The sequence below is a fragment of the Suillus discolor genome (assembly GCF_016758755.1).
Source record: "Suillus discolor strain FC423 chromosome Unknown F5147scaffold_15, whole genome shotgun sequence".
In the NCBI taxonomy this organism is placed as follows: domain Eukaryota; kingdom Fungi; phylum Basidiomycota; class Agaricomycetes; order Boletales; family Suillaceae; genus Suillus; species Suillus discolor.
In genome coordinates this window covers 173370-431977 of record NW_024541262.1, presented here as the reverse complement: position 1 = coordinate 431977, position 258608 = coordinate 173370, and the positions used below count along the sequence as shown (strand labels likewise).

Below are 258608 nucleotides of genomic sequence, written 5' to 3'. Positions count from 1 at the left end.
TTGTTCTTTCAGCATGGTGTGACACCAGAGGAAAGTTAATGTTGGGATCATGAGTTACCTTTGCACTGTGCATGACATACTTTGGATCACAAATTATTGCAGACATGACTTCAATCATCAATTTGCCAGCGGCGAAAGGTTCACAAGGACAACAAATATTGATGAGATTTTCATGCCAGAGTGGAAGCTGTGTGCTGCCAACCAGTTTGGTGAGATGAGTCAGGCATTCAGATTTTATAGTCCTGATCCAATTAAAAATGACCAGATGCAGAGGATGAGGACATCCCTCAGGTTATCACATTGAAGAAAGACTTCCAAGAAAGCTAATTAAACTGGAGGAGGATGCTGATGGCTGGCCAACACTTCCAGACACTGCCGGCTGGAAGCAAGCCAACCAACAGCATGTTGTTTGATCTTTTCTTACAAAGCACTACGGTTCGTTCATTGATCCCCAGCATTATATATATTCCTAATTCATATTGTAAACAGGAATGTGCATTGGAACCGAGTCAGGAAAAGCAACTGTGCCATGGGGTGATGTCGTTAAGAACCAATCAGACTTCTTTGAGTCAACTTATTGGCCGGCCAACATACAACTGGTTGAACCTTCCAAAATGGGCAAAGGAGATGTAACAACTTTGCTTGATTTCTGGTATGACAGACAGCAGAAACATATTCGGCTAACCTTCTCCTTCAAGGCCTGGAAAGACAGTGATGGCGACATGGAAACACTATCAAAGACATTCAAGGAAGCTTTTCGGTGTGCAACCAAGAAAAGCAACTGCAATAGCATTGTGAGCACCAGAACATCAGCCCAGCTAAGAGAGCAGGATGAAGATAGTACTGATGAGGAGGTACTGGAGGATGAGGAACATGGTTCAGCGGCCGACAAAGATACCTTACTATTAAACTCCGGCAACAAAGTCCCACCTCTGGCGCCACCGATCATTCAACATGCAACAGCTCGGCGGGTGATGGCAGTGGCGGCATCCACAACTTCAACACAATCAGTGAATATTCCACTTTATGTTACTGAATCCCGGGACTAATCTGAACTTATCAAACAGCCCATGTCAAACATGGTCACCGGGAAGGTAGCAGCTCCTCTCAAACATTCCAAGGCACCGGCCACTGCAAATGTCAAAAGCAAGGAACATGTTGGCACCAGACCAATCAATGATCAACTGGTAAGGCCTCATAAACGCCATATGGCGAATCCAATCAGTGACACACCAGCGAAGTGAACCAGAAGCTAGGTTGCCATTGCCAAAGCTCCAAGGTCCAAAAGGACTAAAAGGTGATTGGTATAGCAACATTAATATTTGGTTTCCTATAGAACACCCACTGTGAATTCTAATATACCGATGATGACTATATTGCAAAATTTGGTATCTAAATGAACAACACTCAGAGGGCATCTTTGGCCTCAGCTATCTCTACCTCATGGATCAGGGATATCACTGGAGGAACAATCCAGGCATGAACTTCTGAAATGTAATGTAAATCGAGTAGGTCTTGGAAGACTTTTGTGAGCCTGTCCCTAGTGTTATAGAACGCCAACAGCATTGCTCTGTTGATGCTGAGAACCTCATCAGGCTTTGGGTCTTGGATGGATTCATCCTGTCGGATGACGCCACCAAGCATTGCTTGTGCTACTTTGTCAACTAGCGAAAATCAGTAGAATATGGCAGAAGATATAGATAATGAACCAGTTGTTCCTTGTATCCTTTCAAGAATCCAAATCGCTGCCTGCTCAGAATCACCGATCAATGATGCAAGTGTATGTTCACCAGGGGCCTCCGATGTAGGTCTTCCTATGTCTGGTACCACACCTTCCGGGCTTGTGAGTGTCCTTGGTTGATATGAACCATGGGGTTGAATGGAAGGACCCGGTTGCTCAGTAGGCATGGATGGCTTGGAAGCACTGATGCTTGCCGGCAATGTTGGGATAGGTTCCAGTGCCATGGTGCGGGTTGGCAAATCAGGAGGTGGTGTCGGCAAATGTATGTCTGTGTGTGGTGCCATTGCCTGAATTGGTACTGGCTTCCACTTCCCAACCAGCGTTGGAGACTTGGCAACAAACTCAAAAGCTACAAATGTTAGCCGAATCATGCGGTGCATGGAGGATAACTTACCGTTATTGTTGAAGTTGTATCCAACATAGTGGGATGCAGGAGGAATAGGATCTTCTGGTTGTCTCACCGGGATGTCAAGATCAAACCCGAAGTTGAATGGGTTTAGACATGGTGTGGTGGTCGCCGGGGTCTCTGTGACAAGAACAGGTAAATCCAGGCCGAAGTTGAATGGCTGAAGGTCAGAAGGAAGAGGTCCAGGGATTCATTCTGGTGGTTCTGTAGGAGTGAGGTTGAGGCCGATGGTGCATGACCAATCATTTGTTGCATGTTCGGCAATTGGTACGGCCACCGGCACAATGGGTAAAGCCATGCCAAAGTTGAAAGCTGCTCCCGAATTAGAAGACGCTGGTGGTGCTGCCGCCTCCACCAGCGGAATTTCAATGTCCATACCAAAGTTAAACTTTGGGGGCATGGGAGGAACATTAATATCCATCCTGAAATTGAAAGCTTGAACCAAATTGGAAGAAGCCAGTAATGTCGGCGCCTGCGCCGTCAGATTTTTGAGGTCCATACCAAAGTTAAACTTTGTGGGCGTGGAAGGGATGTTGAAGTCTATCCCAAAATTGAAAGGTTGCACTTCTCTGGGTGGAGGGCCTATCCTGAGATAGATCACTAACATGATGTTAGAGTAAATTTGTTGCCAGAGCTAACACTTACCTTTTCATTCGGCAGCGGCCTTGAAAGGTGGTGATGGGGATTATGCATGACTTAACTCGTCATCAGTGTCCATCGGAAGATCAAAACGAACTTGGTGTTCCATTGAAGATTTGGTAGATGTAGTGTGTCACAATGATTATCTGCACAATGAGGTGTCTTGACTCTTAAATGTGTGATCCACTGGACCATTGTGGAACTTCAAACAATGAAACCCTAAACAATGGATGTTGTTGTAGGAAAGTTGGCACATGGTTTTGAAATGTGTGGCTATCAATTGAATTGCGCCTGCCGCATGTCATCGGCAGAAGTCGTGAGAAGGAACTGACTTCAAATTTTCTTTTCTTCCTGCTGGTATATATTGTCAGTGTCTTGTCCCATCTTTCAATTCTTTTGTTGTCTTCATGTCATCTGCTGACACTTCTAACGAGGCTGTTAAGAATGCAGCAACCCAGGTGGAAAATGTCCTCACTAGAGCAGTGAAATTGGACATGCCGATCACCTTAAGTTAACTGAGCAGATCAGAGACATTTTGGTGCATATTTCCTCATTAGTACACTTCATCTCACTGATCATATACAGTTACACAATTTTATCAATCATGGCATTTATGCCACCATGATTCCACCGCTGCTACTGTTGGTGGCGATGGAGATGTTTGACCACCTGGATGCTTACCGCAAACATTTTGTGAGTGTGCCAGTGTAGGTGAGGAATGTAGAATGATAGAAAGTGGGTGGTATGAGATATACTCAGATAGTCCTCTGTGCGTGAATCTAATGTCAGCCCAAGGGGATTGCTACTGAGAAGGTTCCTCTATATATATTAGTAAAGGGAAACACTGAACTGGGCTGTTGGATAAGCCTGGTGAGGCACGCGATGATGAGTGAAGCGCGATAAGCGAAAGCGCTATGTAGCGCTACTGAGTGACAAGTGTGATGGCGCGCGCTGAGTGAGAGTAAAGTGCACGTGCAGGTGGTGGAGCGTAGCGACTCTTAGGTGAGTTGGGAAACAGGTAAGATGATGTTCATATATAAGAATATGAAGACTGGCACTCGGGCGCATTAAAGCGCTCTACTGTCGGTCGGTGGATATGACGGAGAATTCAGACTTAGAGTCCAACTACGTGCGGGAAGAAGAAGATAATCATTATACATAGAGGCAAAGGTATATATATTCTAAGTAGCGTTAAGCACTGTCAAGCGCTAAAGCGAGCAGGAAAGCGAAGCGAGTACGTGATGATATGTAATAAGGGTCCGTGACGAAACATACAGGATATGTGTGCAAGCGCCGGAGATATGTCAGAATACATGAGAATAAGATAGGAATACGCACCGACGAACTGAATGGACATGGAATGGATGGATGGAGGACGAGCGACAGAACTGAGGATACATGTGCCGATGCGCGATTGAAGCACCTGAATGTGCGAGCAGCCAATGAAGCGCCAAGTGCGCAGAAATGAGATATGGGTCGCACTGTGTTTGGAAGGTGATTAGGGCGTTGTAGAATTAGCTCTCTACAAGGCCACAGAGATGTCAGTCTCTACATCTCATAGGAACTTAGCTTCTGACTGTCCCCAGTCAGCGTACATAGGGGTGGATGGACTTAGCGAATTTTCGACGGGGAAAGTCATGTGATCGTGGGCGAAACACACCAAATCGGATGTGGAGCAAGTCCACTGTGGTCGCGTGAATTGTGGTGAGTGGGTGGAATTGTGCTGACATAATGTGGTTCATTTCCAACATAAAAGCTGGCCATGTGTCGCGCTTCTCTTCTTCAATTCAATACTCCATCGCAGCTTCGCAATTATCTTTGCTTCCATCTACCATCATGTCCTCTATCATCTTTAACCCTGCTATGTTGACTGCGTCTCCCTCTCCCTCGCCTGAACCTGAGGAGCGTCCGCAAGACAGTGGTGACACATCTACAAACGACGCCACTCTCGACAACACTGCTTCGAAGGAGCCTGAAGAGTCCATTGTGGATCAGATTGACCGTGCGTGGGCAGCCGTCCTTAACACTATGCATGTCTGCATAGACACATCTCCTCCCTCCAAGCCTGAACTCTTGGAGGAGCAGGAATCCTGGCTCCACGATTGGAATATCGCGATGGTGAGTGGCACTGTCTTATTAAGTGCTTACTTTTGCTAATGTTTTGCTTGCAGTCCGATATGACCTCTGTTTTCTACCGGGCGCATGCGGTGGGGATGCACTTGTCCCTCAACGATGTGGACGCGGTTATGTTAGCCGAGGGTAAGATTGCTGCATGGACGCTAATGAGGGCTGTGAAGACGTGGAAGGAGAAGGTGGAGGAGTCTGCCGTGACTGCGCGCCCAGTGCGCACTGAGAAGGGGAAGGCGAAGGAGGTTGTCGCCAGCAAGAAGACGGCGGAGAAGGCGACGGAGAAGTCGGGTGAGAAGGCGCCCAAACCCGTGCTTACTGATATGGGACGTCTGGTAGGTTTTTCTTTCTTTCTTCAACTTTTCGGATTTGCTGACACGTTCTCTAGCGTTTGGGTGGGTGGATGACCGCTACCTCAGTCAGCCGTCCTGCTGAGAGGTGTGAGTGTTGCGCTGCATCTGGCACTAAGTGCGTCGTTGTGCAGCTGAGCGGAAGGTGCGAGGCTGTGTTAAAGCGCAGAAGGGCTGTTCGTTTGGTGAGCTCACACTTATTACTTCCTTTTCATTTTACTAATGCTTGATTGATTTAGTTGCCACTAAGAACAAGGGATGTGCGCCGGCTGTGCCAAAGCGCAAGGTGCCTCCCTCCGCGCAAACGACTGCTCCGGATGCCAGTGAGTCCGAGGTGGAAATTGTGGGCGAGGCTATGGCTGATGAACCCGTCACCGGTACTTCAAAGTAGATTGTCATGCAGCAGCCTAAGTGGCCGCTTGCCTCTACGGCTGAACCTGTGGTGAAGCGTCCTTGCCTGGACGCTGATACTGAGTTGGAGGAGGCACGTGCTGAGTCCACTCAACTTTGCGCTGAGAACGCTGAACTTCATACTCGGAATGATAAGTACTGTCTTGCGCTACTCGATATGCGCCAGCATACTCGAACACAGGAGTCCGAGTTGCTTCACATGAGCAACCGGCTGTACATTTTGGCGCGCGACTGGGGCAATTGGGAAAAGGAGCTTGGCGAGATCCTAGAAGAGTAGATAGCCTTTAGGACACTTTTTAGATTAGAATTGCTTGTCAGCGCCAAAGAGCGCTTTGTACTATAGTGTCTCCGGTTCCTCCGGCGCCTGGTGCGCCTAATATGATAGTTCTGTCGCATGTAATCCATTTGTCTGTGTCCATGTCCAATTCCACTGTCCAAAACGATTCACCGGCCTGATTAAAATAAGAGAAACTCATGAGTGAGCACATGTAAGTAATATAGGGTCATAAGGAAATACGGCGATCGCACAAGCAGCGCGCTTGTCTTGTCTTCTTTGGGTGTCCTTTCGCGTCTATTCCTTCACATTTCCCTGTGTTTCACTTGATATTAGGTGCTGTCGTGTATAGTCTATGAGTAAAAGGGGCGCGGTGCGGCTGCACGTGTTAGAAATGGAAAGTCTATGGGGTAGTCATGCGCGCACTTCTAGGTAACTTATCTTCAGTATGTACTTGACGGTTTTATTATTGCCCAATCGGCGGTATAGAATGGAGTCTGTTGGATGTATGTTCAATGCAATGCGCGTGTTATGAGACATGATAAAAGGAAACTGAGGTTGCCGGTTGAAACCTGGGGTAAAATGGAGAGAATGGAAATTGACGGTATGTTTTTGTGATTGTTTTGTGTGTGATGCAGAAAGCGGGGATGTGCAGTTAGGATGTCGGGTGTTATGCGGGAAGTGGTCGCGCACTACACGTCGGGCGCGCGCTCTGGTTTGTCTTCATCGGGTTCTTCAATATCCTCGTCGGCTAAATGATCAAGAGTCTTGTCGTCTTTACCAGTGACGCTTGTCACCATAATGCGCTCATCGCCACGTGGATGATAAGGGATGACGCGGAACACTGCGTAGCGCAATTTAGAGATAGTGCCATCCAACTCGGCCAGCAGATATGAGCCTCCTTTCGTGTGGCACACTACAATCATAGGTCCCAAGTATCGCAGCTTCGTCTTCTTGCTTAACTTGTATTCAATCTTCGAATTGTGCACCAGTACTAAGGTACCAGGCGCATGGTTGTAATCGCGGATTGTCGCATGAAAGCACTTCTCGAAATCATGGAGAGACGTGTAGCACACTTTCATTACCTTGTCCCTGATAGCGCTGAGATCCTCTATACGCTTCTGTAACTGCCATGCGCACCAAGCAATGAGTTCTGCGGTGGTAAATGGCACGTGCGCTGGCGTCGGCGCTAAGAATGTAGCTTCTGCAAGGTCAAAAGGAAAGATTGGCTCAACACCGTGCACCATAAAATAAGGCAATAAGCCCGTTGATTTGTGCACGGTGACGCGCTCAGACCAAAATACAGAATGAACAACTTGATACCAATGAGTATCATCTCCATCGCAAGTTTTAATGATGGCCTCCTGGACATCATGGTGCTGGCGCTCTACTATACTGTTCGCTTGCGAGTTATAGGGTGATATGCAGATCAGATGGATATCGTATCTTTCTGCGAGCATGTCCACAGTGAGTCTATAAGCAGGCACATTGTCAGTAATGATCTCGGTGATAGGACCCCATCTGCATAGGAGTTCTTTGTATATGAAGGCCATGAGCGACTTGGTATTCTTCTTGCGCAACATGCGCCATTTGGGATATGATGTGAGTGTGCAGCGTGCCTGTACTAGATACTCATATCCGCCTGCTTTGTGCATCTTCATCGTGTCGATGTGTACTCTGTGAAACAAGCCTCTGGGTGTCAGTACCATCGGCAGTACTTGGAGCTTCAGCGTCTGCCTGATTTGACATTCATGGCATGTGCGCGTATACCACTTGATATCGTCGTCGATGTGCGGCCACCAAAAGCGCAACAGCAGCCGCGAGCGAACAGCATATGAGCCCATTCAGTGAAATAGTCTGTATCTCATGGCCAGCCCAATAGGACAATTCCCCGTCCTATACGAGCCATCCCATATGGGCCCATGGTTAACAATACACGAGCGTCTCGATTGGGCCCATAGTCAAATGGTAGGTGTATAGCACATTGGCACCGTGGACAATGTTTCAGCCTATGAGTCTGTGACCCACGTCTCAGCCCACATGAATAACATTTCAGCCCATGAGTCCGTGACTCATGTCTCGGCCCACATGAATAACATTTTGGCCCATGAGTCCATGACTCACATCTCGGCCCACATGAATAACATTTTGGCCCATGACTCTGTAACTTAGGTCTCGGCCCACATGAATAACATTTCGGCCCATGAGTCCGTGTCTCACATCTCAGCCCATGACCACATGAATCACATCTTGACAAATATCAAATAACATTCCGGCCCATGAACCCTGAATACTTCTCAGCCGATATAAATGATGTTTCGGCCCATGGGTTATAGAACTTTCCAATGTTTCACTGTGGCGTCCCAGAAGAAAACCTCTAGAGCTGATGTCCCAGCCATACAAGCAATACCGGCCGATCATTAAAATATGCAACACCAGTCACTCACATTTCCAGTATAGTGATGGAATACAAATCATATGAAGTAGGTGAAACAGAACAGTGAGGATGATAAAGTCTACATACCGTTTAAAATGTCTTCCACCTTGCTGTACTTTGCATAATCTTCCTCAGAATACCATGTGTGCTCCCCACGGGGCGTCTTGAAATGGTTATGAACACTGTCTCTCATGAACCATGCCCACACCCATCGGTCGCTGGTCCGCATGTCCACTGCATGGCAAACAAGCCGACTGCAGAACGCTACCATCACTCCTGAGTCATACACCAACTCAATACCTAGGTTATGTAGCTTCATGCGGGCACTTGGATAGTTGCCGACCAATGTCATTATGTCAAACCATTCAGGACAGCATTTTGGATTGTGGTGTGCGGGTGACCAGCGGTTGCCCATCACAGCGACACCTGTGAAGATCGATGCCCAGTGTCTAATGCAGCTCATACATCTCGGTTTGACCATTGGAATATGCCCAGTGTCCAACCTCAAGGGTGGTGCGCAATGAGGACCAATACAGGCTGGGGTGCATGACCCTCAATGCAGCCGAGGCGAGGAGAGATGGTTGTCGCATAGATTTTATGATGGATACACCTTGAGGGCCTTTGAGACCAGCTGATATCTCTGGACAGAAGCTCACATCAGCATTATCTTGAGCATGACCATGAGGCTTGTTGTGGTCAGGCCCTTGAATGTTGACGACGATGAGACATGACTGACCTCGTGACCTTGTTGAAACCAGCATGGAGATACATTGATGCAGCCTGGGGACACACCGGGTGTTTCGGTCGGATAGAAATAGGACCTGTCTGTTCTCCAAATGCAATTGGCATTCGCTGGGGACAGACTTTTCTTGAGGAGATCATTGGCACAATGCATCACTGCACTGATATCCTCCTGCAGCACAGTGGTTCAATGAATGACCAACACGAAAGAACACACTCACCTTCACCCAGTCCGACAGTGCCCCGGGCACATACCACAAGATGATGTGATGACCTGCATCCAACAGAACACAAGGCTTTTCAAGAACCATTTCACGACTGGGCGGAAATTTCTGCAGTAGCCTCGCTTCCTGTGTATCGCTTCGGCCTGTCGGCCATTGTCCACAAGCATCGCTGTATCATTTCATGTCGATGTTTAGCTTAACTGTTGCTGTTTAGTCAGGACATAAGTACCGAATATAAAGAGAACCTACTAGGATTGGTATATGCATCGGCCAGAGTTGATGCTAATTGTGCACAACTCAACGTGATTTGGACATCAAGCTCCATGGGTGGAATAATGCATTCAGATCGAGAAACATGGGCCCAAAATTGATCCTCAATGTATTGGCTAGCTAAATGGACCTTTTGCAATGCCCAATCCTTGGGCACTTCGACGGTATGCATGCGATGTTTTTCAATGAGTAAAATTGTGTAACAGACCTAGTGATGTGCACGGCCCGGCTTCAGGCCGTGGGCCGGCCCAAGCCAAGCCTGATTAGGCCGAGCCGAGCCGGGCCCAAGTCAGGGCCTGACCATGGCCCAGGGCCCGGCTTAACATGTTGAGAAGCCTGAGCTGGAGGCTCAGGCCGCGGCTTTAGTCCCTGCGCATCCATCATTGAAATCCATGCGTCCTTACTTTAGGGAGTCGAATCGTCTGTTACAGACTTCCGTGGACATCCGGACATCGTGACTCCGAAGACGACTCCGAGGCAGAACCAGGTGCCGCGTCCATCGGGGATCCATTGAAACCATGGAGGGCTGAGTTCACAAGCTATATCGAAACCATTGAGGCCGCTCCCTCGGCAGGTATGACCACTATTCAGTGGTGGGGTGTAAGTCACTTTCACTCGCTACTCACTCGATGCTGACTATTGTTTTAAGATCAATGCCCTAAGGTATCCAGTGTGGGCTTCGCTGGCAAGGGATTACTTATCCATTATGGCAGCATCTGTCTTGAGCGAGCGAGCTTTCTCACAAGGAGGCATCACGATCACCAAGTGGTGTAATCGGCTGAAAGGAGACATTGTCGAGGCTCTACAATGTGTAAAGTGTTCTCTTCGTAACGAACTTATATTCTGGGAGCCTGGTCCCTCATCCCTTACAGAAGAAAGTGAAGATTCTGAACATGGGACTGGCAGGTTAGAAGTTGAGCCAGCAGATGATGAGGGGTGGGATACACTGATTTTGGAGGAGGAAGAGTCTGATGTTGATTCAGCGGATGACGACAAAGTACTGTAGGACTCGAGCGCTACTTATATTGAATTTCGAGTCATTTTGTTTTTGAAAGCTGTCGTTGAGCCCAAGCCGAGCCGCAGCTTTGGCCTGGCTTTGGCCCACAGCTCGGCCTGAGGTTTTGCAAAGCCCAAGCCCCCAAAAGCCAAGCCCAAGCCGGGGCTTTCAGGCCAAGCCAGGCCCGCACATCACTAAACAGACCACAGGTGATATCTGCCGAGACATTAATTATGAGACCTCTGGCTTGCAAAGCATGAGGATGATGGTTAAAAACTTCAGTCGGGCACATGTTCCAGCACTGACGGTGCTCGGATGCCTTGCCGAGATGATGATAGCCAAAATATGCTCACATCATATCATTACCTGATTTTGGAAGGTTACATAATCAAAGCCGAAGGACGTTTCATTGGCTGACTGCTGGTGTCATTATATACATATTCCATGATATCATGAATCATAGGCTAAATATTCTCAACATGAAAAGCATATGATATAACACAATTTATGTAGCGTCAAGTTGTTATGTGCAGGTGAACAAGGTGTAAATTATAACCACGGAGTCGTCACCATCTGTCTTGCACAATGTACCATACGGCGAGAAGCTTCCATAGCATGGCTGATATTAATCTCCTCCGGGTGGCCGAGAGACTCGGCACCGATGACAGCCTCAATCTGTTTATCTTCAATCATTTGGCGAACTTCATCAGTAGCACGTGCTGCTGCTGCCCTGACTGTGAGAAGTTGCCTACTCAACGGACCTCCCTGAGGATTCATGGTGGTGGGTAAAGCAGCCAGTAATGCACCCTCTGGCTGTCCTATGTCAGCCGATGCATTGCAAAATAACTGAAATCTCACCCGTTGCTGAAAATGTTCGCTCATGATGTCTATCACTTCTGTAAAGTTTAACTGCACTTCTGCAGTCTGGAAACGCATGTCCCAGCGGTCATTCCACCAGGAATAAGGGTGATATTCAACAAGCCGACGACCTTCCCACAAACAGAGATGCTTCTCTGTGGGGCAAGCGAGGAATGAATGAGCGAGTTCTTCATAGCAAAACAGCCCCAACTGCCACCTGCCGACGAGGCCCGAAATATTTTTAACATCAGGTCAATTTATTGGAGGCATATGAGTCAAGAACGAAACTCACTTGTGCTTCCCACATAATGTACTTTCCCAGCAATTGATTTACGTTGGGTGTGCATTGTACATAGCTCTTGCCAACGGCATGGCAGATGGCCATGAATCTAGATGTCGCAAACTCAAATACATTGGCAGCATCCCAGAGTGTGAAGTGTGGTAGTGGATCATTATAGTGACCTCCAGGTTGTTTGCCTCTCATTGAACAATGGCCAGTTGAGGGCGAATCATTCCAGGATGAGTTGTCGGAAGTGCATGACATTAGTCAAGATCAACGTAGTAGCTATCAAGATGGATTATGTCGTGATGAGGACTGGTGGATATTTAAACTCAGCATACATCTCTCGGCTGGACTTTGGAACAATTTATTATGTTATCACTTACAATGCTCACTGTTAAATAATGACCCTAAAATTGAAGCATGGTGGCATCACCGGAATCTAGAAAACTATGCTATTTTGTGCGACATTCCAAATAATTCTCCACTTAAAGCATAGTGCATACGGCCGTATTGCAACCGAGCATGCAGACATCCCTCAACCAATATATGGAATCATCTTATATTATGTGTGATGTTCAATGATTGTTTACTTAACATATCGTTCGGCCAGATTGCAACCGAACCAACATACATACTTGGGCCGGAGCTTGGTTCTATAGTGCTGTCTTCAGTTGGATCAAACTATAACATCTTCTTGCTGGCACTTTGCACTATAATATATTACGTGCGAAGTTTTTCATTAATCTCAAAGTCAAGGATGGTGCTTTCAGCCGAAATGCAACAAACCAAATGGACATCGCTCATCCAGCATTTGGAAAAATCTGCTACCATGACATCGTGCATGACATGAAACATTCAAGCTAGGATGCTCGTCAATATATTCTGTAACATTTTTTTCCTAGCTTTATAATTAATGTTGTTCACCGGATGATGAATACAATTCAGATCGCCAATATTGTACCAATTTGTAGAAATGTATCTGAATACCTAGTAAATGTAACAATGTATTCAAAAGTATGCATGTCAATCCTCATCGTCACAATCCTGTTCCTCCTCCAATGTCTGCACATTGTATATTAAATCATCTAGTGAGCCAAGCATTCCATGATGATAATCAAGCACTCTGTATAACCTGACCAGATCTCTACATGCTCGTGTGACCCTATCTCTTCGCTCAGCATATGAAACCTTCACCACACGTCTAACATATATCATTTCTTCGGCCGTGGGTTCATGGCAATTCCCAATACCTGAAGACACGAGATCTCTGGCAATTTGATTGACTAAAAGATGTGTCATGAGTCGGAATATGTGACAGAGTGTATTGACTTACTTTCATGGTCATCATTGACCTCCAAGTGATCTATGACATGGGCGATGGCCTCTGCAGCATCAGCGTACAAGGGATCGTGGTTTTGAAGGCCGTCCGCCATCCTGGGGGATTTCCAGGACACATGTGGGGCTGCACGGCCACCTAAGTTCTCAACTTGACTGGCAAGTACAGCTTGTGTCAACGGTTCATTCATGATGGACTCATCCTCGTACCCCAAGCACAGATCAACTGGTAATGTGATGCCGGCTGACAGATTTATAAGTGTTGGTCCGATTGTGCTATTTGAAGCTATGGTCAGGAGAGCCTCGTCCTCATACCCCAAGCACAGATCGGCCGGCAGCGATGGATCCATAGATGCCTTGATGTCATTTAGCCGCACTAAACGATTTGAAGATGTAGTGGGGAGAGCCTCATCTGCATAACCACAGAAAGAATTAGATGGACACAGTTTCAGGCAAGTGTTGAACAATATGATTGACTGACTCACCTGAAGACGTGGTTTGGATGGCCTCACTTTCATGCCTCAAGCAAAGGTCAGCCGGCGACACCACGTCAGGTGATGGTTCCGTAACAGTTGAATGAAGGGCATGATCTGATGACTTCATAGAGAAAATCTTGTCCTTGTACCCAAAGTCAAGATTAGCCGGCAATTCAACATCAGGTGATGACTCTATTGCTGTTGGATGTACTGGATGATCTAACGGTGTGATTGGCAAGAAGTCGCCCTCATAACCAAAGTCAAGATCGGCTGGTAATAGGATCTGGGGGGATTGCTCGACACCTGCCCGGTAGACTTGAGGGTTTTGAGGTGCGGTTGCGATGTAATCTTCCTCATACCCAAGGTACAGATCAGTCATGAACACATCGTCAGCCGATTCTCCTGTGCACATGAGGTCGACAGCACAAGGCGATGGTGTATCAACAGAGATGCGACCGTAAAGATGGTTTGTCTTTGAATTAGGTTCATTTGTCACTGTCAGCCCGAAGTCGGCGATCACAGATGTGCTATTTTCGGACGAGGCTTGTGATTGCACTGCGTCATCATCACAGCCTGGGTGAATTTCGGCTAAATTGATTATGTGAGATCTGAGATAACATAATGGAGGAGGACATACCAGCAGCCGGCCGTGGCTTGCACAGACCAAGTAATTTTCTATATGTTGATTCTGATAACATATGGCCATATCCCAGAAATACCTTGTCTGAAAATCGTTAAGTTGTATTGTAAAATAAAATTTGACAAGTACCTGCTTCACTCATTTCTGCAAGATATTTTTTGGTAGATACGTCATCCTCGTCAGAAAATGCTGACAGAAGTGTCAGGATGATTATATGTGCCAAAATGAAAACATACAAGTTTGTGGCAATTGTCTGGGTGAAAAATCATGTTGCAGGTATCCAGTCTCATCACTGTAATGGACAAAGGGCACTGACACTTCAAGACAACAATGAGTACTCACAAAGCATAATGATAGCTGACCTACACATTGGGGGCCTGGATGTATCAGCAACCAGTTTTGCAGATGCATTGGCAGTCACAGGGAGGGCTTGTGACATGGATATGCCATCGTCATTGTCATAGTTGCAATCGAATGAGGCTGTAATACATGCTATTAGTATGTACTGTGCAAGAATACAATCCACACCTTGTTGGGCTGATGGCGAGGATGACGTGTCATAGCCTGCATAGAAAATCTGTAGTTTGTCTGTAAGTTTGCTATATGATGGCAAATAGAACTTACTGAATGGTTCTGCGGTCTCAACTGGAACTTTTTCATTGCCAGTGAAAACATGTAACATGTCATCTGTAGATGCGACCAATGTCAGCCGAAGTAAATAATATGTGAAACTTACAATCTACAATTGAGTGTGAGATGGTAATGTTATCCTTGGACTCAATAATATCTGGCCAGTCATCAGTGTTGCCACTGGATTGAGTGGCATAACCTGTTTCAAAATCCAACATGTCCACTCATAGTACAACCAAGGGTCAGCCAAAATCTCCTCAGCGGGGAATGGACTTACGCTGGTCCGATGCAACAATGTCTTGATCTTGACTGAAATTATCATAGCCGGTGAAAAAATTGGACGTTTCATCTAAACATCCAACCAAGATTCAGCTGACAATAACATGAGATGGAAAGGAACTCACTGTCGGAACTATGGTCGGATACTAGATTGAATCGTACACGACGCGCCATAATACAAATGCCGATAATGAACTGTCGAAATCTACAAAATTGTGATCAGTGCAGTAACTTAGGGCCACAATGATGTCACATTCAACTTAGCTACCAGTACATCACATGTGTGAGAACCCACAATTAACACACGTTAACTATTAAGGTTGTAGAAATCAATGAATTCCCACAGGTACAACATCACGTGATGTTGGCCAGCCGGTCCGAGCATCTAGTAACTTTGTTCGTCACTTTACTTCTCTTCAATTCAACTCCCACTCGAAATTGAGTACATTTGGCGATCACAAAAGATGTCCTCTCACACAGAATCCAATGCTGCCATGGAACTTGTGTACAACAAGATGCAAGACATTGTCTCCAAGGCGTTGAAGATGCAAGATGGCCACCCAGAGCATGAGAAGCAGGCATTTTCCTTAGCAATTGAACTTGTAAGTCTCAGCTCAGTTGTGATCACACTTATTAGTCCCATCTTATCAATGTAGTCATCAGCATTAGGTTCTCATGGCCAATTGGCCACATTGATCCTGCCGATGGTATTGTCCATTGCCGCAGAGATCAAGGATGCCACCCACCAGAGAAAGTTCTTGAGGCCGATTAACTGGCGATCGCTACGACACGATGACCCTCGTATTGACGACCACCCCCTCAAGGAAAAAGCTCGTGCATACATCGCGAACCATACCATCGAACCAGCAACCATGCCATCTTTGGCAACCGGATCTTCGGACATGGCATACACATCTGCAGCTGCTGCCATGGTAGAGGTCAATCCTAATCCCACAGCGAAGCCAGACCACGTCGCCCGACGTTTCCATACTACCCCCCCTCGCCCATCTCAGATTCAATCTCATACATCCTCCCGGCCTCGATCATTTGGACTGGTATCCAGCTTGACGGAGACACAGGGGAAGGGGAAGGGGAAGGGAAAGGAAGCTGAACCATCGACACCCCATCAGCCGATTGCCTCACAAAACACTTGCCGAAAATGCTCTCGAAGTCCAACTGCCCCTCCCAATCGGGCAGTCAAGAGACGCCGGAAAATTCAGAAGTCAAGAGTGATCTTGAGTGACACGGAAGACCAGGATGCCACGGATGACCAAGACGAGGATGAAGAAGACCAAGACCAGCGGATGGAGGATGACAAACTGATGAGGACTGCCGTTAGCAAGGCAAAAGGGAAGCAAAAGGCTAAGTGAGAACCTGATAACAACATTACAAGAGGACAGTCGATGCTTCCATCGATTGTAGTAAAGGTTAGTGATTCTTTTTCTTTCCCTTCAATGTGTTTATCAATCTACAACCACAGCAGAAGAAAAATCTGCCCAGTACATCCAAGCCAGCACCTGGGACATCGGCCACTTCATCACCGAAACGCCCATGGGATTGTGATCTGTGCTTGCGAGCGGGAGTGCCTTGTCTGCCTGGAATTGGGAAATGCACTAAGAGGCCCATTGGTGCATGTGCCCACTGCCACCAGAGCAAGCTCAGATGCAGGCCACCGACAGACACCATTGTCAGCCCTCCTGCCGCAACCACCAGCCAACCAGAGCCAACAAAAAAAAACATAACTCGGTCAAAATCTCGGGCTCGGCCAGTCTCCTCCACCAGGACGAGGGTAGGTACACAGACCTCAGTGGTGAGGGATGAATCTGTATTGCTTGAGATGTCGTCTGCTGGTGGTCAAACAGGTAAATATAATTTACTATTGATGTCCATTGTATATCCTAACTAACGGTAACAAGATACTCGGGAGTCATCTCCAAATATCACTGATGCTCAAACACCAAACTCTGCAGATGACAAATCAATGGCTGTTGATGTCGACCCCATGCGCAGGCCGGACAGATCCTCCGTCAACATTGTTCCTCCGGCTGACAAGGATCATATTATGCACGACATGATGGCCGACATAGATGCGACTGGTGTTGGGACTGGCGAGCTGGATGTCATGGAAGAAAGTAATGTGCAGGTCAACATTGATTCGACGGCCAAAGTCAATTCGACGGTGCCACCTCCTGTGCAGCAACAAGAACTTCCACCTGCAAATTTTGACCTTACCGGAGAACAGAGACTCACTGGTTTGGAGCAGAGGGTGTTACGTCGACCGTTGGTCGGCGTGTGCAAACTAGGATGGGTCTTCTCAACGACAACTCAAGTGAGTCTACTGAAGCTGAGCGTGGTCTGGCCTTGATGGAACGTCAAGGATTCCTCCGGCGATCTCGGTAAGACGGCGCTCGTCGAGATGCAGGGCTAGCGGATACGTGCTAAGTCGTATGGGGGCGACTTAGAAGTGCGGTCTCACACAAGGAAGCTGGTAAGCTTTAGATGAGCAAGTTCTGGGATGAACCTAGTAGATTAAAGTAAAGTCTAAGTACAATAATCTGTGTCTACTTATAGGGAAGTACTACATGTATTCTAGCTCAGTCTGTAATCAATAGTATATCGTAAATCTATGATAGCCAGACATGAGGTTCAGATAAGATACATGAGGCTTAACCTCTGATCAAGCATGCTGCGCCAAGGGCAGCTGCGCATAGGTACAGGAAGCGCCAAGCGCGCTCTGGATTCTCATGAAGCGACATGTGGTATGCATGCGCTGATCTAGGGTGACCATGAGGCATACTGCCTCCATGGATCAGGTACACGGCCTTCTAGGCCAGGGGCGGGACATAGCGCCAGGCGGGGTCATAGCACCAGGGGCGGGGTCATAGCGGTCCAGACTGCTGTCTTTCTAGGCGCAGGCGGCGCACCGCCGCGCGGGGAGTCTAGCAGAGCGGGGGCAGGCGTAGGCAGAGCTGGGGCTCTTGTAGGTGTTACAGATGCCTGTAACAGAGGGTGGATCTGTTGGAGCAGGGAAACATAGTTCTCAACAGCCAGTTAGAGGCCACCAGTGCATCCCTCCGTGTCAGTCAACTCCAGCTGACAGAGGTTACACATCATCTGGCCACAATGGTGGTTGTCTACGAAGGCTTGTGTCGCACATATGTGTCCAATGACCCTATGTTTCCTGCGCCAGTCGCATCTCAGTCCAACATCACCTTGCCACCAGGTGTTGGTTGGCAGCAGGTCGCTGATGAGATCATCCATAGCGGAGTCTTCACCAGCCTCTCTCACCAATCACACAACCAGCAAGTTGCAGGAACATCAACTCACCCAAGCGACTCGGCATTGGCAATGATGGGAGTGGCAGGAAGGATGGTGTCAGTAGAACGGCAAAGACAGGCCGACATCTTGGCCGGGCAGGATTACTACAGTATTTTGGGAGACACTCAAGGATCGGTGCCGATGCTCACCCAACCCGTCCCACCCTCTCCTACAGCCAATATATCACTTCCCGCAGCTAGTACGGACCAAACAGTCACCACAACCTCGTCTCGGGCATCAGCACCTCCCAGTATGGCTATAACAATGAGTCCATCATCACTAGGGCGGTCTTCATCTTTTCCAGGTGCACCGGCCAGCACCAATGTACCCGGCCTGTCTGATTCTCATCATCAACCTTGCACCCAGCAATAAAGTAGGAAGGCCATGCTTGATAATGAATGTTTAATGTTGTAGAATAGGTGTCAAATGGTCTACATACATTTACATTAATGCCGAAATGTACCATATTGTATTGCAAGTTCTTGAATGAATCAATACAATGACTGATTTCATAAGGTTTACCGCGCGGGGATTTGGAAATGTGAAACCGAAGGTAAGCAAGCATCAAAGTTCAATATGTAATACATTGTCATGCAATTGAGTACAGTCAAGATCACATTTATTGTGACACACTCCAACAAACACATTTTGGCCGGCCGATAGATGGGAACTGCCAACACATCGGTGTTGTGCAACACTATTCGTAGTCAGCATACCTGCTGGGCAACCTTCTTTCTCTAACTGCCTGTTTCCTAGGAGGTTCTGGCAGTTCATCTACTCTCCGTTGTTTGACGCCTTTACCCTGTTCTGGTCTCAGCATCAGATCTGCACCCGTCCCTCCTGAACAATCATCCATATGTTGTCAATTGGAGGATACAGCTGCATTTGCGTTCTGAGCAGTATTGTTGGCTGCTCTGACTGTGTGAACTTCAGTTGGTGTCAATGTCGTTCCGGATGTCTTTTCGGAAGTCTTCCTATCCCTCAGTGGCAACATACTGGGTGTCTCATCCAGGGAACCATTTTGACCTTGAATCATCCTGACAGTATCTGCGACAGGAGCCTGTAAATGCTGTTTATCCACGAAGTGATCAAGGAGAACATGTTTGCCTGTGGCAGTTGGACGATGACTGCTGGTGCCAAGCATTTTTCCGGCTGGCCGAGGTCTTGGCCGAGATCTCTCTACAGGTAGATTGTTTGGTACTGGTGTCACTACGGCACCTGTTGGAGATCCTTCATTTATCGCAGCCATGGCCGAGGTGGACATCAATGACTTTGACTTCTCTGGATGCCCTGGCCGGGGTGGTGGCTTGGGCACAAGTATTTGAGGTTGTGCGACGATGTTATTGTGTTGTGGTGTAGAATTTTGTTTGGCCATGATAGGACCGACGGTCAATGCATTCTGAAAGATATGCCTTTGATTTACTTGCTTCAACTGGCCGGCCGGGCCAGGCCGAGGATGTGGTCTTTGCAATGGCGTCACTAGATTTCTCGTAGCTCCACTCTTTGCACCTTCAATGTCCTTTGGTAAACATTGGTTGTGAGGTGATGATGAACTTACATTAATGTCCGGGGTTGACTCAGAGCCGATTCTGTGTCTCTTCCCGCCCCTGATGTGCTGGATTTTCTCTGCCCAGCCAATCACTATTGTTGCCGTCTGAGAGATAAATATCGGAGGATAAGTCACGTCAATCTCGTCGGTCTGTGGTAAACGAGTCCTGATTCCTCTCTTCACTAATGGCCTTGGTTGTATTGAATCATCGGACTCTGGCTCCTTTCTACAGGAGATGGAGGCAACCCTCGCCTTCACATGACCATTGCCTTTCCATCCAGCATTGAGGCTTGATTGGCTGTCAATGTCAATCATTGGACCAATGGGAGAGTTACAACATGACCCAGTGGTTGCTCTCTGTTTTGCAAGATGCTTTGACTTTTGACGTGGTGAAAGGTGTGCATCATCATCGTCCTCAGAAGACTCCTCGTCTGTCTTCTGGTCACCGGTGCTCCTTGCTCTTGATTTGTGTGTCCTAGACCATTTTAATGGCTGACGGCTTCTAGCTCGATCATCCGACCTCTGAGTTGATTTCCTAACAGGAGAGTATATGTTTCCATCTGAGTCCACCCATCCCTTGAATTCAAATGTGGTGTCAGTTGTGTGTTTCTGCCTCTGACGCCAGAATTGAAGAAGTATTTGAGCCTCAGCCTTCTTCAGCTTGGACAGATCTTTTATTCTTGTTGCCTCAGGTAGATATTTACTCTCGATGAATTCTTCTTGCTGCGATATAATTGTTGCCCACAGAACAGGAACTTTCGGCTTCTGGCAACAATGTCCTGTTCACAATGTCAGTTCAGCCAAAGCATGTCCAACATCCAGCTTACGGTAATGTACTGTCATGAAGTCACAAATAAGATCCTTTGTGGTTTGAAGGTCAAGGTCTTGATTGTCCGGGAGGATTGGCATGCCCTCGTTATCTGTTACAGTAACATGACACGAGTCCCCCGCCAGCAGAGAGCCCTCTGCCACCCGCACGGCTATAGACGACACCGGAGCCTCACCAGCTCTATAGACAATAACCGGAGCATCACTAGCTCTGTGACGACAGATGACGATAGATGATGACAGACGATAAGCGGCAACTGCCGGCTTAGATAAGCGGTCTGGACCGCACGTGACGACACATGACGACATAGGTCTAGAAGACCTATTAATGTTATCAAGATAGAAGGCATGCCTCGTGCTGCCTCGAGGACGATAGAAGGCAAGCCTCGCGCTGCCTCATGTACAGATAGAAGGCAAGCATCGTGTTGCCTCATGGACTGATAGAAGATAAGAAGGATACCACGTGGATCCTATCTCTGATGGAAGCGTACCGCATGGACGCTATCTACGATAGAAGCCCGCCTCATGGACGCTATCTCTGACTCATGTAGATAAGCATATTAGAACCCAGCTTTAGGCTGAGCTTAGATACGATAGAGTAGCCTTATATAAGGTCGAAGATTAAAGTAGACGTTCCTTACTTTAATCTTACTAGGTACATCCCAGAACTAGTCTAATCAACTAGCTTTATCCTTGAACTCCTTGTCCCGCTAAAGCTACCTGCTCGACATCGACTCGTACCTTCAGTGACGCCTCTCACTGTCTGTAACTCTGCTATCATCTCAGCGTAACCCCTCGTTAACCACCACGAGCTACGTTCGAGTACGCAACCTTTGCTTGTCTGTAAAGGCCGACGACTCTCAGCACTCGGTACCACTGTCGTGGTTGTCGCTGTTAGAACTATCCTAGTCGCACACGACCGTTTGTCGTAACATTATCCAATTCAAAGTGAAACAGCTGTCGAACCTGCTGTGTCTTTCCACAGATCACCCGATCGTCGGTCCCTTCCTGCATATCTGGTGGGTGACACTCAGCACACATCCTGGCAGACTGACAATCACTTACTGAACTGTTCCTCTGCATATGGATTCCATTCTTCCAATATAACTTGCCAATCCTTAGTATCCATGAATCGTTCACTGCTGCCAATTTTGTCGTTGAAATCATGACTGCGTTTTATATCAGTGTGAATATATAACCGAGCATGACCTTCTGTACTCACCCTCCAATCATTAGCTTTTCATCTTGTTCCTTCCATGCTGATACCATGAATATTCTCATTCTGGCTTGCCTGTACATCTCTGTTGCAAAATGCTTCATCAATGATTCACCCTTTGTCTTGGCAATATTGGTTTGTATATCTGCTGGTGGACCTTCCTGTGACCATGCCAATGTGGTCGCTTTGGCCTCCTTTAACTCATCAGAGGTAAGACCTTGCATAATTTCCATGACAACCCATTGGTAATGTTTCATCATTCCCTTTTCCCCCGGCTTCATCCCAGTCTGCTCCTGGATGATGGTTTTTACCTCGGCCTTTCATTGTTGTTTGATCACCTCTCGAGCTGTCCATTTTCGGCCATACTTGATGAGATGCTTCCGAATGCGCTGCTTGCATGCACCATTATTGTAGAACCATTGCTTGTACATCTGGCATGCATGGTAACTGAGGAGTGTTTAAAGACAGCCGAGTGACATACATATTTGCGATGCTTCAGTGCATCCTTGTCCATCTTTGGGGCCAGAAGACGAGCTTCCTTGACAGCAGCATTCAGTACTGCATGGCATTCTCCACCTTTGCAAGAGTTCCATTGCTCCAGGTGTGATTGCAGGGCAAGCCATTTATTCTCATTTAATGCGATCTGCTTGTCGTCACCTGTCTGAGTCCTCTGTCGAGCCATTTTGCAATGAGGAATCTTTCTGATAAAGTGCTGGTAATACGCAACAGAGGATGAATGTAGTACAGATTTAGTACAGATTTATTGTTGTTATCCAAACACATGAATCTGTCATCATGTCCTGATCAATGTCATACTTCTCATCAGTGCGACCAAACATGCTTTCCATAAATATCGGTTTCAACCTATTATTGTTGACTAGCATTTGAAAACAGTGTATAAACAAACAAACAAACATTAAATATGAAGAGGCCAACGGTGTTCAATAATCCTTGGCCGCTGAGTTCCAGCAATGGTGCAAACACCTCGGCCGCGAGATAAATACTATTTTAAATGAGCCTCTCTTGCTGAAACATCTTGGGTTATCTCTTCCTCCACCTTGTTGTTTAATGTGAGACGTTGCATGATACTTGCAATTGTACCATCATTGGTCCGTGACATCCTCTGTACAATCCACTTCAAGCTACTTTTGTGCATGACAGAACTCATTGCCACAGGTCCTCAAAGAACATCCTTGCATATAATCTTTCAGCCAGAGGCATTGGTATAAAACCATTCCAGGTATAACTGTTGTAAATGTCATCTCAGATGATCGTTGATTACAAGAACAAATTTACACACCCATTTCCGCTGTTTCAATTTCCATTGATGCATGTGAGGTGCGAGAGGTTGTACATGCTCCTTTACCTCCATCAATACATTCTTGCGCACTGTCCCTGTAGCAGAGTTCCAGTCATCCAGATGAGTTTCAAGGGCAAGGACTTCAAATTCATTCAGAGGTATCTGATTGGTGACTCTACTGAATTTTCGGATGTAAGGCATGAGTCAAAAAGCAATTTCAATGATGTGATGCAAGTTGGTGGTGGTGTTCGTGCAGGGAGGATGTCAAGTCAAAATGACGTTGCCATGTCAAATTTGAGCTGTCGGAATATCATTATCTAATGGAATAGCAGGTAAATAATGATGTTAATATCACACAAATTGGAACGTCCTAGTATAGGCTACCATCCTCGCCTTTTTTACTCTCCACATGGGAAAATCTATAGTAAAGGAATGGACACCACAGAAGAGTGTCAGGGTCGTAGTATGGAAAAGCAGAAACACTAACAGAGGGGACAAAGGCCGGTGGGTCGACATCGCACACAACCAATGCTCCAAGCAAAACCAAGAAACTCCGAGCAAATCAACACCCCACCGATCACAAAGCATCTTATACAGTGTGTTACGTCGACTGTGGGTCGGCGTGTGCGAACTAGGATAGGTCTTCTCAGCGACGACTCGAGTGAGTCTACTGAAGCTGAGCGTGGTCTGGCCTTGACGGAACGTCAAGGATTCCTCCGGCGATCTCGGTAAGACGGCGCTCGTCGAGATGCAGGGCTAGCGGATACGTGCAAAGTCGTATGGGAGCGGCTTTGAAGTGCGGTCTCACACAAGGAAGCTGATAGGCTTAGATGAGCAAGTTCTATGGTAGAACCTAGTAGATTAAAGTGAAGTATAATCTACAACAATGTATGTACTTATACATAGTAGATGTAAGTGTTCAAGCTCAGTCTGTAATCTATAGTATATCGGTAATCTAAGATAGCCAGACATGAGGTTAGATAAAGTACATGAGGCTTAACCTCTGATCATACATGCAGCGCCAAGTGCGACTGCGCAATCAACAGGAGGCGCCTGGAAGCGCCCTGGGTCTTCATACATGAGGCGCCAAGGGCGCTCTGGATCTTCATGAAGCGACATGCTGTATACATGCGCTGATCTAGGGTGACCATGAGGCGTACAGCCTCCATGGAACAGGTACAAGGCCGTCTAGGCCAGGGGCGGGGTCATAGCATCAGGCGGGGTCATAGCGCCATGAGGCGGGGTCATAGCGGTCCAGACCGCTGTCTTTCTAGGCGCAGGCGGCGCACCGCCGCGCGGGGAGTCTAGCAGAGCGGGGGCAGGCGTAGGGAGAGCTGGGGCTCTAGTGGGTGTTACAGATCCCTGTAACACAGTGGTGGAGACGAACAATATGACATAGGTGCCATGCATGTCTCGGCTCCAGCGCTGCCAAAGTCCCTGGTAAGACAATTGCACAGTGTGTCCCAGTATTACATCCTAACATGCGAATGGAGAGCCAGAATGACTATCTTCAGCAGTGGCAACTGTGCACTGAGGAGTATCTCATGCTGCTGCTAGACAGAAAAGCACCACCCGTCGGCCGTGCATGTGTCATCTGTGAGCAGGCTGGTGTCTTCAGGTGTCATTGTTGCTTGGGAGAACCATTTTATTGCTCCAACTGCTGCTGGACCACACACAGAAGATTGCCATTTCATCACATTTCTGAATGGAATGGAACATACTTTGAGGAGTCCTCCCTAACGAAGGCTGGCCTAGAGTTTTATCTTGGCCATGGCGGTGAGCCATGCCCGAGTGATCCAGACATTCTCACCAGTGACGTCTTTGACTGGGTTGAGACAGATGATCAGATTGACCCAGACAACATACCCCCTGAGACTGTCATGACATGGGTTTTTGACATGAAGGCCACAACGATAGTAGACAAGACTGGGATACACTCGCTCATCTTGAGGTACTGCCAATGCCTGAACTCTCTCAGTCCAGATAGGCAGCTCTTTCAGATGGGTATGTTCCCAGCATCCTTCACCCACCCAAAGACAGCCTTTACGTTTGCGGGATTGGACAACTACCTCCTTGACAATCTGGAATGCGGGACATCAGCCATGAATCATTTTAGCAAGTTAAGATGAATGACATCCAGTGTTTTCCCCCATATCGTTCCAGTAAGTCTAAAGTCTCTTTCGGCCGACACATTATCAGGTACATGATGAATGCTCAATGATCTGTTCAGGACCGTTATTGAGAAATGATGAGAGTTTCAAGACAATGGCGGCAGCTAAAGTCTCTGAAATGGAATGGCTTTGGGCATGAAGTACGAAGACCAAAATTGGGGGAACTGGCCCTGTTTTGCCCTGCATGCCTGCAGTCAGGGATTAATATGACTCTCCTGGAAACAGATTCAGCCGGCCGAGATCCCAATAATACTTGGTTATATACTTGATCGTTAGTCATGGATGGCAATTTCAAGGCTGAGCATTTGCATATGGCAAATCCCAATGATGGAGTTTGGTTAATGGATGGTCAGGGCTTCATGGTGGGCAAAGACCAATACAAACTTCATCTTGACCAGGCCAAGGACCACATTGAACGGTCGGACTGTAACAATCACAAGGCAGTCAATCTAGCCAATGCATCCAGGCACAAACTCGAAGCAACTGGAATCGGTGGTTGTGCATGTGCCCAGCACGGCTGCTTTGTTCCTCACTCAATGGTAGATTTCCAAAAGGGAGAATGGTGGGTGGCATGAACACAGTGTTAATTAGCTTATTTAACATCATTTCTACCATAGGCAAATGAATATGGATTATGCGCTTTGCCAAGCACTAAATTATAATACTGCTGGAATCACACGTGCTCTGACCTTTTACGATGTTGACTGTCAATACAATAAGAATCTCAGGAGCCGAGTAGCCCAAAGTCCCTATTTAGAGATGCCAGTCGATATCAACATCACACCAGGAATCGGCCTGTGGCATGTTCATGGACATCAAGAAAGCTGTTTTGTATGCTACACATCCAATTTCATTCCTGGTGCTGCAAGAATCAATGGAGAGATAATGGAAACATTGTGGTCGCCCCTGAATATTATCTCACCATCGGCCTGTGGCATGTCGACTCCTCACCGAAAGGAGTGCTTGGATTACCAGATGTAATTTCATGAAAATGATCTGGATGAGTATGTCATTGATACATTTCTTCGTTTGATGATTGATTGGCAATTGTTTGACGATAGGCAAATCACTGTGCTGTAAATACAAGCAAGCTATCACCGGTTGTGCAGATTCGAACGAGGCCTTCGAAAAGCTCAATTCCACCGCTGATCCAGCTCTGGTGGAAGAATGGGAAATGCAAGAGGCAGACGCTCAAACAGCCTGCCTACATGATCCAAAATCTATGGATATATATGATGTACAATTGCAGAAAGGCAAGTCACCAGTATTTTCTAAACCCGGTCTAACAATGTTGGTCACAGCACTGAGTCGAGAGCAGCAAGAGCTACATTTATTAAGCTCGCAGACCCAGCGAAAGGTTTCTCCGTCTCATAGAGGAGCTGCGACATGGCTTGCAAATGGACTGACCCTCAAGGAGATCCAAATTGGCTTGGCCATTGATTTATGAAAGCTCGGCCGACGGCCGACTGAGACTCAAATATTGGAACTTGCCCATCGCAGGGACAAATTGCAAGGTGATATTGAGAGATGGGTAGAAGCCGGTGCAACGTTCTTCGGCCAGGGATACGATCATGTGGAGACTTCCATGGATGTTGCATTCATCGTGAACCATGCACCCTCTGATGATTCTGACATTGAACTCGATTATGATCCAATCAGTCGGGTGTCATCGGCTGGATATCATCCAGAGACTACTGTAATCCCAATGCCTTCAAATGTTGGCATTCAACGATGTGAAGAGCTCGGTGTCAGTGACCTTATTGAGCAAGAGATCCAACTCTGAGTAGGTCAGGCCAATGATGCCTTGCAAAATATCAGGGTCTCCTTGGCTGAGAAGGATATCTTACTACGAACAACTGTACGACCTGCCAAGTCACAAGCACGATCCACTCGAGCATGGGCCCAGGTTTGGTCGGTCGACAGGGCAGTCAGACTCAATGTGAGCATCTACTCAAAATGCAGGATGCAGCTCCAGGAACTTGGTGCAGATGAATTGCTTCTGAAATATCGGCCACTGCTCAAGGAACATTTGAAAGTAACCACGGCCGTTGCAGACCCAAATGCCAGAGGGCAAAGGAATGACACTCTGGCTTGGTTTTGGTCACTTGATGTTCAAGGGGATTCTACCAGCAGTGATTGGATGAATGAATGTAAGCCATTGCTTACCTATTTGCATAACTGTCAAACCAATAACCATGTTATCCAGTTTACAGGGTTCACTGGCTTCGAGTGAAAGCCCTATGAGACCACTGGCAGGAAGAGTTTACCCTCGTAGAGCATGAAATGACATGTACTCTGGGTTTCTTCAATTACAAATGAGCGACTTGGTTATGTTGTGGTCAAAATGCCCAAGACAAAAAGCAAGAGGGACACGTCTGCTATGCTGGCAGGCAGGCAAGCATGTTCCAATGACTATATCAACATGCTGAATCAATGTTTAAGAAGACAAAAGTATTGGCGGCCGAGGCAGGTACATGAGTGCAAGATTGGAACGAGCATGATGTTGTGACATACAAGATAGCAGACTTTATTCAAATACTACAGCGACTTCACATTCATGATGTGTTATCGGACAAATATAAATTTAGAAAATTGCAATGCATGTCTTCAATGAGGCAGATATAAATCATTTCACAACATAAAACTAAACATCAGGTATAGCGAGGTTGAATTAAATAGACTAGTGCTGTGTGGTCTTGGAACGAGTGTAGTCACTTACTGCCTCTCATTTACTTTGGGAAGACTTCCAGTTCCCTCCTTTCACGCCTGATGCGAGCAGAAATGCGGCAAGCCTAACACAATTTTGAGGATGTCATGGGTCAGAATGATTCCCGTTCACCAGAGTTACATCATACCTTGATGTAAACACCCCAGTGCGCCAACCACGATGAACAGAGTAGAACTTCTCAGCACCATCAGATTCCGTGCTAGTGATCGAAGCTGTCCATCTGGCCAACCACCAAGGGCCTTCCTGGATCTGATCAGCAGTAGCTGATTGACTATCTGCAAAATCCTGCTGCTGTGCTTTGCAAGCAGCATGAGAATGCCTGTTTGCCTGTTCCCTGGAAGCAGCCTGCATGTCTTTAGCTGCACATGCATTGCAGCGACTGGTCGATGGATTGTGCAGCTGGTGGTGTTGGTTATCAATGTCTAGATTGAACTGAAATATTGTCATGAACCACACCTTAGCCCCAAATGTGTGGCCAATCATATGATGTCATCGGGTCTCAGATTCTGAGGATGTCGTGTCCACTTCCACACGAATCTGTATGTCTCTGGAACCATGCGACTCACGTTGAGTGACAATGATTTGCAAATTCTGATTTGGTGTAACAGACTGTGCTATACATTCTAGATGACGTGGAATATCATGTAAGTACAGCTTGCATTGTGTATAATAATGCACATACCGGTGTGTTCCACACCTATGTGGCTATCGCTACTTTTACGAACCATGACTGGTTGAAAATTATTTGGGACGCTGATGAAGTAAAAGTCGAACGTGGTGTGAGTATAATAAGTATATCAAAGCAGAATCATCAATTATTCCGCAACAATCATTACGTACATATCAGCTGTAACGTTCAGTTCAGAGTCGGCTGTAATACGATTCAGGCAAGTTCTAAGTATGCATTGCCCCTGGACAATATTAATTGAACCAATACAATTTCAATCACTCAGCCAAGGAAGTTAATGGTTGACTGTCGGCCGAGCGGGCACATGGTATTCAGCCACCGGCAGAAGTTTTACATTTTTTGGCCTCAACACGATTTTGTCAATTGATTACAAAGCTTACAGGTTATTCGGTTGAATCTTTATATGGAATGAGCGTATTATGTAGTTGAAATATATTGTTGTGGTGCATCACAATGTTGGTGGTGTAATAATTTGGTTGCAGAATCAGTTTATCCCTGTCTGCGACTCTACAGTGGCACTGCAATTCTTATTCAAATGACCGACCATTTTCAACATAGTAAGAAAGTTTTGACCGAAGCAGTTGGCCGACTGGCCGACAATGATAAAGCTGCTTGCTGAAGTGTGAAATGTGTCAAAATCTAGCAATTTACAATACAGATGAGATTTATGACACCGTTAATAATGGCTAATGTTACGATCTATGATACATGCTAGAACTACTTATTCATCAAAGACTTCTTAATGTAGCACAACTGTTCCTCTAATTCTTCGCACCGTTTGAGGGTGCTCCTGCAAATCTCCTTCATGTTTGCCAGATCCTTCTCCACCTTCCTGACCTCTACTTCCAACCGCTGCCTTTTTCGGCATTGAGCTTTCTCTTCTTTCTCCTGCCGGAATCCCAATTGTTCGGCCGTTTTCCCAACACGACCAAGTCACTTGAAGAATTGCGTGATGCTCCATGTTCATCTGTAGTATTTGTGTGTTCTGTAACTAAACGATCTTGTTGAGTAGAGAGATAAATATGTTACAAAACAACGCACCATGGCTGCACCACTGCTTGCACACAACACAAGCTTCATTTGGACGAATGATGCAGTCTTGCTTCATGATCATGCAATGACCACACCCTGGGCCCTGCAGAACCATGGCCATCATCTGTGTATTGTGCATTTCTTGATGCCCTGAAGTGTTTCATAAGATTAGTGAATAAACAAGATATTCAAATTCATTACTTACCCTCGGTGAGAGAACAAAGTCGCTCACATCACTCACATCACTGGAAGCATGAAAGACTTTTTCAGCAAGAAAAATGTTGAAAAATTTGTAAAAAAGGTTTAAATACATCGAAATTAGCAATGTATTTAAACCTTTTTTACAAATTTTTCAACATTTTTCTTGCTGAAAAAGTCTTTCATGCTTCCAGTGCATGCACGTCCAGCCAAATATTGCTTGCATGGTGTTCCTTCGGCCATGCATGAGTCACACCCAGGGTTTCTAGCCATAAACGCTGAGGATAGTGCCATAGTTGTATGTAGCTGTATGTGGGAAGGATTGTTGTAGTCAGAGTCAAATGAATGAATGTTTTGAAGCGTGAGTATCAGGAACCTATGTGTACTTACAGAAAATATAGTTGTGGACTTCATGGAAATTGCCGAAGAAGTGAACTGCCTGGCATTTGGGAAAGACAATAAAATATCAATTACACCAGGACTTACACGGAAACACTGGATGTGAACTTGAGTATACTTACAGATGACATGAAGTGCCTAGTATTCGGCCATGAGACATCCACCCATCACTTATACCAGGCATTAATTCAATGTGCTTGCCGAGTTAATGTCTCCTCTTCTCAAGATGTTAATAGAATGTCTATGACAATTCAGTAATGGTCCTGCATTCCGTAAGAGCATCTAAGTGTAGCCATCTATATATGGCCGATGTGACATTTACATTCAAAGCTCAGGATGCGATGAAGCGCAATACACTACAGAATATCTATACTAATGTACATTGATTAATGAATTTATCTTTCTGTGAGACATCCATTGAGATGCGCCAACTCATGCTCCAATTCTCTACAAGCTTCCTCAGCCCTACGGTACATCTTCCGCATTTCAGCCAGATGCTGCTCGAGGTCCTTCATCTCCACCTCAAGTCTCACCCGTGTTGTCTCATCCAGTGGCCTATCGACCCAGTTAGATGGCTTGTGATCTAAGATGATCACTTCATCGGAGGAGTCAGAACGTTCAGATTCTGTGTCAGATGGGTCGTCAATGGCGTGTTCTTCAGCATCTGTGACAACCGAGGCGTCAACGACTTCTTCTTCAGTATCCTTCACAACTAAGGCATGAACACTTGAGCATGGTACAAAAACACAAGTAAATTAACACTTACCATTGCTACAAAGCTGTTGACATGGGATGCATGTGTCGCCCGTCCATCCTCAGCACACCTTTCAGGTACCCTTGCAGGAATCACAGCCTGGACGCATCCTGCGCATCGCACTCATTATGCCGGTGTGCCTTGGGGGAGGTGCTAATATTGTGAAAGTTAGTCAAGAGTGTAGATGTATGGCCACGGCTTACCTGGCAACAGAGAACAACAGTTAGAGCATCTGCTGCATGCTGATGCAGAAAAATACACATAGCATGGTTTATTGTCAGCTATGCAGGATTGACATCCTGGCTGTTGCAACGTCAATTTTCGGGCAGGAAACATGGATGTGGGTAATCAGATAGTTGTGTTTGAATAGAATGTCGCAGAATCGGCCATGAACCTTGTAATTGTCCAAGAGACTAATAAATATCCACAACGGCCATTGCCGGATACGTCAGTTGCATTCTGCCAGCAGTGGCTACAATGTCACAATTCTGTATATTATGTAACATATTCATGTTGATTATTGTACATGTGAGCTCAGCCGCTACTGTATACATATTTCATAATATAATTTATTAGCACTCTGGTGTCCACAGACAATCAATGATGTGTTTTTGTGAACGTCGAGTAATTTGGCTAATACATGTCAAAATTCAGGCCATTGTCCGATATTCTAGGAAGCCAGTCACGTTTAACAGTGGCCATTGGTCAAATGTTCCAAAGTCATGGATGTATTGACGGCGCATGTCTCAACATATCTGTCATCCATATGTATTATATTTGTATGATATTGACACAGGCGTTCATCATAGATTAGTGTATTAGGCAATATGATCTCGGTCATGCACCATAGTGACATGCCGATCGACGCTTATGAGGATGTTGATGGAGCCGGCAATCGTAAAGTCCCGACCGAGGCCTCATTGAATGCCATTCCTTTGATATCAAGTCATTTTAATGAGCGTGTCAGACGGTAGTTGAGCGATTATATTCAAGACAGGTAAAGTAAAGACAAGCTGAAAGCCTGTATATTCGGCTGGCTGTATGTGCCCAATCAAATATATGGCCGTTTGGTGTGGGCACCCGCCATATGTATAAAAAAGCAATGTAAATCACATAAGTCTGTACTATGTACATGGAATGTCTATCTACTCCTGGCCGAGTCGCTGCTTCAGATACTGAAACTTCTGCCTAAACTCCTTGCACATTTCCTCCATACTGTGGTGCAATCGCATGACACAACACAGACATTGCTCAAGATCCGTCATTTCATCAGTTAATGTTCTGTCGTGCTCTACCTGGTATGCCTCTGGCTTTATCGGACGTTCTCTCCAGTCATCCGGCCAACCGTCCAACATCACAATGTCCGCCGAGCAATCGGACTGATCGGACACTAATTCCAGTGTAGCAGTATCCATTGTTACTTGAGGAGACATTTGTGAGTGAGTATTCCGTTGGATGTAAGGCCAGCATACCGTGGCTGCATTGCTGCTTGCAGGTGAGACAGGCCAAACCTGGCCGAGCCATGCACTGCTGATCTGTACTTGTACAGTAGTCACAGCCTGGGTCCATGTGTCCTACAGCACTCTGAGCCGTATGGCAGTTTGGCCGATGCTCTGAGACTATATTTGTAAATGTGTGAGATGGATGTTATATGCTACATACCCTGCACAATGGAACAGTGCTGCCTACATCCACGGCATGCATCTCCAGCCCAATATCCAATGCATGGTAGGTTGTCGGCTACACAGCATTCACATCCAGGATCCCTGAACTTCAATAGAGGGAATGGTTGCATCGTTTGGTGATGAGATGAGGTGAGCCAGAGGTTTTGTGTGAGAGAGATGGTTAAAGCCCTAAAGGCCGCACCAATGGACACATGTATTATCCAATGTACCAGCCGCAGCCGGCCGAATGAATCTCATGTGTTTTGGACTGACATACAATCAGCTTTACTTGTAACATTTGCAGTAATAGCAGGAACAATTTGTTGGAATAAAAATCGGCCGAGCGAATTAACTAGTCAGAGCCGTAGTGAATAATTGTAACTCTTCACCAAGACTGCAGTGTAGGGGATAATATCTCCACGTGGCCGAACGTCCCCACTAATTGTCAGTTTTCTGTACAGCGGGATTGGCACTCGGCCGCGCATATATTATATACATAGACTGTCTGCCACGTGTCATTTGCCAAGGGATTGGATAGAATGTGTGAGATTAAAGTCAATTGCTACTGAGTGCTGGAGAGCATTTAGAAGATGTTCTACTTGTCTCAGGTCAACCTGAAATAATTGAACATGCTCCGTGATATCTTCTGTCTGCTTAACACAATGAATCATAACATATCCATCTGTCCCATTCACCCTCTTCAATCCATTGCATCATCACTGAACTCATTCCCTCAAAATGTTAGATGTGCCTCCTTTACTATCGCAATGTTTTCCGATTCGAAGTCAGGGATCACTCACCCATCTAGTGAGTGTTTGCTCATCTTAAGGAAGGTGTATCAGTGTCCATAACTCATCAGCCCATTGAAGAATATGTGAACAGCCTGGGCGGTGCAATTACCTAAGTCTGACAGCTGCATTGCTCTCTTACGCGTATTTATTAATGTTTTCTGACCAAATACTCAAAGAATATTAGGAAAATAGATAGACATTTACGTTTTCCATGGCAAAATTGAATACTCAGACATTATATCCATATCTCTACCATGTTATTTGCAAGGAACATGAAATAAATGGTCCCTATTTATGCTGTGACTAATTAATACCTTAATACATTATAAATAGAATGCCGTTTTTAATACACGTTACTTAAATTTTCATTTTCTTGATATATTTCTACAGTGTTCCCCTAACAACGGAAACATTAACATTGTACAGTTTCAGAGGATGTCAGGCCATGGATCACAGAACACCAGGCAAACAAAATAAAAATCTATTGTGTCATGTCACTTCCAAAGAACACGAAGGACACAATATTCATTTATTCCATATGCCTGCTACGAAAACACATAATTTTCAATACATTTTCTCAATGTTCTGTTTCAATTATCTACATATACCTGGCTGAATGTTTGGCCAGCCATATCAGTGTTCGGTCGTGTCGGCAAATGTATCACATGGAATGATATATTCTGTTTTCCCACATTAATGATAATAAAATAGTTCCTTTGACCGAGAGCTACTGGACCGATACTGATCTGTTACCATAGCTGACCGAGGGGTCAGTGCAACGGCCGACAAAGTCGAGTTACCGATCTCAGTCAATTTTATGACCACCAGAGGTCACATGGTCATGACCGACCGAGGGATCGCAGGGTCATGACCGACCTAGAGGTCACAACGTAATTACAGACCGAGGGGCCACATGGTTGTGACTGACCGAGAGGTCGCAACGTCATTACCGACCGAGAGGTCACAATGTCATGACCGACTGAGGAGTCACAATGTCATTACCGACTGAGAGGTCACAACATCATGACCGACCGAGGAGTCACAACGTCATTACCAACCGAAGTGTCAAAATACTATCATGGGCCAACCCATCATTTTCAACTACTGACATCCATGGGCCCACCCAATAATGGAGCAATAGTAGCATTACTGGGCTAACCCGTCACTTTCAACTACATACACCCATTGGCTATAGGCTATACTAGTACTATGGGCCCATCCGTCAAGATCGGGTACTTTACTAACTACTGGCCCATCCATGTATTACCTGTACAATATGCCCATGGGCCCACATGGGATGGCCCGTATAGTATGGGCTATTGTCCCACTGGGCTGACCGTAAGGTATGGGTATAAGTTACTGCAATATGTGCTCTGGATCCTCATCTACGCGCGGTGTAGAGATACAACAATTGCTGGGCACTACACAAAGTAAGTAGCCAGCAATATAAAAAGTTGTGGTCGTGCACAGCCTAGTCTGCTATACTTGCAAGACAAGTGCGTTCGACCCGAGGGGTTAGCTATTTGGAATGGTCTGTAGTTAGTGAAATGATAAAACGGTCAAAAGTCCGAGTGTGGGAAACAAAGTCCGAAGGTATATCTATGATGTCTGATGCCAAAGTGTTGGGTCCGATGTTTTCGGGTTTCGGGTTAGTGGGTTTCGGGTGTGGGTTTAGCGGGTTAGTGGGAATGGCGATAGCAAACGTCGGGAAAGCGAGCGGTATGCGGATATATGATAATGATGGGTATTTCGGATAGAAAGAGCGGTAATATTCGCAATGTCAACTAAGAACTACGAAATATCGGGTTTGACCACTAAGTATCGGGGAACGGCTCCCTACTACTTGGATAATCAAAATACTTGTAGTCAGTCCAATATATATATAAGTACGTAGAAATACGGAACCCTATAGGCGAAAGTAGCGGCCGACGATTTCGGGTCCAAAGTACATGTAAACTAACACGAGGCGCTGCGGATGATGGGAAAACATGTAATAGCGCTTGCTACGATGTGAGTAATGTGTGAAATAATCAACTATGCACCTAGTGGGGCTAGCAGGATGGGACGGGACACGGATAGGGCAAGTGCGCGGGAAAATATCAGGTCTGATGCGGCTGAAACGTCAAGTCGGCTAGTCGAAGCGTCGGGTTTGTGTCGGGTTGTGCGAGTTACATTGGATAGTGATGGGCATTGAATGTGTATTGGGAAATCAGTGAATACAAGCCTAGCGCGAGCTCGAGTGCTACAGCGGCCTCCTTGAGAGACCATCAACACCTGCATGTTTTGCGGTGGGTACATGAACAAGATTGAATTGAAATAGAAGAATACCTGCAATCCATCAATTGATGGTCGTGTTGGGTTGCAAATCGGGATTATTGATCATACCTTTGATATACTTCGCATCCACTTCAACTGTCAAATTGATGACACCGAATATGTAGACATGCACGGTGTGTAGCACGTGATACAAGCTGTAGCGTTTGAGTTTTGCTTGTGAGTAATGGCTCTCCACTTCATTGAGCGCGATTGATCCGAAGCAATTGGGGTAGCACTTGCCATCTTCGCCTACTTGCAGCAGGATATATCCGATCACGATGCACGATGTGTCTACCGCTAGGATGACTTCACGGCCGCTTTCGTAGTCTATCTGCCGAAGCGTGGGAGAATCTAGTACTGAGTCCTTGAGCGTTTGCATCGCTTGATGCTGCTCTTTGCTGAACTTGAAAGGAACGTCTTTCTTGGTCAAATTGATTAGCGGGCGCGCGATGTGTGAGAAGTTACGAATGAAAATGCGTAGAACACTGCATGTGCCTAGGAACCCGCGCACATGCGACTGGTTTTTTGGCTCAGGCCAATCCCTAATCTTTTGTACCTTAGATTCGTCAGGCACGCGCCCTTCAAAAGTACACTTGTGACTGACAATGGTCGCGGATGGTGCAGCTAGCACAAATTTGGTCGCAGATACCGTTGCACCTACATTCTCTAAGCACTGCAAGATGCAGTTGACAATGATGCAGTGTTCCCATATAAAGCACCGTATGCCCGGATGTTCGGGTATGGTCTCGTAAGAGCCATCCTCGTTCTGGTATCAGGTTTTTACCGATTTGATCGGCACATCATCTATGAACGGCGACGTAAATTCGGGGATTCTGTGCTGTAATATGAATGCGGTGTCGCCTTGATAAACCTGTACAGTGTTAGCATGTCCTTGCAGAAGCGTCATTAAACGATGTGGCCCTAGGGGCGTTCCAAACATAGTCATATCGCGCGAATTAACATGAAGTGCATGCTGGTCATAACCGGTATACAAATCCAACATAGCATTCACTGCATATCCGGCGAACATTTCTGCTAAGAAGTTGGGGAAGGGCGGAACCGACATGTCGCGAATAGTGACTTTGTTGAGCGGTTGTAGGTCGTGGACTAAGCGCAAGGAATGGCCGTCCTTCTTGATGACACAGAACCAGCACGAATGATAGGCGGCTGTCGACGGCTCATATATGCCAGATGAAATCTTTTCCTTGATAATGCGGATGACTTTGCCGGTGATTGCGGGTGGAATTGGAATATTGCGTTGTGACCATGGGGTGTGCGGCACTGTCGGGATTTGTACAGCGGAAAATATGTTTCATTGAGGCAGCCCCGTTCTGAGGCACCCCAAGTGAACATGAGTTTGTGAACCCTAACGAGCCAGTGTACTAGCTTGAGCTCTTTAGGCCATAGCCAATTGGCTGGATCTAAATCTAACTTTTCAGTGTGTTTGCGCATGAAGCAGGTTCCTGGTTCAAATTCTGGGGGGTGAGTCGGTAAGTCTGGTAACCCAGCGAGCGGGTCTTTGGGTAGCTGGCGCACTATCCTATACTCAGGTGGCATAGTGGTAGGCACTGTGCGCACTTTCTTCACGACTGGTTTATACACCAGCGCGTGAAGTGTGCGATCATAATAATAATAAGAATTAAAGGCGTTTATAGATGCCTGATCAATCACGGAACGGGTTGACGATAAATGCGCATAATGCGCCAATGGTTGCGATGTGATATGAGAAGAAACAGGAGAGACGGTACTTTGCGCAAATGTGGAAAACGATGTGGGGATGCTCCTTAAGAGCGATAATTGGGCGCTTGAAGTGTGCACGCTTTGCGGCGCTTCAGGAAGCATGCGAGAATGATTGAGACTAGATGAAGGAAAATACCGGTATTGGAGTGTATGCGGGGTATTGTCTCCCTGCGGATAATGCAGATCATCGATGATTAAAAACCCTTTTCTTCCTTGACCTTTGACGGATGTTCCTGGCATGGAAGACCGCTGGTGCAGCGCTTTACCCAAGAAAGTGTCGGAATGCGCAGTTCTTTGTGCGTATTAGGGTTGGTAACCAGGATATCTTGCTCCCCATCAGGGAGATCGAACGTGCGACAGGTCGTTAGCTTAAAGAACAGGCGTCCAAGAAGAATCTTGAAGCTCCCACAAGGTATGACTTGTACTTGAAAGTACAGCAGTCCTCCTCCGAAATTGAGCGGTACATTCTCAATGATGCCGAGTGTCGCGTCCTTGTTAGTGTTAACCGATTCCATGTTTAAGCGATGGTCCGACTGCAGACCAACGCCAAGCGATTTCCATACTGCGGCCAGCATTACAACTACCTCGGCGCCTTGATCTAGGACGCAGGTGACTACCTGCCCTCCAATCGTAGTTGCATGAATGCAGTGCAATGGTGCGAAGTGGTTCGCGACTACTCGGCCGTCGTCGCTTCACAAGCGCTTAGCGTCATAGTCGCATATCCATTCATCTGAAACTGGGTGTCCTATTAGCTCATTGTCCGATACTGTGCCGACCGTGACGTGCTTGGTGGTGGTAAGGTCGTGGAATTGTTTGCGGACGTTGGGTGATATCGCGAATAATTCCCTTGTCAAAATGCTGATGCTGCTATCCAGGAGGCGCTCAAGGATGCGCTTGTTGGCGTCTTTGTCTTCCAGTCCATGCAAGTACCAATATGATGCCGTTTTCATCGCTGTGGGTGCCGATAATGAGGGTGTCGAGTCTGTGAGGTCAGTATGTGTTAAACTGGGTAAGGATGAAGATGAAGTTGTGGGAGCGGCGGTTGCTTTCCACACATCCTTTGTTTAAGGTGCAGTCATCGTAGGCGTGGTTATCGTTTTTACAACTTCTGGCACCTTGCCCTTGCTCGACGAAGCTTGGACGGCAGGAGAGACGATCTCCTCCGCTTCAGTGGCTTGCCTAGATGCGGGCGCTGGCTTTGCGCGATTTTCGCTGACGAGTTCTACGCCATCAAACCGGATGTTCTTTCCCTTACCTTTGCCTTTCACAGTACCTTGCTTGGTATTGCATCTGGCAGTTGCTAGCGCAAGCGCAAGCGCTGCGCATAACATGTCTACTTCCTCCTCATCTATGTCAGACTTGGGATCCGCGACGGTGTGAATAAATGTGGACAGGTCGACGTCTAGTATGATGTCAACTTCAGATGATGCGCGGACATATAGCGCCACGGTTACACTTGCACTAGGGAGCACCTCGTTCACCTGCTTGTTAGTATGGTACCTATCAAGGCAATCTTTCAAGGTACCGTCGCTTGCACGACCAGGGATCCAATCTCCGCTTGTCAACACGAGCTTCATAGAAGTCTCGTGCACCTTACACTTGCCAGCGCTGATATATGCATCCTTTTCCTGGCAGTGGCTCAAGAAATGGTTGTTCTTTCCACAGAACATGCAACCATGTGGTGGTGAATTGCCAGGACGTCTCGCTTGATACTCCTGTTTTACAACTGTACCTTGCGCTGGTTGTTGCGGCGCTCAAGCTGTCGTCGCGGCTGCGCTTGGGTACGGTGTTAATACTGGCGTACCAATGGTTTCTGGGGCCAATGCTCCCATTCCTGGAATCAAGAATTTGGCAGCCGCGTCTACATCTGCAAAAGGATAAGGATTGCGCGGGTGATGATCCAGGAACTTGATCATTAAGCGCGTGCAAATAAGCGCTTGGATGTTGCTGGGAAAACCTCGTAACCACATGTGATTCCTCTCGGACTTCCCTATGTGATCTTTCGTGATTAGCGAGTCAGCAATTTCTCGGAAGGCGCGACAATAATTGCCGAGCTCCGTGAGTGAAGGCATTGGCAACCTCGCATACTTGTGCATTACCGCTTGGAGGTCAGATACTGTGTATCACTTTTCACCTTTGCACCCAGGGTACATTTCCATTACCTCTTTAATGAACGTGTCATAGTCGCTTAGTTTTGCTTTGGGCATACCAGCCCAAAGTGCGCGCTCGCTATTTGGCAAGTAGCAGATGATACCCTTGATGTGATCGCCCCCTAGTAGGTTCGCATCATTGGCGCAAGCTTCATAATCCTCGATGAAGGTGAGGAGGTTCTCTGCGGCGCCATCAAATTTTGGCGCTTTGTCTGAGCCGCGGACCGGCATTCTAACGGTCGTTGACATCTTTACTGGTTGGGGAGTGTTGATAATAGGCACGAGTTGTGTGGTTCTTATTGGAGCTGTTTGCAGGGCTGGGGGAATATATATAGCAGTGCAGTTCCGAATTGAGTTTGGCACGATAAGGGATTCCATTTCCTCTTTCTTAATAGCTGGCACTTCGATTGATAAGGGCACACGTGACCGCGATAAGGGTTCTTCTTTGATGGTTGTGCTAGAAACGGTTAGTGGGGTAAGCGGAGAGAGAGGAATAAAATTAGGATCTGATGGATTCCTTGGTGTTTCTACAAATGCGCCCGGCAGTAAGTTGCAGGGGTTGTCGTGTGACTCAAAGTCGTCCAAGGATTCACCGTGTACTGATTCTTTGGGGGACAGCGTGACTGGCGATGCGGGCACAAATGGATTCGGCAAAAATAGAGATAGATCTGGGCGCGCGGGCTCTGAGAAGTTCTGAGGGCGATTGTGCTTAACCGGAGTCAAAATTTCCTGAATGGTTGATAAGCGAGAAGAGGCGACCACTCTTCTAAATTCTTCTAAGGCTTTATTTCTTGCTACGCGGTCTTTGGTAGGCCTGAGTACCCTACCGGCTTTCTCAGATGATTTCCTCACGGTGGGCTCCAGTTGTAGGTGAGGAATGTAGAATGATAGAAAGTGGGTGGTATGAGATATACTCAGATAGTCCTCTGTGCGTGAATCTAATGTCAGCCCAAGGGGATTGCTACTGAGAAGGTTCCTCTATATATATTAGTGGAGGGAAACACTCAACTGGGCTGTCGGATAAGCCTGGTGAGGCACACGACGATGAGTGAAGCACGATAAGCGAAAGTGCTACTGAGCGACAAGTGCGATGGCGCGCACTGAGTGAGAGCAAAGCGCGCGTGCAGGTGGTGGAGTGCAGCGATCCTTAGGTGAGTTGGGAAACGGGTAAGATGATGTTCATATATAAGAATATGAAGACTGGCACTCGGGCGCGTTAAAGCGCTCTACTGTCGGTTGGTGGATATGACGGAGAATTCAGACTTAGAGTCCAACGATGTGCGGGAAGAAGAAGATAATCATTATACATAGAGGCAAAGGTATATATATTCTAAGTAGCGTTAAGCACTGTCAAGCGCTAAAGCGAGCAGGAAAGCGAAGCGAGTACGTGATGATATGTAATAAGGGTCTGTGACGAAACATACAGGATATGTGCGCAAGCGCCGGAGATATGTCAGAATACATGAGAATAAGATAGGAATACGCACCGACGAACCAAATGGACATGGAATGGATGGATGGAGGACAAGCGATGGAACTGAGGATACATGCGCTGATGCGCGACTGAAGCACCTGAATGCGTGAGCGGCCAACGAAGCGCCAAGTGCGCAGAAATGAGATACAGGTCGCGCTGTGTTTGGAAGGTGATTAGGGCGTTGTAGAATTAGCTCTCTACAAGGCCACAGAGATGTCAGTCTCTACACCGGTGTGGACAAACATTTGATCGGACGACACTCAGATTCAGAAGCATCCCTTAAAGGAGAAGGCTCGCTGCTTCACCGAGTTCATCACCCTGGCGCCGGTCACGCCATCCAATGCACAGGCTGGTATCACAATGATGCCAATGCCGCCAACTGCCAGTGGCCCCTCCCGTTCAAAGCCACAGCCCTGACCTCTGCCAATGAAAAAGAAGGGGGAAGAGTTGTGTTTGGATGATGATGAAATAGAAATCATTCCCGCCGCCAGTGAGCCCTTGGTCCAGGCACCAGCGGCACCGACAGGTATGATAGTCGTGAAGACAAAGGGAAAGACAAAGGATGTACAAACTATTCAGGCTCCGGCAGAGGACCTGGAGTCACAGTGAGGGTGGAGCAGTGGTGTACAAAAGAGGAGAAGGAATACAAGCCCAAGTTGCACGCCAGTTAACCATCAACCTCTTGGGGGCCCATGGGTTAATTTTGTCCCTGCCCTAGAATTGCCGGTATGTTGGCAAGCCCCTGTTATACATGACATTCTCATGTACCAATGCTGATCTGGCCCAGAGCATAAAGAGATCCAAGGTTGCTGAGTCACCCATGGACTCAAACATAGATACATCACAGGATGATATGAATGAGGTAAGTATGTAGTCCCTTATCTCACTTTACAGAACTCACCGTTTGCAGTCAGATGATGGTAAAATGTTGGAACCTCCTTGCAATATTTGTGTGAAATTGTAAGTTTCACCCAAGCTCATTCACCGATGTGTTAATGCTTCATATTCCTAGCTCTGTTATTTGTTGGCAGGGCTATGGGGCCACCAGCACAGTACTTAAAGCCTGTGGCTGGTGTGCCAGGATGAAATACAAATGTTCTCATGCAAAGTCTGGCGGTGAGTGTTACAGGCATCTGTAACGCCTACTAGGGTCCCAGCTCTGCCTACGCCTGCCCCCGCTCTGCTAGACTCCCCGCGCGGCGGTGCGCCGCCCGCGCCTAGAAAGACAGTGGTCTGGACCGCTGTGACCCCGCCCCTGGCGCTATGACCCCGCCCCTGGCCTAGACGGCCTTGTACCTGATCCATGGAGGCTGTACGCCTCATGAACACCCTAGATCAGCGCATGCATACCGCATGGCGCTTCATGAAGATCCGGAGCGCGCTTGGCGCTTCCTGTACCTATGCGCAGCTGCCCTTGGCGCAGCATGCTTGATCAGAGGTTAAGCCTCATGTATCTTATCTGAACCTCATGTCTGGCTATCATAGATTTACGATATACTATTGATTACAGACTGAGCTAGAATACTTGTAGTACTTCCCTATAAGTAGACACAGATTATAGTACTTAGACTTTACTTTAATCTACTAGGTTCATCCCCAGAACTTGCTCATCTAAAGCCTACCAGCTTCCTTGTGTGAGACCGCACTTCTAAGTCGCCCCCATATGACTTAGCACGTATCCGCTAGCCCTGTATCTCGACGAGCGCCGTCTTACCGAGATCACTGGAGGAATCCTTGACGTTCCGTCAAGGCTAGACCACGCTCAGCTTCAGTAGACTCACTCGAGTCGTCGCTGAGAAGACCTATCCTAGTTCGCACACACCGACCTACAGTCAGCGTAACAGTGAGGGCCAGTGCAAGCCAAACATACCACCACCGCCGACAAAGCGGGGACACCGAGTTCGGTCCTGTATGCAATGTCCCGCAGCAAATGATGGTAAGATTGTTTACAAATCTAACAATGTAAAATTATTAACCATTGCAGATATGCTTGTTGAAGAAGGATCCACCAGAGCCTCTGCTTCTGGTTCAGTGGTGTGTGCTGTGTCCCCTGATCAAGGTTCTCCAGTCCGCAGTGTTCCATCATTGTCCCCAATACTTGGTTCACTCACTGACTCTTTATTGCCAATCCCAGCAGATATGCAAATCAATTTGTTGGGAGATGAGGTGGTAACTGACCTGAAGGCAATGACACTGGAGGCTGTCAATGTTCCTGTGGCGCTCTCTGTGAACAAAGACAACCTCCCTGATACATTTGATGGTCTCTGAGACACTATTCATGGCCTCCGGGACACTGTACAGACCCTCCAGGCTGAGGTTGAACAATTACATGCCTGTAACTCCATCACCACTGACGTTGTTGCTGCCTTGAACAAACGTCTTGAGGAGCAGGAAGGTGATCTCCGTGCAGTGAATGATCTTCATGCCAAGGTAGCAGCTCTGCAACGTAATGTCAAGCTGATGCAGGCAGAATTGGCGAATTGTGATGAGGAACTGTAGGCCATGGAGCAAACATTAACAAATTAGGAACATTATCGGAACGTCCTCCAGGATGGATATGAAAGTCTTCACCAACATGCCCTGGCATCCAATCCTCACCCCTTTCCCAACATAGTGTTCATTCCGAACGGTGCCTACACAGCGCACCCAAGCATAATTCCTGTCAGTATGGGCCAGGTGCAAGCCATGGAAGGCTTGTATCTCAACCTCCCAAGTAGTGTTGCCTGTCCTTCAAGTGTGAATGGAAGTTCTGGACCGTCTTCCATTCCTGTCACAGGTGCTGGCAATGAAAATATTGCCAGTTCCTCTCCTGTTGCCCGACATTCTTTCAGCGAGTCGGTGTCTGGCTCCAGACCCCAGAAGTAGATAATGCTTGACATTACTGTATCAGTTTTGCCATTTACATAACAGTTTTGTTCACAGCTTTATCTCAATGTAATTATCAGGCTGTAGCAGGCATTGATTATTACATCCATCCTTGCTTGATTGGCGTGTCTTCCACGTGTTTAATTCAACGCCCCCAACCTTACATAATGAGTTGAATCCCGCTTATATATATCTCGAAATTCATGTTCATCTCATTAGGAGCCCATGAACCCAGTTCTGTCTGATTGGGCTTTGTCCATCACTCACATTGCGAGTGAATATATTTGTTCCCAATTTTCTGCCCTTATTGCTGGCATGCCAAATATCATTCCCCCACTTGAGCTTGATTTTGTGATGCTAGCGGCATGCTCTAACATTTCAAGGAAGCTTGCTGATGCTTATCGCAATCCAGGTATGATTCCCTTGTTAGTTTCATGCTGGTTCTGAATTGTACCAATGTTAGTCACTCTTAATTTTGATATGGCAAGGTATGCAGATGCACTTCAAGCCACAGAAAAGGGCACCAAAGTGGAACATGAAGCATACCTCCTGACCAAATATCCACCGGATATGCAAATCCTGCTGGATCGGCCAATGGTGGTCCTTGACAAGTATGGTATAATTGTAATGTGGTACCTTCCCAGTGCCATAGATCCTGCAATTCAGGTTAGTGCCATAGATCTGCCGATAGTGATTATGCTGACAATATCAGCATGACATGATATGTGCCACTGAAAGGATGTCATCCCCGCTGGCAAAAAGTATCATGCGTGTGGAAAACAAAGAGAAATGGAGGACTCATGAACCCAACTTTTGTCCTAGTAGTAGTGGTACTACACCGGGGTGCATTAATTTATCCCTGGCATGGTTTTTGCAAGCCCATCCAGTGAGTCAGAGCTCCTAGCCACAAGTCTAACACCACCATTCTCATTATGCCTAGTCTCCTAAGTTCCATCCAGAGGTCTCGGCAACGCTCAAAAGTGATAGTGGATTGTGTCTAGCAATACAAAGACCGGCGGCCCTCTTTGCTGCAGCATTGAGAGTCATGCACCCGAACCTATATTGGTCATCATTAGGGACAGCATTAGGCCTTGGCCTCTGGGCGGTGGACAAACAATTGCAAGAAATAATTGATTGTCTGAGAGACTGGGCATCGGTGTTTACCACACTCGCTGTGATGTGCAACCGGTGTTCGCCTTTGCACCGCAATCCACTGTCCCAATCACAATGGTTCAATGGCATGACCAGTGTTGGCAATTATGGAATGGGGAGGATGAGGATGCCTAATATTGGAATCGAGATTGTATATAATTCCAGTGTCATGGCAGCTGTTTCCGGACGAATAGTGAGGCATGGGATGGATGAAGTGGATGGTGATAGAATAGCATGGATTTGGTATATGAGGGATGATGTACATGAATTTGTAGGTATGCCCTGGGTCAACTATGTGAGGTACAAGTCTGTACTCACCAACACTATGCGGTGCTGAGCTATCTAGTACACAATGATTCTTTGTTTACATACTAATGTTGATAGAGGTCAAGATGTAATGGATGATGCAGATGAGAAAGGGTGATGAATATGGACAAAAGGTTTAGGAATGTGTCGGCGATCATTCCCATTGGCAGTACAAGTCAATACTCACCGAGGCTAAGTGGTGCAGGGCCATTTAGTACACAATGATTCTTTGTTCATACATGGATGACCTGATAGAGGTGAAGGTGTGATGGATGATGCAGATCGGAAACAGTGATGAACAGGGACAAACAGTATGTATATGTGTTGGCGATCATTCCCATCAGTCATTTTATTTGACAATCCTTGTGGTTTGACATGAGGTTGTCTGTGTAAGCTAAAACATGTGATCTCTTCATATGGGGTCACCCATGTCTTGACTGGGTGATTGCAGTACCCATATTAGCGGATCCGGCAATGTATCTATCGGCGGACCCAGAAATATATCTATTAGTGACAGTGATCAGTTTTTGCTGATTCCTGATGCTATGATGTTGCCGAAATTGGAGTGTCGGTGAGTATATATATACTAACCTATACATTATTGTAGTCTACAAAATGTATATCACAGGCCGACCCTGTAGTCTCAGAGAATATTTTCACCTGAGCCCACCCAGGGGGCCTGGGTAACAATATCATGGGACGGGCCTGCCCTGGGGTAGGGGTAATATTACAATGTGGGCCCATGGTGGGTTGACCCAAGGCATATGGAGGAATGTCAAGGTGGGCTGTCCTGTAGGTTTGGAAATGATTCACTGTATTATGTGGATGTGCCAGCCAAGGGGGAGTACAACCACCCAATCTATTTGGCCAGGCAACACCAGCGACCACACCCTCACAACCACCAACCATGCCTCCAAGAACCCACAAAATGCTACCAGACCCTTCTGCAGCCTCACACATCACCAGAGTCCACCCACCACCTGGATACTACACTGCCCTCAATGAGGGGGAGTGGTGTGGAAACAACAATCTTGCTGGGTGGCAAGAAAAGGTTGGGTCAAGCTAATGCCTAGCTGCTATGTCTATACAGACGTGTTTGACCCTAAAGGGAATTGCTACTAGAACGATGTAGAGATACAACAATTGCTGGACACTACACGAAGTAAGTGTTTAGCAATATAAAATGTGTTGTGGTCGTGCACAGCCTAGTCTGCTTTACTTGCAAGACAAGTGCGTTCGACCCGAGGGGCTTGCTGTTGGTATTAGAATAATCAGCTATATCAAAAGGAAGATAGTCTGAAGCGCGGGAAACAAAGTCCGAAGGTATAATTACGAGTCCGATGTCAAAAACGTTGGGTCCGATGTTTTCGGGTTTCGGGTTAGCGGGTTTCGTTGGGTTTGCATTGGGTTAGCGTCGGGAATATAGTGAATGTCGGGGATAGCGAATGGCGGGTTACTGTCAGATGTTTCAGATAAAGAAAGGATGATATTGCGGAATCCAACTAAGAACTACAAATATCGGATGACCTCCTCCTACTTGGAGGTAGAAAGGTAAAGTAAATAGGTAGGAGGTATGTGAAATATATAGTATCTATGTAGAATTTCGGAGTGCTATAGGCGAAAGTAGTAGCACTGATTTTCGGGTCCAATGTCCTATGTAATAAGACACGATGTACTGCGGACATGTAATAATGCATTCTACAATGTTAGCGACGTGAAAATGAATAACTGTGCACCTAGTGGGGATAGATACGACAGGAACAAGACATAGGGAGGACAAGTGCGCGGGAAAACATCAGGTCCGATGCGCGGGAAACGTCGGGTCCGTCGGATTAGCGTCGGGTTTAGCGAGTTAGCGTCAGGTTTAGCGGGTTAGCGTCGGGTTTAGTGGATAAACATCGGATTGTGCGGATGAGTGTCGGATAACATTGGAAGTGATTCGTGTATCTGACATGCATGGGAAAATAGCTGAATACAAGCCTAGTGCGAGCTCGAGTGCTACAACAATGATGGATATGTGCGACCCGAGAGCACATTAAGCGCGGGAAAATAGTGGACAAGGAATGCGCGAGGTGTGGGAATGTATCTGAGGCTATCCGAAGCGCGTGAATGCACAGCTGAAGGTGCAGAAAGCGCAGGAAAGTGCAGACAAGGTATAGGGAATGTCAAGGAACGAGGTTTAGAGAGAGTGAGGGCAAAGGTATATTGCGAGGTAAGGAAAGTCTAGGTATAGAGAGGTATAGGGACCTAATAGGGGCTAAAAAGTGTGCACTACAAGGGACTACTTCAAAGGTAAACCTATAGGGAGAGGTATACAGTACGAGGGAAGTGTAGTAAGTAGTCCTAAGTAGTAGTCAACTTATACTGTCTAGACTCTCACTCGGAGAAGGAAGGGATAGGAAATATAGTAAATATGTAAGGACATGTAATAAGGCTGCAACACATTTTACAAGCCTCGAGGTAAGGAAATTCACATACCAATGGGGTTTGGACGGACTATGGATGGGTGAGGGACTTTCCTAGTGCACTTCCGAGGTATCCGAAGCATGGGAATGCGCGTCCGATGCAGCCGATGCATGGGAAAGTGTGGATAAGCAGGTTTGGGTTCGGACAGAGGTTATTTGCTGTTACAGTAACATGGCATGAGTCCCCTGCCAGCAGACAGCCCTCTGCCACCGCACGGCTATAGACGATACCGGAGTCTCACCAGCTCTATGACGATAGATGACAACAGATGATGATAGACGATAAGCGGCAACTGCCGGCTTAGATAAGCGGTCTGGACCGCATATGACGACACATGACGACATAGGTCTAGAAGACCTATTTATGTTATCAAGATAGAAGGCAAGCCTCGTGCTGCCTCATGTACTGATAGAAGGATGCCTCATGGATCCTATCTACGATAGAAGCCCGCCTCATGGACACTATCTCTGACTCATGTAGATAAGCAGATTAGAACCCAGCTTTAGGCTGAGCTTAGATACGAAGAGTAGCCTTATATAAGGTCGAAGATTAACAGTAGACGTTCCTTACTTTAATCTTACTAGGTTTACCCTTGAACTCCTTGTCCCGCTAAAGCTACCTGCTCGACATCGACTCGTACCTTCAGTGATGCCTCTCACTGTCTGTAAACCCTGCTATCATCTCAGCGTAACCCCTCGTTAACCACCACGAGCTACGTTCGAGTACGCAACCTTTGCTTGTCTGTAAAGGCCGACGACTCTCAGCACTCGGTACCACTGTCGTGGTTGTCGCTGTTAGATTATCCTAGTCGCACACGACTGTTTGTCGCAACAAAAGATTAAAGTTCAACTCGCACGTCACCCATCTGTGACGCCAGATCCCTGATCGTACCTATCTTCAACGCTACCGAAGATCTGTAGAAGAAACCCCGAAACGTACCGGCCTGACCAGTCGCAAGAATATAAGAACCGCTGTCACAGTAGAAGACTTCCTGCTCGGAACACTACGAAGATCGAAGATAACCATCTCCAATATGGCAACTTCCCGAAACACCCTGGCTGCTTCCCACCTTACGGGAAAAGAAACTCGTATCTACCTGAACGAGAAAAGATGCTTTGTATGCCACGTCATTGGCCACAAAGCCGCGGGCTGCCCACAATGGCCCAGAACCCCGCGGAGAAAGATGATCGAAGAAGACCTCCAGTTGAACTCTATCAAAGAGACCGGAGTTAAGAAGAACGAACTACGGGTGAATGCCACCCTGATGACCAGAATGAGAAACACCCCCATCGCGACATCTATGGTCGTCGACTCAGGGGCGTGCCAGTCCTTCGTAAATAAGGACTTCTGCACGCAGCACAGAATCTCGTCGCACCAGCTAGAGAAGCCTTTCACGCTCTCTAATGCTGATGGATCCAGCTTTGGAAAGAAGTTGATTGAGAGGTATTGCACCCTCTCCTTCCAAATAGATGAACGGGTATGTACCGAACGGTTCTACCTCGCAGAGCTTACTCCGAAAGAGAAGCTCATGCTTGGACAACCCTGGCTTATCAGCCACAACCCCGCTATCAACTGGACGAATGGCACAGTGACTCTTAAGAGCACCGTAGATTCCCGAAAGAAAGAAAAGGAGATAGACTCCGATTGGAAGAAGAACGGCAAAACGCCCCTCTTCCAGAAAGAAGAAAAGAAGGGCGCTCAGAAGAAAAGGAAAAGGTCCGTTTCCCCGACCACTCCCCGTGCCTTCTCTGGTGGCCTCGCTTCTATGAGCTTGGCACCAACGACAAAGATTGTACCAGTTCTTGAGGAACGGCACAGAAACCTGCCATCCGTGAAACTCCCTACTCCCGCACCACGATCAACGACGATCGTGAAGAAAGATTCGCTGCCTCGTATTGACCTCGCAGCACAACAATTTGAGCAGAAGAGACCGGCCACTGATCCGGAGACAACTCAGAAGAAGGTCATAAGACCTGCGGTAATCACGGACTATATCATCCCTGAAATACCTGCGAAGAAGATCGGACCGGCTGTTCAGCCGATGAAAGAAGAGACTCCTGAACCTTATCAGTTCTCGGCGGAGCCTGCATCAGTCCTCGGAAAAGGACGTGCAGTTATGACAGAAGAACCGCCTATCTCGAAGGCACCCAGACTGGCCCCTGAACCAGAGAAAACCCAGACCCCTAGATTTGAATTTTCCGGAGAACCGATCTCCGTTCTCGGAAAAGGAAGAGCCGTGTCGACGGCAGAACCACCTGAAGCCAAGGAACTCAGGTTTTACGAAAGCCCGGCTGATGATACTGACACAGCCGATGAAAACCCCATCCCGAATTCCCTGAATCTCTCGATACCTTCCACGGAGATCCCCGCTGATAACATTGATGCAATGATGCAACACCGGGAACCCGCACCCGAATCTGACTCAGACTTCGACATGTTCATAGAACGTGTTCGTATTATAAACAAGGCCCACCGCCTGAAGGCTCTGCAAAAGGATGACCCTGACGAATTCGCTCGTCTTGTAAAGAAGGAAGAAGAAGAAGTCGGACCACAATTTATCCGCTTCACAGATATGGAATCTGACGATGACCGAAGCGAAGAAGCAATAACGCTCGCTTCCGAACCCCGGGTGCTCTACGCGCCACACCCTGCTTCCAATCCCATTGAAAATATATGGTTGGATTTAGAAGAACCATCGACGCACAACTGGCGCATGGTTGATGACGAAGGAAACGACATTGAATACGAAGGCCCTGACGACGGCCTCGATTTTTAGAAGATGATTAGTCATGGTAGACTAAACGGCTTATTGAGGGGGTAAAATCCCTGATTTATTCTCGTTTCACGCACGACACCCCCCACCACGAATACCATTTCCTGACTACTTCTGATATGAACATCTGATGACGACTTCGACCTGAGCCCGGCATGGCTTTAAACTGCGCGTGAGCCCGGCATGGCTTTAAACTGCACCAATCTCCGCAAAGAGAATAAACTATGACTGTCCAGCATGACGTTTAAACTGCACGATCCTCCGGAACAAGGTTAAACTACGATTGTCCGAGATGACGTAAAACTAGGAGAAAGGACGAACTCCCCGAACGGCTCCTACAGCCCTGGAACCCCTTATCCACGATCCTTCGACAATCAATGAAGATTCATTCAACAAAGATTAAGAAGACCCCTCCTCACGAGACGACCCCAAGAAACTCCTGCAAAAGCCTTGGCACCTATGCCTGGACCCCGAACCTTCTCACCCAATAAAGATTATATCAACAAAAGGTTAAAAGAAGATGACCTTCAATATCTAGATAGATCCGAAAGATCTTAACAACAAAAGATAAAGAAGAAGAACCGGAGAAAGAACGAACCCTCGGAAACTCCTGCAAGCCCGCGGATCTCTTATCCACAGAACCCCCCTTCGACATCCAGATAGATCATGATAGATCTCAACAAAAGATAAGAAGACGATCCTCCGGAACGAGGCTAAACTATCATGAGACGAACTCCCTGGAAACTCCTGCAAGCCCTCGGAACCCTCTAGAACGACTTCGACTCTGATCAAACAAAGAGATCGAAGCAGATACCATCAATGGCAATGGTTACCACCCTCTGATGATGACGAACCTTGATCCTGATTAAACAAAGGATTAACGAAGATCGTACCTATCACGGCACCTCCCCTCTGATAGCGAAGAACCACCCCTCGTGTCCCGATAACGAGAAGATCTTAGCCTCATGGCTAGATAGATAACGATAGAAGAACTTGACAAAAGATAAGTCTAGAAATCAAGCGGAGCTTGGAACGATCTGGAATGCCATATAAGGCCTCTCCCAAGAACATCCTTCCCCAGAAACCTCCCAACATCATGACGACCTCTATTGAAGAAGAAACTATCCGCATTGCACTTAAGGACTCCGACTACGGACGAATCCTTAAGACGATTGAGAACAACGCATTCAGCGAAACCGCTATTCTCACCCCCATGTACTCCCAAGTGATCGACGACATCCTTGGCGAGCAAGACACCAGACTCGGTGCAGGGACATCCCTTGCTGTCTGCATTATCCGTACCACGAAGCTGCTGGAAGACGTAGCCAATCGTGATGACCTCGATGAAGGCACGAAGAAACTTGCCGTGCTTCATTTACAGAAAAGGATTCGCGTACTCGCGCTTCACCTCCTTCCGCTCGACTTCCCAGACATCGCGAACCAAGCTGTCAGAACAGTCGAGGCAAGGCCTCATGTTGAAGAAAGATCCCGACCGGTGCGCCCGCTGAGACGAAAGGCGGCCACCATAGATCGTACCCGTACCACGCTCTGCAAGCGTTGCGGAGGATACGGACACTCATTCAGGAAGTGTCCAGATTATGTTTGTTGCATTTGCGATGAACTAGGACCTGACCATCTGTCGGTCCACTGCCCTCAACTCAATGGACGCATTGTACTCCAAGAGTTTAGAGATGAAGAGAAGTTTTTCGAAGCTCTCTTAGATTGGGAGCATAACCACAAAGCGCTCGCAGACCTCACGCTCAGACACCCAGCACCGCCCTCGCCCGAACCAGAAACTCCCTCTGTACCAGCCGTCTCCACACCAACACCTCCGGTGATGGAAGCTGACGAAGAACACAGGATAATCAAAGTCAGTGACTTTGACGCTAGTAGAGGGGTAATGTTACAGTAACATGGCACGAGTCCCCCGCCAGCAGACAGCCCTCTGCCACCGCACGGCTATAGATGATAGCGGAGTCTCACCAGCTCTGTGACGACAGATGACGACGACGACGATAGAAGATGATAGACGATAAGCGGCAACTGCCGGCTTAGATAAGCGGTCTGGACCGCACGTGACGATACATGACGACATAGGTCTAGAAGACCTATTAATGTTATCAAGATAGAAGGCAAGCCTCGTGTTGCCTCATGGACTGATAGAAGATAGAAGGCAAGCCTCGCGCTGCCTCATGTACTGATAGAAGGATACCATGTGGATCCTATCTACGATAGAAGCCCGCCTCATGGACGCTATCTCTGACTCATGTAGATAAGCAGATTAGAACCCAGCTTTAGGCTGAGCTTAGATACGAAGAGTAGCCTTATATAAGGTCGAAGATTAACAGTAGACTGTTCCTTACTTTAATCTTACTAGGTTTACCCTTGAACTCCTTGTCCCGCTAAAGCTACTTGCTCGACATCGACTCGTACCTTCAGTGACGCCTCTCACTGTCTGTAAACCGCTATCATCTCAGCGTAACCCCTCGTTAACCACCACGAGCTACGTTCGAGTACGCAACCTTTGCTTGTCTGTAAAGGCCGACGACTCTCAGCACTCGGTACCACTGTCGTGGTTGTCGCTGTTTAGATCATCCTAGTCGCACACTGACCGTTTGTCGTAACACTTTGCACACTCACAAGTGGATCAGGCTGTGTATTTCAAATGCATGAAGGATGAACACGTTGTTATCACTGTCTCCATCGATGACATGGCCATTACCATGAATCACATCTCTCACATTCAATGCTTCAAATCTCAGCTTCAGGAGTACTTCGAAATATCAGACCTCAGCAAATTAAGCTGGCTATTGGGCCTTAAAGTTACTTGAGACCATGTGGCCCACACTATCACACTTTCCCAAAAGGCTTACATTGAGACCATTCTCGAGTGTTTTAGTCTTTCAGATGCTAAGAGCACGAGTACACCCATGGACTCCAGCACCGTCCTGACTCCCAAGCAGTGCCCTGTAACGCATGCTAAACTCTAGGCAATGAGCAACATCCCATACCAATAAGTCATCGGTTTGTTGATGTATGCAGCCACCAGCACCAGGCGAGATATTGTGTTTGCTGTTGCCACTCTATCGCAATTTATGCAAAATCCAGGCAGAGCGCACTGGGAGGCTGCTAAACGGGTGCTACACTACCTGAAAGGCACCTCGAACTTTGAGCTCATGCTCAGTTCCACAGATGGAGGCCTTGAGGTGTTTGTTGACACAGATTGGGCTTCACAATCTCACCAGCACTCAATCTCCGGGTATGTTGTCATGCTGAATGGAGGACTGGTAGCTTGGAGCTCCTGCAAGCAGCCACTGATAGCCTTATCCACCGCAGAAGCTGAGTATATCGCTCTGATGAGTGTTGCATGAGAGATACTGTACCTCCAGCACCTTACCCAGGAACTCTATGAAGATGTCTGTCTCCCCACTCCCATGTATTGTGACAACCAGGCAGCCATAGTACTTGCCTCGAACAGCAAGTTCAAATCCTGTACAAAGCATATCTCAATTCATTACCACTTTATTTGTGCCCTTATCCACGACAACACTCTTCACTTGACGTATTGCCCAACAGATGACAATCTCGCAGATGGCTTCACTAAAGCCCTACTATGTCCATGCCTTCAAAAGCTTCAAGGCTTAATGAGTTTGGAATCTGCTCAAGGGGGAGTATTGGACTCCGAGAGATCCAATGAGTAGCTAGCCAAGAGATCCCATATTGGGACGATGAGGAGAGAGGACAGTTCGAGCACATACCAAAAGAGCAGAGCAAGCGATGCTTGACATCGGCTCATATGTTTCAATATATTGCTAAAATTTTCATTCCTATTCCATCCACACTTAAAACAGTTCACATTTCATAGGAACATCTCAGTCTGTTTTCAAGAGAATGAGATGTGAGTACATAGCTCTACCTATCATTTACAAAAGCTAATGAGACCTAGATACTTTGTCATTCTAGGTACATACAATGTTACATCAGCAAACTAACAATTTGGTGACAAGGTACCACAACAATAACAAAGCCATACAATATTACAAATGCACAAACACACAAGGTGACAAGGCTCACAAACTCGACAATGTGATACAAAGCCAGACAAGTACACAAAGAAGTATGTAAACAATGTACATACACTACTGCCGACGTGAAGCGTAATAGAGGGCATAATAGAAGTCTTTATTGAAGTACTTGTTTAGAAGAAACAATTCAGAATAGTACATAGACGTTGCCTTCGTGAGTTGAGCATCAGCCGCATCCCCTAGCTGAGGGATAACACTGATAAATGAATGAAGTTGATGCAGGGGAACAATATTACCAACGGGTGTGCCATCAGCATACTTGGTACATTTCAGAGTATCCATTTGAGTGGCAGGATCGACCGAACCAATGGTCAGACCCTGCACATAACACAGATACTGATCTCTCCAAGTGATGCGAGCACCTCTTTGACAAATTGGACGCATGACAAGACATAATTCACATATCACGTGACCTTCAAAGCATCAAAGTTTGTATATGTTCAAATTGATAAAAAAAATCTCACCTGTCAGACCTGACTCGGGCCAAACAAACCCTTCTTTGACATTGACAAGGACAGCGTCCTTTCAGCCTTTTGGCCACCCAGGGCCAGGAGGAGATGCATGTACAGTTTGAGCTGGCAATGTGACCCTAGAATTGTGAAAAGACATTTGCTGAAGGCGGACAGTATACCATAGTTGAACACGGTCAAATTGAAGGATAGGAGGACAGTCGATCAATGGCCTTCTTCTTGGACCCCCCACCATGTGAACTGCTCCTCTCTCCCTCGCATCATGTAGCAAAAATTCTGAAAGCACTACACGCAAATCTGGTATATTGAAATCAGTAGCAACATCATCAACACCAACTCTGGTGCAAGAAGAAGTGTAGTTGAGGTGAATGGCAGTACCACCAGCAATAAACATTTGAGGAGGGTGAGGAATAGCTCTATCCCTCACAGTTATGATTTGCCTTGCTTTACTGAAGTAGTTCATGGTGACACGTGTGTGATTCATTTGTTCTAGAAGTGCAGTCTGTGGATCGTCAGGTTCCTGCTCGTCGGGATCAATTGGCTCCTCCTCCTGCTTGTCCTCATCCTCAGGGACTTCTCTGGGCCTGTCATTGGGATCACAGTACACGTGATGACTCTTCAGCATCATGGCAATTGCGAAACGTCGCAGCTTCTCATCTCGATCTAGATGTCGACAGATCTGTGGGTCATAGTCATTGTTATTGGTGCAGCGTGTGGGATCTTTTATTTCTGAAATATGAGCATGCTCAGTCACATCTGCAGACCACTGAATGAGAGTGCCGACATTGCACGTGCCAGAAGTGATACTCTGGAGGAGTTCTAGTTTAGGAATAAACCAATTATCAATAGGTTTCTTGGCTCCCATTCACGCACCTGATGTCAGAATAATATCTTTATGTTCGTGGAAGGTCGAAAGGGCCCGGTCAATACTTGCCAGTAAGTCATCATTAGGAGTAGGGGACTGCACCAAATATCGAACATCCATGAGGGCACGAATTGCAATGATGAAACGATGAGGGGCTGCACCAGATATCAGGCCAACAATGTAGCATTGGATATCATGGTGATCTCTGCCAGTGACTTGTTTGAGCTTTGAGATTCCACCAGCAAAGTGACAGTAACCTGTGATGGGCTGTAGGATCGAGAACTGGAAATCAAGTTCTGAGGCACCCACAATTGTTAGACACCACTGGCAGTCATGGTCGAAAAACTCCTTGTGCCAATGATGCAGGGCTTCTGACATCAGAAAGATCGAGGGACAGTGAGTGGCCAGTTTATCCAGAATGGTGCACAAACACCGTTTAGTCGGTATTCAGCACAGGTGTCAAAATATGCCTCAAGATCATTGGGATCGACTGTAATGCTGTCGAGCTGATCAAGTGTGATAGAGCGAGTATGAGAGGGATGCCAAAAACTATCCCCGAACTGCAGATAAGAAGCCATGGTAAACAGAGAGGTCTTCCCGCGTACACAGGCAAGCATAGCTGCCTCTGGGGTGTCGACGATGTACACTGCGAGAGGAGTGAAACAGTGCTGAACATTTCCAACCGGATCAGACATCATGATTCCAACCTCGGCTGCTTTCATCAATGGCTGGAGAACAATTGAAAGACATTGGTGTATAAGGCGATCTTCAAGCACACCTCGCATGCATTTATTAGGGTGTAGGTAATGTGGGATAGGGAGAAGAGCCATAAGTAGGAAAGCTTTTGATGAAAGTTTTGTGTGAGTACACATGCATATATTGGTGAGTCCCAGAAGAAGCGGATGAGCGATTCTAGCACCAGTCATGGTAGTTATATTGGTTTTGTCGGATGACAGTACGGTTCCAAGAACTGTAGCACCTCTGGGAAACTGAGTCTACAAGAGGTGTGTTGAGATTTTGTTTTCTAAAAAAACAAATACTGCACGTACCTGCATTTCCCAAGCAGCATCACCCGTCATCTATTTCAAGTACACCCGCATAAGATGTGCTGCCATTGTGTAAACACAACGAGGAACAAAATCAAGCTTGTCGTGGAAGAGAGGGTTGGTGAAAAGACTTTCCAAGCATTTGATAGGGTCCCTCCAAAACAATCGAATTGGATATTTTGTGGGATGGGTCGAGGGGATGATCTGACACTTCCAGCTCAGTCCACTAGGAAGCATCTCTGCACGGCTTCGCAATTCCCTAGCGTTGCTGAATGAAAGGTGTAACTTTTGAATCTGAACAGGGGGTGAAGGTTGGAATCAATTCTGCAGAGTGCGAAGACTGGTACTTGCCAGGGGAAGCTTCAGAAATACATCAATCGCTGCCATACTAAGGGATGAACAAAGAAGAAAATCACTGATTTCCCACTCTTCCTTGGATGCGGAAGGGTAGAAAAGGTTGTCCTCCCTATACTCTGCATATTCATCGGCGTCAAAGACATCCAAAAAGGTTGGGCCATCCTGAGAGTAACACATCCTGGCACCCTCATACCGCTCCTCCAAAAGCATCGTTGACAAAATCGAAGTCGACATCAAAGTTGGCATGCACCTGGTCGTCCGAATTGTGCATACTACCAGCCCATTCCTCTGGATTAGCTTGAGGTGAAGCGTGGCGCAATGGCAGTTCTACCTCGGCAAACTGTGAGATATTGATGATGTCCCAGATGGAGCTATGACAGGATGTTTGGGGCTGACTGAGATGGCAAGTGACACTGCTGTCCTTAGTGAATGTCTTCCCGCAATTTGGACATGTTGGTACTGACATAGTTATCGTCAAGATTTCACATGGTCAGTATTGACACCTTACTGGTATGCCTATGTCGTACAATATCTATCCCATGAATTCTACCAGCTCTCATCATTCTGTGTGCAGTCGTGTGCAAAACAGTGCATCTCCAACTAGTCCCATCCAAGTCCATTCAAATTTGGATCCGCAAGTGTTGAATACAGCTCGGAGACACCATATGGGAGTGGAAGACGATTTTCCTTCTGGCATGCACCTTGTAAGATGCCCCTTTTATTTTTTTGATCTTATTCATCTTCAGCAGGAATTCAACTATAATTTATTGCATGGAGTTGAAGGTGCAACTGACCACTCTGACCTCGCGCTCGCGGCAGCCAAAGCCAAACAAAAAGTGTGCGAAGCCGAAAAGCACCTGGCTGATTGCATCCTCGAACACCAAGCAACGCTTCTCGGCATCTGGTGCCATCGTGCACAGGCAGCAAATTCCAGGTTATTGACAGCAGATCTTAATGTTGGGTGTATACATTTGGAATGAAAGAAGAATGGTATTGTGACATTCACTCGTTCAGAACCCACGGTGGTAAGTCTTTATTTCTTGTGTTTGCTATAATTCATTATCATTGAGATTGTTACAGACATCACATAGCTCGACTTTGCAATAACCATCAGCCTATCAGCAGCCTACTTGTACTAATTCTGCGGCCCCAGTAGACTTCGAGGCTTATGGTTTATATCTTCGTTCATTGCATATATATTGAATTGGGGCACTTTTTTTACATAAGTGTGAATAGATACATATTTGTTCATACATATATTCTGTGCTACCATTATACATAGAATATAGTGGCTACCTCAGTGCAGATACATACTAGATACCCGGGTCTACCTACATAGGCGTGGTGAAGTTACCAATCATAATGGAGATAAGTCGAAATTTTGTGCATTTGTGTTCTCAATTTAGGTCAAACTTGTGCTGTGCAGAAAGAATCAACGTGCCACGACCCAAAGCAAACTAGCAAGAGGCCCAAGCATTGTTCACTGTAGATAGGGCATCACACTCACTTGATCACCATGGCATCAACATCATCATCCTTTGTGCTCAGCCATCTCCTTGCAATAGTCACTAGCTCTATCCCTGCCATTGGCGACTTTGCACCTCAGAAGCAGGCGGACATGGATCAATTGATGAAGCACGAGCTCCTGGTGGGTTCAGACGGCATTTTAGTGGGTGGTAAACATGTTCTGTGGGAGGAGGGCATACAAGGCCTGACATCATCTATCCTCGATGTCCTTATCCTGCAATCCAGTCTCAAAATACAAGAGATAAATGACATTAGATATGTCAAGAAGAAGGACAGTTTTATCCTGCATGGGTCATCTGTATTAATAAATCCACGGGGTGTCACTCACCCAAAATGGAGGCTTACTCTTCCTTTTTCTGGTCAGCTGAAGAAGATGAAAAGAAATCAGCAGGAGTCACAGACTGATACAGAAGCGGAGGAAGAGGAAGAGGCACATGAAGATGAAGATGGAGATGGAGCTGAAGAGGAAGAAGACAATGGAGAGGATGGAGATGGAGATGGAGATGGAGATGGAGATGGAGATGGAGATGGAGATGGAGATGGAGATGGAGATGGAGATGGAGATGGAGATGGAGATGGAGATGGAGATGGAGATGGAGATGGAGATGGAGATGGAGATGGAGATGGAGATGGAGATGGAGATGGAGATGGAGATGGAGGTGGAGATGAAGATGAAGATGAAGGCAAAGGTACGCTGGAGACGGATGGCAGCTGGTCGCAGAGATCATATCAAACTGGGGAAAATCGTCCAATCATGGCTGTAAAGACATCAGAAAAAAATTGGGAGCGCCTCTTCAGAAGCGTCTACTACAACATGCATAACAGGGTCAAAGCCAAGTCGAGCTCACTGCCATTCCATACTCTACCAGAATCACGATACTAGTCTTCAGAGTTCTCTACTGTTCCTGTACCGGATGCTACCAATTCCAAAAAACCTGATTTAGTCCTTATGGACTATAGGCTGAAGAAGCGCGATGGGAACGAGAAGAGTTGGGCATATGTTCTGACAGGAGTAGAGATCACCATCTCAGAACTGGTGGAGGGAAAGGACATACCAATATTTCTGGGGGTTGTGACCAAATGCTACCTCATCATACACGAACAACCGTGGTGCCGTTTCATTCTTATTTTCAGTATCGCGAACAAGAAGCTTTGTGCCTATTACTTGGACCATTCTGGCATGATAATCTCAGCACCTCTCCTAATCAATCGAGATGCTGTGCGTTTTGTTGATGTCTTGAACACAATGATGCTAGCGAGTCACTCTGCTCTCGGTCTCGATCCCACCATTCATGTTTGCAACTCCCTTTGCTGAGGCATTCCTCACAATAATGTACCAGGGGGAGTTGATGTCATGCCAAATGGAGCGATAGGTTGGATTATAGATGATGTGGGTGAGGTATACTGGATTTTGGCCATTTTGTGGAAAATTTGCGGGCTGTTTTCACGTGGAATGGTTTGTTATCAGGTCCAGGACAAAAATAAGAAGGAGTATGCATTGAAGGACTGTTGGGTAGATGCTGACATCATAGATCACGAAGTCAACTTTCTTCAAGCAGTTGATGGTGTTCCAAATGTGGTCCACTAGTAAAGTATTGGGATGTCGAATACGATGGACGTGTCAACAGTACATCAAACATTCGCAAGCATGTTCACGATCACCTCCCAAATTCACCTATATTCACCAACAAAATTCACCGTTGCATGCTTTTGACTCCCTGCGGACTCCTGCTAACCACCTTCAAGTCTGTACCTGAGCTGGTCAATGTTTTTCTTGACCTTGTTGTCGGTGAGTTCTCCTGGTATTCATCAATATTATCTACGCTGACAGATACTGGTAGCCCACAGAACGCTGACGTTTGAGCGGAAGGTTCTTCATGGAGATCTCAGTCCCAATAACCTCATCATATATGAGGGAAAAGGCTACTTTATCGATTTTGACCATGCCAAATTCGTCCAACTCAACAGTAAAGCGAAGGATTCATGTGAAATGGTAAGTTTTACATTGATATCTTCTGTAGTACTCGTTTTTTATCTTTTTTCGAAGGGAACAATACCATACATATCCTGTCGCCTTCTCAAACTGATGGGAGGCATTCCCACTCCTGAATCAGTTGAGCACAGGGCCTCCGATGACCTTGAGTCACTCTTCTATATCTTCCTCAAATGTATGACTATATATGGTGGGCCCGGTGGTCTAATCACAAACAGAGGGATACCCCCCGAAAACGCCTGTAGATGGAATAAAGTGTACATGATGATGGACGTAGACGGTCTTGGGATTAGCGGAAGCCTCAAGAAAGAGTTCATAATGAAGAAAACCCCGGTTTATGAGCCTGCACCATATTTCCAAGCATGTTACCCCATCCTCGAGGACTGGTGCATGGCGATTAGAGACACACTCATCAACAATAAAGACATCTCTCACGACCAAATTCAGGAGATTATACAACGGGGGTTGGATAACATCGACAGCTTTCCGAGTCCTGCTGAAATACTGCTCCCTCTACTTCCAATGCCATCTGCTACTCCGATGCATTCCTCTGTTTCTTCTCCAGCCACAACTCGGGGTCCGCAGCTTCGTCGTTCAAGCCGGATAAGCCACCCTGCACATTCATTGGTGCCATCTGGCCCTTCATCGTTCACACCCCCTCCCCCACCTTCTCGGCCTGCTTCAAGCAGTCATTCTCGACGCAGGAGGTAGGTTTAAACTTTCTAGAAAAACAACTAGACAGTATTTTCTCGAATAGTGACATACATATTCATTAAGTACTTTCTATGTATATCTGCAGCAGGTCTCAGAACTTTATGTACTTAGATTTTCCTTAGACTTTGTACGCTCAATGCTCAAACGTTCATTTCTGAAGCCGCTCAAATTGTCTTGTGTAATTAAATATTTACTATAATGTACAGAAATACGCCTGCAGGCTGCAGCCAACCGCCAGCACCACTCAATGCCTCCCAGGAAGAAAGCCAGACATGCTTCTCCATGCAACAATTCTGGGGAGGATGCTGAGCCCGCACGACGAAGTGTATGATCCAATCGAGGTGTCGGAGGTCATGTAGCCCAGCTGCAAAAAGCTGGTGAGATGGTGATGGCGGCCCCAACAAGGCGAAGGAAGAACACTGTTGAAATCAGTGATTCAGAAGAAAATCTGATGGCTCCTTCACAAGTTGCAAGAGGAAAGAAAAAAGTAAGTTTTCTGTTCGAGCTACTAAGCTAACAATGAACTGTATTCCAGGCTCCTAGAAAGACATCTGTGAAGGCCAATGCTGCACAGCCAGAATGCCAACGTGCTCACTCTCCGCATCCATTTCTTCACACTGCCCAGTGTTCTGACAGGTTTGGATTCAAGGTGCCATATGCTATTGATGGTTGGGATCTGACCCAGCCTGGTCACAGCCAGAAGACTAGAGCTACAGAACCTGGTACAAGGAGTCATAAACAGCAAGACTCACTAGATCACGAAAACGTCATCCAAGACAATGAAGATTTTTCTAGAAACTTTGATGACAGCAACCAACAAGATGACAAGAAAGACGACAAACAAGATGACAAGAAAGACAAAGAACAGGACAAAGAACAGGACAACAAGGAAGATGACGAGCAAGATGAACAAGATTCGAGGGAGGATCTGCAAGCATGCCATGACAGGCATCACGATGACGATGATCCAATGGGATTAGACCAAGACCATGGCCCAGATGTCCAAACAGATAACGAGCGTGATGATCCAGGCGTTTTTGATGTCCTGGAGCGCCACCAGGCAAAAAATGGACGGTGCAAGGCTCCTTCCCTGAGCTGTCTATTAAGTGTAACCTGTTTTTATCACCCTTGAAATTTGCAAATGCTGACTTGCTGTAGTCCTCTCGTAGATACTCACGTGCACCTGCTCACTCAATGTCTCCTCATCAATATACATCCCAACGTGTAAGTTCTCATTTTTACCAAAGTTTGTGTCTAATCACTCCTGACTAGGCATCTCGTCGTTGATTTATTGAAAATACACGTGCTCCATCTGGTCACATGAAGTCTCCTCAGTGTTTGCCTCGAAACGCGCTGTTTACAAAGTCTTCTGTTCATAGATCTCATCATCCTTCTGTTGCTCATTCCAAGTCTCTGAACCCAAATGCATCTCGTGCTTCCACTCGTAGACTGTCTCCTCATCAGCGCTCACCAACTCAATCAACCCTGGTTGCTCGCTCCAAGTCTCCACACACTAATGATTCTCGTGCTTCCACCCATAGACCGTCTCCTTGTCGTTCGACCACATCATCCAGTCGCGCCCAGCCTCCCTCTCGTGGGCGTGCCTCATCACAGGCTCCACCTAGTCATGTTGGTCAATCAGATCATGTGCCTTCCCTCACTCCTACTTCAGGCCGTTATCAATCTCATAGTGTTACACCTGATGTGCGCGACCAACCCAAGCACAAAGGGGATTGGACCAACAATCAATCAAACCCTTCGAAGTTAGGGTTTTACCCACCATGTTGGCAGGCATTTCTTCAGGCAGCAAAGTTGGAAATGCGCCTGCAGGCTGTACTAACGCATCCAATACCAGAGCACTTTGATGCTGTAGAACTTGCACGAGAAGTCCTAGATGTTACAGGCATCCGTAACACCTACAGGAGCCCCAGCTCTGCCTACGCCTGCCCCCGCTCTGCTAGACTCCCGGCGCGGCGGTGCGCCGCCCGCACCTAGAAAGACAGCGGTCTGGACCGCTATGACCCCGCCCCTGGCGCTATGACCCCGCCCCTGGCCTAGATGGCCTTGTACCTGATCCATGGAGGCTGTACGCCTCATGGTCACCCTAGATCAAGCGCATGTATACAGCATGTCACTTCATGAAGATCCGGAGCGCTCTTGGCGTCTCCTGTACCTATGCGCAGTCGCACTTGGCGCTGCATGCTTGATCAGAGGTTAAGCCTCATGTACCCTATCTGACCTCATGTCTTGTTATCATAGATCCTAGATATACTATAGATTACAGACTGAGCTAGAATACCTATATGTAGCACATATAAGTAGACAGATTATTGTACTTAGACTTTACTTTAATCTACTAGGTTCATCCCAGAACTTGTTCAACTAAGCCTTCCAGCTTTCTTGCATAAGACTGCACTTCTAAGTCGCTCCCCGCTTCTTAGCCGTATCCGCTAGCCCTGTATCTCAACGAGCGCCGTCTTACCGCGATCACTGGAGGAACCCTTGACGTTCCGTCAAGCCGAGAACCACCCTCAGCTTCAGTAGACTCACTCGAGTCGTCGCTGAGAAGACCTATCCTAGTTCGCACACGCCGACCGACGGTCAGCGTAACACTAGATGCAGTGTTATGGAAATACCACTCAAAGAAGATTAGATTGGAGAGAGGTATATCCCTCCACATTGTCGGAGGTAATCACAATCTGATGTTTCTAGGATATTTTCCAGAATATCGTGACCAGATGTCATGGTTGGTGAGTACAAAGAACCGTCTGTGAACATGATTAGTAACTGACAAGTGATCAGCTCTGTAACGACCTGTTTACGTTCCATACAGAGCTCAAGAAAATCATCATCTCTCTTGCGAAACAGTTATATGGCATCTTTCCAAAAGGTGGCGTGACACGCGGGCACTTGGTGCAGGAACGTGTTACTGAAGCAGCGTCTAAATTGCTCAAGTCTGGTGACTACCTTTGGCTTCCTGACTCGTCTGAGGTTAGTGACGATCACGTTGGGCTATGTCTTGTTATAATGATTTTTAGGGCAAGTATAAGAACTTTATATCACAGGTTCTTCACGATGTGTGCCAAGATTTCTACTACAGCAACGGTAAGAAAGCGCTGAAGTTGATGGACGAATTCCAACGCTCAATTCCTGTCAATGGCCTCATTCTTGTGGCCGCAGTTGTATGATTGTTTGAATTCATTTTGTTCCCACTGCTGATCAGTCTCCACAGGCTAAGGGTGTTCTAACTGGTTTCTGTGACACCGGCACAGACAAGGTCCCTGATCTGTCCGCTGATAGATGCAGGTCAGATTTCAACTCCATACAAAAATCTGTTGATACATTGATGGATATCCCTGATTGTTGTTGAGAACTTGAGGAGATGTTGGAGGAATGGGCTCAGTTTGGGATGATGAATGGGTCTCGCGATGATTCAGACAGTAGCTTGCGCGACAAGGACGTCAACATCATCATATAGTAAGGTTTAACACTAGTCATTTGAGCTACATTGTCATTGCATAGTCTATTCAATTGTTTCGTTTGTTAACATTGTTTAAGTCTGGCTAAGTCTGCTAAGTCTATCGAAGTCTGCATACATTGTCCAATATGTCCAATATGTCCAATGTGTCCAATGTGTCTGCATTGTGCCCATTTGTACAGATTGTAATACTTTGTGACAGGCTTGTAAAGAAGGGACTTTGTTGTGGGCTTGTGCCATTTGTACAAGCTTGTACAAGCTTGTACAATGACCCCCTAGTTTGCTGATGCTAGAGTCCATTTTCAAGAGACTGAGATATACTTTGTTGTTCTAGCTAGTGATGTGCGGGCCCGGCTTGGCCTGAAAGCCCTGGCTTGGGCTCGGCTTTTGGGGGCTTGGGCTTTGCAAAACCTCAGGCCGAGCTGTGGGCCAAAGCCAGGCCAAAGCCGCAGCTCGGCTTGGGCTCAACAATGGCTTTCAAAAACAAAATGACTCGAAATTCAATATAAGTAGCGCTCGAGTCCTACAGTACTTCATCGTCGTCTGCTGAATCAACATCAGACTCTTCCTCCTCCAAAATCAGTGTATCCCACCCCTCATCATCTGCTGGCTTGACTTCTAACCCGCCAGTCCCATGTTCGGAATCTTCACTTTCTTCTGTAAGGGATGAGGGACCAGGCTCCCGGAATATAAGTTCGTTACGAAGAGAACACTTTACACATTGTAGAGCCTCGACAATGTCTCCTTTCAGCTGATTACACCGCTTGGTGATTGTGATGCCTCCTTGCGAGAAAGCTCGCTCGCTCGAGACAGATGCTGCCATAATGGATAAGTAATCCCTTGCCAGTGAAGCCCACACTGGATACCTTAGGGCATTGATCTTAAAACAATAGTCAGCATCGAGTGAGTAGCGAGTGAAAGTGACTTACACCCCACCACTGAATAGTGGTCATACCTGCCGAGGGAGCAGCCTCAATGGTTTCGATATAGCTTGTGAACTCAGCCCTCCATGGTTTCGATGGATCCCTGATGGACGCGGCACCTGGTTCTGCCTCGGAGTCATCTTCGGAGTCACAATGTCCGGATGTCCACAGAAGTCTGTAACAGACGATTCGACTCCCTAAAGTAAGGACGCATGGATGTTGATGATGGATGCGCAGGGACTAAAGCCGCGGCCTGAGCCGCCAGCTCAGGCTTCTCAACACATCAAGCCGGGCCCTGGGCCATGGTCAGGCCCTGACTTGGGCCCGGCTCGGCTCAGCCTAATCAGGCTCAGCTTGGGCCGGCCCACGGCCTGAAGCCAGGCCGTGCACATCACTAGTTCTAGCCCTCTCCCATCTTGTCCAAGCACCTTAGAACTCTAGAAACGATTCTACTAACTTCTGACACCACTATTGAGGAACTTAGAACAGTCTGCTGGCAACTTCAAGTGGCTGTACATTAAGGTTTTTTAGCTTATGTAAAGTTGAGCTGTGTGTTCGGGATTTCCCTTTTGCACACCTCTTGCCCCAGGTCAAGCCTAAGCCGGGGCTTTGAGCCCAAGCCGGGCCAGTTTATGGTGAGACAGTGGCCAACAATGTGATGTGTCCTCTGCAACCTGCTTGGAAACCTGCAAGTGTTTCTTCTTTGTGGACAACTTGAAGGAGAGTCATTGTATATTCAGTACCGAGTTTGTATAGACAATAGTTTGATCAGTATGTAGAAACATATATACATGATGTCCTTGCAATGACGCAAGCTTGTTGCTCCAACTTCTAACCCTCAATCGGTTCCGCATCTCCTGTTCCTCCCGCTTTCGGGTTAAACTCTAAATGCTGTGCAATCAAGGGCCATACTGGATGATGCGTCACCCCCCATGTCGTGAAAATTGATAGTCTGAGCACATACCTTCCTCGAATCCAGGATGTCTTCCTATACGAATTTGTTGCCACACGCTGCGCATCGCGTCTGAAGAACGGATATCTCCCCAGTGCTCAAGGAAGAAACTAACTTGGACCTTGCGGACGTCCGAAAAGGTGGCAGAGAATGGAGAAAACACCTCGTATGGAATATTGTCGACAGTGAGCGACTTCTGAATGTGCTGTATCGTGTGCGTCAACACAAATCACATCCGTACGAGAGTAGGAACTACCTGATATGCACGCTCTTTCAGATCAAGAAGGCCAAGTTCTTCGGTCAAGATTACAGTGAATAACGAAGACAATCAGGGAGGTGTGTGATTGACTCACTGTCTGCTAATCGATAAGCAGCCTTCGCAGAACAAGGCGATGGTCGCCCTGGATGGTTTTGTTGCCACTTTCGGATCCACTCTCTCCTTGAGGTGGGAGTTTCCGTCGAGCTCCCTGCTTTTGGAAGGTCGAGCAAATTAGACTGACTATCAGAGGGGGCTTGCGCTGTTGAAACTATTGTCGGCGGCTTCTTTTGAGCCGTTGAGTTAAACGACGAGGATATGGGGGCGAAGACAATGACATCAGTATAGATCTGTAATGCATAGGTCATAAATGTACCAAATATACCCTAAACCACGCTCACGTAGTAGAGAACAGCCCTGTAAGTTGCATATGCAACGTCCCGGATGAAGACACGCATTTTCTTGGGTCCCGCAACCTCCTTGCATTTGGCAGGTGCTGTGGGTTTCATCCAATCGTGTGCATTCGTGTCAGGAGCTACGCTATTGCTCCTTGGGGATGACGGGTGGGATAACTTGGGTTGAATATTACCGTCTTCTGGACCACTCGACATTTGTGCATCCGACTCTACGGAATGGACATTTAGTTCGGTGTCGCCGGTACTTGCAACTGGGACCACAAAAGGTCCAGCGTCCTCTTCGATCTGCGACTCTACAGTGCCATCAAAACTTGGTTCATCGATCGTCTGTGTCGTAAATTCATCGTCTTCATCATCCGAATCATCATACTGACGACTAAGATAGGTGTCGTCCGAGGCGCCGTCGCCATCATCGACATCGTATTGGCCATGGTCTGAAGAAGCCTCGGAGAATCCTGAGCTGAACACTAAGGACAGTGCAACTGTAAGTATCATGCACTATACAGATTCAGTCGGTCTTACTAGTCTGAAAGTAATCTGCTCTTTGCAATATCTTTCTGTTGGCGTAGATACACCTAAAACCCTTCGACCTGCCTCGGCAAGGCAGTACGAACTCAACGTCAGAGTATAGTGGGTCATCAAGCAGCGACCCTACGCGTTCCAGGAAATCCTTCGGTACAAGCTGAGCTGGTGCTGACGGTGGTTGCGTAGGTTCGGCCGGTGATGATGTGATAGTACAGATGATGAGGAAGGCGTCCTGTTCCTTGACGGCATTTGAATGATAGTATACATGATCTCGTCGCGCAAACTGAGCCCTGTCCGAAGATGTGATAATATATCTTATGAATAACGGGACTCACGCACCATCCCCAATTGGCTGTCTGTATGAGCAAACTAAGCATGAATCGAAAAGTTAACCGAACAGTAGTATACCTTCGATGAAAATGAATGGTTGTGGGCTTCTTTTATATTGAATAATGCGGTCTTTCCGAGACTGTATATGAAAAGAATCAGATGCAGATGAACCATAAACACGTTGAAGTCTGACCTTCGAAGCTCGAAATTAAATTTGTAAACGCCCTCTCGTACCCACCTATGAATTTGAGATTAGTGTGCGCGAGGGTGTATTCAAAGTAGGCCGAAGCCTCCCTGCGACGTACTTTCCGTCCACCGCATTGTCTTTTTCTTCGGCAGTGGGCTAGAGATACCGGCGTCAATAACGAGTTTGTGATGCCTGAGGAATGTTGGGGCGCACCTCACAGGACAGATACAAGCTCACGAACCCTCCGCCCTCCGTGCCAGAGTTCGCATAGAAAAGAATCTGTATAGCGGTATTCGATGAAGCTGGCCGGGGAGGGAATACAGTGTAACGCATACCTGCCAGCGTCCATGTCCGAATCTCACAGACTTGGTAACCTTTGACTTCGATTCGCCTTTGCTACAATTCTGGTCAGCGGTAGCTGGGAAGCATTGCGATGCAATTACCTCGACTCGAAGATATTCTTGAGACCACGAAGGGTCCATTCGAAGGTGACTGCCGTGCTTTCTTGGATGTCTGTTTTTTCCATCACGACTCGGATGTTTAGTCCGAAGAATTAGCAGGAGGTGTGAGAATCAAGGCTCTTCATAGGGACGAGATATGTGGACTACGGTATTAAGAGATGCTCTGCAATGTGGTAAACATGTGTGCGATGACTGACTAAGTCCAAACAATGAGGTAGCCCCTGTCCGTCGCTAAATAGGTACAATATGTACACTGGACAAGCTGCGTAAAACCTAGTGCGACACAATTCGCTTTTAGTATATGTGGACATGTAACAACGTATCTAAGACTCCTCAAGCCGACTGAGCCGGATCGGTGGTATTCGCCTTTCCTTCAATAGTCAATGCGTCCATCTCCTTAGTCATGAGCCTGAGAGTCTCCACAGGGTATGAATGATCAACAATGGTAAAAGAATGTCCCGCGCATGAATATAAGTGATCGAAAGTATCACTAGCTTCGGCGGGATCATGGTCCTGGCTCGGGTCATAACCGGGGATGATCCGTTTGATTGGGATGAGCTGCAATTTCACCTTGGGCGCAGACCCGCATGGAATGAAGGCACGAATCAAAAGTTTCTGCCCCGACGTTTTGCTGTTCCGTGCCAGCTCCACCATAGTGTCCCACTTTTGTTGCATTAGCTTGTCGCACTTGCAGGTGTCTGGCACAGGTAGCGATTCCGTGCAACCAACACCGATGCGGAAAGGAATACAGGTATAATCAATCTCAACGACTGCAGGCCCTGAAGCGTGTATTGCTGCTGTCCTAGAGATTCGCTCGTTATGGCACGAGAGATCAGATGCAATCACGCGATCAAGAAAGCGGAGATCACGAGTAGAAATACGGGACATGATGCCTTCTGCAAGGAATCGATTAATGAAATTCGGTATCAGTTGCAAATTTATGAAACACCTACTGGCACGGCGAGCTTGTATGCCGCGACAATATGTTTGATGGCCGCCTTGTTTCCAATCATAAATCTGACATTCCCTACTGCAGTAATGCACGTGAAGGCAACCAGCACAGCGCTTGAAGGTGCCTGCTGCCCCGGATTTGTTGCACTGCACAACGATCACTACGAAGATCATAGAGGAATATGTGAGACGATACGCACCTTTGAACTTTGACAAGAATCAACATGTGCCTCGTCGACATCATCAGTCTCTAACAACTTGAGTCGGGTCATCACAAGTGCCTCCAATGTGGACCAGTGTTTGTGCATTGGGCCATCAGGCTTTGGCCTGTCCACCGCCTTAACGGCGTTAAGGGCCTTGATAGACCGACCCATCACTTTAAGCACGGAACGAAAAATCGCATACTTGGGGAAAATGCTCGAGAGAAGAAGCCAGAGTGGCTCCCAGTCTTCGTCATTATTATCCTTGAGGTGTTTCACCCACGGCTCAACCGCTAGCAACGAGGGCAGCAGGCCTGCCTCGAGGACCTCAGAGATCCAGGGTAGCCCATCCGTGTCTTCTATATATGCCCTTATATACCAACATGCGTACGAAATGGCCTTGGCCACTAAGTGACGTTGTTTGATGGAGTGAGGCCGCTGAGATACCATGGTAGCAATAACGCCTGCTGTTTTCTGCATGGAGTGTTGCATAAGTAATGGGATGCGGATCGTGTTGTTTACGGAAAGGGAGGTCAGAAGGTGGATGTCCCAGATAATTAAGTCGTAATCGACGGGGTGCTGTGCGAGGTCGTGCTCCAGATGATCAAGGGCTGTTGCAGCGATCCTCGCTCCGTCATTATTGAACGGGCGCATGATTTCGTGCCAATTCCAGGTCTCCGTCTCAGAAAATGTGCACATCCAAGAGTCGAGAATGGCTGGAGTGCGGATAATCGGAGGGGGACCGGGGATGTCATCGTCTTCCACGCAGGAGCTGAAATAACGATCTTTTGTTTCTAAATCCCACATACTGAACAACAAAGACACGATTCCTGGGCTAGACAGGACGATAGGGAGCGAGTCCCCGAGCGTATCATGCCTGCAGATGCCTAAGAAGTCGACGATTGCTCGCTTAGCGAGAATACGCATGGTTCTATCAATGCTCTCTTTGTACACGTAGTCTGCCCCGAGGAAAAGCAGCCATTCGCGAATGATGGGCCAGCGGGAAGTCAGTGTGTTGAGCATTCTGGCAGTGTAGACGGAGCGGCCAAGCCAAAATGGCATGAACGATGCTAGGCCTCGAAAAGCCAAAGCTTGTTGCAAGGGCTCAGGGATGATGCCACGCTTGACTTGTTGGAGATGAACTGAGTCTATGATGCCGTACAGCGCGATGGTGATTTGATAGACCTCGGGGAATGTGCAGTCATCCCTCAGAGCAAAGAGAGTGGCTGAGGCGACAGAGTCAAATGATCCTTGGCTCAAGCCGTCCAAAATATTCTAGATATCGGGAGAGATGGTTAATGGAATGTCTGACGATGGGTAGAAGTATACGGCAAACCTTGAGCTCGTTGGAAGACCGTGACATGACGAGATGGTCTGGTTAACAAAACTGGTTTTCTGAGTGGCAACTCGGCTTATATATCATGGTGCCCCTCCACATGGTTAACAAAGAGGATTGGTCAATCACAACCTAGCGGTGAGTCACGGTAGTGAACGTGCCGGACCATTGGCAATTTACCATATGGAACTCGAGCACAGCACAGCACTGTAGATCTGCAGATGGAGAGGAAACAGATGGGGGCCTTCTGCAAGCGTCAACTACTTGCCGGATATATACGCATAAATTTTTGAGAGTCTAGGTTCCATAGGTCCTATACTTGTGCCACCACATCCGAGTTCGATATGATGCACGATGTTGGAGCCGTATTGCCGGTTCTTGCCGATTTTTACGTCTGACCATGTCGATTAAACTTTCATTGGAGCGTATTCGGCTCCTTGCACCACATCTTCCTCCGTATTCACGGCCTACTGTTCATGTCGCTGGCACAAATGGCAAAGGAAGTGTCACCTGCATGCTATCATCCATCTTCCTTGCGTCGGGTCTTACTGTTGGTCGATTCAACAGCCCTCATCTAGTGTCCGTCCAAGACTCCATTTTGATCAATGAACAGAGCATATCACTAGAACAATACAATCTTTCACGTGCAGCTGTCGAGAGCGCGGACCAAGCCCATGGCACAGAAGTTACCAGTTTTGAAAAGCTGACACTTGTTGCACTGCATGTCTTCGAGAAACATAGGGTGGATGTTGTGGTCATTGAGGTGGGCATGGGTGGTCGTCTGGACGCGACCAATTATATACCAGACGAGTGCATACTCCTCTCTGCTCTCACGACAGTTGATCTCGATCATCAATTATTCCTTGGAAATACCGTCGAACTCATTGCCAAGGAGAAGGCCAGCATTGCGAGGAAGAACAAGCCTTTTGTCTTAGGCATTCAGAAATACGCTGCTGTCGAGAATGTTGTGCGGTCTGTCGTTGAACAGACCGGCGCTCACTTCATAGCAACTCACCCTGCGCAGCGACGAGCGTGGGATGAAACCATAGATGGTCCATTGCCACCTGCATTCTCGCTGGATGCAGAATCATTCAGGCCTCCCCCTCCTCAGCCTATTACATTCACCAGTCCGGCTTTCCCAAATAGCTTATCCGCGCTTTTAGATTTGAACGGAAGCCATCAAGTGGAGAACTTGAGTCTCGTATTGACCGTCATATCCACTCTAATGACTCACCCATCGTGTGCATCGAGGATGCCAAGCGGTTTTAGCGAGCGTGTCTTGGAAAACATAACTACAGGCATTAGAAATGCCACTTGGCGAGGTCGCCTATCATTCCATAGTCTCAGGGTGTCCTCACCTTATCCACGGGCGATCACTGTCCTTGTCGATGGTGCACACAATCGTGCATCATCAGAAACCCTCGCTTCATATGTTTCCAACCTCGTTACGATGTTGGACGGAAATCCAAAAGTGCGGACATTACGATTAACTTATATCCTCGCCCTATCGCGTTCTCCGCCTAAAACGCCGAAGGATACCTTATCCCCGCTCTTCGACTCTCGAAGTAGCACACGGCTTTCGATACAGACGAAAGTTGCCGCGGTACGATTCACCTCGCCGGAAGGCATGCCTTGGGTAAACTCTGTGCCACCATCTGTGATCGCCGCTACCGTGCGTGAGTCTGTATCAGGTGTAGGGTTGTGGGTTGCGTCCGACGAAGGTGATATTCAGGGGCAACTTGAGAGTGCATTGGAATGGATGACCACGGAGGGAACGGAGGAAGAAGATGGGGTACAGGAGCTGGTGATTGTCGCGGGGAGTCTATACCTCGTGGCGGATTTCTATCGTCTTCTTGCGAAGCAAGAAGCGACCCCCAGTTGACAAGGGGGAACTATTCGGACCGAAATCAGTACAGTTGTTTCGAATATCATTGTTTTTCTGGTTTAATGATTGGAGGCGTCCACAGAAATCTCGTCATAAATGGGGTTGTGGCACCACGTGGGGTCTTCTGTTGTGAGGGACGGGTGAAGCTTTGAAGGATTGTATGATCAACGTGTATACAAGCCTCAAACAGCCTAGCAGCACTTGGTCTGGAATGTGCATGAAATGTGCAACTCATGCTTACCGATATCAGTATATCTGATCAACGATTCGATCAACATTCGCTCTGAGGCTCCTAGCTATATCAAGACAGGTTACGGCTGCCACTTCTACCCACCTCTACCTCGTGGGGCTGTTCGCAAGTACGATGCTACTAGGAAGCTGAAATTGTTATCTGCTGTGACATTGTGATTGGCCATTCTGATCATCCACTGACAGCTGTCAATCAAAGACTGGTAGCAGCCACTAACCCAAGTATCCTCGAGGTGCGAAACACGGGTCTGAAAATCAAGGGACTCCGCCACTTGTCAAGTGCACTTATCTACGAATGCCGACATGTTCATGGGCGTTGGGTCGAAGTCTCCACTCCCTTGGAGGTGATGGAAGTAATCATTTCTGGTGGGTGAAACGGTGGATGCTGCTAATTTGTCTTGTATGGCGCACGATTCCATTGTTACGACTGCAGTACACGTTGCGTGGGCCCATCAAGATAAGGTGGATTTGAATTGATGTTCTGGAGTCATAATGTACATACGTTTAGACACAAGATCTGGCTCTGGCCATGGAATGGAGGACTTGCATCGAAAACAGGGGTTCCAGATACTATATGTCACTGAATCGTCAATTCACAGACTAGATGGTTTCTGAGAATCCATACGTACGTACCTGGGGCTCTTGCAAGTCGAGAGCTGCCGCGGCCAGTATGTAGAATGAGAACCTTCTGGAGTGGCGGCCAATGCGCAATGCGTTTGTCGCAGGCTATTATTGTGTCACCTTGTCAACAGGGCGGATCGCCATAATATCGAATTGGCAGATTATTATTACCTACCTTGTAATGGTAAAAACATTGATCGAGCTGTACCATTATAAGTGGTAGAGTAATACGAGCCTGCGTTCGAGGAGCAACACTATACAGATTAATGTCGCCGTCGATTTGGAAGCTAGATGAAACGTTGACCAACTGATGTGACTGTGTGATATGTGAGGAGTAGTCCCACGACACTTTAGTTCAAGTGGTTACCACTCGAGCTGATCAGTACGCCTTCTTTCATCTCTTCTCTCTCTTCCTTTTTTTCAGAGCTCGCGCGCTGCCAGCTCAGCCAGTCTCCATCAAGAGAGGCGTCCATTCGCTTTTTCGTATTTATTTTTTCTAGCCAGCCGCCTCACATCGCATATTTGAATCAAGTAATCACTGAATGTCCGGTGTAGAGTCATCCAGAAGACCCCCTCTTGCTGGCAAACCACCATTTGCAACAGACGATCCAGACGAACTTTTCGACCAACCATCGCTTTCTAAGCGCCGTGTCCGTAAGCCAGCAGAACCAAATCCCAACGACCGCACTTCTGCCTATAACATGTACGTTCACACGCTTCGTTTTTTCAACTTGGCAGATAAACTGACTTACTCTGCAGGTACGATCAATATCTTGACGGTGAAGATTCCTCCAACCGTCAGTCTGGTTTCGGTGCAGTCGGCCTTGGTTTCATGACTGGGGACTTGAGTGACGATGAGGACGAGGAAGTCCTTATGCATAAGCCTCCTATGGTAACCGAATCTAAGCATGGTGCTATGAATGCATCCCCGATACCCCTCGCTGCTCCACGTCCCGGTTATCCGGCACCCATCTCAGCACTCAATATACCATCTCCCGCTGCAACACCCGAAATGAGACAAATTGTCCAAGACCCTCCCGTGCACCAGCCTCCACAACCCATGCCAAATGCACTGAAAGCCAACCGCCCCCCAGCTGACATAAATATCCAGCCACCACGTATACCTGTCCCAATCTACGAGACTCCTTCCCCTCGCCCGTCAGTCCCAAACACTCCGCATCCTCTCCAGCCTCCAATGACCCCAATTACTCCCGTCTTTGCTCGTCCCGCCAAGTTACCCGCCCCAAGAAATATACAGTATGCAGGTGACACAATCATTCGTGGAGGCTCAGAGGATAACTTGGTGCCGAGACGTGGCCAGAAGGGAGATGACTTCTGGAGGAGGTTCAGCATCGTTGCGAAGGACGAGAAGAAGACGAGTTCTTGGTTGATAAAGACACAGAATGGGTCTTCAAAGTTGTCACGCTGGGTTTGGTTCGTTGGGATCATGTTTTTAGTTGTATGTGCCTTCTTTATCTCTCCTGCCTCCTAACTCATCTATTGTTGTAGCTCATTGCTGCCGGTATCGGAATCGGCTGGTACATATCTCATAAGTCACCATCGAATACGGTCCCAAAGGCTATCGGAGGCAGCGCCAATGAAACCATGAATCCCACCAGTACTCGTGCATCGGTCGGGGTTTCTACATCTTCATCATTGCACGTGTCGCCTACAAACACGGTTGCACGCCGTAATGAAGCCGAGCCCACACCTGCTATCCGTGAGGCAATGCAGGAGTTCTTGGAGGAGGTTGGCCAAGCTCCGGCGGCAAAATTAAACGTGCCTGCCGGACGGAGCTGGAAACATCGGCGCCGCGTCGAGATCCAGTTCTAAGCTGCGTCTCTCGAACTTCATTACATTGCAGGAACTCTCCATGATTTAGGGTTCATGCTCGGATCTTCATCTCGACAGTCTTTGCTTCTGGTTACTCACAAACCTTAACCCGTGTTCCATTGTGGGGGTGTGCATCCATAGGCGTGAGCGCCTGTTCGTTCGTTTAATCAATCTCATCACAGTACCAGCGTGATTCGGACCTGTACTTATCAGGTATCGCAGCTCGGTCTCTATCGCATTTTTAAAAACTCAATATACATTCTTCACGTCATCCAACGACTTTTTTCTCCCTGGAGACAATCCACCTTCCATAACCTTTGATACCAGATAGATACATTGGCACATGACGATTGCTTGAGTACGAGAATCGAGGTTACCAGCCTGTATCATTCAGCAAGTATTGACTACTTGGGACTTCGGAAATAAATTTATTATACAATGGTTGTTTGTGTGTGTTCTGATGCCCAGCATTGACATTATTATAGGGCACCCCCGTCAATGGAACTCAGTATGCAGGATGTAAAGAGTATGCTTCAAAAATAATCAAATTCGTAAGTAGCTTGTCACTGAGGCTGCTGAGAGGCCCTTCAACCACGCAACCTCTTCAATGGTCGGTCTTTCTCCTTGGACTTGAGCATCGATTGTGAAACCTTCAGATCCTCGAGGATGTCCACCTCCACATCCGAATCGCCATCAGCTTGCCCGGGCTCTTCGCTCTCGCGTTTACGTTTCGCGTCCTCCTCCTTCGCCGCCCTTGAAGCCTTCCACTCTTTGGCAAGGATTTGGATCCGTTCAATAAGATCTTTGCGGGAGTGCTGTACCACATGCTCGTTCCAGTCGAGTTTGCGCTGTTCAGCAGGATATATTTTCTTACTCTTCAGAACACAGCTAATGTTAGAGTCAAAAAGCGAGAACTAGGTAAGACACGCACTTGATGGATAAGATTAAAGTAGTGAACAGGATTTGAAAGGAAGGTTTTAGCGAAATGTAGCAGGTAGACACCGCAGTCGGCAAAATTGGGCTGGGATGGGACCTGTAATGGAGCGTTTAAAAGGGCCTTTTTTGAAAAACGGGACTGCACACCTGCGCGAGCTTGACTTCAGCCAACCTCACCTCGTCAAATTGTTGCTTGTCTTTTGCTTCAGCCTTTAGCCAATATCGCAATACCTTCTGTGCTTGAGGATGCCGTGAACCTAGGGAATCCAGCGTGAAGATCCAAGTGCTGCAACACATTATAAGCCGATTATTAAAAGACAAGTGCGTAGGCTTACGTAAGAGGATCCTGAGTGGCAAGACTGGGTTGGACGTCCAACATAGCGTCTACTTCCCTTTCGTGCTTCTCGTCCTCATCACGTTCGTCCTCCTCTTCGGAGTCCGGCACAACAACTGGCTCAACAGCCTTCTGCTTCCCCTTTGTTTTGGTAGAAGCTCCATAGAAGTGAGCCGCAGGGATACCACCCATACGAGATGGAGGTTTCGATGACGGAACGCTGGGAGGCTCGGAGACATGTGTTGAAGTTGACGCATTGGAAGATGGAAGATTATCCTTTGGCCCGGTCCCCTCTGGGATCGTGTCGATGTCGATAACGGTGACGTCAACATCCATCGGTTCCAGACACGGAGAAGACGTCGATAAGAGTAAGTCTACGTGTGCTTCGACGGATATCGATCTCCCTGAGGCCTTGCCAATAGAAGCGGATCTGCCTTGTGTAGATACAGAGTTGGATGGTGAAACCCTGAGTAGTCTCGGAGGAAGGTGGTTAGATATTGAACATGACTGTGTGAATTCCACAGGTGAGATGTCATCCATGTTTTCATCTTGCGTAATACTTGGCGTGGACGCGCAAGTAGCGTGCAGTGAGGCCGATTCAGCGTCTGGCTCTGATCGTGTTCCTAGTGCTGGTAGGTCCTGGGGTGGTACAGCCTCAGGCTCAGTCGCAGGAATTACGTCTGGCTCGATAGCAGTCTTTCGCCGCAGCTTTGCTCGTTGTGAAAGAGAAGGTTCTTTCTGAGGAAGGGGTGGGAGAAGAGTGTACTCGGGTTCATAGATGATGGCAAGGTACCAGTGAAGACTTTTAGAACGGTGTCAGGAAGGGTCAACCTCGTTGAGGACATACTCACTTCTCGTTAATCGGGACAATTATGTATTTCTTTGAGAATATGTTAACCCTGGACGTCCATTTCTTCACGCTTTGGTATCCTTCGTCCAAGCTTCAGGCAAGGTGTGTAATTTCGGAACTTTACAATGAAACCGATAAGACTTGCCTTTTCTTGTTGTTGAGCTTCTTATAGAAGAACGAACTGAAGACGTGAATTTGTTCCGCAAGATCTGGATTTTGCTCCTTAAGATCAGCGAGCCAAAGCCTGCATATATATTAGCATCACGCTCAATAAATGGCAGGTGACCGTACTTTAAGCCAAACTCTATTAATGTATCATTGAGGAACTCGTGCGGTCTGAGCCTGTTCAAATCGCTGCCCATGATGTTCAATGCGCCAGGGCCAGATGGGGGATATACGAGAATTCTAGTAAAACGAATAAGAAATGAAACAAAGTACCAATGATAAAAGAGTCGCACAGTTCTTCAGGATCTGCTATGGGAGGAGATTCTGATGGAGTTTGGAGTACTGCAGCAGCAGAGCGCCGCGATGTACCGGCCCCGGCGTTTGCTGATTTACTATGAAGATTGTGGGTCACCGACTAAAATTGAAGCAGTCACAAAGTAACCTACATATCAGGTGCTAGGCACGATCCAGAATTGATTGTAGAGCTAAACACATCTGGCGCAGGGGATGCATTCTTGATGGAAGAGGCCATCGGCTCGTGGCGAGAATTAGACGAACGACGACTTTGCTGTTGATACATCTCTGCAAACTGCTGGACGTTCCCCCAGATTGCGCCCGTTGGTCTACTTTCAATCAGGCAAGTTCTCCTTAGGTGGTCAATGGCTTCGTACCTTGCAGTGCTGCGTGTAGATGCTGCTTCAGCCAGGCGAAAGCGTAGTTTCTGATATATCGATTGCGTCCATCCTTTGGCTTCGTCCGTACTAAACAAGAACGTCAGGTTCCCGCGTCCGCGACCCAGTCCTGGGCGCAGCGGTTCAGCGCATAGCACACCCGTCATAATGGTACACGCACCAGGTTCAAACTCATCTATTGGATTTCCATTTTCACAGATTTCGCAGTCTTTTGCCGTCTCTAGCTGTATGACTACGTTGTCTTTCAAGGATTTCTCTTCGTCATTTGTGACCTAATCGATATTAGCACAAGTGCCACATAATTTATGTTGGGGACGTACTGTTACGCCTTTAAACATATTGGTTTGTTGAAACCAGAAAGATGGAGACTGTCCAGGTACAGCTACATTGAGACGTCTGGTCTTTGGATCATACTCAAAGACAGGGGGCTCGGAACCATTTTCGGCCCTGAAGATTTTGAAACCGATTGCCCATGCTTGCAAAGGGAGCTTCAGTGGAGGGTCCTTTGTGCGAGCAAACTCCTTAGATGTGAATTGCGTGGACGACGTCGTAATATGATCAAGCTGTGATCGAGAGGTTGGGACAGACTGATTGAAGGCGTGAGTTATTACAAAGAAAACACAATGATGTCGAACCTTAATTGTTTTTTTCGGTTTCATTTGCTTGACAAGTCCAGCGCTACCACTCAGTTTCCGTAAATCCAGGAATGGAACCTTCTCTTCGAATACTTTTCGAGTATCGCGGACAATATATTCCGGTATGGGCGCAACTATTGCAGCTCGCTGCGATTGAGGTTTCGGAGGGAGCGAAGGCTGGCTGTTGCCTGCCTCTGACGAAAAGTCTTCAATATCATCAACTTCATCAGACACAACCGCAGTGTAGGGTTGTGTGGTCGGAGAGGAATCCTTTCCTTTGCCCTTCCTGGAGTCAGCATATTGTGGGTCACTTGGAAAGGTCTGGAAAGGATGAAGATTCATGGGGTCTGGTGAAGACGACAAAGGATGAGGACGAGGTACAGGTACCCCAAGATCTTCTCCATCTGAAATTACTTGAACCTCTCGACCAAATGGATACTTGTGGTGCGCAGGCGTACTTTTCATTCCATGAGGTCGGTCGATGATTTGTACCTCGGGATCTGATTGCCCTGTATGTCTTATGGAAGCGCGGGTGTTGTTCATGGAACTCGAATTGGTGATCCGTTTAACAAGGGTACTGGAGGGTGCGTGATCAAGTTTGGAGTGCTTGGGTTCTTGTGGCAATGATGGTCGTGCGGGGGTATCAAGAAGCGTTCGACGTGCATTCGGATTTGTTCGGAGACTGTTGCCGTTGGAGATTTGATCGTAGGGGCTCGCTGCTGGCCCGAGGCGTGTGTTACGCTACATGACAGTGAGAGGATTACCACCAAGGTTGGATCTGATGAGTATCAGCCAACTCACTTTATTCGATGGGGCGGTTATTGGAGTAGGTGAATTTTTCCATGTACCTCTTCTACATAGCTTCATTCAGAATGATCTAACGAAGTTAAGAATCAGACGTACGAATTACTTAGACTAGATGCATCTCGGTAGTTGGACGGCCCTGCAGTGCCATGCAAACTGTTGGCCTTTTGTCTTTGAGAAGCTGAAAACTCCATTTGCGCCCCTTGCAGCACAGCGGACAGCACTTCGTCGCGTGCCGGGGAGAACAAGAAGACGACTAGCTCGCGGGTGGCTGCAAGACCCTTCGCTTACCCAGATTGAGCTCAATGTTCGATTGTTCACTTGCTCGTATAGTCCTAGTTAGGCAATTTACTCAGACCTTGACACACACGGAGGAACCTGGAGGAAATCCTTTTTATTTTGGCTCATCGCGAGTGCCTACCTGCCACACTAATCCTTCTTTTTCTACTTGAACGATATACCTACTACGCAAAACAACATATACACCTTTACTTGGAACTAGATGACTTTCCGTACTCAAGTCATGCTTTCATAAAAGTGTCGATGAGAAACTCCTCCCGTAGTAATTTTCACACGTTTTTAATGGAGGTCTCGGTAACCAAATCCCAGTGGGCGCCTGATAATATTTTGTAGGTGGATTGCGGATTGCTAAATTCTCTTCTGCTACCCAGCGGTAGTCTCCCGTAGGCAGACCGATAGAAGGAAAACAGTTACAACTGGTCCCGTCTACGAAGATCCGGTGGTAACCTCGCAGCAGCCACCAGCCCAATAATGTTGTGAATATGCATGGGTCCGAACGTCCGAGTCAAGGTCCTGCGGCGGTGTCCTGTAATTTCCGATATCTGGCAGGACGGATTAGAACTCAGGCCTTGGGTACAAGCCCGGGACTGGGAAGCACTAGCGTGACTAGAGCTAGCGCGTGTTACACCCTACGGTTTCTGGAGATCACCCATGGGATCACTCAGAACTTATCATATGAATGAAAAGTCTGCAAACTCGAAATCAGAAAGATCTAGTCAAGTGACCATACAGGTAACTTAGACCCTTTTTCGAGTCATAGGTGCTTTTCTCTTGGATCAGGCACCGACGACGTTTATGGCTGCAAGAGAGATGAAAGAGACATCATTCAATCATAATTAAGAGGGAACGAAGTCGAGGTACTTACGGAGTATGCCTCTGCTGCAAGGGATTAACTTTAACAGCTTCCAGATATCAATAGGCCATATTGTCCCAGAAAAGTAGTCATCATCGACGAGCTCCAGGTACATAATCATTGATCCGACTGAGCTTGTGATCATTCCCAAAGAGCCTAAAAAGTCTATGAGAGGATGCATCTAAATACTGAGATACTGAAAACTCGGCAAGGGTAAGCTAGGATTGGCGGTGGTTGACCTGACGGTTTTGAAAACTTCATCTGTGAGTCTGTGACGTGTGCTTCGTCTGGGCTGGATACTTTTATAAGTGTCTGGTGTCTCCTGGGAATTGAATAAGCCATCAGTCAATCAAACCTTCATGTATTTGAATTGCGTGACTCACCATCGAGCCCAACTAGATCCTAAGATTGACGTACGAGGTATGCAAGTCCTATCTCGTAGTAAGAACGTATTCGAGGTGATGTATTTGATGGCCCTGGTGTTCTTGATGAAACACTGTAACCGAAAAGTTGAAGATTGCCAATGCAGACAAAGCGTTTGCAGTCTGGATTGCATTGAAAAAAAATCTTAGATCGTACCTTCGTATCATCTTCCAGTCAGAAGATATGAGCCAGCTGGCTCTCACACACCCCATTTATCTTACTTCTCTCAATAGGGTTGGAGTCCTTCACGAAATTCTTGGCAAAAAAGTTTACGTTGTAGTGGTTGGTAATGGGACAACGACGACCGTCGCGGACGAGGCCTGAGGGCCTGATTGAAATAAGATTCAAAATCGATGACAACATGCTGCGCACCCGCTTGTGTGCGTTGGTCATTTCGACTTTTGCAAATGCAGTCTATTAAGGTGCCTATCAATGCCTCGTCGGATAACGGCCTGAAAGGTTGAGCCGAAGGTGAAGGGGTTCGAGTCCATTCGACCTTTCTGTGATCTGACTGCAATGTTGAAACGTCAGGTCACGCACGATGTGTCTCCCACCGGCTGTAACAGGGCACTCGCAAAAAACCAAAATGCAAGCTAGCGAGATCGAGGAGCCCACTGTGAGTCACTGTCAGAGCTATTGATGTTGTTCGCGATGCTCAGACAACTAATGACACTGGATGCATGAATCATCCTGCATCCCAAAAATCTAGCGGACATGAGCGGCGTGGACTCAAGCAAGTGAGCCTGAGGATAATGCAAGTCGATGCCAATTGACAGTACGTGTCATTAAGTATGAGGTTGTGTGAAAGTATGCCAGGGAGATTTGGAGGACTAGAACAGTCATGGCGGAGTAATTATGCAAAAGCAACTAAGCCACTAGTACTGCTGGGATTAGTAATAATGGTGTCCATGCTCGGCTTGGTTTTAATCGTACACATATCAAGAAAATTATACAGGAGGGAGCATTAAAGTGGGAGGGTACGACCGAGAGTCACGAGATACCTTACCGTCTCACTCAAGTATGTAGAATACATAATACAACCTGAAGGATTCTGTAATTAGGTTGAGTTGGTTTTATTGTTTGTTCTTATTGATAGCGTGGCAACCTTCCAATTGCAACGCGTCGCGGCGCGCTTCACGTACAGTGGCACACATAGTACTGTCTTCCATATTACCTTCAGCAGTAATGGCAAAACGCAAAGTCGCTGCTGACGACGACGACGACGACGAGGCTCCAAATGCTTTGTCTCAACAATCCAAGCGTGCCAGAACTTTCGATAGCGATGATGAGGTCGTTGTTGAACGGTCGCGACACCGTGATAGGAGGCCTGGCAATGGCAATGGTAAGGCGCGTCAGGAGGATAGCGACGACGAAGAAGACGAAGAAGATTTAACCCAGGAGGAGCACAACGAGGAAGAGGAACAGCGCTTCGAAGAACTCAATGGCGAGGCCATTCGCCAGCGCCTCGAGCAGAAGCGCAATACCTTTGGAGTTAGTAGGATGTCGGCTACCTCTGCCTATGGCTCAAGCTGATTTATGTGCCGTAGGGTATTGCAGAGCATGGAATAATTGAGTCCATTGAGATGCACCATTTCATGTGCCACAAACGACTTACTTTCACGTTTGGACCTCAGATTAATTTCATTATCGGTAAGTGTCACTTCGAGTGTGTTAAGCAGATGCTAAAACAGCTCTATAGGTCACAATGGAAGTGAGTACTATATCTTCAATAGCTGACAACTCTTGTGTTTCGTTTCATTGACTTGACCTATCAGGTGGAAAGAGTGCCGTCCTGTCTGCGATCACCATTGCACTTGGAGGAAAAGCAAACTCGACGGGACGCGGCAGCGGCCTGAAATCTTTTATTCGTGAAGGCCAACAGTAAGATCGACACACTCACTGAGGTTTGTGTTACTGACCTTGAGATATCACACAAGGATTTCAGAAATCACCATTTCGCTCAAGAACCAGGGCGAAGAAGCATATAAACCCAAAGAATATGGAAAGAGCATTGTCATCACGCGTAAATTTACCAAGGATGGATCTTCTTCATGGAAAATCAAGAGTAAGGACGGCAAGGTTGTATCCACAAAGAGAGACGAGCTTTCAGCTATCTGTGATCACATGAACATACAAGTTGATAATCCCATGAATGTCCTCAGTCAAGGTGAGTACTACGTGCATGTATGCGTCTTCGATTCCATGTTAAAGTTTACGTAGATGCTGCTAGGCAATTTCTAAGTGCTTCCCATCCCTCCGATAAATACAAGGTTGGTTTGCTTCCACATTCTAATGTACTTAGTTCACGTACATGCATCGCAGTTCTTCCTGCGAGGTACCCAGCTATCGCAGCTTTCTGAGGAATATGACGCTTGCCTTGATAATATCAACCAGACCAAGAAGGTGTTACACCAGAAAAAGCAAGTTCTCCCTGATCTACGCGCTGCATTCAAGGAGGCTAGCGTGCGCTTTGAAGAAGCAAGCAAGGCAAGAGAGCAGCGCTGCAAGGTTGATGAGCTCAAGAAGGAGCTTGCCTGGGCTCACGTCGCAGCGAAGCAAGCGGTAAGAACAGATCTTCTCAACATCTCCCTTGATCCGCATGACATGGTTGATTGTGTGTATCGTGAATAACGAACTGATGCAGCTATAATTTCTAGGAAATGGAGGCAAAGCTTGAGGAAGTTGCGAAGGCGGAACGCCGCTTGCCTAAGATCGAGGCTGAGATGAAGACAGCCGAGGTGTGCTCCTAGAAAGTCATGGGTACCGATATTCATATGCTCACATATTCCGTTAGTCCCAAGTCCAGCTTGCCTCCGATGCTGTAGAACAATTCGATAAGGAGTATTCCGCACTTGGCGATATTGATCACCTCACCAAGCAGCGCAACGATCTACAGGAGAAAATGCGCAGCAACCGGGTGAAGATAGGAAACTTCAAGGTCTATATACCTAATTTTCTGCTTTACTTCTTGTCTGACATGATTGTCTTTTCATAGAATGACGAGAAACAAATGAACACTTCTCTTAACTCTCTCAATGATGCCATTAAGAACTACACGAGAAATATTGCTGAAGAAGAGCATCGTCTCGCTGCAGACACACAAGTAAAACGAGACGAGCTTAACCGAAAACTGGAGTCCGCCAGAACAGATGTCACGAACGCCGATCAAGCGCACAAGGACTTCCTTGAAGCCAAGCGTCAAAAATTGGCTGAGCAGGAAAGCATCAAGCACAGGGGGCTCGCCGCCGAAGCCAAGAAGAACAGCGCACAGGAGCGTGTTGTTGCGGCCCAGAGTATGATTTCTCAGTGCAAGGAGAAAGGACAGAATGCACTTGCTCCATACGGCCGAGACATCAAAGGTGTCCTCGACCAGATTGCGAAGATGAGGTGGCATGGGGACGTGCCTGTTGGTCCGCTTGGGATACATGTCAAGCTGAAGGACGTGGCGTGGGCAGATTTGATGAGAATTCAGCTCGGAAGCCTGATGAGTGCGTTTGCAGTCACTGATGCCAGGGACAGACCACAACTGAAGAAGTTACTTGACCAGACGAAGAAGTGCGTTAGTCAATCCTTGTGCTACCTCGTCAGGCTGACCATGATACAGCTTTCATATTAATATTATCATATCCGAGCGTGACATGTTTGACTTCAGCGCAGGGGAGCCACCCGATCACATTCCCACTGTTCTTCGTGTCCTGGAGGCAAGTTTGTACTGTTTTCATTACTACATATCTAATGCTGCTATCCAGATCACAGACCCTTACGTCCTCCGCCTGTTAATCAACCAAGCAAATATTGAGCGCACGGTCGTTGCGCCCAAGCGTCTTGATGCTGACAACATCCTGAAACGCATGAATGGAGGAGGTGTCGCCTGGGCAGCCGATTACATGCGTGTCCATCGATATGCCGAGGGAGGTGGTCAGTCGATTAAATTACACAGGCTTCCTCCAAATGACCCCCGCAACATGATGTTCACATCAAGTGACTCTGCCTCTGTGCTTAGGTCCGTCGATATTGTACGATCTCACAGTCATGCTGAATCATTTTACAGCACTTGGCAAGAGAACTTGCGGAATGCAGAGGGCGAATGTAAGGCTGCACAAGATGAGGCTCTTCAGCTCAGACAGCAGTTTCAAGCCCTGGCACGCGAAACCAATGGGATGAATGTTAGTCTCACCCATTCCTCTCTGTTATACCATTCCTGAACACGCATGGTTTGCTAGGCACAAGAACGCTCTTTATTCGAAACTCACCGTGCTGCGAAACAAGAGCTTGCTTCGCTTCAAGAGGAGGCAAAAGAAGAGATGCCGGCTGATATCATGGGATTGCAGAGCGCGAAAGATGTATGTTCACGTGAATTTCATCTATCCCGGCTGACAATCTTCTCCGTACAGGAAGCCGAAGCGGAAAAGGCCTCGATCATGCAACAATTCGAGGATGCTGTCGGTAGGAGAACTGCTATCGATCAAGAACAGGCTACTTTACTTGTGGAGTTGAACAAAATCAAAGGCCAGATTCATAACTTTGAAGAAGCACGTCAGGGAGTTCAGGTAAGTGTTACTTCCATGTTCCGTCTGCTGTCACCTAACGCTAGAATATAGAAAAAGATCGAGGACGCTGCTACGAGTCGTCTTGAAGCCCAAAGCAACAAAAATCACTACACAAAGAAGCTCGAGGACGAAACTAAAAAGGTTGAAGCTATTGATGCCATTGCGAAACAGCTACAGGAGGAGTTCATAGTCAGTATCTCAGCATTCATAAGAGAGCTTGAGCGCTAACTTTCTATCAGAACTGGACCTCGAGTGCTGAGGAATACTGCGAACGGGTTGAAAATCCCCGCAAAGTCGATGTAGTGGAGCGCACTCTCGAATCCGTTCAGAAAGCGCTCAAAGAACGGGAGCGCAGGCATGGCGCAACGGTCGAGGAAATGACGATTGAGGTGAACAATGCGAAAGCTGTCCTAGACAGCGTAGAAAAGGAACTAAGAAGTCTCGCTGCGCTGAATAATGTGAGGCTGGCTCGCGCTAATGGACCAATTCACTGACGTTATTCTTTAGGCTCTGAAGAGGTCGCTTGTTATTCGCTTAAACCGCTGGCAAGAATTCCGGCGTCACATTGCTTTACGATGCAAGGTTGTATTCCAGTACCATCTTTCCAATCGTGGGTACTTTGGAAAGATTCTGTTTGACCATGCCAACCAAACGCTCCAGCTGAAGGTATGCCTCTTTGTATACGAATGACCTACGGCTTACGTTCTGTAATCAGGTTCAAACCGATGATCAGATGGCTACGCAAGGGAGGGACAAAGATCCCCGGTCACTGAGTGGCGGGGAGAAATCATTCTCGACGATCTGTTTATTACTCTCACTTTGGGATGCGATCGGCTGCCCTCTTCGCTGCCTAGGTCAGTGCACATATGCAGATACACTCCTCTTTCTGACCGTCTTTAGATGAGTTCGACGTTTTCATGGATGCTGTCAATCGCCGCATTAGTATGAAGATGATGATTGACACCGCCAATGCTTCGGACAAGAAACAGTATATCCTGATCACGCCCCAAGATATGGGCAACATCCACGTCGGCCAGACAGTCCGTGTCCATCGGATGAGCGATCCTGAGCGTGGGCAGGGCATTCTGGCATTTACTTAACCCTGTTGGCTCTCGTGTTTTATCTGGTCTCGACAGGTCCTAGATGTATTCAGATGATACATTATTCCTCACCATTTTTGGTCGTGCTTTTCGAGTACTACACTAACGTTAACGCTCCAGCACCTAAATATTATAATAAGTCAACTAGACGCAGTGGGTAGTGCCAGTGCTAATATATACGAGTAGCCATTCATTGGCTGAGCCTCATGATGGAGCGCTGAGCAGTGACTATCCCATGTTGTCCTCTAGGCATCAAGCACGGAGCGTTTGATCCTGCGGAACCAATTCATGTCTACCTGAGCGCCACCTATTGTATCCTTTTCAATCTCAGCTGCCCATATCTCTCCTCCTTTTCGTCTACCATCATATCACGTACATTCAAGCTTAATTTAAGCTTCAAGCATGAGGCCTGAATATTTGAATATCGAATAGGCTTCCGCTCGATATTTGCACCATCACGATGGTGTTCCATCATTCACTCCCGCTCATTCAGGTACTCAGGTCCAAGTAGTGCTCACAATCTTATTCCGAGTCAGACACAGGTTTCGGCCCTTCTACGAATAATCCCTACTGACGAAACACAACGCCGCCGGCTCCGAGCGCAGTTGGGCATAGTCCTGTGCCTGTACTACAAGCCGTTCAACTTCGTGGTCCACAGCATCCATAGAAATGGTAACCTATAAATGATCTCCCAATAGATCCCACTTCGAACCAAACATAACGATGAACTTATTTGTCATCCCCTCTCCATCAAGTCTCTGGACAACCGTACGTCCGGGTGGCAATTAACGTTGGTTGTAACTTATGAGATCCGATTGACGGGGCATTTTTGGGCCCGCCACGATTGCGACAGACACGGCAGGATCAAAATAGCTACGCCCTAATTTGGTGACGTAGTTCAAGCACTGCAACTCGACACCAAACGGCGGTCTGAGTGAACTGACCTGTCGTCGACGAGAGATATAACAATATGTCGCATTTATGAAGACCTGCAGATGTTCCTCCCAAGTTCAGTGCGCTTCTTTAATCTTAGAGGCCCAGAACACTGCCGGCTGTGCGATAACGGGAATCATTTAAAAGAAGCAACACCGACAATTCATTTGATTGGGCTATTAATTGTATGCCGGGAGCAGCAATTGGTAGTCCACCCATAGCGTACACCGTATTCACATTCTGACATGTTGCACCCACACGTTAAAGCAACTCGCCAAACAAAATTACCAGGGCCTGGATATAAATCTGGGTCATCGGCGAACTTAAACCCCACACTCCTCCGACTTTGCTGTGAGCACAATCCAGCGCCGTTCCAACTGCAACTTACCAAATCCCGCAGCCATATTGTAATATGCCTGTCCCAGTCATATACTATAACGTCGAAGTCGTCCAATTCTGGCAAGGGCAGAAAGAACCCCTACACCCCTACCCACTTCACTGGGTGATTTACATCCCAACCGCTCCCGGTATCGGGAACACATACCACATACTAGGAAACATGGACACCTACACCATAGATTTCAGACGCAACCAACCATACCCAAACCCAGATGCATGGCGCGGAAGCTTCGCCGTTGGAAAAGTAGCTGCGCATCAGCTAACCCTGATGGAGCGACACCTGGCAAGCATCCCTATCGCGCGTCACGACCCCAGATGGAACTCCCAAAGCTGGGTGTGGGAGGGTCTCAGACATCTTCGACACCAAGGTTTTAATATTAGCTGGGAGATCAGGCTTTCAGATCTTCAAACGCAGATGTATTGCTTGCTGGAGGATTGGGAATACGGCCGAATTTAAAGAGGGTGGGGATCTGGGGTGAGAGGGATTTGTGGATGGTCGATCAAAATGTTTGATGTTGTTGCTCGGAGTGGCAACGCTCACCATAAAGTTAAGATTTCAGCATCTGCATTCTACGTTTGTATTAACACCGGCATCATAGACATCGCGAGTGAACTTTATTGTCTTGATCGAAAGAGAGAGTATCCTCACCGATCAAGTTTTGTGGCGCTGACAGATCGAAGCGGAGTCTTGCGCCATACCACGAGACGTGCTATGACTTTCAATCCCTCGCATTAGGAGAGATGCGACTATCGCCCATGTGGAACAGTATGAAGGAGATGTTGTACTAAGTAATGTGTAGTATTTCAGGATCTGGTGTACGCTTTGCAGAAGGGACGACCGTCTGCCATCTATTGGTCTGTCTATGGGGGACTAAGTTGAGCCTTGCCAACTAGATGCGATAAAAATAACGGCTGCACACGAGTGAAACACGAGGGCGCTTTGGACTCGTGAATCAGAAGCAATATAATCCAAACATCCTTGTGTCTCCAGAAACAACTAATTATAAATGACAAGTACACTCACCTTTGAAGCTGAACATTGTAAGACTCCCATGACCATACAAGTTCCCACCTCGGCCACTGCTCAAGTGTGTGCGACACTGTACGGATTCTGGTACTTTCAAAACGGCAACCAGCCTCAAATAATTCTTCACCCCTCACTGTTGTACCACCTCCCACCATACTACCTTACCCTTGCCTTTCTCACCATCTACCTTTTCCTCAGCCCATACTTTTGCATCCCCCACAGCAATCCGCATCCCCGCCCAACGTGCATCCACAAGCCCCGCACCACCCGCCATACTCGCAGCATAGTAAAAATTCGCGTTCCCACGACCCTCGCTCACCCAGAGTATATGTTGAAGCAGGAGGAGGAGCGCAGCGTGTAGGTGGAGGAGAGTAGTAATGATGGGATGTCGGAGGTCTGGAAGAATGCGAGTGAAGTGAGTACGAGACGGGGTAGGGTTGTAGGAGAGAAGGGGACTTGCAGCCATGTACTTCAGGGAAGATGGATCTCATGCTGAGGAACAAGCTGGGTCTGCGAGAGTTAAGTACGCTTTGAACGTCCCCAGGACGCCTACGAAGAGGAACGCGGCATAGAGGGGATCGTGTCTACGGATGGGGCGTATCAGAACCCATGAAAACTAGCACGTATATATTATCAAGAATGTCTTACTGAAATTTTATGCAGATAGGTAATATGTATATGACAAGGTGAACCTAACTATGCTGTTAGACGGCATGCGTGTACGACGAAATGAGAACGCACAGAAAAGACCATGAGGAAGAATGGTCTGAAATGATCGAACATCTCAGTGAAGAAGTACCACCAAAGACCAGGGTTAGGCGGGAGGTCTGGTAGCGTGAGGCTGGGATGCTGTGTTTATGAACCATCTGGCAGGAATTGGAAGTCGACTTACGTTGCGCCCCACGACGCCCTGACCCAACTCCTGTGTATGGATCGATATTGTTATCGAGAAGCCAAAGACCTTCTTTCACTGGTATTGACATGTATTAGCATAGAATCACTTGGCTGGCAGTGCTTTGGCACATACAGCAAAGGTATTAGGAGGTCGATGGCGAGCTAAGTTGATGGTCATGTTGAGGAGATTTTGACCTGAAAGAGGTAGAACTGCGAACAGAAGGCGAAGACCAGAAATGAAAACGCTGGTGGTATGTTCATCACACCGCTGAATAATATAAAAGGGAAGTGACGTTTATCGGGGTGGCAGTGTGGCAGTGCTCGACCTGGCCGTCAGGCAGGGTAACTTCTTTCACAGCACTGTACAGCAGGCCAGTTAATGGTTCGATAGGATGCTGTAGTAAAGCAGGCAAGGCTTCGCCATACTATTGTCTGATGGTATATAATCTCCTCTTCACCACGATTCCGCCTCTTCCAGTTTCCAAAGTCATCGCACACTAACACCCCATCCCCCATGTATCATTCAACTCGTCCTCGATGGGATATCCCTGATCCCAACACCTTCCCTCCAGCTTTGCACAATACTCGCTGCAATGGGTGGACCAAACCTCCAATACAGCTTCTTCATGTCGCTGCGCCTTCGTTCAAGAAGCCCCCTGAACGGCACGTCACATTTGACCTCAACACCCCGTCAAACCGTCGTCCCGTTGACGGTAATGTCATTCATACCCGTAAGCAACTATTCATGTTCTACATGTGGCTATCTGTCTCAACCGTTATCAGAACCTTACTCGGTTTATCTTCGACATGACACTCACCCACGCGCGAATTCTGGGGCGCAAGGTATTTTCCCCCTCCTTCGTTTTACTGTAAACCCATTTTTTCTGTAGGTATCATGTGGCCAGTTGAATGCCAATCCCATGACGTTTTCAACTCGTGCACGTGGAACGGTAGGTTCTTGTCGTTGATTCCGGTTATCATACAATCTGACTCGATGATAAAGGTGGCGCTCACCAGAATCCATCTCTCCAAGGTGTTTTTGAGACGCGTACTGCAGCTCGACACCACAAAGAGAATGCAGCGATTAAACGTAGGCGTCCCCGTTCGTTTAGTTACGACTGCCAAGATGCTGAATTGCGTACTTTCCTAGATGACCCTGCACGACGAACAAAGAATTCAATCCCACTGATCGATAAGGACACACAAATCGGTGCGGTCCAGACCCAGCTTGTAATAATGATTGCATTGATATTGATGCCTTCCATCAGCCTACCTCCTCGCAGCACCATGCGCGCAACTGGTATACGATCGGCGATACCCGCTCAACTCTCTCTATTTTCCACCATCATCTTCATATGCAGGATGGGGATCTGAGTCCCTTCGAGTACTCACGCTAGCACGGCACAACCGAATACGACTAATCAGCCAAGACTTTCCCTGGGCATTCAACATCGGCCCTGAACCCAGTGCTGCAGAACAAGCATGACGTGTCTTAATGTCCTCAATGCGCTACAACGTCCACTCTCAGATACAGAGTGGGGAGCCGCTGCGCAGGACAAACAAGCGAGCCTCATCAGAGCGCGCGATCGTCGGCTAAATATGAAACCTGCTTTGCGTTTTAGGGGCTAATTCCGGTGTGTGGGAGAGCCATCTGAGAAGTGGGCTGTGAGGTTCAAGAGCCTATCATAATAATCATGCCCGGATGAAATGTACATCTAACATATATAAGCACGAATAGCCGCCGGCTCGGTGCCGTATCGATTTTCGAGGTTTCGAGACATGAAATTGGTTCTGCGCGTCACAGGGGCTATTGCGCCTCAGTGTACGTGATGAAAGGCTATATACACGAGCCTTAGGCCAGCATATGTCCATAGCGTATAATTCGTCTGATAAATTCGTGCCACATTCAATATAATTACACTAGTTCTGTGCACTAAAATTGCAATATTTATACAGTTCCACATATGCTGGGTTTGCGAAAATAGTCATCTTGGAAGAGTGCATTGATCAACCGAATGACAGTTATGAGATGGGTATCGAGGGAATCATCAATCGGCCAGCTTCTTCCCTTCATCCTTGAAGATCTTGAGGTCATTCTGCCATGGCTCCCACACTTGTCCATATTTCTCGAGTAGTCCCGCCAACTCCTTTCGTTGTTCTCTCTGTAACCAAAATGAGTACGCGTCACTGATAGATCCAGCTATGCTCACTATATTCCAAGGCTCTTCTGCGTATACATCACTGAACAACTCTGCCAGGTCAGGCTTCTTAAGAGTCTCCGCGCGCTTGAACGATGTGAGCACATCCTGTTTCAAACGAGACTTGAGCTCTTCTTCTTCTGTCTTATCCCACCATCCCCGGGATTCCATGAATAAGCGGAAACGCGTGATGGGATTGTCAATCTTCTTTCTATCCTCCACTTCCTGGCGTCCCCTATACGCGAACGAGTCGTCTGACGTCGAGTGATGGCCAACCCTATAAGTCATCATCTCGACCAGGACTGCCCGACCACCTTCTAAGCACCGCCTTCGTCCTTCCTTAACAGCGTTCATTACTGCAAGCACGTCGTTTCCATCCACACGAATAGTATCGATACCATAGCCTGCAAAGAAAACTCAATCACTGTGATACAAACACGCAACTTGTGATTAGATTACCTGGGCCTCTTGCGCTCAAAGAATCGCCATAATATTGTTGTGAGCTTGGGGTGCTGATAGCGAAGCCGTTGTTGCGTGCCAGGAACAATGTTGGTGAAGGCAGTGTGGAAGCAAGGAGCATTCCAGCGTGGAAGTCTCCCTCAGACGCTGCCCCTTCCCCAAAAAATACGCAGGCCACGTTTTTGGAGCGTCTCTCTGGGTCGCGTCTCAGTGCATAGCCAACCCCAGCGGCTTGTGGTATTTGAGTGGCGAGTGGAGATGATATCTGGTGGAAATGATGCTGTGTGGAGCCGAAATGCTAACGGAGTGTTAGTGAATTCTGAGTAAGGAAGGGATAACGAGGTAACATACTACGGGCATCTGGCGACCTTTGCCGGAATCTTCGTGGGTTCCGAAACACTGGGCCATGACACGGTCAAGACTGAAGCCACGCCATAGGAGCACCCCAACTTCACGGTACTGTGCTACACTTGGAGTTAGCAAAGATATAAATAATGAATTAATATCCGACCCAACACTCTGGAAACGTAACTTGTTGTTAACTCGACCGAAATAACGGGTTCTCAGGGAAACTTACTCGTCATCATCAGCCAGTGCAGCAGCAGAGCCAATCACAGCAGCCTCTTCTCCATACTTGATAAGGGTCAGTAATTATAATTCACACTGCGTGGCCATTAATCTTACAGAAGTCATCTAAAGATTTGTCAGAGAATATTCGAGATGCATCATTCGCTTGTGCACGTACATAGAAGGATATCTTGCCTTGACGTTGGACATTGTAAAGTATATTATCCAGCGTCGGAAGCAACTGCATATTTTCATATCTAATTCAAGGCTGTGTGAGCTCCGATACTGAATTACTGCGAAGTCAACCTACAATCGTCGCGCGAACTGTTCGCTGATCTGAATGAACTTGAATGTCAATTGGTCTATTTGGTACGGAAGAGGCGACACATGCCTCGGGCACTTCAGCGCCTTCTATTGGAATGCCAAACCCATCGAGGACTCTATAGCTTGGTATCTTGCTGTCGTCTCCAGTTACAGAATTGAAGAATGCGAGCTTCGACACGACCGGTGAGTCCGTCGTGGGGAGACAGCCTAATGAAGAGGTAGGTTGGGATGAGAGTGCTCGACCTCCTGGGCGAATCCTTGTCAGTAGGGGAGAATATTTGACTGACAATGAACGCAGCATTTCTAGAGACGCTCGGATGGTAGTAGTTCCGGAACAAGTGAGTGAAGAACCCGTGACACGGTCCACGGAGCTTGAGGTAAAGTTAAAGTAGTATTTGATCTAAGAATAGCTACACGTAAATACTACTACGTGCCGTTATGACATTATGATGATGACACTTCCTGAATCAGATCGAACTCAACAGCACGCCGGTCATACAGCCTTGCATGCATGAGTCGAGGCACTCATTGTCAGAGACAAGGTGCACTTTGTGCAAGCAGTCAAACAATTCTGGTTATTTTCATAGCACAATAGGCAGGTCAGCAAATACTAAAACCGAACCAAAAACGCAAAGTGGAATGCGAGATATCGCAGGTGAAGCAGGCGAGGAATTAAGCACTATGAACGAAAAGAGGGACAACGAAAAGAACAAAAAGTTATACGTGACCCCGGCGAACCTTGAGCGAACAATAATTTCATGCGGTGCCTGGTAGCTCGAGTCGGGATAGAGTTTCAACTTAACAACTGATAATACTACCGAGAAGTGTCCGAGGTGAGTTTGCATGGAAAGGTTTTACTGATAGGCTAGACTCGGAGGTGCGGAGGGCCCCGTCTATTACAGTACTCATGTGGGAGTCCGAGTCACAGGTCGTGGCCCCATGAGCATGATGGGCTAGGTAAGTACATGGTTGTTTTTCCCCACCTCGTCCATTTTGTGATGCGTACCATATGCATGATAACATCTTTATAATAGTCACACCCCTGTTGGCGCGCACCTGCTTTCTCTTGCGAGTATAATGTGCTCAAATCGACTATCCTGCTGTTTCTGCGAGTACCGACTTACTAGGCGAACGCTCCAGCATCCAGTCGTTGAATCCGCGCTGCACTTCCGTCCAAATCGTGAAACAAAATTTGCAGGTCAATCGTATACGGTAGTGCCTATTGTTAGAATAGCATCTTACGCCATTGATTGACATCATCGCACAATTCTGCCTGGGTATAGATAGTGGGACGGCCGTGCCTGTCTTATTCGAGTGCTTTTATACCGGGGTCACGGGTGTTTCTTCCTCCACACTCGTTTCTTTCGATGACGACCTCTGTGAGTGCCACCCCGGAGAAGCACACCCCGACAACGGACAGCCTGATTAGGCCTGTCTCTTTGCTGTCTTCTATCGAAAAAAGAAGTGCTTCTTTGCCCACTGATGACCTGGTAGATGAGACGGAGGAACAGTTCTCGTGGACAAAGTCCATCTTTCGTCGAAAGCAGATGTTCTCTCGTGACCTTGATGCAATTGCGACCAGACGCTCTGTTTTTGATGATCCTGGCCTTGCGCAATACTATTGGCCCAATAAGGACTACGAGAATCTTCACAGATTCGATCCAACTGCTCGTTGGACGTACAGGGAGGAAAAGGTCAGTTTTTATACCCATCGTGTTTTAAAGTGAGGTTGCTGATGTTAAATGGGAGGAAAGGCCCTGGTCCGCAAGTTGGATTGGAAGATTATGCTTATGGCAGCTATAGCATTTTCTGCCTTGAACTTGGACAGGAGCAACATCAGCCAGGCAAACTCGGACAGTTTCTTGCAGGATATTGAATTGACTACAGACGGCAAGTTTGTTCGTTTGCTATCTGAATCACATTTTGATTTTCAGTCATCCAGACTTCAACCTCGGAAATACTGTGTTCTTGTTGGCATTTTTATGCGCAGAACTACCGTCACAGCTTGTCTCGAAGCGGGTATGTGTATTCACTGTACACTGTTTCGTATGGCTTATGGTCGTATTGAGATTGGACCGGATCGCTGGATACCAACGCAAATCTGTCTCTGGAGTATGTAACAGAACAACTATATCAAAACGTTTCTCATCGATAGCTCATAGGTTTTGTGTCTCTGTCACAATTCTGGCTGACTGGTAGGACCTCATTCCTGGTTTGCCGAGCATTTCTAGGGTAATGTCATGCAATTACTGTCCCAGACCTTCTTTTCACTGACTAGTGAATTCAGCGTCTTGCAAGGCGGGTAAGTCCAAATCCTGCACGCGCTCGAGCACCCTTTTTCACATTCCACAGCTTTATCCCTGACCTGATATTATATCTATCTTGTGTGTCAGTTGCCTTCTACCTCATCTTATATTACTGACTTTTCGGACAGATTTTTACACGAAGACGGAGCTACCCATGCGCCTTGCCCTGTTCTGGATGTCTGAGAACTTCGTCGCCATCCTCGCTAGTTTTATAGCCTATGGCGTGCTTCACATGGATGGTGTGGCTGGCATTGCTGGATGGCGGTCAGTAGAAATTTAATGCTCATTTCGCAAAAACCTGACTTGATCTAAGGTGGCTATTCATAATTGAGTGCGTCCATTTCTTTTCAATGACATAAGATACGCGAACTCGACCCTCCCACAGGGGAATCCTCACTCTGCTTATAGGAATTTTCTGTTTTTTCAACATGCCCCCATCTCCAACGCAGACCAAAGCATGGTTCCGGCCAAAGGGTTGGTTCACGGAAAGAGAAGAAATCATCATGGTCAACCGAATACTTCGGGATGATCCCAGTAAGGTAAGTAATTATGTCCCAGTCTCGTTAGACTTTGTAATCACCCCCTCAGGGTGACATGCACAACCGCGAGGGCCTTACATTGCGTCGTCTCTGGACAGCAGTGTGCGATTATGATCTTTGGCCAATTTACATCCTGTACGCTGTCTCCTTGATCTTTGCAAGAGTTAGGCACTTATGAAACGTAGCGGCCTCATGTTTGGCATTCCGAACAGTCCGCCCTCGACGTATCTCACTTTACTACTTACGAACATCGGGTGGGTATTACAAGTATCCCTTCGTTCGACGCACTGAAGACCAGAAACTCAGATTCAATACATTTGATACCAACCTCCTTACGATACCCTCTCTGGCTATCGGAATTATCACCATGTTTTGGATCACGCTTGTCTCAGAGTCCGTCAATGAACGTACGATTGTGTCGATGATGATGGACCTCTGGACATTGCCTTTCCTTGTTGCACTCTATGCATTGCCTAGCAACCCTAACCCTTGGATATTTTTCGTAAGTGACGCATTTTACGCAGCGCATCATACGCGGTTTACTCAACTGTTCAGGCTGTGGCGACTGGTCTATTGTCATATCCGTAAGTTCGAACTTGTCAGCATTAATATTCTTAAAGACCATTCTTGACATCCTCGTGTTATCAGTTATACCCATCCCATCCAGGTACTACTTAAAACAATCCTCGAGCGAGATAAATACTCATCTCTTGTTACAGGTAGGGTGGTGCTCTCGTAACGCCGGGGCAGTGGCAAGTCGAACGGTCAACGCGTCGTTGTACAACATGTATGGAAGTCTCTATTCAAACCGGAGACATATTCATCTTCCGCTAGGTTCGTGCAAGTCAGCGGAATCGTATCCGCACAGATCTACGTAGCCAGCGATGCTCCCAGATGTATGTCACTCTTCTTTTTCTTTTCCAGGCAACATAATCGTCACACTCATCTCCGCGCGCAGATCAACGCGGCAATAGGACCCTCATCATTATCTGCTGCGTCAACATCTGTATTTTATACCCAGCTACGAAGGCATATTACATCTGGCGCAACCGACAACGAGCCAAGATTTGGGATGCGATGACGACAGAGGTGAGTTTATCGTGAACTTTCTAAAGAGCTAGAGCTCTGGCGCTAAAGACTTGTTAAATGATAGGAACGTGCCCACTATCTGAGTACGACCAAGGATGTTGGAAACAGAAGACTCGATTTCCGTTTTGCGCATTGATGACTTGTTCAATTATGTAGATTTGATCAATGGCAGCTTGGGGTATGTCGGTGAAGGCAGGATGAAAGTCCCCCTCAGACACTGCCCTTTCCTGAAAAATACGCAGGTCCTCATAACGATAAGAAACGAAATCTGGTCTATAGAATTCGATATGAACATAGCTGCACGAGCCCGGGCCCCGGATGTACTTCTCGATCGAAATAGAGAATTGTCAGCATGAAACTCTAGTTTTGATTCAATCGTAAACGTGCAATGGTATGTAAATCATGGTATATACGGAGTGTGCGTACTGCGGTTAAAGCTCCTGTCGTTGAAGTTCATTCATTGATGGACGAAATGGTGGATATCCCCACGACATATATCTAGGTCCACTTGGGTGAGATGCCAACGATGGACCACAAGCGTTACAGCGACCCAATAGGACTCTATAAAATGGTTAAGAATTGTGCACTGCGGGATGGAATAGTTGCAAACACACTGCTAATCAGTCTTTCGGTAACTTTAAAGCTTCCTCTGCAGCTTTCTTGCGGCCGCCCATAAGTAATGTCACATAGTCCGCGCCTCCGAGAATACGTTCTCCCGTGGCCTTGCTTGATGACGGCCCGGGAATACAAATTGATCGACGACGACTCACGGATGCAGTCGCTCATTGCTCTCCTAATTTCTCTCCTTTTCGACGACCGTCATGGCCTTTCGTGCACGGACAACTATACACGGCAGTTTCGAGAGTACGATGTAGACATTCAGGCACTGTTTCCAACAAAGAACGAAGGGAAAAAGACGACGGCGAAAATCTATTACTGAAATTGAGGATAGGAAACGTCCGAAGGTGATCGGAACGCTTGTATTACTATATTGTGTTGTGATTGATGCGTGATTATTATGCTGGCGCGGATGCGGTCGGACGGTCGGGTATTCCAGGATCGAGATGTCCTCAGTAGCAGAATTCCGCGAGCGATCAAGATTTCTTAAACAGAACAACTGTCTTCTATAACATTTGGGTTTCAGCCAGTCTGCTTTTCAGCGCATTGTTCAGTCGGACAAACTGTGAATTCAGACTCGGTGCTAGGTATAAAATTGATAAGGAATCAAAGAATCAAATGGTACGCTCGATATTGCAACAATGAAATGATCACTACGAGGGGCTAGTAGGATCGATATTAGCAACTGCTAGGATAAATGGTAAAGATAAAGAACTCACGCATCTCGACAACTCGACCAGCGTGTCCCATGTGCCATAAGGCTCAAATCAAGCTCAGGGCCTCCTCTTGGGATTACCATTACAGTGTCAGGAGAATAAAATAGATTTCGTGAAGCTGGAGGTACCCAGAAAAGGAGCTGATGATTGGGTCCCATCACCCATCCATCAGCCTGCAGCAAGAAAGAGATTGAATCAGAACGATGACGAGAGCTGGGTTTGAGCAAGTCAGTGGGGTTGGACAGAGCGTGTTCCAGGCTGGATGAGAAGGAAATGAGGCGATTGTTCAAACTGTTGGTTGGCATGATACAGCTTTCTTGGGCTAGAGGTGCGGTGCTTCGATGCAGCGGAGATGCGAAGGAGTCTAGCTCTCTTGACTCGGGGGATGGTTGCACTTTCACTGCATTCCATAGCCGTACAGTGTTATCCTCCGAACCAGACACGATGCGAGTACCGTCTGGTGAGAATGAGACTGATCTAACCACACCAGCGTGCCCCTGCAAGGGCTCACCCAATGGCTGTCCCGTCGCTGCGTCCCACAGCCGCACTGTTTTATCTTCCGAACCAGACGCGATGCGAGTACCATCCGGTGAGAACGAAACTGACCAAACCGCTCCAGTGTGCCCCTTTAAGGGCTCACCCAATGGCTGTCCCGTCGCTGCATCCCACAGCCGCACTGTTTTATCTTCCGATCCAGACGCGATGCGAGTACCATCCGGTGAGAACGAGACTGACCAAACTGCTCCAGTGTGCCCCTCTAAGGGCTCACCCAATGGCTGTCCCGTCGCTGCATCCCATAGCCGCATAGTGTAATCAAATGAACCAGACACGATGTGAGTACCATCTGATGAGAACGAGACCGAGTGAACCTGTCTAGTGTGCCCCTGCAAGGGCCCACCCAATAGCTGTCCCGTTGCTACATCCCACAGCCGCATATTGTTATCCCATGAACCAGACACGATGCGAGTACTATCCGGTGAGAACGAGACTGACACAACCGCTCCAGTCCACCCTTGAAAGAGCTTACACAATGGCTGTCCCGTCATTGCATCCCACAGCCGCACAGTGTTATCGTACGAACCAGACGCGATGCGAGTACCATCCGGTGAGAACGAGACTGACAAAACCCATCCAGTGTGCCCCTCCAAGGGCTCACCCAATGGCTGTCCCGTCGCTGCATCCCACAGCCGCACTGTTTTATCTTCTGAACCAGACGCGATACGAGCACCATCCGGTGAAAACGAGACTGATAAAACCGATCCAGTGCGCCCATTGATTACGGCCTGAACAACTGTCCAGTTCACATCACGGCCAGATGCCAGACAAAGGTTATTCGGAAACCTTGCCGTAAATTTGGTAGCGATGGTGGAGTTGGAGGGCGAGAATGGGAGCGCTGATAAATACAGATGTGGCGTGCTGTGCAAAATCATGCCGCCAAACACTTGAATGAATCTTTGTACATCCATCGTGCTGGACCGCAAATCCTCGTATCCAGAATGGCCCTGTACTTATTTATGAGCTGTTCGTCCGACCCTGCCTCGTAGGTATGTGCCCACCTCTAGCCACTTGGTAACCAGTAGAAGAACAGTTATTGCATCGCTAATTGCATTGAGAAGTCCGAGTGCTTCAATCCAGAACATCAGTCGTTCATCGTCAAAGAGTGATATTATTTCCTTTGCAAGCTCGTCGTCAAAATCCGTTTTCTGAACATGTGTAGCCCAATGTCGACAAGAATAGGAGAGATGTAGGGGAATGTATGTCTTGACTCGTTGAGGCAGTTCCGTGTCCTGGGAATTAGGGAGGTACGACGACTTCAAATCACAGATATTGAAGCGAAGGTCATGTGTCATCACTCGTAGTGACGCAAATGAAAGGTTGCGTTCTTGCGCCTTCGTTCGCTCGACGAAGAAGTCTCCGCTGAAAGATTCGTCCGCGAGGAATTCTTGAAAGGTCGCATGAAGGGGTCGGATGGGGGTATATGAGTCGGTGGTGCCGCTGAAGAGGGCTCCCATACATTTTATCACTACACCTATTTCATAATGGTCGTGAACTTCCGGGAAATGGTGCCGCATGGCTTGCAGTGAAACTAAAGGAAGAGGTTCGGCTACGGAAAATATTTGTCCCATCACAGAACGAAATCTCGCTATTACTTGCTGGTACTGGAATTTTGTATACCTATCCTTTGGCATGACTTCTTCTAGAATGTGCCTATATAGATCATAGAAAAGGTTTCTCCGCTCCCCAGGATTGCGGTTTACGACAGTATTGAAGCGGTCCATTGGAGATGAGCCGAAATAGGCTTCCTTGATGTGTTCGCACGCGAGACCCGCCCACTCGAAGAGTCCGTCAGATTTCGAAGCGAGGACCGCAAGATGTGTGTCCTGTAATTCTGGTAGCTCCTTTAGCTCCTCAGATACAAAGGCGTGAATGTCGCGTTCCATGACTTCTGATGGAATAGCGTCCATAGACAATCGTAGAATATGATTAGCACCTTCAAAGCCCTTTTCGATATCATGAAGTGAGCGAGAGGTGACGAGAATCCGAAAGTTGGAAGGGAGTTCAGTGATTTGGGAAAGCTCTTCATTCTGAATTCTACCGGCCAGTATGCGGAGGAGGTTATGTCGCGTCTCCAGTTCACCACTCTCATCCAGTGCTTCGATCACGATTAAAACGGGCCCTACACTCGAAGCAGAGAACTTCTTTAGCGGTTCCGTGAGAAGCTTGTGCCACTGCTGGAAAATGTTCGTCGTGTTCTTGAGGGAGTTTGCATTCTTGACTGCATCCGCCAATGCTCGTTTCATTCCCAGATCACGATCAGCGAGATCGCGCGCGATGGTGGAGAAAATCTTTTCATGACGGCGGTCTGCTTCTCTATGCCGATCAAAACAAAAACACGAACCAAGGCCTCCCATTTCCTCGAACCACTTAGCGATCGTGTGGGCGATGGCTGATTTCCCCCTGCCTGCAGAACCGGAAAGCCACATCACACGTGGAACAGAATCTCCGTCACTATTGATCCACTCAGTGATTTGGGAGAGAATTTCCGTGCGGGTGCCTGACAGACATTGCTTCGCAGTATCTAGTCCCGCGCCCGCTGCATAAGTTATACCGCTGAGATTGAGTGTTTCACCTTAAAGGCTATGAATGGCTTTAAAAGTCAGAGGCATGCATAGATCCTTACCCGCGAACTGGACAAAGATAGCTATGTCCCGATGAGTTTGATCCCGAAATCGCTGCATAAGCCCATCCAAGGCGTTGTTGTACCGTGTGACGATGTCATCTGTTTCCGTGACAATGTTTTTACCGACTCTCTTCCCTATTATCACAGTAAGCATAAGATTCGTTTGCGAATGCAATAGTCCGACGACTCACAGAAGCTCTTTGTCTCCGAGTATTCCCTGATGAAACGGGCACACTCGAGAGTCTGCTGAGCGATCTTTCCGATGACATCATGCATCGATTCAACCTTGGAAAGGTTGTCGTCTTGGGTGATGAAGCCGTAAACTTCATCTAATTTCTGGAGAAGGCGTTGTAGCGATTCGTCGTGTTCCGCTTGAGCGAGAATAATCTGCGTGGAATCATGACTTCTGAGATATTTCCGGGAAACATAGAACGTACTTTGACTGCAGCAGAAAGTACGCCCAATGCCATCTCTGCGTGTGGGTGTACCTATAACTTGATTAGTTCGCTATCAACTAAGGAGAACAGCCCAGACATTTGCGATCTTCTCAATGGCGGTGTCAAAATTTTTCAGGGGTTGGAGATAATTGGTCTGGAAATTATCTGCGGTAGTGAGACCTGCTGGGGTATTATTGGCGGCGGATGTTACAAACTCCGCAGCAGAGGAACGTGGGTCTGTCCATGTCGTCAGGCGTGCAAGATGGTCGACAAAGTAGGGACGTCCTTCTGGCGTCCGACGCTCTTCCCATCCTGCCGGTAGGGGGACATGACCACCGCTGCTGCGAGTGGGATTCCGAACGCGCGGCTGCGTCGCGGAGATTGATGGAGTACGGACAGAAGATGATGCAGAAGGTGTGACCGTGTGTCTTATAGGAGGTCTGGTCAGTATTGTTGCATTATCTGACGAGGTTGGGAGCTCCGAGTTGGAAGTTGAACCTCGGCCGTTGAGAATGGAACTGAGAGATGAGCCGCGTGGAAGAGTGGGTACCCTTGTTGAGGACTCGGAGCAAAGTATGGGTGTGCTCTGACAGAGACGCAGAGACCGGTTTGATGATACAGATTGACCGCGGAGGTATATCACCTTCCGTCCGTAATCACGCTTGTACTGAGGGGCATTAGGATCCAGATTCGAGGAAAATCTTGGATCATCCCAAGTCGTAGTGCGGGTATTGTGATCAACGAAGTACATTCTGCCAGTGGAGGTGTGGCGCATCTCCCAACCTGATGGAAGGTGACTAATATTCACATTCGCGCTCGTGGACGCGGAGATAGCCCCCTCGAGTGGATTCATGTATGCTGAAGCCTCGTGGGTAACCTGAAGTTCAGCACCGACTGATTTGGGACCGGGGGTTTCCTCTACGCCAGAGGGGATATCAAGAACCTGCCCGATCAACAAAATGTAGAGATGAAAACAATGTAATTTGATGCAAGTACCTTCGAAGCAGGGTCGCCGGATGTGCCTTGGTTGACGCAGCCAATAAGATTTTCAGTTGTAGTGGGATACTGGTCGTCGGTGAAAGGATGCGAAGCAGTGATGAATTCTCATGAGCGCCCATCCGCAGTGAGCAAGCCTTTAGACTACATACCGAGCTTTCACGAACGGTTGCTTCGCAGGTTTCTGGAGGGGGATCTGGCCTATAGTCTTCCGAGTCACTCATCACATGCATCACAAGTGGTCGAGCGAAGTGGAGGTGTAACTTACTAACTTAGAGCCAGTTCGGATACTCCCGCATGCAGCCAACATTTGATTGTAAATGTTGACACCAAATTCATCGGCATCGTGAACCCGAGATATCGGAGCTTGAGCTTGAACCTTGCCTCCCTCATACTTGTACATATTATCAATGGATTATACTACTCATCTATCCCTAGAGCGGCGGCGGAGGCTTTTCGCTGGTGCTCTCGCGATTACAGCCATCTGTGCTCAATATACGATCATCGGACTATTATAAACCCGGTCAAAGCAGGAAAAATGAGAATAAATACAAATTGCGAATGAAAAATAGACTCGAGATTTTACTGATGCAGTGCGAGGACTTGGATCCATAACATGTGTCGGTGAGCTGTTGCATAAACTGGGTGTTACAGCTGTATGTAATGGAAAGTCGATGATGCGGAGCTCTGGTAAGCTCAATCCCCGTGTGAAGACTGCCAAAAGCTCTTCGTACGTGAATGGGAGGGGATCCGTTTAGGGTGCATATGGAGACAGATAATGCATCATCAAAAACATCACCAAAATTGCCCAAACTATATATTGCCATATATACTGCTGTAATGACTGTAACATACTGTGATTACTGTGATGAATATCATAACTGAGCCTCATATATATGTGAATGCAAGGAAACAATTTTTGTGATATGCTCCATGGAACGTTACAGAATCGTGATATGCACGCAGACATGTTCCAGATCACTGCCATATGACATTGTCAAATCACGCTGACATTGCAATATAACCACCAAGCATTAATATTGAACTATTCAAATACATGCAGTAAGTATGGTAGAGTTATAATGTAGCGTAAACACGGTAATTAGCAGTCTACAGTGAGCGTAGTGCTGCCGCAGTCCGGTCCTGAACCTAGGTTCGAACCCGAACCTTCATGGACCGAACCATGTTGTTGTCCGAATCCTCCGAGTCGAAGAACACCAATGGAGTCGAGGGCAAGGCATGAGATGGCAAGTAGCTGGTCCAAGCGCAGAGGCAAAAGGGGCGGGGACGAGAGAGAAGTGACGTCAACCCCAAAAGCTTCAGACTATCAATGTTTCGTTACATCGCTGAAGTAGAGTACAAATGTGGGCATAATTTCTCCTCTGTTCATGAAGCCTGGAGGTAGACAATACACTTAATGAGGATCCTGTACGAGCTGGAGAAGTTATAGGACTCACACTGTTCTTGTCATTGTCAAAGTACTCAACTGCCTTCATGAGCAAATGATAATAATGTAGCGATTGAGCACTCACTGTCTTGTCGCAGGATAGATTTGAAGCTCATTGAACGGAGCTTGGCAGTCAAGACAGTGACAGCAGAAGCAGAAGCAAGGAAGTAGTTCTGGAAACCCATACACAATGCGCATAGAATGGCAAGGATGAAATACCTGGCTCGGGATAAGCACCAGCATGATCTCCGGGAAGATATGAACTCAACCAGAGAGCATTCCGGTCACCTTGGTAGCTTCGCTCAGAATTTGTGGTCACGCTAAAGCCGGAGACTGCGTGCCCTGCCAACGGATACCAGGATAAATGGCATCCATTTTGATTGTCAACAGGACTTACCATAGATTATACCAGAGACAGGATAAGCGGCACCGTTGCCTGCGGAAATGCATGAGCGTAACTGATAATATATGCTTTGTGAACTTACATATGGCAAAGGAGCATCTTGTACAATTACTTCTGAGCGAGTATCAAGGGCACTTGTGGCTTCATCAAGGAGCAAGATCCGTGGGTCCGACACGATGGCTTGCACAATTGCGATGCGCTGTTTTTGCCCTCCCGACAAAAGAAAACCTCACTCACCAACCATAGTGTCATATCCTTGTAGCAGGTGGCTAATAAAGCTATCTGCATTAGACTTGATGCAGGCCACTTTGATGAGTTTAAACTTCTCCTCATCAGATGGATCCTCGTGTTGTGTGTGTTACGACAAACGGTCGTGTGCAACTAGGATAATCTAACAGCGACAACCACGACAGTGGTACCGAGTGCTGAGAGTCGTCGGCCTTTACAGACAAGCAAAGGTTGCATACTCGAACGTAGCTCGTGGTGGTTAACGAGGGGTTACGCTGAGATGATAGCGGTTTTACAGACAGTGAGAGGCGTCACTGAAGGTACGAGTCGATGTCGAGCAGGTAGCTTTAGCGGGACAAGGAGTTCAAGGGTAAACCTAGTAAGATTAAAGTAAGGAACGTCTACTTGTAATCTTCGACCTTATATAAGGCTACTCTTCATATCTAAGCTCAGCCTAAAGCTGGGTTCTAATCTGCTTATCTACATGAGTCAGAGATAGCGTCCATGAGGCGGGCTTCTATCGTAGATAGGGTCCATGCGGTACCCTTCTATCAGTACATGAGGCAACACGAGGCTTGCCTTCTATCTTGATAACATAAATAGGTCTTCTAGACCTATGTCGTCATGTGTCGTCATATGCGGTCCAGACCGCTTATCTAAGCCGGCAGTTGCCGCTTATCGTCTATCATCATCTATCGTCATAGAGCTGGTGAGACTCCGGTATCGTCTATAGCCATGCGGTGGCAGAGGGCTGTCTGCTGGCGGGGGACTTGTGCCATGTTACTGTAACAGTGTGCCAATGAGACCGTGTTTGATGTTGCCCCTGATAGTCGTCGCGAAAAGCACTGGCTCTTGTGAGACTAGACTGATCTGAGAGCGTAACCATTTGATATTCAGCTCTCGCAAGTCAATTCCGTCAAGCATAACAGAGCCACTGAGTGGATTGTAGAAGCATTCCGTGAGAGATACGATCGTAGATTTACCAGATCCAGATGCGCCAACGAGAGCAGTGGTCTTGCCAGCTGGGAAGGTGATGTCAATGCCTTTGAGAATTGGAACATCTGCGCAAGACAGATAGCTGAATTTGACTTCCTTGAACATAATCTCCCCAGTGACTTTTGAAGGCTTTAGTCCTCTTGGGTTTGCAGAGTCGATATCAGGGACACACTCGATCGTAGCGAATAGTTTGACGGCAGCACCACAGGCACATGTAATGGCTTTAGTAAAGCATGATGAGAATTCTGAACCAAAAAGTAGGACTATGATTACCTTGCAATTCAGGCGCAAGTACAGCAAGAGATAGTGATCCGGTTAAGATGGCAAAGAAGAAGAAGAAGAGGAGACAATAATGGTCACAAACCGACTGCTATTTCTTGGATAGTCTCAGTGTGGTTCTGGGCCTGCAGGATGCCAGAGGTTCCTGCCTGAGGGGGCTACACGAGTTATTTGTCGGTGGTCGAGATGAAAATCAACAGAAGCCAGACTTACAGAGAAATGATAGACATTGTTGGCTTCTGTCAAGATGGTTGTCTCGCTGTTCTGCATTATGGCTTGCATTGGTGCTAGCAATTTCGGAGTAGATGAGAGTCGCTCACATTGATATTGACAGAGGTCGCAGCGCTGATGACCTTCCCACTCTCGACCTGGGCTCCGGAGAAAGCAAGCCTATACAATATATGAGCGACTTTCAAGACTATTGATCCTGTCGATGTAAAGAGTTGATTCTGTGTGGGGTCTACAAAGTGTTACCTTAAGAACTCAGTGTGCGAGTGATATGCTCGTCCCAAAGAGACTGCCTATAGAAATACTCCTTGATATAATGCAAGGGATATCTTGTTAAGATCGAGGATGAGAGAAAGGAAAGTTACCAAGAGCACGCTCGATGTTCCGAGGATGCGTCCGAAGTGGTCCGAAAGTGGTCCGACGTCAAGAAACGAAGGTCCGAGGTTGCGCGAAGCGTCCGAAGAGCTTCCGATGAACAGCAAAGGTTCCGAGAGAAGTACAATGGTGTATCGAAGTATAAGACTCGTGAAGTATAACTAAGCAAAGCCTATCGAAAGAACTTAGAGACAGCGAGATGCGAAATGGCAGCGGTCAGGCCAAACAATCGTTCTGAATGAACAAAAGATTGATTGCGTGAAGTACGACTATCCGAAAGTGACTCTACTAACTATGACTCGTAGCAGGGAAAGTGAAGTGAAGTGCAAGTAGCTAGTGAGGCAGATTATATCCTACAGCATGAAAGTCCGGAAACTGCATAGGCGAAACCAGTAGCGAGATAAGACATCCGAAATGTAATAAGACTCAAGGTGAGCCACTACAGAGATATGCATGTAATAAGGCGCAAGGCGTGTTTGATATGCGTATAACTGACGGGCCGACAACATATGTGCCCCTAAACATAATCAATAACAGATAACCAAGTGGAAAATGCACCAGTGAAGTCAAACAGACACGGATGGGACATGGTACAGAGGATCGGAACTGTATACAGGCCTCAGAAATGGACGGACGACCTTCGGATGACTCGGATGAGTGCGCGGAACTCTCGGAAGGTAAATGGAGTGTCGAGGAATACGTGTGTGGGATACCTATGGAATTGGCAGGATACAAGCCCAACACCGATCTGAGTGCTACATCGATCATCTTACTGGGTTGTGTAGGTCGTGGTAGCCTAGTATGGACCTGGAAAGAGGGCTCATATGTAAGTTGGCAACTTGGCAGCAAGAGAATAGGAACACCAACCCGACTTCCCGAATTTGCTGACCCTGAAACAATCACAAGGTTTTAAATAGTCCCTAACAGAAGTAGATGCACTTACTTCCAAACTATCAGGAAGAAGTCCTCATAGAGGCCGTCCAGGTTGGGACTCTAAGTGGGCATTATCGTGACTTCCTTGCCGAGGTCGTTGCTGTGAAACGTTGAGTGAAATTTTTGTGCAAAGCAAGATCACGGACACTCACAACTAGAAGGTCAAATTCCTGACAAAGGGTCGGGGTGACATTGTTTCGGATTGTTAAAACACAAAGTGTACTGGTAGTTGAGATTGAGTGTGGATTGAAGAGCTTGAGTTCTGTGGTTAGAGTCTCCGCAAGCAGGCTTTTATCTTGATGTTCTCGAGGTAGGCAGGTCTTACTGCTAGTCTTCGTTGGAGAGCACCCTCATCAGTGTAGTCGGGTGCCAAGTCAGCAACAAAGACATAAAAAAAATGCGAAAGGACGCGCATATAAGCATGCAGAGGTTGCAAAAAGAACACAACAATATTAGGAGGAGATAACAGGCACACACGAACCACAGATATGACATAGTACTCATCTACACTGCCGCAAGGTGCTGGTCTTTGAAGCAATGGAATTGAGTTTATCATGGTGGTAAATATCTAATCAACCAAGGTTGCCAGAAGTTTCATAGTGTTTGTGATGCAGCTGCATCACGTGATTTATAACTTGAGATTTTTTTCACAAGTCTCATTGATGCCCATCTCGCAGGCGCAATCTAGTGAATAACCAGCACTGTCCAGAGCTGATAATCAATAATCAATAATACAAAAATTGACCTCCATAGTCCCCTGGAACTCCAAGATCAACAGTCAATCATCCACAAAGTGATTTGGCTGTTCTACTCAATTCCACACATATCATAATATATCAATTGCAAGGTACATATAATGTTATACCACATTATAACTACAATATAATGTCGCTGCCATCTTTACTATGCATCAGGAAACCGGCGAGAAGAAGGTTTTCATAGATACTATTGACAGAATCAGATCAAAAATACACGAAATATTTATATTTATATTCTCAGACAAAGTGATACATAAGTAGGAGCAACATGACTTTGAATGAGAAGGAATCACAGGAAGACTATAAGTCTGATAAGATGCCACAAGTGTGACCTATGGTAGATAAATGTCGATAGACCATTGCTAGAGTGTGACCTTGTGATACTCGAAGATACTTGTTTGCAATGGAATTGCAATGTTATGTAATATTAATGCTTACTAAGGTGTGTATATCATGGGAGCTGGGGGTTTGAAAATTTTTCGTGAAGTCCTTGTGAGCTCCGCCTCTACTCTTTCTGTCCATTCTTCATGTGCTCCCTCTCCTTGGTGGGCCCTCCTCCCTGGCCTTCTTTGGTGGACCTGTTACGCACTCAAATAGATCTATTATGCGGAGCCCTAAGAGGGGCGTCGTCCGCTAACATTCATGACATAACTGGAAGGATCCGGTATAGCAAGTGAGACTGGTGACAACGAGTCAGCAGCGATCACAGTATGTGCATGTCACGTGACTTCAAAGACAGATGTCTCAGAAGTCGCTCAAAGTAAGGACAGTCTTGTCTGAACAATGAGGTCGATCGAGGTAGACTTAGTCGCGAGGAGCGGCTAAGAAAAGATACTAAAGACTGAAGCCAAAGGGGCGTTCAGAGGGAAGTATGTTCCAGGGAAAATTGAGTAGATTCAAGTTAGAGAATCTAGTACAGAGTGACCGACTACTTATACTAAGTGGAAAGGGTTCAGGGCAAGGCTACCGCATAGTAGGTAAGGGTAAAGGGGAAACGAGAATGGTATAGGTGCGTTGGCAACAGAGCCAGATTAGTGGTGGATGGTCAAATGCGGAATGAGACCGAGAAACGTTGGAATGGACCAATGGTAAGAATACAACATGCGGGAATCCGCAGTCAGAGGAGAACAGAAAAGGAAAGCCACATTGGTGGCATGAGTCAGAGGTGCGGGACCACATTGGTGGTCGAGTCATAGGAGGAATGTGCGTGCACGTGCCAGGAGGCGGATGATGCGAGGGATGGGAATGGTCCCGAGGATCCGGTCAACAGAAAGTCGGTAAAGGAGGATGAGCCGGTGGATGGTGAGGGCGAGGACGAAGGGAAAATGATAGGGGGGCCACGTGACCGATGTTACTTGTAACAGGACATTTCTCCCTGGCTCCTTCGTGCACCCTCCTCCCTGGCCTTCTTTAGGACCCTCCTCCTTGGCCTTCTTTGGTGGACCCTCTCTGGCCGTTGGTGGACCCTCCTCCCTGGCTCCGTTGTAGGGATTCATTTCTGGCTAGGCTTGGAGAGACTGTCTTTACCTTACCTTATGTTGGCACTTTGTAGCTTACATAAAGAAAGTTATATTTTCACCAGTTACCAGTATGAGTCTGAGTACTCAGCAAGTTTCTATCATATTTCCTCTTCTCTGAGCCTTGAGCCTGGTCCAGAAACCCTTTAGGGTCGAATAGCAGCTAGGTTCTGCAAGACCCAACATTGTTCAGACTCACCATCTGAATTGTTGTACCTTCACCGTTTCAGACTCTCCTCCCTGGCCTCCTTCATGGACCTCTCCTCCCTGGCTCTTTGGTGATCCCCTCCAACTATTACTTTGTTTCATAGTCTACTGTATACTACTATGTAGCACATGTGTACATTTGTCAATAAAATTGGTTTTTGAAAATAAATTATCACGATCATCTACAGTATTCAGCACCTTTGAGTCTTTGATGAGTTTGTCCTAAGCACTCTAGGCTTGTAAAGCTTTGTGGATATCTGTCAACTTGATACTAGGTAATTGCAAACTGACTGTCAAGATTGTACCGTTGGTAGTTTCCATCCGACTTAGTCTGGGTATTTAAAGCTTTCTCATTTGGATTACAATTGTGATAGATATTATATGTATTTTAGAGTAGACAAAGCTTTACATGATTTTGTCATTTTCGAGTCGGTTACCTGATGTGTGCAAAGTTCATGTGAAGCTCGTATACTTGGGACCATAACACTCAATCATGGGAAAAATTCCAGATGAGGTAGTGTTACATCAGGAAAATCAAAAAAATTCTCAATGAACCTTAGATAAACTTAGCATCACTTAATAAATATTTTAAGTCGGATTCAGCCAAAAAACATTAAGGGGATTGTGACTTGCCACAAGTAGGGTCTTCGGATGAATCTGACTTAGCTGCTCTGATTGCTGTGCTTATTATTAGAGCTAAGTGAAAGGTAGTAGGGTCTTCGGCTGAATGTGACTTAGCTGCTCTGATTACTGTGCTTATTATTAGAGCTAAGTGAAAGGAAGTACTAGTAGTACGGTACTACTAAGGCTACTACTAGCAGAAAGACTGTTTCAAAGTACTTTCAGGCTCCAAAGCTTCAAAAGTCAATATTAAGTAAAAAACAACTGAACTTTTGCATGGGTGACTTAGGGCTGTTTATTGCATGCGCACCACTTAATGTACTTCAAACTACTTTACTACGCTCTGAAAGGTCCTGAACTGAGCTTGAGCGCACCCTTAAGGACATAAAATCACTGAGATAAGTCAAACACAGCATGATAAGAATCTGTTCAAGTCACATGCAGTAGCATTCAAGTTGTGCAAAGTAGTACTAGTAAAACAACGAAAAAAAACAAGAATCACCGGCGCCGGCTTCAAGGAGGAATGAACAAGCGACTTTGAGGCTCCTACTCCACATCTGAGTCAGATCCATCATTTCCCTCAGACTCAGTGTCGGATATGTCCACCAGCTGAGCGCGTTCATCCAGATCAAGGTCATCCTCCACAGCAGCATCATCAACGTCATCGCCAGGACGACTCTTCTTCTTCGAGAATTCCATGGCAGATGCAATGATGACTTCGAACTTGTCTTCACGGAGATTCTTCATGATAGCCTTCGCATAGGCGCGCGTCGATGTACCCCAGGAGATGTCGTTGAATCCTGTTTGCCGACAGGACACCTTGCCAGTCAACTGATTCATCGTCTTCGGCAACGAGATGCTGGTTTTGTTCTTCGCGGCCTGAACCATTTTGATGGTGAGAGTATGAGTAGACCAGAGAGTTAAAGCTCGTTCGACCTAGTTAAAATTGTCAGTTCATGAGTTTCGAGAATAAATAGGATGACGAGTACTTACCGCAGCACATGACAATGCGAGACCCCCAGCAGGATTTGCTAGTACACCTGGCTTGTCTACCCCAGGTATCTTTTGGGCACCACGGGTCGCGGTGAAGTGTGCACCGAAGGTTTGCACAACAAATGCGCCTTGATAAAGGCCCCGGAATTTCTGCGTTAAGCATTAGCACAACAACAACAACAACTCGGAAATTGATTGAGATGGAAGGAGTACGTACAGACTTGTCATCACCATTTGCCTTCTTGTATAAGAATCAAAGGTTGCTGAGTGCGAACGCTGCGAATTCCGCACGATTGTCATCAGAGTCCCTCAGCGAGTCCTGAGACTCAAAGTACGCAATGACAATTGCGATAGCTGCGGAGCCAATGTTGCTGCGGTAGGAGTCGGCAACTCGCTGGACAGCCTATATTGAAGTAGATCTAAGTTAGTACTGTGTTAGTAAAATTGAGCGCACTTACGATGTAGTAGACTGAACTAAGGCTTGTCACTGTGTGGCCAATATGGGGAAAGATCGCATCCCATATCACCTGCATCTTCTCACAGGCCAGCTTGGCGGGAACCTCCCAGGGATTCGCCAATGTCGCGACATATTGTATGTATGTCGAGATAAAGACACGGTGCCAGATTTTGGGATCGATGCCTTCGGGGAGGTCGTCATTGCTGGGTTTCTTCGCTTGTTCAGTTTGACGGGCTATTGGCTTGACGGGGGAATCTTTAACAAGAGCCTGTAGTAGTCAGTAGTAGTAGAAATAAACATGACGTCAAAACAGACACTTACTGAGCTCGTAACTCGTTTTTTCCCTTTGGGAGGGCTGGCGACTGCAGCCTCACGTTCGAGACCTTGAGTCTCATCCTCGTCAGAGAGCCCTCCATCAATGACTCCAAGGTGATAGTTCTTCTTGGGTTCTTCTTTGATGCGAATGACCGGTTCTGCGTGAGAAATCAAAACATTGTTAGTCAGGACTGAGTTGGACGATGATCGAGTGCTGCCATTGGTCAGGGGGGGAAGAATGGATCCATTGCGGCGCGAGGCTGATCTATTTTTAAAAATGCTGGGCTGGCTGGTGTTGGCCTTGCTACCAGGCTTTGAGTTCTCTGGGATGCTTGCAGCCCAATCATTGATGCCAGTTGAAAATTCCTTTGAGTCCATAGCACTAGCAGAATCACTGAGAAAAAAATAATAAAGTGTCGTTTCATCGAGAGTGAGCATGATATTGATGGACAAGTGACGACAGGAAAAGAAGAAGGGAACTTCGTACCTTTTCGGCTGAACCGATTTCTTATCATGTTGCTGCTTCCCCTTCCCCTTATCATCTGACTTCTCCTTCGCCTTCTCTGTCACCTTCACCTTCGCCTTCTCCATCACCTTCCTGCTACCCCTTTCCTCAGTCTGACTACCACGAGGCCGCGCCTTAGGTGTGTTCTCATTGCTCAACGCTGGCATTGCCCACTGAGGCTTAGCTGGGATATCAGTAAGCATAGGTTCGTCATCCGAGTGATCGGCTTGCTGAAGGGCTGATCTTTTGCTGTGAGCTGCTGTAGGTGTCGCATCAATGACCAGGACATTTGACTCCGTATCTGAGTCAATGCTTATTGTGCTGGGAGGTTGGGCTGTCTTCCTCTTCTTCCTCGTCTCCTGCTCATTTGCCTCTTCCAGTTGCGCCACCTTAATAGCATCCCGCACCTTAGTCTTCTCAGCCGGCACCTTCTTGCCCTCCCGTTTGTCGATCCTTGCCTTCTTTTTTGGTGGCGAAGTAGGAGTTTCACTCAACTCTGAGCCATCCATGTGGGTGTCAGTTGTTTCTGAGGCTTGGGATGGATCTGGGTTGTAGGTGCTGGTGTCAATGGCGGCATCGTCCATCTCGACATCAGAAATGAATCCGTCGTCTTCAGGAGGCGGAGTGGGTGATTTTGCACGAGTCTTCTTTGGAATGGGCTTTGGACGGGGCTTTGACTTCAGTAAGACTGCAGCCCGCGGGGTAGCATCGGTTGACGCGTCCTTTTCTGCTTGTTTCTTCTCATATTCAGCAACACGCTTGATCCCAGCGCCCTTGGCACGTTCCTTTTCTTCTTTGGCATCTAACTTAGCCTGACGCTCAGCAGCTACTTCTGCAGCCGTGCGACGTTTCTTCTTCGGGACCGCGTCTACAAGACCAGGACGCTGAGTTGCATTCTTGGTGTGGGTAACACGGCGAGTAGACATTGGTGAGTCGGAGTGGTGGAAGGAGCAAGACGTGAAAGGTGAGCAAATTTCGTCAACTTTACGATGGTGGTAGTCGTAATACTAACTAAAGTGGTTCAAATCGGGACTTAGGGTTTTGCCACGCCTCACCAACATGGCACACTGGCATTGGACTCCCGCTCTGGTATGTGTTCAATGATATCTATACAACTGATATCGATCTTTTTTTATCTACAGAGCTAATCAATGCTCACCCAGATGTCGAATGGAACTCTGCGATTGAACTTGTGTGTGACAATCTCGCCACATTTTCTAGCCTGCAGGCAAGCGTGTTCTTCGGTATGTGCTCGTGTCTATTCAGTGGTTCGGAGAACGCTAATCTGAGTCTATTATACCAGATACGGCAGTCTTCTCGATGTTCGCCCAGATGTCGAATGGAACTCTGCAATTGAACTTGTGCGTGACAATCTCACCACATTTTCCTCGGTATGTGCTCATGTCTATTCAGTGACTTGGAGAACGCTAATCTGATTTTATTATGCCAGATATGGCAGTCTTCTCGATGTTTGCCCAGATGTCGAATGGAACTCTGCGATTGAACTTGTGCGTGACAATCTCGCCACATTTTCTAGCCTGCAGGCAAGCGTGTTCCTCGGTATGTGCTCGTGTCTATTCAGTGGTTCAGAGAATGCTAATATGAGTTTATTATGCCAGATACAGCAGTCTTCTCAATGTTCACCCAGATGTTGAATGGAACTCTGTGATTGATACGGCAGTCTTCGCATTGTTTCAGCTTCGTCTTCATCCCCCACTCGCATCGTTTCAGCTTCGTCTTCATCCCCTACTCACATTGTTTCAGCTTCGTCTTCATCCCTCCAGCCCGTTCTGCTCACTATGGCTGCTGTACATGGTCCCATACTACCTGCCCATCCCTCTCCATTCCGCTCACTATGGCTGCTGTACATGGTCCCATACTACCTGCCCATCCCTCTCCATTCCGCAATGCTCAGAGTGTGCCCCATTCCAGAATGGGCTATCATCCCGCACCCTTGGTCAGTCTTTAGTAGCCACTCGTCAACTCATCCCCCACTCGCATCGTTTCAGTTTCGTCTTCATCCCTGACTTGCATCCCTCACTCACATCATTTCAGCTTCGTCTTCATCCCCACTCGCATCATTTCAGCTTCGTCTTCATCTCTCACTCGCATCGTTTCAGCTTCGTCTTCATCTCTCACTCGCATCGTTTCAGCTTCGTCTTCATCTCTCACTCGCATCGTTTCAGCTTCGTCTTCATCCCCCACTCGCATCATTATCACTTCGCCCAGATGTTGAATGGAACTCTGCAATTGAACTTGTGCGTGTCAATCTTGCCACTTTTGCTAGCCTGCAGTCCGCATGTCAAACACTTTCTCTAGAAGAGCCCACTACCCTGCCCTTTTCCCGATCTGGATCTCCTGGTGATCATTCATGCTGTCCAACTTAATGGCTGCCTCGTTGTTGGTACGTAGTATGCATGTTTGTTATACCATTGCCTCATGTTACTTTTGGAAGGTTCTCACTGCTCCCAACAACGCATACACCTCGCGCTTCAAGTGGCGCCTTCACAGGCTCTTATGCTAAGGTAAGTTTGCATATAAATATCATGCCGCATGCACCTCTGAAGCTCAGACTTGTAGGCTCTCATTACCCCGCCAGTTCTACACCATCACACTATACCATCCAGTACCAACCTCCATATTCGCAAAATGCACACCCTTAGCCATCGTCAGCCTACGCTACCATGCTTAGCAGTAGGCTGCACCCGCCATTTCCATAATAGGTCCGGGCGCACTTCCCACATGCGATCACGGCATGAATCACAGACTTTCCGACTGCCACACCATTCATCCTCCAGTTCCAGTAGTTCTCCCCCACCTGCTAGTTGCAAGCACAATTCATCATCAGCGTCTCAGTCTGGCCCTGAACGTCCCTTATTTGACTCAACATATCATTCGCGCAGCTGGAGCAGATCAGAGGGAGCTTCTGACAGTCGCACTCAGGCTAGTGGCGGTCGTGATTTTGATATGGTGTTCAATCCACCTGACTTGGAGGATGTCATTGAGGATGGTCATGGCAGCCATCATGATTTTGAGTATGATGCACCACACGATACCTTTGAGGATCGGCATTCTGCTGAGCCACCGGCAGACTCTACAGGTGGCTTGGATGTAGATCAGCCTCCTGGTAGTAGTGCTAGTTCTGACAGCCAAGCTTGGAGTCGACCTCAGGTAACTAGGTCATATCATCCCATCATTAATGGTACGTGACTTCTCTTGATGCTCATACAATTTATGCTCAATTCTCCTCTACAAAGGGAGAATCTGCGATGGTCAAGGGAATCCCATACCCCCAGATGCTCCACCACCTCCACGCCCATCAGATCGTGGATCTGACGACTGGACGCCATACAACGATCGTGTCGAGTTTGAAGTTGCTGATTTCCTGTACTGTCGCAACCAAATGTCTGCAGGCGATATTGATTTTGTATTCAATCTGTGGGCAGCTTCATTAGCAGCTCACGGTGATACCCCGCCATTCACAAACCACACCGACATGTACGACACCATCGATTCAACTCCTCTCGGTGATGTTCCCTGGCAAAGCTTCAGCTCGCAGTACAACGGAATTTTACCTGATGACCCAGATGACATTCCATCATGGATGAAGTCTGAGTATGACATATGGTTCCGAGACCCTCGGCTCCTGGTTCACAACATCATATCAAACCCGGATTTCAAGGACGAATTCGACTATGCACCGCTACAGGAGTATAGCGTTAGTGATGGAGCGCATCAATTTCAGGACTTTATGTCCGGCGACTGGTGTTGGAAACAGGCCATAAGCATTGCTCACTTACTCCTTCGCGTTGTTGTCTCACTTCTATCATTCACTGCAGGACTTAATTGCGCAAGATCCGGATACAATAGGATCGATGTTCGTCCCTATTATCCTTGGAAGTGACAAGACAACAGTCTCTGTCGCCACTGGCCATAACCAATATTGGCCGGTCTATATGTCCATTGGCAACATCCGCAACAATGTGCAGCGTGCACACCGCAATGGTGTCGTACTACTTGGCTTCTTAGCCATTCCAAAAGGTACGTACTCTCTACTAATTGTGTGCGCTGCTGTTACTAATGTGGTACTGATTTACTTAGCTGATAATGAAGACACCAAGGACGCACACTTCCGAAAGTTCCGCTGCCAGCTTCTACACTTGTCACTTGCAAAAATGCTTGAAACCCTCAAACCTGGCATGACCAAACCGGAGGTTGTCCGTTGCCCTGATGGCCACTTTCGACGAGCTGTGTATGGTCTTGGACCATACATAGCTGACTATCCCAAGCAAGCACTGCTTGCATGTATTGTACAAAATTGGTGTCCAAAGTACGTTTTTGTCTTATTCTTCGTGTCCCTATGCTAAGTAGGACTATGGTGCTCTTACACCGGCAGATGCACCGCACCAGCAGACGGTCTCGATGAAGGCACATATGGCCGACGTTCCCGCAATCACACTGAAGTTTTGGTTGAGGAATTCGAACTAGGTGTTCTGTGGGATGAATACGGCCTTGTTGGAGACATTGTGGTGTGTACAATACTTCATCTACTCGTCTCTTTTGAACTTACACTATTGATACAGCCATTCACTAATTACTTTCCATGCGCCAACATACACGAGCTTCTCTCCCCAGATATCTTACACCAGCTCATCAAGGGAGTGTTCAAGGACCACCTAGTTAGTTGGGTGCACGACTACATCGAAGCTCAATATACAGAAGCCAACGTGAACAAGATACTGGACGACATTGACCGTCGGTAAGTTTATCTTCAAATTCACTTCAAGCTGCTGCTGCTGCTGAATAGTAGTATGTGTCACACAACTAGCATCGCTCTAGCTCCAGCGTTTGCAGGCCTTCGACGATTTCCAGAGGGTAGAGGATTCAAACAGTGGACTGGTGACGACTCAAAAGCTCTCATGAAGGTCTGTACCGATATTCTTATATTTTACATAGCAACAGTACTAATATTTTTAATGCGCATTTACTGCCCAGGTCTATATACCTGCTATCGAAGGTCATGTACCCAAAGAGATGGTACAGGCTTTGCGAGCGTTACTCGACTTCATCTACATCGCTCGCTGCAACATCATCAGCTCTAACAGCCTCGATGCAATGGACGATGCCTTGAAGCATTTCCACAGGTACCGCGAGATATTCCAAACATCCGGTGTTCGACCCAGAGGATTTAATCTCCCTCGACAACATTCACTCATCCATTACCATAAGCTCATTCGAGCGTTCGGCGCACCAAATGGGCTTTGTTCATCTATAACAGAGTCCAAACACATTAAAGCCGTCAAGGAGCCATGGCGCCGGTCGAGTCGTTTCGAGGCTCTCAGTCAAATGTTACTTACCAATCAGCGTCTCGACAAGCTAGCCACTTCACGCGTTGATTTTGTTGACCGCGGGATGCTACGAGGGACGTGTTTGTCATACATCCTCAACAAACTTGGTATGTGATTTTCATGATGCTGGGCTCGCCAACACTAATCACCACCTTTACAATTCACAGGGATACTAAACGCTCCATTGGAAGCACACATCGAATGAGATGTCCCAGACCAGGATGAGCCTTTTGGACGCTACCATCATGCAACTAATGATGGCGAAGGTAGTGCAGACGAGGGTGAGGGTAACACCAATGCTGAGCCTGATGCTGATGCTGTTGATGGGCCAACGGTCCTTGCCCATGTTGACCTGGCAAAGACAGCTGGTAAGTAGTTTTGTGTATACTTGCATGCTTCCGCTCACCATACACCTTACTACAGCCAGACGGATCTACCCAGAGCTCATTGCAGATCAGATAGGTCAACCCAACTTCACAACTTTGATTCAGCATTTTCTGCGTGACCAATGCCGTGCTGACTCTGACTCATCTAGCTCTGACTCCTCCCGGTCTGCACTTCCTGAGATCTACGAAAAGATCACACTGTACACTTCAGCCGTGGCCACCTTCTTTGCTCCTAGTGATTTATCGGGGATTGGCGGTATGCGCTACGAGCGTATTCGCGCTGTAGATACGTGGAGAAATGGCCCTGGGCGCTATGATTGTGTCTTTGTTAGCACTGATTCGTCTGCCGATGGCATGCATGGCCTTGACATTGCTCGAGTGAGACTATTTTTTTCTTTGAAGCATGATGGTATCACGTACCCTTGTGCACTTGTACAGTGGTTCAAATGTGTGGCTGACTCCCCAGATGAAATTACGGGAATGTGGGTTGTAGAGCCGGAGCTTCTTGAAGATGGAGCACGCTGTGTGTCTGTCATCCACCTTGATAGTATATTTCGTGTGGCCCACCTTATACCAGTATTTGGGGGCGACTTTGTGCCAACCAATCTCACTTACTCGCAGACACTCGACGCTTTTTGCACTTATTATGTCAACAATTTCATTGATCATCATGCATATAAGATCGCATTTTGACTTATCGTAGTACTTATTATTGTTTAGCTGAAATCAACTTATGTTTTCCGCTTAGTAATGATACTCTGAGTGAGTCTACTACTTAGTAGATCTCAAATTTCACTTATTATCACCTGCCTACTTAAAATTCTGAATAACACTTGATTCGCAGATTTCTTTCTTGTATTTCCTTTGTGAAGAATTCTCTAAGTAGAAATTAAGTAGAAATGATCTTCTTACATGACTTGGTGCACTTAGTATTGTTTCAAGTAAACATAAGTAAGATAAGTTGGCTAAGAATTTTTATGATTTTCCTGATGTACCTAGTGTTACCTCTTGTGACATTTGGGCAGTTTTGGTGATGAAATCAGAATGTCTTCATATGTGAGATGAATACAGGAATTACAACAAAGACAATATGATATATAGTCATTCTGACTTGATGTTGTCCTTCCAAAAACGCTGAAGCGTCTACGATTTTGTTTTGTGTTTGAGGCTCGTTCATGAAGTCGCAGGAATTCCTGCATGGCATGTCAACATCTTGTCTGGGCAAGGATTGGAGAATTGATACGTACCTATGAAATGGCCTTCGCGAACGAAATATCTGAACTTGAGGCTCCTGTCTAAAGAAAACCATTTCCGCAAGATAAGTTCTAGATGACACGATGGTGAATTCGATGGATCGTGTTGACATCCCTCAAACACTGTATCGATACTCAGGTCGTGCGATACGACATTCGAGAATTTGAGTAAAATGTAGACTTCTGATGGAAATTTGTATTTGAAAGGGGAGGATGGTGGTAACACCCATGATACGTCCTGTCAACTGATCAATGTGCACAGGGACCTCTTTAGAAAACAAATGAGTTCACCTGGATATAGGTGCTAATCCATATACTAAAAACGTGCTGGAAGAGTTGATTGCATTGAGTTGAAAAAAACAGACCGGACGAGACGTGCAGAGTGAGAGTGCAGCACCAATTGTCGAACGTGTGCCACAACCATCGATGTAGCCCTTACGTATAGGAAAATGGACCTAGCACCGGTTGCAGACGAGCGCTTGATCTACACAGCAATAAGCTGTGAAGCGAACACGAGGATGACACATGGTATCGATACACCTTAAAATATGCTTAAATGAACAGGTGCCCAACTTCCTCAACTCCCAACCAGACGCCCTCTGATCGCTGGTGATTGAGCGCTAGGTTCGTCTAGACCGTGCTTCTCGTGAGTGATACTCTAGATTCACAGAGATCTCTTGCATATTCTAGTTTCACAAATAACGACGCAGCACCTCCTCCATAGACAGTCCCGAAATTAGAGTTCTGGGTAAGTGGATTCCGTAGTAAGTGGGCTGTTTTATTAGCAATGGCTTATGTGCTCTGAATTAAGGTGAAAAAGACAGGTTTCTAAACTCACCAGCAATTACTGCTATTGCCAGATAACCTGACCTGATTCCAATACACTGCCTCTCTCGCATATATAGTCCCCAATCAACATACCGAGCGCCAACCAACCATGTCTTCCTCCACCAGTGAGGTGCCCGCGATCACGCCACGTCAGACGTTGCAAGGTCATACCGATTGGGTGAACGGTGTTGTACATCTGCATGCGAAACGACAGGTCATCACATGTTCCGGGGACCGCTCACTCCGACTATGGGACCTAGAGAACGGCACACAGATAGGAGAGGACTGGCGAGATGAGGAGGATAAGGCGAAAGTGCGGTCCATGGCATTGTCTCCAGATGGCAAGACAATTGCCAGTGGATGCTATGACAAGAAAGTAAGGTTATGGAACGTCGAGACGAGGAAGGTTATTGCCAAATGGTCAGGACACACCGATCTTGTGTATGCATTGTGCTGGAGTGGAGATGGTAAACGAGTGCTGAGCGGGTCCTGGGACGGGACAGCAAGAGTCTGGGATGTCGAGAGCGGCGAAACTATCCTGATAATCAAAACTGGGCACCAGTGGGTGAATGCGGTGATATACTCGCCCCATGCAACGAAGATTGCAACGGGCGGACTCGACGAGGATGCAGTCAAAATCTGGGATGCCAAGACAGGCGACCTGCTTAACACGCTCAAACACGATTATCAAGTTTTGAGCTTGGCATGGACATTGGACGGGAAAAGACTTATCTCCGGCTCATATGGCTCGATTAGGATATTCGACACAGCCACCTGGCAGGTGACCGCAGTCCTTGACGGTCACCAATACTGGGTCTACTCCATTTCCTTGTCCGTCAATGATCGTTTCTTTGCAAGTGCATCCGATGATAAGACAGCACGTCTGTGGAATCTCGACACCAACCTCCCAATCGGTCTACCCCTCCAGCACGAAGATGAAGTAGATTGTGTAACCCTTTCAACTGATGGCACGCTGCTAGTCACTGGTTGCGAAAACACAAACGCGTATACATGGGACATTCAAGTCATCCTCAAAGAAGCTAGCCTTGAAGACCTCCTCCCACCTTTATCTGATGTAAAGCTCATGGTTATTCAGTGAGAATTTTGCTTATATCCCCCTTACAGGTGGCAGCTCAAGAGCCATTAATGGATGTACGTGCCACACAGGCCATGGACGATGAACTTTCACCAGACTTTTACAATGATGTGACACATGGCGCTACTAATGTGTGTCATCAGCGTCTTTCATTGGTTCATGTTCTGACCTCTTGATCTCAGTCCTCTGGAACGTACCGTAACTATCACCATTCCTCTTCCCGCCGTCCTCGCCCTGTCGCACCCTCTTTTGGGAGTGCGAGTGTGCTCTTCGGTCACCTTTCGTCGCCTTTCCGCCGCTCTCACTCCAACACCAATAGATCAACTGAACTCCAGCAACGCCCAAGGCGGTCCATATTGTCTCGTGGTCCTCGTATCGTCGAAGTGGCTGCAGTAAAGGACAGAGAGGTATGTATTTCTTCGCATGCATTTCCTATCATCGCGGTTTAAGAATTTCTGTCCAGGTTATATTTACTGCTCCACCGCCGCCGCCAGAAAAAAAGCAGCAGGAAACCCAACCACAAGCCCTGAGGTCGTCCACGTCACAGCCTGCTCCAAGCACTAATCCTACTACACCACCAAAATATAAGCATTCATTACCCGTTCGATTATTGGCTCGTCTCGCGCTTCTTCTTTTTTGTTGCGCATCACCTCAGCACGCTAATGAAAATGCACAATCAACGCAGCAGCAGCAAGACCAAGTCCAACCCCAGGCGTCGCCATCACAGACTCAGCCTACTGCCCCCTCGGAGTCCGTGATACTTGTTGCTCTTGATAGTACTCAGACTGCCGCGCCAGACGTAGCAGGCGTGTAGCTATGACCCCTTCCATCACGGACTCGTTCGTTCTTTTTTCTGCCGTGCATCGACACTGCAGTATATGGACAGTTATTGCATCTTCTGGTTCATTTCTAATTTGTATTATCTCTTTGTTCACGCCGAGAATGTATGTATTTGATTTTTACGACTTCCTCAATTTCAGGTTGCTTTCAATGCTATACCGTGAAGCCTCGATTTCAATCTCAAGCAGTTGCTAGATACATGTCCTGGCTGCAAATCCTGGTGCTGCACATCTCGTGCACTAGTCATCCTGTCCGCATCTAATCCTTGGGTACCCCATGGTAAGTATTCACAGTATTCCGCCTCGGACTGAATTGTTTCCTCCCCCAATTGCACGTGCACACCCCAACCGCATTTCCTGCAATTCACGCATGCTGCCCAGTCAGTTTCAGCATGCTATACTGATCTCCCGTTATATATGATGATATATCAGAACTGGTCTGAGTACACTCTACGGGAGGAGTATAGACTGGTCCAAAGCTTGAGTTCGCTCATTCATAGATATCCACAATACCTTCCGCCGCTCCCACTCCAATACCGATGGATAGAGCAACCGAAATCCCGAAGACGGACCATCTTTACTCGCAATCCTCGCCCTGTCGGGCTTGCCACAGTACACTACAGAGAGGTGTGTGCTCCTTCACTGTCGTCGTGGTTTAATGATTTTGTTCCAGTTAATGTTTGTTACACTACGGCCAGCGAACGCAGCAACAATGGCAAAGCAGGCTTACAGACAAGCCTCGTCGTTGCAATCTCAGCCTAGCGCCACCTCGACGGCCACCACACCTCGTGGTGGAGCATCCGAGCAGTCACCACCCGTCGCATTGTGAGCTCGTCTTGTGCTTGTTCTTTACTGTGCATCTCCCTCACATGACTCGTAGAGTTTCTTTCATGTTTTCACTTACTCTGATACTTGTTTCCTCATCATGGGACTCTTGTAGTGTATCGGACTTTGCAATGCTAACTATTGTGAGCGAAGGACAGTTCGACCGCTCGTGTTCTTGTGTTCTTTTACTTTAGATCAGACGGGAGTTTCTGCTACAACGACCTCAAGCATCTCAACCGGATCAGATAACGGCATCACAATCATGAAACAAACTGTCTGTGTTCTACGCGACTTCACTATCAATGATCTGTTAAGCGCCACCCCGTAAGTTTGTATGTCTTTAGATGCATGATGCATCTCGAGGGCAGACGCTTATTTCTGCTCATTTCTTCCGGCGCTCAATGCCCCAAATATTCAGCGTTGCGGTCATCACCATACATTTAGGCCGTTACTCTCCGCCAAGATCGACGCTTCTCGTGTGTACAACTGGTGGTTATCTCGGGTTTCTACAAGTCTGAAACTTATCTCGACATCTTCATCAGGTGGTCTCTCACGAACACGCTCCTCTCCTCATCCTCTTCTCTATTCCTCGTTTCTCTGTCTAGGAGAAAGCAGCTACACAGATACCTGTCAGACCACAGTGGATGGCATAGCACTAGAGCATGCGCCTTCCATAGATCAGCCATAGTACCTGTGGTTGTTGTCCTCGACGGTGATTAGGATGGTGGCGGTCAATCAACAGAAGCCGGCGTTGCTCCGAATCAACCAGACATGCTCGCAGTGCGAGGGCAGGATGAATGAATGATTTCGGATCTATGTGGTTTGTTCTGGGAGAAGATTGCCGTGACGACAAGTGGTGGTAGGAGGAATTAATTTGTGGAGCATGTACTGCTATGGAGACTAAATGAAGTATCAGCGCAAAAAAAAGAAAAACAGCTGATCTCCCGGTCTAGAAGCGAGAAAGCGAAGGCAGTATGTTACACACTGGATGTCCGGATTACCTCCAGGAGGCATGCCAACACGAAAAGATGTGTAGTAGACGGTTTGACAATACAAAAACTCGCCAGCGACCATCAAGATGTTGGACAATACACTCAGCAAGAAGGCCGCAAGAAGAGTAGCAGAGCGTGTGGTGCATCGAAGTTCATATATACAAATGGACGAAATGGTGGTTATCACCACGACATCTAGATCCACTTGGGTGAGACGCCCGCGATGGGCCATAAACGTTACAGTGACCCAATGGGACCTGCTCATCTCCCGATGTACCCCATGAAGGCACAGAGAGCTGCTATGCAAACGATACAGTTCGGAGATCCCAACACGTATGACTGGGTATTTCCACCAGGCTTAATCAATAGTAGATTTAAAAGCCTCGGATAGGTAGGTCTCTATAAAATGGTTGAGAACTGTGCACTCCGGGATGGAATAGTTGCAAACACACTGCTGATCAGTCTTTTGGTAACTTTAAAGCCTCCTTTGCAGCTTTCTTGCGTCCGCCCATAAGTAATGTCACATAGTCCGCATCCCCGAGAACACGTTCTCCCGTGAGCTTGCTTGATGGCGGTTTTGACTTTGACTTTGACTTTGACTTGAGATCTGCGCGTTTCCTTGCGGCTTGTACGTGCGATGATACTACAGGTGCATTCGGTGTATTAGCAGCGCTGAGAGATCCGGGTGAAGGGTGTGACGCAGATGATGCAGTTGTCTTCTTTTTCTAAGAAGACTTTATTATTTCTAGAAGACGAGAATAAAAATTGATTGTCGACTACTCACGATGCGTTTGTGCAGCTTTGCGTTCCGCCCCATCTTGATCGTCTGAAGGAAACAGCGCCCGGTGGCAGTGCTCACACAATTTTCGGCAACTATATCTTAAATCTTAACCAGGCACCTCTCGTTCGTTTCTCGGTCTTTCTTGGTTGCACATTTCACATCCACCAGTGTACCGTAGTACGGTAGCACAATTCCGCGAGCGATCAAAATTTCTTGAACAGAACCGTTAACTGTCTCTTATCTAATGGGTCTGTATTACATAATTACACATTGGACGTTTTTGAATTTGACTATGTGAGGCAGCCAGGCTCATATCAAATTATCTCTCATATTTTTGACCAACTCACTCACTGCCGAGCCTGGACCTGCATACGACACGCACCAGATAATATTGGTGTTATCTGCTTTACCTGCTTGAAAAAAGATGACAATGAATGTTACCGGCGCCTAGGCCTTCGTTTCAATACCCTTCGCCGTGGCCAACAATTATATATCGTCCAACAATGACAAGGAGCCTCGTTGGACGTATTGTTCAGCTTCCTGTGTGCTCTTATTCCTACTGTTGATCCTCTTCTCCCTCTCCGTAGATTTCACGACATTCATCGATTCTTCTCTAAAGATCTAGTGTTTGGATCAAATCAGTGATGACTCGACAACACGCTGTCCTCAATCCTACTATGATACCCGATAGCAGCTTCTGGTACAATTCCCCTTGCGTTCTTGAATAGTCCGAGAAGGTGATATCGAATATCGAGTCCTATCCTCGGACCTCCAGTAGCAAGTAGCGCCGTGACCAATGAGAAGTACCTGCCGTCTTCTCATACCAAGAATGATAATGGTAAATTTTGTATGCTCTCCATAGGAGATCGGAAAAGTTTTACACGTCCGTCCATAGACATACATAAATGAACATGGATCTTGTTAACTTGTGACCTCCGAGCTGAACTCTCTGACATGAACCGTGCAGTCTCGACTTCGTCAAAGATGTAGGCACAGGTACCAGCGTGAACGACGGAAACTCTATCACATGTTCCAGGGAGTTGATTGGTTTCTAACCTCCTTGCAGACTCGCCTGTGAAAGCTGGCCCGTAGGAATAATCAGAACGAAGTTCAAGCCAACGGGAACCCACTAACGCGAGTCGTCTTGCCAGCCTGAAAGACTGTGTAAAGAAGCCATGGGAGAGGCGTCTTCTGTATGCCATGATGCCAGCGTGCAGTACGCCCAAGTCCCTTCACTGCAAATGGTCCCGTCAAATTTCAGACGTCGATCAGCGCGTCCTTGTGTCTCTGTACCTGCGAGGTCACAGCCACTTGATCACAGACACTACGATTGAAAGATTGCGGCTGCCATGTGATGACATCTCAGAACAGGAACATCGCCTCTCGACACCTGCATGAATTTCTGAAGGGCGCAAACATGCCTGATAAAATTAGCTTTCGGTGCGAATTAAGAACGTCATCTGGAATTTCGGTCAATCTGCTTTCCAGCACATCGTTCAGTTGGACTTAGGCTCGGTGCTAGGTATAAAATTGACAAAAAATCAAATGGTACACTCAGTATCATAACAATAGAATTATCGTCACGTGGAGCTAGTAGAATTGATGTTAGCGACTGAGAAGACGGATGGTAAGGACTAAGAACTCACGCATCTCGGCAACTCGACCAGTGCATCCCATGTACCATGCGGCTCAAATCAAGCTCAGGATGTCCTCTGGGTATCACCAATGAAGTCCAAGGAGTATAAAATGCATGTCGGGAAGCGGGAGGTACCCAGAAAAGGAGCCGATGCTTGGGTCCCATCACCCATCCATCAGCCCGCAGCAAGAAAGGGGTTGAATTAGAATCATGATGAGAGGTAGGTTCAAGCAAGTCAGCGGAGTTGGGCAGAGCATGTTCCTGGCTGGACGAGAAGGAAACAAGGCGATTGTTACAAGTGTTGGTTGGCATGATACGGCTTTCTTGGGCGGAAGGTGCGATGCTTTGACGCAGCGGAGATGCAGAGGAATCTGGCTCTCTTGACCCGGGAGATGGCTGCACTTTTAGTACACTCCACAGCCGCACAGTGCTATCGTACGAACCAGACGCGATGCGAGTACCATCCGGCGAGAACGAGACTGACCAAACTTCTCGAGTGTGCCCCTCCAAGGGCTCACCCAATGGCTGTCCCGTCGCTGCATCCCACAGCCGCACAGTGCTATCGTACGAACCAGACGCGATGCGAGTACCATCCGGCGAGAACGAGACTGACCAAACTCCTCGAGTGTGCCCATCCAAGGGCTCACCCAATGGCTGTCCCGTCGCTGCATCCCACAGCCGCACAGTGTTATCTTCCGAACCAGACGCGATGCGAGTACCATCCGGCGAGAACGAGACTGACCAAACTTCTCGAGTGTGCCCCTCCAAGGGCTCACCCAATGGCTGTCCCGTCGCTGCATCCCACAGCCGCACAGTGTTATCTTCCAAACCAGACGCGATGCGAGTACCATCCGGCGAGAACGAGACTGACGCAACTCCTCAAGTGTGCCCCTCCAAGGGCTCACCCAATGGCTGTCCCGTCGCTGCATCCCACAGCCGCACAGTGTTATCTCCCGAACCAGACGCAATGCGAGTACCATCCGGCGAGAACGAAACTGACCAAACTCCTCGAGTGTGCCCCTCCAAGGGCTCACCCAATGGCTGTCCCGTCGCTGCATCCCACAACCGCACAGTGTTATCTTCCGAACCAGACGCGATGCGAGTACCATCCGGCGAGAACGAGACTGATCAAACTTCTCGAGTGTGCCCATTGATTAAGGCCTGAACAACTGTCCAGTTCAAATCACGGCCAGATACCAGACGAAGGTTATTCAGAAATCTTCTCGTAAATTTGGTAGCCATGATGGAGTTGACGGGCGAGAATGGGAGCGCTGATACATACAGATGTGGCGTGCTATGCAAAATCATGCCGCCAAACACTTGAATGAATCTTTGTACATCCATCGTGCTGGATCGCAGTTCTTCGTATCCAGAATGGCCCTGTATTTATTCATGAGCTGTTCGTCCGACGCTGCCTCGTAGGTATGTGCTCACCCTCAGCCACTCGGCAACGAGTGGAAGCACAGTAACGGCACCGCTGAGTGCCTTGAGAAGTCCGAGTGCTTCAATCCAGAACATCAGTCGCTCGTCGAAGAGTGATTTTATTTCCTTTGCGAGCTCATCATCAAAGGCTGCTGTTTGAACATGCGTGGCCCAATATCGACAGGAATAGGAGAGATGTGGGGGAATGGATGTTTTGACTCGTTGAGGTAGCTCTGTGTCTTGGGAATTAGGGAGATACGACGACCTCAAATCACAGATGTTGAAGCGAAGGCCATCTTTCCGGGCCATCATCACTCGTAGTGACGCGAATGCAAGGTCGTGTTGCACTTTCGGTTTCTCGACGAAGAAGTCTTCGCTGGATGATTTGTCCGTGAGGAATTCTTGAAAGGTCGCATGAAGGGGCCGGATGGGGGTATGTGAGTCGGTAGTGCCGCTGAGGAGGGATCCCATGCGCTTTACCACTACATCTACTTCGTAACGGTCGTGGTCCTCCGGGAAATGCTGCCGCATAGCATTCAGTAAAGCTAAAGGGACGGGTTCGGCTGTGGCAAGTATTTGGCCCATCACGGAACGAAACCTCGCTACTGCTTGCTCGTAATGGGCCGTTGTGTACTTATCCTTTGGCATGATTTCTGTTAAGATGAGTCGATACATATCATACAACAAGTTTTTCCGCTCGCCAGGATTGCGATTCACGACAGCATTGAAACAGTCCGTTGGGGATAAGCCAGGAAGGTCTTCCGTAATATATTCGCATGCAAGACGTGCCCACTCAAAAAGTCCATCAGCTTTCGCAGCGAGGTCTGCAAACTCTTGGCGCCCAAAACAAGGCAGACCTTTTAGCTTGTCAGATACAAAAGCATGGATGTCGGACCCAGCTACTTCTGCTGGAATCTTGTCCATGGACAAGGGTAGAATATGACAAGCACCTTCAAACTCCTTTTCGATGTTATAAAGTGGGCGAGAGGTGACGAGAATACGAAAGTTGGAAGGGAGTTCGGTGATTTCGGGAAGTCCTTTCTCCTGAAGTCTACCGGCAAGTATGCGGAGGAGGTTGCGCCGTGTCTCCACTCCACCACTCTCATCTAGTGCTTCGATCACAATCAAGACGGGCCCCACACTTGACGCAGAGAACTTCTTTAGCGGTTCCATGAGAAGCTTGCGCCACTGCTGGATAATGTCCGTCGTATTCTTGAGTGAGTTTGCATTCTTGACTACGTCCGCTAACGCTCGTTTCATTCCCGGATCACGATCAGCAAGATCGCGCGCGATGGTGGAGAAAATCTTTTCATGACAACAGTCTGCTTCTCTATGCCGATCGAAACAAAAACATGAACCAAGGCCTCCCGTTTCTTCGAACCAGTTGGCAATCGTGTGCGCGATGGCTGATTTGCCCTTGCCTGCAGGGCCGGATAGCCACATTACGCGCGGAACAGAATCTCCGCTGCTGTTGATCCACTCGGTGATTTGGGACAGAATCTCCATGCGAGTTCCTGACAGACATTGTTTCGCAGTATCTAGTCCCGCGCCCGCAGCATAAGTCATGCCGCTGAGATCGAGTGTTTCACCTTTAAGGGTATGAGTAGATTCCTCACCCGCAAACTGGACAAATATAGCGACGTCGCGATGAGCTTGATCCCGAAATTGTTGCATAAGTTTATCCAAGGCGTTGTTGTACCGTGCGATGATATCATCCGTTTCCGCAACGATGTTTTTACCAACTCTTTTCCCTATTATTATAGTAAGCATAAGATTCATGTGCGAATGCAATAGTCCGACGACTCACAGAAGCTCTTCGTCTCCAAGTAATCCCTGATGAAACGGGCACACTCGAGAGTCTGCTGAGCGATCTTTCCGATGACATCATGCATCGATTCAACCTTGGAAAGATTGTCATCTTGGGTAATGAAGCCATAAACTTCATCTAATTTCTGGAGAAGGCGATGCACCGATTCATCGCGTTCCGCTTGAGCAAGAACAATCTGCAAGGAACCATAACTTCTGAGCAGGAGACAGATCTCCGGGAAACATAAAACGTACTTTAGCTGCAGCAGAAAGTATGCCCAACGCCATCTTTGCGTATGGATGTACCTATAGCCTGATTAGTTCGCTACCAACTAAGGAGGGCAGTCCATACATTTGCGATCTTCTCAATGACAGTGTCAAAAATTTTCAGGGGTTGGAGGTAATTGGTCTGGAAATCATCTGCAGCAGTGAGACCTGCTGGGGCATTGTTGGCGGCGGAGGTCACAGACTGCGCAGGTCCTCTGAGTGTTTTCATGTGTTCTGAAGCCTCGTGGGCACCCTGAAGTTCGGCATCAACTGATTTGGAACCAATGCCTTCCTCTACGCCAGAGGGGATGTCGAGAACCTGCGCGACCAACAAAATTTAGAGACAAAAACCATAGAATGTGATTCGAGTACCTTCGAAGCAGGTTCTCCGGATGTGCCTTGGTTGACGCAGCCACTAGGACTTTCAGCTGTGGTGGGATGTGGATGTGACGTGTCCTAGGCCGCCTCTGATAAAAAAACTTGAACTGGATTATGATTTCGAACACCTACCCTGACATTCTGATTCGACGAAGCAGCCTGAAGTTCGACATTCTGAATCGCAGGGGTACGGTTACGGGAACACTTGAAACGTTTCTGCACGATGTCAGTCATATTCAGAATCAGGAAACCCAGTAGTCTACTTACAGAAAGTTTCTTGGTGACGCCTTTCGCAAATTTCCGCACAGCCTGCTTGACTTGACTACGGGGTTGGCTCTGGACGAAGAAAGTGTCAGAAGTAGCGATGAATTTCATGAGCGCTAATCCACAGTGCGTAAGCCTTTGAGACTACATACCGAGCTTTCATGAACAGTTGCTTCGCAGGTTTCTGGAGGAGGATCTGGTCTATGGTCTCCCGAGTCACACATCACGAATAGTTGATTACTGCGAGCGAAGTGAGGGTGCAAGAAGTAGGTGGGAGAAAGGAGAGACCTCTAGCATGAGCCGAATACCCTTGACCAAAGCATGGACAACACGTTGACTAAATTCTTGAAGCGCTAATCATGATTAGGCTCATCGCCGAAGGAATAAGGAAGCATAAAGCTTTGGAGGGGCAATGCCATAGATCTAGCCAAACCTATCACAGAAACGATGGATGCTGATCGAAATGCATATGAACAATGATAGTGCACGATTGATTCACGAGCGTGCTACACAAGGTAAATACATATACAAGCGATCAAGATCCTTGTTCCACATTCAGAACTTTTCAGGGCAGGTAAGTAGTACTACTCACTGTCATCAATTATTAGAGTCTCTTGTCATAGGTACCGTCACGACCGATGATCACCAACGACGGCAGTTATAGTTCAAGTTGTTACACAGACTCGGAAACTTTCGAGCATGACTCTGCTTAGTAAGCATTCAAGTCTACTTTTTAGCGCTCACGTGAAGCCAAGAAGTTAGAACCAAGCGTTCCAGAATATTTTGACCAGTGGAACGTCCGACCCATCTGTCCCAGCAGTCTAATACAGCATACCCTAAACAAACAATTCGATGGCCGGTCTGTGCAGTGTGTACAAGTTTGTGCAGACTTCAAGCAATAGCTGAGTATGACAGAGTTCGAAAACGCCAGAGATCAAACTCACAGTCACGGCAGTGCACAACCGCCAGTCGGGATTAATATCTTTGCTTAGGTCGCATAGACTTGTACCTAGACCGGCCAGAAATCTGATATTCAAGTCGTCGGCAGCGTTGGGTAATCATATCTTGAACACCAATGAACAGCACTGAGGACCCTCTGACCAGACTTTGCATATCCGCACGACCTTATGGCTCCGAGTGTTCTGCACTGACGTAGTTTCGATGATGGGAGCTCCAGCAAGGTAATGCAACTCGAGAGTCGATTGCTAGTGTGCCAACTCTGATTTGATTGTGGAGGTGAGCTTGAAACCTTTGTAATCGAAATGGTGACTGTGCCCTCTTACAGCAGTGGGAGCGTCGTTTTATTCACAGTTGATTAGTTTCGGCGCGTGAAGAAATTTTGCGCCGGACGCTGGTGCGCAATACATTTGGCTAAAAACATCAATCACAATTATGCGGCAGCAAGTGGGATTAGTATTGCTGTCCATTGGAGGTATGGTGCGTAGTACGTACGTACATCCGTCTTGACAGCTGTTCTCCCCCCTGGCAGGATCCGTCCATAATTATCGGCAGCCGTTGGTACTGGTTGCAGTGTTGTTTGAACGCTGACCCCGTTACCATATCTTCTGGAATGCATGCACAACACTCCTTATTATTGGTTTTGCCCGAGTGCGCGTGGGGCTCTATTTAGACCCGTGTGATCACCACAGTTGACACACGATTATACCGGAAGCTTGATTATCATCATTGAAAAGCACATGGTCTCAAGAGTACACCAGTGCAGTGGAGATTCAGCGGAGATAAGTACATTGATGCTTTGTCCGGTACAATGGTCTTCGGGGTACTTGTTTCACCTGCTGTCACTCTTACAACTCAAACCACTTGCTGTTCGTCCCATCCGAATCCTCCCAGCATCACGCCTTCGTGATTGCTATCATTAGCTGTTTACTGTATGGTTAGATCGACAGCGCTTGGCGCTTGGCCGGAGATTGATCACACACGAGCCAACTTTATGCCTCCCGAAACAGCAAAGATCCAACATTGACCTACCAACTGCATTGGGGACAATCGTCTCCGATACGATCATTCTAAAATCCATCACTGTCCTCGTGGTCGATATGTAGATAAGTTGTGTACAGTATTTGTAGACCGTTGAATTCAGGTTTCTCCTGTGATCTCAGTTTGAATGTCGCAAATGTATGCTGGGATTGACTGAGTTGTTATGTCATCACACATTGCAACTAATAAGTAACAGATCATGGTCCGTGTAGTATAAGGTAACAAAATACTTGTGCGGTTGATGATGATATTTCTCAAACCTTTGAAACACGCATGACAATAACCAATCTAACATCAAGCTGTTGGGAGGACATATGTAGATTGGGGTCGAGACCCAAGTCCACTCTGCATGTCCAATTAGACAGATTATCGCCGAGATGTGACACTCACTCACCTCTTCATAAATTTTCTCTATCCATTCCATATTTGCAATGGAGTCCTCGGGCTCACCCAGGTTTGTGGTGTTCGGCCCTTAACCTTGTCTACAAAAGCTTCCAGCTGGTACCTGTAGGTGGACCACCACTCCTCTCCTTTACCACCCTCGAACGTGTATACCCTCTCGGTCCTCGGAACGTCACCGTCAGGTCTCACAGTGATAGAATGGTAAATCACAGGCATCACGAAGTTGAACACATCGATAGAGCCACGTTCACAAACTGCGTGGACGGAAATTTCCGGCCAGTGAGGGATAAAGCCCCATCGGGGAGGGACGGCAAAGTCGCATTTGATAGTGGACCTCACTGGCTCCTCGCTAGGCTTCGAGGAAGCAAAAGTGAGATTGGCAGTGGTGCCTGTATCAATACGTGGATCTCTTGGGTACCGTACCGCGGTTGCGGATATCACCGCAGTAGGGTTGCTTGATGCAAGATAACGAACACAGCTTAATGGATAACCTTGTAAGATCATGTTAGAAGGGCTCATCGCAGGAGAAAGGGAAGCTGACATCCGCAATCCATCATCGCACCACCACCAAGATCGTATTTCATCCGAATATCATCATCGTTGCCAACCACACCCTTCGGGAGCGTAAGAGTTGCATTTACTTCCTTGATAGCGCCCAGTTCGCCATTGTCAATGATGGCCCTGACACGTTGAATAGCAGGGTGAAACCTGATATACGTCAAGACGGTGCTTTGTTACGATCAGAAAGACACTTACCTATAGTGGAATGCCTCAAGAAGAACGAGCCCCTTCTGGTCCGCGAGAGAAAACATGCGCCTCGTTTCTTCGGCGGTATTACCACTGGGCTTCTCCAAGAGCACATGCTTTCCGGCAGCAAGAGCCTTCATTGTCCATTCGTAATGTAAACCATTAGGCAGCTAGCGGGCCCTTAGTCACAGAAACTTCGCACGCAACGGTATTCAATTGGCACGCACGGGGTTATAGACCATGTCTACCGCGGGGTCATCGAGAAGGTCTGTCATGCAGCAGTAAACAAAAAGGGCGCCACTCTATCAACATACTGTCTAGCTTACCTTGGTATCCATCTTTCCCTCCATACCACTTCTTGAAACCATGCTTCTTCGCGAAATTCTCGGCGCGACTGATGTCCCGCGCTGCGACAGCATAAAGTTCTACCTCCGGATGGCTTTTCGCAGGCAGAACAAGAGCAGGAGGAGCAATTGCGGCTGCCCCTAGAATACCAATTTTCAGGGGAGGAGAAGCATCGTTATCTGCCACGTTGGGTGGGTGAGGTGGACTAATGAAAGCCTGCGATAAAAATAGTGAGATAGTACGGCCTAGTCCTAGTATGATCTGTACTGGAAACCGACTTACCGCATAAACGCGCTTGAACACACCAAAGATGGAGAACATGATAGGCAAGTGTTGCAATGTAAGGTCACGGTGAGAACGTCCGGTACTGTTTCCGACTCCCGAGTCTGGTCAAGGCTGTGACACAGTCTTTCTCAGAATCAAAATTCACATCTAATCAGTACGAGTCTTCAAAATATTCAATGATGACTGATTAAACCTTCAGAGCGAAAGCGAACTTGAAAGAAGAACCGAATTTACATAAGATAATTAATCGTTTCATCATGAATTATATAGGGGCTATTGATGGTTGTTTGTAAGTAGAACTATTAATGTCAGAACGCTAGCCAGAGTGCCAAGGCAAGGTCAAGACTGTTGTGCACTTTGGGGCAACCAGTGGAACATTGGTGTCCTATGATGCCCTAGTGACGTGTCCTGTGATGCTCCGAGTTCATAGCATACGGAGGAACGAGGGAAATGCGTGGTTTCGGGTGCAGTACGTGACGCAGACTTAGTCCTGCCTTTGGAATCCTTCACTTTGTTCCACACCACGACGTAGTACAAACCTTGTCTCTCTTAGCTCGCCATGGCTAGTGACGTGTCCTGTGATGCTCCGAGTCCCCAGTGTCGGTTGTCTTGTACTTATTCTAGTACGCAGCACATCTGTCTTATATAGTACCTTCAAAGTAATGCACTCTCCTTTTGAATACTATACTAAGAGTACAGTTGTGTTAACTTGTGCATCACTCAACGACTTGACAGTGATGGCATCATTAACATTGTTCGAATTCACTGGCAGAGTGCGCCAAGGAGAGAACAGGTGAAAGCACTCCAACGGAGCAAGAGACATCAAGCTAGGGGCAATGGCTGGGAAACGCCACAAGCTACTAACGAACAACTCATCGTCAGTGTGGGGGTCCCTATAGGGTCGCCGATCTGCAATTTGCCAATTGATATTTGTTTAGGCCCGTATACCGCACATATTACTTAGACACATTGATGACGTCGCCGTTTGATTTGCAGTTAGACCTATGCATCGATCAGATGACGAGGTAACCGAGACTCCATCACTAGCACTTACGCCTATTCGTGAAACCTAATAACTTAACTGCCAAAGCCTCAGGCCTTAAGCAGTAACTGCGAGGTACCGTCTGCGGGATTCTATTGAATAGGACAGCCTGAATGGGCTCATTTGACAAGTGCAGCATAGATCACGATGCACTAGTGTGGAGAACCCTGTCATTAAGTCCGGTGGTATGGTAAGCATGTCAATATTGGTTAGTGCGTCTGTTGTTCTGATTAGCGGTGGCACCTTGAGCGTCATGACCTTCAGATTCTACAGTACTTGTACGTATCTTGCTACAGGCCAAAGTTCATTGGCGGTGGTGATCGGCAGGCCGTTCCTTGATACCGAAAGATATCAATAGACACGAGGCTTTTTGAGCGCAAGCCCCGTACAGGTCTTGAGTGGGAGTGTCTTTGAATTGTGGTCGGTATTACTCTCTGAAGGCCGTAGCGAAAGATCACATACCGATATCACAATTAAGCCGTGAGCCGACGTAGATGTGATCTGAGAGGTGATGTCAAGCACCGACAAACGGGAGGCCGTGCGTGTGATTTGGGGCCGGGTTGGTGCAAGGTTCGTCCGAGCCTGGACCAGTTCATGGTGGTTTGTGAATCAGGCTCGATCCCTATTGAGGGAGCTTGCACCGAAGCTAACAGTGGAATGCAGTCAGCATCTCCACGGGCCAACGCTCTATGACAGTAGCCAATAACAGGAACCGCATTTAAGATGAACCCCCGATGCCGAAGAGTCATCCTGCTCGCATGTGATGACGTTTAATGACGCCTGCCAATGCCGAATTGTCCAGGTTATTGATATGGACTTGTTCTAAAGTTGATGTGATAAGTTAAGTATACAAGATCAGTGCTAATTTTGAAAATATCTCATTTAGCCCTAGCGTGTCAAACATGCTGCCTCGAGGATAACAAACAGGCTTACAAATACAGAGTGCCTTTTCTAACATGATCAGATCAGAATGAAAAACCATCGAGAACGTCTATTCAAAGACGTTCCGTGCCGAACCCCTTGCAAATCCGTACTCACGATCTAATACTTCTACTAGTGAAAGGAGTGATAGAGCTAAAACAACTTTATCAATACAGCCAATCATACGCGTCGCATTGCTCACCATGGGATTTAATGTCCATCAAACTTGTCACCCCAATATTAAGCAGAAGCAAATACGTAGCTCATTATCAACTATCACCGGCCGGATGTTCCTCCGAGACGTCCGCGCACTTGTTCTACTGCGCGATACATGTCTGCTGCCGACGATTGTGGAAGACCAAAAAGCTGTAAGATCTGCGGAATGGCTTTGCGAGTAAGTAATAGCCGTTGGGAGGTCTTGTGTACGTTAGATACATCAGGCTGTGATGAAGAAGCTGTCGGATCATGAGACGGGTGGCCGTTATTCACGTTTGGAGAATTTGGTGGTAATGAAGCCGCGGATCGGAGAGGGGGAGCCGTCGGCGAACGCAAACTTTCAATGTTCGATAAGGATGGGACGTAAGAAGTGTAGAGTTGATCAAGTGCTGCGCTTGGCTCTGGCGTGATCAACCCCTGATCTAAAAGGGACGACAGGTATTGCGAAGTTCTATATGCTGTATAGGGTGGTCAGAGCTGTCCACAAGAAGAAACGAAAAGAAAGGCCATTCCGTCTCAAAAAAAGACTGCACCGACCTCTGTAATGTGACCAAGATCTCCATACACAGAAGAAGAATGGCAGGTTGGGTATGACGGCTATAACCATATATAAATTCAAAAGAAGGTCGGAGGTGTGAGAAAACACGTTACTCGGTAACGCGTCGCGACCGGAAGACTCACGGACAATGATGAAGGGGGCCGTAAGTGGTGCAATTGCCATCCACATCCAAAATCCTTTGCGATGCCGGGGCTCCCGACTGGTTAGAAGCGTGCGGAGGTGCACAATTGAGGGATGCGACACTTCATTCACACCCGTGGGTGGTAGCGAAGCGTAAATGGATGGTGGATAAATGAGGGGTATCTATCAGGCAAGGTCAATACACGCTCGGATAGAGAGTCATTCATCTTACTCGCAAGGCCTCCGTCGGACTTTGCTTCTCCGAAAAATTTACCTCATTTGCTTTTCGTGTTACATCTGCATGAGTAATCGATGGCCCTAAAGAAGGGTCAACGCCTTTCAGGGCTAGCTCCTCGAAGTCTATGCGATCGATGATGCGTTCGCCAAACTCATAAGTTCGCAACTAGATGACCGAGATATTTAAAAATGACGGCCGGACGCAATATTTCAGGGAAAATGACTTGCCTTCCAACTGCCTTCAGGTGCCTTTCCAAAACCAGCCCAAAGGTCGGCAGCTTTTATGGACGCCCACTTCACCGCTCGCTTTATACCAGACTGATCTTGGATTTTAACACTGTTGCCTTGAGAGAGGTCAAAGTGGTAGAAAATAAGCATGCGGTTGGGGTTAAAAATTGCGTGTGGCTTCAGGCCATGATCAGGTGGAATATTTGGGCGAGAAAGAGGCAAAGCAATGATACGCATTGTACGCATCGCTTTAGGAAGAGCAGACATGATCCTAAAAGCAAGAATACTCAGAACTAGTAGTGAGGTCTGGGACAGCAGCAACTAGTACCTCCGAAGGTTGGTAGTGGACCACGTGACATGTGGCAGCGAGGAATCAGGAATGAACGCGACTTGCATCGTGAATGTGATCAGTGCTGTCCACCATGAATTCTCCTGATCCAGATTCTCCGATCTCAACTGATTCATCTGATTCACCTCCACCTGATGACTTCCAGTTCGCAGCAAGTGGCCCGAGCGCCCGCGATTCTCATACATCGTTCCTCCATTCCGCTACGACTCAAATATTAGGAAACATCTCGTCGGTGATGCCTAGCCCTGGATCTAAGCGCCGCCTGCCTGGCGGCTCTTCCTTCGATGGTCCTTCACGGAGAGATCCAAAGACGAGGAGACGAGAGGATGCAATGAGCATGGGGGGAAATTCCCGCAGAATGACTGAAAGCCAAAATCAAAATGCGGGAGGAAGTAACGTTGGAATGACTGCGAATAATGCCTGGGGGTCGAAAAGCGAGCACGGAAACAGACGTGATAAGGAAGATCTTGTTGATGTTTTAATGGCGGAACAACTTAGAAAAGGTCAGTCAGCCATGATTGCACGTTTGCTGATACTCAATCTGACAATCTGACTATTGTCGTATACTGTTACTTATAGAATTTGGAGATCCGTTCTTGGAGACAGCCATTAAAAGCCTGAGCTGATTGATGCACTACACTATCTAAGTCGTTGGTGAGGGATAATTCTTGCCTGAAGTTTCTACTGTTAACCTCTATCATCACGTCAAATAGCCAGTTGTATCATTGTCGTTCTCGTATTGGACCAACGGGAACGTCTTTTGAGCGCACGAAGTGACATCTCTGAATTGTTCTCGTTCTTTGATAGCGCGGAACTTGCATGATTCTCTTCCATATCAGCCCGCGGCAACAAATGTAAGATGAACTCCCTATGTTGTAAATCTTCCGACCAGGGTAGATTGTATATCGAATGTGCAAGTTTGTAACATCGGACCGACAATTCAATCTTGACTATTCAAATTCATGTATGAAGAACCTCGTTCCAATAGATCATGCGGTACTCGCGCCACCATACAATACGCATTGGTTAACACTCCCTGAAGTGGGGCTAGTACTGCCGGAATCTCTGACTATACACCGACGGGCAAACCAGCTCAATTTGCCCTCTTGGATCGAGAGAAACAAGAAGTTCGCGTGTTTGTTAGTAAAAAAACAAATTCAAATATATGTTCTTCGAAGCTTCGGGTTGGTAGGCCCTATGTTGGATCCTATTGTTCCATTTGAGTGCGGGGGGACTTCTTATCGCAGGAGTTTGCGCCAACGTTGCTTGCGAAGTAGGTGATTGGGTTCATCGTCAAGAAAGGGGCTCTGGAACTGTCCGTCGAGGCACACCCATCTTCCCGGGCCTTGGCTCGGAACTTTCACCCTCAGGCGTCAGCGTCAATGTATATACTAATATTAATTAGAGGTCCTGCTGGTTAACTGGCATGGTTCGGCTCTGAGGTTAGTCATCGAAGAAGTGTCAATAACTCAATAACAAACCGAATTATTTGTTTTTAGAAAATGTAGACAGTGGGGTCCAAGTGCTAATTTAAGACCATAAGTTCTATGAGACTGCAAAATGTTTCCAGAGTGAAGGGTTTACTTGACTCGTCCGCGGTATAAGCTGGGCTGGTTCGATACATCGCGGCCGTATGGCGTATATGGTCGCAGATTGCGCAACTGAACGTTAACCTCCGCCACATATGCGATAGGGTTACGATAGCATAGATCTCAATATTCGGGATCGAGAGAATAGACGCTCCGAACACGCTTTCATTTGAACGGTAAATTAAACCAGACATTCTAGATGAATGAGAGAATTAAAGGTTAGCGTAAATAACTCTGGGATGCAAAGATGGTTAGATCAAGACCATTCAGATGAATCAGATCCGTTTATCGAGTCGGCAAACACGCACAAATTTGTCAGGCCATGCATCCTTTGTCGACTGTTCCTCATTAAACATCCCAAAGTCCAACATCTTGCTAGTATTCGAACCTTGCTGTAGGGGATCCAGATGGGCCACTGCCAGTCACTGGCTGGTCTACCTGAAACCGATCGTCGCGAGTGGTGATGGTCGGCCGGCTTATTCGAAGCAATATCAGATGGGTCTCTCTTGAAACAAAATCGCCGTCTTCCATAATTTGCACGCTTGTTTGACAAATCGTTCGCAAGTGTCCTGAGAGCTTTAAGTGTCTTGTACATCGCATCGCACGGAAGCAAAGTTGGGATGAGAACATTCAAACTCCGCGAATTGGTAAAACAGTGTACGGTACATGTACGTTAAGGTCACACTTCATCCTGGTTGCTTTGCAAAGACATACACCAATCGTACCAATCCTGATCTTACGAGCGGAATGGCATCCAGTGGTTTCCTGCGCATGATGTCTATGTCCCTAGTCATGGGAGCTGCGTCCTTTGGGGCTGGCCTCGTACCGCTGTCGTTGTCAATGACTAGTATGCACTACGCTTTGTACTTGGATTAAGCGTCATTATAATTCGCAGAAAGTCACTTGGCGAAATTGTCTACCTTGAGTACTGGATTACTCATTGGTGCTGCACTTGGCGTCATTATTCCCGAGTGCGTCTTGATATCTTTTCCTGCACAGTTCCTGCCCTAAGTTAAAGTATTGACAGAGGTGTAGCAAGCACGATCGCCGGCGACCCTGAACCAGAATCGTACTCTCACAAGATCGCGTTGTGCATACTTTTGGGGTTTGCGTTCATGTTCCTCGTGGAGGAGTATATATCCCCACATGCTCGACCGCTGCCTCTGGAGATTCGCCACGAAGTAGAAGATGTCCACTTTGATATCACGCTTGATGAGCTTGAGCGTGAGGAGGGTATGACACTACCCGGTTCACACGCGTCTACTTGGCAAATGTTGCGACATGCACCTTCCTCGAGCTTACAACGCGCATACCCACTGTCATTAGGACTTACAGTGCATGCTTTAGTCGATGGATACGCATTAGGCGTGTCGTCTCTTGAGACACGATCGGGTGCTTTATCTTTCGTTGTTTTCTTGGCTATCATAATACATAAGGGTACGCCTGATGGCTTTCTATTACTCATTCATCCTGCTGACCACAGACAACAGCACCCACGGCGTTAGCTCTAACATCCTCCCTCTTGGAAACATCCCTTTCTCCTTCAGAGTGCAAAAGACACTTGCTACTTTTCAGTCTCGCTACGCCAGTTAGCGCCATCCTCTCTTATATATTGTACACCCACACCGGTGATGGAAATAACCTGTCGGTTGGAACGCCCTTACTATTTAGCGTAAGATCCATTAGTCTCTTACCGTCAATTGGTACTGATGACTTGATGCGCCACAGGGAGGTACCTTTCTCTATGTAGCGACAGTAGTGAAGTCGCCTTCAGAAGCCACACTTTCATCCACTCAAGAAACCATCACCAAAACGTCACGAACGCTTCTCCTGTTGCTGGGAATGTTTTTCCCATTTATAATTAGTGCAATGCTGGGCCATGGTCATTAATGCCGTTGCATGTCTGAGATAAATTTAAAGAATACACGTTAATGGTCACTAGGACTAGATGCTGCCTAGACGCGGAATTTATAGGGTTTAGTTACATCCCAGGTTGATCCCAATCATCCCAGGCCTCAGGGTAGAAAGGTCAACATGTGTTTGAATTGCCTGAGCGGCCAGCTTCATTGTTCACTTCTCTCATGTCGGACGACAGTCATGATTCTCAGTCTGATGATAAAGAATCACCGCCACTAAAACGAGCCCGCCATAATGACCAGTCTTTCGAAGCCACAAAAGTCAATCAATCATCTGTTCCTTCCACCATGAACACTAGTTTGCCTCCATTGTCGTTATCAATTCTCGGTGTCGAGCCTCTTGATGAATTCATTCGAGAGATCGCTGATTTCGTTCACCATATGATCGTGACGAGACCTGTTTATCCAGATGCAAAAATCGAGGTAGAAGCAAAGCTTGGTGTCCTGAGGGACCGCACAAGTGGGCAGCGGCTGGTATTGCCAGTTCTTGTGGAGACAAGTATGTTCACCAAGTCGTTCGTGATCCTTGCCTGACAATCGGTAGTCTTGATCCCGAACTTGAATGAGGTTGACGTTCGATTCGAATCCAATATGTCTCTTGTCAGCTCCGTTTCATGTAGTCCTTCAACTATAGCTCACGCGATCATTTGGAACGGCAGAACCAGCACAGGCACTTCAATAACATGCTCAACGATCTGAAACGAATATCATCTCAACCGTCTCACCCGACTTCTCCCCTGGAGTATACCCATGTCAAAGTGGTCGATTCCTTCTATCTATCCGAGGATCGAGAAAAAATACGCGTTACTCGCGAGGAGAAGAGTAATACCGTTCTTGAAATAACACGCAAAATAAGGCTTGGGGACCTCAACATATTTAGTCCCAAGAGGGCGGCGGATTGGAGGGTCAGCGTGTCGCTCGAAGTTCCAGGTATGCTTGTATGCATTCTATCAGGTAGTCGATGATGACGATTACTCGATAGTTCCCCATCCCGTTGGATCTCCAACCCACATACGACGGAAAGATAGGATATGCTACTCTCATGAGGAGTTCAACATCGACCTGACCCAAGTCCATTCCAGTAACAATACGACATCTAATCCACCGGTACCGGTATGATGTCCTTTGAATTGTCGTGGATACGATACTAAAATATCTCCACGAAGCCTCAAGTTTTTCATGAGTTGGAGGTGGAGATCGCTCGCTCAGCATTGCTGCTTTCGACTGCTTCCAAACGCGGGGATCCAAATGCGTCAGAAATTGACCGCAACGCGTTTGATGAGCTTATTCGATCGTTTGTCAATAACGCCAGAATACTGGTGAAGAACGCGAACGATGGCTGGCACACGTAACTACATTTGAGTTACTCTTCAGAAGCTATAAATAAGTAATATTCGAGCATTCCGAATTACGAGCGCTAGTGACTACTACTATGTGATAGTAGTTGGTTTCCAATGTCGCTCACGTTTCAAGTCCTCGACTCCCATTTTCACACCAAAATGAACGCAATGTCAAGCTAGGCCATATGCTTATACCACATACATTATTTGCAAACGTCCAACTTCTACTTGATCAGTATCACATGACGCGCAGTCGAGAAGTGCATACCCCGCTCTACCGTCATCGTTTGTTATGAATTTCTTTTAGTACTCAGCGGGGTGAATCAGCACGCCCTCAGGCTATGTCTCTGACATTTGAAACTACACACAATCCTCGAGCCTTAAATATATACCGATCCGTACTGTCTCAGGACGGGTTAGGGTTTGAACGAACTTACATTCACGATGTGACATGTTATGAGTTGCTGCAACAGATTGAAATGTCGCAGTTATTGAACACGAAGATCCCACGGACACTCTCCAAAGCTCAGGAAAGCAAAGTTAACTAACCCTAACTAGGAGACTCTCATGGATATCACGTGTAGTGCCGGATCAATTGAGGCGGTTAGAGGTTGATTCAGGCAAACGGGGCAGTTTGACAGCATTATGCGACGAGAAGGACAAAACTATTTGAGGCCTCGGTCGAATACCCGAGATGTCGAGTAGATGCGAAAGTAAGCACAGCGTTCTCGTAGACAGTTTGACAGATGGTAACTTGTGTTCGACAAAACCCTCCTTCCCAGGCCTACTAGCGTGAGAGTACAACAGTAAGATGATAATGCAATGTCCCAGACTAACTGAAAAGATTCAAACCGGTATCAGTGCAATCACAATCCAACAACTTCGACCAGGTCTCCATCATCTAGATCTGCCTCTCCGATTTCCATGTCATCTGCCATCTTGTCACCGTCAACCATTAGCTGAGGCATCGCTTGTGCTGTCTGCTTGTCCTTTGAAGAAGAAATAGGATATTGATCGGATAGACCGGCTGCCTTGAGAAACGCTTTCACGATGGCTCCACACGTTGTTGTAGGTCGGACTGTAAGATTAACGTTTTCCTCGGTAGCCGCGGATCTGAGTACAAGTTTGAGTTTGTCACCGCCAGTGGACTCGGCTTCCGACTCTGAGTCTGATTCCCTTTCCGGAGACGGTGAATTCTTTGAGGACTGAGCGGCTTTTGGAGCCTGTTGATGGCGTTGAGCACGTACGTAATCCCAAGTTGTTTGATCACATGCTTCTATTAAAGATGTTCAGTTTCACGTCCCCGCGCACCGAGAATAACGCACCGAGCTCTCCTTCTGCCCAAATTCGAAGACTATGAGGTGTGCCTGAAGCAAACAAACGCTTTCCATCATGACTAACGACAAGATGGTCTACCAAGACAGCGGCCAAGTCTGCTAACTCCTCAAACAAGTACTGGAATGTGTCATGCTAACAAAGAGTTAGTATCATTAGCGGTGCCACTCATTGCCAAAGGCACCCACTCTTTTCATTTTAAAGTTCCAAACATCCTTTGCACCAGCTATATTCAGTGGATGAGGCTGCCATCGAACCTTGATGATAACTATCTCAGGGCCGCCTCCTTGTTCTGGCGTGTTCTTGGTTGTTACAGCCCTTATACGAACTTCCTCGGCAATTTTTGCAAGCTCTGGATTCAAGTCAGAAGTGTCCGTTGGGTCATCAGGAATTTCAATTGGTGACGGGGCCCGACGTGGTGCAACAGCAAGCGCTTGTCTGGTAAATATTAATCTTCGTGAGTGACACAAGCTTCGCCCGATGTGGTTTAACACAACCTGACCAATGCCCTTGCATTATTGAGTTGGTGTATGGGAAGTTGCGGGGGCGGCGTAATAGATTTCGAGCGGCTACGGTCTCTTTTTCGTTTTCGGGGGGGCGAATCGTTACATGAGATCCTTGGTGTGTGCTCCGTAATTTCAAAATCGTCTTCTTCGTTATCTGAAGAAAGGCTACGGAGGAGCTATCAATACAACCGATCCGCCGACCATGATGGTATTCGTGTACTATGCCGAGGTACTCTGACAGCACGAGATATAGCAACGAACTAGAGAGACACACGCACAGAGTAACTATGTCCACCGTTTGCCACCGAGGTAATTCATGCTGTTTATTTGATTTCTTCTTGCGATGCCTCGGGGTAGATTCCGGTTCAGTCTGTTCACCCCAATCGAGGTCGTCATCGTCAGCTTTGTCGGACGGAGTGTCTGAGCATCGGATTTCAGGGTGAGATCGATGTGATGACATATGAGAGCAGACACACCCTTTGTCATTGCCCGAAGCTTGTTCCAGTATTGAGAGGTTCTTCCGCGATTACGCAAGAATATAGCATCTTCGTCATCTAACTTGTTCCCTGCAATAGGATTTTGCGTTGTGCTCGTAGAAGAGGATGGTTGCACTGGAGACGGTGTTGAATTTGGGTCGACTGTTGTCGACGATGCAGCCTTGGGCTTTGCCACTGGACGTGGCCTTGGACGCGGACGCGCTGTAGACATGATGAAAGTAGATAGCGTGGGAAGATTCTGCTGGCTTGCCCTGTGCAGTGTGGTCACTCTTCCATTCAATTCGCAAACTCCTTGTCAATAATGTTCAAAAAACCCAAGTCAAAGCTGACTCCAAGGGGCAGGGAGAAGTCACCTGAAGACATATCACAAACAACATCTGGGAATGGAGACACCGTCGAAGAGTCGCCAATAGCTCTCGCGTCTAGACTCAAGAACAAAGTCAAACGCACTAAGCCCAAATCTACGCTCAGTTTCGGTGGTGACGAGGAGGTTCGTGTTTTCACTTCATACACTGTCAAATTCTTGCTTACCACTTAAGGCGCCAGGCAGGAGATGGGGAAGTCTTTCAATTGAAGAAATCAAGTCTTAGTCAAAAGTTGTCTCTGAACGCGCATCCTGCGTATGTTCATATCTGTACTGCTGTAGAATTCGGTTTGCTCATGAGATCTATTAGGAATGTGTTGCCTGTCTCGCTTGACCAAGCTACTATCACTCCCCGTTCTAATGGGGCACCCGTATATGACCAGGCGTACCTCTCACAGCTGAAAGCAAGCACGCCTTCGTCGCGACGTGCCACAGTCGCTGAAGATTATGATGCAGACGTTTCGATGGACCCGGGTGAAACTAGCACAGAGGTCACTGAGATCGCTGGTAAGATCTTGCTTAGGTGCCTTGTTCACTATCTGATGACGTGCAGATGATGTTGACACAGTGATTCCTTCGGAATCGTCTATACTATCAGCTAGACAAAGACGAGAACGTATACGGACTCATGGTACAGAAGATGATTTTATATCTCTTTCTGTCACGAAACGTGATACCGTACCGCAGGGTCCACATCCAGAAAGTCGATTGATGCGTGAAGAGGATGAGCTTGGAGAAGGAGACGACGGTATGTCATTTTTCGGCCTTCCTGCATCAGTCTGACAAAGGACAGAGTACGCGGAGTATACCAGCGCTCAAGAGCGCATTGCACTTGGCAAGAAGTCGAAAAAACTTGAAGCTTCGAAACGCAAGGATGCTATGCAAGAGATGATCGCAGATGCGTATGTATAAGAATTTTGCTGTGGATTTGACTAATATTGTGAAAACAGCGATGAGGAAGACGAGGAGACCATGGAGTGGGAAAGAGAACAGTTACGGAGAGGTGGTACATTCCCAACCTCTCATGAGGTATCTCCCGCAAAACAGGTCTACAAGCCTGCCGCAAGTGAGACTTATGTCCTTCTGGAATTGTCGTTGACTAACTGGAGCCTTTGGATAAGTTCCCACATCGACTGCGATACCATCTCTTGGACCGGCAATGGACCGCCTGTCTCAGTCTTTGACCACGATGACTACGTCGCACACAACAAATGTGAAGGCAACAGCATCATTGGTCGATGAACGAGAACAATTGGATGTCCGTGAATCAGAGCTACGCGAGATGATTGCCAAAGCTGAAGCAAAAAGGTCGTGGTTCGCTGCATTCAAGGAATGGGTCGAAAGTGTGGCCACATTTCTCGATGAGAAGGTTAGTATCATCCTATCTCACATCAAGCAAAATCTCACGGATGCTTAGTTTCCGAAGCTGGAGAAGCTTGAGGATGAATTTGTTTCAATACTCAAAGAACGCTCTGGAATGATTGCTCAGCGACGCGAAGCGGACAACCAAGATGATCTATCTTTGATTTTCGGTTCTCTTTTGGTGGCCACAGATCAATCTGAAGAGGTGGATGATTTAGGGCGCATTCTACCTCGAGCAAACCCTGTTACTGTACGCCGTGAGCGACAGGCCGCGCGAATAGCCCGTCGACTTCATCGTGGGCGTGGACGTGCAACCAGGGCCATCATAACGCAACTGGACCGAGAGGAGGGCTACTCAACGGACTCCTCTTTACCCCCATCAGACGCCATAGATTATCAAAGTGCTATGGAAAGAATAGCCAATGATGGGCATGGTTTGTTATCTGATGTGAATGCAGCAGAGTTCAGAGATCCGAGTTTGGGGTTGGCTAAGTGGTTTAGTGGATGGCGTAGACGCTTTAGTGATAGCTATACTGGTGCATGGGGTGGGCTTGGACTCGTCGGTGCTTGGGAGTTCTGGGTGCGGCTAGAACTTCTTGGATGGAACCCCTTCGAGGTGTGTTGATTTGTCTATGCCATGAGGCGCTAATCTACCATAAGTGTCAGAATTCGCACACCTTGGATGAATTTTCATGGTGTGCTTCACTACACGAGTACTGTGGAGATAATGATGATCCAGAGTCGGATACAGGCCCGAATGATGACTTGGTTTCCGCCATGATTTCCACGGACAGTCGTGCCCCTTCATCTGCAAGGTAGTCGAGGCAGGCGCGCTTGACTCATACTCGGCATTGGATACCCGCAATATGATAAACTTGGCAGAGCAAGTGGAGGCTTCCATCGGACACGACAACCCCAAATTCCAGGTGACTACTCATGGTCACCACGAACGAGTTGTTATTCTGACGCAATTATCTAGATGATATTAAAATCGGTGTTTTCCGTTTTCGAACGCTCTGTATCAGCATCAGAGTCCCTGATAGCTCCCTTTGTTGCACTCAACTGCCCCGTTTTCGATCCAGATGCCATTGCCGCCCGTCGGCGTCTACTTTGCCACGCGTCAAAGTTTTTGGATACCCTTATTCAATGGCGCAAGTATACTGGTGAAAAATTGGGCATTGACGATCTTTGCATCCGACATATGAACAATGTAGTTTTACCGATTGCCGAAAGCGGATGGGAGGTTGGAGGAGAGGAAATAACTCGAAAGGTGATTGACGAAATGTCGCATATTTGCGTGGCTAACTCTACATTTCTAGATGATTGCCATAATGCCATACCAAGTAATACGCGCACTGAAAGCGCCATTAAATTCTTTGGCGTCTTGAGTTAACAGTTGTTCTTATGGTGATATTCAAGCAGGGTATGTAATTGCCTCAAGTTATCCCTTTGTTTCTCTCCGAGTAGTCCCCGCTGTATGGCGAGGATAGTGCAGGGTACCTCCTACGTAATCACACTATCACCGCTCGGCGCTCGGAAGACCAATATGAAGCCAAATGACTGTTGTGCAAAGCCTCTGCGGCTTCTATACGCATGAACGGTTCGTTCCGCTGTCAGACACTTGCGCCGTTGTAGCATTTCCCACTGTCATGCGCCTCCATGATCGCGCCATGGTTTTTGTCAAATATCCCATTTCTAGCCGCTGACTGCAGATCTACCACAGATTCGACAGAATGAATAATTTTTCTGCTTGGAAGATACGTCTTGTGTTACGTGCTTTACCTCGTCGGAATACATAATATTTGAATCGTGTGCGGTAACTGGGTAACTGCCGCAGAATTCGTGAGTTTTACTCAAATTAATTGAAGCCGACAAATGAATGCACGAGTCCGGCTCTGTTTTATGCGATATGAATGTTTATCTTTTGCACTGTGGAATCTTTTCTGGTTGGTTTCGATGCAGGATCAGTCGCTATCTCTCATCGGGGTCCTCTGGGAGAGTGCGGTACGCGTGCCCTTCTTGATGACTGTTTTGGACGTTTTTGGTTGCCTCTGCTTTCACCATGCCATTCGCAATTCACGGACCACACACCGAAAGCGACAACTCCATGGCAGTGGAGGCTTCTGTCCAGGAATTTCCCGTCTCCCCTTATACGTGACCATCCTATTCAAACCTATTTTAACCGATAAAGAACTCTCGAAGAAGTTGCAACGTGACTCGGTGCGTTCGAACCTTTTCGAAGATTGATGAGATCATCATGAGATTCTTGATGAAAATCAAATTGGGATTTAAACTGATGGACGAACTTAGACCGGCTCGATTTGTTTCCACTTCGAATTGGTTCAGTTGATGGGAAGGACCCGGGACGATGTTCACGCTGTTGCGATAATAATAGCAGAACCCTGTTTGTTCATCTCCCTGCATGGTATAGTGCGGTATGAATGCTTTTTGCCGACCGTTTTGTCGATGCAAAGCACACACGGTTGTGCTAGTCCGAGAATTAAAAAATGTACGTTACGTTGCCTTACAGCTAATTTGTGCGTTCTGATTGGCTGACAGGTCCGAATATGTATTAAGCAAAACTAATATGCATGTATAATGTGTGTATAATCTTTCCGCAGGTTGGTTCATCCATTACGCTCACATCCGGAGTCCCGGTTGGGCTATGTACGTGATACTCATCATAGGTGATAACAACAGGTAACTATAAAACGGGCAGTTGCCAAACCCTGTTCCACAAGAGCTTTAGCACTTTGTCCTTCCTTTTTCTCAGCACAAGATGACGGGTATCATCGAAAAGCCTCGTCATTCCGAGACGTCGAACAACTCTTATTCCACTCGACCCAACGATATGAACGTCCTAGGAGTCGTTGACTTCGCTGACTGTGATCAATGCTCTCCGTACCCCAACCGATGGTCAAGCATCAGGTAGTACCTACCTGTCCGCAAAATATTGACAATAGCTGACTGGACCTGTTGCAGGGAGCACATCTCCGCACCGGCAGCCGAGTTCATGGGTGCCTTCATTCTATGCTTGCTTGGCTGTGGTGGCAATTGCCAGGCAAATCTCTCTGCCAATAAAAGTGTATCTGCAAGCCCGGCGGGGGTGAGTTCAAGGCATCGAAAGTGATGGATGGACTGAAACTAATTGGTGTTTGTTCAAAGAATGCTGTCACATCCAACCTCTCTTGGGCCATTGGTGAGCGAACCTTCATCTTTGTATGTCGACGTCTTCCTTACAAGCTGGTCAGGACTGTCCCTTGGTGTATGGATCTCTGCAAACTACTCAGGTGGTCACGTGAACCCTGCGGTGGGTATCCCTCGATATTTTGCATGTAACTATTTGTGCTGACTCCTAGTAAGGTCACCTTAGCATTTGCTACTGTCCGCGGTTTCCCCTGGAAAAAAGTTCCCATCTACATCCTTGCGCAAGTCCTGGGCGCCTTATGTGGGGCAGGTGTAGTCTACGCTACTTACTTCAATGCGATCGACATCGTCGAAGGGGGCTCAAATATTCGTACAATTGCGGTATCTGGTAATCTGTTTGGGACCTACGCGGTAGGTTTAGACCTTTGACATGATTTCCTTCGGCTCAAGTGTATCTAGGCCGACTATCTTCCTTCAGTCTCCGCCTTCTTCGCTGAAGTGAGTAACTAGCGGTCTTCAATTGAACACACACTGATAACCCAATGTAGTTTATAGGGTCTGCCATGCTCCTTACCGGAGTTTTCATGTTCACGGATAAAAGAAATGGTCCTTTGCCTCCTGGTGTTCTTCCTGTTGGAATATTTTTTGTAATCCTTGGCATCAGTTCGGCTCTTGGCATGGATACTGGAGCAGCCCTTAATCCTGCCCGTGACCTAGGGCCCCGTATCCTTACCGCCATGGTTGGGTACGGTGGCGCAGTCTTCACCTTCAGGAACCAAGTATTGGCTCTGGTGCCCTATCCTCGGTCCAATTTTTGGCATGATTGTGGCTGCGTTCTTCTATGATTCTATGCTCTACAGGGGTTTAGAAAGTGTTACAAACAGGCCGTGCGTTTTATTAATGTTTCTGTATAACGCCAATACTAACTTGTTGATATGTAGGAGTGAACAGGCTGAAAGACATCACCTGCACTCGTGCGCTCGCACCAAACGTAATGGAGTTGCAGAAACAGTTTGATGATATTGATGATTGGATAACACTCGTAATGACACTGGTAGCTCGGACATGTTTTTGATGACCCTCTACGTATGATCTCCATCATTGCATGGGTTTTTTTTTGTATTTTAAGTAAAGTCCCACCGATAAGTTGGAATTTACGTAGACAAGACGTATTAGAATGATGTTCAAATTTAAGCGCTTAGGCACGCGACACCCAAGTTTCGAGTTGAAGGCTTTTCGTTTATTCGTTGTTTCGCACAATGTCATTACTTTGTCTTTTTGTTCCCATCGTTTGACACAAAGCACCGCCCAACGTACTGGAAAGAGCTGTCTGCCAGATTGTGACGGACTCGACTTGGCTACGACTCTGGCATCCGAATTAATAACCCCTGTGACGTTGATTTGTATACTCGCGAGTGTGTAGAAGCCGGGCCTTCCGAGATGACTACTTGTTCTAGTTCCCTGTTAGACGAAGGAAAATAACGTCATCCCAGGTCGCAAACCTTGAGCTTCAGGTATTAGCAAACTGACAGGGAAATCGAAGCCCATGTCAGAAGCGTCCAGCAGAGCGCCATCGAGTCTGACCACTTCCTTAGCGCCTGCTGCAGGCGCCCGTCTCCTAAGATAAGGGTCTGTTAGCTGGGCCAGAGGGAGGCTAGTAGAGCGGGGTGGGGCTAGCGGTTTCGAGCCTGCGAAAGCTCTCGTCAAGGGGCTGTCGCTACCTCTCGTTCCGTTTAGGATGACTACTACTGAGCCTAGGCCCTATGTACCTAGTAGGAGACTAGGAGTACAGGTCCTGTCGCACGACTGCAACCACGAAACGAATTGGCCAGCTGCGTCCAGTAACGATGCCACCGGCAGGGTAGTTTACGGTTGGGCCGCTGACAGAGGGAGGCGGGTGGGACAGAGCGGCTTTGTCGCAAGGTTGGCCTTTATCCAACCACGAGGCCCGCGCACCAATCAAATGAGACCGTTTCGGTAATACCGGGATATTTTGGATCCACGCGACTCGGAGTAGACAATGCTGGAGTCTTCTAACGTAGTCGGGTAGCAAATAAGTAAATTTTCTCCTGTGCACGTCGCCCTGTTACCCGAGGCTCAACAGCTCCCGAAAACAAGATACGTGTGCGTTACCTCACTTACAGCAGAAATCAAGACCTCCAGCACCGCTCGGTAAGGTATTTTTTGCTCGTGTCCAATCAAGGTTACGCACTTTGCCATCGTGCGTCTACTACCACCCGCTGTAGTCTTCCTCTGCCTACAACACCTACTTAACCTCCAATTTACACCCTCTCGCATCACGTGCCAACTACAACTATAACCTCATACTACCTTCGAGTCTACACCTCGAAACCTCCACCTACCACCTACTTTCGCCAAGCCATCAGAAAAATGTCGGAATGCTTATTGGAGTATTTTTTCCAAGGATTTCATCAACTTAAGAACCGCTGATTTGACACTTAATCATTGTAATCGACAGATGACGATAACTGCCACCATTCGGCTGCTAAGCCGTGGCGAAAACAAGGTACCAGCAGTCTAGGCCCTCGGAAAACTTGTCATCTCCAGTAGTTAGTAAGGAGCACCTTTGGAAAATATTCACTCCATGTGACTCTACTAACGATTAGTGGCCGAGAGTCGAGACCTTGCGGGCAAACATCGAAAGTTGCCCAAAGCGGTAATTCCCGGGCGGTACGCCCAAAACATGTCCTAATTTGGTATTCCAAATAGTGGCTAGCCATAGTGGGCTTGCGCAATCATTAATAGCTAGGTTACACTCAACAGAACATATCGAACTGCTACCAATGCATCGGAGGGAGCGCATACCAGCTATAATGCTCTCAGGCTGTACCTCATTCACAAGAAAAAGAGCGAAAATATTAATGGACTTGCACAGGTCACACATCACCGGATAGTCCTTCATCTTCCTCATCTTCCTCACGCTGTCTCATGATGAGCGCTGGGCAAGCCAAGGACACTAGATCAGAGCCGTTCTGTGATATTGTTGTGATGGGAACCGTGACGGTATAGATAAAGAGTGGTTGAACGAGTTGTCGTTCAAGAACTCGGCAAAGTCCATTAAGACAGAACAGTCGGTCATGATGTTCCTTAACTTAATATCGTTTCTTCGACTCGACATCTTGATACTTCCACGATAATCACAGAGGCGCTTACCTTGACAGTAGCGCGTGACATGGATACATTAGGAAATGAAGTCTGGACAACGTGAGTGCTCACACTATGCGATTCCGAAAAACCAGTCACGACGTCAAAATCGCACTGGTTGTCACGCTTCGTGAACGGAGCGTATTCTCTCTCGAGCGGGTACTCGGCTGTGTTGGCTTCTCAGAAAGTACATTTTAGCGGATGATCATCGATCAAACTTGAGCGTAAAACAGGGGACAATGAGTTCGACACAACCTAGTGTCCTCCTGGTCGTCCCTGAGTACTGAGTACTCACCTTTGGTGAAGTGAACCATCTACTTCGACTCGTGAACCACTGTCCTAACTCTGGTTCCTCGATGCACTGCCAATCTTATCCAGTGATGACAGATTCATCTCCGTTCACTATACAGTCATCTACCGGGAGCTTCCATGCTCAGGGATTTCCCGCAAAAAGTTGAAGAAGATCGCGAAAGAAACGGGAATAAATGAGCGAATTTCGTCAGAAGAATGGCACAATATGACCTCGTTTCTTCGCAAGCTCTTTTGGTGAATTTGGCTTTGCTTCATTGTCTGGGTTCGTGCCTGTCGGAACGGTTGGAGTCGTTCAAGTTCATCGAAAATGGAAGGGTGAGGATATGATAATGATAAGCTAGGGAGAAGACACAACACATCGCGATGCGGTTGTACATCCTAATGTACTCATGTCTCATGCGCTACTGTCAAGATTTTTGCGCACAGCTGCTAAGTGTGATAAACCGTAAAACGGAAGACCTACTACAAGAAAAGTTGACCACTCTAACTAAAGAAGGCCACACAGGATAAGGAAAATTTTGTTTCCAAGCAAGAGGGAGACATATCTCTATGTGTTTTAAAGCTCGTCAAACTTCGACAGAGGATCCCGGAGCGAACAACATGTCTAAGTTATTGTTGCCATTCGCGAGTGCGAGTGCGAGTGCGAGGATGATGATGTTTGATAGCAGCACAGGCTCGTATTTTGAAAGGCCGGGCGATGATGATACCGATAAGATTCGAGCAGTACGGTCTATACCTGGGGGAGATGCAATCGATGCCGGAGACATCATGTTAAATAACTCGGCGACGGCGAGTCCGGTGTTGTTGACGAGATAGTTTTAGCAGAGGGAAGGCGGGTTTGGGCGGAAAAGGACGATGGTGACGGTCATACGAGGACATGGGCGCCAAAAGCGCACCTTCAATCACTGGAGAAGGGAGAGGGCAGCGAAAGGCATGGATGGATCGTGTGGAGGGCGCACGCACTAATGAAACTTGACTTGGGAGTTAGATGAGCGCAGATGGCAGGTATATGGACAGGCAAAGAGATGGGTAATGGACAACCCGAGTTGTAGATCAAGTTGATTGAGGTTTAGGTGGTGCCTTTCATGTAGATGAATCGTCGTTGGCGTTGGAAAGCACCGGAAGGTTGTGCTGTTCGTGATCAAGAGGTATTTGCCGCTGTCGTTCCTTAGTACAAGAAGTTTGCGACGTACTAAAAGGTGGTTCAGCCTCGGCACAACACAACCGTCCAGCATGGCGTTTCTAACAATGTTGCATAATGTAGAAAGGTTTGTTTTATGGTAGCGCTGGTCATTTTCACCTGGCCCGTCTTCAAATGATGCTGGAGCCTATACTTCTAGAATCACGACTTCAAAATGTGATGTAGACGTGCCAGTGAGTGACTACTAGCATCATGTGATGCGAACTAAAGTGGGACTCGGACTTAAGCCAAACTTAAGCTGACTCTATGTTGCTATCATATTTATCACGCTGGCAGGACTACCTCTCCCCACAACACTACTGCCGATGCGGACTCGGAACCCTCCATTTACAACTTTTTATTTCAAGACGCGTCCTGAAGAAAACCCGAGTCACGCTACCATCAAAGAACTTATCTAGGATTGTGCTGCGGCAGCGTTGGGTGTGCTGCTAAGTCTGTTGTCCTCTAAAGAAGGCAAGCAGTTCGTAAATAAGTGATTTTTTTTGATGTAGCAGTCTAGCAGAGCTCGACTTGTTCGTCTGGTCACTGGACCTACTTCCTGCCCATTATCTCAAGGTACAGAGATATGGCCCATGACCTCGGTAATATATATCTTGATTCTATTGCTGAACGAGCAACTTTCAGCACCCTAAACCGTATTTTGGGTGGTGATTCTGTATACGACCCAGTCCCCGTGTGGTACATCAATTACAATGAGTCCGACTCCTCGTGAGTATCTGCTAGTAGAATTTCTCATCACGAGCATGCTTACCAGGCCGCAAACGATTTCTTCTCTAAGCCGAAATCACGAGAACCTCACGTGTGGCTGCCTCCCTGGATCATCATCATCACCATCATCAAGACCTATTACCTAAGTCAGCCGGCTCCACTGTGCTTCCACCTAGGAAAATCCATGTAGGCATAGCTGCGGGAGATCAACTTGTTTCATCCGCCGGCCATGTGATGTTTGCGATCTTGTGCTCTTGTGCTCTTTGCCCTCTCATTGGAATTAACACACCACTGAGGCTAGATACGTGACTAAACCATTTCAACGTATAAATATGATTCTTCAGGTGCCTCTCCTCTCCCTGCTGGCTCCCCAAATCGTATCCCTTACGAATCATGTCGATAAACATTGAGAAGCCAGAAGAAGTATACATAGAGAACGTTGGCTCCTGCGACAAGCAAGGATGCACTTCCTCAGTTAGCATGGTATTTCCTAACAGGTGGTCGAGGTTCAGGTGAAGAATATTTCTCGGTTATCTCTGTACAAGCTTCCTCATTACACTGTCCAGGTATGCTATCCGTGAACCAGCGGCCGAGTTTCTAGGTACAATGATCTTCGTGATCTTCGGTACCGGTGTCAACTGTCAAATGTTTCTATCCACAAACCCGAACGTTGAAGCGGTTCCAAGAGGGGTAAGTGGATGATACAAATATTCGAAATCTACCATTCAAGTCGAAGTTCTATATAGGATTTCCTTTCGCTCAACTTCGGCTGGGCTGCAGGTGGGTTGATATGTTGATCTCGCTCCTCACACTCACAAAACACATCCTTGACAATACCTTTAGGCGTAGCACTCGGGGTGTGGATCGCAGGAGGTATATCTGGGGGGCACTTAAACCCTGCGGTGAATTAGACTTTTGCTCTTAGCGTATCATTTTCTGAGTAGTAATTCCGCAGATCACGTTTACTCTGGCAGTTTTCCGGGGGTTTCCTTGGAAAAAGGTGCCATACTACATCCTCGCTCAGCTACTGGGCGCATTTTGTGGTTCTGGTGTTGTCTATGCCAACTACTTCCATGCTATAGACATAGTAGAAGGCGGGCCTGGCATCCGAACTATTAGTGGCTCGGGAGATCTTCTTGCTACATATGCCGTGCGAACTGTGCTTATTCACACCACCCTTTACTGATAATTCCACAGGCAAGCTTCCTGACCCCTGTCTCATGCTTCTTTTCCGAGGTTAGAATGGTCCCTTCCATTTTTCCGTAGTAATACTGATTTATTTATGAGATAGTTTTTGGGCTCTGCAATATTAATCATTGCTGTACTCTGCATCACTGACAAGAGAAATGGACTGCCCCCACAAGGTCTCGTCCCTCTTGCCCTGTTTATTGTGGTGCTCGGCATTGGGACTTCTCTCGGCATGAACACGAGCTATTCCCTGAATCCTGCTCGAGATTTGGGGCCAAGAGTCTTCACGGCGATTGTAGGCTATGGAACTGCAGGTAAGTCGAGGATATCGCTGATGTATATTGGACGATGGCTTGAACCTATCATCAGTGTTCACCTACCGCAATCAATATTGGTTATGGTGCATTGTGCTTGGTCCAGTCACCGGGATGTTATGTGGTGCATTCGTTTATGATACATTAATTTTCGAAGGCGGCGAAAGCATTATAAATAAACCGTAAGTCCAAATGGCCTGGCGTAGGTCGCTGCTGATTTTACTTGACGCTAGTAACACCCGAGCTATAGATCGCTATCTTGGGAACCCAAGACAAAGAGAAAGGCTCCCTATGGGGATCGAGGGTGCTCGGATGAACATTGACAACACATGATCTTTGACAAGAACGTGTTTGCTTCGGCTTCGGCAAAGGTCGCCCACAATGTATCATTGAGGCAATGATAATTGGGACGTATGTAATGGTCTGATTGTGCGGCTGTATTTTTGATTCTAAATACAAACTGAACCATCGGATGAACACAAGTCCACGCAGCATATGATCTGTTCTAAATAAGCACTACATAGTTGTCCGGTCAGGTGCGGTGAACACGGAATGTCCAGTAGTTTGACGTCCGTAAATATTTGGGGTAATGCTCGATTCTGGAAACACGCGAAGGCTATTCTGCGGGATCGTACACTGCTGCGGAACCTACCATTTTCCAATTATCCGGCCACCCGCCCAAACCATCCCAAATACACTGATGGGCGTCAATAACAACCAAACGCCAACATCCCATAGCACTCGTCTTCCAAGCCGCCTTCGCTGCAACAGCCTCTCTTTGCGCTGCAGAAGGGCGTCTGCACTGTGTAGAGGAGATGGTGGATGCATAGTTTGTGGTGTGCTCGGGACCGACTGAGGGATCACAATGGATATAGGCCGCCTGAAATAATGGATCGTAATGTGCGCCCATGCTATAAAAGAAGAGATGTAAGAATAACCGCGCCGAGAGAGAGCCCGCTGAACACGCGTACCTGGAAGGAAATAGCTTCCACAAAGAGCCAAAAATATAGTGAGATCATTAAGGAATGCCGCCATTGATGGAGGGGCTAAGCTGAGCAATACAACAACGGATATGGTAACGGCCTTGCCGAGGTCCAATTTACAAAATCTCCGGATGGCTAGCGGAACTGGTAGAGGAGGTATAGAAACCAGTACGGGAGGGATGGACAATAAGAGAGAAGATGCCCCAAGGACGTGGACTACATTATTACGTGTATCGCTGCTAAGTGCTCCCTTATCTTGACGTTAGCAGTAGTAAATTAAAAGGACGGAAAATCATACTGGAATATTGGGCGAGGAGGCTGTCAAAATTGATGGCAATATAAGGAGGGTCGCTATGACTGTCGATAAGATGCTCAGCATCTGGAAATATGTCCATCCGCCCGTCTTGTTTGATGGAGTAGAAGGTCGCCCAGCCAAAGAAGCGGATAGGGGAACTGTTAGCGAAGTTGCGAACGAAAACGCGATAGACGCTACGGCATATAGTTAATAATTGACGGCGAACAAAGAAGTATTACCATATACTTACTGGTGCCATTCCAGAGCACGCCAAGTTGCGCTAGAATGGGGCTTGGCATCGTGGTGCCAGTCATGTGGCTATAGAGCGCAGCGACTAACCACGCGGTATACAAGAGCACTGATAGCCATGTGGTGCAGATCACTTGCTTCGCCGCTAGAGATTTGGGAAAAGATACAACAAATATAAGCAGGCCCAATGCTAAAGTGGCGATAAGTCGAGTTTGCACAGGCAGAGCCTCAAGTAGAAGTGGATAAACGGAGTCCACAGAGGCTTTTGTTTGATGCTAAAGTCAGACAATGAAGACGGCAAAGTAGCTATGGTATGACTGACCGCGTAAATACATAGATGCCATCAAGATTCTCAACGACCCAGTGACGCAAAAAAGTAGTCGTCGAATCTTTTCACGTCGTCTGCGCTTGGCCCTACTGATACCTTTCGCAATCACCTCGAGAAAAATATCCTCCGCGGTACTCTTCCGTAGGTACCTTGCCAGAAGGAACCATAGGTTGCGAGAGAAAACTGATAACGCTGCAGCAACAAAGAGATTTACAAGACCAAATTTCAACGAGGTAATACCGTTTGGCACGAGAATGGCGCCAAGCCTGAGGTATGGCGCTAGAAGGTACAAAAAGACTGTGGCAGCCGGAAGAGGAGGTATGGCAAGCTTCGCAATCTCCAGCTGAGGGTCATGTTCTTCCTGTTCTTCATCGCTGCTGAACTCAAAAGAATCCTCTTCATCTTGGCCGGGAAGGAGCACAAGCGCTGAAGTTGAATCAAGGACGGATATACTATCAGTTGGTGAATACGGTGACGCAGACGATGTTGGCGATGCTAATGGTGAGCCTGCCAGAGAGTCCAAACTTGACCGACGACTAGACGAAATAACCTGTGGCATGAAGGACAAAAGAGTGGAAGAAGGACAAGCTTGTCCTGGAAGAATACCTGACAGAATACAATTATCTTCTCAACCTGATTGCTCGCAATGCGAGTAGGTACCAAGCGGAATTAATCCCACAATAGCCGTGGGAATAGTATGTAATTCGATTTGTCACGTGGCTCGCGTCTGGTGGCACTCTCACTGCCAGATACTTTCATTCAAGTTCTTGGTCTACACTTTCTTGTTCGAACCGTACAGCCTCCGCCATGAGTAAAAAACCGATCGTCCGCGCAAAACAATGGCAACTAGACATTCTAAAGAAAATGCACGCAGAGGAGGCTCGGCCGTCAGCTTCTCAAAGACATAAACTGGCTACGGAGACTGGCCTGTAGGTTCAACTTCAATACCACTTACCCTTCCGGCGAACATATAAGTATTACAGGGATGAAGCGTGGATCAGGAACTGGTTTATGAGAAAAAACAGGGTGCCTCGTCGGCCGGTTCAGACGCGCCCCGAGGGACCGCTAGAGCATATAATCAAGCTGGATCCGCCTCAACCTGACACCCCGACCTACTCTGACGCATCAAGGTCCCAAGGTCCCTCTCGCTCGCATCCTGTCGTGACCCAGAAAATGTCGATTCTTCCTCCAACATCAGAATCACTTCTCGCTTCGGTCGGCAGAGCGGACAGCGCTAAGTCGACGTGGAGGCTGGCTTTCAGATACGGTCTCCCACACTCGGTCGAACCCCGTTCTGTTGGCCACACTTCAGATGAGCCACCTGCCGTGGCGATCGGATCCAGTTCAAGGTCATCCTACTCGTCCTTGGGAAAGGAAAAGGCATTGCAGCAGAATACGAAAGCGTGGCGATACTCCAGGGACCCGCTTCACAACCGATACCCAGATTTTTCAAAGTTCTTCGTTCCCACATCTTCCGACACCATCGGCGACGCTGCCAAAATGCCCGAGTTTTCATCAATCGCCATGTCGTCCCTGACACACAATCCTTCGAGCATCGATACTGCACTGTCTCTGGATTCCACCTTTTCTACCATGCAGCTGTATCCATCAATTACAACCCCCGTATTTTTTTCCACAAGCTCATCCCTATTGCACAACATGCAGGCGCAAGATGCACAAGACTCGCCATTTCCCCGTCATTCAGGCTGCACCCAAGGTACGCTCGATGACCATTTAGCCATCTCTGTAATTTTTTATGTCCTTGCAGCATGAATGGTTCTTCCAAGCGGGTTTGTAGGAGACCATTTGTTCGAGTTCCTCGAGCAGGTTCCGTAGGAAGTCCTCGTACTCAGCCAGAAGTGATCCACTAAGTACATTCGCCTTTCTCTGTACTGTAACAAACTGCGGTATCTCAGTAATCCACTAGTCCGTTCACAATGAACTTCTTACCTGGCCCTTCTTGGGAACACGACACGTAAAGACAGTAGATGATTGTGAGCAAAAAAATGGATTGGTGTCTGTAATCAGCACTGCATCGCCTCAGACTCTTCTTCCATCCTTTGACCTAGGTTATATTTGTAGAGTGCTGCACCTGATGTGGCCCACAGGCCCAGAACGCTTTCTTGTTCCTCAACAACTTGGAGCGCACGGATCGGATCTTCAAATTGTTTCTGAAACACACTAGCAGGCGAAACAAGCGGTGCACCCCCTGTGCGGAGCGACCATAAGCGAATGCGGCGGTCTTGACCGGCTGCAAAGAGGAATTGTTCATGAGGATCGACGGCAATAGGCTGTGTAATGTTATGAACACGGAGAATTGCGACTAACGCGTGGTCTTACAGTCTTTGTGGTGTAGGTATTGATATTGCCTGTAAACGAGATTACAGGTGTTCGGTTACCAGGGAAGCGGAGGTCAAACATAGCCAGCTGATGTCAGATTCAGCAAATTTATTACAGGTCCTGTGTTTCGTGAACTCACGCTTCCGTCTATGTTACTTGTGAGAAGTTGCCAATCGTAAAAAATCTTGAGGTTGGTTACTGAATTATGCTGGGTTGTACATGGGTCGCTTAAAATGCGATCACCCTTGGTGCTAGCTATACGGCTATCAAAACGTTGGACAATGCCAGCACGAGACCCTGTATAGATAATATTCTGTGGAAACCATTAGAGTAACGCGGGTACTGTGACACCGTGAAACGTACATCATCTTGGGCAACGGCAAATACGTCGCTACCCGTTTTCATAAAACGGACAGTCGCTCGATCAGCAGCGTCATCGATGACTACAGCCTGATCATTTGTGCCTGATATTCTTTGAGCATTGGAAGACAATAGGCATACGTCGAACATACCCAGCACCAAACGGGAACCTTGAAAATCAGCTGTCCATATGTCACGAACAGACCGATTATTTATACGAGCCACACGGATGCTGCACCAAGCGAACGAAATAAGAAAACGTGAAGCAGGTAATGACGAAAATTGTTACTCTTCTGAGTCCAAGTCGAGGGGGAAGTGCAATATTTTGCTCTCTGGACCAAACGAGGTTGCACTAGATCACACAAATAAGTAGAAGAACGGAATCATATGTAACGTCATACTGACATGCAACGGGAACCAGATATACATATGGAAGAGATCTGATAATCAGGTGTGTGATGTATTGTTCGTGTTGAACAGCTAAGTGCTTGCCTCTGAGGAGAGACTGAACTCTGGGCGCCAGCCGTGCGAGGTGTGATACCCCGTGACTGGCTCGTCTCTACCAATGACTGACGAGTAAAACCATCCCCCAGTATCCCCTGCGAAACTGTGGACACTGTTATTGTAGGATACGGCCTTACCACGAATCCAGCCATTATGAATATGACTGCAAACAAGGTTGATGATGATGGTCGTACCTGGAAGGCGGTGATAGCGCAGCGTGAGGGTGATAGAATGGACGATGATGCAACATGGGACGTCTGCGCTACTTGGAAGCACGATATCTGGCTGTGCGCCACAATGATGGAATTCGTGAGCGGTAGTCATTTTAGGTATTGGTGAGCCCGAGACCTATACCAGAAAGAGGGACGTACTGCATCAACTTGTTTTTATGAGCAGTGCGGAAGCTGAACCTGGCATCTTCCCTCGCTCGCAAGAGAGAACGATTTCGATGCCTTTTTAAGTTGTGGGATTCCCCTGTAGCCTGAGGTGTTGCCAAAGATTGCGGCTTGGTCGGTGGATGTGAGGTGCTGGGGCCTATACCCTGAGGCCTCCGGGACGAAGCTAGAGGAAAGTAACGTTGTTTTGCTTCATCCCAGTATAATCCAGGTAGCTCTTGGGGCATATGTAGAACCGTTGAACTTCGGAAGTCCGAAGGAGGCGTCAAAAAAAAACGCCAAAAGTTAAGCTGCGTCAATGATCGGAGAGCGCCTTACATAATACACACTCTGGTTCAAAGACTAGCTATTGTCGGGCCTTGTTGTCGACTCACTCCAACTCTCTTACCTTCTCTTACTACTTGTTCTGTCGTACAATTCGTATCTTCTTGTAATATCTCCAAGCAGCAAAGGCACTGAACACCTCAGATCACGCTTAGGCGGCCTAGCTCATTTATTTGTGATCCGAGGACAGAACATGCTCTTATCCACCTTTCCCACCGTCACCATTTTCCAGAACACTTTCACAGGCTACCAAAACGAGACGCATATTGCTGCGGTTAGGGACGACCTGCCGCACTTAGCGCCCACAGCTGCTGAAACTTGTTTTAGCTGGGCGATAAAGTGTCAATGTGATAACGCGGCAAATGATACTCCATGCTCTGCGCCAGAGGAGTCTCCGTTTCAGGTATGTGCAGTTCTTTTACACCAAAGAATTTCCTATTATTGCTTTAGTGCTGCGGCTATGGGCGGTCTTTGAGGGCATTTATCACATGCGGCGCAGCTCCATGATGCATGTGCACATTGATTTGAACTATAATATGATTGCCTCGCTAGTGCGACCTGATCACGTGCTTCTGCTAGCAACCAGCGCTGTCATGGAAAGGTGACAGTTTCACGTCTTTATCATACTATAGTTCCTCCGTGGCATGGCATAGGAAAGTGCTCATCTGCATTTGTTCCCTCAGATCAACGAGCCCTTTCCCTTCTCTCTGGATTTGTCTGCTTTAATGATGACGGAAGACTCTTTGGACCTGCTCTCGTCTGGGCCCAAAATATCTTCGTCTTCGAAGAAGATCAGCTTGCTTCACGTCAAGTTTCCTGCGAAACGACCTTCACTACAGTCGCTACTTACTCCACCGTTTTTCCAAACGTCCACTTCTCCCTCAAGTAGCGCGTCTCGAGCCCGCCCCCTCTCAGCAGCCACGCTCACCCATAGTGCCGCTTTCGGGGAGGATTCAAACATCCTTATCCCTGCTATGTCGTCTCCTTTACTGGATGAGGACCCCTTTGCCAACTTGCACCCGTCCCCCTCCGTGATTGCACCTTCAGAGTGTCCGAGTGCATATCCCGATCCTTCTGTTGCATTGCATCCTCCGAGATCATCTACTGTACTACTTCCATCGCAAGCATACCGTCAACATCATAATCCTAAACGTCCGAAGTCATCCAGTCACGGTCAAGTCCGTCCCGCTCACACTAGACCGGCAATCGCTTCTCGACCGTCATTACCCTCTTTGAAGACACTAGCTCAAATGAATATTGGTATCCCACGCAAAGTACGTGTTTTGTAGTGTTGATGACGCTCGCATTAATGATTACCATCAGCCTCGTAAGGGAACCCCTGGCGCTCGATTACCACATGAACCATGGAATATGGAACCCACTCCCCATCTGGGTGCCACATCTACTTCTTCTGCGGAACCACTTACGGAGCCCTCCAAGCGGCAGCGTGCAGCTACTGTCCCGCAAACACCAGCGCCTTTGGATACCAGACAAGACTTCACTCTCAGTTTAGAAGGTACCGCCTCACCGGCGTGTTCATCAACATCAGAGAAAATTGTTACAGATCCGGGTGACTCCGAGAGTAGCTTTCATTCCACCAATGGAAGACCAGCCTCAGTTCATCTTGATGATGCCGATATTGATTCCCTTCCGTCGCTTTCATTTACGGGGTCAGAGCCTCAGGCTTCTTCATCTTCGCTCTCACGTTCCTCATCCACATCATCTTCACCGTGGTCCACATCTGCGACTGACCAAAATAGTATTTGTGTCAGCCACGCTCAGGGTTCGGAAATGTCTTTCGCCCACGTGGTCAATGGCATAGATGAAGATCATCCTCTCAGTTATCACTCTGATTTTGACTACTACACACAAGTGCACTCTGATCATTCGGAGTCAGAGTGGGACTTACCTTCGAAGGTCACATCTGCAACCCCTTACCCAGAAGTTACACCTACACCATACACTTCTTTTTACTCTCCTGAAACATCTTCGGACACACGGTCTTTTCACGCTATGCCTGGCATCCTGCACGACCTGCCCCAGAACAAGAAGAAGTCACATCCCTTGCCAAGACTTGAAGATGCTCCACGTGACGGTGATAGCACACCTGAACAACGAGGCCCGCCCCCAGGGCGAGACCGCGATGAGGACAGACGGGGCCGTAAATACGAGGGAAGAGGGGAGGGGGGTCATTCTGGAAACCATGGTTCTGGAGGGTACGGTCACGAGGGTGGTGGGGATGATGGGGACGGAGGGCGTAGACCAAGCACACGTTCACCAGCATGGAGTGACTCGGATTACAGTTCTTCTTCAGATGAGGAAGACAACGGTACCGTTTACTATAGCGTGGATGGACACTCCTCTCGGCCGCCATCTCGCACACGTTCCATCCACTCAAGGATGGTTTCATGTTCTGATGACGATGTACCACTCGCTCAAAGCATGCCCACGGCACTCACCGCCCAAAAGTCTATTCGAAGGCAATTGCGTGATGAGCGCCACCAACGGAAGATGCAGCGTGCGAAGAGCACTCGCGCAGTAATGCCGTCCGAACGACCTCCTGTTCCTACCCTTCCTCCTACTGTCATACATGGTCGACAACGTTCTGCGTCCGTCACGCCCTCGCTTGCTCCATCAAGAGGCGAGAGGATTCGTGGCAAACCAGCTCCCCCCGAACCTTTCCCCATCGATGATTTGGCGATGAAATTAGCAAACCTTCAAATGGCAACAGCTCCGCCGACCGCACCGCCTTCCTATAATGGTATTGCTTCTGCATCACTATCCACAAGGATACCTATTTCTGGTTCTGGTCCACGGATTCACGGTCCGCAAGCTGCGGACGAGATAGCATTCCTCCAACATGTTCCAGCTTATACCACCGACAAACTTCCACAAGATCGGCAATTGAGATCCACACGATCTTTCCATCGTCCAGAGGGGCGAACGGTGGATACAGCTCAGCCACATCTAGAGTCATCCTTATCGCAACGCCTCGGACGTAGACCGACGGCTACCTCGCGCAGACCAGAAGACCCGCCTGTGCGCCGGGGCAAGTCCGTCACCCGTCCATCCAGAGATGGTTTTGAGATTCGCAATGCCTCAGACCCTCTATTGAGGTCTGCCCGTCCAAGCGAGGATAGTAGAAGACCAACACCAACAGTCCCTCGCGTTTCCGTAGATCAGGATGTCGAGCAGCGTGCTATTCAACGCCCTCCCGTCGAGCCGATACATCCACGGTCTCAGCCTGTCCCTGTGCCAAAAGTACAGGTCACCCAGCAACGAGTCTTTATCGGAGATATGCAAAGATTCAACACGGTGGAGATCACCCCCAACACCAATGCTGGTGATGTCGTTGCCTTGATTGCAAATCAAGGATCGTTGGATGATACGGCAGTCTGGATGCTGTTCGAGCTTGCGAATGACTTTGGCATGGGTAGGCAGATCTTACATCTTCTGTGGACATCAAACGACTCACGCAATTGCAGAACGCCCTATCCGAAGTTACGAGCTACTATCAAATGTCACTGCTTCTTGGAACAAAGACAAACTTTTGAATGCCTTTGTGGTCAAACGCACCTACCTGGCTCCCTTCCTGAGCCGCTCCGTAAGTTTCTCGTTTGTTACCACCCGAAACCTATTGAACTGGTGGCATAGAACATACCCACAAGCTCACCCACCAACCGCGGATATATCGAATATGAGAGCAAGAAGGGCAAGTGGAGCAAACGTTGGATGGAGTTGCGAGAGCACAGCTTGTGGTTGGCCAAGCGCGACACGGTACGCTATCCTCTTCGGTCTCTCAAACCCGACTCAAAGCTTGTTTCAGGGAAAGGATGAGACTTTCCTGTGCTCACTCTCCAATTTCGACGCGTACTATATCACCAGAAAACGCAAGTCTCCTAAACCGTTTGTTTTTGCCATCAAATCTACTGACAACATCTCACTATTTGAGAATGTGTCGGACTATGTTCATATTTTGTCATGTAACCAAAAGGACGGCGAGAGATGGATGGAAGCCATTCTTGTAGCGCGAGTAAGCCTTCGTACCCGATTCCTCAAACCTGTTGTTCACTGCAGTTTTAGTCCTATGTTCTTTTCCAGGAACGACATGTCCTGTTCGCAAAACCAGGGGAATCCACCTCGATCTCTAACAACCTATCTCGGTCTCAAACCAGAAAACAGTCCATCTCTACGCGCCCTAGTCAACCTCTCGTTAGTGTCTCAGCTCCATTCAGCGCATCAGCTACCGCCGTCACATTCGAACCTGGCTCTCTCCTGGCCAAACACAGAGGAGACGTCATGTCATGATGTGCTTTTATGTGTACTGAATATACCCACGCATCTATTATCCGTGTCATTGCATATTGTATATTGCAAGCTGTAACTACATACTTCTGTAGTCGTATTCAAAACAAATTTTGAAGTCATGATGATTAGCAAGGAGAAAAGTAATAAGGAGCAAGTAAAAGTACACGAGTGTTTCAATCCGAAGATACCTTGGGTTTCTTCTTGGCGGGTTCGTCCTCCTCACCTTCCTTAGGACCAGAAGCTTTGGGTTTCGGTTTCGGTTTTGGTTTTGGCTTGGGTTTTGGCTCCTCATCCTGGTCAACATCCATGGCATCATCGTCCTGTTTCTTGGCTTTAGGCTTGGGCCTAGGTTTGGACGCTGTTTTCTTGGGTTTATCTTCATCGCCTGCGTCACTACCAGTTGCCTTGGTCTTGACCTTCTTCTTGGGTTTATTTTCATCATCGCCAGCCTCACTACCGGCCGCTTTGGCCTTCGCTTTCTTCTTCGTTGGTTTATCTTCGTCATCCCCTGCGTCACTGCCAGCTGCCTTGCCCTTCGCCTTCTTCTTGGTCAATTTCTTCTTTCCTTTCGCGGCATTCGCCAGCTCGCGATCTCCGCTAGCATCAGAGGCAGTAACACCGCCGTCAGAATCTGAGTCGCTTTCACTCGGTGAGCCCTCGTCTGTGGACGAGGCCTGGAAGTCTTCATCTACAACACAAGAATGAGAGCTATCACATGACACAGAGAAAAATCCGCACCTTCTTCGCTATCCTCATCATCACCACCCAACCTTGGCTTGGGCATTTCATCCCCACTACTCGCAACACTTTGCATTTCTTCATCAGAGGAGTCACCTACAGCAGCTAGCATGTCGACATCGGGCACCATCTCATTCTTCAACTTCACTTTCTTTTCCTTGAGATAAGCCTCGACCGGCTCGTGTTCCTCTTTGTTGATCGACGTGAACGTGTACTCTGGGCCGCTCTTGGTCACAATCTTCAGATCGAATGTGCGGGCTGCAGTGGCACCCATGCTTGCACCAACTCGAGAGAAGACACATTGATGAATGTCGGATATTTCGATGAGAGTCGGCTGTTTGGAAACAAAGAAGATGTATTTCTCCAGCATGAACAAGTCGCCTTGCACGGCCTTGAGATTCGCTTTGATGCCTGGGTGACCATCGCGACTAAGACAGGAGTTAGCCATACTCTAAGCGCAAGACGACTTGCTCACCTTTTGAATGACCCTAGGCTGATGATCTTTTTCTTGGATAGAGCACGGAAAACACCTGAGACAACCTCAAAAGTGGGGTCTTCATAGTTCTTTTTCAGTCTGTCGTACTTCTCGATGTCTTCCCTGATTTGCATATGAGGCATGATCATGTTGTGAATATCGGTGATTGGCTTACTCCGACATATTGAGCTCCGCTGTAGTCTCCTCTTCCCGGGCAAATTGCATAACAAGATAAGAATATCTCGTCTGTCCTTGCCGAATGGGCGTGCTCAATCCCAGCTGTAATGATTTTAGTCAAAGGTCAAAATGAAGTAGATATGACTTACAATGAAGAGTACGTGTTGATCATCTTTGGGTAGGAGAAATAATCGAGCAATGCTGGAATATAAAATTTTGTAGTCGTACGTCTTGCCACGAAGACGCAAGAAGTCAAGGAACATGTCAACGTCGTATCGTCCACGAGGGGTCAAGACGAGAACTTCTTCGAAACTCAGGACCAAGTCCCCAGAAACTTGACCAATGTCTGCTTTGTCTTTGATGGCGTCATGGAATGCCTGTGCTGCGCTCATTTCCTCTCCCTCTCCCTCTCCTTCCTCGTCATCGGATTTCTGCGAGCCAGCGTCCGACCCTCGGGCGCGAGCTTGCGTACCAGGGACATAGAAACGAATCTCTACCATCTCATCTGGTGCGCTGCGAGAAGGTTTCTTTCCAGACGGTGTTGATGGGGCAAATTCTAGTGAAACTTCAGTGCGACCAGCGATGTTGGAGTTTGCTACTTGGCTCAGAGGGAGTTCAAAAGCTGTCTTGTTTGACACGAGGAATGCCAGATCTTGCCCTGGAATAGATGTTTGAGATTAAATAAAAAGACTTAAAGCACGCCGCACCTTGGATGTCCGTTACACCCCAATTCCAGCCTTTGAATGTGACATCTCTGACTTCTAAGGTCACCCCAAAGTGCTGTTTGAGTAGCCCTGCGAGCTTGTCGTGATCCTGCAAGACTCCTTAATAGCAGTTCATTGCTGAAATCCTGCACCAACCTCCCGTAAGAAGCCATCAAAAGTTTCTCGCCGTCTGTCCTTCAAGCCTATTCGCAGCTGAAAGTTCCTTGCAACACGACACCATTGGGCCCATTTGACTTCTGCAGACGGTATCGCAGTTACTGTATCATTCTCTTCGCCCTTCCAGGCCATTCCACTTGCTGCAACACGAAATTCTGGCAGGCACCATCAATACAGGATGTGAGATCAAGGGGAAGTCTCCTTACTCCCAACTTCAGATGAGAGGCCATAATAAATTTTATCAAACTGCGTCGTCGCCATAGCGGACAACAGAAGGTGCCAGAAAAGAAGGATAGTACTTGGATGGAATTATGCAACGTTGAGACTCGACGCGTTTTGAATGACAAATCATCGAGATCGCGTCTTGAAGTGTGTTTCCATATATATAAGCGAACGCCCGAGTCGATAGTATCATCATACTACTACTTTGGTCTACCCAGGCTGTTGTTCTCCACTAAGCATCTCTAGGAGTACGCCTTCACGTCGAGCAAATCAGCTGGCAACGCGATCTCTTTAAATTTCAAGTGCTACTCACCAATACACAGTGAACTAGCTGTCTAGTGTCAACTGCAATGGATTCAACTCAAGAAAGAACCTTCTGCAAGTGGTGAGCTACCTGACAGTACACTGCCGTTGATGGAATAACTTATGTTGCTATCTAGGCTGAATACCAAACTTGAAGCAAATGGTTATCCACCCATGCACTCGCTCGTCCAAGACCTTTCGGACGGTGTGCGCTTAATCCAGCTCATGGTAGGAGGGACAATCGTCTTCTAGCTCGAGCAATCATGATTTATGCCTTGTCTTGCATAGGAAATAATGGGTAAGGTTGTATGTCATTTTAATTCTATATGGTGTGGATAGCTCGCGTGTTGTACAGGTGATACATCCCTCGGAAGATACAATAAGAACCCCCGGATGCGCGTCCAGAAGGCAGAGAATGTCAACAAAGCACTGGAATTCATACGACAACGCGGTATCAAGTTAACAAATATTGGCCCTGAAGGCACGTTGCACAGTTCGGTCTGAAGGAACTCAACCAAACTGTTGGACTCTAGACATTATCGACGGCAACTTGAAACTGATCTTGGGTATGATCTGGACCTTGGTTTTGCGTTTTACCATCGCAGACATCAGGTAAGGCAACTCGTACAAGAAGATGCTTCGTTGAATGTGACTATTTCAGTGAGGAAGGCCTTTCAGCGAAGGAAGGCTTGCTGCTTTGGGCTCAACGCAAAACTGCGCCTTACAAAGAAGTTGATGTACAAGACTTCTCCATAAGTTGGTCGGATGGGCTGGCGCTGTTAGTACACTCCCTGACTGCAATCTGCCTCTGACTTACTCTTACTCGTTCAGCTGTGCATTAATTCATTGTCATCGCCCCGAGCTCCTGGATTACGACAAACTTGACAAGGCATGTAGCAGTAGAGGCATTCATAAATATCGTACCTAACCGCGTTGTTCAGTCCGATCGACACGGTAACACTCGCCTGGCATTCCAAGTGGCCGCAGACCATCTTGATGTTCCGGTAAGCTCACACTAGGCAACACTTGCAGAGGTGCTTACTTTGCCTATGCAGCAACTCCTTGAGGTAGAGGACCTGTGTGATTCGATGCGTCCAGACGAACGCAGTGTCATGACCTATATTGCAAGCTATTTCCACGCCTTCTCAACGATGGGTACGTTAGAAATTAAAATTGCTGTCACATCATATACAGCTCATTGCCTGGATAGATCAAGCCGAAACTGTTTCCAGACGTGTCGAAAAATTTGCTGAACTGATGCAATCCGTTTGGATGAGCAGAAACGACTACGAGCGTCGAGCTCGCGCTGTACGTCTACCTACATCGCTTACTTCTCATAGCTCACGCATTCTTTGATTTCAATAGCTCCTACATGCACTTTCTGAGGTCCAAAAAACATGGTCAACTAGCCGTTTCACCGGATCATATACGGATGCGAAAGAACAATCTGCTACTTTTACAACTTACAAACACACAACCAAACGTACATGGGTCATAGAGCGACAGGATGTCACTACACTCCTTGGCAACATACAAACGAAGCTTCGGACTTACGGGTTGAGAGAATACATTCCTCCTCTCGGTCTCGCGCTTTCGGTGGGTATTCGAGATGCAGTGTATTAATTCTGTGCCTGATTATATACATCGAGTTCTAGGACCTCGACGATGCTTGGAATGACCTGCTTCAATCTGAAGCAAAAAGGTCACGGTTAATCAATGCACAGATACGACAGTCAGTTATACGTTTTCCATCGCTCGTTGTTGATGTTCAATGAGTAGCTCAGGATAAAAGAGTCGTTGCGAAAAGAATTTGCGGATCTAGCTAATGATTTCTCGCAACGTCTACACACCATATCATTGGAACTCTCGGGTGTCGCGGGGCCGCTAGAGGTCTGTATCCAACTTGCACATAGACAGAAGCTTACGTATAATGATATAGACCCAGCAAGACCAGGTTAAAGAAATTCAAACCCGCCTGCCGACGTTATCTGAAGCCCTGACGCGCGTGGCAAAGGCAGAGCAAGACTGCGTCGTAGCAAACGTAGAAGAGAACGACTACACAGTGTTTACATGTCAAGACCTTGAGTTTGAACTGGGACTTGTGGCGCAAAGCCTTACGAAGAAGATATCTTTTATTGACAATCAGGTCAGCATCTCTTTGACCACATCCTACTTGACTAAATGCAGGGCAGATTGTCTCCCGAAACATGACTAACCTAACACCTGCACAACTGGAGCAATTTGAAAGCACTTTCCGGTATTTCGACCGCGACGAGACCAACACACTGAGCTTGACAGAGACGAGCGCAGCTCTCGCTAGCCAGGGTCTTGTGTACTCGGTGAGTGTATCATGCACTGCATAGCTACGCTGCTCATCAAGCCATTGGACGATTAGGATGAAGACATGACTTATATTTACGACCAGCTGTTACAAGACTATGGCGCAGTCACTTTTGAAGCCTTCATTAATCTCTTGGTGAGCCGACTCTCCTTCGACATCAATGGCATTCTTACAGATGACTCGTGAAAGGTCGACATAACGGAGGATCAAACGTCACCAGAGCAACTGCGCGAATCATTCCGTGGAATCGCGGGTGACAAAGTACGTGACTTTCACTTGGTGACTTGTGCGCTGATGAGATTCATTTCTGCAGCCTTTTGTGACTGAACTCGATTTGCGCCTGGCTCAGTTACCCGTAAGTGCAGTCGACTACTTGAGTCAGGTGATACCGTCGACAAACAATGAGGTGGGAGAACCCGAGTATGACTATGAGACTTGGCTCCAGGACGTCTTTGCATAGTGTGAAACAATAGACCCCCTGACTCTAGGGAGTAGAGAGGGCTTTGTGGGTGGGCGTTGGAACTTTGAGCCCCCCTAACATTGTAGTTACTGTCAGCACACGAATTTAGAATCACGCAATACATCTGAACTCCACAGCATTGCAATCGTGGATCATTCCTGCTACTGACGCGCTGTTGTGTCTTGTCTGGGTTAAGCAAGGTTCAAGATGACTTCGGCAGCTGATGGCATAATCCTAAAATGTACAAGCTGTTCGCTGTTTTCACCATGTAGCCAGGACAGCAGAGCCCAGATCAACCCGGTTTGATGTAGATCCAACGAAGAAAAGACAGCATTGTCAGTTAAAAGGAGACAGCGCATGCATTGCGTTACAGTGATATTGTATGCATTCAACGCAGTAGCCTAGGCCAAAAATGTTCATCTCGAACCACTCATGGCCCGATTCGTTGGTTCAACTATTGGCAGGGATTTATCTGACCAAAGACAGACTTTGGTTGATAAGCTCCTCAAATACTTACGCTCTTCCGGGGTCGGAGTGATACTGATGGCACCTTAATAAGACTCAGTTCAGACGTCTGCTCTTTGCTTACAAGACACATACCAAGGAGATCCTGCAGGTGCTTCAAAGACGTGGTCCCGACGATCGGCGCCGTGACGATGTCTTGTGCCATCGACCAAGCAATGCATCCAACGCCGAACATAATCAGAAGACAAGAAGTGACAAAGACAAATAAATCAAACCTCGAGTGTCGGAAATATCTCTTGTTCCAAGATATGGTGTCACTTTGCATTACCTGGACTGGAGGTGCATCAAGATCAGAAACATGACAGATTGGCTGTCATAACGTATATTGATAAGCCCAACATGAAGACATGATGTACCGGACGTAGCCAGCTTGCATGACATCATGCAGAGCTTGCATCTTCTGCAAACCGTATTGCATTGTTCCCAGAATGATCTTGGAAACTTTGAGAATTTCCCAGGCAAACTTCAAGTCAATAGTAGCCAGTCCATTGACAACCTTGGTAAACGAACGACTGATAGTGCCATACCATAAGGCATTCCCTTCTGCGTGGTCGACATACTGGCTGGGTTGGGGGCAGTGAGGTTGTTCTGAGAGCTTAGAACTGACACATTATGGGCTACAAGGACATTGGAACATTATCATCGAGGCGCAAAAGTGGCAAGCCGTTCACGGGATCTGACAGATATGATCGTCTTCAGCCAGTTTGTGGGATATTAAGTTCCATTAAAGTTGCTTTGTCTGTGGATCAAATACAGCACCAGATCAATAAAATAACAGAGCATACTGGTCAGGCAATCGGATGCCAGCAAAGTCTGTGTAGTCGCTGATGAGGAGCCACATGCACTATCAAGTCAGAATCTGTCGGGTCGTGTTGACGTTGAAATGTCACGGTAACATGTAGCCTCGCCAGATATCTTCCATGAATGATTATAGTGCTTGATTTATGTATAATTCGATGTGACAACTTGAAGCAAGGACAACTTGAAAGCCACTGCCATATTACTATTAGCGGAGTGTCAATCAGGTCACGACTGTTTGTTGGACTTGGTAAACAAGATAACCCAAAGGCCTTAAGCTTGTCATGGCACCTCATGCCTCCCCTTCTGTTGCCCCTCCAGATAGCCGACCTACAAAACGACCTCGTTTATCCAAATCTACTCATCGCGTTCTTAATGTTTGGGCTCAGCTCGCCGAACGCTACAACAAACGTCTCGACGAAGATGATATTGTCGACCTTTATAGCGGCACCATAATCAGTGACAGAGGAGTCCTAAAGAACGGAAAGGACTATGATTTTGGTCATTTTGCTTCCGATGATAGTCAGGATGACCCAGATCAGGAGCAGGAGCAGGAGCCCGGCGAGCAGGAGCAGGATGATGACGTCGATGAATTGGACACTCTACCCGTTCGGCGCGCGCCCGACGGTACTATGGCATCAACTTCTGAGTTGCTTCGTGCCGTGCCACCTCTTTCAGCAACAACAGACACTGACGATCTCAATGACTTTTTGGAGGCTGAAAAGAGACGGAGAGAGCTGTTGGGGGATGAGGACGGTGATGATGACTTGTCTGTGGAAGAACTAGCTGTGATACGAGAGGCTTTACACGAGTCGGAGGAAGATGAAGAGCAACCGGAGACCGTTGATCCAGAAGCCATAGAAGACGAGTCTGAAGATGAACTTAATAGCATATGGCAGCACGACGAGGCTAGTGCTGTGTATCACATCCCCCGCAATGAATCTGAACAGGATTCTGCGGAAGGTGAGCAAAAAGTCCTAGAGTTCGCTGATTCTGACGAGGAGTTTGCTGCGCTCCTCGAACGACCACCACAAGCTGGAAAGCGAAAGCGAAACTCTTCACCATCATTTTCTCTACGAGGATCTTCTCCATCTTCACACCGTTATACATCATCTGAAAGCACTCTAGGTAATGTAGCTACTTTTATAGTCTGCACAATCGCTTACCAACGGTCTACTTCGCAGTACCTGATACACCTTCGACTACAGCAAGCACCCGTTTCGCGTCTCGTACGCCGCAGACTCAAGTCTACCCATTTGCTACCCCTTCCATTGATCCCACCCAACCATCACTGCGGACTCAAGTCTACCCTTTCGCCACCCCCTCCATTGATCCCACTCGACCATCGCCGCGGACTCAAGTTTACCCTTTTGCCACCCCCTCCATCGCTCCCACTCAACCATCACCGCGGACTCAAGTTTACCCTTTTGCCACCCCCTCCATCGACCCCACTCAACCACCACAACTCCTTCTCTACCATGCAATGCACCAACTATCATATGCTTTGTCCGCCACGATGTCGACATATGGCTCACCTCAAATGCCTCCGCCATCGACAGGTCCGTGGGGTGTGTACCCCCTAGGTTTTGCGCATCCTTGGGGGCCACAAGGGACGTCTGAAGCATCACACTCTTTTAAGCTGGACGATAATGTACATGACGATGGACGGCCAGACGATGAAAGTACAGTCGTGGACCATGATGGTGGTGCACTAGAGAATGGCAGAAGGCGGAGGCGGTCCACAAGTCCCATAGGTCCAAGGAGGGATGCGAGGAAGATTGAGCGCCGGAAGTCTACCCGATTTTATGACGAAAAATATCAGGAACAGCGTATCGTGGCGAAGGGACAAACACCTGGTACTCCATCTACTACCCGTAGTCTTACGGGGTCCACTAACACGAACAAGAAGAAGGGGAAGGCAAAACGCAAGTCGTAAGCTGTATGATCTTCATCCCGTTGTGTATTTAAGCAGTATGTATTGGACATCTTGGGTATGAAGAAAAACTATTAAAATCTGTTGTACTGTTAGTATCTATTTTTGCTACCTTCATCATATACCCTCATAGATGGTGATCAAGATTGATACAGACTTGTAATAGTACGTAGGAGAACCAATGAGGTCTTTAGCGTATCAATATATCAACACCCACACTTGTCTGTCAAGTAGCATCTAATAGATAGGCGTACACACGTGCGTATAATATGTTTGGCTTCCATTGTTTTTGCATTGTTTAGACTTGGCTTCAAGCCTTATCCAACTTCCAATTTTATTCCTTACTCTTACGCCAGATTCCCGGTGTACGATGGTGCAAGGTATAATAGGAAGTGTAAGGGCACTGGCTATCCGGGGGTGACTTCTGACGAATGAAATTGATCTTTGCAGGAGCTTGTTAAGCTTATCAAGAGCGACAAAGTCCCAGACAAAGGTGTCGCTGGTTCCAACTACAAGATCAGGGTCATCGTTGACCTGATAGTAACATAGATTACCTTATCGTAGATGTTAGAGACGATGATTGGAAGGGAGGAAATATCAAAGGCTCCCGAAATCACCCATCTCAAAAATTCTTGTTGGAGGTTGATGACCTTGTCGAGGGGACGAAGAATGTACCGATTACGATCTTCCATTGTGCACTGAGTCAGGAGCGGTATGGATAGTCCACCTGATCTTCCCGATACTTATTCACCGCCTCTTGGACAGTGGGCCAAAGGCAGCCAGAGTACGTTCATTCCTCGAAGCGATCGCGTCATAAAAATTGAGAACAGAACAGATTTACGAAGAAACTCGCAACGCTTTGCATGATACGAATCACACTGTGTACGTCCTTCAAGGGGGCTTCGTCCAATTCGGGCAGTCGTACAAGGTAACGTTGCATCCTTGATTTCAATCAGAACCCACCACCAATCAGATATTTAAGGACGATCCAGAGTTGGTGGAAAACTGGAGAGAGATCATTTGGTAGAATCAGCTAGGGTCCTGTGTCGAGGAATTTTGTTCCAAAAGGGTTAGTGCTTCCCTTTCTTATGCTTCTCGACTTCCACCGCTTTCGTCTATCGTTTTGTCTTTCTGCTTGATGAAGCGTTTTGGCATCTCCTCAACAACCTTTTGGAGCTTACGTCGCTCTGCTTCAATATTCCTCTGGCAGACAGTCCTTTGCAAGTCGATCAGTGGGAATATTTGGTGCGAATTTACTCAGAGAACATACCACGTGCCCAAGGAGACAACCATAAAAGTCCCTACTGCCCAGTGTGATCCGACGAGAAACCCTGGACGAATGACGTCGATAACAGTCAGTATAAACTAGCAGACAACGTACCAGCACTCATTATACGGATGACTCCTACTCCAACACCACTGGCAATACCACTCATAAGACTGTTCCGAGCACATGGCATCTCCCCAAGACGTTGAAAATCATCAGCTATTGATATGCGCTAGCTTCGCAAAGTGTTCAGTTGCATAAGGGTTAAATACCTGGCGAAGGCGCACCTTGAAAGCTTCTCGCGCATCGTGCCAAAAGTTACCAGTTGATTCAACCTTGTAGACGGGTCTGCGTGATCCAGAAGGTTGACTTGATGCAACTTGCGTTCCCTCTCCAGAGTCAGAGGACATGACGAACGCTGAATATTACTAGGTTATAGGCTTATTGCAACTTCGGCTTACAGCCGATTCAGAAGCCGCTGGACTTCTCACGGCTAGTTCCGCCCAGAAAAGCCAGTTTGTTCCGCCTTCTCCCTTTTCCTTCAGTTCACGTCTACATCATGTCTCTTCCTCAACCAGTTCCCCCTTCATGGAAGGTATGATGCATATCGCGACTGCCGGCGGTCTTTTAGAACTTACAGTATTTGAATGCAGGACCTCGGAAAGTCCTCTAACGACTTATTGGGGAAGGACTATCCTTTCCATGGCACATCTCTGGAGGTCAAGACCAAAACGCCATCCAATGTCGCGTTCAAAGTTGGTGGAAACAGGGACTCGAAATCTGGCGCCATTGCCGGGGACATCGAGGCCAAGTACACCGACAAGAAGAACGGCCTGGTTTTCACCGAGACGTGGACCACTTCTAACGCTCTCAAATCTCAGCTCGAGCTCGAGAACTACCTTGCCAAAGGCCTCAAGCTTGACATCGCCACGTCATTGACGCCCGACAAGGGCCAAAAATCAGCCTTGCTTAACGTGATCTACAAACAGTCTGGCGTCCACACCCGTGGCGCATTCGACGTGTTCAAGGTTCGGCGACGTTGAATTCCGTTGTTCTCCGTCTAATGTCAAGGAAATGTTAGGGCCCCACCTTCACCACTGACACTGTCTTCGGTCGCGATGGCTTCTTGTTTGGCGCTGAGACTGCGTACAACGTCACCGAGGGTAAGATCACTCGGTATGCCGCTGCCATCGGTTATAACGCTCCCGAATACGCCGTGACTGTTCACGGTCTCAACAACCTCAAAACTTTCACTGCGAGCTACTACCACCGTGTCAGCGCTGATGTAGAGGCTGGTGCTAAGGCTGTTTACGACACCAAGGCAACGACTTCAGGCGTTGCTCTTGAGGTGGGCACTAAGGCGTGAGTTTAAGACCACATGGTGTTGGCATGGTTGGTTGGAAATTCGCTGAACCTATTACGTATAGGTATCTTGATTCGGCTGCTTTCGTCAAGGCAAAGATCAACAACTCCGGTGTTCTCGCTCTTGGTAAGCCACTGCAGGTCTAATGATGGAGTGTTCTCTGACGACATTGGTAGGCTACACACAGGCCCTCCGTCCTGGTGTTAAGGCTTCCTTCGGTCTTGCCCTGGACACTCAACGCTTGAACGAAATCAGCCCCACTGGCCCAACTCACAAGGTACGCCCTTCATCGTACTCTCTAGTCTGCGTATTGATTATGACTGTCCATCTAGGTCGGAGCTAACATCGTGTTCGAGTCGTAAAGCTACGGCAGTTCTATAGCTAGTTGTGCCATTCCGCATCATTAATGACATTATCGTACTACGTATTGCTAAGTAATGCACTGTATTGCTTAGCCTATACTTACAATCTCAAACAAAATGATGGTTGCTATCAACTCGAACTTCGCATCCAAGAGTTGATCCATCCTGTGCTGGTACGTGGATGCATGATGTCATGGATTGATGCTCTGGCCGCGAGAGGGTGCTCCTGAAACAGCCGGTCTTAGTATAAGTCTGTACAGACTTCAGGTCTACGTCCGGGTACAAGTCTGTATGTTCTAGATTCATGAGACAACAAGTGCAAACAATAATGGGTGAGTGGTTCTAGTAGTAGTAGAAACAAAGAGATAGTGTTGTTGACACAACATGAGAGATCATTGATCTACAAAATGAAACAGCAAAAGCCTGCAGGAGATATATGACATCCATGGTGGATGGTCCTTGCCTGACTTGGACTCACCAGTTGCTGTAATCAGTGCAATCAAACAAAGATCTTGGTGATAAACAAACCCTTCAACCCTTCACGAACCCTTCACATCCAAAATATGGCTTGGTGCAGCCACACTGTGCAAATGGCTGCCCAGGCAGCCCCAAATGGAAGCTGCATCTCTATCAGGCTAGCATTATCTGTGAGGATGATGCATCAATTCTGCTAATTAAGTTAAATCAACAGTAACTAGAAATATATCAATGATGCTCATTAGCATAGTTTGTGATACATCACAATACTAACTAGAAGAAACTACTGCCTAGTAAGTGACCACATAGGACCGGTTCTTGACCGAACCGTTGGCCAAGGTTCGAGTTCGATGGCCTCGAGATATCGTGAACAGGTTCGGGTTCGGGCTGTCAGGCCTTGAACCTGTTCCGAACCGCACCGCGGCAACACTAGACACGACGCGTCTTGGATATCCATGTCAGGACGCGACTTCCTGCAGTTCTACTTAATATCTAAGTCTTTTCAACCATAGTATTGTGTTTATTTCACACCATTGTACAAGTCTTCATCCATGGCAAATAATAAACAAAGAAGCTTGTCATCAAGCTCCCGGCAGGAAAGAAACCAGACCATCTGGATGAGGTCCTCGAATGCCCGGATTCACTCTCATCCACCATTAACAATGACAAGGCGATATACCTTTCTGAGGCCGAATGGCTGTTCAGTGACGAAGAGAACCAGTCACAAGCCGAAGCAGTGAGGTAGAAGTTGAAGAACTTGGTGTCCTTCATGAAGGGGAAGATCATCAATTGGAGGATAGGTTCAACGTGAATGCGGCAATCCCACCCATAGTCCCAGAGTCGAAGAGCGCATTCCTTGATGTCTTTGCTGATTCTGCGGTTAACCATCGCATATAGGGACAAAGAAAGTTGTTTTCGGTGTGGCCAAAGGCTCGGCCAGTGTCGTCTGAAGGGCTTAAAAATGATTTCCTTTTTTGTCTCACACACGTGAAAAAAATCGCCAGTGACATTAGTTTCTCCAACGGCTGTAAGGATAGCTTACATCGCACTTACCACTATGTTCTCTTCCAGGAATCGTCCACCTTCGGATTTTCGCACGGAAAATCTTGGCTTACATAGGGACCTGATGGGCCGTATGCGATGGGAGGAACTGCACTGATGTGAGCTTCAATCAAGGTACCTTCACACTTGTTGCTGGCAGCAGCTTAGCGGACAGTTCTGTGCGAATCAAACCAGCATGTGACACGCCAGTGAAGCCCATGTCAGGAATGTGCCTTGAAGTGACATACACGCCTGGGGAGACATACCATTACGATGCGTGCGTATAGTAGAAAGATATAAACTTTTAAAATCTCAAATAGCTTTTGCAGCTCTGCTTTGGAATTCGCAAGCTGCGTAAAAGTTTGATCAGAAAAATGCAAAACATGGCATTTTTTCACTCACCAAATTATCCGCCCCCATTTTCGAGTTCAAAAATACCCTGTTGCACTTTAGGCGCTTTGCTAAATCATAGTGAGAATCCGTACGGTGTAGCCCCAGGGCATTTTGTCCAACAGTCTGATTACGAACAAATAAAAGAAGAAGCAGAGAAGTAACCAGGTACAACATACCATTAAGAATGTCAACTACGAGACAGTCTCCAGGTTCGGCGCCCTCGACGGCAATTAGACCGAATAAATTATGAAGGCTGATCAGGTTCATCGTCTCTGATATTATCGCTCGCTCACAAAAACAGTCGCATCTTACTTATATGATGCCGAAAGCCCGTATACGTACTATCATTGTTATCGAATTGTGCTCCTGTCTAGTCAAACATTCGATATCGAACATCTGTGCAAATGATTGAACGTAAGACAGGTGTATGCATACATCCAAGGGCATCATGACACACCTCAGATTTCACTGTGACAATAGCAGGAAGCAAATGCTGCAATTACGGTGAAACGCGGAACAAACCTTCTGCTCTCTTGCAATTAATCGACAACATGAGTTACAATATATGAACACATCAACACAAAGCCTACACGAAAGGATCAGCCTCAGGATGCAATACTCAATCGTCAACTTTCGCAGGTGAACAGGACGCAGCTGCGTACCACAACCAAGGTTTGGGTGAGCTACGGAGTTCGCGACAGTTGCCATAGGTTATCTTTTTTTTCTCTCTGACAAAATTTGTGACGAGAGGGCTGAGATGAACATGATTGGAGTCGATAGCATATAATGGCTCCTGATAACACCAGCGAAACGCCATGGGAGCCACATAGGGTGGATATCCTGTAAGCATACGTCTTCGTGTCTCATGCAAGGCTCGATTTTGGATCAGTTAGTAACATCACAACGGAGCAGCGTAAGCCGAGATTCTCACCTGCTATCATGCATTCGCTCTCAGGGGAGTTCATACTTTAAGTTGAGTCCTGAACGTGGGTGACAAATAGTATTCAATACAATTATTTCACAAAGACTCAAGGTTTCGGCCATGCTGCCTTCTTGAGTTGTGACGATCAAGTGACTTGCCACTAGTTGAAACAAGACTTTTACATCAAAACCAATGCAACCGTAGATATAGCCGTAGCTCCTAAAGCAGCGTAACCAGCCCTGTATGCTCCTTTGAGACTCAAAACTTTGAGAACCACGTTAGTAGTCACTAACAAAACAAGACATACGTGACATACATTTACCCATGTCCCAGCTCAAGTGTCGGAGACCATTCCAGAAGTGGAAAGTGAAAGGTGCAGCCAGGATAACCTTGCCAGTGTACTTCACGTAGTCTGGCAGCCCAGCAACGAACTCGACAATGTGAGCGCTATCGAAAGTGTCTGGAGCAACGAGGTATGCCAACGAAAAGCCGTATAGGACTGTATGATATCATGATTACACCACATTTCAATCATTCGTGAGGAATCGGGACATACGCGCGCTGAGTGCCCCGCCAGTTACACGGTTTGCAATTGAGCCAAGCCATGTCAGCTGAGGTTGGTAGATTGTGAAATGAGGGCTGGAAGGGCGTTTAAGACGCTGAGCATTCAGAATCTCCTCCGAAGCTGATGGAGGCAAGGACTGTATCTGCACACCACTAAAATGCATTCAGAAATGACAGTTCAAAATCACGACAATTATCCTTACCGCTTGGGAATCAAGGTACGCAAAACAGTTTGGTTTCTCCCTGTAACAAGTATGTAATCGTACCACTTTCATGAATTATGATGCGCACTTACCAATGACTGGAGCGAACGCCACTCTCCTCGTAGCAGAACCAAGCCCAATGCGAGCGGACATCATGGTGAAGGTGGAAAAGTGATTTGTGGAAACTAACGGCGATAGACGGAACCGGATCGTGGGAAATATATATATCGGGGTTTCCAGTGATCCCGTTTTGCCTGTGCAGTGTACTGTGTGGACCACCATGACCTCACCATGTTCTCAAACAACCCCATCATCTCCTGCTCATTATTTGGTGATCCCACCAGTACTACAGTCCCCTCCGTCACTTTCAAATCTCAAAGATCACCGTTTCAGCACAGGCAACCTATCCGTGACCACGCCTGGCACGCCAGGTCTTGAAAGTTCAGCATCATCGGTAATGAATCTTGATTTGAATGATGGCATTCTTGTCCATGAGGTAGACCCCGAGCTGGACACTACTCACAGCGAAGATACCACTGCAGTTGGTCAAATAGATGATGTAGCTGACGAAGGATCCAGGAAGAACCTGCGGGACCATCTACGGCGAACTTTGAGTGTTCAGAGGGAGAAATCAGGTATTTTCATCTTGATCAGTGCATACTGGCACTTCTGAGAGTGTTGTAGACGCAAAGCGAAAAAATGATGAATTTCTAGAAATCAGTTTCGTGTCTCCTGACACAAGTGAGTAATGTCATGATATATAGTCGTGAATGTGGAAGATACGGCCGGTCTGGGGCAGACTTCAAGTCTGATCACTCGTGCTGAGCGTGCACCCAGACGCAGTGGTCACAGATACAGAATTGGTATCTCCGCAGACCTTCATTCAGACCGGTCATTTCAGACTCGTCTTCGTATATTCATGTGTCTCAAATTTGATGTAGCTCTTGAAGGATATAGACCTCGAGAGTACTTTGTACTTACCGACGCTGGAAAACCTGTATTCACTAGGTGAGGCTATTGATGCATTCAGTGAGGTCCAATGATGATAATCACTGGTTAGTCGCCCTGATGGGCAGGACGTTGAGAATTTATCCTCTATCATGGGCATAGTTCAAGCGCTTTTGTCAGTCTTCCTCGACGATGGCGATAAGCTACGCTGTATAAATGCCGGAAGATTGCGGATAACCTTTCTGCTTCGGTCCCCCCTGTATTATGTTTGCGCATCATCGTGGGGTGAGCCAGAGTCTGTCGTGAGTGGTGGCCTCGTGTTTTGTATATTTATTCGTGGATCGATTAATTTGGACAAGAAAGACTCGCTCACACCTCGAGTATCTACATCTACAAATACTGAGCATCGTCACGGCATCCCAACTAAGACGCATCTTCGAGCGTCGCACGAACTTTGACTTACGTAGGTTATTAGACGGTACGATAATTCATCTTCATTGTTCCTTGAAATTTTTTGATCTTGCCCAAAAATTAGGTTCGGAACCATTTTTGTTTTCATTGTTAGGTCGAATGGAACTCGACCTTGCAATGGCGACTTCTTCCTTGAATTGTCTACAGTTGGACCAGAGCTTGCGAGCGCGTGTTGCTGAAGCACTGGTACCGACCTCAAAGATGAAGGTCAACCCTTCTGCTGCACGTGAAAGATCGAAGTGTTAATGGGAATTGGTTCCAGGATACCCTCTACATCATTTTAGTCGCACGGGGTCAGGTCATAACATTGGTGCGACCTAAAAAGCATTCAATACACCCTGCTGGTACGTACCCTCTCTCTATCCTGACGTGCGACCTTCATATATACTTGTTGCAGACATACACATTCTCGTCAATACCGTTTATTCTCCATCTATTGTCAACTCGCCTGCATCTGCATCATGGATTCCAGTTTGTCTACCGAAGTTCAACCCCGCTGGTTTTGTCAACGCATATATCACTTTTTTACATCGCCCTGACACAGACTATAAATTTTATCAGAGGACAACACTCGAGAACGACGAAAGTGCAGATATTACTGGCGCCAGTCATGTTGCCGAAAACAGTCATGGTGCCACTTCACGGCACACAACCAGGCTCATAGAAGATTCTGGCATTGGACTTGTGTGCATCAGCGGTGGGTCAGAGTTCGAGACTGTGCGAACATGGTGCGACATCGTCACTCAGGTGTGCTAGACTATTTACCTTAAGCTCATTCATGTCGCTGACATTGACCCCAGAAATTGAATGATGATGGATCCCTCGACGCGCTGGCCAGAGCTGTCGACTCCGGGAAAACACGTTACTTTGCCTCTCAGCTGGGGATACCTGGATTGCGTCACTTTGTTTATAAGTCGAGGCCGCATGTTCAAATTACCTTACCGGCTTTTGAGGAGCCTTATGATACCCTCGATTCGAAGAGAAGGTAATCAGCCCTAGAATTCTTCGTTTGCAGCGTGCTCAACCACAGAAAATAGGATTGTCACATTGTACCAGATCGTACATGACGCCATACACGCAAAATCTGGGCAAACAGGAAACCTCAAGCTTCAATACATTCGTACGGAAAAGGAAATAGTCATGGGTTGGGTAAGTGTTTGGCTGCTCAACACCGCTTGGTCTGATCTTGTGGCTTCAGATAACGCAACCGTTCGAACTGTATGTGGTTCTATCGCCACGGTTACCCAAGGCTGCAGTGATCAATGCTGCAAACGCAGTTACTCGGTGGGTGAAGAAAGAGGAAGGACAACTTTTCCTGAGGGACGCCCCGGTTTTTTAATTGCAATGGATGGGCGTACTGATGGGACAATACCCTCATTCATTGCGTCGGGTGTTCTTCGGTTAATATTTGCTTAGTATAACTATGAGATCTCTGCATCAATCTGATCCATCAGAAACATGACACAAATTTATGCTCATCTGTGGGCATTTTAAGTAGTGCGAGGCGTACTATCAGCCTGTTTTACCCATGTTCATGACAAACTACTAGCAGATGTGTGAGTGACACAGTTCCGGCCCCGTGATAACCGTGTGCGTCTTTACAATATTAGCTCACTCCGAATCGCCAGCCTGCCGGTATACGTAGGCTAACTTACAGTTCAATTGTGCGGGTACAACTTACTCAGACAACTGACGCGTCTCTCTGGCACCATAGTGATCACACGATGGTGCTGACGAGGTATCAAGGTGAAAAACATGTATAAAAAATGCTACCAACCTTCGGTCCTTCGCACAAATTGCAGTTAACAACACCAACCTCACTCGACTCTACAATCATGTCTATGACCAGCTTATGGGCACCCGTGCCAAAGCCATCATCTAGGCTAGCGCGATATCGCGTATTATCCCCTCATGCCGGCGTCCATGTCTCGCCATTGCAGCTCGGTGCCATGAGCATCGGAGACAAGTGGGAGAAATTTGGGATGGGTAGTATGGACAAGACATCCTCATTCAAGCTCCTCGACGCCTTCTACGATGCTGGGGGAAACTTCATCGACACTGCTAATAACTAGTGCGTATCGTGTTGCAGTCACCTTGAATTCGTTGTCGTCCCTGAGTCCTGACACACTTCATAACCTCTCAGTCAAGATCAAAGGTCTGAAGAGATCATCGGAGAGTGGGCAGAGGAACGGGGGATCCGTGACCAGCTCGTGATCGCTACAAAAGTAACTTTGGAATTTTATGACTATAGTTCGACGCTGATGCATATTTATTGAAGTACACGACCAATTACCAGCGCGGCAACGACGCCATTCGCCAGAAGGCATCATATACCGGCAACAACGTCAAGTCAATGTACCTCAGCGTCGAGGCCAGTTTGAAGAAGCTGAGGACTTCATATATCGACATTCTGTACGTGCACTGGTGGGACTGGGATACTTCCGTCGAAGAGGTCATGAACGGTCTACATGTGCTGGTGCAACAAGGCAAAGTGTTGTATCTCGTGAGTGTCCCCATTTCTATGCTGACAGGAACATTCGTTAACGTGTATCGCTGGCAGGGCATCTCAGACTCTCCTGCTTGGGTCGTGTCCAAAGCGAACCAGTATGCTCGGGATCATGGAAAATCACCGTTTGTGATCTACCAAGGTGCTTGGAACGTCATGCTTCGGGACTTTGAACGAGATATCATACCAATGGCCCACTCCGAAGGTATATCAACCTTGTTGCTCGCTATCTGGTGCCTCCACTTACGTTCACCTCTGCATAGGTCTTGCGCTTGCCCCTTGGAACGTCCTTGCCGGTGGAAAAATTCGAACCGACGAGGAAGAGGAGCGCCGTCGACAGACAGGAGAGAAAGGTCGCATGCTCACGAATCCCAGTTGGGAACGCAACGAGACGGAGAGGGCGATGAGCGCAGCGTTAGAGAAGGTCGCGAAAGAAGTCGGTGCTAAACACATCACAGCTGTGGCCATTGCATATCTTATGCAGAAGACGCCCTATGTGTTCCCGATTATTGGTGGGCGAAAAGTGGAGCAGCTGGAGGCGAACTTGGAGTCTCTGGCGATTTCGCTAACACCCGAGCACGTGAAGTATTTGGAGAGCATCATTCCTTTTGATGCCGGCTTCCCCACCTCATTCATCGTGAGTCACATCGGCGCTCTGTTGTGTCAGATTACTGAGACCTGATCCCATTCAGGGTGATGGCAAGCAAAGCAGTTTGCTAATGAGCAATGCTGGATATTTCGAGAAGCAGCCGCAGGATAAACCCATAGTTCCAGATGTTGAATAGTATGGCAGTGCTTGTAATGTGCACATGTACCACGCCTCAGTATTCTAAGCTGATATGAAGAGTCACAACGCGTCCGTGCATTATTCTGAGGCCGACGACTCGGTGTACAGTTGTACACTAGCAGCACTTGAGCAAATTTTGAACTGGGAAGTCATATGATTGGGAATGCGATGTTTAACGCTTCTAATCCAAATTGCAGTATCAGAAGTTCCGAACAGGTGTGCTAGACTATTTACCTGAAGCTCATTCATGTCGCTGACATTGACCCCATAAATTAAATGATGAAGGATCCCTCGACGCGCTGGCCAGAGCTGTCGACTCCGGGAAAACACGCTACTTTGCCTCTCCGCTGGGGACACTGTAGAGTTATGATCATAACTTCGCACCCTTTTGGGCACTTCAGGCAGTCCTTCTCGGTAGCAATAAAGGTCTGTGAGACCCTATTTTTATGTTAGGATTATATGGTCTATGAGACCCAGTCTCGGGCCCGGGGATGATCTAATTAGCATGTACCAAATATACCTTACTTCCTCCTCAGCGCCTCCCTTGATCCTCTTGGCCTTCCCTGGATACCCCGTACGACCTCGCAGGATCCTCGTCAGTATCATCATCCCATTTCATTGAGCCTCTGAGATAGGGTCTATGGCGTGCCTGCCAGATACAGAGCCTCTGCATTCTTCATCTTCGACACTGCTTTAATTCGCTAAGTCCGTTTTTTTGCTCTACTGTTGCACTACTACATCCACCACCAAGCCGCCCATCCGCCCTACACGTGGGCGCTCGGCCAATATCTACGGGACTCAGATACCACTTCCTTAACAGCTGCAGTGACTCAACTCGACACTCGGGCGGGCATTCAGAGTCCGTCAATGAGTCAATTGAAGTTCCCGGTCTATGGTGGCTTGTTCAACTACTACTGGTAGCCTGAGCCTCCGAGTCCGAGTCACATTTGTTACCATTGCATTCTGCCTAGTACTAGCCATCACGGTAACTACTCCAAGTTTCAATTCGGATCTCACTGTTCAAGTTGGCAGATCCGAGTCACAAGTACAAGAACCGTCTGTTTGTACTACTTACCAGCACCATCAACCTAAAACTCAAGCCATACCGTCCGCCCGGTCTATCCGTGGTGCTCAGTCAATCTCTGTAGGACTTGGGTCACAGCATCACCCCTCTTTTGGTTGTAAGCCTTTGCATGCAAATCTGACCGCTTGTTCTTTACAGAACACCCACATGTCCTCGCCGACTATTGCTGCATATTTCACGCAGATCCAGGGGACCTGATGGGAATGGACTGACGAAGTTTGTGTTTGATGTGTCCGTCTATTAAGTTTTCTTTTTCATGCCTGCTCACTGATGTCACCATCACTTGCAGCCAGTCTCACGCGCTGCCTCGATCCATGGGTCATTGCATCTAACTATGTATCGTTCATCCGCCATACCACTCACGAGTCAGCTTCCGCCTTGTCAAGATATTACTTTCGACGTCGCTTTCGTGCGTACTCATCCTTTTCTTTTACATACGCAGTGACTCCTAGTTACACGCCTCATACATGTTTACCTTTCATTCTCCATCTCAATCAGCGTATTAATTCGTCTTCCCATCGAATATTCTCCTTCCGGAGTCCATCTTTTGATCCAAGACTTAGGTGAGCTCCCCGATTCGTCGTTCTACACACATTTCTCTGACTATCACCCTATCTAGTCCCTTCCCCGTTCCTAGTCCGAGCCTCTTCATTTCTTGAGACGCCTTCCCACAAACTTCGATGACTGTGACGCCATTAACTTCTTCTGCTCACCACATGTCCTCGAAGATGCTGAAACCCATCTTCATTGTGCATTCCTTTCGCCTCTCGATGTCTATCTCAATGAATTTAACGACAGAATTCTGGACAAATTGCTGGGCGACTTTCATGAGTATCATAAACAGACATTGACCACACACTCCACTCACGAGACAATATAACAGCGTGAAAAAGCCGAACGCACTCCATTGAACGCACCAGAACACACCCCCGACTACCTCGCAGTGTTGACCCATCCTAGAGTACCTCCTCATCGCCTAGATCTCAACTTGGAACTGAACTGCATCTGCCCCATTCAACGAAACCTCTGAGTAGAAAAAGGATTAGTCAGAAACGTGCGCGCGCGCGCGATTGCGCTCCTTCGTCGCTTTGTCAAAGTCCAACTCATCAATATATTCGAAAGCCACTGCATCTCCCGCATCAACTTCGTGTTCCATCCAAACCGTTCGTCGTGGACAGTCGATTGATGACAGTTTCCTGTGCGACCCGCGTATGTAACTCACTCTACCGCCAGTATGGTGAAGGATAAGTGAGTTTCGCTCCTATTTCATGGGCATCAGGCGTCGCTATACGCGTCGCTACCCTCCTACTTCTTGGGATCACAGCTCACCTCGATGCCCAGTTCGGACTCTTGCTTCGGACCGGAAAAGCCCTTAGTAGGGCTTGCGCCCAAAAGCACAAACATTTCCTTTCCCTCTACTACCTTCTTCGTCGTCAATCCTAACACCTGTTAAAGTCTTCTCCTCCCGTGTCACAGAAATATACGCGTCTCGTTTTCTGATATAACCGCGTTCCCGTTTTGACGCCAAGCAGACTGCAGTGCAGCACATAGACTGATCTTGTGGCTTCAGATAGTAACGCAACCATTCGAACTGTATGTGGTTTTATCGCCGCGGTTACCCAAAGGCTGCAGTAATCAACGCTGCGAACGCAGTCACTCGGTGGGTGAAGAAAGAAGAAGGACAACTTTTCCTGAGGGATGCCCCGGTTTTTTAATTGCAGTAGATAGACGCGCCGATGAGACTTGAATACTCTCATTCATTGGCGTCCAGTGTTCTTCGGTTGATGCTTTAGTATAACTACATACAAGATTTCTTCATCAATCACCCGGATCAGAAGCGTGACACCTTTAGTCTGACCTCTTTGTACATTTTAAGTACTGCGACGCGTACTAGTATCAACCTGTCTTAAGACTTACACATGTTCATGACAAACGCGCGCCAGTGAGTCACGGTGACTATGACTCCTAGTCGGTTCCGGCCCCGGGGATAACCGTGTGCGTCTTTATAATATTAGAATCTCCATTCTGCCGGTATACGTAGGCTGACTACGGTACAACTTACTCAGACAACTGACGCGTTTCTCTGGCATCATAGTGATCACACGATGGTGCTGATGAGGTGTCAAGGGCCCTGAACAACATGTATAAAATGCTGCCAACCTTCACACAAACTGCATTTCAACAACTCCAACCCACTCCACTCTATAATCATGTCTAAGCAAATGTCCTCGTTCTGGGCACCCGTGCCAAAGCCATCATCTAGGCTAGCGCGATATCGCGCATTATCCCCTCATGCGGGTGTTCATGTCTCACCCTTACAGCTCGGTGCCATGAGCATCGGAGACAAGTGGGAGAAATTTGGGATGGGTAGTATGGACAAGACATCCTCATTCAAGCTCCTCGACGCCTTCTACGATGCTGGGGGGAACTTCATCGACACTGCTAATAACTAGTGCGTATCGTGTTGCAGTCATCTTGAATTCGTTGTCGTCCCTGACACACTTCGCAACCTCAGTCAAGATCAAAGCTCTGAAGAGATCATCGGAGAGTGGGCAGAGGAACGGGGGATCCGTGACCAGCTCGTGATCGCTACAAAAGTAACTTTGGAATTTTACGAATATAGTTCGACGCTGATGCATATTTATTGAAGTACACGACCAACTACCAGCGCGGCAACGACGCCATTCGCCAGAAGGCATCATATACCGGCAACAACGTCAAGTCAATGTACCTCAGCGTCGAGGCCAGTTTGAAGAAGCTGAGGACTTCATATATCGACATTCTGTACGTGCACTGGTGGGACTGGGATACTTCCGTCGAAGAGGTCATGAACGGTCTACATGTGCTGGTGCAACAAGGCAAAGTGTTGTATCTCGTGAATGTCCCCATTTCTATGCTGACAGGAACATTCGTTAACGTGTATCGCTGGCAGGGCATCTCAGACTCTCCTGCTTGGGTCGTGTCCAAAGCGAACCAGTATGCTCGGGATCATGGAAAATCACCGTTTGTGATCTACCAAGGTGCTTGGAACGTCATGCTTCGGGACTTTGAACGAGATATCATACCAATGGCCCACTCCGAAGGTATATCAACCTTGTTGCTCGCTATCTGGTGCCTCCACTTACGTTCACCTCTGCATAGGTCTTGCGCTTGCCCCTTGGAACGTCCTTGCCGGTGGAAAAATTCGAACCGACGAGGAAGAGGAGCGCCGTCGACAGACAGGAGAGAAAGGTCGCATGCTCACGAATCCCAGTTGGGAACGCAACGAGACGGAGAGGGCGATGAGCGCAGCGTTAGAGAAGGTCGCGAAAGAAGTCGGTGCTAAACACATTACAGCTGTGGCCATTGCATATCTCATGCAGAAGACGCCCTATGTGTTCCCGATTATTGGTGGGCGAAAAGTGGAGCAGCTGGAGGCGAACTTGGAGTCTCTGGCGATTTCGCTAACACCCGAGCACGTGAAGTATTTGGAGAGCATCATTCCTTTCGATGCCGGCTTCCCCACCTCACTCATCGTAAGTCACACCAGCGCTCTGTTGTGTCAGATTACTGAGATCTGATTCCATTCAGGGTGATGGCAAGCAATACAACTTTCTATTGAGCAATGCTGGATATTTCGAGAAGCAGCCGCAGGAGAAACCTATAGTTCCAGATGATGATTAGTATGACAGTGCTTGTAATGTGTACATGTACCACGCCCCAGTATTCTAAGCTGATATGAAAAGTGCCAACGACTTGGTGTACAGGCTGTATGGGAAGCCATATGATCGGGAATGCGATGTTTAACGCTTCTAATCCGAATTGCAGTATCAGAAGTTCAGAACATAGGAACAGAAAATATAAAAGCTCCGTTGTTTTGTCTTTTGTCGTTATAAGTTATTGTGGTCGACATCGGTTAGCACCTGTTATGTAGCGTGACATCGGTCGCCGTCACGTTCATGTAAACATTCCTTTTTAGGATCACCCCGGGATAACTGTTTTCATTTCTTCAGCCGCCCCAGTGCTTCCTCGAGCTCCGAGATGTTTAGGATTTCGTTGTCCAAGGTTCCATTGTCTCGCCATGTGTTCCCTTCTATTCAAAATACTCAGAGCAGAACAGTTACAACAGTGAGATGTGACGTTCCCCGGAGGGCTGATATTCCAAGTCCAAGAGGTCTAATTGTCAAACGCCTGTTTTTACTCGTTATACTTACCAGCTTAGGGCCAGGCAAGATATCTACGCCGCAAGACTTTCTTAAAGCCATCGGTCGTTCTTCAGAGACCAAAATATCCATAGATAGCTGGGACGCGTTCTGGCGCACCTCAGGATGGGATATGAAGAATGCCGGGCTGAGCATCCAAGACCGGAGGTCTGTAACTCCTCGCCTATCTTGTTCCTTACCAGTGCATCATCATACACAAACACAGGTATATTCTTTGGTGCATGGAAAAGTTTAGGCAGAACAAGCCGATAGAAGGGTTTGCCCACGAGGAGAGACCCAAGAAGAAAATACGGGGGTACGTACAGCTTTAATTTTCAACAAGACCTGTCCTTTGTCTAATAATTATTGATTATTAGTCGAGGTCCCGCTGTTCAATTCGGAAAGCGCATTCGCTCGCGGAGAGATCGGTAGTTCCGTACCGTACTCCAGCGTAATTTCGCCCCAGATCTATTCTGAATTACACGCATATTCTGAATTATTTGACCACCTTTGTTCAAATCGCGTTCAAACTGCTGTCGGCGGCTACCGGTGACCCTCTCGGGTAAAGTCTTAAGGCTAGAGCTGTCCTTTGTTGGTCCAGACAATTTCCCACGAGGCATACTGGAAGTTTCGCTTTCTCGACCCCACGTTGCAGTGCACGAGTTCAGAAGTCAAGCCCGAATAGGTTTTGACGTTTTCTGATCATTGTTCACTTGCTGTGCAGGATACAGGGGTCCCGCCTGCAAGTTAACTGTACTACATCCTATTGCAAGAGCTATCGACGATCAAGTACACTTGCGATCTGCGTGAGTGTGCATAATGTCTATTCAACTTCCCGAGTAAGGGCTATACCCTTTGTTTTACTCCCAACGACGATTGTGAGGAATACACGTGGCAACCAGGGCGTACCACTTCGAACCGTCACATTCCCACCATGGTTGAATCATCTTATCTTGATCTAGCCGAGCATCAATTTTGAGGACCCTTTTGTTCTGTTCCGAGAACCAAGGGGTGGGCACTAGGGGTCTATATTCGGGCAATCCCTGGAGCGAGGCAGCCTCGATGTGACAATCATCGAGGGTTGAACGTCGGAGTTACTTGAAAGAACAAAACGAGGTTCGGTAAGCCGAAGCTGAGACATGAAAGAAAGAAATCTATATAACGCGTCCAACTCAACATCCAGTGCAAATCTACCGTACCCCAATCCTTGCGCACAAATCTATTTTGCCATGACATCCACTATCATCTATCGTCGTCAGTCTATGGCGACTCTCTATGACAAACTTCGCGCTCAAGACGGAGAGGATCATATGGCTTGGCTAGCCGAAGTTACCGCCGAGTTCGACACTGAAGAAATTTTTGTTCCTTCTGTCCCAAGTCCACCTTCGGTTATCTCATCTGGTTCATCTTCAGCATCTTCAAGTTCACCTCAAAACTCAACAACTTCTCTGGACTCTAATGATCAACCTGGAGGCGAATCCGACTCCGACTCTGATTCGGACTCGGGGATCGAACTCATTGATAATCCAGATGGGATTCTCTTTCAGTGTTATGACCCTATCCAATACAACCCCTCACACTTGTATGTTTTGGGTCTATGTCATGACTAGTCATTCATCTTATGCTCGTTCATAGTCTAAACCACAATCTCCATCCAATCGCGGATCTTCCTTATATCCCTCCCGTCGAGCTCAACTGTAACCCTCCACTCAACTTTGAGTGCGACGCAGAGTCCCAAAACGCGCTTACCATGGAACCCACTCCACCACCTTCCTTTATTCCTCAACCCGCATTCCCTACAGTAAACAACTCCCTGTCATTTATGACGCGCTCTACTCGTTCCTTCCTCAAGCGCAACGATTTTGTTGCGCCCCACGATTTGGAGGAGGATGCTGACGGGCAGAGTGATGCAGACGAGACAGATGATGAATATATTCCGTCATCTTCGCGTAATCTGAAAAAGCGTCGTCGTTCCACGCGTCATTCCAGCGTGTCTTCCCATGTTCCCACCTATACCACGACCCAATACGTATCGCCTCCCACAAAACGACTTCGCCCTTCCCCCCTTCCACGAAACGCGCAAGCTATCCCTGGCAGTACTCCTAGCTTTGCCAACAAATCTAACCCTTGGGCATGTCCCTATTGCAAGTGGGTTCAGCGCAACCATCGTACTCCCGACCTTAAACGACATATCCGCACGCATACGCGTTTCGAGAGACCTGCACAGTGGGTTTGCTGTGGTATACCCACTGAGTCGGCTGCAATGTACAACGTTCCGCACGACGCGACTCCCTACATTCACAACGGCAAACAAATGATTGGAGGATGCGGGAAGGAGTTCAGCAGGCGGGACGCGCTCAAGCGTCATCTGGGCAATGACCACATCTCTTGTGTGGGAGATATCGACGCGTTCGCTAATGTCTACGACGATTAATCACGAACTTATGAAACGATCGACTTTGTGGTGGCTGTCAAGATAATCTGACAGGTGAGCTTGATGCCCGTTTTTGTTGTGGAACCGTTCGCTCATGAGTCCGCACAGCATTTCCTTCTATGTATTATCAAGTATCTTATCATACCCTGGCCACAGCGCTTGTCTCTCTCATATTTGGAACTCATGTGTCACCCTTCTACTCCAGCTACAGCTGCACCATCTTTTCTGTACATTGCTTGTTGCGTTTCCTTAAATTCGTCAGAATGCTAGTATTAGTACATACTGTGTATGTACTTCCCATAGAACGACCGATCAATCACTCTCCTATCTGGTTGTCAGACTTTTGACGTCAGGCACTAGTTATTTTCTCTTTCAATCATGAGACGCTAGCGGCAAGGTACTGGCGAACAAGCTCGAGAAGTGGCAAGGGACGCAGTGGGCTGAGTATTACATAGATGACAAGATGGTATCAACCCCGTATATGTCTCAAACGCGGTGGTCGCTAGACGTCTGAGTCAATGGAAGGGTTTGCTTCATCTCGGTTCACAGCGTAACACAATACGATTAGCATCGCCGCGCCCTGTCATAAAATGGCCGAAGCCTGCAAAGCGCAGTGAGCCAGTGGGAACCTGGATTACACAACTTGAATGATTGGACTCGCGCCGTCGGCAGTTTAGTTCGATTCTTTTGACAGTCGTTCCTGTGGTCGAGATTAATTGCATTTTTCATAGTGACATACTCCCGCGGCGGTGCCGCCCCTGAAAACCCTAATTATTGGGCCCGCTTTATTCCTAAGAACCAGGGTCAGTAGATACATCCATATCAGAGCATGAGTGTGATGAAAAGACACGTTGAGAAAGGACAACCGACAATTTAAGTGACACATAGTCCACATACAGAAGATCATAGATCAGTCTTGATTCTCGAGTCACGTTGCACGTCTCCGTGGAACGCCAAACTACTCTTGTTTCAAGTAGTCAACACTCATGATGGTAGAGGGACTTGCATTCCAAAGAGCGTTCACACAGGAAAGAGCCGTATTTCAGAAAACTCAGTACTGGACGAACTGAATATTCATTCTGAGTGAAGGATTAACGTACATCATTTGCAACACATGGAAAACTGAACTTGTTGGGTCTGAGTGGAAAAAAAGATGGCATCAGTTTACGACCAACAAGCTCAGGATATCCATACCTATATAGGGAGGAGCTACGCGCGCTCTGGAGCATTTTTCACATCCAACCTCTGTCCCTGTATCCAAATGCCATGCCTATTCCGTTCGTCTCCAATGCACCACCACTTCTCCAGTACACCCAATGTGATACCTGACTGTGGCTCAAAGAAATCGAGCGCACCCACTCCCTTGTCGCTTTCTTTGTACAGTTCAACTGCAACATCATTCGTTTAGGTATGATTTCTTGTAGTTGTTGTTCAACTCACTGCATTGAGCGTCAAAAGGAGCACCAGCTTGGAAGACTCCGCAGGAAAGACCGAGTGCAGTGGCCCCTCCCCTGGTAGCCAAATACAATGCGTCTTTCCAATCGATTGCGAGAGACCGTCCATCACCGCTCAGTTTTCTTGGACCGTCTCTGATCCTGGAAACAGCTACAGCCTGCCGCATGCTATTCATGATATCTATGCTATATCCACCGGCGATATCTGTGCCAAGACCGACGGGTACGCCAAGGTCCAACGCTTCACGGAGCGGGAATGGCTTTTCCGAAAAGTACGAGTTCGAAAGAGGACAGTGTGCCACTGCGGAACAGCTGCCAGCCATACGTGACAGCATGTCTGTATCCAAGAATGTACAGTGGGCTTGGACAGTTTTCTCCGTGAGTAAATTGAACTAGGATTTGAACGTTATCAACTCGGTATTCATTAAACACGAGGATCACTCACGTTATCAAAAACATCGATGTCGTCTTTGTGGCGTTCGCTTAAAACCCACTGCACTGCTTCGTGGGCCTCCGCCAAGTGACTTTGGATTCGAACTCCTCTGTCACGAGCGAGTTTTCCGAGCCCTTTCAAAAGCTCATCCGAGCACGTTGGTACAAACCGTGGTGTAATCACAGGTTCAACGAGACGTCTGTGCGGTTCATAAGATGAAACCAAGTCACGACAGCCGTCGATGAATTCCTCGGCAGAGTGTATTGAAGATAGAGCGGAAGACTCCACGTAGGAGGGCCGGGACGAGATATCCATTGACAGCTTCCCTACGAGCGCTCGTATACCGATGGTTTGCATGACTTCTGCAAGGATAAGACTGTGATTCTTTCCAGTTAGCACGTCCGTTTGCGATATGGTGTTCCTGTTGAGCTTTGCGCTTACTTCGCTGTGGTGTTAATCGTCCCAAACAACAGAACCGCGCCAGTTCCGGCGTCTCTTAGGCGTTCTGCGAGACGTACATAAACTGCCTTTGCCAACTCTGGTCGGCTGTCCAAGCTTTCTTCAGACTTGAACGCATACTCATCTAGCCACTGCATCAAGGGAAGATGCAGACCAGTCCCCTGGAACAGGAACTGGGGCGCATGGAGATGCAGATCGCAGAATGTCGGAAGTAAAAAGCTTCCTGATGGTATGGTTGTGATAGGTATGTCGATTCTTGCTAGAAATTCCTTAGATGCTTCGGAGCCAGCAGGTCCTACATAACTTATGAAACCTTGGTGATCCACAACTAAGGCACGCGCAGATCGATCAGTAGTATGTCTCGACGATCGTACGATGGAAGATGAAATCCTCACGTAAAATATGATCTTCAAGAACTTCCAGTTGCCCCAATGAAGGGCAATGAACCAGAGTACCTTTGAAAGCAGTCACAATCGTCATGGTAGTCAACAACAATGATGTTTGTGACTATTCTGATGTACTGTTCTGAAGATCATGATAAGCCCATCCCTTGCGGGAATTAGCCACGTGCCAGTGTATAATGCCATAATGGTCCACGGAGTCTCAGTTCCGTTCACGTTTCAGAGCTCTCTACTCTACAAGCGTTGTTCCGCAACCAATCTATCGTTACATCCTCTAGATGGTCATCGAAGTCTCCGAATTTCTCGTGAAGATTATGGTCGCGAACAAGGCTAATTGCGCGCGTAGGTGAATCAGCTTTGTCTAGCAAAAAAATCGATCCCGTTGTGAATGCGGGACTTTGCGCTATGCATGGCCGCCAGAATGACGTAGAAGGCTGTGGTAGATATGGCTGTTACGTGTTAGATAGTTATGAGTTCATGATAATGACTTAAACATACGAGTAAAGCTGGATCTCCTGTTCCCAACTTGTCGCCGTCAATCTTGAAACAATAATTAAGTAGATAGTTTCCTAGTTGTAGTGGCTTATCCATCTACTCACAACAAATGCTACTGCATCGTTAAACTGGTCACGAATTTTCTGCGCGACCCGCTCGCCGACAGGCGCAAGAGCGGTGTCATCCAGCCTCTCGCTTGCTTGATAGTACCCCACTAGAGCCATCTCTTGTGCTTCAGCATATCCTTTCGCCTAGAAGCGTTACTGTCCATCAGTATCATGACGAACGTTGCGTTGACATAGAATGACTGTGACGTACCAAATCAAGTCCAATTTCCATCATAGGACTGAGGCTTGTCCAGTGATGGAGCAGTGGGATGACATCCTCTATCACTACCACGTCCGAGGCTCGTCTACCAAGTAGAACACCGTTCACTGGTAGGTGAGGATGTTTCGCCGCGTGAAAGAAGATCTTAAGGTACGCGTTTTCAGAAAGAGAGTAGGATACCATCGTGACGGTCGTATATTGGACGTCTTTTGAGAGTTCTACCGAGATTTATAATTAGTATGACGTGTCACTAGGCGTAATCAGAAACTTGACCGATGATCGTGTCTGCTACTTACTGAAGCTGCTTCAATAAAAGTACAGTGGAAAGGAAACGTGGGAGAAGTCGGCCGTTGCGCTCCCTTACAAAATCACACTTTACACCATGACGTCCAATGGCCCAGGGATATTCACCGCAACCTCAGCGTATTCTCTAGCTGGGGTGGCTGCCATGGCCTTCGTTGCCACCACTGGCGCAAAGATTTTACTGCCGAAGAACGCGCGCTGGCAGGATTCGTTTACTTTCATCTGGCTGGTTCGTCAGTCTACTTGCACATCAGACTTTATTTTGACAACATCGACAGGCATTTGATGCATTGATTCACTTCTCTTTTGAGGGATCATTCCTATACCTCTCGACATTTGGCAGGACCGTAAACTCCAGCGTGGGGCCATTTGCTGAAATGTGTGAGTGATCTAAGCTTCATGCTGGTCCTCAATCCTTAAACTAGATAATTGCTTATCTAGGGAAGGAGTATACCCGTGCGGATGCACGATGGGGTGTTTCTGATCCCACTGTCGTCTCCCTAGAGATTTTGACAGTCCTAGGTGCGGCACCTATGTGCTGCTACATCATAAGGCAAATCGTTAAGGACGACCCTGCCCGTCACTATTGGATCATCGTCCTGAGCACCGCTGAGCTATATGGCGGGTATGTATGTCGTTGCAAGTAACCTTGAAGTTAGTGACCCTCTTTCCAGATGGATGACGTTCTGTCCGGAATGGTTGACGGGAAGCCCAAGTTTGGATACTTCTAACCCGCTCTATCTCTGGGTTTATCTTTTCGTGAGCATTCCCCGTCTCGTACTATGACTATAAGTGTCTCACCTGATTTTGATCGCGACAGTTTATGAACGTTATGTGAGTCTAAGCATATGGTTTTATCGTTGTCAATTCTGATGCTTTATCTCAGCTGGGTGGTCATTCCAGTCTGGCTGATGTGGGATTCATACGGACACATTGCTGGCTCACTGCGCCGCGCTCAGACGGTTCCTAAAACAAAAAAGAACTAAATCCCCAACGCTAATGTACTTGGTTGGTATCTATGTTGCCCATACCTTATATTTATGACCTTGTGTGGTCCAAATCAGATTCCTTTGCTATTGATATCAAGTCAGACGATCGTAAAAATTAGTCGTGCACTGAAATGATTTGCGAACCAAGCGCAATGTTAGTAACTAGTAGCCCATATAGCGTGTACTGAAGCAACCTAATTCTATGTTTGTAGAAGGAAAAGAAATTCGTCTCTGCTTTAGCAGAATCAATCGAAAAATCAAGCGTAGGGCATCAAGTCCGTGATCAAGTAAAAGAAGTAAAGCTAAGTCCATGTCCATGATGTTATTAAGTCATCTCGAGTTCCAAGCTGAGTCCGACTGGGCTTAAGATTAAAGGCCCGAGGCACAAGCTTATACGATGGAGAACTCTGGAGAAGCATTTCCGGAATCACCGAACACTGAAAACATGTGTCAGAAATGCACCCAACGAAATGACAAGCGATACATACAGACAACGATAGCATTGCGGCGAACCGTGGCGTTCTCAGGAACAGTGATTGTAACTTCACCGCTGATGATGGGGAATTCCACAGCAAGGGGATGCTCTAAATTGCATTTCAACAACAGCATTCGGGACATGATTACGAAATGAACATACTGATGTCTAGGTTCTCGGAATCGTTTTCTAGATATCCCAACAATAGGAGACCAGTAGAATTCATTTTCTCAGCAGGGACTTTGTCGGTCGCCCAGGTCACGGTCTGCGTGGAACCACGGGGCCAAGATGTGAGAGGGGTAGGGCTAAGGATGGCAGGGCTCCAGGCGAGCAGTTCAACGGGATGGACAGGTGCAGCGGTAGAAAATGCCAACAAAAAGGCAGAAAAAATAGAGAAAATCGTCACGGTGCTGAACATTCTGAAGTGAAGTCGTGAAAAAAGAGTGGGATGTGGGCGGTTGGCCTGGTTTCAAGGCTTGTATTGAACGTGAGGAAACGGGAAGATTGAGGGTAGTCGAAATTGAAGTCGAGTATTTATATATGCGGCGAGAGGCTTGGCTCTATTTGTTGTAGCTACCGCGTGTGGGCCCGTGATTGAAACATATATATGATCGAAGACGTAAGGAAGATCTTGTTAAGAAGCTGAATGCTAACAAGACCGCTGTGGGCAGATGGGCTTGGGCTCACAATACCTCTAAGGATGGACCGTTCATATTCTTCAAAACACTTCATAAAAAAATCTGAGCAGACCTGGAACCCGCGGTAGTGACCATGAAGAAGCCCTGAACTTCTTTCCCAACAATATGATGATTGATGGCCGTACGGAACGGTGGCGGATATTAGCGGCGAGGCTATAGTCGTCAATATCTTGAACAAATTTCCCGTACTACATAGTAGGCACACCAAGGAAGATAATCGATCCACATAAATCGCTGGCATACGCTGTAGCTTGTGAGTCAGAGCAATGAGATCGTGAACCAGACAATCAACGTCGGACATCGGACACCGGGTTTACACTTCACCCAACAAAATAGTTATCCCACAAGATCTTGAAACGCACCGTTCGCATTTCCGTCATTCCATGGGTAATCTCACCCACGACCCGACTTACTGCTTTGTCGCCCTAAGCAGGAGACCGCGGACACACGAGGCACAAGCTGACGCGCTGCTCACACAAGGTCACATGTATTTCACGTGACTTGTCACGCCCAGTGAAAGTCGGACATACGGGTTTCCATGCACAACCACGCAGATATACTGGCACTTCATATTGCGTCGGTATCTGCGCTTTCTGTAGCTGCGAAAATCAACGCTGGTGTATGCTTTTCGATGCATTGACTACTGGATAGAATTCCATAGATTCCAATATAACTGTGTATCCCTTTGATATTTGGCTGGCTTCAACACAAATATATGGAAATTGATGCATTGCAACATGGCATACAATATGAAACATGCCAATAAAAACTACATCAGTAAATTCACACATTCCTTGTCTCCCTTTTCTGTCACTTGTGCCCAAAATTAGAAACTTAATTTAGCTTATTCAATTGTCCCCTGGTTTTAGCAAGTTACCAAAGTAAGCACATGATTTCAGAAGCTCCTGCAAGGGCAGAAAGGCATGCAAGTAGGGAAAGTAACAAAAGTTAACTGCACAGTGTAACAAGCTGCTACTAAGTTGTTTGCAAGTCAATAAGTACAAAATTTTATGGTTGCATAAGTCCTCTCTTTCAAAAATCCTTTTCCATAAAATGGTGATTGTCTTCTTTGTTGTCACTGCTTTCTTCCTTCTCCACCTTTCTTTCGGATAGGCGCCTTCTGTTTTGCCTCTCTGGGATGGAAGGTGGTATCATTGGCACAATGTCTGACTTGATGACATCTGAAGCACTTTCCAGTAGGGATCAGCAGGGGTAAACCTGCGGGTGTGCAGCCACCAACCTGTACCCGTACCTGCAAGATACCTGTACCCTTATACCCATGGGTCTCGAGGGGTATGGGTAGCTGGAGGGGTACAGTGTGGGTCAAGGGTATGGTGGGTATACATGTACCCACAGAACTGAATTGTATGCAATGAGAATACATCATGTAAATTACCCTAGTAAAATACTATCCCACCCATCCTGCAGCTCCTCCTCAGCTTCGATATCAGGCAAGCTAGCAGTTGAGTGAATGTCGTGATCCTTCACCAATCCTAGTTGGCTCCATAGCCCAACGCAAAGGAGCGCACGTGTAGTCTGTGCGGAGAGACGGCTTCAGACATGGGAGAGAAGTAAGCGCCCATGGCTGAAAATACGCTCAACGTCAACGGAGGTTGCTAGAATCATTAATGTCAGACAATATACTAGTGTTAAAATAAAAACATACCAGGGATAGTAAGGTAGTCCAACGCCATTTGAGAGAGTCGCGGGTAAGTCTTTCGGTGCCCACACCACCATGCTATCGGATCCGAAACATCCTCGATGTCTGCATTGAGGTAACTATTGAGTTCCTCAGCAGATGTACTAGTGGACTTGGGATGGGCAAGTGTGGGTAAACGGTCGAAGATATTTGTGTCCTGAGGGTTGATGTTAGCTGCGATAATGGAAATTATGTTAGTAGCACGCACCTCGTCAACCTCTGATACTGCTGGTGGCGGATTAGCATTGTTATTAGTAGGGACCGGTAAGTGAGACACATAACACTTGAATTCTGTGCAAACAAGGTTTTCAGCTGTGTCGATCCAGTCCTGCTGCCAGCCGGCAGACTGAAAATATGACAGCTTGTGCTTGTTACGCTGACTGTAGGTCGGCGTGTGTGAACTAGGATAGGTCTTCTCAGTGACGACTCGAGTGAGTCTACTGAAGCTGAGTGTGGTCTGGCCTTGACGGAACGTCAAGGATTCCTCCGGCGATCTCGGTAAGACGGCGCTCGTCGAGATGCAGGGCTAGCGGATACGTGCTAAGTCGTATGGGGGCGACTTAGAAGTGCGGTCTCACACAAGGAAGCTGGTAAGCTTAGATGAGCAAGTTCTGGGGATGAACCTAGTAGATTAAAGTAAAGTCTAAGTACAATAATCTGTGTCTACTTATAGGGAAGTACTACAAGTATTCTAGCTCAGTCTGTAATCAATAGTATATCGTAAATCTATGATAACAAGACATGAGGTTCAGATAGCATACATGAGGCTTAACCTCTGATCAAGCATGCTGCGCCAAGGGCAGCTGCGCATAGGTACAGGAAGCGCCAAGCGCGCTCTGGATCTTCATGAAGCGACATGTGGTATGCATGCGCTGATCTAGGGTGTGTTACGTCGACTGTAGGTCGGCGTGTGCGAACTAGGATAGGTCTTCTCAGCGACGACTCGAGTGAGTCTACTGAAGCTGAGTGTGGTCTGGCCTTGACGGAACGTCAAGGATTCCTCCGGCGATCTCGGTAAGACGGCGCTCGTCGAGATGCAGGGCTAGCGGATACGTGCAGAGGTGTATGGGAGCGACTCTGAAGTGCGGTCTCACACAAGGAAGCGGTTAAGCTTAGATGAGCAAGTTCTTGGTAGAACCTAGTAGATTAAAGTGAAGTATAATCTACAACAATGTGCCTACTTATACATAGTGTATGTAGGTGTTCAAGCTCAGTCTGTAATCTATAGTATATCGTACATCTAAGATAACCAGACATGAGGTTAGATAAAGTACATGAGGCTTAACCTCTGATCATACATGTGGCGCCAAGTGCAGCTGCGCATAGGTACAGGAAGCGCCAAGCGCTCCGGATCTTCATGAAGCGACATGCTGTATGCATGCGCTGATCTAGGGTGTCCATGAGGCGTACAGCCTCCATGGAACAGGTACACGGCCGTCTAGGCCAGGGGCGGGGTCATAGCATCAGGCGGGGTCATAGCGCCATGAGGCGGGGTCATAGCGGTCCAGACCGCTGTCTTTCTAGGCGCAGGCGGCGCACCGCCGCGCGGGGAGTCTAGCAGAGCGGGGGCAGGCGTAGGGAGAGCTGGGGCTCTAGTAGGTGTTACAGATCCCTGTAACAGGGTGTCCATGAGGCGTACAGCCTTCATGGATCAGGTACAAGGCCGTCTAGGCCAGGGGCGGGGTCATAGTGCCAGGGGCGGGGTCATAGCGCCAGGCGGGGTCATAGCGGTCCAGACCGCTGTCTTTCTAGGTACGGGCGGCGCACAGCCGCGCGGGGAGTCTAGCAGAGCGGGGGCAGGCGTAGGGAGAGCTGGGGCTCTAGTAGGTGTTACAGATCCCTGTAACAGTGCTGGGGATGGAGGACTACAAGATAATTAGATTTAGACTAGAAAACAACATAAAAACAAAAGACACACCCATAGCAATGTGATACACTTCAGAGGAGTCAGAACATGAGTAATAGCGGTTTAGAGTTCACTTTGCAAGTCCAAGAGCTGCGCTGATGGCAGGATCAAGGTGGTCATCCTGGACGATGCAGCTGGTGAAAACATTGTCGATATGATCCATGGCTGGGATGACCGTCGCAAGGTTTGGGGTTGCTCGTGAGAAGTAAAGTGTCGCATCCTTGAGTATCTGTGACTGTTATGTCAGCATGTGTTACTAGTGTCATGTGACCACATACCTTCAACACATCATGCAGTTGTTTCACAAGCATCCACTCACCATCTTCCAATGCATATTCCCCAAGACCCAACTTTCGCTTGTCAACGATGACATCAATCGCATTTCGGTACTGCAATGCGAAGTTCAACATATCAAACGTTGAATTCCAACGTGTTGAAACATCCCTTGGCATGATTTGCTGTGCAAGCTTCAAGTCTTCAAGAATGCCTTTCCACACAGGAAGGAGGATTGTTGTTGAGTGAACGATCTTGGTGGCGAGTTTTTGGAGCTGTGATGGGTATTAGTATACACCACAGGTGAGTCTTTTGTTGTTACCTTTACTAGTAGCAGTCTAATTGGCCGAATATTGGCTGCCAACTCCAAGCGCTCGTTGTGATTGAGCAGTGTCTCTTTGTTTACCCACCCATCATCATTATCAGTCATTCTCGGTGTCTTTGTTTGGGTCTTCGACCCTGTGTCTGCAAGTCCTCAAGTTCGATATCCCTAGTAAGTCCATCCAATTCTTCATCTCTCTCTCCACCCTCTCCAGCCTTATTTTTTGAGGTGTCGAACTCATGTAACAGGGACTTAGCAACAAGATTGATGATATGCAAGAAACATCGTGTGTGACTTGCCTGACCCGCAAAGTGGGGCACCAGATCTACGAGTTCTGTCACAAGAGTATCGTTTGATGATGCATTGTCTGCTGTCACACTGAGTATCTGTGTGCCATGCCACTGGTGAGTTATTCCTCGAACCGATAATGAATTTTTTTACCTTGTCTGAGATTCCGAACTGTTCTAGGACAGTTGCGAATGCCTCCACCAAATTAGCGACAGTGTGCGACTGTGTGTGCCTGTCAGCATGATTTCAATTGATGGTAAGTTTTTTACCTTTGAAACTTCAACAATGTCAAGAATCATAGCTAAAGGCTGACCTTCGTGCTCCAGATGGACTGATATAGCCACAAATGAACAATAATTCGGGGAGGTCCAGGCATCAGTTGCAAAATTAAGTTTGCCATCATAGTTCTGGTGAGCATTTGAGTTTGTGTCTTATCCTGTGCTAAGTTTGACTTACTTGTAACATGTTTGCTATACGTTTGCATGTTTTTATGAACACTTGTTTGATGTCGTGTGAGACAGTTGAAGGGATGGTAAGTAATACTCTGGACACCCAGTCTTCATTAGGGCATTGAAACCACAATCATTGACGATTTTGAACGGTCGCAGGCTCTCGGATACCCAACGCACAACCTCTACCCCGGTTATATGGTATCAGAGGTGTCTACTGTGCTTGCTCAAGACATACCTAGTCTCAGCACATGTATGCTGACGGTGTGAATAGGTAACCTTTCCCTTTCCTTTTTGTGTGAAGGAAGTTCTGATTGATCCAGTTTCAAGTAGGCTCTTGATAGGCCCTTCACATGCAGCCTCGGTGTTTCCTGAAGCCATTGCTGATTGTAAGGCAGGTTCTCCCCAACAACTCTTGACATGCTTTCACATATTGCCAGTTGATTTTGCATCTTTTTTATCAAGGTATCGTCGAACTTTGTGTTTGCAGCCATGCGCAGCACATTTAAAGACATGACATCGGCGCTTGTCGTGGTACTCGATTGCTGGTATTGGCTTGAAAAAGGCATAGATTGGTGATGTCCAATCTCGCATAAGTCTCTCTGCATTCATCTGTCATTAGATTTTGCATGACATGTTTCATAAGTACATACCTAGCTCAGTGTCTGATGATTCTGATGGATCCTCTTTAGAACTCTCTGCATCTTCATTATCGGCATCGAACTCAATTACAATAGTGTCTGCAACGTGGTGAGCTGCCTCCTCTTCTTCTTCCATCTCTACAGTAGCTCGATAACTCCGTGTTGATGATGGACTATTTCCATGCTCTATCTCTGTGGATGCCATCACCTTAGGCTGTTTCGATGTGACTGTGGAAGCAGGAGCCTTATCTGTAGTTTTTCACTTTGCTCGATTGCCTTCTGCGGCCATAGCAAGTGCCTTCTTAGTGGGCTTGGTGGTCCGTTTAGATAACATTTGTTGATAGGCGGGCACTGAGTGGATATAGTTAGATTAGACTCGTTATCAGCCTTTGTTAATTTGTAATGTGTATTGATCATGTGGTACTGTACAGTTATATATACAATCTATGGACCATGGACCGAGGGTCCTGTATTTGGTCCAAGGGTACCATGTTTGGTCCATGGGTCCCAAGATCCCTACCCATACCCATACCCCTGGGTACCACTACCCATGACCCCCAGGGGTTACCCATACCCCTGCTGATCCCTACTTTCCAGTGTGCATGTGTTCTTCTTTTTCCTTATCGGTGAGGCGATCTACTTCCATTGCATCGTTATCTCTTCGAGAGGTGTAACTGTGGTTTCCCCAGTTCTTCTTTTGCTGATGCTGGGGGTTTTCCCTTCTTTGAATTGCCCTCAGGTGCTGGAAGGCATTATCGAGATTAATGCAGGTATTTACGACTGTGTCAAAGTCATTGAGGGTTTCCCCGGTGCAATTGAGTTGGTCATGAAGTCCTCTGTTTAGTCCTTTGCAAAAGAATTCAATTCTAGGAGTGTGTTCTTTCATCCCTGCTTTGTGGGCAAGAATGCAGTATTAGGTCTGGAGGTCACCGTTCTGTTTGAGGTTTCTTATTTTGGTCATGGCGGTTCTGGCTGGGTCTATGGTGCCAAATGTGTCTCTGAATTCCGCTTTGAAGGAGATCCAATCTCCATAACCGATCACAGTTCCAGTGGTGTTCTTTCTGGAAAGGTCTTCTGCTGCTGTCATAAAGTCTTCTTTCCATGCGGCAGCATTTCCTTTGGTCATGTATGACAATGCGAAAATAACTTTCTTCTTATCGGTGTTGTAGATCTTGTCATTGATGTCAAGATAGACATTGCAATTTAGCAAGAATATTTCTGATTCATCTCTGTCTCTATCGAATTCTGGGGGGGCACTGATCTTGATTTCTACTTCTCTGGTGGTGGTAGTCATGGTGTTTGGTGGGTTTAGGTTAAGTGCTGTAGCACTCGAGCTTGTGCTAGGCTCGTATTAAGCTATTTTCCAATGCATGTCAAATGCCCATTGCACATGAATCACTTCCTGATGTTATCCGACACTCACCCGCTCAATCCGATGTTTATCTGCTGAACCCGACACTAATCTGCTAAATCTGATGCTAGTCCGACGAACTCAACGTTTCCCATCCATCGGACCCGATATTTTCCCATGCACTTGTCCTCCCTATGTCTTGTCCTGTCATATCTATCCCCACTAGGTGCACAGTTACTTGTTTTCACATCGCTAACATTGTAGAACACATTATTACATGTCCGCAGTACATCGTGTTTTATTACATAGGACATCGGACCCAAAAATCAGTGCTACTACTTTCGCCTATAGCACTCCGAAATTCTACATAGACACTATATATTTCGCATACCTCCTACCTATTACTTGACCTTTCTACCTCTGAGTAGGAGGAGGTCATCTGATAGTGAGTAGTTCTTAGCTGAATTCCGCAAATATCATCCTTTCTTTATCTGAAACATCTGACAGTAACCCGCCATTCGCTATACACAACATTCACTGCATTCCCAATGCTAACCTGACGCTAACCCAACACAACCCAACAAAACCCAAAAACATTGGACCCGATGTTTTTGACATCGGACTTGTAATTATACCTTCGGACTTTGTTTCCCATGCTTCGGACTATCTTCCTTTTCATATAACTGATTATTCTAATACCATACAGCAAACCCCTCGGGTCGAACACACTTGTCTTGCAAGTATAGCAGACTAGGCTATGCACGACTACAACATTTTTATATTGCTAAACACTTACTTCGTGTAGTGTCCAGCAATTGTTGTATCTCTACAGCGCTCCAAATGCTCTGATCAAGGGGCCGAGGGAAGTCATCTTGGTTCTTTCTGATTTCTTGTGTCACAGGTGGTGACACACAGTGGGGTAGACTTTAATCTTTTGTTATGACTGGGGTCGTTCTTCTTTACAATGACTGGATGGTCAAGTCGAAGTGTAAAGCAAGGTCTGCCTATGAATATAGGGTCAAGGTTTCTGGCTAAGGACAGTGTCGCTGACTGCCTTAGAATAGTGGTTCTTAGACAGTAAGGTTGGAGACCTTACTGAAGGACTAGTTTCCAGGTAGAACCCAGTAGATTAAAGTGAGGAATACAAGTGGTAACTACTGTGCTTAAATAGTCTGTATGGAGCGCACAGACCAGGCTAGGAAAGGTAGGCATAAAGTGTGTATCAAGATGGGAGTGGAGATAAGAGATAAGAGTCCTTATCAAGATAAGGGCTATGCATGATAGCGGTTGCTAGCACGATAGGAAGCTTTAGCAATCATATGAGTAAGGTACTGGAAGGTGATCCAACATTCTGTAACAGAGGGGGTCATAGACCATTGTCCAGTAATGGGGGAATCAATGGGGTCATAGTTTAACTGTAACAGTAATAGTGCATGCTACGATGTGAGTAATGTGTGAAATAATCAACTATGCACCAGTGGGGCTAGCAAGACGGGATGGGACACAGATAGGACAAGTGCGCAGGATTTTGGGTTGGCTGATGTGGCCGAAACATTGGGTCTGCTAGTCAAAGTGTCAGGTTACGTCAGGTTAGCATTGGATCAAGCGGGTTAGCATTGGGTTACATTGGGAAGTGAGTAGTGTGCGACGGGCATTGGATGTGTGTTGGGAAATAACAGAATACGAGCTCAGCACAAGGCTGAGTGCTACACCACACTTTTAATCATGTCTTGCCTTTCATCAATGCTACCTTGCTCCAACATGGCTGCATTGGCAGTTCTCCCCTTCATCCTACAATTGCTATTATGATTCACACCCTCGATGTCTTCCGCCAGACCCACTGTGTGTGCCCACATTATAGCATTAATGCAGAAGTGAAAAAGCTTGCTTTTCTTCACAACATAAGTCAATTCTTTTCATCAAAACCAATATTTGCATAAACTAGGTGTGTTATTGGCAGCACCTTGCTGAACAGCTACAAGTTGCCTATGATATTTACCTTGAACTTGAGAGGCATGTTGAAAGCCATCTTCAAGCTGCCCTCGGTCACGATACACCAAATTGGTGCATGCTCACTTCATGTCCTGCATGTCAGTACAAGGTAGTGGGTGAACCACCTCTTGAGTATTCGGTTCTATGCACCCTTGATGGTAATAACTCTGCAAAGCTCATCGACCCAGCCATACGTGGTGGCAATGAACACTTTGACCCGAGATGTGGCTTATCTTCAATTTGGCTCACTGAAACCTATGTAGATCAATTCAAGGACAAGGTTCAATATTCGTGCCGCATGCAGGACCAACATGTCTTGCATGATCCAGATGACCCTTGGATAGATGAACCCAACTCTGGAGACTCTTTGGAGCCAAGCACTGTCTATGTTGATTGCTGGTGAAATGCTGCACCTGAGTCTCATAAAAAGATGTTCATCATCTTCAAGAGATCTGGCATCTTTATTATTGTGTGTTGCCGAGAACTTGTCTAATCTGAATTTCAGAGCTGCGAATTCCAATAGGAATGGTTTGTAGTTCTGCTCCGTTCTTGATGTTCATTTTGATGTGAAGGAGATTGGATGAAGACACTCTGCCCATTTTCCTGATGGCTTCCGCTTGTGGACTCGTCGACTTAGTACCGCTGCAAAGCCTTCTTGGCATTCATCTGATGTGACTATGAAGTTTGATCCATTGTATATGGGCGCCTGCAATACTGGTCTTGAGATGAGGGCCGTTTTCAGATCTAAAAACGCTGTTGTGTGATTAGCAGTCCAAACCTCCTTAAGTTTGAAATCTCTTAGCGTGCGACAATATGTCATCTTTGAATATGGTGTCTTGAGAGGTGCTGCTTTCATGAGGTCATGTAATGATCCTTCTCTCTTGGCGTATCCCTGTACTAAGTCTCTGAAGTGACTTGTTAGTCCGAGGAATGACTCCAAATTGAGTGCATCTGCTGGCTGTTTCCAGTCTACGATGGCGGTTAGCTTTGCCAGGTCAGGTTGTACTCCCTGTGGTCTGATTGTTGCTCCTGCAAATGTTGTTTTGGTCATGAACAACCGACATTTTGTTGGTGACAAGGACAGCTTCTTCTCTCGGCACCGTTAAAAATACACTCTAGTTTAGTTAGCATTTCCTCAAATCCATCTGCTGCACATCCACCATCGTCTATGAAAAGTTCCATCATCGTGTCTGCTGTTAGGTCATGTAAGTGGGTCACTGTCATATCCGCGAATGTTGATGGTGCTCCTGTGAGTCCCATTGGCATTCGTTTGTACCAAAAGTATCCATGTCCTTCCACGTAGAATGCCATATAGGGTCTTGATTCTTCTGGAATCTCAACAGTGTAGAACCCCAAAGTGAAATCGAAAACAGTGTAGCACTTGGATCGGCGTTGGGCATGTATCCTGCCAACCTCATAGGTATCCCACATACACACTCCTCGACACTCCTCTTACCTTCCGAGAGTTCCGAGCACTCATCCGAGTCGTCCAAAGGTCATCTGTCGCTTTCCAAGGGCTGTATACACTTCTGATCCTCCATACCATGTCCCATCCGTGTCCGTTTGACTTCACTGGTGCATTTTTACCTTGTTCATTTATTATTGATTATGTCTTAGGGGCACATATGTCGTCAGCCCGTTGGAAAGCCTGATTACTACGTATAGCTGCGCGCCTCATGCACTATTACATGCATATCTTTGTAGCGACTCGCCTCAAGCCTTATTACATTTTGGATAGCTTATCTTGCTACTATTCTCGCCTATGCAGTTTCTGGACTTTTACACTGTAGGATATAATCTGCCTCGCTAGCTACTTGCACTTCACTTCACTTTCCCTGCTACAAGTCATAGTTAGTAGAGTCACTTTCGGATAGTTGTACTTCGCGCAATCAATCTTTTGTTCATTCAGAACAATTGTTTGGCTTGGCCGCTGCCATTTCGCATCTTGCTGTCTCTAAGTTCTTTCGATAGACTTTGCCTAGTCGTACTTCGCAAGTCTTATACTTCAACACCCTGCCGTACTTCTCTCAGAACCTTTGCTGTTCATTGGAAGCTCTTCAGATGCTTCACGCAACCTCAGACCTTTGTTTCTTGACGTCGGATCACCTTTGGACCACATCAGACGAGTACTTCTGTACTTTGGACACATCCTTGGAGCACTGAGTGCACTCTTGGTCACTTTCCCTTCTCTCGCCTTCGATCTTAACAAGATATCCCTTGCATTATATCAAGGAGTATTTCTATAGGCAGTCTCTTTGGGACGAACATCACACTCGCACATTGAGTTCAAAGGTAACAACATTTTCAGCACCTACACAGAATCAACTCTTTACAATGGACATGTACCTATGTCCACTCAAGCGTTGTTGCTTCGCTCGAATATCTCCCTGTGGCATCAGTGCTATGATGGTATGTCTGTTAACTTCATTAAAATTTTGACAGATGCACCATTTTTGCGGCCCTGCAGGTTGTTGTTCGGTTGGTTCATTTGGCACCTCGCATTCCGGCAGTGTGAATGCTGGAGGTCGTCCTTCCTGTGTGCATCGCTTGTTTACCTTATGTTGCAGTTCATCGATCATTAGCCCTTTCTGTTCATGTGCTTTTTGTGCTAGCACTGTTGCGCAGCACTTCACTGCATCCAGTGGTGCGCATTCTATAATTCCTGCCTCTAACATCTCATCAATTCATTCGTGGAGGAATTGAGTTTGCAGAGGGGTGAGTGCGCGCTGATGAACTCTAAGGTTGAAGGTTGTGCCATCTGGTATGTCGAGACAATGTTGTGCTCCCAGGACTGGAATGACCTCCCACAGTGAGCAGGCAAAAATGTCTGCATACTTTGCCACTAATGCTTCTGCTTTGCTCCGCTCATCTTCTGTGAGCGTGTCCCCATATTGGACCAACTTGACTATGTATTTGATCCTTCAAGGGTTCATTGGATCTGATACTCTTGTAAATATTGTCTTATCGTCCTGCATGAAGTTTGCCGGTATTGCCTCTGATGTTTCGCCTGATGGCTCTTGCGGTGATGTGTTGTCTTCTGGTGGCTTGATGTCATGTTCTTCTGTAAATGTTTGATCAGTGCGTCTATCTGCCTTCTCCTCATACTGGTTTGCTACTTCCTTTGGGGGTGAGTTTTCTTCTTTCCCATCTCATTCTTGCCCTACTGACCCTATGCTTTCTTCTTCTGTGTCTTCGATTGTTGCTGGTTTTGCCTCGCTCTGATTGTACAAGGTCTTCATTCTGCCTCTTCCCATTACTTGGACTTGATCCGTTGTGTAGTCATGTATTGCTTGGAACCCTTGCAACATTGGCTTCCCCAACAAGAAGCTCCATCCTCCCCAACTGTCAAACACCTCAAATTCCCCATCTGCTTGAACTCCTCCTATCATGACTTTTCCCTTTCATATTGCCTGTGAGGGTATGATCGTTCCATTTGCCATGCATAGTCATCGCATTGATGGTGTCCAGTTCCCTAGACGATGCTTGACCTGCTCGAATGTTGATGAGCACATTGCGCTAATCATGGCACCTTCATCGAACAGCGCCTTCACTCTCACTACTTTGCCTTGTGGTCCTGAGAAGGATATGTTCTGGATAAATGGGAGACATGTACATGGGTTTGTTTCCTCATCTGCTGAATACAAATTAACGACATCACATTGCTCGCTATTAGCTCATACAACATTGTCCAATTGGGGTGTGGGTTCAGTGGGATTAGGATATTGGTCCTCACGTGTTTCCTCTTCATGTGCTGTCTTGTTACTTAAGGGTCTTATATAAAAGTTGTGTATAATGACAACACAATCATACATGGTGAAGACTTCTTTCCAGTCCTTAAGTCCATGGTCTCCGACTTTTCTACTTCGTGGGAGGTAATGTGGTGAGTTCTTGGGAGGATTTAGTTTGTTGTCCTCTTCCTGTAATCTCAAACAAAGATTGTTCTGTGTTCTGGATGTACATTTAGGTTTGTTTCAGCCTAGTAGGTCGTGTTTCAACCTATGAAAGTCTGGTTCAACTTTGTCGTCCTTAGAATAGTGTCTCACTTTCCATTGAAAGAGAGAGTCTTATGTATATGTAAAGCTTAGTCTGAGAGCTGTTCAGTAGTTATATAGTCAAACCCCTGTAAGGTAGTATATAACTTAGAGTAGATAATGATATCTTAGATGTTACCTCAAGGCACTTATGTTAACCTGCACTTTAATTCTTAGTGATCTCACACAGTTTGAGACAAGAGTCAAGTGGGAGGATTGTTATTTCATGGAGAAAATGTGGTCATTTTATACCTTTTGGGAACCCCCTTACTGTTACAAGTAACATCAGTCACGTGGCCCCCCTATCATTTTCCCCTCATCCTCGCCCTCACCATCTACCGGCTCATCCTCCTTTACCGACTTTCCATTGACCGGATCCTCAGGACTGTTCCTGTCCCTCGCATCGTCCGCCTCTATGCACGTGCACGCACGTTCCTCCCCTGATTCGACCACCAATGTGGTCCTGCACCTATGACTCGGTCTGACTCATGCCACCAATGTGGCTTCCCCTTTTCTGTTCCTTCTGACTGCGGATTCCCGCATGTTGTATTCTTACTGTTGGTCCATTCCAACGTTTCTCGGTCTCATTCCACATTCGACCATCCATCACTAATCTGGCTCTGTTGCCAACGCACCTATACCATTCTCGTTTCCCCTTTACCCTTACCTACTGTGCGGTAGCCTTGCCCTTAACCCTCTCCACTTAGTATAAGTAGTCGGTCACCCTGTACTAGATTCTCTAACTTGAATCTACTCAATCTTCCCTGGAACATACTTCCCTCTGAACGCCCCTTTGGCTTCAGTCTCTAGTATCTTTTCTTAGTTGCTCATCACGACTAAGTCTACCTCGATCGACCTCATCGTTCGGACAAGACAGTCCTAACCTTGAGTGACTTCAAAGACATCTGTCTTAGAAGTCACGTGACACGCACGTACTGTGATCACTGCCGACTCATCGTCGCCAGTCTCACTTGCTATACCAGATTCTTCCGGTTACGTCACGAACGTTAGCGGACGACGCCCCTCTTAGGGCTCCGCCTAACAGATCTATTTGAGTGCGTAACACTTACTGAGCATGATTTATCAGATGGATTGGTAAGAATGTGGCTTACGATAATTGGCTCCTTGAACTCGTACCACCACCATGGTTGTTTTTTTCCCACGTAAAATTTTACGGGGCAAGGTCGAGCTATGCCAGCTCATAGGAAACACCTAGCCACTGCGACAAAACCATGATGAAACACACGTTTAGAAACCTCATACAACTGACACACCTCACCCATGGCACCATGCTACAAAAAACAAACCAAAAATGACATCAAATCCACACACCCCGCACAACCTGTAAGGTCCAGACACCCAAACACAATGCCCATCCTACTAACACTCGCTGCAATTAAGACCTCAAACATAAAACCCAACACTAAGACCTACTAGGTAATGCCATCCCATACTGAAACCAACAACGTGCATCACCCTTGAGAATTCACCGCTTATACCCCCCCATACACGAGACTAACACTGTCCTTATTACATGTCCACCTGACTACACCCTAGGTTCCCCCTGAAAACTCCTATGACATGCGTCACCCCATCGCCTAGAGACGAATGGCGCCGCCCCAATGCACAGTATAAGAGATGTACTTGTCTGACAGGAAAACTCTGCCCACCGGTACAATGAGAGACAAGGAAATCACCTCGATCAAATCCTCCTCCCAAGCCTCCCGCCCCTACCCACTCCCACCTCATCTCCCACCGGGTACACCTCACTCCAGGCCACACTTCTTCTCCCAAGACCTCTTACCAGAGGACGACAACATGGAACCTCTGAATGATGAGGACCAGTCTAACTCCCCTAACATGACTCTGACCCAGCCGACCCCTAATACAGCATCACCGGGTACCCCAGAGACGCCAACACCCGCCGCAAGGGTCATTCAACAAAGAGTGTCTTCCATACATAACCTCCTCCTCTCCCAGGAGATGCCGCCTCCCCTTACAACCGCCACGCAGAGTAACGCGGATACGTCAAGTGACCTAGCACAATCTATACATGCGCCAAAGAGCAACATGGAAGACCAACCCATGGATAACCCCCCTGCTCCACCTAGACCGTACTCTCCCAACGAGGAAGAAAGGACCATCCTAGCCCATCTCGCCTTAGCAGAGAAAAACAGGTCTACCATCCGTCATGATGGCCCGCACCACTGCACCACCCTACCCCAATTCACACCAACCCCCATTGGCGGCTTCCCTGGCACACACATGACCCACTCGGCAGAAGTATTTGATCACTTGGACAACCGCATCCTACTAGCATGGTTCCAAGTCGAACACCCAAAACTAGTAGTACAAGTCTTTGACTACACCAGAAGAGAGGTTGCTGAGAAAGCGGTCATCCTTGCTGAACGCATATGCGCAAACATTGCAATCATTGCCAACTTTGTGCACCAGGACGCGCAGCCCGTCCGCGTATCCCCTCCACAACCCCAAGGTGGACGTGAGAGCAAGGCCTTCCCTATCGGCTTCCTAGTACATAATATCTCTGAAGAGACCAAAGATCTCATACTGTCCAAACGCATATGGTCAGCGAACGACATCACATTCCAAGCGCGAGCCTTCAGCTGCTACCATCCACCCGACTTACTCTTCTGCCTGACCGGCTTCACTACATCCAACCCACAGATCATCCGTAAAGCCGTGACGGATGTATGGGCCGCTGACGAGTACCGTGCGGAGATCAACGACATTATCTCGATGAGTGAAATTAAAGATGAAAAAGAAGTCTACGCGGCTACTTGGAGTCTCATCAGATCTGCCTGGGTCGAACACCTTGACTTCAAAGTCACCAGGGGAGTATCAGTTACCCGCTTCAATGTCTTCACAATCAGCCCCATCCACGATGCCACAGCATGGACTGACCTACACTCCCTCCTCCATGTCCTCGACTACCCCACAGGACTGGACGGCTGCGGATCCGCAGTGGCGATGACCGCCTGCCCCATATGTCATTCCATCGCCCACCCTCATGGGCTATGCCCATTCCCCAACATCCCCTCATGGAACGGACCAAAGATTGGGTCCAAAACCACTGTCATGACAGCGAGGAACACAAAGCCGCATGGAAAGAAATGAGACTGCGCAACCACTGGGCCATCTACATATGCACACCCCCACTACTAATCCCCTACCAGAAAACCTACGAAAAGAAAGAAAAAATATATCTCTACGTACATAACCTGTACTCCCTTGCCATAGAATGTATACAAACGTGACCCCATGACTGCGCTGGAAATGAGTAAGCACCCTGACCAAACATGAAAACAGCAACCAGCGAGTCAACATGGGCCCATATCCCACTGAGACAGTACTCAATGGCAACACAGAATCAGTTCCCTTGAAACACGAACTGACATCAAAGAGTCACTTGCCCACATTTACTGACTGTGAAAATGGGACAGGAAAGCAGTGACGTCTCGACAAAGCATGGCGCATGCCAGAACACGGAAGCCTATTTAGGCTCAGACGAGTCGTGCCGAGAGGCTGAAGTCCTAGTTAGTAGTCTTGTGCAGAGGTATGGGTGTTCCACAACACGAAAACTCTGACATAGTTTACCTGAGAAGCCGGTTAAAGATACACCTCTGGCCTACTATTAGTCAAACGTAGGCAAAGTACACTGACTACTAGCTTAAATAACACAATTCGTTCTCCTTCCCTTCCCCCCGGTCTATTCCCAGGTCTTGGTTCCAGCCTCCCCGAGCACAGAGGGAGGCTTGTCCCCATCACTGGCAGGCCTCCTGATGACGTACCCGGGGAGTTCGGTGGCGTAGTTCACTCTTCAGGGCCACACCAGGCCCCAGCGCACCCTGCTGACACAAATGCCCCCAAAAAAACTAGGGCAAACATCATATTAGCATCACTAAACATCAGAGGACATGCCTCACCAGCAATAGGCCACGGCCAACTGTCCAAATGGCCAGTAGTCAACCACATGATGAGAGAGAAACGGATAGGATTACTATGCCTGCAAGAGACGCACCTAACAGAGAAACATGAGCACCAAATAGAACACCTCTTCTCTCGCAGACTCCTTGTTCTAAACTCATGTGACCCACATAGACCTGGCAACTCAGCGGGAGTGGCATTTGTACTAAACAAAGAACTCACAAATACTTCAAACACGAAGATGACAGTCATCATCCCGGGACGAGCTGCAGTACTGACAATATCATGGCACAATGAAAAGAAAATAACCATACTAAACATATATGCACCAAACAACCCTTCCGAACACCCCGCCTTCTGGGAGAAAATAACAACAAAATGGGCTGAACTAAGACTTAGCAAACCAGACATCATGCTAGGAGACATGCCCCAGCATGCCCCAACAATGAACCCACAATAACAGCCCTAAGAGACATGAGAACAGCATTGAGACTCCAAGATACCTGGAGAATAACTCACCCAACTAAATGAATGTTCACCTTCAGCAGTAACACCAACACTCTATCCAGATTAGACAGAGTATACATGTCTATAGAACACGCTAAGAGTGTATCAGACTGGGTAACATGCATGAGCCCAATACCAATGGACCACCACTTACTGCAAGTATGATTCTCCCCTCCCGGGTCACCCCACATCGGAAAAGGGAGATGGACCTGGCCCACCAGCATGCTCACAAATGCAATCCTACTAGATAAAATCATCCAGCGCAGCATGAGAGCACAATGTGAGGTAGAAGAGCTGACGCACTGAGACGAAAGTAACAACCCACAAGCGGTATGGCAATCCTTCAAAAAAGATATAGCAAAAATAGCAAAAGACATGGCGAAATCACACTTAGCAAAAATAGACTTAAGAATAAAACAACTAACGAGGGACCTCACTATCACGGCTAATATGCCAGACATCGACAGAACAGAGAACACCCGTCAACACAAGATAATCCTGGAAAAAGAAATAGATCACCTTCAACAAAAAAGGTACAAAAATGCTCACCTCCGTGCACAAGCTCAATGGTCGTTAAAAGGGGAAAAGATCAGCAAATACTGGTCAAGAGTAAACAGCGAAAAAAAACCAAGGGATGTTATACATAAACTACGAATCCTGGGCACCAACAGACTTACATCAAAATCTGAGGAAATGGCGGAAGTGGCCAGGGACTACCACAACAGAGTACAAAGACCAGGAACTGTAGAAGAAGACAACATAAGTTGAGACACACATATAGCGAACGTCCTCAAAAACATACCTCGAATACAAACACTCAATGCACCAGATAACCACCTCCACGATTTCATACAAGAGGAACACGTCCTCGACGCACCACAATCGTCGAAAGCAGGCAGTGCCACTGGAATGGATGGGATACCCTACGAAACATGGAGGGCCCTACATGAAAAGCACCTTGAAGCAGTTAGGAACGACAAACAAAGCTTCAATGTAATAAAAATGATGACGCACATCTTTAAAGACATACAACAACACGGTGTCCTGTGTGACTCTGAATTTACACTGGGCTGGATGTGCCCACTATACAAAAAGAAAGACCATACCCTCATTGAGAACTACCATCCTATAACACTGCTAAACACCGATTATAAACTGCTGACCAAGACATTAGCAATGCAGTTAGCGAAGGGCATACACACCCTCGTCCACCCGGACCAAAGTGGATTCATACCGAGAAGATCGATATTTGACCCCATACGACTAGCACAAACCATGACAGCATATGCAGACATAACGGAGGAAGACAGTGCCATCGTCGCGCTAGACCAGGAGAAAGCCTATGACAGGATTGAGCACAACTACCTGTTCAAGACGTTAGAACACTTCAACATACCTCAGATGTTCATCACAACAGTAAAATCATTGTATGCAACGGCATTCACAAGAGTCGCTATAAACGGGTTTCTCAGCACACCCTTCCAAGTTACCCGAGGCGTGAGACAGGGTGGTCCGCTCTCATGCCTACTGTTCGACCTCGCAATAGAACCATTAGCATGTACCCTCCGAACCTCACCAAAACTGCAGGGATATAACATCCCAGGACTAACAAACCACATCATAGTCAACCTGTATGCAGACGACACAACGATATACCTGTCTAAGCAGGATAAGTACACAGACCTTGAGGAAATCCTGCAGACGTGGTGCAGGGCATCCGGAGCGAAATTCAACCTTGAGAAAACCGAAATCCTCCCCATCAGCTCGAAAGACTTTAGAGCTGCGGTAGCAATGAGGAGGACACTGAATGAAGCCGACCAACCGTGGTCAGAAGAAATACGAGTCGCCACAGATGGGAACCCAATATGGACACTCGGCGCATGGATAGGCAACGAAGTGGACCATGCAGAACCTTGGGAGATTGTCCTGACAAAGATAGAGAAACACCTAACGAGGTGGAATATGGGTCACCCCACCTTGGAGGGGAAAAGACTTATCATCCAAATGGTGGTCGGAGGCATGATGCAATTCCTGACCAAGGCGCAAGGGATGCCTAAACAAATAGAGACCACTCTAAGCCGTAAGATCGGCGACTTCCTATGGAACAGCCATAGCTCCCACCCAGTGGGCCTAGATTGCCTTCAAAGGTTGATATCTGAAGGGGGCATCAACCTGTTAGACGTTAAAGCCAGAAACCAAGCAATTGACATTACCTGGCTAAGTACATACATGAATCTGTCTCCAACCTGTCCTGCCTGGGCATTTGCTACTGACATCATGATTAACACATTGAAACCAGAAGGCATAAGGCATCATACCGACCTTAAGAACTTCCTAATTGCCTGGGATCCCCCCACCCAAGGCCCAAGAATGAACAAACTCCCCAGACAAATCATCAACATGCTGTGAACTGCCAAAAAACTTAATGTCAGTTTTGTGCCCCTGAAACTATCTACTGCTTTGAAAGGCCAATTGCCAATATGGACACACCTTGGAGCCCCGCCAAGGACGTACAATAAACGATTGAATGCGTGCCTACAAAACACGCATAGAATAAGAACAGTAAAAGATATGAAACAAATGTGCGCATGCCTACCAGAACACCGAACACACCACCCTGGAAGCACGTGCCAATGCGGCCCATGCAAGGAAGACCGCACACAGGGATGTAAAGACCCACATAAATGTGCCCAGATAGCAGCAGACATTATTAAAAAACTCCCACCTAAGTTCGAATATACAACATCACCAGCCAAAGACAGCCTAACCCTTACACACCGAAGACTCGAGAAAAATGCTCGAGCAGCCCTGAGCAGACAGGGTGAAATGACCTTCGACCCGTCAGTAACAGCTAAAACAGACTTGTCAGAATGCTTCAGAATCTTTGCGGACCCACGGAAACTCACACAAGCACCCGCGCTGAGGATGCAATGCCTCGGCACAGGAAGACAAACCAATGATGCCATGCTTGAAGTATTCACTGATGGCGCATGCCTGGACAATGGTAAAGAAAACGCCAGGTGCGGAAGTGGTATATGGGTAGCACCGGACCACCCAATGAACAGGATAATAAGATGCCCCAGACCCACACAATCAAACCAAGTGGGAGAAGTCACCACAATCCTAGTGACACTACAATTAGCTGACCCCCTAACCCCACTAAAAATTATGACAGACTCACGATACGCAATAGATGGACTGACCACCAATCTACGACAGTGGGAGGACCGCGGCTGGATCAGAATAGCCAACAGCAACCTACTAAAGGCAACCGCATACCAGCTGCACAGACGAGCAGTGACAACCACATTCCAATGGATCAAAGGACACAGCGGGATAGAAGGTAATGAACAAACTGACAGGCTAGCAGGAATTGGGGCCACGAAAGAGCTTCCAGACGATGTCAACCTCGAGATCCCGGATGACTTCGCACTACAAGGTGCCAAACTACAATCAATGGCACAGGCCCTAGGATATGCGGGGATCAGGGAAAGAAAACACCTGGAGTACAAAAGACCTACCATTCAACTACTGGATGTAACTTGCCACGCAATAACAAGAATCACCACGAAAACAGAAACAGACACCTCAATCTGGGCAAGCTGCAGGAAGAAGGACCTATCAAAAAAAGTTCAATTGTTCCTGTTCCGGACACTCCACCCTGTACCGCATCGGCGACTTCTGGTTGAGGATACCAATGCACAAACAACGTGCCACATGCACAATGTGTAGGGAAGACACAGAGTCCATGGACCACATACTGACAGAATGTAACACGACGACAAGAAAAGTAATCTGGGAACTCACCAAACGTATATGGCCCACCCGCCTGTGCCCCTGGCACCCACCCACAATAGGCTCCATCCTAGGAAGTGGAGCCATCGACCTCACACACACTCCTGACATAGGAGACCCAAATGACCACGCTACGGCGACTCGCAAGCGGGGTGCCTCGCACCTTGTACGAATCATACTATCGGAATCAGCGTACCTGATCTGGACGCTGAGATGCGAAAGAGTTATTGGTGAAAAAACACATACTGAGGAAAGCATCACCAAACGATGGCTACAGACAATAAACCAATGGGTACACCTAGACCGAGCGATCACATGCAAGAATAGATGGTGCCCAAAAACCACCGTGAAAGTCCATCACACGTGGGCTGACATAATATCGACATCACCACCTGACAGCGAAGACTGGATGACAAACCTTGAGGTTTTAGTGGGTATAACACTACCTAGACCCTCGCAGACCAAGGCAACAAGGTAGTTTACGAAGCCCCACACTGCCTACGGACAAGTAGCGCGTGCATTAGAGCATTTTTCCTCGGACAGTACTGAAGTACTGCTATAAGTGTTTATGTAAGGCCAGACGGTGTCGGTTGTTACATAATAGACTCGCTTTTCCAAAAACAAAAAAAAAGAATGTGGCTTACAAACTAGGTGATAAATCAGCTTATTACTAAGTACATTACAAATACAGTGTAATCTTACAAAGAATTTACAAAGCATGACAAATCATGACAAAACATGATGAGTCATGTGAATGTTGTTACAAATCAGATTATTTCCCAGTCACATGATGTGCTGACAAACAAATCTGGTGGCTGAAAGAAGCCAAATAAAAATAAACAGTCAGAAATAAATAGAGAGATACAAAACTTTAACAAACAAATCTGTGGCTGAAAGAGGCCAAATAAAAATAAACAATGAGAAATAAACAGAAGGTCACATGTTCATAAAAATACAAGATAAAACAAGTCTGAAAAGTGAGAAATAAAATATAAGACAATGAATCAAAGGAAAAACAGAGAGGTAACTCAGTGATAGAGGGCTAGACAGTCTCTCATACCTTCCTTATCACTCTCTATATATAACTGACATGGTATGAATCACATACCATGCATGACAGTGTGAGGACCTGTGGTCCGTTTTTATGAGGTATGCCTTCTGGGCGGGTCGTCAAGTGGTCCTCTACACCAACGACCCTCTCCCTTTTCCCTGCTCCCCTCCATATGTGTTGTCAAATACAATGTTGATTTGCGGTGCTGTTGTTCTGTTGAATGTTCCCAGCATGCGTGTGCTAAGTCCTCTCCATATGGACTCGTTCTTTGGCAGTTGATTGTTTACTGGGATCTGTCATTCTAGACCTATGTGGCCATGTGTGCTGCACCTGAAGCACTCTCCCAAGCATATTTGTGCTGTTCCAGGTGTTAGCGGGTATGGTGTCTGCTCAGTGCATCTTGCGCCTCTTCCCCACTGTGCCTCCCATTGTCTGACCTGTTCTTCATATGCGGCCTGTCCTCCCTCCGTGTCTGGTTGAGTGCACTTGCCAGTGAGCTTGGGAGTTTGGTTGTGGTGTACTGTTCGTTCTTGGCTGCACTGGTGCTGCTTGCGATACTTCATTGACTGTTTGCATTGATGTTCGTTGCATTTGTAGGCGGAGAATTTCGACCAGGTCTGTTTGTCTATTCTCGAGTCCAGCGATTCTCTCATTCTGCACTCTTTCTGCTTCTTTTTTCTCTTTCTCCCTCTTCGCTTTGTCCTGGATGATGTCTATGTCTGCTTTTTTGATCTCGCCAAGGAAGTCCTTCCATGTGGCTGGGGATGGTGTCGTGAGGTCTCTGATGTCTCACGGTAGTCCTTCTTGGACTTAATGGATAAACACTGGTACATTCATTACTCCTGCATCTTGCACTAACTTCTGGAGACATCCATGATAGTGGAGATGTGACCATGTCAACACTCCCACTACCGTGATTTGCTCTCCCACATCCTCTTCCTTCAATCTTAATGCTAGAAGTTCCTTCTGGTAGTCCAGCTGTGATTTTGCCACTATTACGATAGCTGGCCACTGCATCTCGAATTCCTTCTTGACATCCTGCCAAGTTGTCTTCTTCGACACATCAAGTCCATTCCACCAAATGTCTGCCTGTGATCCTGCATATATGAATGTGCTGAATATGACAACTTTCATTGCCTCATCTGTGATGCTGTTGAGGTAGATGTACCTCTCCACTTCTCACAGGAAATTCTGCAGATTCTCTGATTCTTTCCCTTCAAATGTGGATGGTGCCAGTACGCTGGCCATTGGTAGGAATGGAATCTGGGGTGGGGTGATTGTTGTCAGTGTCCGTAACTTTAGCGTTGGTTTTGGCTTGCAGGGGACGAGGTAAGTAACTGAGTGGGACCACAATTTCACCGGAGGATTGTGGACCCTCAGGCTAAACTTGGGTGGGCTCAACCATGAGACCTACCATAGCAGATCCATCCTCGACCATCAAGGGTGTGGGTTCCATGACTGACATGTGCAAATCAATGAGGTTAGAAAGTTCGGAGGGGAGGGGTGACATGGACGGGGGGGAATGGATTGATCAAGCAAGATTGTTGCATCGGCAGGTGTGTCCGAAAGTGGAAATGAAGGGTGCCGGTCGACCACCTTGCGTCGGAGGCTCTCATGCACATAATACAGTGACATATCACCTTACTTACTGGCCAGCCCACCTTGACATTTTCTCCATGTGACATGGGCCAGCCCACCATGGGCCCACTTTATGAGTGTATGTCGGTGTACATGGGTGGGCCCGGTGGTGCTGTGTACCATATTGTTTTGGGCAGGCCCACTGCCAATATTCTTCGAAACATTGCAGTGGGCTGACAGGGGTCTGGATGAAGTAGACTGTGTTTACAGGTGGGCTCGCAGTAATGAGGAACAGGGATGATTCAACAATTCCGAGTGGGCCCATGAGTTTCTGAAATGGCTGGAATACTGGCGCCGATGAATTGCCAGCAGCCAAAAAAATGAGGCATTCCGGCGAATGTAAAAGTAAACCAGTGAGTGGAAATACCACCACCGGTGAATGTAGCGGTGATGAAACGACGGCGGATCATAAGGTCAATGACCACCGGTGTATGTAGCGGATGTTACGCTGGTTGTTGGTCGGCGTGTGCGAACTAGGATAGGTCTTCTCAGCGACGACTCGAGTGAGTCTACTGAAGCTGAGCGTGGTCTAGCCTTGACGGAACGTCAAGGATTCCTCCGGCGATCTCGGTAAGATGGCGCTCATTGAGATGCAGGGCTAGCGGATACGTGCTAAGTCGTAAGGGGGCGACTTAGAAGTGTGGTCTCACACAAGGAAGCTGGTAGGCTTAGATGAGCAAGTTCTAGGGATGAACCTAGTAGATTAAAGTAAAGTCTAAGTACAATAATCTGTGTCTACTTATAGGGAAGTACTACAAGTATTCTAGCTCAGTCTGTAATCAATAGTATATCGTAAATCTATGATAGCCAGGCATGAGGTTCAGATAAGATACATGAGGCTTAACCTCTGATCAAGCATGCTGCGCCAAGGACAGCTGCGCATAGGTACAGGAAGCGCCAAGAGCGCTCTGGGTCTTCATGAAGCGACATGCGGTATGCATGCGCTGATCTAGGGTGACCATGAGGCGTACAGCCTCCATGGATCAGGTACAAGGCCGTCTAGGCCAGGGGCGGGGTCATAGCGCCAGGCGGGGTCATAGCGGTCCAGACCGCTGTCTTTCTAGGTGCGGGCGGCGCACCGCTGCGCGGGGAGTCTAGCAGAGCGGGGGCAGGCGTAGGCAGAGCTGGGGCTCTAATAGGTGTTGCAGATGCCTGTAACAGCGGACTACCGGACGTGCAAAAGTAATCAATGGCCGGTGGAGATCACTCAGCGCACCGGCGATGTAGTCCGGCGGGTCCTACCAATATGCTTTGATGCAGCTGGTGGGCCCATGTGGTAGGCAGAATAAAGCAATGGGCTCATTGTTGGTGGGATGTATGGAGTGGTGGGCCCAAGCAGATACTTCTTTATATGTGGCTGAGCTGGGGCCGCGGCGATAAGGTGCCCGAGGGAGCCCATATCGGGTCTCCTGAAATTGAATAGGCCTGGGCCCCATATGTGCGGCGGACGGGTGGGCCTGGAGCACCACATTCATGAACACCGCTGGGCCCAGCTCTCTATCTCGGAGCTCATGGGCTGGCCGCATAATCATAATAAAACCCCAAGGGACGTTAGGCAGACGCACAGGCCCGGAGGTGTCTGGAGTGTATACCGTCAGGCCTATGCCCTGTATAACGGTGGCCAGGTGGGCCCAATGATGCCAGGTCGATGCAATGGGCCCACCCCGGGTAAGCCAAATCAGCACGCAGGCCCAGGGGAAACATCTTAAATCAGGGGTGGGCCCATATCACATCTAACGAGCAGAACAGGCCCAGTCTTGGCTAACGGTGTAGGGATTCATTTCTGGCTAGGCTTGGAGAGACTGTCTTTACCTTACCTTATGTTGGCACTTTGTAGCTTACATAATCAAGTTACCTTTTCACCAGTTCTACTATGAGTCTGAGTATTCAGCAAGTTTCTATCATATTTCCTCTTCTCTGAGCCTTGAGCCTGGTCCAGAAACCCTTTAGGGTCGAATAGCAGCTAGGTTCTGCAAGACCCAACATTGTTCAGACTCACCATCTGAATTGTTGTACCTTCAACGGGATTAACAGGCAGGCCCAGTGGGCTGCACAACATCCACTGATAAACTTAAACCGGCGATATGGCGCTGAACGGCATTGACAATCGCTGATACATCTATAGACGGGTCCAGAAGTTCGCCGATGCATGTATGGAACTGAGGGATCAATGACTTTGAAGAAATCCCCAAATGTACTATATATACCCCAATTCTATGTGAATTCCATCGCATCGGTAACTACAGATTTGTACCTTGAATAATCACCTCGAGGTACATCTACAAATTCATGAATATCATCCCTCATGTACCACACCCAGCCAACTTGATCGCCGTTCACCCAGTTAACCCCATGCCTAACAATTCTTCCCGAGGCACCAGCCATGACACCTGCATCATAGGCAATTTCAATGCCAATATTTGGCATCTTCATTCGCGCCGATGTATAACCACCGATGCTGGTCATTATGTCAAACCATTGAGCGCGGGATAGAGCATCTCGGTGCAAGGGAGTATACCGGTGCACATAACGGCGACGACGGTAAAGACAGATGCCCATTCTCTGAGCTGAGTCCCCATGGTCTGTGTTTGATGAGTATTTGCCCAAACCCCAAGCCCCAGTTGTGTTGTCAACTATGACCAATAGAGACCGGAGTGCATGACTCTCAATGCAGCGGCAACAAGGGCCGCTGGTCTGCACATTGCCCGACAGTAAGCCGCACCATCGTCGCTTTTAAGGGTAGCCGACACTTCAGGCTGAAACTGTGGAGCCTATGAAGAAATCAGGCAAGAATATTCTGTTCCGAAAAGTCAACGCACCGGATGAGCTTGCAGGAACCACCCCGGCGATAGATTTATGCACCCTGAGGTAAGGCCATGTTCACTGATTTGAAAATTGGATTCATGCGTACGCCATGTGTCCTTCGGCAATGTACCACAGGTGATACTCTTGCCCAGTGGGCCCAACATCATCATCGTCACCGAAAGCATGTCATTCTGTAACAGTGAGCGGAGATCATCGACGAGTTGTGCAAGTCTACCTGAATGGCAGCATCAATTGCTCCGGGGAGGTACCATAGCACGATAAGACCAAATTTGTCAAGGACAACTGCAGGACGCTCCAGGATAATCTCACGATCCGGCGGGTATTGGGTGAGGAGAAATTCTTCACGTCCGGGGTTAACACCTCTCTCCTGCTTTTGCAGTACTTCGGAATATCTCGTCATATCGAAGTTGATAGTGACTAAAGCCAATTCAAATCAATGCTAGCGCCGGATGCATGGAAAGGTCATTACCAGGATTGAGATATGCATCGGCGAGGATCCTTGCGAGGTGGGAGCAACCTAGCATCAAAACAACATCAAGCTCCGGCAGCGGGAGGACCTTTGGCGTCACTCCAACAATAGCACAAAACTGGCGGCAAACATAGTCACTGGCAAGATGAGTGGTGGCCAAAGCCCAGTCAGCAGGGACCAAACTCATGGAGGCGGGGACAGACACAACCATATCACTGACTGGTCAACACCTTTATAATTACCACTTATTGGGAATCAATGATGGGACGTAAGATAATGACATAAAAGAATCTTAGGCCCCCGGTTAAGAAAGCCATGTGCCCGAGCCTTGCCGATGAATGGATAACACAAACGTAATGATGCAGACATGGCAGTATAGTGTACGTCCTAGATAAAGACGACGGACCGCAACTTCCGGGTTGGTCACCGGAAGGTAAAGCAATCACTGCCATTGCGGCGGTGCCTCACAATGGCGTGTCTCTGAGGGTGATCAATAGTGAAAGTTTAACAAGAATATGACTGCGCAGTTCCAAATTATCTACCACTACATGGCGACTGTAAGAATATTGACCAATAGAAATCATTTAAGCGGCGGGACCCTTCCCAGATGCCGATTCACCAAAGGGATGGTTGATCTGGGAACCTGAAGGTCCGGCGTGTGCGGCGACGATACTTGGAACGGAAGTACCTGCAATTGTAGACAGACCTGGGGTGAAATTGAAATAAAGCCGTTCCATTGCCTGCGCCTGCCCGGCACTCATGCCTTGACTGTATGGGACTGGATGACCGGCGGGGGGGAAGAACACAGCATTATTAAAATGAGGTACGGGTGGGTTGGGGACAACACATTGCTGGATGGACTCATAGGCATCCATCAGGACGGTGGTACGATGTCCTTGTGCAGTCAACATTGCATCAGCGCTCCGGATCTGAGCCTCACGAGTCTGAAATTCGGCATGCAAGGCCTTCACCTCCTCTTGCAATACAGCGATCTCGGCACACATTTTCTCCATAGCTCGGATGTCAGTATCCTGAGCAGCAAGGCACCCGTTCATGATTTGAACCAACTCGGCCATCTGAGCGTTCCGAGTTCGGATGTCGGCCACCTGAGTCTGAAGGTCATTGATGGTGTCCTGAACCACCGCGAGGGGCGACACCGAATCAAGTTTCACCTCTAGTGTCATGGCCTGCAAATCCTTCGCAACCGTGTCACTGGACGCGTCAACTTCCATTTCTTCGGTGAATGACAGAGGCGATTGAGTTGGACGAGGAGGCGGCATGAGTGGAATTGCGGCGGTGGGAGTGTTCTTTACCGAATAAGATGGAGGAAGACTGAAGGCATTTTGGGAGCTTACAGCATTGACATCAGCCTGCATTGCCGTGCTCCTGGTACCCACAGGCTCAGGGGTGACCATTGCCTTTTGTTCCGCCAACATAGCTTCACTTTGTTGCCGGTCGCGTGTGGCAGTCCTAGTGCTGGCCCTTTTCTGGAGAATACAGTAATGAGACAAACATAAAGATAGAATGACAAAGCTCCCGACCTGAACCTCATACCATGGCTTCCGTTGATCACCAGCATTTCGCATCAGCGGAGGATGGTTAGAGGCCTGTTTCGGCAGCCTGCCAGAACTCACATCTCTAGACTTCTTCCACTCACGGTCCTGCTGGTGTATCTCTGATGGCAACGTAACTTCCCTTCCCTTCCCTTGCCTATCCGTTGGGACCTCAGACCCAGACGACACTACTATCTCCACCCGCTTGCTTTTCGGCTTTGGCCTCGGTCTAGTCAGCGTTGTATTTGTATTGCCCGGGGCGACATCCTCAGCTTTGTCCACAATCGCTGGCGCGATGACCTTGTCTTCATGGCACATGGCGACCTCTTCGGATGCACCAGTAGACCTCCACTTCCTCTTGTGGAGAGCATCACTTTGGCTGATATCCCCAACAATTTCGACTTTGTCACTGTCCTCACACAAGTCTATCGGCGTCTTCCGCGTGACAGATCTTCCAGGCGGCTTGGACTTTGCTACCACTGAAGGGACTGCTGGTGTATTTGTCACCTTGACCGGTGGTGCATCTGGAGGTTGCGACATCGGTGCTGGGGCCGATACAGTAATTACCTTGTGAGCCTTGCCATATAACTGATGGCGCTCGATGCGAGAGTCATTAGACTTGATGTTGTTCCACACCGGGACACTAAGAAATGATGTCTGACTAACACGATCTACATGCTCCATTAATTCCATGGCCGCCAAAAGCAGGATCGGTGGGATTTCAGTTGCTGACTGTGCATGAGTTTGAAATGCCGGAGTCTGTGCTTAATTAGGTGACAGTGCATGACTAATGAGGACATGCTGACCATGATGTTTGCCATCTCTGTGGCCATGTTCAGGTGGCCGGTGGGACCTTCGCTCGACTGCAAGGCTCTTGCCAAAATTTGGAGCACGCCAGCAGTTACCTCATTGAAGGCCTTGTTCAAAACTTCTGAGGATGGCATGATGAGCAGGGAATGTGAGCGTAGATAACAAAAATGGGGACAATTCGCTTGTCATTATATGGCAGATGAACAAATCAAAATTTCATGTCATAATACGAACTCAGCTCAGTCACCCGTACCATGCGGCGGCATGCGGATTCAGAAGCACTGATCTCTGACCACATCTCGGACCACGTGTCAACTTTCACACGCACATAATCTATTGTCCTGGCTAAGTGTTTAAACCCCGCAGATGCGGCCACAACACTAATCGGCACATATTTAATGCTTGCGTCTTCGACAGTTCTTCCAATCACTCATCTGAAACCTCATTACTTTTTTCTACAATATGACTAGCAACCGTCACGTCCATTTCGAGCTGCCCACGAACGGTGATACACCCTCCAACTCGCCGATTTCCAACACCGGCAACCAACCTTCAAGTACGTGTTTCTGTGGCATGCATGATTGTTAATTTATTTTCAATTAGGGTTCAACTTTGGGTTTGAGAATTTGCACAGCCATCTTACGGCAGACTTGGCGCGTACAAGGCGTACCATACCCCAAACCTTTAATTTTGGGTTTCCGGTGCAAAAGCAAGTTACAGCGGAGGCCCTTGTGCCGGACCCGGCGTGTCAAACAGCTCTGATGACACCACAACCTCAAAAATTTAACTTTGGGTTTACAGCAACCAAGCAAGGCCCAGCGGCAGTTGACTCAGAGCCCACACCATCTTCCCCAGCTCCCACAACATTCAATTTTGGCTGGACTCGGTCCATTGCCACAGAGAAGCCGCCAGTTCAGGCATCTCAACCATTCAACTTTGGAATGAATGTGGAGAGTGAGATTCTCCCCTCACTGCCCTCGCCACAGGATGTCCGGCACACCCGCCGTAGCTGTTCCAACACTCCTGACAATGGAGTGCCAGCGTCGGTGATCCCTCTCAAGAGACCCATGTCTCCGCCGCTGCCCTCAACTCCTCCTCAGGCACCGGCGGCCAAACATACAGCCAAGTTCAACTTCGGCTGGAAACAGCCACCTTCAACAACAGCGGCTGTTGCTACCCATGTTGGGTTTGACCAGAATAATAAACGTAAGTCGCTCATCTATATGCATGAGTTATCCGAAGATTAAACACCATTCTAGCATTCCAGTTCAGTTGTAAGGTCCCTCCAGCAAAGGTAGGGAAATGGACACTGGCGCCTATTACAGCCGCCGTGCCACAAGCAGCACTGGTGCCGATGGCAATACTGGCACCTAACATAGCCGCTGTGCCAGAGGCAGCACCGGCTCCCGAGTCAGACCCTTACACGCCAAAGGCCTTGCCGAACTGGGAGGGTGGTTTCCCCACTGCCAAACGACGAAAACTCGATCCCGCCAATCAAGTGACCCGCCAAGACACCATCGGACGCCTTATTGGCGACGCTGAGAAGGCTGCCATTGACATTGTGAAATGGCTCAATGGGGATGAATGTAAGTCCCGCAACTGACATGACTCTTCCAACTTTACTGACTTATTTACAGTTGATCGACTCGCCCAAACAATGCTGGGTAGCCTCATTAGGCCCGGCGATGATGTCCGAGATCCCATGCCGGAAGATGTCTTGGACAGCAACTGCGCTGTATTATCGGTGTTCTGTGAGTCCAGAGATTGGTTGACTAGGATCTTCAAGGATCTTATCACCCTTCATCATGCATCTGAGCACCACATACGCCAGATTTCGTTCATGGACTCTCTTGCAAATGAGGTTGAGACAGCAGAGAGGACCGCCGGTAGTCAGTAGTACATACAGTATATCTTTCAATTAGTCGCGGCTATTTCTTTAGTACCACCAATGTTATGTTAACGGCCAGACATTCACATTGCCAATGAGTCACACTGATGTGCACCGGCGGACAGTGTGCTTTGTATTTCATGCCGGCATATCCTACAGATGTAATATGACATAATGATTACTTCCTGCCACGCTTAGCCCTTGAAGCTTCCGGCGCAGTGGTTTTACTCCTGGTTCGCTTTGCCGGCGTGTCACTCACGGCGTGAGTGCCACAGCGGTTTAAGTTCTTGGGAGGCTCATTTGATGTATATGCAACCTCCTTGCTTCTAGTTCCAGGCACTAATGATGTGGCCGGCGCCTTCAATGGTATTCCCTGTGACTTGAGAGGCTGTCCAGAGGGAATAGAACCTTTCATCGGAGGATTCAAAACCCTGCCGACCTCAGCGACAACTTGTCTGGTATCCCGGTGTGAACCTGCAGCCTGCTTCTTCTTGGTCGGCAAGGCGACCTTTGGGGGTGGCAAAATCTTGGGCTCTCCACTGGTGGATGGTGCTTCCTCATCTTCACTGGATGGACTAACACCATCCTCTCCAAGATCACCATTCAACTCGTCCTCCGAATTGTTATCCTCTGCCACACAGCGGCGGTTAGCTTTAGGGTTGGCTTTGCCCTTACCCTTCCCTGTGCTCTGCTTTGTGGCATTGGCACGGTGAGCACTGGGTGGCCACAAGTCCGCCTCTTGCATCTCGCCATCGGAATCTTTCCAGGCCTTGAATGAGAAGGCTGGTTGCATGTTGTTTTTCTGGCGGTCAAACCAGAAATCTAGTACGGTGGTGGCATCTGCTTTATCCATCTTGGATGGCTCCTTGAGCTGCACGCCGGCCGGCCAATGGGCGCCGTCAAAGAACGCCCATGGGTCATGGATTACATCTCCCCATGGCACTGCCGCTTTCAGGTTTTCTTCGCCGGAGCACATTCCTGTTAAGAATCAGAATGATGTACAATCTGACAGAGCAAAACAAAGTACTATAGAGCTTCATCAAGAAAGACCAAATCATGTGCTGTTGTTCGGCTTGTTTCCAACCCGTTGTGTCGGGCAGAATCGGCCACCCATCGGCGTCTTCGTCAAGTTCAACTAATTTCTTGGCGACTCGTTTCTTTGATTTCACCATCTGGGGTTCCCCATCGTCCTCGCCATCTAAACATTCATTTGCCTCAGTGTGCTCGCCAGTAAGACATTCACATGGCCTCACCAAATTGCTCCCCCACATATTCCACCCATTCAGGCATGATGATACCATCCCAATCCCTTGTCTTGATAAAGCTCTCTCCATCCCCGAACTGTTCATTGAAGTCGTGGCTGCAGTCACTGTTGAATAAATCGCCGATTGATTGGAGATGACACTCACCCTCCCAACATAAGCTTGCCTTGGCTGTCCTTCCAACCTGATAGGATGCAGACCCTCATTCCGGCTTTCTTGAACATTTCAGTTGCGAAATGCTCGATCATGTCGGCGCCCTTGCTCTCGGCGACCTCGGCCTAAATATCCGGCGGCACCGCTTCGTTGTTCCACTTCTCCGCCATGGCCTCCGCTTCCTCTCTCTCCTCCGCCGACAAACGATTAATGACTGTCTTTGCTGCCTTCAGCCATCTGGTAATCATCCCCTCGCTTCCAGCCATCTCTCCCATCTCCTGTCGAATTGAGGCTTTGTGTGTGTGAATCAAGACTTGCCTCGCTGTCCAATGACAGCCATACTTGATAAGGGGCTTTGCAGCTCCTCTCCGGCGAGACTGGTTCTGCAACCACTGCTTGTAAATCTTTGACAGACATGTTATCATGCTCTGGGATCTCCGATATGTTATAAACTGTTAAATACCTTTCGCCGAGCTTTCAACAGGGCCTTTTCCTTGGTGGGAGCTTGGAGGGACGCTTCCTTGTAGATGGCAAGCAGCACCCTCGATCTTTCTTTACCTTTCACAGACTTCCAGTCTTCTAGGTGGGCTCTGAGGACCAAGACTTCAGCCTTCTGCAAGCAAACCTTTTTTTGTGGAACCACAATAGGAGATTCACTTCTTGGCATGTTGTGTTATAAAGGATGGTGATGGTGAATCTTTCCAGACTTAACAACAGTTGGTTGACTGTCGTTAGTGTTCCATGGTTTTGTTCTGTTCTGCTCGGTTCATTCACCCTATATTACAGTTCATATCATGGATATATAGTGGATATGATTGCTGTGTTCTGCTCGGTTCAGCTTATATTATAATTCTTATTATGTACTTGTAACCAATGGTGATTAATTGATATGACCATATTGCATCGGTCAATTGAAACTTGTCATTCTTACAGATTCTTATACAGTACTGGGCTCAACAAATGGGAGGTTCTAGACTACAAGAGTGGACTCCAAAACGTAAGTATGCAGTGGTGGAATGGCAGAGAACATATAGGACGAGAAAGGTGGTCGGCAAATGGGTGGAGAGACCTATCATTAGTAGATCGGTTCCAGCAACCCCTACTAAGTCTCCCTCAAAGCAGGAATCTTATGGTATGCTTTACCATGGGGGAGATGACTTTTCAGGCAACCTTGGTGATCACATGGTGACTCCACTGCACCTGCCAAAGTCCCTGGTGAGCCATCCACCGATATCACCTCTATTTCACCACTGATCTGTATTCAGAGTCAAAATGACTATATACGTCAATGGGTCCCAAAGACCAAAGCATATCTTGACATACTCCTTGAAAGAGAAGTTCCATCAGATAGGTCATGTATCATCTGTGGGACAGATGGTGTCTATAAATGCCATGGATGCTTCGGTGAGCCTCTCTTTTGCACAAGTTGTTGCAGAACCCAGCACCAGAGGCTTCCCTTTCATCGGGTTAGCCAATGGACAGGCTCATTCTTTGAGGAAAGTTGCTTGGTCAAGAGTGGGATGGTGATCTGGCTCAGACATGGAGGAAATGCATGCCCATGGGATGATGATGTAGGGGAGTCAGCTCTGTTCACTACAGGGGAAGGAGATTCCGACGATACGGATGCCGAGAGCATATTGAATGAACCAAATGCCGAGCCAAGCACAAAGGAGGCCCATGACCTACCGACCGGCGTGCCGTTCATTAAGAACAACAAGGCCATGACAACAATAGTCGACAAGTCCGGAGTACATACCCACATCGTCAAGTATTGCACATGCCCAGAGGCCGACGCTGCCGATATACAGTTGTTTAACATGGGTTTGTTTCCGGTGTCATTCATAGAACCAAAGACGGCATTTACCTTCGATGTCTTGAATGACTTCTTACTCGACAACCTGGAGTGTGGGACTTCGGCAATGAATTATTACAGCAAGTTAAGGAGGATGACCACGAGCGTCTTTCCTCACTTGGTGACGGTGAGCTTTGTGGTGCACCATCTGCCATTTCATTAATTGTCATAAAGGACCGTTACTGGGAGCTCATGAGGGTGGCAAGACAATGGCGGAAGTTGAAGCTCCTGAAGTGGAATGGCTTCGGCCATGAGGACAAGGAAGTGAGACCTGGCGATCTAGCCCTCTTTTGTTCAGCATGTCCTCAGCCAGGAATTAATGTCACATTGCCTGCCGGAGGCACTGCTGAGGACATCGATGCTAACAATGGATCTGGTCGAGAGACTCCGAGTTGGTTATACACAAGATTGCTTGTCATGGACGGAAACTTCAAAGCCGAGCATCTTCATGCCACAAATCCCGCTGATGAAGTGTCTCTCATGGACGGTCGTGGCTTCATGGTCGGCGATGCCTTGTATTGTATAAGGAGCATTTGGCCATTGCCAAGGATGCCATGCAATGCTCGGAGTGCAACAACCACCACGCGGTAAATTTGGCAAATGCATCTCGTCACAGATTGGAGGCCACCGGCATTGGCGGATGTGCATGTGCGAGGCATGGTTGTTTTGTCCCGCACGCCATGGTAGATTTTCAGAAGGGAGAAAGGTGTGTACAATCACTTGGACCATGTGCGTTATCACCGACCATCAACAGACAGATGAATATGGATTATGCGCTGTGCGAGGCGTTGAAACTCAACACTGAGGGCATCCGCCGTGTATTGACTTTCTATGATGTGAACTGTCAGTATCATAAGCACCTCCAGGACCGCATCGCTGACAGTCCGTTGCTGAAGATGCATGACGAGCTGGAAATCACCCCCGGCATTGGACTATGGCATGTCCATGGCCATCAAGACAGCTACTATGTCAGATATGCTTCCAATTTCATACAAGGCGCAGCCAGGATTGACGGCGAGATCATGGAGACATTATGGGCACCATTAAATATAATCTCACTGGCGGCCCGTGGCATGGGAACTCCTCACCGAAAAGAATGCCTGGATTACCAAATGAATGATTGCAACTTCATGAAAATGATCAGAATGAGTGGGTGTCTCGTTTATTCTGTGCATGAATCTGACAGCAGAGACCATACAGGCAAATCGCTTTGCCGAAAATACAAGGAAGCTATGAAAGGGGTCGCCGACAGCAACATGGCATTTGAGCGGCTTGATGAGACTGCCGATGCCGATAAAGTCAAAGATTGGGAGGCCCAAGAGAGGTTGGCACATGAACAGTGGCGCCATGATTCAACAGCAATGGACATTTATGAAGTTCAACTGCGCAAAGGTATGTAGACTTCTCGTACGGACAGTCAGTTCTGATTCTTGCACAGCACCGACAAGAAAACAGCAAGAGTTAAGGTTGTTAACGGCGCAAGGCCGGCGGCCTGGCGACGTGCGCCGGAGAGGTGCGGCAACATGGCTGGCAGAGGGCCTTGCTATCGAGGAAGCCCAGGTCACGCTGCAGATTGATGTGAGAAAGCTCGGACATCGGGCAACAGATACTCAGCGATTGGCGATTGGTCGCTGATGGGATACTCTGCAACGGGATATCGATCGCTGGACGGCGGCCGGAGCAATAATTCTTGGCAAGGAATTAGGCAACAATGACATGCAGATCATGCAACCAGATCTGTTAATACTTCAAGAAGACACTGAAGAAGATATGGACGCCAAGCTTAGAGTGTTTGAGCCGGAAAAGGGGGTGATTCCTTTGCCTTCCAATTTGGGGCTAGAGAAATGTGCGGCCCTCGGCATTGCTGATATTGCCGATGTCTCGCAAAACCGACTGGTATGTAGAGGTCACTACCGAGGACAAGATGGATGCCAATGAAGAGCGCGTTATCACAGTCGCGCCGAAGATGGGTACTAAGAAAGTAAGTTGCATCATATCGTTGTCACCTTCTCTGACTCCCCATCGGCACAGATCACCAACTTTTCAGGTGCCGTCTTGACGGAAGATGAGTTCGCCGATACTTCAGCGCCCACATGGGCTCCTCGCTGTGGCCAATGTGTGGCCCGCAATCTCATCTGCCATCAGGGCTTCAACAAGAATAATGGCCAGACATTGAAGGTTTGTGTGCTGTGCAGCCGCCTCAAGATTCGTTGCGGTGGGAAAGGCTCCAATCCTCCCTCAGCCAAAGGCAAGTCCTCGGCTGCCCGCCGAGCGTGTTCCCAGTCCCGGCGCCGCCCTTCGCCGATACAAGGTGAGATGATTTCTACAGCGCTGAAAACATACTAACTCCCAGTCTAGAAGATCCAGCTCCAGACGCCGGCCCATTGGTTGAGGAAGAGCCGGCGCCTCCTGCAACCCCGGCGGTTGCCAATCCCGAGTCGTCCCAAACGCAGGACGATCCCGAGGCCGCCGGCCCATCACCCATCTTGCCGCCATCCTGTGTCGCCCATGAACAGGAAATGGAAGCGCTGAAACTGGAAGTTGCCAGGCTTCATTCTACCATCGAAGTTCTGGTAGCTCAGGTGGTGGCAGGCGACCAGCTGCTACAAGCTGCATACACGCGCTTGGACGCGCAAGATAACCGCACCAATCTGCTCACCGGCAGGATCGCTGATATTTACCGCCTCGTCGATCTGCCTTCCTCGGCGCCCCCCATAGATATCGCCACTGATGAGTGTCATGACTTGGCTGCTGGTCCAGCCAATGACATGGAGGATTCGGCATGCTTGCCGATCGTCATCAAGACTCCTGAGGCGGAGGACTCTAATGTTTCTGGTGAGCCGGCAATGTAATTGCACAATACATGTTGTGCCGGCATAAATATGTTTCCCTTGTCATGTAATGTACAATACAATATATACCCACTGTAGTTTAGTGTACATAACAATTTTGTGTCTCAACAATTGTAAATATACCTGTGAATATGGATATCTGCCCACATCACCATGCTTGATTCACCGGCATTGTGACTGGCCGGTCATGTCCTGCCGGCAAGATTAGCTGTCAGCAGCATGTTCATTTCTTGCCTGTTCAATTATGCTTGGCCGCCGCGTACACTGCAATGCAATGAAAATTAAGCATGATATCGCTGCTATTCTGTTGGATTTACTGTCACATTCACCGGCATCACAGATTCGATTTCATGAAATTGTATCTCTACTCATTAGAAGGCCATGGTTACACCCCTGCTCATCAATTTCGGGATATGGTGTCACATGGGCCCACCCGTGTCTGCTGTGTACCTCACATAGGCCAACTCTATCGATCTGGCGTGCATCAGCCCACTCCTGACACCAGAATACACCGCCGGGGCCCACCGGTATGCAGGGGAGCATCTGTATGAGCCCATGCGTATGAAGGGATGGAGTGGGCCCACTCGCTAGCAACAGCACAGCCGCCGGGCCAATGCCTAGTGTGCGAGTGATCCACCAGGCCTGTCCGCCCATCCCGTTGACTGAGATCGGGCCCAGTTCATGTATCAGATAACCGGCGGGCCCGCATTTTAGCAGCATGATGTATTGGCCCGGCCCACCCGTATCACCAGTATCATCTGTGCAGTTTCCCAGGCCCGCTCGCCTGTCCAGTTGATTGCCATTGAGCCCAGCCCATCTGTCCCATCACAGGCGGGCCCACCTGTGGGCATATTGAAATTGGCTCGGCCAGCCCTACACACCACGGAACTGGCCTGGGCCCACCCTTCCATGGCATGGAAGAGAAATGGGCCCAACCCACTTATCGGCTGATGGCAGGCCCACGCTACATGGACATACATCCTGCAGGCTCGGCCATTTCGATGCGACACGTCGTGGGCCCACCCAATCGTTAGAAGTCAGATGTGGGCCCACATGTATGACAGGACAGCGCATCAGGAGCACCCGCCAGACAACATCACCGATGCACGGTGACATTTCCAATAACTCGCCGGTTGTTAATTGCGATCTAGTCGTGATTCGCACCACTGTTTGCCTGGTTGAAAAATGCCCAATTGCTGGTGGTTGTGCTCATTCTAATTTTAGCAATAATTCCCACCCGCTGTTTGTAATGAATTTATCATATTGGGCGCCAGTGTAATTCATCACCGGTTGCAATGATGATAATTGCGCCAGATTTGACATGTCATTCTTGCCTGCCGGCAATCACATGCATGATCCTGGCGGTTGCACATCTTATTTGCATTCGCCGGCACAACTTGTGTTGTTCGCCGCCCCGTATTGCGCTGGTGATCCTGTAGACAGACCTGAAATACATGGGCCCACTCGAAACTCTAGGGGAAATACCTTTCCAGTGTACGATGGGCCCACCTCTAATACAATGTATGCCCATATAGACTCATGTGGGCCCACTGCAACATTTCAATGAATATGTGCAGTAGGCCTACTCATAATCATGGGTTACATGGCATACACAGGCCCATGGTGGGCTGGCCCATGTCACTCGGAAGAAATGTCAAGGTGGGCTGACCATGTTTACAGGGTTAGGTCACTGAAGGGGCTCTCTCATGGAGGTGTTGCAGGGTATCAATCTTATCATCCTGCTCCTGCACACGAGCCTCGAGAATGGCGATGTGAGCTGCACCATCCTGAATAGCGATTGCCATGGAATGGAGATCTGGCATGGGAACATCAAGTGCTGCATGAGGCACTGCGAAGCTCAAAGACGGAACAGCTAAGTAAAAAATAAGGTCAGCTGGTCATTAAAAGTTTGGGTGACTTATGAGCTGGCGCAGGTGCAGGTGCAGGTGCAGGTGTCTTCTTGGCAGTGATGGTCTTGCTGCGACCACGTGACTGCACCTGGGGTGTAGTCGCAGCAGGGATGGCCGGAGTGCGGGATGGGCCATGAGATTGACTACGAGTTCGGGCCCTTGACTGCGAGGGAGATGGAGCATTGGATGGAGCAGGGGCAGGTGTCTTGGAACGCGTCCGACCGGTGGTAGACTTCCCTCGGGTGCGTTTGGGCTGGGATCCCAGAGATGCAGGGTTGCATTTGATCTTCTTGGTGGAGCAGTGGATGCAAGACAAGCAGGGGTGGCTGTTACAGGGATCTGTAACACCTACTAGAGCCCCAGCTCTCCCTACGCCTGCCCCCGCTCTGCTAGACTCCCCGCGCGGCGGTGCGCCGCCTACGCCTAGAAAGACAGCGGTCTGGACCGCTATGACCCCGCCTCATGGCGCTATGACCCCGCCTGATGCTATGACCCCGCCCCTGGCCTAGACGGCCTTGTACCTGTTCCATGGAGGCTGTACGCCTCTTGGACACCCTAGATCAGCGCATGTATACAGCATGTCGCTTCATGAAGATCCGGAGCGCCCTTGGCGCCTCATGTATGAAGACCCGGAGCGCTTGGCGCTTCCTGTACCTATGCGCAGCTGCACTTGGCGCTGCATGTATGATCAGAGGTTAAGCCTCATGTATACTATCTCTCCTCATGTCTGGTTATCTTAGATTACCGATATACTATAGATTACAGACTGAGCTTGAACACTTACTTATACTATGTATAAGTAGACACATTGTTGTAGATTATACTTCACTTTAATCTACTAGGTTCTACCAAGAACTTGCTCATCTAAGCCTAACAAGCTTCCTTGTGTGAGACCGCACTTCATCGTCGTCCCCGTACGACTTTGCACGTATCCGCTAGCCCTGCATCTCGACGAGCGCCGTCTTACCGAGATCGCCGGAGGAATCCTTGACGTTCCGTCAAGGCTAGACCACGCTCAGCTTCAGTAGAGTCACTCGACTCGTCGCTGAGAAGAACTATCCTAGTTCCCACTACGCCGACCTACAGTCGACGTAACAGTGGCCGGACCTCTTGTCCAAATGAGTTGCGCAGGGCCAATCCTCCTTTATGCAATAATGGCAGGGGTTGTTCTGTGGGATCCGTTAGTGGATGGACTAAGGGGAATTAAATGGAGTACTCACTGGGCCGGAAATGGTGATATCAAATGTGGGATTGGCCAGGGGTTCACCATCCGAAGTGCTGGAAGTACCATCAGAGGACTTGACGACTTCTGGACAACTGCCGGAGGTTGCCTGATAAATTGTTAGTATAAATGTGAGTTCTGGGCGAACTGCTAAGACTTACTGGAGCCTCCAGTCGACTGATGGGAGATGTCTAATGCAATTGGCATGAGTGAAAATGATACATGTGAGTTCCGGACATGTCCAAAAGACTCACCATGACCTCCGGACGACTGCCGGCAGTCAGCTGTGGACGCATGAGCATATATTTGAGTTCCGGACAAATAAATCAGACTTACTGAAGCAGGCCCAAATGATTGCTTCTTGGGGGAACCAGGTGACCGAGGCAACTGGGGCGTCCTTACAACAATGGTGGAGAGCTGGGGAAGGACGACCTCCGGCACTCCACGCAAAATCAGCTGCAACAAATTGAGAGCATGACACAAATGAGCCAGACCACATACCTGAACAATTGTTTCTTCATCATCTTCCAACTCCACAAACGGCTTCGACTTGGCGAGTCGAGTTGACTTGACGCACTTGCGACCCTTCATCGCTGACTTCAGAGGTTGGGAGGAGTGTCCAGAAATCATGGGAGACTTCCTCTTGCTGCTCCCTCCGACTTCCGGCTCAAGGTCAACAGCAACCACCTTACCTTTTCCTTTGTCCTGGAACTCGGAGGTCGTCTCGCCGGATGAACCAGCGATGTTGCCAGCGATGACGGGAGGGGAGGGAAGGACAGGTGCAGGGGAAGGGACAGGTGGAGACGGAAGGTTGACAGTCAGTGGGCCAGTGGAAGGATTAGGAACAACAGGGAGATCACAGGAATTGTCACCCAACGCCTCCCAGGCATGAACCTGCTTGTGCCAGGCGTGTCTCGACACCTGGGGGTCATTATGGCCAATGCTGTGCCAGTCGGGCAACACCCGGGGAGTGCTGGAATGCACCCTCATCAGCTCCTTAGAACAGGAAGCCACAATGCCAGGGATGTAATCCCCTTTCTCCTGCGCCTGGATGATGTCACCCTACCCGGATATTAGAAACATTAATGGTAAAATAATTTAATGAGTGCTACTTACCAAAAGAGTGGTGACCTGTTTTGTCAGAGCAAGGTGGACGTCCACTGTGCCGGCCGGGATGTGCCGAGCGCCGGCAATGATGCCCACAAGCTGAGCAGTGGATGCCTTGAGGCCGGCCAATGAGGATTGAACTGGAGTAGACATTTGGATTGAGTGAGAATGTCGAAAGCAGGGTGAAATCTTTTATCACTAGGATGAAGTTTCAAAGAAACAATACAATTGAAGGACAATGTTGAAAATCGTTGATTGTTTGTCTTTGTTTGATTGTGGTTCAACTTTCGGCAATCACCGGCCATGTGTTGAACTTCAAAGTTATCAGTTATCAATCAGTTCATCAGCTCATCAGATATCATGAGCTCTCAACCTGGGGTCAGATTTCATGACCCTCCGGTCACTGAATGCACCTCAATGGATGTGGATGAGTCCTCCAAGTCCTGGATGTCCCTTGGTATGTTTTGTTTTTGTGATTTCATTCAATTGATCGGACATGTTATAGATGTGGTCTGGAGGATACCTTGATTGAGTCTGATGATGCTCCGGCTGTACCTGATTTACCAATGACTGGTGAGTTTATTCTTTCCATCTCATGTTCATTTTTCATGGCATTTCCCAAGTGAATAAATCGACTCCTGAACCTCATCTGGCCAGTCCGGCTGTACCAGAGGCACCCATACCTTGTACATGTATTCATATCATGTCATGTGTTCTATTCATGTTATCTCCCAAGCGAATTCAGCAACTCCCGAATGTCAATCGCCTGAGCTGGCACTCAACAATGAAGCACTGAGTGCCATGGTTAGGGAGTTCATGCCAATCGGATCTTATGATCAAACCAAAAGTAAGTATACAACAGTTGATTATTTATCTCTGCTAATTTTCTGCAAGTTCAAACAATTGTAGATCGCCTGGGTGATTACCAACAGCGTCATGGATATCTTCCTGACCCTACAGTAGCACAACTTCTTGAGGCTGACAGACCATTCAGGATGGCATGGGCTGAAACATGCAACAAACTCCGGAGGATGCAAAGGGTAAGGGAGTCAACCTCCGAAATGCTGAAGATATTAGATACCCTCATTGACTTCTTTGAGGACTCAAGTAACATGTAAATATCAATCAATGTCTGATAGTAGACACATTGCAGTATACTTTACCTACTCAGTACTTGGTGCCTGGTGTTCGGTGCTCGGTACTCGGTACTCGTGGTTCGGTACTTGGGGTTCAGTACTCAGGGTTCGGTACTCGGGCCTTGGTACTCGATATTTGGGATTTGGGATTCGGTCGTTGGTACTTTGACATATACACAATAACACATATGACAGTACACATGAGGGCAGGAAGATATATCTACATTAAGTGCATCCCCGTGCTCTGGTTACTCTAGGTGTACTGTCTACTGGCATTTGCAACTTACTCCGGGTCGTCCTCGTGGATGGTTCAACCGTGACTTTCTTGCCCCGCCTCCTTTTTGGTGCTGGCAGCGTGATACTCTCTTCCATTTCAACATCATCTCTAACCTCGCCGGTTGCATCTTCAGTTAACCCAGCAAGGAGGTCGCCCATTTGTGATGTCAGTAATGCACCTTTTTTGGCTGGTTTGGCTGGGTGAGGCTTTGGAATTGCACGTGGGACTGCCATCCCTTTGGGTGTAGGACCTCCTGTCCTGGGTTTCTTCAGCAGATGTCTCCCGTCAGCCAAGTCATCATCCACATCATCCTCCATATGATGAGTGGCACTCTTCTTATCACTCTCGGCTTCTGTCGACGAATCCCGAGGCCTTCGGATGGTAACCATCTGCTGCTTTCTCACTATACGAGTCTGAGGAGAGGGCGACTTGCCGGATATGACAGATGGTACCATGTCCCCATCTTTGTTCTTCCATGCTTTGAACAGAAATGTGAGACCTTCGCCTGTTTCCTGCCAAGCACGCCAAAAATGGAGCAAGGCAGTCATGTCTCAATTTTGCAGCTTGGAAGGCTCCTTCAAGTCAACATCCACTGGAAGATACGTCCGGGCCACGAAGTCATCCTGACTTTGTATGATGGCACTCCATGGCACAACCGCCTTGTCCTTCCTGGAACATATCCCTGTATCCATGCATTGAACAATTTGTCGGATGATGCAACGAGAAACTCACGATAGTGCAATGTAAGGAAGGCCCTCACTATGGCCTTCTTCTCCTCAAGTTTCGTGTCTGTGATGTCAGGAAGGAATGGCATACCTTCCCCGTCCATTTTGAGTTCAAAAGCTGGTTTTCGAATTCTTTTTCGACCTCCCTTGACCTGACGTCCTCCATCCCGTGCCCCGGCACCTATCATCATGATGCTCAACATGTTCAATCTGGTATACATGGTTCAAACACTCACCGAACTGTTCCTGCACATACTCCTGCCACACTGGCTCAATGTCCTCCCAGTCCTTATCTTCATGAAGCTGTCCCCATCTCCTAAGGCCTCATTATCATCATGCCTGCATGAATATTTTGAGATGAAAGATCTGTGTCAATGGGTAAATGTACTCACATCCCGAACAGCACCTCTCCCTTTTCATTCTTCCAAGCTGACATCACAAAAACTCTCATCCCACATTGCCTCCACATCTCATTCGAAAAGTGCTCCATATATGCCGGACCCTTCTTACGAGTGACTTGTGCTTGTATCTCCAGAGGCGGACAGTTGTTGGACCACTCTTCCACTGTTTCTTTCGCCTTCTCCAACTTGTCGTCGTCCAATTCAGCCATGACTCTCTTCACCACCGCCTGATAATGTTTGAACATACCAGAATCTCCTGGCTTTACCCTGGACTCATCCTCAATCCTCTTCAGTACCTCTTCGCATTTCTGCTGGTAGACCACCATCCTGGGCATCCATTTCCTCCCATACTTGATGGTGTCCTTCCTTTCCTTCTTTTTCTTGTTGTTGAACAACCAAGTCTTGTACACCTAAGAGTTGATGAAAGAATGTGATGTTGAAAATTTAGTTTTTCAACACAACAAAGAAGCATCACCTGCTTCCTCTTTTTCCATTGTTTTTGGTCCACCTTAGGAGCAAACAACCTGGCCACCCTTGCTATGGCAGTGAAAATCCCTCACTTCTCACTCCTTTTGGCTGCAGTCCACTCAGGAAGGTAGTTCTTCAACTCCAAAATCTCCTTGTCCGTGAGCTTCTGCGACTGTGGTTGATGCGCCCTGTGTCTTCCGGAAGTCATGTTGGTGGAATGACCTGTTCTTGCCATAGTGAATCAGAATGCAGAACGGGCTGAGGATTTGCAAGGTGGAAGTATTAATGAATTGTGCGAAGTTGAACTTTGAGCAAAGCCTAATGATCAGTTAATCGGCCCATATTGGACGCGAAGCCATTAATGGAAATAAATTTGTAATGAGCCAACAGGACTGCACAGCATCATATTGCAATAACAATTCATTACACTTGAGCTGATGCCTTGCTTGCAACATTAGTAAACAAGATGAAGATAGGTAGATGCACCCCAGTGCAAAAATCTCACAGGGTGGAAGCAAGGGGCAGCAAAGGTAGGAAGACTTGGGTCAAGGTCCCACTTGCAAGCACAAGGCTGACATGCCTACAGGTCCATGCCTAGCTCTCCCCCAGAATCACCAACAATTCAGCCTGTTGAAGCACCACCTCCTTGGGAAGACTTTCCTGACAATACTTACAAGCAGGATCAAGGCTCATTTGAGCCTTTGCAACTTTCAAAAACCATGGCAAGTTCATGTACAATGTTGGAGTGTCATTCAAACTATGGCTAAGCATTCAAAAATACAGAGTCAAAATGACTACCTCAGGCAATGGCTGCCAAGGCAGGAATCATATCTACATCACCTCCTTGATCGAAAAGCTCCACCAGAAGACAGGAGATGCATCATCTGCAAACAGGATGGGGTGTACAAATGTCAAGATTGTCTTGGCGAGCCACTCTATTGCACGGGCTGTTGCAGGAGTCAACATCATAGCAATCCTTTCCACTGGATAAGTCAATGGAATGGGCGATTCTTCGAGCGGAGTTGTCTCGCTCATGTGGGACTCATCATACACCTTGGCCATGATGGCAAACAATGTCCAGCGGTCACAGATCGGTGGAACTTGTTCGAAGAAGATGAACCTGAAGACCTGCTCGAGCCTGAAGATCTGCCATTTGTGTCTGGACCTGAGTTCCAGCTGAAGGAAAACACCATGGTCATCGTCAACAAGTCCGGAGTTCATCGCCTGGAGGTTGATGCTGTGATTGTCCGAATGCCATGAGTCCGGACATTCAAATGTTTCGACACAGATTTTTCCCTGCATCTTTCAACAGGCCGAAGACTGTGTTCACCTTCAGAGTGCTCAATAATTTTCTACTGGACAGCCTTGAATGTGGCACCTCGGCGATGAACTATTACAGCAAGCTCTGGCGAATGACCCTCGAGCATGTTTCCACACCTTGTTCCGGTAATGCCTTACCCTCTTCATCTACTGGACATCATATTGACAAAGCACATGGCAAGGACCGATACAGAGAGCTCATGAGGGTCGCTTGACAGTGGAGGCAGTTGAAGACAATGAGATGGCATGGCTTTGGCCATCATTCTGATAACCCGAGCACAGGAGAACTCGCATTATTTTGCCCCACATGTCCTCAGCCTGGTATTAATGTGCTGTTGTCAGAGGATGAATCGCTTGATGAGTGAGTCCTGTTCGCAACCAATGTGGCCTCCACAATAATATGAGCGCTCCAAGCTGGAAATACACCCGGTCATTTGTGATGGACGGAAATTTCAAAGCCGAACATCTGCATCCCATTAAGCTATTCAATGAAGTTTGGCTGTCCGATGGGCTTGGATTCATGGTAGGAAAGGACAGGTATAAAATGCATCTGGCAGAGGCTGCTGACACAGTGGAAAAATCAAGCTGCAACAACCACCAGGCAGTAAATCAAGCTAATGCTGCTCGGCACAAGCTGGAGTCCACTGGTATCGGGGGAGTTGCCTGTGTCCGACATGGTTGCTTTGTCCCTCACTCCATGGTGGATTTTCAGAAAGGCAAAAGGCAAGCCACATGCACCATTCCACATTCACGAGTTAACCATGCGTCACTTGCAGACAAATGAACATGGACTATACCCTTTGCGAGGCTTCCCAGCACAACATGGAAGGCATCACCAGGGCCGTCACCTTCTACGATATCAACTGTCAATACAACAAACACTTTCGGGTTCGGGTGGATCGAAGTCAATTTCTAGAAATGGCACCACAACTAACCATCATTCCCGGAATTGGGTTGTGGCATGTTCATGGCCATCAGGACAGCTGCTATGTCCAATATGCGTCTAACTTTATTGAAGGCATTGGTTGGATTGATGGAGAGATCATGGAGATGCTATGGGCACAGCTCAATCTGATTTCCCCTGCTGCTCGGGGAATGTCATCTCCGCACCGAAAGGAATGCCTTGATTATCAGATGAATGACTCCAATTTCTGCAAGATGATTCGCATGAAAAGGACTCTATGCCGGAAATACAAGCTGGCGAGGAATGGCATCTCGGAAAGTGGAAAGGCATTCGACAGACTCAATGAAGCAGCACCCGCACATTTGAAGACAGAATGGTTAGCCAGGGAGAGGATAGCTCAGTCAAGCAGATTGAATGATCCTGCGGCGATGGATGAATATGAGATCAATATAAAAAAGGGTACATTGAGTTCCATTATCTCCATCGAGGTCCAAATTAATATTGCACTCAGCACCGAGCAAAAAGGAGATCGAGCTTAGATTATTAGAGGAGGGTAACGCCCGCAATGCAGCACCCTGTCGCAGATCTGTGGCGACATGGATATCAATGGGGTTGGCAATTGAAGAGGCTCAGATTGCATTGCTTATCGAGGTCCGAAGAATCGGAAGAAGATCCATGGAGACACAGAGATTAGACATCACCCGTCAACACAATCGGCTCCAAGGCCAGATAGATGGATTCACTCGGTCTGCTCTAACACATCTCAGGGAGGGATTTGATGCAGATGATGAACCTGACGACTTGAACGTAGACATTCTCGATGATCTCGATGATGACCCGGCAGATTTCACAGAGACATCTCATACATGGACAAACTCTCCCGAGCTCACTGTAATCCCATTGCCATCAAACCTGGGGGTCGATTGATGCAGACGATGCATGGCAGAGGATCTGATTCCCCTGGAGATGTCGCTTTGTGAAGGGCAGGCCAATGATGCCCTTCACAATCTCCACATTTACCTGTGCAACAAGGCCATCCTGTTCCGAACAACTGTTAGGCAGGCCAAATCCCAGGCCCTGAAAACTCGAGCTTGGTCCCAGGTGATGTTGGTGCAGCAGGCAGTCTCCCTCCATGCCAGCATATATACAAAGACCAGGAAGCAAATGATGAAACTTGAGCCGGGGCAAGACCAGCTTCAGAAATACAAACCCCTGCTTCGCGAGCAACTCAAAATCAGCACTGCAGTGGGCGACCCAAATGCCCAAGGTCAACGAAATGAATCTTTGGCTTGGTTTTGGTCTGTTGAAGTCAACCTCAGGGGTCCCGATCAATCATGGAATGAGGAATGTGAGTTCCTGCTTGCATGTCATATCCTGCGGTTACGTGACGGGACCCATCCCAAGTTTACCGAGTCCATTGGCTGTGGGCAAAGGCACTACGGGATTGATGGAGGGAAGAAATGATATTGGTCAAATTGGAGATGGATTGGACATGTAACTTCTTTTTGTGGAAAGCAACCCAATGGGGCAACCACATGCAGGAATCATTGGAGAAATGCCTTCCAGGTCATGGATGCTATGCCGGAAGGCAATCCCAAATGTATTCATTGCTTGCACAGGATGCACAGGCAGCTTTTCAAGACCTACAGAATGTGTTGATAGAGGCTGGAGATGAATGAATGTTGTTTTCTCATGAAGTCCCTTTTTCCACATACATAATTGAGTCCCAGGAATTGTCTGGGTCAGCCCATGTCGGAGTTTGAATTTCATATCCATCCATCAGTGATTCTTATCTTCACATCTTCACCATCTTTCACTTGCATTGCCAGCGCCACAGTCCTGTATTAGCCATGCCTGCAACTCCTGCATCCACTTCTGGCACTCTGAATGCCGGAAGCCATTACCAACCCCTGAAGCTGAGCCTTGCAACTATTTCCTGCACATTGGCAATGGCTGGATCGCGCATCCGTGTATGCATCTCTCAATATTGGACAGAAGCTGCCAACAATGTTCTATCTTCTGACTGGATCAAGTATTTTAAAGCTGGTGTGTGTGAGGAATGATAGCTAGATGAGAAGGGGTGAAAGGGGGAGAAAGGGTGAAGTGGGGTAAAACTCAAATAGACCTCTGGACGCGAGTATAGATTTCGGCCCGAGGGGATTGCTACTGAGAATGATTCCTCTGAATAAAATGTGAGGGGAAACTCGGAAACTAGTAAGGGTAACTGAGAGTGGAAGAGCGTGAGAATTTGCGCCGATGCGATGCGAGTGCGAGTGAGCCGCCGAAAAGCGCGTTACGATGCGCGGCGGTATAGCCGAGAGTTTGGTGGGGCGCAGAAGCGCGTGGTCAAGCTAAACGAGAAATGCAAAGGTTTTGCGAATGCATAAGCGATGCGGCGTGGCGGCGGAGCAAGGAGAGTGTTTGTCAGTATAAATGATAAGTAGAATGCGAACGTTAATGTGGCCGTAGGAGGCACGCATGCGGTAGAATGCCGAAGGTTTTTGATTTTCAGTCCGAGTGTTGCGTGCAAGTTGGTGGTAATTTTGACATGGGAAAAGGTAGATACATGAAAACTCATAAGTACTAAGTATATATGAGAGCGCGCGAAGCGCTGTTCGGAGCTGAGTAGGTAGCGGTAGTATGTAAACAGGGTCCATAACGCAAGTAATGAGAATATAAATGAGATAGCGTCGGAAATAAAGTCAGTCTAATGCAGATTAAGATAAGTATGCACCAATGGACCGGTGGAGGACATGGAAAGGACATGGGAAGGACGCGCAACGGAGCCAAAGGTAAGCGGATGCGAGCCGAAGCGCGCGCGCGAGTCGCAGCCGTCAGCCAATAACGGAAATGGTGCGCACCGCATTAGCTATAACGCGCGCTATGCGAGGACCTAAGGGACGCTGCAAAAATGGCCTCTACGAGGCTACAAGGACTCCAAGTCCTACACCAGGCTGCAATGGGAGATGAATGTATGTTACCGCTGCCCTGATGACTGTGTTGGTCAATGCTAAGAATTTGAGCAGACTTTTGTCACACCACTCCTGCAGTACTCCGCTTCACAGAATATTGTGTCGGTTCTTCCGGTCCCGGTCGCTTATATCCTTAAGTTGTATCCCATGCTAACCTGGAACACAGTTCCGGACGACGTCTTTTCATTCCACCTCCTTGCATTTGATGATGAGGCAATTGCAGGACATCCGTCCCAGATTGTGTTCAAATATAAATGTCCATGGTGGATGGGAAACACCACAATCCCAGATCAACCATGGCATTGGGATGACATAATGGCTTCCTGCGTCTCTCACTACCAGTATTGGACAGTAAGATGTTAGCTGAATTGCCTTGATTGATGACTTATCTGTTCTAGCTTGGTGTTGAGGATGATGCTTTGGTTATTCCGGAGAAGTTGAAAAACACTTCGAGTCCACCACTGATGGGACTGAGGTGGATTAAAGAATGCATGGAAGCATTGATGGAGGAGCAAGATGAGGGCATCCAAGCCAAGATGGCAGAGGTGAAGATGTACACTGACATGCTAGAGAAATTGAGGAGAGGCAAAGGAGTGTAGTCCCATTCAGTCTTCATTGTATACAAGATGTAAAATATTATAGGCATTCAAAAATCTCACGTCCCAGTCTTGGAAGCCCAGGTCCTGAGTCCCAAATTTCAGGGTTCGGGGACCCAGAGCTCAGCAACCTTGTCGGGTGTCAGGGTATCCGTAACATTGGAGATCGCATGTGTCAGTGTTTCATGTTTCATGGTTCGTGTTTCGTGATTCAGGAATTGGGCGTCAGGGACTCGGTATTCAGAACAGTGTCGAGTCACGAGTCCCGAACCCTGAACCCTGAGTCATGAGTCCCAAACCCCAAAACCCAATGTTCAGGACTCGAGACTCAGAGCTCGGGGTTCGGGATTCGTCACTCAGGACTCGACACTGTTCTGAATACCGAGTCCCTGACGCCCAATTCCCAAATCACGAGCCACGAACCATGAAACATGAAACACTGACACATGTGATCTCCAATGTTATGGATACCCTGACACCCAACAAGGTTGCTGAGCTCCAGGTCCCCGAACCCCGAAATTCGGTGTAGCACTCGGATCGGCGTTGGGCTCGTATCCTGCCAAACTCATAGGTATTCCACATACACATTCCTCGACACTCCATTTACCTTCTGAGAGTTCCGTGTGTTCGTCTGAGTCGTCCGAAGGTCATCTGTCCATTTCCGAGGCCTGTATACAGTTCTGATCCTCCATACCATGTCCCGTCCGTGTCCGTTTGACTTCACTGGTGTGTTTTCCACTTGGTTATCTGTTATTGATTATGTCTAGGGGCACATATGTTGTCGGCCCATCGGTTACACGCATAACAACACACCTTGTGCCATATTACATGCATATCTCTGTAGCGGCTCGCCTCGAGCCTTATTACATTTCGGATGTCTTATCTCACTACTAGTTTCGCCTATGCAGTTTCCGGACTTTCACGCTATAGTATAGGATATGATCTGCCTCGCTAGATACTCGCACTTCACTTCACTTTCCCTGCTACGAGTCATAGTTAGTAGAGTCACTTTCGGATAGTTGTACTTCGCGCTGTAGAGACTCATGCCTCTCATTGTGCAATATGGCAGTTTTCACTGGGGAGTACATGGCACGAACTTGTAGCATCACTCTGTGTGCTACCCGCAGCTATCTCTATATGAGGCGCAGCTTTCCCGCGCAACGCGCGCCATGCGCGCGTACCTTTCCCGCGCTTCACGATGTATATGCGCGCGCGCTTTCCCGCGCTTGAGCGCCCTATAGCGCCAGCCATCCGGAAGCATCCATCCACTGTCCACCAAGTTCCCTAGTGCGTATATTTCCATTTCTCACATTTGCTTATCGTTCCATCTTTATTTTTATCATGGACCCTTACTTACATATATCTTTACATACCTTACTCGGTAGCGCTTCGGCTCCGCATGACAGCGCTTAGGCGCCATACTTAAGCGCAAGCAGTACATACTATTGGGGGGACTCCCAAAAAACTTACTCTCCCACCAGAACGACAGAGGACTTACTGGTTACTACCCACTATTCACCTAGCAGAACATAGTAGAAATCTATTTGTTTACACCTCGCATCTCCCTTCTCTTGTCTTACATCATATCATCACTTAAGCAAACTCACTCTTACTCTCTCTCATATCTGTATACACGCGCACGCTTTCCCACGCTTCGCGCCATACACGCGCGCATTCCCGCGCCTTGCGCGCACCTGCGCTTTCTCGCGCTTCGCATTGGCCAACCAGTAGCGCTTTCAGCGCATACCTCTAGATCCTTGCTGCACTCGCTTCCCCTTTAGGGTCGAACGCACTTGTCGTCTCAAGTATAGCAGACTAGGCAACGCACGACCTTACAACAATTATAGATACAGTCAGGAGCATTGTTCGTGCCTCGCTGTATCGTTGAACCTTCAACTGGAGCCCACCGCGAGGGGAACAGTCAGCAAGATCTAGTTCTGCACATCTTCGCGTCTAGCGCCATTTAGCACATATAGGTCAATCTCTTTGCATTTTCACAAGCTAACCATTTTAGTCGCGCTTTCTCGCGCCTCGCGCGCGCGCCTTTCTCGCGCTTCAATGCCTTATAGAATGCCCATCCGTGGCACGACGAACGCGCCCAAGTTTGACTGGCACTACAGACAACCTCGCCGAGTTCATTGACGCATATGAGCAGCTCGCTGATGAAGCAGGACTCCAAGGACTCGACCGCATCAAAGGTATTATTCGCTACCTTGAACGCGATGATCGAGAACTATGGGGAGGCATGCCTGAAGCGGCAGTAAGCGATTACGACGCCTTCTTAGATGAGGTGAAGGTAATGTATCCAGGATGGGATGGCAAGAGACGCTACGCACTCGTGGACTTACGCGCCATCACGCGAGAATACGCTAACAAACCTATGCCCTCTTGCACCGAACTAAGCAATTACTTGCGCGCATTCAGGAAGGTTATGCAGCCACTTATGGATGAAGACCGTATTGGAAAGGCCGAACGCGACCGCTTATTCATGGAAGGAATCCCTAGAGATGCTCAGCCGCAAATTCGCTTGCGCCTTATGATCAAGTTCCCCGACCACTATCCACACGACCCATATCCGTTCATGGACGTCTTTGCAGCTGCACAGTTCCTATTACCTGCGCGCGCTTTTCCCGCGCCAAGCGCGCCAGTTAACGCGCCTGTAGTAGTGCCATTTGCGAACTTAGTCCCAGCGACTGCGCCAGCGCAAGCACCGGTGCAAGCCATGGTAACTAAGCGCAAAGATCAATACTACAGCGAGCCGCGCAACGCAGGATACGTCCACTAGCGCTAGTGTGACAGCCGGACTCTTCTATCGCGCATCCTCAGATGTTGTACTTGACAAAAGGCCACCAGTTCCTATCCTTGCGCCTCGCGCGCACGATTTTCCCACGCCTTCGCGCGATTCACGCTCGCCTGAACCATCAACTGCGCCAGCACACAAAGCTATACCAGACTGCATCGCTTTAGATCACGAACTCGAGCGCGCGCCCGCGAAGCAGCAACCAGAAGCGCACTGCATGCGCCTCTTTGCCCCCATCATCATCTCTTTCTTCACCTGTTTTGCATGCTGACAATTCTTATTTGCTGCCCATGTCAGCATCAATCGCATTGTCATTAGTCAGGGATGACTCTAAACATCTATTGCACACCAATGCACCACTCAAATCACACTTGCCTATCGCTATCGCATCGCCTATAGTCAGGGATGACTCTAAACATCTATTGCACAATAACGCGCCCATTGTGGAAGTTATTACGCCATCGCTTGAAACACACTCGCCTATCGCTATTGCATCACTTAAGGAAGAAATCTTGCCAATCACGCCTTCACTGTCACCGCTATCGCCGTTCACATCGCCAGAGGTCAGGGATGACCCTAAACATCTATTGCACCTTAGCGCGCCTATAGAGGAGCCTTCTACCGCATCAGAGGCTCAAGTTGCACCTCGCGTCAACCAGACTTTGCCTCTGGTAATTCCATCTGTCACTAACGATCACGCGCACATCGCGCTTTTTGCTTCTAGTGACTATCCCTTGCCAGTAAAGCATCCGTGCATCACACTGCCCAACCACCAAGCAGAGCATGTCTCAGGCGACCCTGGGATGACTCAGGCGCACCATATTGCGCCTGAGAACGCGCAATGCGCGCGCCTAGAGGCATTGTATAGTTTCCCTCATCTCATTTCGCGTTTTTTGTCCCTTTCATGTTTAAAGCTCTTAAGGAGCTATATGAGAATTCCAAACACTTTAATTTCATCTTCGCACCAACCCTTGTTCACGCGCCATGATAGCGCGCATCGCGCGGTAATTCCCGCGCCTCGCGCATTCATAATTTTAGCAGAGTTTTCACACTATCGCATTTCTATTGTTTCTCCCCTTTTAAATCACATTTCTGTTATTCAACACAAAATATATTCCAATCAGCCATCCAGGCGCGACTTAGGCGCGCGCCGGACACATACATATGCGCCTAACTCCCCCATCATCATCTTCAACTTCGCACTTTCCACATTTATTCGCATTCTTCATGTTTTTGCTTACCATGCCAATTTCGTTCCTGCACACCCTGACGTGCACTATTCTCTTTCACCTATGCGCCTATTGCGCCTTGATAAACCACCCTTACAGCCCATTTGCGCAACATTTGCGCCTAATTCCAAACTATATATGTCTCTCACTAACACATTTGCAGAGAAATGGCCGTTCCTTGCGTGTTCAGCCAATATAATCAAATTCGCGCGAAATCGCCCCAAGGCGCGCACATCGCGCGCATCCTATCAGCTT

General features: G+C 47.6%; 87 protein-coding genes across 87 annotated transcripts in view; 42 read left to right on the top strand and 45 right to left on the bottom strand.

Annotated features, from left to right (window-relative positions):
* F5147DRAFT_650970 (uncharacterized protein) overlaps positions 1-1244 on the top strand; it is a gene marked incomplete at both ends in the record, with an annotated part of 1779 nt that extends 535 nt beyond the window's left edge. Inside the window, 4 exons of the mRNA XM_041433488.1 lie at positions 1-34; positions 103-209; positions 490-1010; positions 1068-1244. The exon at positions 1-34 is cut by the window's left edge and continues 192 nt beyond it. Coding sequence (XP_041295269.1) covers positions 1-34; positions 103-209; positions 490-1010; positions 1068-1244 — 839 coding nt within the window. The remainder of the gene's footprint in view (positions 35-102; positions 210-489; positions 1011-1067) is intronic.
* A 163-nt stretch (positions 1245-1407) lies between these two features.
* F5147DRAFT_650969 (uncharacterized protein) lies at positions 1408-2981 on the bottom strand (the record flags this gene model as incomplete). Its single annotated transcript, XM_041433487.1, has 5 exons — positions 1408-1664; positions 1710-2090; positions 2136-2307; positions 2419-2734; positions 2884-2981. 5 exons carry the CDS (start codon positions 2979-2981, stop codon positions 1408-1410), a joined length of 1224 nt encoding a protein of 407 aa, XP_041295268.1.
* A 1641-nt stretch (positions 2982-4622) lies between these two features.
* F5147DRAFT_771399 (uncharacterized protein) lies at positions 4623-5951 on the top strand (the record flags this gene model as incomplete). The annotated part of the gene is made up of 6 exons (XM_041441239.1): positions 4623-4904; positions 4958-5248; positions 5302-5353; positions 5398-5448; positions 5503-5606; positions 5655-5951. The coding sequence occupies 6 exons, from the start codon at positions 4623-4625 to the stop codon at positions 5949-5951; spliced, it is 1077 nt and encodes a 358-aa protein (XP_041295267.1).
* A 2513-nt stretch (positions 5952-8464) lies between these two features.
* On the bottom strand, positions 8465-8848 carry F5147DRAFT_572593 (uncharacterized protein; the record flags this gene model as incomplete). Its single annotated transcript, XM_041431099.1, has 1 exon — positions 8465-8848. The coding sequence occupies one exon, from the start codon at positions 8846-8848 to the stop codon at positions 8465-8467; it is 384 nt and encodes a 127-aa protein (XP_041295266.1).
* A 2318-nt stretch (positions 8849-11166) lies between these two features.
* On the bottom strand, positions 11167-11959 carry F5147DRAFT_771395 (uncharacterized protein; the record flags this gene model as incomplete). The annotated part of the gene is made up of 3 exons (XM_041441238.1): positions 11167-11430; positions 11476-11685; positions 11768-11959. 3 exons carry the CDS (start codon positions 11957-11959, stop codon positions 11167-11169), a joined length of 666 nt encoding a protein of 221 aa, XP_041295265.1.
* Positions 11960-12781: 822 nt separating this feature from the next.
* On the bottom strand, positions 12782-15292 carry F5147DRAFT_650966 (uncharacterized protein; the record flags this gene model as incomplete). The annotated part of the gene is made up of 12 exons (XM_041433486.1): positions 12782-13041; positions 13092-13505; positions 13579-14157; positions 14207-14293; positions 14339-14398; positions 14446-14526; positions 14552-14689; positions 14738-14773; positions 14834-14896; positions 14946-15038; positions 15117-15188; positions 15244-15292. The coding sequence occupies 12 exons, from the start codon at positions 15290-15292 to the stop codon at positions 12782-12784; spliced, it is 1932 nt and encodes a 643-aa protein (XP_041295264.1).
* A 290-nt stretch (positions 15293-15582) lies between these two features.
* F5147DRAFT_771393 (uncharacterized protein) lies at positions 15583-17546 on the top strand (the record flags this gene model as incomplete). Its single annotated transcript, XM_041441237.1, has 6 exons — positions 15583-15720; positions 15775-16484; positions 16512-16545; positions 16599-16980; positions 17035-17447; positions 17496-17546. 6 exons carry the CDS (start codon positions 15583-15585, stop codon positions 17544-17546), a joined length of 1728 nt encoding a protein of 575 aa, XP_041295263.1.
* Positions 17547-17801: 255 nt separating this feature from the next.
* Positions 17802-18808, top strand: F5147DRAFT_771392 (uncharacterized protein; the record flags this gene model as incomplete). Its single annotated transcript, XM_041441236.1, has 3 exons — positions 17802-17877; positions 17932-18077; positions 18125-18808. 3 exons carry the CDS (start codon positions 17802-17804, stop codon positions 18806-18808), a joined length of 906 nt encoding a protein of 301 aa, XP_041295262.1.
* Positions 18809-19298: 490 nt separating this feature from the next.
* F5147DRAFT_771391 (uncharacterized protein) lies at positions 19299-21122 on the bottom strand (the record flags this gene model as incomplete). The annotated part of the gene is made up of 2 exons (XM_041441235.1): positions 19299-20764; positions 20813-21122. The coding sequence occupies 2 exons, from the start codon at positions 21120-21122 to the stop codon at positions 19299-19301; spliced, it is 1776 nt and encodes a 591-aa protein (XP_041295261.1).
* Positions 21123-21713: 591 nt separating this feature from the next.
* F5147DRAFT_771390 (uncharacterized protein) lies at positions 21714-22711 on the bottom strand (the record flags this gene model as incomplete). The annotated part of the gene is made up of 5 exons (XM_041441234.1): positions 21714-21829; positions 21879-21982; positions 22036-22316; positions 22368-22460; positions 22511-22711. 5 exons carry the CDS (start codon positions 22709-22711, stop codon positions 21714-21716), a joined length of 795 nt encoding a protein of 264 aa, XP_041295260.1.
* Positions 22712-24810: 2099 nt separating this feature from the next.
* Positions 24811-27733, top strand: F5147DRAFT_650963 (uncharacterized protein; the record flags this gene model as incomplete). Its single annotated transcript, XM_041433485.1, has 11 exons — positions 24811-24947; positions 25008-25448; positions 25470-25491; positions 25797-26062; positions 26118-26331; positions 26370-26477; positions 26588-26857; positions 26951-27247; positions 27293-27439; positions 27470-27650; positions 27714-27733. 11 exons carry the CDS (start codon positions 24811-24813, stop codon positions 27731-27733), a joined length of 2103 nt encoding a protein of 700 aa, XP_041295259.1.
* Positions 27734-28225: 492 nt separating this feature from the next.
* Positions 28226-30729, bottom strand: F5147DRAFT_650962 (uncharacterized protein; the record flags this gene model as incomplete). Its single annotated transcript, XM_041433484.1, has 15 exons — positions 28226-28292; positions 28356-28587; positions 28795-28851; positions 28911-28981; positions 29069-29122; positions 29297-29313; positions 29490-29555; positions 29692-29907; positions 29958-29990; positions 30044-30098; positions 30190-30209; positions 30285-30452; positions 30537-30585; positions 30633-30641; positions 30668-30729. 15 exons carry the CDS (start codon positions 30727-30729, stop codon positions 28226-28228), a joined length of 1176 nt encoding a protein of 391 aa, XP_041295258.1.
* A 14140-nt stretch (positions 30730-44869) lies between these two features.
* Positions 44870-45788, top strand: F5147DRAFT_572755 (uncharacterized protein; the record flags this gene model as incomplete). Its single annotated transcript, XM_041431105.1, has 3 exons — positions 44870-44965; positions 45012-45185; positions 45240-45788. The coding sequence occupies 3 exons, from the start codon at positions 44870-44872 to the stop codon at positions 45786-45788; spliced, it is 819 nt and encodes a 272-aa protein (XP_041295257.1).
* A 6250-nt stretch (positions 45789-52038) lies between these two features.
* On the top strand, positions 52039-52908 carry F5147DRAFT_792194 (uncharacterized protein; the record flags this gene model as incomplete). The annotated part of the gene is made up of 1 exon (XM_041443091.1): positions 52039-52908. The coding sequence occupies one exon, from the start codon at positions 52039-52041 to the stop codon at positions 52906-52908; it is 870 nt and encodes a 289-aa protein (XP_041295256.1).
* A 2698-nt stretch (positions 52909-55606) lies between these two features.
* Positions 55607-57495, bottom strand: F5147DRAFT_771380 (uncharacterized protein; the record flags this gene model as incomplete). Its single annotated transcript, XM_041441233.1, has 4 exons — positions 55607-56370; positions 56425-56787; positions 56850-57411; positions 57466-57495. The coding sequence occupies 4 exons, from the start codon at positions 57493-57495 to the stop codon at positions 55607-55609; spliced, it is 1719 nt and encodes a 572-aa protein (XP_041295255.1).
* A 226-nt stretch (positions 57496-57721) lies between these two features.
* Positions 57722-58029, bottom strand: F5147DRAFT_771379 (uncharacterized protein; the record flags this gene model as incomplete). The annotated part of the gene is made up of 2 exons (XM_041441232.1): positions 57722-57822; positions 57879-58029. 2 exons carry the CDS (start codon positions 58027-58029, stop codon positions 57722-57724), a joined length of 252 nt encoding a protein of 83 aa, XP_041295254.1.
* Positions 58030-59335: 1306 nt separating this feature from the next.
* Positions 59336-65423, top strand: F5147DRAFT_771378 (uncharacterized protein; the record flags this gene model as incomplete). The annotated part of the gene is made up of 15 exons (XM_041441231.1): positions 59336-60035; positions 60237-60640; positions 61093-61135; positions 61188-61339; positions 61394-62046; positions 62312-62378; positions 62418-62540; positions 62589-63161; positions 63212-63277; positions 63464-64029; positions 64572-64717; positions 64766-64803; positions 64856-65044; positions 65092-65235; positions 65286-65423. The coding sequence occupies 15 exons, from the start codon at positions 59336-59338 to the stop codon at positions 65421-65423; spliced, it is 4002 nt and encodes a 1333-aa protein (XP_041295253.1).
* A 1776-nt stretch (positions 65424-67199) lies between these two features.
* Positions 67200-69780, bottom strand: F5147DRAFT_81048 (uncharacterized protein). Its single transcript, XM_041443440.1, has 13 exons — positions 69564-69780; positions 69456-69516; positions 69334-69399; positions 69239-69276; positions 69127-69171; positions 69012-69072; positions 68943-68959; positions 68601-68893; positions 68064-68545; positions 67760-68012; positions 67663-67700; positions 67419-67611; positions 67200-67365 (listed from the first exon to the last, which is right to left on the bottom strand). Exons 1-13 carry the CDS (start codon positions 69644-69646, stop codon positions 67286-67288), a joined length of 1710 nt encoding a protein of 569 aa, XP_041295252.1. The 5' UTR covers positions 69647-69780; the 3' UTR covers positions 67200-67285.
* F5147DRAFT_80991 (uncharacterized protein) lies at positions 69759-72348 on the bottom strand. Its single transcript, XM_041443433.1, has 4 exons — positions 72069-72348; positions 70733-72007; positions 70535-70679; positions 69759-70477 (listed from the first exon to the last, which is right to left on the bottom strand). Exons 1-4 carry the CDS (start codon positions 72093-72095, stop codon positions 69915-69917), a joined length of 2010 nt encoding a protein of 669 aa, XP_041295251.1. The 5' UTR covers positions 72096-72348; the 3' UTR covers positions 69759-69914.
* Positions 72349-72433: 85 nt separating this feature from the next.
* Positions 72434-74089, top strand: F5147DRAFT_80966 (Mur ligase). Its single transcript, XM_041443425.1, has one exon. The coding sequence runs from the start codon at positions 72469-72471 to the stop codon at positions 73948-73950; it is 1482 nt and encodes a 493-aa protein (XP_041295250.1). The 5' UTR covers positions 72434-72468; the 3' UTR covers positions 73951-74089.
* A 1076-nt stretch (positions 74090-75165) lies between these two features.
* Positions 75166-77099, top strand: F5147DRAFT_632554 (uncharacterized protein). Its single transcript, XM_041432827.1, has 3 exons — positions 75166-75526; positions 75583-76282; positions 76333-77099. Exons 1-3 carry the CDS (start codon positions 75366-75368, stop codon positions 76654-76656), a joined length of 1185 nt encoding a protein of 394 aa, XP_041295249.1. The 5' UTR covers positions 75166-75365; the 3' UTR covers positions 76657-77099.
* F5147DRAFT_684639 (uncharacterized protein) lies at positions 77100-81342 on the bottom strand. Its single transcript, XM_041436619.1, has 16 exons — positions 81172-81342; positions 81070-81121; positions 80727-81009; positions 80269-80672; positions 79954-80220; positions 79794-79905; positions 79613-79742; positions 79388-79564; positions 79235-79333; positions 79068-79181; positions 78922-79020; positions 78778-78867; positions 77928-78728; positions 77740-77878; positions 77588-77689; positions 77100-77531 (listed from the first exon to the last, which is right to left on the bottom strand). The coding sequence occupies exons 1-16, from the start codon at positions 81264-81266 to the stop codon at positions 77244-77246; spliced, it is 3252 nt and encodes a 1083-aa protein (XP_041295248.1). The 5' UTR covers positions 81267-81342; the 3' UTR covers positions 77100-77243.
* Positions 81343-83754: 2412 nt separating this feature from the next.
* Positions 83755-88505, top strand: F5147DRAFT_684630 (P-loop containing nucleoside triphosphate hydrolase protein). The gene is made up of 20 exons (XM_041436618.1): positions 83755-84139; positions 84196-84298; positions 84348-84359; positions 84424-84529; positions 84586-84815; positions 84869-84918; positions 84971-85210; positions 85306-85386; positions 85443-85586; positions 85644-86203; positions 86253-86349; positions 86398-86651; positions 86700-86814; positions 86872-86991; positions 87043-87198; positions 87250-87387; positions 87438-87656; positions 87706-87864; positions 87914-88052; positions 88099-88505. Exons 1-20 carry the CDS (start codon positions 83834-83836, stop codon positions 88296-88298), a joined length of 3429 nt encoding a protein of 1142 aa, XP_041295247.1. The 5' UTR covers positions 83755-83833; the 3' UTR covers positions 88299-88505.
* A 703-nt stretch (positions 88506-89208) lies between these two features.
* F5147DRAFT_80724 (uncharacterized protein) lies at positions 89209-90362 on the top strand. The gene has a single exon (XM_041443378.1). The coding sequence runs from the start codon at positions 89644-89646 to the stop codon at positions 90085-90087; it is 444 nt and encodes a 147-aa protein (XP_041295246.1). The 5' UTR covers positions 89209-89643; the 3' UTR covers positions 90088-90362.
* A 509-nt stretch (positions 90363-90871) lies between these two features.
* Positions 90872-91500, bottom strand: F5147DRAFT_550480 (GPI transamidase subunit PIG-U; the record flags this gene model as incomplete). The annotated part of the gene is given in 4 exon segments (XM_041430397.1): positions 90872-91143; positions 91159-91241; positions 91306-91349; positions 91399-91500. Coding segments are annotated over 4 exon segments (501 nt in total), but the record flags the coding sequence as incomplete, so codon positions are not given.
* A 370-nt stretch (positions 91501-91870) lies between these two features.
* On the top strand, positions 91871-93421 carry F5147DRAFT_759635 (uncharacterized protein). Its single transcript, XM_041440456.1, has 6 exons — positions 91871-92282; positions 92335-92394; positions 92442-92501; positions 92555-92641; positions 92702-92761; positions 92820-93421. Exons 1-6 carry the CDS (start codon positions 92066-92068, stop codon positions 93035-93037), a joined length of 702 nt encoding a protein of 233 aa, XP_041295244.1. The 5' UTR covers positions 91871-92065; the 3' UTR covers positions 93038-93421.
* On the bottom strand, positions 93422-95481 carry F5147DRAFT_684617 (thiamine diphosphate-binding protein). The gene is made up of 10 exons (XM_041436617.1): positions 95167-95481; positions 95086-95111; positions 94954-95032; positions 94893-94901; positions 94786-94841; positions 94720-94727; positions 94560-94672; positions 94209-94506; positions 93762-94153; positions 93422-93713 (listed from the first exon to the last, which is right to left on the bottom strand). The coding sequence occupies exons 1-10, from the start codon at positions 95398-95400 to the stop codon at positions 93600-93602; spliced, it is 1329 nt and encodes a 442-aa protein (XP_041295243.1). The 5' UTR covers positions 95401-95481; the 3' UTR covers positions 93422-93599.
* Positions 95482-96316: 835 nt separating this feature from the next.
* On the top strand, positions 96317-99213 carry F5147DRAFT_80652 (allantoate permease). The gene is made up of 19 exons (XM_041443368.1): positions 96317-96793; positions 96854-96989; positions 97042-97118; positions 97169-97211; positions 97262-97331; positions 97387-97401; positions 97452-97483; positions 97534-97669; positions 97719-97736; positions 97791-97944; positions 97994-98079; positions 98130-98198; positions 98251-98446; positions 98500-98528; positions 98593-98611; positions 98664-98731; positions 98779-98840; positions 98903-99033; positions 99098-99213. The coding sequence occupies exons 1-19, from the start codon at positions 96467-96469 to the stop codon at positions 99167-99169; spliced, it is 1740 nt and encodes a 579-aa protein (XP_041295242.1). The 5' UTR covers positions 96317-96466; the 3' UTR covers positions 99170-99213.
* Positions 99214-100200: 987 nt separating this feature from the next.
* On the bottom strand, positions 100201-100937 carry F5147DRAFT_609249 (uncharacterized protein). The gene is made up of 2 exons (XM_041432405.1): positions 100371-100937; positions 100201-100314 (listed from the first exon to the last, which is right to left on the bottom strand). The coding sequence occupies exons 1-2, from the start codon at positions 100670-100672 to the stop codon at positions 100305-100307; spliced, it is 312 nt and encodes a 103-aa protein (XP_041295241.1). The 5' UTR covers positions 100673-100937; the 3' UTR covers positions 100201-100304.
* Positions 100938-101590: 653 nt separating this feature from the next.
* F5147DRAFT_684598 (uncharacterized protein) lies at positions 101591-105249 on the bottom strand (the record flags this gene model as incomplete). Its single annotated transcript, XM_041436616.1, has 8 exons — positions 105134-105249; positions 104982-105050; positions 104083-104928; positions 103986-104036; positions 103740-103935; positions 103549-103683; positions 101925-103497; positions 101591-101871 (listed from the first exon to the last, which is right to left on the bottom strand). Coding segments are annotated over exons 1-7 (2819 nt in total), but the record flags the coding sequence as incomplete, so codon positions are not given.
* Positions 105250-107839: 2590 nt separating this feature from the next.
* Positions 107840-108604, bottom strand: F5147DRAFT_771365 (P-loop containing nucleoside triphosphate hydrolase protein; the record flags this gene model as incomplete). Its single annotated transcript, XM_041441230.1, has 3 exons — positions 107840-108276; positions 108420-108492; positions 108548-108604. 3 exons carry the CDS (start codon positions 108602-108604, stop codon positions 107840-107842), a joined length of 567 nt encoding a protein of 188 aa, XP_041295239.1.
* A 4915-nt stretch (positions 108605-113519) lies between these two features.
* F5147DRAFT_572537 (uncharacterized protein) lies at positions 113520-114652 on the bottom strand (the record flags this gene model as incomplete). Its single annotated transcript, XM_041431095.1, has 4 exons — positions 113520-113909; positions 113967-114116; positions 114310-114369; positions 114425-114652. Coding segments are annotated over 4 exons (828 nt in total), but the record flags the coding sequence as incomplete, so codon positions are not given.
* Positions 114653-117985: 3333 nt separating this feature from the next.
* Positions 117986-121670, top strand: F5147DRAFT_744582 (uncharacterized protein; the record flags this gene model as incomplete). The annotated part of the gene is made up of 11 exons (XM_041439682.1): positions 117986-118199; positions 118501-118961; positions 118989-119051; positions 119083-119284; positions 119345-119573; positions 119640-119772; positions 119827-120002; positions 120072-120168; positions 120239-120671; positions 120858-120959; positions 121015-121670. 11 exons carry the CDS (start codon positions 117986-117988, stop codon positions 121668-121670), a joined length of 2766 nt encoding a protein of 921 aa, XP_041295237.1.
* Positions 121671-127201: 5531 nt separating this feature from the next.
* On the bottom strand, positions 127202-127651 carry F5147DRAFT_684586 (uncharacterized protein). The gene is made up of 2 exons (XM_041436615.1): positions 127595-127651; positions 127202-127535 (listed from the first exon to the last, which is right to left on the bottom strand). Exons 1-2 carry the CDS (start codon positions 127625-127627, stop codon positions 127269-127271), a joined length of 300 nt encoding a protein of 99 aa, XP_041295236.1. The 5' UTR covers positions 127628-127651; the 3' UTR covers positions 127202-127268.
* A 1441-nt stretch (positions 127652-129092) lies between these two features.
* On the bottom strand, positions 129093-129632 carry F5147DRAFT_80535 (uncharacterized protein; the record flags this gene model as incomplete). The annotated part of the gene is made up of 2 exons (XM_041443350.1): positions 129093-129181; positions 129238-129632. Coding segments are annotated over 2 exons (405 nt in total), but the record flags the coding sequence as incomplete, so codon positions are not given.
* A 2792-nt stretch (positions 129633-132424) lies between these two features.
* F5147DRAFT_792167 (uncharacterized protein) lies at positions 132425-133591 on the bottom strand (the record flags this gene model as incomplete). Its single annotated transcript, XM_041443090.1, has 7 exons — positions 132425-132652; positions 132711-132761; positions 132808-133041; positions 133095-133178; positions 133233-133316; positions 133368-133436; positions 133517-133591. 7 exons carry the CDS (start codon positions 133586-133588, stop codon positions 132425-132427), a joined length of 822 nt encoding a protein of 273 aa, XP_041295234.1.
* Positions 133592-135622: 2031 nt separating this feature from the next.
* Positions 135623-137353, bottom strand: F5147DRAFT_684570 (NAD(P)-binding protein). Its single transcript, XM_041436614.1, has 8 exons — positions 137139-137353; positions 136838-137072; positions 136739-136779; positions 136521-136681; positions 136306-136472; positions 135813-136255; positions 135757-135771; positions 135623-135707 (listed from the first exon to the last, which is right to left on the bottom strand). The coding sequence occupies exons 1-8, from the start codon at positions 137175-137177 to the stop codon at positions 135657-135659; spliced, it is 1152 nt and encodes a 383-aa protein (XP_041295233.1). The 5' UTR covers positions 137178-137353; the 3' UTR covers positions 135623-135656.
* A 58-nt stretch (positions 137354-137411) lies between these two features.
* F5147DRAFT_684569 (uncharacterized protein) lies at positions 137412-138026 on the top strand. The gene is made up of 2 exons (XM_041436613.1): positions 137412-137536; positions 137705-138026. The coding sequence occupies exon 2, from the start codon at positions 137723-137725 to the stop codon at positions 137936-137938; it is 216 nt and encodes a 71-aa protein (XP_041295232.1). The 5' UTR covers positions 137412-137536; positions 137705-137722; the 3' UTR covers positions 137939-138026.
* Positions 138027-138996: 970 nt separating this feature from the next.
* On the bottom strand, positions 138997-140793 carry F5147DRAFT_684564 (mitochondrial K+-H+ exchange-related-domain-containing protein). The gene is made up of 6 exons (XM_041436612.1): positions 140465-140793; positions 140232-140402; positions 140002-140182; positions 139858-139917; positions 139307-139778; positions 138997-139257 (listed from the first exon to the last, which is right to left on the bottom strand). Exons 1-5 carry the CDS (start codon positions 140729-140731, stop codon positions 139381-139383), a joined length of 1077 nt encoding a protein of 358 aa, XP_041295231.1. The 5' UTR covers positions 140732-140793; the 3' UTR covers positions 138997-139257; positions 139307-139380.
* Positions 140794-140860: 67 nt separating this feature from the next.
* On the top strand, positions 140861-141906 carry F5147DRAFT_632532 (uncharacterized protein). Its single transcript, XM_041432826.1, has 2 exons — positions 140861-141316; positions 141393-141906. The coding sequence occupies exons 1-2, from the start codon at positions 140887-140889 to the stop codon at positions 141437-141439; spliced, it is 477 nt and encodes a 158-aa protein (XP_041295230.1). The 5' UTR covers positions 140861-140886; the 3' UTR covers positions 141440-141906.
* Positions 141907-143085: 1179 nt separating this feature from the next.
* Positions 143086-144462, top strand: F5147DRAFT_684557 (Zinc/iron permease). The gene is made up of 5 exons (XM_041436611.1): positions 143086-143249; positions 143298-143373; positions 143430-143839; positions 143893-144074; positions 144131-144462. Exons 1-5 carry the CDS (start codon positions 143150-143152, stop codon positions 144290-144292), a joined length of 930 nt encoding a protein of 309 aa, XP_041295229.1. The 5' UTR covers positions 143086-143149; the 3' UTR covers positions 144293-144462.
* Positions 144463-145907, top strand: F5147DRAFT_684555 (CYTH-like domain-containing protein). The gene is made up of 5 exons (XM_041436610.1): positions 144463-144817; positions 144863-144918; positions 144978-145248; positions 145301-145431; positions 145485-145907. Exons 1-5 carry the CDS (start codon positions 144484-144486, stop codon positions 145668-145670), a joined length of 978 nt encoding a protein of 325 aa, XP_041295228.1. The 5' UTR covers positions 144463-144483; the 3' UTR covers positions 145671-145907.
* Positions 145908-146275: 368 nt separating this feature from the next.
* F5147DRAFT_684553 (uncharacterized protein) lies at positions 146276-148225 on the bottom strand. Its single transcript, XM_041436609.1, has 6 exons — positions 147976-148225; positions 147778-147919; positions 147491-147664; positions 147182-147431; positions 146984-147128; positions 146276-146934 (listed from the first exon to the last, which is right to left on the bottom strand). The coding sequence occupies exons 1-6, from the start codon at positions 148205-148207 to the stop codon at positions 146525-146527; spliced, it is 1353 nt and encodes a 450-aa protein (XP_041295227.1). The 5' UTR covers positions 148208-148225; the 3' UTR covers positions 146276-146524.
* A 26-nt stretch (positions 148226-148251) lies between these two features.
* F5147DRAFT_684551 (GCFC-domain-containing protein) lies at positions 148252-151478 on the top strand. The gene is made up of 13 exons (XM_041436608.1): positions 148252-148486; positions 148543-148616; positions 148671-148867; positions 148914-149108; positions 149154-149262; positions 149311-149426; positions 149482-149729; positions 149778-150338; positions 150389-150490; positions 150517-150648; positions 150702-150992; positions 151042-151322; positions 151446-151478. Exons 1-12 carry the CDS (start codon positions 148298-148300, stop codon positions 151108-151110), a joined length of 2283 nt encoding a protein of 760 aa, XP_041295226.1. The 5' UTR covers positions 148252-148297; the 3' UTR covers positions 151111-151322; positions 151446-151478.
* A 900-nt stretch (positions 151479-152378) lies between these two features.
* Positions 152379-154127, top strand: F5147DRAFT_684542 (major intrinsic protein superfamily membrane channel protein). The gene is made up of 9 exons (XM_041436607.1): positions 152379-152650; positions 152705-152828; positions 152888-152921; positions 152974-153032; positions 153086-153280; positions 153329-153367; positions 153418-153627; positions 153650-153756; positions 153811-154127. Exons 1-9 carry the CDS (start codon positions 152502-152504, stop codon positions 153884-153886), a joined length of 993 nt encoding a protein of 330 aa, XP_041295225.1. The 5' UTR covers positions 152379-152501; the 3' UTR covers positions 153887-154127.
* A 4521-nt stretch (positions 154128-158648) lies between these two features.
* F5147DRAFT_792159 (major intrinsic protein superfamily membrane channel protein) lies at positions 158649-160416 on the top strand (the record flags this gene model as incomplete). Its single annotated transcript, XM_041443089.1, has 9 exons — positions 158649-158767; positions 158822-158945; positions 159002-159035; positions 159099-159157; positions 159211-159405; positions 159453-159491; positions 159547-159757; positions 159813-159939; positions 159991-160416. The coding sequence occupies 9 exons, from the start codon at positions 158649-158651 to the stop codon at positions 160088-160090; spliced, it is 1008 nt and encodes a 335-aa protein (XP_041295224.1). The 3' UTR covers positions 160091-160416.
* On the bottom strand, positions 160239-162359 carry F5147DRAFT_632517 (uncharacterized protein). The gene is made up of 5 exons (XM_041432825.1): positions 161607-162359; positions 161286-161546; positions 161039-161229; positions 160729-160990; positions 160239-160668 (listed from the first exon to the last, which is right to left on the bottom strand). Exons 1-5 carry the CDS (start codon positions 162169-162171, stop codon positions 160406-160408), a joined length of 1542 nt encoding a protein of 513 aa, XP_041295223.1. The 5' UTR covers positions 162172-162359; the 3' UTR covers positions 160239-160405.
* A 60-nt stretch (positions 162360-162419) lies between these two features.
* Positions 162420-163410, top strand: F5147DRAFT_650928 (uncharacterized protein; the record flags this gene model as incomplete). Its single annotated transcript, XM_041433483.1, has 4 exons — positions 162420-162541; positions 162596-163213; positions 163278-163329; positions 163381-163410. 4 exons carry the CDS (start codon positions 162420-162422, stop codon positions 163408-163410), a joined length of 822 nt encoding a protein of 273 aa, XP_041295222.1.
* A 71-nt stretch (positions 163411-163481) lies between these two features.
* F5147DRAFT_80269 (uncharacterized protein) lies at positions 163482-165591 on the bottom strand. Its single transcript, XM_041443304.1, has 11 exons — positions 165188-165591; positions 165011-165137; positions 164805-164948; positions 164718-164752; positions 164602-164664; positions 164465-164544; positions 164316-164416; positions 164092-164265; positions 163953-164039; positions 163563-163903; positions 163482-163504 (listed from the first exon to the last, which is right to left on the bottom strand). The coding sequence occupies exons 1-10, from the start codon at positions 165436-165438 to the stop codon at positions 163637-163639; spliced, it is 1329 nt and encodes a 442-aa protein (XP_041295221.1). The 5' UTR covers positions 165439-165591; the 3' UTR covers positions 163482-163504; positions 163563-163636.
* A 2344-nt stretch (positions 165592-167935) lies between these two features.
* On the top strand, positions 167936-169843 carry F5147DRAFT_572649 (uncharacterized protein; the record flags this gene model as incomplete). Its single annotated transcript, XM_041431102.1, has 5 exons — positions 167936-168968; positions 169021-169139; positions 169190-169312; positions 169362-169568; positions 169619-169843. The coding sequence occupies 5 exons, from the start codon at positions 167936-167938 to the stop codon at positions 169841-169843; spliced, it is 1707 nt and encodes a 568-aa protein (XP_041295220.1).
* A 173-nt stretch (positions 169844-170016) lies between these two features.
* Positions 170017-172465, bottom strand: F5147DRAFT_632511 (structure-specific recognition protein-domain-containing protein; the record flags this gene model as incomplete). The annotated part of the gene is made up of 9 exons (XM_041432824.1): positions 172321-172465; positions 172094-172269; positions 171941-172046; positions 171383-171891; positions 171232-171335; positions 171057-171179; positions 170582-171009; positions 170260-170531; positions 170017-170208 (listed from the first exon to the last, which is right to left on the bottom strand). The coding sequence occupies exons 1-9, from the start codon at positions 172373-172375 to the stop codon at positions 170017-170019; spliced, it is 1965 nt and encodes a 654-aa protein (XP_041295219.1). The 5' UTR covers positions 172376-172465.
* An 18-nt stretch (positions 172466-172483) lies between these two features.
* On the top strand, positions 172484-175602 carry F5147DRAFT_684507 (uncharacterized protein). Its single transcript, XM_041436606.1, has 18 exons — positions 172484-172721; positions 172777-172867; positions 172928-172937; positions 172995-173120; positions 173173-173251; positions 173301-173417; positions 173471-173528; positions 173581-173643; positions 173695-173794; positions 173850-173947; positions 174005-174235; positions 174295-174371; positions 174424-174529; positions 174579-174785; positions 174832-174978; positions 175035-175115; positions 175170-175241; positions 175294-175602. Exons 1-18 carry the CDS (start codon positions 172687-172689, stop codon positions 175438-175440), a joined length of 1845 nt encoding a protein of 614 aa, XP_041295218.1. The 5' UTR covers positions 172484-172686; the 3' UTR covers positions 175441-175602.
* Positions 175603-175780: 178 nt separating this feature from the next.
* Positions 175781-176175, bottom strand: F5147DRAFT_684506 (uncharacterized protein). Its single transcript, XM_041436605.1, has 2 exons — positions 176041-176175; positions 175781-175990 (listed from the first exon to the last, which is right to left on the bottom strand). Exons 1-2 carry the CDS (start codon positions 176138-176140, stop codon positions 175857-175859), a joined length of 234 nt encoding a protein of 77 aa, XP_041295217.1. The 5' UTR covers positions 176141-176175; the 3' UTR covers positions 175781-175856.
* An 831-nt stretch (positions 176176-177006) lies between these two features.
* On the top strand, positions 177007-178930 carry F5147DRAFT_684503 (uncharacterized protein). Its single transcript, XM_041436604.1, has 3 exons — positions 177007-177891; positions 177948-178002; positions 178060-178930. Exons 1-3 carry the CDS (start codon positions 177048-177050, stop codon positions 178697-178699), a joined length of 1539 nt encoding a protein of 512 aa, XP_041295216.1. The 5' UTR covers positions 177007-177047; the 3' UTR covers positions 178700-178930.
* Positions 178931-178981: 51 nt separating this feature from the next.
* Positions 178982-179723, top strand: F5147DRAFT_792135 (Rhodanese-like domain-containing protein; the record flags this gene model as incomplete). The annotated part of the gene is made up of 6 exons (XM_041443088.1): positions 178982-179090; positions 179147-179189; positions 179246-179408; positions 179462-179480; positions 179532-179624; positions 179670-179723. Exons 1-6 carry the CDS (start codon positions 179067-179069, stop codon positions 179721-179723), a joined length of 396 nt encoding a protein of 131 aa, XP_041295215.1. The 5' UTR covers positions 178982-179066.
* On the bottom strand, positions 179386-180420 carry F5147DRAFT_684496 (uncharacterized protein). The gene is made up of 4 exons (XM_041436603.1): positions 180251-180420; positions 180078-180195; positions 179967-180027; positions 179386-179912 (listed from the first exon to the last, which is right to left on the bottom strand). Exons 1-4 carry the CDS (start codon positions 180371-180373, stop codon positions 179783-179785), a joined length of 432 nt encoding a protein of 143 aa, XP_041295214.1. The 5' UTR covers positions 180374-180420; the 3' UTR covers positions 179386-179782.
* A 58-nt stretch (positions 180421-180478) lies between these two features.
* On the top strand, positions 180479-181884 carry F5147DRAFT_684494 (eukaryotic porin/Tom40). The gene is made up of 6 exons (XM_041436602.1): positions 180479-180558; positions 180617-180991; positions 181045-181325; positions 181391-181452; positions 181503-181603; positions 181659-181884. The coding sequence occupies exons 1-6, from the start codon at positions 180523-180525 to the stop codon at positions 181686-181688; spliced, it is 885 nt and encodes a 294-aa protein (XP_041295213.1). The 5' UTR covers positions 180479-180522; the 3' UTR covers positions 181689-181884.
* Positions 181885-183485: 1601 nt separating this feature from the next.
* Positions 183486-184148, bottom strand: F5147DRAFT_684492 (uncharacterized protein). The gene is made up of 5 exons (XM_041436601.1): positions 184057-184148; positions 183772-183995; positions 183692-183722; positions 183609-183645; positions 183486-183556 (listed from the first exon to the last, which is right to left on the bottom strand). Exons 2-4 carry the CDS (start codon positions 183864-183866, stop codon positions 183613-183615), a joined length of 159 nt encoding a protein of 52 aa, XP_041295212.1. The 5' UTR covers positions 183867-183995; positions 184057-184148; the 3' UTR covers positions 183486-183556; positions 183609-183612.
* Positions 184149-184699: 551 nt separating this feature from the next.
* F5147DRAFT_572620 (SDHC, cytochrome b subunit of succinate dehydrogenase) lies at positions 184700-185444 on the bottom strand (the record flags this gene model as incomplete). The annotated part of the gene is made up of 5 exons (XM_041431100.1): positions 184700-184785; positions 184838-185020; positions 185078-185238; positions 185289-185328; positions 185381-185444. 5 exons carry the CDS (start codon positions 185442-185444, stop codon positions 184700-184702), a joined length of 534 nt encoding a protein of 177 aa, XP_041295211.1.
* A 104-nt stretch (positions 185445-185548) lies between these two features.
* F5147DRAFT_684487 (DUF254-domain-containing protein) lies at positions 185549-188170 on the top strand. The gene is made up of 11 exons (XM_041436600.1): positions 185549-185923; positions 185973-186029; positions 186230-186296; positions 186349-186538; positions 186600-186714; positions 186772-186914; positions 186970-187051; positions 187105-187454; positions 187508-187692; positions 187745-187856; positions 187906-188170. Exons 1-11 carry the CDS (start codon positions 185569-185571, stop codon positions 188044-188046), a joined length of 1797 nt encoding a protein of 598 aa, XP_041295210.1. The 5' UTR covers positions 185549-185568; the 3' UTR covers positions 188047-188170.
* A 23-nt stretch (positions 188171-188193) lies between these two features.
* Positions 188194-190214, top strand: F5147DRAFT_835461 (NADP-dependent oxidoreductase domain-containing protein). Its single transcript, XM_041443966.1, has 7 exons — positions 188194-188250; positions 188370-188778; positions 188851-188932; positions 188986-189418; positions 189477-189850; positions 189906-190068; positions 190143-190214. Exons 2-6 carry the CDS (start codon positions 188474-188476, stop codon positions 189996-189998), a joined length of 1287 nt encoding a protein of 428 aa, XP_041295209.1. The 5' UTR covers positions 188194-188250; positions 188370-188473; the 3' UTR covers positions 189999-190068; positions 190143-190214.
* A 2722-nt stretch (positions 190215-192936) lies between these two features.
* On the top strand, positions 192937-194908 carry F5147DRAFT_632488 (NADP-dependent oxidoreductase domain-containing protein). The gene is given in 7 exon segments (XM_041432823.1): positions 192937-192977; positions 192997-193022; positions 193134-193536; positions 193600-193681; positions 193735-194167; positions 194226-194599; positions 194655-194908. 5 exon segments carry the CDS (start codon positions 193295-193297, stop codon positions 194745-194747), a joined length of 1224 nt encoding a protein of 407 aa, XP_041295208.1. The 5' UTR covers positions 192937-192977; positions 192997-193022; positions 193134-193294; the 3' UTR covers positions 194748-194908.
* A 143-nt stretch (positions 194909-195051) lies between these two features.
* F5147DRAFT_684472 (uncharacterized protein) lies at positions 195052-195789 on the top strand. Its single transcript, XM_041436599.1, has 4 exons — positions 195052-195237; positions 195286-195433; positions 195492-195581; positions 195643-195789. Exons 1-4 carry the CDS (start codon positions 195105-195107, stop codon positions 195695-195697), a joined length of 426 nt encoding a protein of 141 aa, XP_041295207.1. The 5' UTR covers positions 195052-195104; the 3' UTR covers positions 195698-195789.
* Positions 195790-196494: 705 nt separating this feature from the next.
* Positions 196495-197699, top strand: F5147DRAFT_771336 (uncharacterized protein; the record flags this gene model as incomplete). The annotated part of the gene is made up of 2 exons (XM_041441228.1): positions 196495-196847; positions 196901-197699. The coding sequence occupies 2 exons, from the start codon at positions 196495-196497 to the stop codon at positions 197697-197699; spliced, it is 1152 nt and encodes a 383-aa protein (XP_041295206.1).
* Positions 197700-198908: 1209 nt separating this feature from the next.
* On the bottom strand, positions 198909-201451 carry F5147DRAFT_572485 (Metallo-dependent hydrolase; the record flags this gene model as incomplete). Its single annotated transcript, XM_041431090.1, has 9 exons — positions 198909-199087; positions 199140-199545; positions 199599-199962; positions 200028-200373; positions 200441-200552; positions 200716-200895; positions 200945-200986; positions 201046-201192; positions 201260-201451. The coding sequence occupies 9 exons, from the start codon at positions 201449-201451 to the stop codon at positions 198909-198911; spliced, it is 1968 nt and encodes a 655-aa protein (XP_041295205.1).
* A 199-nt stretch (positions 201452-201650) lies between these two features.
* On the top strand, positions 201651-202557 carry F5147DRAFT_650914 (Emopamil-binding protein; the record flags this gene model as incomplete). The annotated part of the gene is made up of 6 exons (XM_041433482.1): positions 201651-201800; positions 201850-201952; positions 202013-202196; positions 202246-202330; positions 202392-202405; positions 202458-202557. The coding sequence occupies 6 exons, from the start codon at positions 201651-201653 to the stop codon at positions 202555-202557; spliced, it is 636 nt and encodes a 211-aa protein (XP_041295204.1).
* A 100-nt stretch (positions 202558-202657) lies between these two features.
* F5147DRAFT_79776 (uncharacterized protein) lies at positions 202658-203590 on the bottom strand. Its single transcript, XM_041443207.1, has 3 exons — positions 203198-203590; positions 203049-203144; positions 202658-202997 (listed from the first exon to the last, which is right to left on the bottom strand). Exons 1-3 carry the CDS (start codon positions 203451-203453, stop codon positions 202951-202953), a joined length of 399 nt encoding a protein of 132 aa, XP_041295203.1. The 5' UTR covers positions 203454-203590; the 3' UTR covers positions 202658-202950.
* Positions 203591-205697: 2107 nt separating this feature from the next.
* On the bottom strand, positions 205698-208023 carry F5147DRAFT_527450 (uncharacterized protein; the record flags this gene model as incomplete). The annotated part of the gene is made up of 3 exons (XM_041430025.1): positions 205698-205808; positions 207575-207886; positions 207934-208023. Coding segments are annotated over 3 exons (513 nt in total), but the record flags the coding sequence as incomplete, so codon positions are not given.
* Positions 208024-208163: 140 nt separating this feature from the next.
* F5147DRAFT_527041 (uncharacterized protein) lies at positions 208164-208319 on the bottom strand (the record flags this gene model as incomplete). Its single annotated transcript, XM_041430012.1, has 1 exon — positions 208164-208319. A coding segment is annotated over one exon (156 nt), but the record flags the coding sequence as incomplete, so codon positions are not given.
* Positions 208320-208709: 390 nt separating this feature from the next.
* F5147DRAFT_744555 (uncharacterized protein) lies at positions 208710-209282 on the bottom strand (the record flags this gene model as incomplete). Its single annotated transcript, XM_041439681.1, has 3 exons — positions 208710-208853; positions 208905-209093; positions 209148-209282. 3 exons carry the CDS (start codon positions 209280-209282, stop codon positions 208710-208712), a joined length of 468 nt encoding a protein of 155 aa, XP_041295200.1.
* Positions 209283-215338: 6056 nt separating this feature from the next.
* Positions 215339-215575, bottom strand: F5147DRAFT_572668 (uncharacterized protein; the record flags this gene model as incomplete). Its single annotated transcript, XM_041431103.1, has 1 exon — positions 215339-215575. A coding segment is annotated over one exon (237 nt), but the record flags the coding sequence as incomplete, so codon positions are not given.
* Positions 215576-218362: 2787 nt separating this feature from the next.
* F5147DRAFT_771328 (uncharacterized protein) lies at positions 218363-219820 on the top strand (the record flags this gene model as incomplete). The annotated part of the gene is made up of 1 exon (XM_041441227.1): positions 218363-219820. The coding sequence occupies one exon, from the start codon at positions 218363-218365 to the stop codon at positions 219818-219820; it is 1458 nt and encodes a 485-aa protein (XP_041295198.1).
* Positions 219821-222022: 2202 nt separating this feature from the next.
* F5147DRAFT_525545 (uncharacterized protein) lies at positions 222023-222199 on the top strand (the record flags this gene model as incomplete). Its single annotated transcript, XM_041429979.1, has 1 exon — positions 222023-222199. A coding segment is annotated over one exon (177 nt), but the record flags the coding sequence as incomplete, so codon positions are not given.
* Positions 222200-223549: 1350 nt separating this feature from the next.
* F5147DRAFT_527241 (uncharacterized protein) lies at positions 223550-224314 on the top strand (the record flags this gene model as incomplete). Its single annotated transcript, XM_041430019.1, has 1 exon — positions 223550-224314. A coding segment is annotated over one exon (765 nt), but the record flags the coding sequence as incomplete, so codon positions are not given.
* A 4306-nt stretch (positions 224315-228620) lies between these two features.
* Positions 228621-229020, bottom strand: F5147DRAFT_771326 (uncharacterized protein; the record flags this gene model as incomplete). Its single annotated transcript, XM_041441226.1, has 2 exons — positions 228621-228773; positions 228838-229020. 2 exons carry the CDS (start codon positions 229018-229020, stop codon positions 228621-228623), a joined length of 336 nt encoding a protein of 111 aa, XP_041295195.1.
* A 628-nt stretch (positions 229021-229648) lies between these two features.
* F5147DRAFT_650910 (uncharacterized protein) lies at positions 229649-231103 on the bottom strand (the record flags this gene model as incomplete). The annotated part of the gene is made up of 7 exons (XM_041433481.1): positions 229649-229740; positions 229876-229900; positions 229938-230254; positions 230344-230392; positions 230441-230617; positions 230662-230864; positions 230917-231103. 7 exons carry the CDS (start codon positions 231101-231103, stop codon positions 229649-229651), a joined length of 1050 nt encoding a protein of 349 aa, XP_041295194.1.
* A 397-nt stretch (positions 231104-231500) lies between these two features.
* On the bottom strand, positions 231501-233413 carry F5147DRAFT_771324 (uncharacterized protein; the record flags this gene model as incomplete). Its single annotated transcript, XM_041441225.1, has 2 exons — positions 231501-233228; positions 233276-233413. The coding sequence occupies 2 exons, from the start codon at positions 233411-233413 to the stop codon at positions 231501-231503; spliced, it is 1866 nt and encodes a 621-aa protein (XP_041295193.1).
* A 328-nt stretch (positions 233414-233741) lies between these two features.
* On the top strand, positions 233742-235433 carry F5147DRAFT_650908 (uncharacterized protein; the record flags this gene model as incomplete). Its single annotated transcript, XM_041433480.1, has 5 exons — positions 233742-233835; positions 233883-234485; positions 234539-234865; positions 234917-235168; positions 235366-235433. The coding sequence occupies 5 exons, from the start codon at positions 233742-233744 to the stop codon at positions 235431-235433; spliced, it is 1344 nt and encodes a 447-aa protein (XP_041295192.1).
* Positions 235434-235607: 174 nt separating this feature from the next.
* F5147DRAFT_650907 (uncharacterized protein) lies at positions 235608-237249 on the bottom strand (the record flags this gene model as incomplete). Its single annotated transcript, XM_041433479.1, has 7 exons — positions 235608-235706; positions 235748-236145; positions 236195-236365; positions 236421-236536; positions 236577-236701; positions 236726-236986; positions 237046-237249. The coding sequence occupies 7 exons, from the start codon at positions 237247-237249 to the stop codon at positions 235608-235610; spliced, it is 1374 nt and encodes a 457-aa protein (XP_041295191.1).
* Positions 237250-237854: 605 nt separating this feature from the next.
* On the top strand, positions 237855-240069 carry F5147DRAFT_771320 (uncharacterized protein; the record flags this gene model as incomplete). The annotated part of the gene is made up of 6 exons (XM_041441224.1): positions 237855-238048; positions 238084-238561; positions 238609-238905; positions 238962-239140; positions 239189-239826; positions 239873-240069. The coding sequence occupies 6 exons, from the start codon at positions 237855-237857 to the stop codon at positions 240067-240069; spliced, it is 1983 nt and encodes a 660-aa protein (XP_041295190.1).
* Positions 240070-240310: 241 nt separating this feature from the next.
* Positions 240311-241286, top strand: F5147DRAFT_771319 (uncharacterized protein; the record flags this gene model as incomplete). The annotated part of the gene is made up of 3 exons (XM_041441223.1): positions 240311-240415; positions 240466-240745; positions 240793-241286. The coding sequence occupies 3 exons, from the start codon at positions 240311-240313 to the stop codon at positions 241284-241286; spliced, it is 879 nt and encodes a 292-aa protein (XP_041295189.1).
* A 348-nt stretch (positions 241287-241634) lies between these two features.
* Positions 241635-242202, bottom strand: F5147DRAFT_650905 (uncharacterized protein; the record flags this gene model as incomplete). Its single annotated transcript, XM_041433478.1, has 2 exons — positions 241635-242070; positions 242168-242202. The coding sequence occupies 2 exons, from the start codon at positions 242200-242202 to the stop codon at positions 241635-241637; spliced, it is 471 nt and encodes a 156-aa protein (XP_041295188.1).
* Positions 242203-244034: 1832 nt separating this feature from the next.
* Positions 244035-245678, bottom strand: F5147DRAFT_650904 (uncharacterized protein; the record flags this gene model as incomplete). Its single annotated transcript, XM_041433477.1, has 8 exons — positions 244035-244137; positions 244164-244276; positions 244417-244527; positions 244580-244609; positions 244673-244702; positions 244755-244874; positions 244920-245480; positions 245535-245678. The coding sequence occupies 8 exons, from the start codon at positions 245676-245678 to the stop codon at positions 244035-244037; spliced, it is 1212 nt and encodes a 403-aa protein (XP_041295187.1).
* Positions 245679-248066: 2388 nt separating this feature from the next.
* Positions 248067-248342, bottom strand: F5147DRAFT_546986 (uncharacterized protein; the record flags this gene model as incomplete). Its single annotated transcript, XM_041430337.1, has 1 exon — positions 248067-248342. A coding segment is annotated over one exon (276 nt), but the record flags the coding sequence as incomplete, so codon positions are not given.
* A 1021-nt stretch (positions 248343-249363) lies between these two features.
* On the bottom strand, positions 249364-249753 carry F5147DRAFT_771317 (uncharacterized protein; the record flags this gene model as incomplete). Its single annotated transcript, XM_041441222.1, has 1 exon — positions 249364-249753. One exon carries the CDS (start codon positions 249751-249753, stop codon positions 249364-249366), a length of 390 nt encoding a protein of 129 aa, XP_041295185.1.
* A 35-nt stretch (positions 249754-249788) lies between these two features.
* On the top strand, positions 249789-250636 carry F5147DRAFT_744554 (uncharacterized protein; the record flags this gene model as incomplete). The annotated part of the gene is made up of 3 exons (XM_041439680.1): positions 249789-249959; positions 250071-250189; positions 250267-250636. 3 exons carry the CDS (start codon positions 249789-249791, stop codon positions 250634-250636), a joined length of 660 nt encoding a protein of 219 aa, XP_041295184.1.
* Positions 250637-250638: 2 nt separating this feature from the next.
* On the top strand, positions 250639-252435 carry F5147DRAFT_650902 (uncharacterized protein; the record flags this gene model as incomplete). The annotated part of the gene is made up of 4 exons (XM_041433476.1): positions 250639-251215; positions 251268-251647; positions 251789-252104; positions 252272-252435. The coding sequence occupies 4 exons, from the start codon at positions 250639-250641 to the stop codon at positions 252433-252435; spliced, it is 1437 nt and encodes a 478-aa protein (XP_041295183.1).
* Positions 252436-258608: the final 6173 nt, after the last annotated feature.

What these genes read in the sequence shown, in the direction of transcription:
- F5147DRAFT_81048 (XM_041443440.1), bottom strand. Translation starts at nt 69,646, where the DNA reads ATGGAAAAAACAGACATCCAAGAAAGCACGGCAGTCACCTTCGAATGG. An exon ending in GACAATGCGGTGGACGGAAA is followed by an intron (nt 69,172 to 69,238) that starts GTACGTCGCAGG and finishes TCAAATTCATAG; the next exon opens with GTGGGTACGAGAGGGCGTTT. An exon ending in ACAGGGCTGTTCTCTACTAC is followed by an intron (nt 68,013 to 68,063) that starts GTGAGCGTGGTT and finishes TATGCATTACAG; the next exon opens with ATCTATACTGATGTCATTGT.
- F5147DRAFT_80991 (XM_041443433.1), bottom strand. Translation starts at nt 72,095, where the DNA reads ATGTCACGGTCTTCCAACGAGCTCAAG. An exon ending in ATTCTTGTCAAAGTTCAAAG is followed by an intron (nt 70,680 to 70,732) that starts GTGCGTATCGTC and finishes ATCGTTGTGCAG; the next exon opens with TGCAACAAATCCGGGGCAGC. An exon ending in CATACAAGCTCGCCGTGCCA is followed by an intron (nt 70,478 to 70,534) that starts GTAGGTGTTTCA and finishes GATTCCTTGCAG; the next exon opens with AAGGCATCATGTCCCGTATT.
- F5147DRAFT_80966 (XM_041443425.1), top strand. Translation starts at nt 72,469, where the DNA reads ATGTCGATTAAACTTTCATTGGAGCGTATTCGGCTCCTTGCACCACAT.
- F5147DRAFT_632554 (XM_041432827.1), top strand. Translation starts at nt 75,366, where the DNA reads ATGTCCGGTGTAGAGTCATCCAGAAGACCCCCTCTTGCTGGCAAACCA. An exon ending in CGCACTTCTGCCTATAACAT is followed by an intron (nt 75,527 to 75,582) that starts GTACGTTCACAC and finishes CTTACTCTGCAG; the next exon opens with GTACGATCAATATCTTGACG. An exon ending in TTGGGATCATGTTTTTAGTT is followed by an intron (nt 76,283 to 76,332) that starts GTATGTGCCTTC and finishes CTATTGTTGTAG; the next exon opens with CTCATTGCTGCCGGTATCGG.
- F5147DRAFT_684639 (XM_041436619.1), bottom strand. Translation starts at nt 81,266, where the DNA reads ATGGAGTTTTCAGCTTCTCAAAGACAAAAGGCCAACAGTTTGCATGGC. An exon ending in GCATCTAGTCTAAGTAATTC is followed by an intron (nt 81,122 to 81,171) that starts GTACGTCTGATT and finishes GAAGCTATGTAG; the next exon opens with AAGAGGTACATGGAAAAATT. An exon ending in AATAGATGAGTTTGAACCTG is followed by an intron (nt 79,743 to 79,793) that starts GTGCGTGTACCA and finishes CGCTGCGCCCAG; the next exon opens with GACTGGGTCGCGGACGCGGG.
- F5147DRAFT_684630 (XM_041436618.1), top strand. Translation starts at nt 83,834, where the DNA reads ATGGCAAAACGCAAAGTCGCTGCTGACGACGACGACGACGACGAGGCT. An exon ending in AGAAGCGCAATACCTTTGGA is followed by an intron (nt 84,140 to 84,195) that starts GTTAGTAGGATG and finishes TATGTGCCGTAG; the next exon opens with GGTATTGCAGAGCATGGAAT. An exon ending in CTGTTCTTCGTGTCCTGGAG is followed by an intron (nt 86,350 to 86,397) that starts GCAAGTTTGTAC and finishes GCTGCTATCCAG; the next exon opens with ATCACAGACCCTTACGTCCT.
- F5147DRAFT_80724 (XM_041443378.1), top strand. Translation starts at nt 89,644, where the DNA reads ATGCCTGTCCCAGTCATATACTATAACGTCGAAGTCGTCCAATTCTGG.
- F5147DRAFT_759635 (XM_041440456.1), top strand. Translation starts at nt 92,066, where the DNA reads ATGTATCATTCAACTCGTCCTCGATGGGATATCCCTGATCCCAACACC. An exon ending in CGGTAATGTCATTCATACCC is followed by an intron (nt 92,283 to 92,334) that starts GTAAGCAACTAT and finishes AACCGTTATCAG; the next exon opens with AACCTTACTCGGTTTATCTT. An exon ending in CAACTCGTGCACGTGGAACG is followed by an intron (nt 92,502 to 92,554) that starts GTAGGTTCTTGT and finishes TCGATGATAAAG; the next exon opens with GTGGCGCTCACCAGAATCCA.
- F5147DRAFT_684617 (XM_041436617.1), bottom strand. Translation starts at nt 95,400, where the DNA reads ATGCTGCGTTCATTGTCAGTCAAATATTCTCCCCTACTGACAAGGATT. An exon ending in TTTGAGCGCAAGAGGCCCAG is followed by an intron (nt 94,154 to 94,208) that starts GTAATCTAATCA and finishes TTTTCTTTGCAG; the next exon opens with GCTATGGTATCGATACTATT. An exon ending in CAGAAGAGCCTTGGAATATA is followed by an intron (nt 93,714 to 93,761) that starts GTGAGCATAGCT and finishes TTTTGGTTACAG; the next exon opens with AGAGAACAACGAAAGGAGTT.
- F5147DRAFT_80652 (XM_041443368.1), top strand. Translation starts at nt 96,467, where the DNA reads ATGACGACCTCTGTGAGTGCCACCCCGGAGAAGCACACCCCGACAACG. An exon ending in AACGCAAATCTGTCTCTGGA is followed by an intron (nt 97,212 to 97,261) that starts GTATGTAACAGA and finishes GATAGCTCATAG; the next exon opens with GTTTTGTGTCTCTGTCACAA. An exon ending in TTCGGGATGATCCCAGTAAG is followed by an intron (nt 97,945 to 97,993) that starts GTAAGTAATTAT and finishes TCACCCCCTCAG; the next exon opens with GGTGACATGCACAACCGCGA.
- F5147DRAFT_609249 (XM_041432405.1), bottom strand. Translation starts at nt 100,672, where the DNA reads ATGCCAACCAACAGTTTGAACAATCGCCTCATTTCCTTCTCATCCAGC.
- F5147DRAFT_684586 (XM_041436615.1), bottom strand. Translation starts at nt 127,627, where the DNA reads ATGGGGCGGAACGCAAAGCTGCACAAACGCATC. An exon ending in CAAAGCTGCACAAACGCATC is followed by an intron (nt 127,536 to 127,594) that starts GTGAGTAGTCGA and finishes AAGTCTTCTTAG; the next exon opens with AAAAAGAAGACAACTGCATC.
- F5147DRAFT_684570 (XM_041436614.1), bottom strand. Translation starts at nt 137,177, where the DNA reads ATGTTCTCCATCTTTGGTGTGTTCAAGCGCGTTTATGCG. An exon ending in AGGGAAAGATGGATACCAAG is followed by an intron (nt 136,780 to 136,837) that starts GTAAGCTAGACA and finishes GCTGCATGACAG; the next exon opens with ACCTTCTCGATGACCCCGCG. An exon ending in TAGACATGGTCTATAACCCC is followed by an intron (nt 136,682 to 136,738) that starts GTGCGTGCCAAT and finishes AGGGCCCGCTAG; the next exon opens with CTGCCTAATGGTTTACATTA.
- F5147DRAFT_684569 (XM_041436613.1), top strand. Translation starts at nt 137,723, where the DNA reads ATGCTCCGAGTCCCCAGTGTCGGTTGTCTTGTACTTATTCTAGTACGC.
- F5147DRAFT_684564 (XM_041436612.1), bottom strand. Translation starts at nt 140,731, where the DNA reads ATGTCTGCTCTTCCTAAAGCGATGCGTACAATGCGTATCATTGCTTTG. An exon ending in CACCTGAAGGCAGTTGGAAG is followed by an intron (nt 140,403 to 140,464) that starts GCAAGTCATTTT and finishes TCGGTCATCTAG; the next exon opens with TTGCGAACTTATGAGTTTGG. An exon ending in GGCCCCCTTCATCATTGTCC is followed by an intron (nt 139,918 to 140,001) that starts GTGAGTCTTCCG and finishes ATATGGTTATAG; the next exon opens with CCGTCATACCCAACCTGCCA.
- F5147DRAFT_632532 (XM_041432826.1), top strand. Translation starts at nt 140,887, where the DNA reads ATGAATTCTCCTGATCCAGATTCTCCGATCTCAACTGATTCATCTGAT. An exon ending in GGCGGAACAACTTAGAAAAG is followed by an intron (nt 141,317 to 141,392) that starts GTCAGTCAGCCA and finishes TGTTACTTATAG; the next exon opens with AATTTGGAGATCCGTTCTTG.
- F5147DRAFT_684557 (XM_041436611.1), top strand. Translation starts at nt 143,150, where the DNA reads ATGGCATCCAGTGGTTTCCTGCGCATGATGTCTATGTCCCTAGTCATG. An exon ending in GCTGTCGTTGTCAATGACTA is followed by an intron (nt 143,250 to 143,297) that starts GTATGCACTACG and finishes TATAATTCGCAG; the next exon opens with AAAGTCACTTGGCGAAATTG. An exon ending in CTTGGCGTCATTATTCCCGA is followed by an intron (nt 143,374 to 143,429) that starts GTGCGTCTTGAT and finishes AAGTATTGACAG; the next exon opens with AGGTGTAGCAAGCACGATCG.
- F5147DRAFT_684555 (XM_041436610.1), top strand. Translation starts at nt 144,484, where the DNA reads ATGTCGGACGACAGTCATGATTCTCAGTCTGATGATAAAGAATCACCG. An exon ending in GCCAGTTCTTGTGGAGACAA is followed by an intron (nt 144,818 to 144,862) that starts GTATGTTCACCA and finishes GACAATCGGTAG; the next exon opens with TCTTGATCCCGAACTTGAAT. An exon ending in CGTGTCGCTCGAAGTTCCAG is followed by an intron (nt 145,249 to 145,300) that starts GTATGCTTGTAT and finishes ATTACTCGATAG; the next exon opens with TTCCCCATCCCGTTGGATCT.
- F5147DRAFT_684553 (XM_041436609.1), bottom strand. Translation starts at nt 148,207, where the DNA reads ATGTCTACAGCGCGTCCGCGTCCAAGGCCACGTCCAGTGGCAAAGCCC. An exon ending in GCTTCGGGCAATGACAAAGG is followed by an intron (nt 147,920 to 147,975) that starts GTGTGTCTGCTC and finishes TCCGATGCTCAG; the next exon opens with ACACTCCGTCCGACAAAGCT. An exon ending in ACGGTGGACATAGTTACTCT is followed by an intron (nt 147,665 to 147,777) that starts GTGCGTGTGTCT and finishes GCTCCTCCGTAG; the next exon opens with CCTTTCTTCAGATAACGAAG.
- F5147DRAFT_684551 (XM_041436608.1), top strand. Translation starts at nt 148,298, where the DNA reads ATGTTCAAAAAACCCAAGTCAAAGCTGACTCCAAGGGGCAGGGAGAAG. An exon ending in CAAGAGATGATCGCAGATGC is followed by an intron (nt 149,263 to 149,310) that starts GTATGTATAAGA and finishes TTGTGAAAACAG; the next exon opens with CGATGAGGAAGACGAGGAGA. An exon ending in GGTCTACAAGCCTGCCGCAA is followed by an intron (nt 149,427 to 149,481) that starts GTGAGACTTATG and finishes CCTTTGGATAAG; the next exon opens with TTCCCACATCGACTGCGATA.
- F5147DRAFT_684542 (XM_041436607.1), top strand. Translation starts at nt 152,502, where the DNA reads ATGACGGGTATCATCGAAAAGCCTCGTCATTCCGAGACGTCGAACAAC. An exon ending in ATCTGTTTGGGACCTACGCG is followed by an intron (nt 153,281 to 153,328) that starts GTAGGTTTAGAC and finishes AAGTGTATCTAG; the next exon opens with GCCGACTATCTTCCTTCAGT. An exon ending in TCTCCGCCTTCTTCGCTGAA is followed by an intron (nt 153,368 to 153,417) that starts GTGAGTAACTAG and finishes AACCCAATGTAG; the next exon opens with TTTATAGGGTCTGCCATGCT.
- F5147DRAFT_632517 (XM_041432825.1), bottom strand. Translation starts at nt 162,171, where the DNA reads ATGCCACAGGTTATTTCGTCTAGTCGTCGGTCAAGTTTGGACTCTCTG. An exon ending in CGTGCTCTGGAATGGCACCA is followed by an intron (nt 161,230 to 161,285) that starts GTAAGTATATGG and finishes TATATGCCGTAG; the next exon opens with CGTCTATCGCGTTTTCGTTC. An exon ending in TGGAAGCTATTTCCTTCCAG is followed by an intron (nt 160,669 to 160,728) that starts GTACGCGTGTTC and finishes CTTCTTTTATAG; the next exon opens with CATGGGCGCACATTACGATC.
- F5147DRAFT_80269 (XM_041443304.1), bottom strand. Translation starts at nt 165,438, where the DNA reads ATGCCCCAAGAGCTACCTGGATTATACTGGGATGAAGCAAAACAACGT. An exon ending in CATAAAAACAAGTTGATGCA is followed by an intron (nt 165,138 to 165,187) that starts GTACGTCCCTCT and finishes ATACCTAAAATG; the next exon opens with ACTACCGCTCACGAATTCCA. An exon ending in AGGTTCCCGTTTGGTGCTGG is followed by an intron (nt 164,417 to 164,464) that starts GTATGTTCGACG and finishes AAAGAATATCAG; the next exon opens with GCACAAATGATCAGGCTGTA.
- F5147DRAFT_684507 (XM_041436606.1), top strand. Translation starts at nt 172,687, where the DNA reads ATGGATTCAACTCAAGAAAGAACCTTCTGCAAGTG. An exon ending in GTGTCGCGGGGCCGCTAGAG is followed by an intron (nt 174,530 to 174,578) that starts GTCTGTATCCAA and finishes ATAATGATATAG; the next exon opens with ACCCAGCAAGACCAGGTTAA. An exon ending in AAGCCTTCATTAATCTCTTG is followed by an intron (nt 175,116 to 175,169) that starts GTGAGCCGACTC and finishes GACTCGTGAAAG; the next exon opens with GTCGACATAACGGAGGATCA.
- F5147DRAFT_684506 (XM_041436605.1), bottom strand. Translation starts at nt 176,140, where the DNA reads ATGTTCGGCGTTGGATGCATTGCTTGGTCGATGGCACAAGACATCGTC. An exon ending in GCACCTGCAGGATCTCCTTG is followed by an intron (nt 175,991 to 176,040) that starts GTATGTGTCTTG and finishes AGTCTTATTAAG; the next exon opens with GTGCCATCAGTATCACTCCG.
- F5147DRAFT_684503 (XM_041436604.1), top strand. Translation starts at nt 177,048, where the DNA reads ATGGCACCTCATGCCTCCCCTTCTGTTGCCCCTCCAGATAGCCGACCT. An exon ending in ATCATCTGAAAGCACTCTAG is followed by an intron (nt 177,892 to 177,947) that starts GTAATGTAGCTA and finishes TCTACTTCGCAG; the next exon opens with TACCTGATACACCTTCGACT. An exon ending in TTCGCGTCTCGTACGCCGCA is followed by an intron (nt 178,003 to 178,059) that starts GACTCAAGTCTA and finishes ACCATCACTGCG; the next exon opens with GACTCAAGTCTACCCTTTCG.
- F5147DRAFT_684496 (XM_041436603.1), bottom strand. Translation starts at nt 180,373, where the DNA reads ATGTCCTCTGACTCTGGAGAGGGAACGCAAGTTGCATCAAGTCAACCT. An exon ending in CATCCGTATAATGAGTGCTG is followed by an intron (nt 180,028 to 180,077) that starts GTACGTTGTCTG and finishes TCATTCGTCCAG; the next exon opens with GGTTTCTCGTCGGATCACAC. An exon ending in GTTGTCTCCTTGGGCACGTG is followed by an intron (nt 179,913 to 179,966) that starts GTATGTTCTCTG and finishes CGACTTGCAAAG; the next exon opens with GACTGTCTGCCAGAGGAATA.
- F5147DRAFT_684494 (XM_041436602.1), top strand. Translation starts at nt 180,523, where the DNA reads ATGTCTCTTCCTCAACCAGTTCCCCCTTCATGGAAG. An exon ending in CAGTTCCCCCTTCATGGAAG is followed by an intron (nt 180,559 to 180,616) that starts GTATGATGCATA and finishes ATTTGAATGCAG; the next exon opens with GACCTCGGAAAGTCCTCTAA. An exon ending in CTTGAGGTGGGCACTAAGGC is followed by an intron (nt 181,326 to 181,390) that starts GTGAGTTTAAGA and finishes TATTACGTATAG; the next exon opens with GTATCTTGATTCGGCTGCTT.
- F5147DRAFT_684492 (XM_041436601.1), bottom strand. Translation starts at nt 183,866, where the DNA reads ATGAACCTGATCAGCCTTCATAATTTATTCGGTCTAATTGCCGTCGAG. An exon ending in GTTGACATTCTTAATGGTAT is followed by an intron (nt 183,723 to 183,771) that starts GTTGTACCTGGT and finishes GTTCGTAATCAG; the next exon opens with ACTGTTGGACAAAATGCCCT. An exon ending in AAATGCCCTGGGGCTACACC is followed by an intron (nt 183,646 to 183,691) that starts GTACGGATTCTC and finishes AAAGTGCAACAG; the next exon opens with GGTATTTTTGAACTCGAAAA.
- F5147DRAFT_684487 (XM_041436600.1), top strand. Translation starts at nt 185,569, where the DNA reads ATGACCTCACCATGTTCTCAAACAACCCCATCATCTCCTGCTCATTAT. An exon ending in GGGGTGAGCCAGAGTCTGTC is followed by an intron (nt 186,539 to 186,599) that starts GTGAGTGGTGGC and finishes TGGACAAGAAAG; the next exon opens with ACTCGCTCACACCTCGAGTA. An exon ending in GGTGCGACATCGTCACTCAG is followed by an intron (nt 187,455 to 187,507) that starts GTGTGCTAGACT and finishes CATTGACCCCAG; the next exon opens with AAATTGAATGATGATGGATC.
- F5147DRAFT_835461 (XM_041443966.1), top strand. Translation starts at nt 188,474, where the DNA reads ATGCTACCAACCTTCGGTCCTTCGCACAAATTGCAGTTAACAACACCA. An exon ending in ATCGACACTGCTAATAACTA is followed by an intron (nt 188,779 to 188,850) that starts GTGCGTATCGTG and finishes ATAACCTCTCAG; the next exon opens with TCAAGATCAAAGGTCTGAAG. An exon ending in ACCAATGGCCCACTCCGAAG is followed by an intron (nt 189,419 to 189,476) that starts GTATATCAACCT and finishes ACCTCTGCATAG; the next exon opens with GTCTTGCGCTTGCCCCTTGG.
- F5147DRAFT_632488 (XM_041432823.1), top strand. Translation starts at nt 193,295, where the DNA reads ATGTCTAAGCAAATGTCCTCGTTCTGGGCACCCGTGCCAAAGCCATCA. An exon ending in ACCAATGGCCCACTCCGAAG is followed by an intron (nt 194,168 to 194,225) that starts GTATATCAACCT and finishes ACCTCTGCATAG; the next exon opens with GTCTTGCGCTTGCCCCTTGG. An exon ending in GCTTCCCCACCTCACTCATC is followed by an intron (nt 194,600 to 194,654) that starts GTAAGTCACACC and finishes GATTCCATTCAG; the next exon opens with GGTGATGGCAAGCAATACAA.
- F5147DRAFT_684472 (XM_041436599.1), top strand. Translation starts at nt 195,105, where the DNA reads ATGTTTAGGATTTCGTTGTCCAAGGTTCCATTGTCTCGCCATGTGTTC. An exon ending in TGATATTCCAAGTCCAAGAG is followed by an intron (nt 195,238 to 195,285) that starts GTCTAATTGTCA and finishes TTACCAGCTTAG; the next exon opens with GGCCAGGCAAGATATCTACG. An exon ending in CTGAGCATCCAAGACCGGAG is followed by an intron (nt 195,434 to 195,491) that starts GTCTGTAACTCC and finishes ACACAAACACAG; the next exon opens with GTATATTCTTTGGTGCATGG.
- F5147DRAFT_79776 (XM_041443207.1), bottom strand. Translation starts at nt 203,453, where the DNA reads ATGTTCAGCACCGTGACGATTTTCTCTATTTTTTCTGCCTTTTTGTTG. An exon ending in TTCCGAGAACCTAGACATCA is followed by an intron (nt 203,145 to 203,197) that starts GTATGTTCATTT and finishes AATGCAATTTAG; the next exon opens with AGCATCCCCTTGCTGTGGAA. An exon ending in CCGCAATGCTATCGTTGTCT is followed by an intron (nt 202,998 to 203,048) that starts GTATGTATCGCT and finishes ACATGTTTTCAG; the next exon opens with TGTTCGGTGATTCCGGAAAT.